This window comes from Orcinus orca, chromosome 1 (genome assembly GCF_937001465.1).
Source record: "Orcinus orca chromosome 1, mOrcOrc1.1, whole genome shotgun sequence".
Taxonomy (NCBI): Eukaryota; Metazoa; Chordata; class Mammalia; order Artiodactyla; family Delphinidae; genus Orcinus; species Orcinus orca.
In genome coordinates, this window is record NC_064559.1 from 117,239,994 (window position 1) to 117,528,351 (window position 288,358).

A 288,358-nucleotide genomic window follows, 5' to 3' on the forward strand; every position below is an offset into this window, starting at 1 on the left:
TACGATTCATGAAAAAGGAAGGGATCCTTCGCTTTACAAAAGAGTTCTTTGCGAAGCGGTTTGTAATAGACGCTTCACTCAGTCAGCTACCGATTAGAAAATTTAGCCTCCAAAAAGTTTATTTTATTCATTTTTCAAGGACATAATCATTGTATAGAACTATGAGGTGCCGTCCACTGTGACCAGAACTCTGCAGGACTTTCAGGAAAGTCAAAAAAAGGAGACCCACTAATGAAGAATTTAAAATCTAATTAGCTCAATTCCTGGCATGCCGAAGGTAGTCAAAAACTGGTTGAAGTAGCGAATGCCTTAATGGTGACAATATACATAAATGAACCAATAAAATAATAATTATTCAACAAACATAAATTTATGTGGGAGGGGCTATCAATGTTTTAGGATTTAAAAGAAGGGAATTATTGCTGATTCACAAAGGAGGTGATTGGAGCTCAGACTTAGAAAGCTTAGGCAGAGATCTATTTCCTGAGATGGTTCTTTTGAGACTTGAAATCAAAGCAATCATAGGGGAATTCCCGGCCGGTCCATTCCCGGACTCCCCACTTTCACTGCTGAGGGAGTGGGTTCAACCCCTGGTCCGGGAACTGAGATGCCGCAAGCTGCGTGATAAAAACAAAAACAAGTAGTCAATCATGAATTAAAAGAGTTTAGTTGCTGAGAACCGCCCCCCCCAACTGTAACATAACCATCGTATACTGGTGGAAAGTAGACTTTCCCACACCCATTTGCAAAGAACCAGTGGTTCAAGTTGGTCACATAGGGAAGCGCAAATGGTTAGTCACTACTAGTAATAACAATGGCTAACATTTACTGAGGGCTTACTATATGCCAGGCACCATGCTAAGTGGATTATCTCATTGATCCTCAAAGCAACCCTTACAGACAAGGAACCTAAGGCTTAGTGAAGTTAAGTAACTTGCCAAGGATGCACAGCTAGTGGTGCAGTGGGAACAAGAAATCAGGCTTGAGCTACACAGAAAGCAATAAGGCAGTCTGTGGGATAACTGGCAATTTTTGCTTTTTAGCTTTTTAGGAGAGAGAAGGAGAATGAAGAATAAAAACAGCCATAAAATGGGTTCAAGCAAAACCTATGGCATGAATGGTTTTTCCATGCAAGTCTTGTATGGGCCAAGCTGGAGCTCTGGCCTGTTTCAAACGTATTTTGAATGCACTTAGGTGGTCAGAATTTTAAACAAATGCACACATTACATTCCTCTCCCTTTTCAATTTTAAATCAGATTCTACTTAGTATACCCAGGTTGAGGCCCCAGGGATAAGAAAAAGACAAGGTACAGACTCACCCTTCTAAAATGGAGCTCTTTGCCCTAGAGGGTCAAACCAAGACAGAAGAGTGATGTGGGTGGAAGTGCCTGCATCCTCTACCCTTGAGGAGAATGACCAGGTGCCATGGGATAACATAGGCCTTTCTGGGTTGGAAGTTTGACTTGGGTCACATGGGGTATAGCTGTGACTCATGCCCCTGAAGGCCAGATTCCAAGGTGGCAGTGTGAAATAGTGGAGCAAATGTGGGTGTTAGCAGCATATAGACATGGGTCCACAAACCCTGGCTTTGCCTTTAATTAGTAGTGTGACTTGAAACACTCCAGTGTCATTGCATTTATTTGTTGAATAGAATATAATATCTCAGACTTCACAACAACCCAACAAGATGATAATCGTTATTGCCATTTTACAGATGTGAAAACAGATTCAGAGAAGTTAAATCACGTAAGACCTCAAGATGGCTCCAAAACCATTGCCCTTTCCATCGTACCACATTGCCTAAGCTCACTTGCTCCCCTAGTTTCACATAACCTCCCTGAGCTGTCTCTCTAGTCTCCTTTAGTTGGTTTGCCTGAACAGATTGAACAGGAATTTGAATTCCCTGAACACGACACAGCAGAATGGAAGGTAAAATCCACCAACGCTTGTCAGAGATGAAAAGTCTGCTTTGCGTAATTTGTAGAGCGGATAAACCGCTACAATGATCGAGGGCTGAATGTAAAATCTCTTGAGTTAGGGCAGTTCACTCTCTCACCATCCTGTTCCCAGGTCTTCTCCTCTAATAATTTATCACTTAATCATGATAACCCAGAGAAATATTTTCCGTAAAAATATCATGGATTAGCAGGTCTGATCAATGGCCCCCTGATAATTTGTGTTTCAACTGGTTAGCTGTGAGAACATGGATGAATTCCTTGACCTTTCTGGGTCTCATTTTTGTTATATGTAGAAAGGAATAATATTATTATCTAGCTCACAGGGTTTTTATGAGAACGAAATGAGTATGCGAAAAGCACTTAGAAGCATGTAGTATGTGCTACGTCCATGTTTTGATTTTATGTTCACCCAGTGGGGACCACATTGTCTTCTGCAGAATTCTGACCAAAGTAGCCCAGACTTAGATGCCTAGCTAAGTAGACAGGCCATTTCCTTTTCTGTGTTCTGGTATTTATAGGGTATGAGTGTACTGGTCCCAACCCCCTAGTGTCCTAGAACCAGGGATCCTGGCCTTCCATTTGGCCTTTGCCCTCGGCTCTTTGGCTGTTCCAGTCAGCCATGGACACAACTCTTTTCAGAGGGCACACCCTGCCAGCAACCGGGCTCAGCACGCAGTCTCACACGGGCTCTGAACCACAGCCCAGAACGCTGCCTCAGTTCATGGTTGACCTCACAGGGCATGGACCCACTCTGAACCCTCCAGATCTACTCACCAATCTTTCATCACATGCCACAGCCCTCTATCTTCTGTTAAGTTAATTAAACAAGGAGGCCATTAGACTGAGGTCGTTCTCATACCTTAGCGGCCTTCCTAAGCAAACAAAAACCTAAGTCTGTAAGGGTCTCGAGGTTAAGAAATCAAAATCTAAGGACAACCAATCACAAACAGCCAACTAGGGTTTCCCAAATAAGGCAACCACTATAGCTATATAGCTATTGGCCATAGCTTTAGAGCTAATCAAATAATATCCTTGCTTTGCTTCTGCCTCTTCTCAATAAAAGCCCCATCACCACCAACACCCGCCCCCAGCACCTGTCAGTGGGGCGCTCCTAACCATTTCTGTTTTGGTGCTTCTGAATTTGAATCAATTTCTGCTCAAATAAACTCTTAAAATTTTTAATATGCCTCAGTTTATCTTTTAACACGTCTCAGCTTCCCATCATTGAAATGTTGCTTCAAGGAAGAACTCACCAAGGCAAGCCTTTTAAGGTTCCCAAACCCGGCTGCATGTCAGAATCACTTGGTGAGTTTGTTAAAAATATACATTCCCAGGCCTGGTCCCAAACCTGCTTGGTTAGAAACTCCATGGGTGATACCCGGAAATCTTTATTAAGTAATGGGTTCCCCAATTGATGTCGATACACCTAGCCTGACTCCTGTTCAGACACTGGTATTTAGGAACAAAAGTGAACTAAAACTTGGCCCTCCTCTGTGTGTGCTCTCTGCTACAGCAAATTCCATTTTTCGGGATCCGTGTCTTCGTCTATGTCCTTTTCAAGTGCAGTTGCTCTGGGGAGCATCTCTCATCAGTCTTACACAGAAAGGGAAAGCAGACATAGAAAAGGAAGTTTGCTGCTCCCTCCTAGTGTACCTCAAGCCTAACTCCACGCTCCAGTTCCCTCTGGGCAGAGTTTTATGGCTGTTCCTAACAACAGACGTTCTCAGTTCCACAGCTATGCTTCTGGGGAGTAAACACTTCAGTTACGTGTGTGTTACACAAGTCCTACTCGCACTATCTTTTAATAAGGTTACTGGCACTTGAAGGACAAAATTATTTTAGGTACAACAGATTTATATTATATATCATTGCCTTTTCTCTCCAAAGATTAAAAAAAAAAAGCAGAGTGTAAGAGGGGGCTACAGCCAGCAAGACTGATGGTCCTTCCCTATGTCACTCTGCCACCATTTGAGGCTCTGGTCCTGGCTGTCCCTCCATCTGAAATCTTTGCTCATTCAAAAACATGACCACAGTCCTTCCAGCAACAGGCCAACAGCTCTGCTTTCCCAGACACACAGAGGTCTCATCACACGATGCTTTGGCTTGGTGAAGGCTGCAAGTGGCTCAGCTTCCTCCTAACTTGAGCTGAGGGTGTTTGTTACTACAGGTGGCCCTGGCGGCTGCTGCTATCCAACCTTGGCCAAAGTCCTGGTGGAGGCTCGTCTTGGGTGAGCGCTGTCTATGTGTGGTGGCTTGATTTCGACTTCTCTGAGGGTGGACGTGTCCAACCCTTGAATGGCTAGAGGGCCACATGGCAAGTGCTGGGGTCGATGAAATGCTTATGAAGTGGGTGTGCTGAAGTCCATAGTATGTCTGAATGTGAAATAAAGAATTTCTGCTAAGCAGAACTTTCACATTTCCAGGACTTTCCCAGTGTGCTGGCTCACTCTGGCAGCCTTCCAGAGGACTTTCTGGATTCATTTCTCTACTGAGTTCTCTCCGCAGCTGATCTTGAACTCCTGTGCAGGTGAGGTCACACCTTCCTGCAGGAAACAGAGCTAGAGTGGTTCTCTAAAGGCCAAAAGGGCTTGTCCTATCCTAGAGGCATTTTGCATTCTAATAGATCTTTTCCATCTCTAATCACACTAACAATTGAGGAAACTCTGAAAAAGATATGGGAAGAATTTTTTTAAAGCAAAGCAAAAAAAAAAAACTTTGCCTTTGAATCATACCATTTCAATTTAAATTACTCACTAGTCAAGTCTCTTTTTTTATCCATGGTTCACTATGTCACACCGCATTTCTCTTCCCTCTGTAAATCACTGAAAAGGCAAAGAAGGGAAGAAGCCACGAAATGCATTAAATTTGCAGACATTTTCTTAAATTAAAAAGCCCTTAAATGTCTCTGAGGTAAAGATTACCATTTTAATTTGAAATGCTATTTTTGCAGCACTTCACAGCAAATAAACAAAATTAAGAGAATCTGAACTGTTCAAAGGGCAAAAAGAAACTCACCAGCAGGTTCTAACTAAGCAGGGTATTCTCTCTCCTGCTTGATGAAATGAATCCTCCCCAAGAGTCTCTTTGAGCTCAGATTACTGACCCAGGACAAAGAACTTTCCTCTCCACCCCCAGGCCTTTTATTAATTGAGCTTACTTTGGGCCTGTCATTGTGACCAACAATGTATATCTCCTTTAATCTTCATAACATCTTATGAGGAGTTTTTTCCAATTTTCAGATGAGGAAACCTATACTTAGAATTGAAGCAAGTTGCCTCAGGGTAAGGGATGGTGGCCAGATTTGAATCCAGATCTGTCTCTTAAAAAAAATCCATTCATGCTGTTGAAAAGCTTTAGGATAATCCAAGAGTAAAGCAAGACCAAAAGTCTTAGACAAAAAGATTCCCAAGGCTTCTCTTAGCATATCTGGAGGCCCCATGTCAGCCAGGGACCTAATCTGACTACTCCTGTGTATAGAGAGGAGAAATGCTGAAATTGGAAGCAATTTAGAATCTCTCCCTTAATACAATGAATTCTGTATGATGTAGAGGCCCCCATATACTCATTTTTTGAGAGTCTTGCAGGATTTCTACAAGGATCTCCTTAAAGAGAGGGTCAGATCTCTTCAGGTTGAAGACTGAAATTGCTAAGGAAGGGAGAAGCAACGATCAGGGCCAGCCCAGAGGGACAGAGGAAGGGGACAGTAGTGACCTAGAGCAGGGCTTCTCAAACTTGGAGAGTCAGAATCACCTGGGAACCTGACAGAAACACGAAGGCCCAGGTCTTACCCACGTCAGCAGGCCTGGTTCTCTACGTCCTTTATTAGCTCTCCAAGAGATTCTGATGCACACCAGAGTTTGAACACTACTGTCTAAGCAGTGATCCTCAAACTTGAACATGCATATGAATCATCTGGGGATTTAGTAAATCTGGGTGGGCCCTAAGATTGTACGTTTTGAACAAGCGTTCTGGTGATGCTGATGAATAGCAAGGTCTAAGAGTGATGGTTTTCAAGCATTTAAAAAAAAAAAAGTATTGCGACTCTTTCTCTAACAAAATCTTAGGTAAGGGATTTCCCTGGCAGTCCAGTGGTTAGGACTCTGTGCTCCCAATGCAGGGGGCACGGGTTCGATACCTGGTTGGGGAACTAATATCCCGCATGCAGCATGGCGTGGCCAACAACAACAACGACAAAACAAAATCTTAGGGAAGACCAGAATACAATACACCACTCCTCACCTCTTAGGGGCCCCCAAGACACTTCTACTACCCCTCTATGGCTCAGGGGAAACACTAATTTAAAATGGCCATAATACTGGAAATAGTTTCCAAGAATGCAGACCCAGGCCCATGTACATTTCACTGAAGACCAGGGGCTTATGGTCATTAGTACTTTGGGAGTTTTTTAAAGTAATTTTTTATAATTTAGAACTTTCCTCACAGTTTTTTTTTTAACACCTTTATTGGAGTATAATCGTTTTACAGTGTTGTGTTAGTTTCTGCTGTATAACAAAGTGAAATCAAAAAGAGAAAAACAAAAACCGTATGCTAACACAGTTTGTTTTTAATAAGCCAGGTCTGTTTCCCTGTAGTCACTGGAAACAGAAACTCTTTAAAAATTAATAGGGATTATTCTTATTTCAGACCTGCAGGTGGGGCAAGAATTAGAAAGCATGAGTCCTGCCGTGCTCAGAGAAGTAGTAGACTGGGAGAGGAAATAGAGAACAGGCAGCACAGAGAAGCATGTGTCCTACCAGTGGAAGGAAGTTTCGGAGGGGAGCTGGCCCAGGCTGGGAGGCTGTCTGGTGGGCTTTACTGGTAGGAAGGCTTCATTTCCACTCACACTCTCTGAAGTCAGCCATGTCTGATTGTGTGTATGTGTATGTGTGTTTACGTGTCCCGTCTGTACTTTGGGGTTGATAATATTCCCTGGGGGTTTTCCCACGACCCCAAATCAAGCAGGCCTCCTAGAAGATCCCTCGTGAAGCAGTACATGCTACTTACTGGGTCAGCACACACAGCTCTGTGTGGTCATCTCCGTGGCCCCAGCCAAGTGTAGCCTCTGTGGGGCACCCCGAATAGCCTAGACAGGATCAGCCATGAGCACACCTGAGTGGCAGTGAGGGTTATCTTTACTCCAGCTACCCTTTCAGCACCCCTTTTCCTCTGCTGGCCATGTCCACCCATGCAAACTGGAAGCAGACATCCTAGCTCTCTGCAGGCTGTTAACAGATTCCAACAGCTGACTACTAAAAGTGAGGTTAGGGACTTCCCTGGTGGCGCAGTGGTTAAGAATCCACCTGCCAATGCAGGGGACCCGGGTTTGAGCCCTGGTCTGGGAAGATCCCGCGTGCCGCAGAGCAATTAAGCCTGTGTGCCACAACTACTGAGCCTGTACTCTAGAGCCCGTGAGCCACAACTACTGAGCCCACGTGCCACAGCTACTGAAGCCCGGGCGCCTAGAGCCTGTGTTCTGCAACAAGAGAAGCCACCACAATGAGAAGCCCGTGCACTGCAACGAAGAGTAGCCCCCGCTCGCCACAGCTAGAGAAAGCTCGTGTGCAGCAACGAAGACCCAACGCAGCCAAAAATTAATTAAAAAAAAAAAAAGTGAGGTCAGACCAGCAATATTGGCATCACCAGCATCACCCGGACCTTGTTTGTAGTGCAGTCTCAGATCTTTCCTACACCTACCAAATCAGAATCTGGTTTTAACAAGGCCCCAGGTGATTCAGATGTACAATAAGGTTTGAGAAGGTCTGCTCTAAAGCAGCAGTTCTCAGCTTTGGCTACACTTTAGAATCACCCAAAGAGCTTTTAGAAACCCTGATGCCCAGACTTTACCCCAAACCAATTAAATCAGATTTTCTGGGGATATAGCCCAGGCATCAATTACTCTTAAGCTCTCAAAGTGACTCAGTGTATAGCAGGGTTGGAAACCACTCTCTGAAGTGAGGGATGAAGCGGCTGCCTCTCTGAAACATATTTACATTTTCCTGTGGGACCCTGGAAGACTGAAAAAATTTCAGAATCCAAAGGAGTTCATCTCCACTGGTGGAATCTGAGGGGAGACAATCTAATAGGGGAGAAAATGTTATGGGAGAGGGGAGCAAGGACCCCTCGCATCACAGAAAGAAAGCATTTGCCTTTCTAATTGAAGTCAGCTTTCTTTTTAAAATTAAGGGCTGCATGAGCCTTTGTTGTTATTGTTGTTTTTAATTTATTTTTATTTATTTTGGCTACACCAGGTCTTAGTTGCGGCACACAGAATCTTTGTTGCGGCATGAGGACTTCATTGCGGCATGCACACAGGATCTAGTTCCCCCACCAGGGATCAAACCTGAGTTCCCTGCATAGGGAGTGCAGAGTCTTACCCACTGAGCCACTAGGGAAGTCCCTGAAGAGTCAGCTTTGATCCTGACTTAAGTCCCCTTAAAGAGCAACAAAAAAATTCCTTTCTATAGTATCCATAAGAAAAATGACTTACCCATTCCAAGTGTACTTCCAGAACAGGTTACTGTAATAAATAAAAACACAAGCATTTAAAATATATTTATTGATGTATTTGAGATGGTGAAGATATAATTTAAGAAAGAATAATAGGAAAGTGAACCAAAGAATGAGTAAGAATCAGCTTAGGGGATAAGAGAAGGAGATACCTGCTAACAGTATGAACTTGGACAAGTTACTTGACTTTTCTGTGCCTCAGTTTATCTGTTAAGTGGTAAGAATAAGAATGCCAGCCTCGGACTTCCCTGGTGGCGCAGTGGTTAAGAATCCGCCTGCCAGTGCAGGGGACACGGGTTCGAGCGCTGGTCCGGGAAGATCCCACATGCCGCGGAGCAACTAAGCCCGTGCACCATAACTACTGAGCCTGTGCTCTAGAGCCCATGAGCCACAACTACTGAAGCTGGCGCACCTAGAGCCCACGCTCCGCAACAAGAGAAGCCACCGTAATGAGAAGCCTGCGCACTGCAACAAAGAGTAGCCCCTGCTCGCCGCAACTAGAGAAAGCCCACACACAGCAGCGAAGACCCAATGCAGCCAAATAAATAAATTAATTTAAAAAAATAACCTCATAGGGTTGTTATAAGGGTCAACTGAGTTAATACATGTAAAGCCCTTAGAATAGTGTCTGGCACACAGCACTCAATAAATATTAGTCATTATTATCATTTACAGTATCATCCTAATTACAGGATTAAAGCATCATTGATATTGGAGAAAAAAACACACACACACCAAAAAACGAAACCAAAAACCTTCCCCCAGATGCATGGTTTTTACTAGGGAGACAGAACAAAGGTAGATTCCTTAACTTGAGTCTAGACAGCCAACCCTTACTAAAGTGAAATGGCTACAGGCTTGAGATAACACCCCACCAAAGGTATTAGAGTTCCAACTAACAAACTATCAGAGGAATGACTCTCTAAGGGTTGAATTGTGAGTATGAAGTAGGAGAAAGAACAGACTTCCATCACTCACTTACTGGCTGTATAATCATAGACAAACACATACGCTCTTTTATTCATTCTTTTTTAAATTTAAAATGTATTGGGCAACAGTTACATGCAAAGTACTGAGAGTCCAAGAGATTACCATTTAGCAGAAATAACACACATTCAACTCACAGTAATATGGTGTGGTGAAGATAAAAGTGAGGTGGAGTCATAAAGGAGGGAAACGAACTCAGACTATGAGAACTGGAGAAGACTTCAGAGAGGAGGGAGAGTTTGGGCTGGTGGAGTTCCCTTGGTTGAGGTGGGGTGGAAATCCAGGCAAAGAGAGGAGTGCTGCATTACCTCAGAAACATGATGTGCCATGGTATGTGTGTGTGCCAAGGGCAGATGTGTGTGAATTGTTCCATGTGACTAGAGAATGGAGTCTTCTCAGGAGAGATGTTGCAGAATGAACCTAGAATTGTACTGTCCAATACAGTAGCCACTTACCACATGTAGCTATGAGCATTCCAAATGTGGCTACTCTGAACTGAGATGTGCTGTATTAAATAAATGCACACAAGATTTTGAAGACTTAGTATAGAAAAAATATATAAAATTTTTATATTGATTCCATGTTGAAAAGTAGAATATTTTGGATTAAAATTAACTAAAATATACTATTAAATTAATTGCACCTATTTCTTTTTACCTTTTTAACATGGCTACTAGAAAATTTAAATTTTTCACACTTGCATTAAATTTCTATTGGATAGTGCAGGTATAGAAAGACAGATGGGGGACAGATTGTAAGGGACCTTAAATGCCATGCTCAGAGGATTGAATTTTATTCTATGGGGCAATAGAAAATTTCCGAGGATTTTGAGGCATGAAAGAAAGATAGTTGGGTCAGTGTCCTAGAATGACAACTCTAGCAATAGTATGAAGACTGGCAAGAGGGCAGGAGGACAGGACTGGTGAAGTAGCATAGGGGAGAGGTAGTAAGACCCTGAAATACTGAAGTAGCTATAGGAATGAAGAGAAGAAGTTGGATTTAGAAACCATCATGGAGTGAACAGGACAGGGCTGGGAGACTACTAAAACATGGAGGGTGAGGGAGAGGGAAGCTGACTCCTGGGTTTTCAGCTTGAGTACTTGAAACAAGGATGACAGAAGATCAAAAACTGCAGAAGATCAGAAATTCCTTTTAGCCTTGAGGAGTTGAAATGCCTGGGTCTTATCTCTAAGTAGATATAACACATTTGCATATGGATTTAGGGGTTAGAAGAAGAGAAGGGTTGTAGGTAGAGATTTGGGAGCCTCTGAGTCTCAGTTTGTTCATTTATATATTGGAGATAATAAAATCTGTTGAACCTACCTCATAAAGTTATTTTGAGCATTCAGTGAAATATTGAATATGAAAACGCTTGATAAATTTCAAAACATTATGCAAATATAGTGAAGTATTGTTGTTGACCTGTAGGCTCTTCTTCCTAAGAGGTCATCCTCAGCCCAACAACCTATTCCTGGCCCTTCCCATAGGGCCATGCTTTGGGCCAGCTTGTCCTCTGGACAAGATAATGAAAAAGCAAGGAATCAGAGCATGACAACCAAGGACAGCAAGAACACCTCCTGAAGAGGACCTGGCCTCATTCCATCACCAGGAGCCATCTTGAACCTTCTTGTCACCAACCCATAATTGGAAATTTTAGATTCTGGTTATTAGTAAAGTTTCTGAGCCAATATTTATTCCTCTTCTTGTGTTCACCTGCAAAGTTCTAGGGCTTCATCATCTCTTCATTTTATTTTATTTTAGAAATATATGAAAACTATATGACTATGCCCTGGGCAAGGTAGCAGAACGTGTTGGAATACAGAACAGGAGAATTGCTAATGTTTTTCTGCCAGCTCTGGTGAGATGGCAGTGGCTGACATTCGTGTGTTTTGTGATCACAGACTGCCCACTCATATTTCCAAACCTAGCTTATGATTTATAAATTTGTTTTTTTCTGATCCTCCAACTCTCCCTCAGTCATAAGTCTGAATCTGTGCAAATAAAGGTTCAAGTCTCTTATTTCAAACATTCAGGTTGTTTGTCATGATCTCTAACGCTATGTTACAAACCTATCCCCAAATCTCAAAGCAGAAAATCATTTTAAATCTGCTTTACTGTTCAAGCAGCAAGCATCTGGTCCTTTTTCTGAAGGAGAAAAGAGAGAGAGGGATGAGAGGAGTGTCTCCAAATCAAGTAATAATAAAGCATCACAATTCCAAAGAAGCTTGGGGTCCCCAGTAGCCAGAATCTGCCTGCAGGAGGTACACAATGTCATGTCCTCTTTGACCTTCCTACATAGCAAATAAGTGTGATTGTTCTGAGTCTTAATTCACAGATTGAGTTGAGGGCTAGTTTTAAATAAAGGGTCATAATTTGTCCTACCTGAATATATTTTTTTTGGACAGAAAGTAAGCTTCAGTCCCGTCTCAGCAACTGGGGAGACCATCACGGTGTATACATCCCCGCAGGGTATCTCGGTGATATCACAGAAACTGAGGCCAGCGCTTGGGGCACACGTGAAAATGCCTTTGGAACCATAGAGGTCGGTGCTGTAATTGGCAGAGCCCCTGGAGGCCTGCCAGTAGATCCGGATACCATTAGGGACCAGCCTATATAATTTCACCCCCAAAGGGCAGCAGGAACCTGAAGGATAAAACAAACAAAAACAAACACATCACTCTTCCACCATCACCACAAACCTGGCCTTTGTTATTATGGGGAAACAACCTAAGTAGCCTACTCCATAATAAATGATTAGAGCAAGATTTGAGGGAGTATTCAAGTTCCTTCTGTGGTGGGTCACATGATTAGAAATCCATGTGTGAGGGTGAGGTGGGGCATGAGTTTTTAATAGAGAATAATGGTGAGGCCAAAAGTCCACGCTTGGCAGATACGTATTGTATATGACTCAAACTTTATGAGTCAAATGCACAGAATTCTTGTCAAGATCTCTCATAATGCCCTATTTTCATACGAGTTTAGTGGGATTCAATTTAAATATAATTCAGTGCATTCAGCATTAACTGAAAAGACCTATTTTGCTGAGCTGAGTAGCATGACACCTGTCGCTGGTCCACTCTCCATGCATGCTAGCTGACTGGGTACTTTTCCTTTCTCTTTTCCTGAGTACCTTGAGCAGGCCACATATTAGGTGTCAAATGGTGGATTCCTCAGTAACTAAAATAAAAATGCTATTGTATAATAATAAAAAATTCAGTTACAGATAGACTTCTTTGATTTATTCTTTAAAAAAAAAAAAAAGGTTTTTTAGGTGTGAAGGTAAGCAATGGGCCATATTTCCAGAACTGGATATCAAGGTGAAAAATTAGGCAGCAAACCTAATGAAAGCTAACAGGCCAAAAGGAATGATAATCCAGCTTATGTATGTGTAGCACATTTTAAGTGCTTTCATATCATGATCATTCCTATTTCTCTTACCAATGAGGAAATGGAATCAGAGAATAAGATAACGCGGTGCAGCTTAAGAAGCCAGGTCTTTAAGCTCCTAGTTGAAGACTCACTCTACTACCTTTGGGATACCAAAATTATATTTCAACTCTCCCACCCCATGCCTCGGGGCAGATACAGCTAACTGGTCATCGTACTCTCTCCCATTAAGCCTGAGAAGCATCCTTAGAAGATTTTTTCGAAACAGTTCTCCAAGCAGCCACTTCAATGGACTAGAATCACACCAGAGAAATCTTATTTGCTAACCCTGTACCACTCCCTACTTCTCCCACTATTTCCTAGTGGCTTGGTCTTTGTGAAGAACAAGATGCAATACTGTGCTCTGTTAACCTGTTGAAATAAGAAACCATAGAAGAAGCTGGAGTGGTTTAGAAGAGTGAGGTAGTAGCATAAGAAGAAGAAAGAAAAATTCAAACCAATAGAATGTGTGATCTAAATCCTTTCTGAAAACTCTGCCAGACTGAGTTACTCTGTGCTGCAGGTAGCTGGGTCATATAAAAACCTATCCTTCTTTCAGAAAAAGTACACCTGAACCTTGTTACCAGGGGAGTTAATTCACCAACTACTAACAGAAGCCTCTGAACCTTTGAGGTCCTAAGTCAAGAGGAAAACTGTAAACATTTTAGAAAGTAATCTGAACTTACCATGCAAGCGTGGTGGAGATGCAGCATCTTTTAAAATGAGATGGAAAGGCTATATCTGGATCTATAATAGTCAAAGTCCTTGTTGATACTCTAGAGCTAGAGGTTAGAATTCACTTACTCGAGGAATGACTTTGGTAGCCACAGTCCGCAGTCAACCCAGTGGCACTAATTGCTTTTACTGTCACTGTGTAATTGATGCCGCATGTGATGCATCCCAGGAGGCAGTGGTTTTGACGGGTGTGACACTTAGACTGTCCAGTGTGTGACTCCAGAGCTGTCACATAGGTTTGGGCGCCGGTCCCAACAGTCCAGCTCACGTTGATTACCGATTGTGTGACCTGAGTTACTGTCAGACTGGCTGGGCAGCACGGCACTTAAATGAGGAAAGAGAAAAAAATTGGGGATTTATTTCCAGTGAGGGTTATTTGTGAAAACTAACCAAGTATGGTATTTTGCCTGTGTTTCATTCAATATCCTAAATTTCTCAAACCTTCAACTGTTAATCAAAACGTCCTTAATAACTGTAAATGGAATATAACCTTTAAAAATTGTGAATCACTATATTGTAACTTCTATAACATTGTACCTCAACTATACTTCAATAAAAAGATAAATTTAAAAAAACTTAAAAATTTTTCTTTTGTTAAGTAAAATCTCATTCCCTCTGATACGTTATTTAACATCACTGTATATAGCAGGTGCTTTCCCCAAGAATGCAGTGCAATAACTGGCTATGGGTAATGTGAGATTCTCCCCAATTTTTTTCAGAATAAGAAAGAAACCCTTTGTTGTTCTCCAACTTTAACAATTCCAATTGCAAATTTTAAAGCAATGGTTGCATTCACCTTTTCTCCCAATATATCTTAACGTTTGCAATGAAATGTATTTTGCCTTTCTCATGCATTTCATAGTACATAGTTGATATAAAAGCTCAAAATATTCTTAGCCACCTAAGACTACCACAACCAATTCTCAACTTTTCAAAGATCCGTTATACAGGATATAGAATATCTGGAATCTTCCTGCGTATTTGGCATTGTCTCTGTTCTGCTGCCCTTTACGTTTCAACTTATCTAGTCTAAAGTGCCATCTATCATTGTATATAAGAGAAAATAATGTCCAAAGGCTTTAATTTGCTAAATTTCATTCACACACAATGCTATGAAGCAATAACAGCTTTCGTTTATCATGCTCTTACTGTGCATCAGGCACTCTAAGTGCTCTGCAGCATAAATAACGTAATATTCACAGCCACCCGATAAAGCCATTATCCCCTTCTAGCAATTAGGAAACTGAAACTCAGAAATCAGTTTTTAGAGAAAGATTTGAAAGGGCTGAACCAAAGAAATAAATAATAAACTAGCTCATTTGGTCACTTGTTAGTTGTTTTGGTAGATTGTGTCATGGGGGAATACGAATTCAAATAAATGTTTTTGCAGAGTCAATGTATTCCTCCTTTGATGTTGGTATTTGAATATATTAGAGCCTTCAGATGATACTTTTACAGAACCTGTGTGAAAGTTTTCTAAGACTGGGGCTCTTTGAAAGGCCTCTCTGAGTTTAAAGTATTTTTATCACACTTAGGGTAAATCAAATAAGAAAGTTCATGTCCTAAAACAATTCCTAAGGACTCCATTGAAGTTGAGGTTCAGGCTGTGGTTGCTACATACCCGTTTCTAAGGGCACACTGTAGCTGGGCAGGCTCCGTCCTGCTGGTGTTTCAGCCACAGCGGTGACGGAGAACACTGAGCCGCAGGGCAAGCCCCACAAGGTGCAGGACTCTCCCGTGCTGCTGCACCGGTGCAGCCCTTTCTCTCCCTGGGCAGTCACCGTGTAAGTGGCCTCATCATTAGTGGATCGCCAGTACACGTTAATCATGGAAAAGGCATCCTTCGAAACAGTTTTGATTTCAGGACTGCAAGGAGCTAAGAGATTTTAGATTATGAATTGAAACAGTCAGAATCAAAAATATCACACGTGCCATTTGGTCTAAAACTGACCTTTCCCCCCCATATGAGATCATTACTTTCGACCATACCATGCACATAGGGCAAATTCATAGAGCCTTTGTGTGGAAACCTTGTTGACATTGACATATGGTATTGGGTTCCCATAGCGTCGGACTAATTAGAAAATGTTAAGGAGCCATTTGAACTCCAATAGCGAAAGTAATTAGGACAAACATTTGTGGCCTTAACCTTCATGGTGTGAATACAGGCAGGCACCCCAAAGGTAGGAGGAAGTGAATGGCTGAGGTAATCTCTAGCAAAACCTTCCACTCTCGCCATGGTCTCCTATTCCCTTTTTGTCCTCTTTCCCTCTTCCATCTTCTCTTCTGCATCTCCTTAGTAAGACAGGGGCTCTCAGGGTCACCACAACAGGGTGGCTAATGGCAGTTAGCCTTTTTACCGAATGCCCTTCCTGAGGGACATAGCTGGGGGGAGCCGTTCAGAATCAATGAATGAAATCTTTCCTGTATCATACCTGTGGTTATAAATCGGGAAGTACACGATGTATTGCTGCCCCGGACTTCACTGAAGGAATACACCGTGATGTTGTACTTGGTGTCACACTCTAGAGCAGAAAGGGTGCAAGCCGGAACAGTGTCATTGCATTCAACCACGCTGAACCCATCTACAGCCTTGGTTTCATAAAGTTCTGCACCACGGACAGGAGACCAGACGATCTCTACTCTGTCACTGGACACCAACACAGGGTTAATGTCACCAGGACAACAGGGGGCTGAGAGCAGGAACAGAGAGAGAGCGGAGGTCAGTACAGGAGCCATGCCGTCAGAGCGGCATTGAGTCCTGGCGTCTCTGTGCCCAGAGCCTCTGCACTACCCTCCTAAGTCACTGCCACAATCTCCTACAGGTCTGTCCAACTCCAATCCTGGCCTAACACCCACTACGTAGAGGATAAATTCTCCATGCATGACATTCAAGGTTATTACAAACTCTACCCAGTCGATATGTCCAGCTGCCCCTCCCCATCCCCTGCCTCACCAGACCCCTCAATTCCCACATGCGCTTTTACTTCCCTATGCCTCAAAGATTGTGTTCGTGCTACTGGAATGAGGTTCCCTTCTTCTGCCTGACAAAATCATGTTTAGTTTAACTTTAGATCCTATCAGTCTTTCCAGACACTAAACTAGATAAAACTAGGGGGTGGAGGAGGGGAAGAAGCATCGTATTAGTAGATTTTAGAAGAGGCCCTATACTACCTCACAGACAAATTCTGACAAGTTTCTAACCCACATGGAGTTTCTCTGGAATGCTCTTGCCCCACCTACATTCCACCATCCTTAAAGGCCTCTACCAGAGGTCACTCCCTCCGGTAGACCCTCCTGTGCTCTTGAGACCTTATTGATAGCCTCTGACTCTAAATTCCAAAAGCACCAATTACTTGATTCCTTCATCTTGGTAAAAATGTAGGGGCCTAGGTTCGATCCCTGGTCAGGGAACTAGATTCCACAAGAATGCCACAACTAAGAGTTCACATGCCACAACTAAGGAGCCCTCCTGCTGCAACTAAGACCAGGTGCAACCAAATAAATAAATATTAAAAACGTATTCCAGCTAGTATTATTATTTATATAATTATATTATTCTTGTTTGTCAATATAGTTAATTAATTTTGTCACTCACTCCATTCATTCTTTAAAAATCGAGCATCTCCCATATGCCAGTCATACTATGATAAGCATTCAGGATGAGAGATAAATAAAATACTATCCCTGCCCTTTGAAGACCCAAGCCTAGTGGAGAATAACAGTAAAAATAATAATGATGTTAATAAAAGTATTTGCATTGTGCTTTTCTCATATACAAAGACCTTTTCATATTCATGTTCTCATTATTATTTGTCCCATTTTGCAGTAGCAGATACTAAGGAACTTAGCAAGGTAGACATCATTATTCCCATTTTGCAAATGAGTTGGTGGTCAAGTTAGGCCTTAAACCCAGGTGTCCTACTCCAAAGCCCTCCACACCTTGTAGAATCTTTGCCATTGCATCCCTGTTTTCTGGGCTTGCGGAAAGAGTGAACTCTGAGACCTAAGGATCACCTCCCCTTCAGCCTTCAGCACAGGGCTGAACACTGAGTAGATCTTGGTGGAGGGTTCAACTTTTCAGAGCAAGCTTGAATAACAACATTCTTTCCCTGCTTTTCACTCCTAAACCTTTCATTCTTATTAAACTTGAGTCCACGAAGTCCAAATTCCCTAGTCTGGAAAGGATGTGAAAGAAGAGATTCACTCTCCATTCTTGGCCCTAGAATGGCTCCCAGGTGGTCTAGGTAAGTCAATAAGTGCAATGGATGATCCATTCTGCTGCTGAGTTGAGTGAACTCAGAACTCAACTCCCTTTACAAGCATCAAGTGCAACTCACCTGTGGTATAATTAAACACATCGCCCAAAGGACTCTGTCCTGCCTTGTTATAGGCAAAAACACTAATAAAGTAAGTGAAGCCACACTCAGATAAGAAATTGCACTGGGTGAGGGAGGTGTTGCAGTGTACTTCCAAGCCATCGTCATTCTTCACAAAGGCCACATAGTAATCACCCAGATGCACGCTGGACCAAACCACAGACAGGTGGCCAGGGGGATCTTCTTGGATTGTCACCCTTCCAGGTGCACAAGCAACTAGGAAATGATAAATAATAAACAGTTGTGAGAGTACTGCAAGCGATTTTCTTTGCATCTTTCTATGCAAGTAGCTCTTCACTAAATGTTAGTTCTCAACCCCAAAACACACAGATATTTCTAAATTGAAGCATAGACCTCCACATATGTATATCTTTATCTCTTTGATGAGAATGAAAGTGGGAAGATATCTAAACACATATTCCAAACTATAGACATTCCATCTTTATCTTAAAAAAATAGCTCCTACCAGGCCTAGGTCTGTGAAACATGATGTAAATAAGAGACCACTATCTGTACTGCACAGCTAGAGTTGTGTATCACTCAAACTGGATCCTAGAATATTTACAACTTTACAAATGCAAAAGAAAATAAACTAATTAGTGAAAGATCTGGAATAGGAACCAGGTTTCCTAATTTTCACTGTTTTTTCCAATGCACGAGATCTGGTTTCACTATCAACATTATTCAAACTCATCAGAAAGTCCAACTCAACACTTTCATTTAGACCAGGCTTTCATTTTTGCTTGTTCTAGAGTGTTCTGGAACATTGTCATGTGATTATTTGTTTCCCTAATGGTAGTCACTTTGGCTTACCAACCCCCCAGTGATCTCACTCTTGTTTACATACCAGTTCTCAGGGTCACTGCTGAAATTGATCTGCTAGATCCGGCATCATTAGTTGCTAAAACTGATATCAGGTACTCGGTTCCACACTGGAGAGAGGAGATGGTGCAGGAACTGAAAGTCGTACTACAGCTCAGCCTGGAAGAGTCACTCAAAGCCATCACGGTATAGTTGAAAGCTCCTTCTGTCGGTGCCCATGAAACATATGCCTCCAGAGAACCACTATCAAAAGAGACTTGAATGTTGGCAGGAGCACGAGGACCTACATTTTTGAGAAACAATTAAGATTTTTGCAGTAACCTCAAGAACCCAAGTAAGATTTGACCTAACAATATTGCAGAGCTTGGAGGATGGAGTACTCCAATCATATGATACTTGCAAGTGTACAAAGCATAAAATTGGGATTTAGGGTACCTGAGAACTGGTAACACATCTCCCATTAACTATGCAAACTCATAACTAGCTATATGACTTAGGCCATGTTATTTAATCTTTTTGTTATTTATTCATTTATTTTTCTCATCTGTAAAACAGATCCTAGCACATAGAGGTACTAAATAACTATCTTGAATAAATGAATGAGTGAACGCACAATTTGATAAGTGATAGAAATAATTAAATGAAATTATAAATGTGAAGGGCTAAGAGGGCCATGTGGGTATGTTATCAAGTGGTAGGTCAAATATTCTCTTATAGATTGATAAAGTTAAACAGATTAGTTTCAACAACATTCCTTCTTTACTTTTGACACATGCTAGGATATGTAAGAGCTTTTAGGTCACAGCTGTTTACAGAAGAGAAGACTTTCTATTCTAAATCAAAGGGAAAAAAGGAAAGTATCAAGTGTGATGGTCACACAGGAAGGCAGTTTTTTAGCATCTCCAAAACGATTTCCTCTGCATTCTTAGAAATATGCCTTCCTTTCATCAGGCTTATCCACCTAAAAAACCTTGAGGCCCTCAATAAATGTTTGTGGAGAGAAAGAATGAGTGAATGTCTTGGAAGAGGCCCAGAGAGACTGGTTTGTCACAGACATCCTGACTCACCAGGCCCATCATGAATCACCTTAGGGCCACCTTGCTCTGATTTCTACCTGGAGAAGTAATATAAAAGGCAAACCCTTCACTTCTCCCTACATTTCTGCTTTGGCCTATAGACAATGGGGCTTCTACTCCCCTCCAAAGTAGGAACTGTTGGAGAGAACATTTCTGGTTTCTTTCCACTTTATCCTTGGTCCTCCCCAAGAGATGAAACAGCTAATCTGGTTGGTGAGTCCGGCATCTACTAGGTCATATTGTCAGAGGATGACTCACTCTGCCTCAAGAGAAGGAAAAATCTCTCTCCTTCCCTCTCTCTCCATCTCATTCTTTTGGCTCAGAGCAGCAGCTCAGTTTGGTTATCATGTAGTAGGATGCCCCGGTCAGGTATCCCTGCAATGAGGATTGTGAGAACACACACCATGCATCAGCTTCTCAGCCTATAGCTGGAGGAGAGATGGTGGGAAGCCCCTCGTTGACCTCAGGCCCAAACTGAGGACTTTGGGAAATATATCTGAAATATTGATTCCCACCACAGCACAAAATGCCATAACAGGAAGTTTGTTGTTTCTGTTGCTGTGCCTCTAGAGCAATGCCAGCTGAAAGTGGGGACACACTCATTAAATGTCTGCTGAATAAATTCTTGTTTGGCCCAGTTTTTTTTGTCTCTACTCCTGGTCTGAACCTATGAAGGAACAAGAGGTGACTGGTAAACCTAATAAGAATTATCTCCTACTGTGTGATATTGAACATGTAAGCTGAAAATAAGTTGGCTCTGGGTGGGTGGTGCCATGCTCTGTGCGCTCTGAGCAGCATTTCTTTTTTCTTTCTTTTTTTTTTTTTTGCGGTACGCGGGCCTCTCACTGTTGTAGCCCCTCCCGTTGCGGAGCACAGGCTCCGGACGCGCAGGCTCAGCGGCCATGGCTCACGGGCCCAGCCGCTCCGCGGCATGTGGGATCTTCCCGGACCGGGGCACGAACCCGTGCCCTCTGCATCGGCAGGCAGACTCTCAACCACTGCGCCACCAGGGAAGCCCTGAGCAGCATTTCTTTACACATGCCGTAAGCATTTAAACCACCGAGGAGGAATTATCAAGACACTATAAATAAGCTCATAATAAATTTAAATAGCTGCTGCCAGCTGCTCTGTACTTATCACTTAACGCTGCTCTCAGTGACTGCAATGCACAGCCCTTCTCATTAATCAAAAAGGAGAAGGTTGGGACTGAGCTGCAAAGTCCTTACCTGTTCTCTGATTGCAGGTGGAGTCATCCCCAGGTGTTCCGCTGGCATTCCACGCATAGGCCTTTATGGTGTAGAGAGTCCCAGCGTCTAAACTGGTGAATGTCAAGGAGGTGTTGGTGGTATTTTCTTTCCATATTCTCCCCAAACCATTAGCTCGCATAATGGACACAGAAAATCCAGTTGCCATATATACGGTTTCCCACTGCACAAGAATAGAGTCTGGACTTGGAGAGCTTACTTGTAGAATTGGTGCAGCCAGCACTACAAAGACAAAAACCTGTGCATTTGTGTTACGAAAGTGCAAGAGAGGCTAATTCAAATTTAGGAATAGGTAATTTGAGGTTGATTATCCATATTATGAAAAAATTATTTACTTTGCAATAGGATTCATGACAGAGTTCCATTAAACAATTGTTATTTAAATGTGTATTAATTACAGATGACTCAGCAGAGGAAGGGGGAACAGAGAAATTCTAATATTAGGCATACCTTCAACTGGAAGTTGGTAAGAAATTAGATAAAACCTCCCTGTAATCATAATATAAATCAATGGGGGGAATGATAGTTTATACTATTTTAACATGCACGCAACCTTTCAGAAATATGCTGAGGTACAACTTTATCAAATCAATTTAAGTCATGCTGATGACAAACTCTAAATAGTTTTATTTCCAACAAGTCAAAGTGCAGCAAAATCACTTCAATGTGTTCTTTATTCCACATGGTCTTTATTGATAATTGAGGTTAAAAACAGAAATCCCTGGGCTTCCCTGGTGGTGCAGTGGTTGAGAATCCACCTGCCAATTCAGGGGACACGGGTTCCATCCCTGGTCTGGGAAGATCACACATGCTGCGGAGCAACTAAGCCCTTGTGCCACAACTACTGAGAGTGCACTCTAGAGCCCGCGAGCCACAACTACTGAGACCATGTGCCACAACTACTGAAGCCCGCACACGCTAGTGCCCATGCTCTGCAATGAGAAGCCTGCGCACCGCAACGAAGAGTAGCCCACGCTCTCCACAACTAGAGAAAGCCTGCGCACAGCAATAAAGACTCAATGCAGCCAAAAATAAATAAATAAATTTATATAACAAACAAACAAACAAAATGAAACAGAAATCCCTTTTTCAGAGATTTAAAAGCACGGATGCTTTTAAAGATACTCAGAAATGGGTTTTATTTTCCAAAGCATCTGGAATTTACATACCACCTCCTCCACAGACATTTGAATTCCAAAAAAAAGTCACTTGGTGGCTTTCACTTCTGGGCCTTGAATCATAGACATTCACATGACACAGAATTACATCATGCATTTGCATCCTCAGTATAATTGATCCAGGTCACAAGCAATTGCTCAACAGAGGATGAGCATCCAGCTACCTGTCTTTGCCTGTTTTGGAGGCGATGCCTGGCTTCTCCCAGCAGGACTGATGGATCTGATGGTGATTTGGTACAAGGTTGCAGCCTTCAGGCCCGTCACAGTGCCTGGGGAACTGGCCACCACGGTTTCAATGACAGCGTTCCCGTCTCTGGCCGTGAGGAGGTAACCGGTGGCCCCTGGCACTGTAGCCCATTCCACAGTGATACTGTTGCTGAGTTTTGAATACGCCTGATTGATAGTGGGTATTTTGGGAGCTGAAAGAGATTTTGAAGGTGTACATTAGCTAGGGTACCTGTAAGGATTACTTCTTTCATCATTTTACTTTCAAACTAAGTCATTCTCATGTCATCCTTCAGACTTAAACCTTGCCCTTGTTTTCCAGATTAAGAAACAAACAAACAAACAAACAAAAAACAGAGGAAAAGAAAGGCAAAGCTACTCTCCAGAAGAGAGCAAGAAAGCTCAAACCTCCCATTCAGGAATGGGACTTCAAAGAGGTTTTTCCCAGTTGCCTCCGGGATAATTTGCACTTTTTGTACTTTTAAAAGAGTTAACTAAGAGTAGGGAGCGATTTGGGAGAAGAACTCTGAGGGGAGGGAGAGAGAAACTGAGGGCTCCCATTCTGGAGGCTAATCCAGTCTGGCTTCTGTGAATCCCCAGGCATGCTTTGTCACGGGCCTCCCCTCCCTGCCCCACCTCTATGCGACGTCTCCAGCAAGGGTCCACCTTCATACCCCACCTCTGTCGAGGCTGTGATTTCCACCCACGCACTTTGCACATTTTCCAAGTGGCATTTAATCTAACGGAGGAAGGGGGAGAATTGAGTTCTTTGCTTCATAATTGAGCATACTGTCTTTAATATTATCAGAGTGTAACACTTTTCAGATTCTTCTATATAAAATAAAAATAAACTTTATTCTCTCCTTCTGTATCAAAACATCTGCCCCAGCCTAAGAATGGGATGCCGGGGTCCCTCCTCACCTGGGCCTGGCCATGGTTTGCCAGGAGGCCGTGAATGCTTATGTCATGAGTTTACACAAGGCATTCCTATACTTTGGGCATGGGCTAGAAGATGCAACGTGGTAATCAGATTTACTGCTCTGCAAAACTCCACGGACTCAAAAATGCCCCGGGTGTAGGAGGTCCAAGTAGAAGAAAAGGTCAAACAAAAATATCTGGGTTTTAGGTTTGGAGCTGGCAACTGGTCTTTTATATTTATTGTACTGCATTTTCTGGGTAAAATCACTATATGCCAAGTTCAAAACTAAAGTGCAAAACAAAACTCTAGGGCAAAGAGGAGAAGTAAATACCGTCCAAATGTGTGATTTGCCAGTATCAACTCCCTCCCTCCAACAGACCCTAACCTGCAAAACGTGATACAGACAACTTCTCTTTCTGTACCCATAGCCCAGAAAGTTGGCTTTGGCAGCATCTCAGAAATAACCACGCTGCAAGAATGAACAAAGAGTCCACTGTGCACTGGCCAGACGTTCCTTGAACATCACCCAGGACTGTCTCCTTTGCCATCAAAAGAAAACTGTGATGGTTATAAATGCTGGGGAAAAGTTGCAGGGGCTCATCTTAGCCATTTGCCAGCAGAAGCTGACTCTGCGGGAAGTGCCTATGTCCCCTCCCTGTTGTAGGATAGAAAGCCCCCGCAGGGGTCTCACATTTATCCCTCCTACACACTCATCCCTTTTCTGCTCCCCCAGTTATTTGTTCTCTGTTAATACCTTCTTTCCTCTAACTTTGCGGTGTCTCTCAATCCCTGCTGCTTCCTTTGTCCCCATTGTTCATCTTATCTCCTGTTAGCCGGTCCTGCTCATTGGAATGGACTAATTTCCTGGATAAATGACAACCAAACTAGACATTGTCGTGACAGTGCCTTCATGGAGTGGCTTGAAAGGCATCTAAAAGGCTGGCATGACACCGGCTATCTCCCCACAGGCCTGTCAAGGGGCCTGAGGACTCCACAAAATTTGTCGTATTGAATTGAGCTGGGAGGGGCACATTTGCCCAGCATAGTAGTACATGAAGCCAGTATCAGCAGGATGAAACGCGGGGTTTCATGATGGGAAAATAGCAAAGGATTTGGATTTCAGAATGCTGGGTTTGAGCCCTGGCTCTGCCATTTACTTCTGTCTATGAACACGTACAAGTGATTTAACCTCTTCTAGTCTCAGTTTTCTTCCTTGAGTATAAGGAATATTAATAATTCCTACATCTTTGAGTTTACTTTGAAATGTAAAATACTTACATATTAAGATGGTAAAGATTAAGTAAAATAGTGAATGTAAGGGCACATTGAAAGGTAGGAAAGGTTAGTGTGTGTGTGTGTGTGTGTGTGTCTGTGTGTGTGTGTGTGTGAACCACGACGAGCAATTTTGGGGTTTGGAAAAGCCAGACTGCATGGCACTGCCATGGAGGGGTTGCTGCCAGGGAAGGTGGGATTATGGAGACTCTGGGGTAAGCACAGGCTGGAGAGACAGATTGCCTGTTTACACATGGTTCTAGAGCAGGATCTGACCAGTAACAGCAATGAAAAAAGATCAACACCTCTGTACTATGTTTCCCTTAAAGAGATGAGAAGATTGAGCAGGACGTGTAAGTCTCCATAAATTAGCAGCTGTTCTTCACTCTTTCTTTGTTCTGTATTTGGCCCGCTTACTGCACTGATGAAAGAGAAAAATTTATTCCCTAGATTTGCAATCAACCACTCTGATTAGTCAAAAATGAAACCCTTTGAGTCACAGCATCTGTGCATTCTACCAACTCAGAGATCTAAATTAGCCCACGTGGCCCCAGTGGCCAGACACAGATAAACAGCAGATGCCAGAGCCCAAAAAGAATCAGAATACACACACCCCAAATGAAACCTCCTATACAGTATCAATAAAACACATCACATCTATTGAAAAGACAGGATGAATCAATTAACAGCATCACCGGTATATCAGTCTGCCCCTTTCTTTTTCTCAAATAGTGTGGATAACGTGGGACTAAAAAGAGGCCTGTTCTGAGGGCTCAGTGTGTCCTGTGGTCCTGGGACCCTCTAAGAGACAGCAGAACTGGATTTTATCCTATCGAAGGGCCACTGATTTTTTAAAAATCACTTTGTTTATGGCTAAACAGTCCTTCTCACAGCTTCCTGGTCAATCCTGAAGGTGTCTCAAGAAGTGAGTAAGAATAAAGCATGAAATAATAATTTTTAAAAACCTATTATATAAGCACGGATTTTATGGCTCAGCCAAAAATCTATATCAAACATTTTAATTGCCTTATTTACATTTCCTTTTCTGTGGTATATACAAAATAATAAATAATATTTGTTCTTATTTGTGCTGAATTACTAAGAGAGTTTATTGGTGATATAATTGATATTATATGGTTCCTTCAGTTAATCTAAATTCCATTGAACATAAGTTTCCATTCTAGGGACTTAAATTTCTAGAATGTATGAGCCAGCAGAGGCCTGTAGAGAAATTATCCTTGCCTTCAGTCATTTATTCAAGAAAAATGGTGATAAAATCTCTTAAAAGAAAGCCTTTTTCCAGCTCTGGGTTTTCATTGTCTATATTTTAAGGATGCAATATTAGAAGTATAAATCTTTTTTATTAGAGAATCTAATCTTTTTATTAGAGAATCTTTTATTAGAGCATCTTTTATTGGAGAATTTTGATCAAAACTGTTTCTAGTTTTCTCCTCTAATTCCTTAGAAGACAAATTAGGCTCTTCACTAAAATTTTGTTTCTTTGACTGGAATGATGATCATTGTAATACTTTACTGATGGTTAACCATGTTTGAGAAAAATCTATGACTGCATGACTCTATACATCTCAGTACTCAAGAAGAATATCTTATGAGGATGTATCTTTAAATTTTGATCCATGTATTTGTCTTACCAGTTACACTCACAGTGTGAGTGCTCAGAAAATGTTGAATATTTTTCCTGGTATATCCTTTATATTTCAGGGTAGCCCAGGAATTAACAATGGAAATTAAAATCAAATATGGGGAGGGTAAACTTGCATTTCAGAGAATGTTACCTGTTTTTGTTGAAGCAACCTGAAAAAAGGAAAGTTTAGAATATTAGAACCATAAAGAAAAACATCATTTGGGGAAATGTAAAACCTAAGTCAGAGCAGTAATATACTTAGCACAACATGTTTATACATAGTGTGAGCAATCTTCTAATCCACACACAGTATTTATTTGCACAAATTATTTTCCAACACTCAAATCTACCACAATCCTAAATAAAATCGAGAGGATGGAGAGAGATCACATTACTGTTTCATTTTTCTCCCTGAATCTGCCTATTGAACTAAGTCAGTAGCTGCTGATGGATTTTTCAGAAATCTTTGTTCTTAAAACATAATGATATTCTTGTTTTCTTTCACTAGTAAATTGCATTAAATTTCAAACGCACAAACATATACAATCATGGTATGCCTCCAAAGTATTTTGATTTCCATCTCCCCACCCCTGAGGCCCTCAACAAAAGAGAAAGATATTGAATGTATCTTTTTTTCCCCCTAAATAGTTGCAGGTAGGTCGGAATGGTGAACTCACCATTTTAAGGCAGATAAGACTGAATCCAATCACAGACAAACATTTCACCTGTCCACCAGCCATCCTGTTGGACTGAGCACTCACATGGCACACAACAAAGTGGGCAGGGTCCTCTTTGGTCCCCGGGTGGGCAGCACTGTTTGTCGCTGGGATGTGGGGCTGTGATTCTGGGAACAGACCCCGGGAAGTAGCTCCTCCCCTTCTGTGTGGAGCTGACCTGTAACTAGGGGCACCTGGAGACTGGCAGGTACAGGTATTGCAAAGACTGAAAAAAAAGAAGAGAGTGGAAGAAAGCTATGCCAAGCGGGTCAAAATGCTACTGTAACATGGGTTTCAAGGTGATGTGTAGAATGCTCCCCTTTTCTATTAAAAATTCTTTTCTAAATAAAAATTTTATGAAGCTGTATAGAAATTATTGACATAGTGAAATGATCCTTTTAAACTTGGGGATCCTGACCAGTTTTATTTTTTCTTTTTCACCTTTATTTGTTGTTCTTATTGTTGTTTCAGTACAAAGTGATTGGTTCTGCTGTCGGCTGGTGTGGAGGGATTGGGGACATGTTGTTTAAGGGTAGAAACTTAAAACTAGTAGATAAAAAGTTCTGGGAATCTAACGTACAACATAGTGATTATAGTTAACAATATCGTACTATAAACTTCAAAGTTGCTAAGAGACTAAATCTTAACTGTTCTCAACACAAAAAAGAAAAGGTAATTATGTGATGCAATAGAGATGTTAGCTAATGCTACTGTAGTGATCATATTACAATATATAAATGTATCAAAGTAACACTTGTGCACCTCAAACTTATGCCTCAAACTTGACAGTGTTATGTGTCAGTTACATTCAAGAAAGGAAGGAAGGCAGGAAGGAAGGAAGGAAGGAAGGGAGGAAGGGAGGGAGGGAGGGGGAAAGGAAGAAAGGGAAAGGGCAGCAGCATGTCCCTGTGCTGAGAAAGACAATGGGAGGTCCTTAATGAGCACATTAAATCCATCCATCCCCAGTACCTCCCTGCCATTTACAAAAGGGATGACAAAAGTGGGGAGGAAGCATTTGTTCATTATCTGAATTATTGTAATGGTTTCATGTGTGTATACATATGTCAAAACATTGAGTTTATATTATAAATATGTGCAGTTTATGGTATGTCAGTTTTACACCACTGAAGTTGTTTAAAAAAATCAGTCTAACTCAGTGCTCTAAGATCCTTCTACTAAACCACCCTGTCTTCTATGAGTTGACTACTATGAATTCAAGGCATTTTCATTTGTGCATTTAACAAGTATATATGGAGTACCTACTGTATACCAGGCATTGTTCTGGACACTGGGGATATAAACATAAGCAAACCAGAACTCTGTGCTCATGGAACCCACACTCTAGCAGAGGAAGGCCAAAAGAAGCAGCTAACGTTAGAACTATCTAATGTCAGGTGTTGCTAAATGTTATGAAGAAAAATAAAGCAGAGTAACAGGAGAGAATATTGAGGGATAGAGTTTAGTGTGTGTACCATGGTCAGAGAGGACTTCTCCAGCAATGAGGCGCTTGAGCATGGGCATCAGGGAAGTGAGGATGAGTCCCTTGGAAACCTAGGAAAAGAGCATGCCAGACAGAGGGAAGAGGAAGGGCTAGCTGAGTTTAGCTGAGTCTTTCTCAGGCTTGCCCTTAGCTAAGAGCTGCCTTGCTCAAAGTCACACCCTCTTCCCTGGGGTGCCCACATCTGAAGACTGGGAGGTCAACAAATATAGTTTCACCTTGCCTGATTTCAGGAGGGGAGAGCTGAATGGTGCACTATGGCATCTACCAGGGTCGGGGGAGGGTGAGACTAGAGAGGCACCTAGGGAGCAAAATTTTAAGGAGGCCCCACTCTCAGGTTCACACAAACCCAGAGTTCCAGAGGTTTATGGTCATGAATTCAAAGAGATGCCAGTCAGCATGATTGTGTATTTTTTCTGGTCATGTGTAGGCACAGAGTAGGCTGAGAGTTGTATTTAAGTAGGACTAGGGTATTACTAGACAAGTATGATGGAGAGAGACTGCAGCAAGGGAATTGAGAGTGTTTACAAGGAAGTGATTTATAACATTGGACTGTGGAAACTAAGCTGGGTGGGCAAGGAAGTGAGGCTTGCTGCCCTGTCTCACTACCACGGAGGCAGGGGGGACTGCAATGCAGAGTGAAAAGTCAGCAGGAGCAATAGGCTGGAGAACCCAGTGGAGTTAAAGAATTGTCGGAAAGGATATGAGAGGGAAGTAAGCAGAAAATGGAGGAGTTGGTGAGTAGAGAATGGGATGTTTGAAATGGAAACTCCGGAGAAGTTTCAGTTATTGGTGATGGGCCAGTTCTAGGATGTAACCATGGGAAATGGCAGCTGAGGTCAGGTGGAAGAAAAACATCATTGGAAGTCAGGCGATCAAGAAATTGAGAGGCCCGAGAATTGGAAAGATTGTTCAGTGGGTATTGGAATTACTAAGAATTCTAACAGTAGTGAGGAAAGAGGTATTGAGACGTTTGTTAAACTCTAAGGATTAAAATACTAGGGGAGTATCTTTTGAGGTCTGTGAATGACATGAACAACTGAGGGATAATGGATGGTATAATCTGATGACATGAACCTTAGAGGAGCTGGGAGGTTCAGGGAAAAGGGAGAAACAATGATCTGGAAGGACAATGATTTTATGTTAGCAACTGATTTCTGGCTAATGTCAACTTCTTAGTTGTCAAACAGGTTATGTTTTATTGCTGAGCCGTTCCATGGAGAAATAATGCATATAAAGCAGTTGTTTTGTAATATAAATTTACTTTAAAATTTTGAATTACTAAGCTTACCAACTGTCTGAAATTCTCTTTTCAGGAATGGGACTCCGCAAAGCAGTAAATGCTTGAGTTTTGGTCCTGAGGGGTACGGAGCTAAGACGATGAAGAGGTGAAGCAGTTATAAGAGTGAGTCTGTTTAGGGAATTCCCTGGTGGTCCAGTCAGTGGTTAGGACTCAGTGCTTTTACTGCCGGGACCAAGTTCAATCCCTGGTTGGGGAACTAAGATCCTGCAAACTGCATGGCGTGGCCAAAAAATAAAAAAATAAATTTTAAAAATCAAGTTTAAAAATTTTTTAAAAATAATAAGAGTGAGTCTGTTTAAACATTCTTAGTGTACTAATGGGGTAATACTAGGAGAATCAAGATTAGTCAATCATCCAAAGTCCAAGAGAAGGGCTGAAAAATAAAAGACAAGAACGTCCCTGATGGTGCAGTGGTTGGGTGTCCGCCTGCTAATGCAGGTGTCACGGGTTTGATCCCTGGTCCGGGAAGATCCCACATGCCGTGGAGCAACTAAGCCCGTGCGCCACAACTACTGAGCCTGCGCTCTGGAGCCTGTGAGTCACAACTACCGAAGCCCGCGTGCCTAGAGCCCGTGCTCTGCAACAAGAGAAGCCACAGCGATGAGAAGCCCGCGCACCGCAATGTAGAGCAGCTGCCACTCACCGCAACTAGAGAAAGCCCACGCGCAGCAACGAAGACCCAACTCAACCAAAAATAAATAAATTTTTTAAAAAAGGTTAAAAAAAAAAAAGATAAAGACAAGGGGTTGGAATGAAAGAGAGAGAAAATGTTAGGATGCTGTATAACAAGTCATCAGCTTTCTAACCCACAATACCTGTGTCCATGTTTCTTGACATCTAACCTCCTTTACTAAGCTAACGTTAAATATTTTAGTTTTTGTTACTTAGTATATAATTCCAGATTTCAAATCTGTAACGCTAGGATTTGTTTCGCTGAGAGTGACAGAAAACCTGTAAAGAAAGTGGCTTAAACGGAAGTTTCTTTCTGATATAAAATATTGGAGCAGAGCATCCAGGAGTGTATGGCAATTCTAGTCCATGGAGTCAGAGACCCAGGCTCCTTTCAATTCTTTAGTTGCTCATCTCTAGAATGAGGCCTTCTTTTTATTGATCCAAGATAAAGCTCCAGGTATCATATCAAATTTCTAAGCAGCAGAATTCAGTAAGGGGAGAGGGAAAAGATGAACTATATGCCAGTAAGCTCTTAAGAAAGGTTCCTTCTGCCACTTACATCCTGTTGGTCAGAAGTTGGTCTCATGGCTATGTCAACTGAGCTGAAAGGAAAAAAAAAAAGGCATACACAGTCAAAAAATTCTATTGCTATGGAAGAAGGGAAGAATGGAGACTTAACAGTGGGCAGTCTCTGCCACACCAATGAACAAATAAGGTATAAGCATAAGGCATAAGCTTAGGGCAGAATTTGCAACATTTAACAGAAGGATAGAGAGAAGTAAGGAGGAAAATGGGATAGATGTGACTGCAGCTAATCTTATAGTTTGGGGAAGAGAAGGCAGCAAGTATAGGGACTTTCCACTTGATAGTCTCTACGTGAAGTGAGTATGAGTATGGAGGTGGAGTAGGGGACTTAAGAAACTAGTGAAGCTTTGAAATACCCATTGTAGGGGAAATAAAAAGAATTGTTTAGTGATATAGAAGGAATACAGAGTAGACTTGATTGTCCAGGAAAAGACTGGACACTATGAGATTTACGGTTGTCCTCATTCATACTCCATCCTTCCACTATACCTGTACCTCCCCCTTTTGCTTTTGGGGAGACCATGTCTACCAAGGAAAAGGAATTGTACCTAGGACTTCTTTTTTGACTTCCTTGCCAAGTCCAATCAAGTAGATGACATTTTCTTACTGGTGCCGAGTGCAGACAGATAAGAATTAAATGTCAAGGAAATTGACAGGAAGACCTTCACTGACCAGGGATCCCTGGTGGTTACAATAGAACAAACTAGAGTTAGGCTCATGGTTCCAAGGAAGAGAAACTCAGGCTATCTTATGGGAAACAGAGGAATTGTAAGAATACCCACTGACCATACTGGAAAACAAAAAACACTAGAAAGCCAGCAAGAAGCGAGGCAGCTTCAGGGTAGTTATTTATCGTGGTATCTCTTTCACATGAGCCTCTTCACATCACAGCTATACAAGTCTTGTTCATTCTTCTAAGGACTGGACAATTTTTATCTCTCAGTCAAAATTCTAGAAGGGGCCAGTCTGATTCATTTACATAATTCTCAACAAATTTACTGGGTTGAGTCCTTTATACTGGACTACATCAGGGGTTATCAACCAAACTAATGAAGTGGCTCCCTTATGACTGGTATCTTAATCCACTGTATCAGTCAGGGGGGATACAGAAAACACACAGTAATTTGAACAAGGAAAATTTTATATAAAGAATTACTAACAAGCAACAGGGGATTAATTACTAAGGGTAAAGAAAGCTCTTAAGAATACAGAAATAGCGGCTATAGGAGCAGCCACTACCTCTAGGACTGAGGCAGAGGACCCAACGAAGGAGCAAATTTTGAAGTTTCCATTGCAAGGCTGAGATTCAGATTTTGTTGGAGAGGGCGCGGCTGTGACCCACTGAAGCCCAGGGCTGGAGAGGAGGGCGTTGTCAACAAAACTAGTTAGGAAGGCACCCCACTGGGTGTGCCGAGACTTATTGGGAAGTTGCCAGCTGGTGCACCAAGACATGCTGGGAAGCCGGCAGGGGGACCAATGGACCTGCTGGGAAACACCCTCTTTTGAGGTGCCACTGGGTGTCCTACATGCCACTGGCCCCCACACACTGCAAAAGCAAGAAAAAAGAAAACACACCGAAAAGAAAACACACAAGAACCAGGAAGAGAAGCTCCTTTCTTCTGCAGCATCCCTTCAGCATCTTCTGACAAGCTTAACAAAACTTGCCAGCAAGCAAAAGAGAAATATTTAAAGGGCTTAGCTCCTGTATCACAAAGCAGAGCAATGAAGGGTGGACTTAGGAGCCAAGAAATAGATAACCGGCACATCTACAAATCAGTGGTGGTCCCTACACAAGGCTCAGTATAATGCAATTTCCCAGAACAGGGGTCAGAGACAGAGCACTTCATTCCGGAAGAAATGTTCACTGGATCAGTACTTGGATTGGCTTAGATGAGTCCAGCATCTAAGAAATTTCCTCTTTTGGTACTATTGAATATCAAGGACACTGGTGATTTCAGAATTTCTAAATAGGAGGGAAGGAGAGAGGGCAAGAGTACTTCTCTTGCCGGCAAGCACTGTCATTTTTTGTTTTCACTTAGTTTATTCAAAATGTTAGGAATTTATTTGTGGGTGGTGGCTAAATCCACTGACTCAATAGACAAATAATTCGGCTTCAGAATGGCTAGAAAAAGTACTGACAAAGGAAAACAAGCTTTACAGATTTGCGGACTTTAGGTGCTTGCAGATTAGGGAAGCTTACATGAGGATTTTCCGTATTCTTTTTTTTTTTTCGCCGCACCACGCGGCTTGTGGGATTTTAGTTCCCCGACCAGGGATTGACCCCAGGCCTTCGGCAGTGAGAGCAAGGAGTCCTAACCGCTGGATTGCCAGGGAATTCCCTACTTTTCCTGATTCTTGTAATAAAACGTCATGGCTTATGTTACATGAAATGCAAAAAAGGTCAGCTGTTTATCTTGAACAAGTGTTAACTCATTTTTCCAGTAGGCTGAAAAGACACCACCCCCCAAACCTGAATACATTTTACCTGTGCAATACATTATGGATCATGATTATGTAACAGAAATTCAACTATCAATGCTCTGAGAAACAGAATAATGGATTTCAAGTCAGCTACAATGGTGAAGATTTCCAGTTGATTGTATTCATGCTGTCATGTTTCCTACAGTTGACAAACGTTGATGGCCAATGATCCTAAAGTGAAAAATGCCACTTCAAAACTATTTGCAGGGTTCAAGACCTCACAGGATATGATGAATTTCAGAGACTATCAGGAAGTGTTCCTTCCCTATAATTTCAGCTCTACCTTATATGCTGTCATTGGGTTAGCCATTCAAGGCTGAATCCAACATTAAGAAGATGATAGAATCAGATCAGGACCAGAACCAACTTAAAGTCCACCAGCTGAACAATATAATCAGTGAGAACTGACCAACTAGTCAGTGTTTATATCGAGGCTGCACACTAGAAATCAGCTGAAAAACTTATAAACTGCCAGTGTCTGGGCCTCATTTCCAACTGTTCAAATCAAAAACTACTTCTATTCATAAAGAATAACTTTCAGGGGGAAGGGAATTAAGTGAATGCCATTAGCTTTTTTTCCCTCCCACTTTGTCTTTTAAGTAAAAAACACCCCAGCAGCTATTGCCTTTGGGATACTCTCAGGTCCCAAATTTGCTGTTTATTCCTAACTACAAAATACGTAACACAGATTGAAAAATCTGTAGCTTTCATTAGATCCCTAAATAGGGGCCTATAACTCAGGTTAAGAACCACTACCTTAGAAGAACTAAATCCAACTAATAGATTATAAATAGGGGAGTATTAAAATGCAAATTTTGTATTTAAATCTCAAGACTGATAATATACTAGCTCATGTATAGGATTTAATTGCAAATTGAACATTAGAACACAGATGAAACATACTGATACATGTAAAGGTGAAATCATTTTAATAGTTGAGAAAACTGGATGGAGGTTGCTAGTTATATTAAACTATCAAAAGCTTTTTAAGTTTTCTCAGATTGCAAGAAACAATCCTGAGACACCTTTCAGAGCCACTTGTTTTTGCAGTCTTTTAGAAAGCTACTCTCCAAATTAAGTCATGCATATATCCGGCATTAAGTAGTATTATTTACATGTTCTATATACCAAAATACTCCTCAAAAGCAAACTTTAAAAAAAAAATCATAGGAAATGCTGTGTGATATTTTCGCTTCTATTTAAAATAGTTTCCACTTTTTACCAAAACACACCACTCAATTAATTATATTTCAGGTAGAACTATATTCAAAGGAGTAGCACCATCCATTTAGGTATGCTAAAATTTTCAAAGATAAATCTATTGGCTTTCATCACTCAGGAACAGTTTCTAATTTCTACATGTGTAGTGTTAATTCACTTGATGCTCAGTTTAGAAGATGACTGAATATTCTACTCTTAAAAGAAAAAACATAGCATTTTCATAGAAGAATTCCTTCATTTAATGAGATTTTTCTGGAGTTAGGTAGGTACAAATGTTAAGCCCACACATGAAGGACTTTTCCAAATGTACTCCTTTGTCCCATTTAACACTTTTTGCAAGGTGGCTTCTGGGTGCCCATCAGTTGGCCAATATGAACAGTGAGATAAAAAAAAAATGTTAATATGGTATACACTGTGAGGAAGACTCACTTTTAGTCCTAGCAATGACTGAACAAATCACTTTGGACCTCTATTTCTCTGTTCTAAAAAGAAATGGATGAGTTATCTTTTAAAAGTTCCTTCAAGTCCAAATTTTAAATTATTCTAATATGTAATCCAAGTGCAAAGTCCCTCAATAAGGACCTCTGATGTGAAACTAAGTAATCATCCAATCCAAGGAACAACCTAGTGACACACATAACACCCAAGGACAAAGGGAACTGCCATTAAGAACTGTAGTAGTAAGGATTACTGGCTATCACATATATCCAATTCTAGCTACACATTTAAAATTCACTTGTCATCTGGGCGCTAAGATATCCCTCTACACAAAGTGTGACTCTACTTACATTCTATTTCCACAGTAAAAATACCTTATAAATGTTAACAAATGGGGAAAAGCCGACACCCAGGATAAAGGATTTAATCCAGTATTTATTCCACACTCATGATCCTTCTCTGTAATCAGAATACAAGTCATAAGAACAATCTATCAAATAATTTGCTGATTATCTTAAATAATGCAGCATAGCATTACTTTTAATACTTCTCTGTTCTAGATTAAGTTTAAAAACTCAAACAGCAATCTTCATTATCAATAAAAAAAAGTTTTGAATTTAAAAAAAGGACACTATATCAAGCTGTTTCATAATTTAAGTATTTTCCATTTATAAAAATGCTTTGGAAGCTTGAGGCTTACATCTATTTCTCTACTCATCTGCCCCACCCTCTCCCAATTTCACGTTAGTATAGGGTTGCTGCAAGAATGCTAGGCTTTAGACATTAATTTCTCCTTTTATATAGTACTTTAAACTCTGAAAAATTCAAGAAAAAGATTACATGTCATGTATTTTTTCAAATAAAAAAGGAAAACTAAGTGAATAAATTTTAGGCATACTAATAGTGTCCCTTTGAGGTAGAATGCTAAAAGGACTTTTGATCAAATCACAGCCTAATTGAAACCTCTGCATCAGAAACTAACTTCTCCTAAATTCTCTCTAAAGTTAATTGTGGAGAATATTAGGTTTAACATATTAACAAGAGCCTTCCAAGATAATATACAGTGGACAAGAATGTTAATCCTACAACTGCTGCCTTCATGTACACTGAAGCATGAAATTCTCCTATGATAGACATCCAAGATCCATTTTCATAGTTTTTAGCATTCTATTACGAAAAGCACAGTCATGCTAACTTCAGTACACAAACCATAATCCCACACCTACAAAACAAAAATAGAATTAGTGGCATTTTATTGCCTTATACAAATTTAACCAACATGGCAACCATGCCAACGGAATTAAAACATTTTCAGGACATATGTACAGACTGTACATCTCAAAAACAAACAATAAAATGCAAGAACAATCTGTGCATCATGTATCAAACTCAACAGTTGGGTGAAAACATCAATGCAATAAATGGGATTACAAAGGCACTTCCCTACACAAAAGAGGAAATGAAAATGCAGCCTACAGGGAGCTTGAAGAGTGTGTAACTACTGCACAATCTCAACTTGGGAGGAAAAAAAAAGCAGATTTAACCCAACATTTATAGGATTCAATGTGATCCACTTTTACAAAAAACTTTCACACAGTCTCCTCTTTGTTTTTATGTTGTTTTTCTTGGCTCTCTGGTTCTATGCTTTGGCTCCTTCGGCGATCATGTTTGTCAGACTGGTCCTTACTATCACTGTGATCTCGTTTGTGGGAACGTTCTTTGCTTCTGCTACGCTTCCTAGGTTTTTCTTTGCTGGGGCTATGTTCCCGTTTCCTTGATTTTTCAACACTGTCAGCTCTTCCTTGACTGCCGCTTCTACTCCGTTTATTTGATTTTTCTTTACTTTCATTTTTATGTTTACTTGATTTCTCTTTGCTCCTACTTCTACTTCGTTTCCCTGCATTTCTACTTCTACTCCTACTTCTATGTTTTCTTTCTCTGCTTCTACTTCTACTATGTTTTTTCTCTTTCTTGGAATCTTTTTTGTCATCTCTATGCCGCCTATCATCTTTGTCTTCTTTATATTTCTTTTCTTCTACCTCACCCCTACTTCTCCGTTCCTTGGACCGTTCTCTTGACCTCTCCTTTTCTCGGTCATTACCTCTTTCCTTATCATAGTCACGATCTCGTCTTCTACCTCTCTCATTTTCTTTCTCTCTTTCCCGATCCCTGTCCCTTCTATCCCCTTTCCTATCACGACTTCGACTACGGCTTCTATGTCTTTCCCTACTCCTGCTATGCCTGCGTTCTAGCCCCCGATCGATACTTCGGGATCTTCGCCTTTCTTTTTCCCTTTCTTTGGCTTCACGCTCTAGTCGCTGGCGTTCTTTCTCTCTTTCTAATTCTCGGTCAAAACTAGAAGACCCATGGCCCTCCCGATGATGGCTTCTACTTCTGGATCTTCTTGGGGACCTCCGTGGACTCAGTGATCTCCTTGGAGACCTAATATTTAGGAAAGTGGGGGAGGGGGAGAAAAAAACTTGAATGAATAAAACATACCATAAAAATTTAACTTCCATTAGTGTTACATGTCAAGAATAATTAAAGCAAAATATTTGCCTGTTCTCATTTACAGATGCATAATTTTGTGGAAAATGCCCTGAAGGGCAGAAAGTGGGGAAAAGGTGACAAATAGAACCTTTGTGTAAAGCATATTTTAAAAATAAGTGTAACTCAAGAGTCACATCACCTTGAACGCCTGCGTTCAACATGTCTGTCTATTTCCTCAGCGCTTTCCTTTCCATCTTTCTTGATTTTTCTTGGTCGGGTTTTAATCTGTTGATCGATATTCTTCTGAACTGGAACCGGAATTCTTGGAAACAAAGTGGAAAACCACTCCAGTTTTGTGAGAAAAGACCGTAGCATTTCTCCAATGGTCATTACGCAGCCTCCACCAGCCTTCACATCTAGGTCCTACAGAAACACAAAAGATACCCTGGCCGTCAAAAAAAATTATCTCAATAAACACAAGAATACTATAAAAATATAACCATCTTTGGAATCTCAAATACAAAAAAATTCTAACAGAAAAATTTCAATTTGTGTACCTTTCTAATCTGGTAATGAATGATACAGAGAAATATCTGGGCTTAGTGTGTGCATGCAGGTGAGAACAAACCCTGCAGCCTCATGGACAGAAAGAGAAGTGACTTCACTCAGTTAACAAGAATATGAAACACCCCCCTACATTACTAAACTATTTGGAACAATCAACAATTTACATTCCACATACCTACTAAGTATATACTTTATTTCTGTGGACACGTTTGCACACATCATTCCTAGCAGTGTAACCTAGCTACATATGAACTGCTTCAAACAATTCCTGTCTAAAGATTATCTTTTAACAGCTCTAATATAAAATGAAGCCCTAATAAAACTGGAAGCAATAGCAAACCAACTGCCATGAAGCAGTGAGGTTTCTAATTTAGAGTTATGTAGAAAATAAATAAATGAACAAATAATTGGAAACGCATAATCCATGATGACCATTGTCTCTGAAAAGGGTCATTACCGCATGAAGGCCTTCTTGCTATGCCCTCTCACAGCTCAGGACATGTTAGTCAGCTATTGTCAGTCCCAAACCTATAGTGCAAGCACACAAGGAAAGTGAGATTTGTTATCTAAACAGGAAAACAAGAGCTAAAGGTAAAACTGCTTGCACTCACACACATTTAAGTGTTCAGATATACAGTATTTCCAAATATAATCGCTGCAGATATCTAAGGAAGAAAACAATAAGTTAGCTTAAACAGAGAGCCTCAGGTTTGTAAACACAATAAAAAACAGATTAAACAGAAGCATTCAGAAACAAGCCTAATACGAATTATGAAGCGGGACATGCTTTTTAAATATAGAAGGGAAAAGTGCCTCAGCCTGCAAAATCTCACCTAAAAAGAAAAAACTTTATAGATTGTGATTTATCACCTAACACACTTTTGGCCTCTTCTGAGATATTAAACAGCTCGTAAATAGGCCAAAAAAATGCAGAGAAAAATTCTCCATGTCTACATGAGTGAGATTTTTTTAGCTACGCATGTAATAATAAAAACACACTAGAAAGATTTCCATTAGAACTATCCTTTAATTCAACCAATTCTTTGGATAAACGTTTTAAACAGGTCGACTAAAACACCACTCAGTTTACTTTATGAACCTTAAAACATAAAGTAGTGGTGGGGATTGATATATGGAAAACAGTGCTCATTGTTAAGATCCTTTTGAGATCTTGGACTTTAATACATGTATGGTTTAAATCTGACACAGTAATGTTTTCTAACGTAACTTTCTGAACATATGTAACAAGCTCAACCTTATTAAGCTTGAATGGCAAGCTAGTTTCATAATTTAAAAAAATTCTAAACTATTAAAGAGAAGGTTTCCTTCTAACTTTATAAAAATGTATAGTATAAAAGAGTTAGAAAGCTGGAATTGAAATATTTTGATCACCTCAAACAAATCATCTAAACTTTCAGCCTATTTAAGTTCCACCCAGCTCAATTCTGCATTCCTATGCAAGTGGGAGTATTAATGTTTGGAAGAAGTTACAGGATAAAGAACTGAAAAGTTCCAGAAAAAAACCCAGTAATTAATATTTCTATGTGCATGTCTTACCATCTCAATCTTGAGCATGGCCAATTTTAAAAACTCACTATCAACTGTACAAGTCAAGATCAGTACAACACACAGAACACAATTAGGAAGAGAAAATTTTTAATAGTTACCAAAATACATATAAACAATTTTGAAATGGGAGAATCAAACTTAAGAAGTTTAACCTAAGACATATAAAATCCACCCCAATCTTAATAATAGGACATTAATTCCAAAAGTATGTGAGTGAAATAAATTTAAGCACAGAAAATTCTGGAAGATGTTAAACCACCAATATATAAAAGATTATTAAAAAATGAGAGTAATCAGAAGAAAACTATTACCCTTGTTGACATACCTCTTCATCATCAAGGAAGGATTCAAACCAATCCCATAGATCTGTAGGGGGCTGTGTGTACCTAGAATTATGAAAGAGTGATTAGGCTTAGGTCAATTAAAATGAGATATTTATTGAAAATGTAGAGAAATGCAGGCTCACCTTATATACATAAATCCAAGGGCTCTAATATATGGAGAGTCTGTGTGTGTTATAAGACCCATCACTTGCTTGCGAGTTAACTTCAGAGTAAATAATTTGTATAACAGGCAAAAAGCTGTAGAAACAATTCCTCCTGTCCCAACACCTCGAACCTTTAAGGAAAGGAATTAAGAAAGAGTTGTAAAATAATTAACAAAGATACTTAGGACCAATTGATTAATCCTGTTAGGTATTAGTAACAAGATATAATCCAGAACTGAAAACAGAGCATAAAAAATGTTTTTCTAACCCCACGGAACACTTGAATTTAGATTTTTAAAAAACACAAACTAATTGTAATTTGGTATGAAACTGAAAGACTTCCAGTTTTCTGAACATAAACTTAGTTATCAGACACAGAAAAACTGAAAAATGCACGTACTTCTACTTACCCCTCCGCACATCCCTGTTTGGCCAGCTGTTTTCCTGCTTCCTTTCTCCCATGGTTCAACATGTGTGACCTGAAAATAGAAAAGAGAAACACAACAAACATTCATACTTCGAATTTTTTTAAACAGTATGATTCGAGTAAACCCCAATCCATAATAGAGCAGCTCTTCTAAAAGTCTGGAAGTTGGGTATTTTGACATGATGTATACATTTTGTTTACACACATTAAGTATGTAAACCATCTTTGAAAACTGCTTATTTAAATAGCATCAATAAAGCTACTAGGGTTTAACAAAACCTCAACAGGTTTACAGCAGAAACCCCATTAAAGTAGCTCTGTAGAGAGCAGATACATGTGGAGACAGGAAATGTCTAGTCTCATACACTTGTAAAAAAAAAAAAATTAATAATCAATTTTGTATTTTATTATGAATTGCTTAAAAAAATTCTCATTTTAAAATGGATTTAATGCTCCAACTTAAAGCAAAAAGTATTAACAAAGTTTAAGTATTTATTCCAAAAAAACCTTTCAAATAAGCTTAATATTTCAATTTTATGGTGATTTAAAATTCTACATTATAAAATAAGGAAGAAACTTGAAAAAAGCATGCTAAAACAGTAACAGAAATTACTTCTGATGCAAAATCATGGAACTTTACTCACACATTTTTTTTAAAACCACAATCAGGCATTATGTTCATTCCTGACTGAAGATGAAGTTACAAAGGCCATACCTACACATATGTCATTCTTGTTACTGTATACTTTATTTTCAGCCTAATTATAGGAACTAATTCAATTTTTTCCCAGAATATAAACTGTATCAAAAACTGAGAAACCGTGACTTGTTACGTTGAGTATACTCAAAAATACAGGTCTTTGCTAAGGTGGGGCACCCTATAAAAACCACATACTTCACCTAAAAACAGCAAAGAAAGAATATTAGCTCTACAACAGATATGACAAAGGTATTTTAGAGAGATAAGATCCATATTTGTTTCTCAACTTGAAACAACAAAAATGAAATCCTGTTCGTTCATTACGTATTTCTAAAACCTTATTTCCACCCACCCATGATTACACGCCATAGTCTTTTTCAGTGGCTTCAGGCAGAAAAGCATGTATTTAAATGTAAGCACTACACTATTTTGTTCAGTGGATTACTGCACTGCTTTACTGTTTCATCTTCTTCCCCCAGCTTGCTGTAAAAAAGATGTTTCAATTCCTTAAAGGCTAACCAAAGGGGTGGATGTCATACAAAATCGAGTTACAAAATTGGAAGCCTACGCATTTCAATGATCATTTGATATGGACAACAAAACCCAAGTCTTTAGTTTTATAACTAAATCTAAGTAATTTGTAGTATAATCTTAAGTGTTTCAAAACACAGTATGTGAAATTTGAAAACAAGCTTTTCCTCTATCGCATTAACACCTGCCTATGTTATTAAACAGAACCTGCCACAGAAGGAGCAGGAACCCTATTTTCAACTAATTGAAGTTTACTACATAAATAAAGCTAAGGGTTAAATATTCGCCACATTGTATCCATTCTGAAAAAGGCCTTACCTTTTAAAAAAGCTAGTTCACAGTATAACAATTACTTACAATACTCTTGTAAGAGAACACCAAAATTTCAGTTTACTTTATATACCCAAAGTTGAACTGTATTTTCAAAATGAGTTCTTCTATCAAAACTAACTAATATCTCAAAATCCCTTAGTAGGCCTTAATTGGGGAAAAGGTGGCCAAAACAAAACCTAAAAGCAAATAAAGAAAATTTCCTTAACACCTCTACAGATATATTCAGGTCACGGAAAATACTTTATGTGGTCTGTCAAGTGTTTTTAAGAGTCAATACAGGCAAAATGGATTGCATTATATCAGATGTCCTAGTTTAAGTATTTAAAGATTGTTAAGACTTATTAATATCCTTTAAAATATAAATTTACCTTAGGAGGCCTGGAATATATTTTTAAAACTACATAATTTGCAAGTAAGTGGAGAAAACCTACCAAATTCGTGAAGAAAAGACCAAAACCAGTGGCCAAAAAAAAAAAAAAAAAAAATCTAATTAGCCGTTCATTTAACCAGGGAAATGCATTTATGGCGATTGAGCATGATTAATAATGCATACCTCTACCTGCGACCCTGGGCTGCTCCGAGCCTCGCTGCAAGACTGAGTCAATCCTGCTAACGAAACAAGAACTGAGACAAGAGTGCAGTGAGGAGGCGCCAGGTGAGCTCCCCAGCACAGCCAAGCCAGCACCGACCCTGCCGCAGAAGCCCAGGGCCCAGATAATTCTAAATAAGCCCAATGCACAGGTGACTGAGACCACTTACTCCTGACTTCCTGCTGCGAAAATTTCCAGGCCTTCGGTACATCTTTTTCCACTTGTACCTCTCCACCCTCAACCCTCCCACCCCACCCGACAAACACACTGACCACTTCCCTGTCTGGATCGGATAGTGAATACCAACAACACGAGGCCAACACTGAAGTCAATACACGCCCTGGCCCGGGGTGAGCGGGAGAAGCACCAACAAGTTGGCGCCGAGTAGATCCACGTCAAAATAAATAAATTTAAAGCTGTAAACTGGAGAGACTTCAGTTATTCGTTTCTCCTCTCCCCCACTCCTCCCGTCCAACTACCCCCCCCCCAGGGGCGGGCTGGAGACTGGGGGAGGAGAGATCAATGGCGGCGGGCTCTCCCGGCCCTAAAAATCTGAAAAGGAAATGAGAGGGCGGCCCCAGTTTGACCCCTCCCTGGCGGACTACTGGCCACAGCTTCCCCCTCCGCCCAACCCTCCCCCACCTACAAGTGATCAGACCTCGGGGGCCGCCTCCGCCCGTTTCCTCCGTACCCCCTCCTCGGAACTTAGTCCCCACCTCCCAGGTCCAGACGCTTCGTACCTTAAAGTAGATCTCGTCCACCACCTCGTGGTAGGTTTTGAGCTCGTAGAGCTGCACTTTGAAGTAAGGCGACGACAGGATATTGGTCAAGATCATGGGGTTGAGATTCATAGTCTTTTCGTTGCCCCACAGCGGCAGCACATTGCCCTGCTTGCCCGAGACTGCTGGCTTGGTGGCGCCACCGCCGCCGCACTGCTGCTGCTGCTGGGCCGCGGCTGCGGCCGCCTGGTGTTGCGGCTGCGAGTTGCCTGTCAGCGCGGGGCTGTTGTTAGCCATGTTGCGGCGGAAGGAAGGAGGGAGGGAGAAGGGAGGGGGAGGGGGCGAAGCTCAATCTCGCTCTTCGGGACAACGGTCCGGGACCCTACTCCATGGAACGCCGTCGGAAGATGGGGCCTCCTCGCTGTGCCCCAGCCGGGTGAGGGAGGGCAACCGGGACACCGACGAATGGACCCCGAGTCGAGAGCAGAGGCCGAATCGCGGGCCGCGAGAAATCCAAGCAGAAAGCTAGCCGGCGGCCTGGGAGCGCGATCTCTTCCGCCAACTGCCCCTGGGAACAAGATGGCGGTCCCGGCGGATGTGACGGCACACGCCCCAGAGTTCCAAGCTTAGCCGGCGACCAATCAGAGACGCCCAGGTGGGCTGGCGATTCCTCTTCCTAGTTCCGCGCGTTCTGTGCACGCTGTGGTCGCGGCGCTGGCCTCAGCTGCCTAACTCTTAGGATGTTTGTGCTCGCAATTTGGGGGCCGGGGTTGAGTTTTAGGTCCAATTTGTACGTTTTAATGTTTGGACTGCGGCCCCGGTTTCTCCTGTCGGAAGCCGAGCAGGAAGGCGTTCGCATGGCTGTGTGCTTGCAAATTCGTGACTCTTGACTCCTGTGGAGTAACCGAGTCTCCTGAGTTCACAGTTTTCGTATTCTCTGGAAGGGATGATAGGACCTCACACCTTCATGTGATTGCAATGCAAAGTCCTTCTGTCCTCCGCTAGGCTGTAGGGTCCGACTGGAGATCTTATTATTTGAGCCTAAATTTATTCAACAGTAAGGGGCTAGCGTCTTGCTTGGCTGTTAAAAAACCATTTTAGCATTAAAAGAGCTACTGTACCTGTAGCGCCATTTGTTACATGACTTCTTTCCTCCCTACTCGAGTACTTCCATTCTGCGGATGCACTATGAGTGAATGGGGATAGAAGAGGTGGAAGAAGGTGGTGGGTGCGAGAATGAGTCAGAATCGGTCTCATCTCTCAAAAGCTACTGTTAACCTAGAGAAGATTCATGGTGTTTGGGAGCTAAGAGAAGGCTACAAAAGGCACTGAAGTTTCTGCAGGTATGGGCAGTTTTATTGACAGAAAGCAGCCTGAGTACATATAGAAGAAGGGAAGATCAAGCTTGTTAGAGGGTAAATAGTCTGGTTGACAGGAGCCAGGAAATATGCTTACGGGAGTGTAATGACTAGAGAGGAATTGGGCCCCCTAAGTGCCTGGAATGCCAAGATGAAACATTAGGAATTTAATGACATTTAAACCCAAGGGTTACATCTATGACCCCAAAGTCACTTTAAGATGCTAATGTTCATAACATTCTCTGGCTCCAATTCATTCTTCGCAGAGTGTTGCCAGAGTCATCGTTCCAAAAGTGCAGCACTCCCTACTCAAAACCCTGGATGGCTCACTCAGTGTTATCCTAATTGCCAAAATCTAATGACGTTTTTCATTCTCCATCCTATTTGATTGCTCATCGTGGCACTTTTTTTTGCGGTATGCGGGCCTCTCACTGTTGTGGCCTCTCCCGTTGCGGAGCACAGGCTCTGGACGCGCAGGCTCAGCGGCCATGGCTCACGGGCCTAGCCGCACCGCGGCATGTGGGATCTTCCCGGACCGGGGCACGAACCCGTGTCCCCTGCAACGGCAGGCAGACTCTCAACCACTGCGCCACCAGGGAAGCCCCATCGTGGCACTTTTAATCATTTATTCTTGCCTAGGAACTGTTGAAGTAGGAAGTTTGAAGGTGGAGATCTTAATTTGTGGCTTATACACAGAGGAGGGGAAAGGGATAAGACAGAAACCTTAGGGAAAATCCACACCTGATGAACCAGCAGGAGAGAAGAGACAAGCAGAGAGGTAGGAGGTAAACCGGGAGACAGTGGTATGACAATGCAAGGAAAAATAAATGAGAAATAAATGAATGATTGGAGTGATTAATATTTATAGCTGGGCAGTACATAAGTGATCATCCTGTTTAGTTCCTTTATTTTACATTGGAGAACTAAAGCTTTCAGAAGTGGTTTTTAACTTCCTAGTAATTTCTTGTTGTTCTATACATTAGTTTATACTAACTTACTTCCCAAGGAAAATAGATGATCCAGCCTCTAATGAATTACTAAGTTAAAAATACAGTGAAGGGTCTTCCCTGGTGGCGCAGTGGTTAGGAATCCTCCTGCCAGTGCAGGGGACACGGGTTTGAGCCCTGGTCCAGGAAGATCCCACATGCCGCAGAGCAACTAAGCCCATGCACCACAACTACTGAGCCTGTGCTCTAGAGCCTGCATGCCACAACTACTGAGCCTGCGTGCCACAACTACTGAGCCCGTGAGCCACAACTACTGAAGCCCGCACGCCTAGAGCCCCTGCTTCACAAGAGAAGCCACTGCAGTGAGAAGCCTGTGCACCGCAACAGAGTAGCCCCTGCTCACCACAACTAGAGAAAGAGCGTGCACAGCAAAGAAGACCCAACACAGCCAAAAATAAAAATAAATAAATTAATTAATTAAAAAAACTTTTTTTGAGCCAAGTTCTTCTTCCTTTATGTGTATTTTTTGCCTTGGTAATAACTTTATTGAGTTACCCAGTGACATTAATTGCCAAATCCTACTAATTGCCTAAATCTTTAAAAATTCATTTACCCCTACACTCTGAGTGAAAAGCTTAGTAGAGAGGTTGAAGTTGGATATCTGTTTCAGTGGCATCAAACTAAGTATCAAACCAGGTAGTAGGATAAAGTGTTTGACATAGTCAATGAATCCCTAAAACAGTTTGAATATATAACTATTATCCCCATTAAAAAAAGTTATATTTAACTTAAGAATTCTACATTGTACATAGATAAAGCTGGGAACTTTTGGTTTGCTTTGTTTTGACACATGTACCCTCATTGTCTTAGTCTTTTTGGGCCATAACAAAATACCACAGTCTGGGTAGCTTATTAACAACAAAAATGTATTTTTCACAGTTCTGGAGTTCTGGAGAGTCCAAGGCCAAGAGACAACTCTCTTCCTGGTTCATGGCTGACCCCTTCAAGCTGTGTAATCACAAGATTACAGGGATGAGGAAGCTCTCTGAGGTTTCTTTTATGAGAGCACCAATCCTGTTGGTGAGGGCTCCACCCTCATGACTTAAGTACCTCCCAAAGCCCCCACCTCCTAATACCATCATCTTTGGGGGTTAGGGTTTCAAATTCTAACTTCAGGGGTTAAAATTTTGAGGGCGGCTCTTAGGTCTATCTCAGTACCCATTAAACTATCACCACAATCAAGGTAACAACCATACATCACCCCCAAAAGTTCTCTTGTGCCCTTTTGTAATCCAATCTCTCCTTCCAACTCCATCCTCAGCAACCACTTTCTGTCAATATAGATTAGTTTGTTTCTCTTGGCTAAATACCTAGACATAGGCTAAATACCTAGACATATAATAGATATATGTTTAACTTTTTAAGAAACAGCCAAACATTTTTCCAAGGTGATTGCACCATTTTACATTCACACCAGCAATGTATGAGAGTTCCAATTGTTCCATATCCTCATCAACACTTGGTATGATGAATTTTTTTTTAAAATTTTAGTCATTCTTAAGGGTGTGCAGTGGTATCTCACTGTGGTTTTAATTTACATTTCCCTTATGGCTAATGATGTTGAACATCATTTCAGGTGCTTACTGGCATTAGTATATCTTCTGTTGTGAAGTGACTGCAAATCTTTTGCCCATTTCCTTATGAGTTTGTTTGTCTTATTGAGTTGGAAGGTTTTTTTACATGATCTGGATATAAGTCCTTCGATACATGTGTTGCAGGATTTTCACACAATCTGTGCCTTGCCTTTTAATTTAATTAATGGTGTCTTTCAAATAGCATTTTTTTATTTTAATGAATTGCAAGTTATCAAATTTTTGTTTTGCTTATGATTTGTGTTTTCATTCTAAGCGCTGCCAGCCTTAACGTTACAATGATATTCTCTTATATTTTCTAAAAGTTTTATAGTTTGGGATTTGACACATTTTGAGTTAATTTTTGCCTATGATGTGAGATGGAGTTGATTTTCATTTTATTTTCCACGTGGCTATTCAGTTGATCCAGCACCATTTGTTGAAAAGACTTATTTCCCTATTGAACTGCTTTAGCACCTTTGTCAAAAATCAATTGACCCACCATGTATGGATCTACTTCTGGATTCTGCTCTGTTCCATTGATCTTTATCTTTTCACCAATCCAAAGTACCTTGATTACTGCAGCTCTATAGTAGAGTTTTTTAAAATTTATTTTATTTTTGGCTGTGTTGGGTCTTTGTTGCTGCGTGCGGGCTTTCTCTAGTTGTGGCGAGTGGGGGCTACTCTTCGTTGTGGTATGCGGGCTTTTTATTGCAGTGGCCTCTCCTGTCGGGGAGCACAGGCTCTAGGCGCGCAGGCTTTAGTAGTTGTGGCACACGGGCTCTAGAGCGCAGGCTCAGTAGTTGTGGCGCACGGGCTTAGTTGCTCCGTGGCATGTGGGATCTTCCCAAACCAGGGTTCAAACCCATGTCCCCTGCATTGGCAGGCAGATTCTTAACCACTGCACCACCAGAGAAGCCCCCTGTAGTAGGTTTTGAAATCAAGTAGGTTAGGTCTTCCAACTTCATTCTTTCTTTTAAAAATGCCTTTGGTTACTCTAGGCCCTTTGTGTTTCCATCAACTTCTTTCTTTCTTTCTTTCTCTCTCTCTCTTTCTTTCTTTCTAATATTTATTTATTTAGGCTGCACCAGGTCTTAGTTGTGGCCTGCAGACTTCTTAGTTGTGGCATGCATGTGGGATCTAGTTCCCCCACCAGGGATTGAACCCGGGCCCCCTGCATTGGGAGCCCAGAATCTTACCCACTGGACCACCAGAGAAGTCCCTCCATCAATTTCTTTAAAAAAAAAAAAAAAAAAGCCTGGCATGTAGAAGGTGCTTGATAAACATGTATCATCTATGACTAAATGAGTAAAGAATTAAAATAATTGCCATGTGTAACTAAAATAACATAAATTAGATGTTCTAATGTTTTGAACATTTTATTGTTCAAAACAAACCACAATCCTAAAATAACAAAAGAAGCCATTGACTAAAGTACCCAAGAACTAAAAATCTGAAATAATTCATAGGTTGTAATAACAACAAAGATGTTAGACAAATCTACCCCTGTTTCCTTGGTTATGATTTCAAAGTACTGAATCAGATGAGGTATGAGTTGAGATTTAAGAACTTTAGGTGTTAGCTGAAACTATTTTAATCATTTCACAATATATGTAAATGAAACCATCATGCTGTATGCCTTAAACTTACACAGTGATATATATCAATTATTTTTCAACAAAACTGAGGGGAAAAAAGAATTATTAGGAGTTATCTAGGCAAAAAATTATATTTTAGTTAGAGCTAGCCTATGCAAAGGCTTCTGAGGCATGAAAGAAAAAAGTGTGTTTGGGGAATTGTTTGTCACCATTATAGTACTTAAATTGTTTTCCAGGGTGATATGAAAAATCAGTACAGCCATACAAGTGCATACTGGCCAAATGCTAGTCCTGAATACACTGTAATTATCTGTTTATTTGTCATCTTCAGTGACCAGAGAGGGTCTAAGTCTTCAGCTAATTATTCCCAGCAGTAGGCAATGATTGACACCTTGAGGGTAGTAAGTAAATATTTAAAAGAAAACTGACTGCTCACAACACATTTGACACCAACCAATTTTCCATCTCTTTGGACATTAACTGAGTCTCCTATAATTTAATTAAATCCTGACACTAACGCCTCAGAGTTAGCACACACTGCACAGGTTAAGGGCTCAGTCCCACAAAACTGCCCAACTTCAGGCACCAGTCACAAGCAGTGGTGAAGTGGAGCAGGACGCTGCGGGGCCCTCCTGGCTACAAGTCCTCTCTGTGCCCCCTGTTTCTTGTTTGTAGGAAATAGGCTTCATTCAGCCTTCTTGACCTTCCCTGAGTTCCTATCACAGCACACAGAACACAGAGAAACACTTTACTTACTATTACAAAGGATATTATGAAGGATACTATCCTTTATTATAAAAGAATAGCCAGATGAAGGGGTACATAGGGTGAGGTCTAAAAGGACCTCAGTGCAGGAGCTTCTATCCCTGTGGATTTTGGGGTGCACCAGCATACGGGCACATGGATGTCTTCATCAACCTGGAAGTCCTCTGAGCTCCATTACTTAGGGGTTTTGTGAGGTTCTATTACATTGGGATGCTTGATTAAATCATAGGCCAATGAGGTCGGGGTGGGGCTGAAAGTTTCAACCTTCTAATTACCTGATTTGGTTTATCTGACAACCAGTTTGAATCTGAAGCTATCTAGGGGCCCACCTACAGTCACCTCACTAGCGTATAAATGACACTCATTACACACACACACCCAAAAGACGTTCATCATTCCAGAGATCTGAAGGATCTTAGAAGCTCTTGTTTTTGGAACTGAGGACTAAGACCAAAAATTATACAAAAGTTCTCCTATCATCCCTATCACTCAGGAAATTAACAAGGGTTTAAGAAGCTCTAGTGCCAAGAACTGGGGATGAAGACCAAATATATATATTTCTCAATATATACAATATTCTTGAATGAAGAAACGAATGAATTATTGGTTTTACTTGGTCAGAGAGTAAGACTGATGCAAAGTCTTCAATGAATGTGAGGACAATCCAGGAAGTTAATTTATGTCAGAGAAGGATAGACTTGTCTCTCAAAGACGCAGCAGTTTTATTCAAGGGTGGAGGAGTAACCACAATGTAAGATACCATATTCATAAGAATGAACCTGAATTATTTAAATTATAGTTATTCAGGCATGGGATTATTTTAGAAAAGGCATGTAAATTTCAGAAAAATTTACATAAAATTATTAAAGTTACTTAAGTTTTAAATTATTAACTCCTAGTTATCTGAAAAAACCTTATCTTCATCATTTCACATAATTGAGATGTTGCTGTTAAAAAAGGAGCATAGTCAGTATAACAGTTGCTAAGAGCACAGACTCTGGAGCCAGAATACCTAGATTTAGCTCTATCATTTTAATTTGGGCAAGTCACCTCATTTTTCTCTGCCTTCATTTTTCTTTACCTTTTCTCATCTGTTTAGATGAGGATGTTATTATTACCTACCTCATAGATTTTTTTATGAGTGTAAGCAGCTTTGGGTAGGAAAAAGCTCTTTGCAGGAAAGAGCTCACTACAGGAGGCACCCTTTTGTCTTGTCACTAACCGTAAACCAGGCACCCCCATGCTATACTCATCTCTGGCCCTAGCACACCTTTCAAATCTTTTGATCACACAGTACTTTGCCTAACCTGTTGGTTCTTTCCGTAGATCAAAGAAGTAGAAATGAAGAATAAGTAATTAACAGATGACCAGATCTCTTCCCTACCTTCCCTTTCAGTAATCTCGAGAGCAAACTGTGTGAACAAGATAACACCTAAAGAAAGATCATGAGGAGTTTACAAGTCTGCACACAGTGGGGGATGGCAATGACTCTGACCCCCTGTCTCAATGATTAACTGAGGTTACTTCCCTGTTTTCCCTTTGAAAGCTTTCATGGCCGAGCAGAATCTTTGGAGGTGTTTACTGGGGAACGTTGAGCCCACCATCTCCCCAGATTGCTGGCATTCTGATTAAAGGCAACTTTCCTTTTTATCAACACTTGTGAGTATTGATTTTGTAAGAGTCGAGCATTGGGACCCGATTCAGTAACATGAAGATCAAATTTCTTGATATCTATGTAAGTGCTTAGAACTGTAGCGCATTCTGTGGCATTAGTGTTTGCCATTACTATTTTCTAAATAGCATATATACATATTTTTAATATTCTAAATTCACCTTGAAAATGTTATTGCAGTCTTACTTTCTTCCTAAGTCTCTAAGTTAACTTTTTACTTCCTATTAGGAATCTAAATTCTGATACAATGTTTTGCCAGAGACATTTCTGAGTGGTTGCCAACCATACAGCATGGCCACGGTTACAGATGGGAATGATCTACTCAGCAGATGGGTCATAAACTTTTTTTTTTTTAATAACATTTGTTTTTAGAATGTCCAGTTGCCTTTCTTCTTGCAACATCTTTTTTTAAAAAATATTTATTAATTTATTTGGCTGTGTCAGGTCTTAGTTGTGCCATGCGGGATTTTTTTTTTCATGCGGGATCTTTTTGTTGTGGTGCGTGGGCTCTTCATTGTGGCGCATGGGCTTCTCTAGTTGCAGCGTGCAGGTTTCTCTCTAGTTGTGGTGCGCAAGCTTCTCTCTAGTTGTGGCCCACGGGCTCAGTAGTTGCGGCCCAAGGGCTCAGTAGTTGCGGTGTGCAGGCTGAGTTGCCCCACAGCACATGGGATCTTAGTTCTCCGACCAGGGATCAAACCTGTGTCCCCTGCGCTGGAAGGCGGATTCTTAACCACTGGACCAACAGGGAAGTCCCTCATAAACTTGTTGATAGCAGATTTAAGTTGTTAACAAGAAATAGGAATATTTAGGTTTTATCTCAAACCTTTGAAAATCATACAAGGGGTAATAACTGTCAGGATGAGTCCTTTCTCTATTTGGTCTTTGCACACACATTGCCCCTTCTAAGTGAAATACTCTCACTCACAGTGCTATCGATGGGGCAACCACATATGGCCATGACATCTAATTCACCCCTTATGGCTCTAAAGGGTTTTCAGGAACTGAGGACAAGAGACCAAATATTATTGAAACTACACAACTCAGATGGGATTTGAACCCAGCCAAAATTCAGATTGGAACTCGAACCCACTGTTTTTGTTTTTTTGGTTTTTTTGGTCACGCTGTGTGGCTTGTGGGATCTTAGTTATTCTACCAGGGAGAGTCCTAACTGATCTCTGGTGGCCTTGGCCTGCAGCATCTTGAAGCAGGATTTCTGTTACCTGGCCAGAGTCAGGCTGTGGCAGTGAGAGCGCTGAATTCTAGCCATTAGACCACCAGGGACAGTGTCCAGTGTCAGGGAAGGCCCTGGCCCACTGGCTTTGTAGAAATGAATTCCCACAAAGAGACAGAAAGTAGTGAAACAAATGAAGTGTTTATTAGGAGGAAAAAGGGTACATGTGAATAGACACACGGGTGGGCTCAGAGATAGAGTTGCGCCCTCATGGTAGTTTAAATCACTTATATGGGGCATTTCTTCCAGGTTTCCTCTGGCTAGTCATCTTGTTTTGCCTGGCTCTGAGGCTATATTTGGTATATCTCAGGGTTCTCCCACGTGTGTGGACACATCTCTTAGCCAAGATGGATTCTAGTGAAGAGGTCTATGGGTAGGTTGACAACACCTACTATGAGGTGGTGCCCCCTCACTTTTTGACCTTCAAGGAAACTTTCTGTGCATGTGTAGTTGGGAAGGTCTCCTTGACCTTGAGAATGAGAAATATGTCGTCTCTTTATCTCTTATCTGGGCAGGGCTCAGCTTCTCTCTTCTGCTATTGTCTTCACATTGGAGTGTCTGTCCACAGGGGACAAACTCCAGCTGCTCAGTCTGGGGCCCATCTATCTACTGCCTCATAACCACTGACCATCAGGGAATTCCCTCGAACCACTGTCTTTTAATTAAAATTACTCACGGGGAGTCAGGACTTACTGAAGTTCAAGTTCTTTATGTCTCAGTGCAGAAGGAATTCAGTGAGAGGCAAAGTGATAGGTAAGAAGTGAATTTATTAATATAGCATGCTTGTGACGGATACAAGTGAGCAGGCAAGAGCCTCTGCCCCAGAGCTAAGTGGGAAAACAGGTTTATTTAGGAAGATACACACTCCAATAGTCAGAGTTTGGGCCATCTCGGAAGGCGAGAGGTCCTAGGAGATACACATTCCAAGGACAAGGTTGTTAGGGGAACCACTGACCAAAACCACCCGCCCTGGCCAGGCACGACAGCAACTACTTGCACCTCCTACAACAGGAGGTCCTGGTAAGGAATGTGGAACTAACAAGCTTCCACCAATTGGAAGAATTTGGGAAAGGTCAAAAGGAGAGAGGAGACGCCAGTCCATATGTCCTACCAACCTCCCAGAATCCTTCTCACTGGAATCCATCTTGGGCGAGCAATGCACATGCCACCAGGAAGGACCCTGAGTCAGAATGATTGGCCAGAGACAACCCGGAAAATAACTCCATTACCATAAAACCTGAGACTGTGAGCCACGTGGCAGAACAGTTATCCTGGATTCCCTTACCCTCCTGCTCTCCGCCCGGGCGCCCCTTCCCAGTAAAGTCTCTTGCTTTTTCATCATGTGTGTCTCCTTGGATAACTAATTTCTTTTTTTTTCTTTGAATTTTATTTTTTAAAAATTTTTATACAGCGGGTTCTTATTAAGTATCTATTTTATACATATTAGTGTATATATGTCAATCCCAATCTCCCAATTCATCACACCACCACCCCCACCGCTTTCCCCCCTTGGTGTCCATACATTTGTTCTCTAATCTGTGTCTCTATTTCTGCCCTGAAAACTGGTTCATCTGTACCATTTTTTCTAGGTTCCACATACATGTGTTAATATACGATATTTGTTTTTCTCTTCCTGACTTACTTCACTCTGTATGACAGTCTTTAGATCCATCCATGTCTCTACAAATGACCCAATTTCTTTCGTTTTTATGGCTGAGTAATATTCCATTGTATATATGTACCACATCGTCTTTATCCATTCGCTGTCGATGGGCATTTAGGTTGCTTCCATGACCTGGCTATTGTAAATAGTGCTGCAATGAACACTGGGGTGCATGTGTCTTTTTGAAGTATGGTTTTCTCTGGGTATATGCCCAGTAGTGGGATTGCTGGGTTATATGGTAGTTCTATTTTTAGTTTATTAATGAACCTCCATACTGTTCTCCATAGTGGCTGTATCAATTTATAGCACCAACAGTGCAAGAGGGTTCCCTTTTCTCCACACCCTCTCCAGCATTTGTTGTTTGTAGACTTTCTGATTATGCCCACTCTACTGGTGTGAGGTGATACCTCATTGTAGTTTTGATTTGCATTTCTCTAATAATTACTGATTTTGAGCAGCTTTTCATGTGCATCTTGACCATCTGTATGTCTTCTTTGGAGAAATGTCTATTTAGGTCTTCTGCCCATTTTTGGATGGGTTGTTTGTTGTTTTAGTATTGAGCTGTGTGAGCTGTTTATATATTTTGGAGATGAATCCTTTGTCCTTTGATTCATTTGCAAATATTTTCTCCTATTCTGAGTGTTGTCTTTTCATCTTGTTTGTAGTTTCCTTTGCTTTGCAAAACCTTTTAAGTTTCATTAGGTCCCATTTGTTTATTTTTGTTTTTATTTCCGTTACTCTAGGAGGTGTGTCAAAAAAGATCTTGCTGTGATTTATGTCAAAGAGTGTTCTTCCCGTTTTCCTCTAAGAGTTTTATAGTGTCCGGTCTTACATTTAGGTCTCGAATCCATTTTGAGTTTATTTTTGTGTATGGTGTTAGGGAGTGTTCTAATTTCATTCTTTTACATGTAGCTGTCCAGTTTTCCCAGCATCACTTATTGAAGAGACTGTCTTTTCTCCATTGTATATCCTTGCCTCCTTTGTCATAGATTAGTTGACCATAGGTGCATGAGTTTATCCCTGGGCTTTCTATCCTGTTCCACTGATCTATATTTCTGTTTCTGTGCCAGTACCATATTGTCTTGATTACTGTAGCTTTGTAGTATAGTCTGAAGTCAGGGAGTCTGACTCCTCCAGCTCTGTGTTTTCCCACCAAGACTGCTTTGGCTATTCGGGGTCTTCTGTGTCTCCATACAAATTTTAAGATATTTTGTTCTAGTTCTGTAAAAAATGCCACTGGTAATTTGATAGGGATTGCACTGAACCTGTAGATTGCTTTGGGTAGTATAGTCATTTTCACAATGTTGATTCTTCCAATCCAAGAACATGGTATATCTCTCCATCTCTTTGTATCATCTTTGATTTTTTTCATCGGTGTCTTATAGTTTTCTGAGTACAGGTCTTTTACCTCCTTAGGTAGGTTTATTCCTAGGTATTTTATTCTTTTTGTTGCAGTGGTGAATGGGATTGTTTCCTTAATTTCTCTTTCTGATCTTTCGTTGTTAGTGTATAGGAATGCAAGAGATTTCTGTGCATTAATTTTGTATCCTGCAACTTTACCAGATTCATTGATTAGCTGTGTAGCTTTCTGGTGGCATCTTTAGGATCCTCTATGTATAGTATCACGTCATCTGCAAACAGTGACAGTTTTACTTCTTGTTTCCCAATTTGTATTCCTTTTATTTCTTTTTCTTCTCTGATTGCCATGGCTAGGACTTCCAAAACTATGTTGAATAATAGCAGTGAGAGTGGATATCCTTGTCTTGTTCCTGATCTTAGAGGAAATGCTTTCAGTTTTTCACCATTGAGAATGATGTTTGCTGTGGGCTTGTCATATATGGCCTTTATTATGTTGAGGTACGTTCCCTCTATGCCCACTTTCTGGAGAGGTTTTTTTTTTTTTTTTTTTTTTTTGCGGTACACAGGCCTCTCACTGTTGTGGCCTCTCCCGTTGCGGAGCACAGGCTCCGGACGTGCAGGCTTAGCGGCCATGGCTCACGGGCCCAGCCGCTCCGCGGCATGTGGGATCTTCCCGGACCAGGGCACGAATCCATGTCCCCTGCATCGGCAGGCGGACTCTCAACCACTGCGCCACCAGGGAAGCCCCTGGAGAGTTTTTATCATAAATTGGTGTTGAATTTTGGCAAAAGTTTTTTCTGCATCTACTGAGATGATCATATGGTTTTTATTCTTCAATTTGTTAATATGGTGTATCACATTCATTGAGTTGTGTATACTGAAGAATCCTTGCATCCCTGGGATAAATCCCACTTGATCATGGTGTATAATCCTTTTAATGTGTTGTTGGATTCTGTTTGCTACTATTTTGTTGAGGATTGTTGCATCTATATTCATCAGTGATATTGGTCTGTAATTTTCTTTTTTTGTAGTATCTTTGTTTGGTTTTGGTATCAGGGTGATGGTGGCCTCATAGAATGAGTTTGGGTGTGTTCCTTCCTCTGAAATTTTTTGGAAGAGTTTGAGAAGGATGGGTGTTATCGCTTTTCTAAATGTTTGATAGAATTCACCTGTGAAGCCATCTGGTCCTGGACTTTTGTTTGTTGGAAGATTTTTAATCACAGTTTCAACTTCATTACTTGTGATTGGTCTGTTCATATTTTCTATTTCTTCCTGGTTCAGTCTTGGAAGGTTATACCTTTCTAAGAATTTGTCCATTTCTTCCAGGTTGTTCATTTTATTGGCATAGAGTTGCTTGTAGTAGTCTCTATGGATGCTTTGTATTTCTGTGGTGTCTGTTGTAACTTTTCCTTTTTCATTACCTATTTTATTGATTTGAGTCCTCTCCCTCTTTTTCTTGATGAGTCTGGCTAAAGGTTTATCAGTTTTGATTCTTACCTTCTCAAAGAAGCAGCTTTTAGTTTTGTTGATCTTTGCTATTGTTTTCTTTGTTTCTATTTCATTTATTTCTGCTCTGATCTTTATGATTTCTTTCCTTCTACTAACTTTGGGTTTTATTTGTTCTTCTTTCTCTAGTTCCTTTAGGTGTAAGGTTAGATGTTTATTTGAGATTTTTCTTGTTTCTTGAGATAGGCTTGTATTGCTATAAACTTCCCTCTTAGAACTACTTTTGCTGCATCCCATAGGTTTTGGATCATCGTGTTTTCATTGTAATTTGTCTGTAGGTATTTTTTGATTTCCTCTTTGATTTCTTCAGTGATCTCTTGGTTATTTAGTAACGTATTGTTTACTCTCTATGTGTTTGTGTTTTTTACGTTCTTTTCCCCTGTAATTGATTTCTAATCTCATACCGTTGTGGTCAGAAAAGGTGCTTGATATGATTTAAATTTTCTTAAATTTACTGAGGTTTGATTTGTGACCCAAGATGTGAGCTATCCTGGAGAAGATTCCATATGCACTTGAGAAGAAAGTGTAATCTGCTGTTTTTGGATGGAATGTCCTATAAATTTCAATTAAACCTATCTGGTCTATTGTGTCATTTAAAGCTTGTGCTCCTTATTATTATTTTTTTATGTTGGGGGTAGGAGTTTATTAATTTATTTTTACTGTGTTGGGTCTTCATTTCTGTGCAAGGGCTTTCTCTAGTTGTGGCAAGTGGGGGCCACTCTTCATTGTAGTGCGCGGGACTCTATCGCGGCCTCTCTTGTTGCAGAGCACAGGCTCCAGACGCGCAGGCTCTGTAGGTGTGGCTCACGGGCCTAGTTGCTCCGCGGCATGTGGGATCCTCCCAGACCAGGGCCCAAACCTGTGTCCCCTGCATTAGCAGACAGATTCTCAACCACTGCGCCACCAGGGAAGCCCGAAAGCTTGTGTTCCTTATTAATTTTCTGTCTGGATGATCTGTCCATTGGTGTAAATGAGATGTTAAAGTCCCCCACTATTATTGTGTTACTGTAGATTTCCTCTTTTATAGCTGTTAGCAGCTGCCTTATGTATTGAGGTGCTCTATGTTGGGTGCATATATATTTATAATTGTTATATCTTTTTCTTAGATTGATCCCTTGATCATTATATAGTGTCCTTCCTTGTCTCTTGCAACATTCTTTATTTTAAAGACTATTTTATCTGTTATGAGTATTGCTACTCTGGCTTTCTTTTGATTTCCATTTGCATGGAATATCTTTTTCCATCCCCTCACTTTCAGTCTGTATGTGTCCCTCGGTCTGAAGTGGGTCTCTTGTAGACAGAATATATATGGGTCTGGTTTTTGTATCCATTCAGCGAGCCTGTGTCTTTGGTTGGAGCATTTAATCCATTGACATTTAAGGTAATTATCAATATGTATGTTCTTATTACCATTTTCTTAATTGTTATGGGTTTGTTTTTGTAGGTTCTTTTCTTCTCTTGTGTTTCCCACTTAGAGAAGTTCCTTTAGCATTTGTTGTAGAGCTGGTTTGGTGGTGCTGAATTCTCTTAGCTTTTGCTAGTCTGTAAAGGTTTTAATTTCTCTGTCGAATCTGAAGAGATCCTTACTAGGTAATCTTGGTTGTATGTTCTTCCCTTTCATCACTTCAAATATGTCCTGCCACTTCCTTCTGGTTTGTAGAGTTTCTGCTGAGAAATCAGCTGTTAACCTTATGGGAGTTCCCTTGTATGTTTTCATTTTTCCCTTGTTGCATCCAATAATTTGTCTTTAATTTTTGTCAATTTGATTACTATGTGTCTTGGCGTGTTTCTCCTTGGGTTTATCCTGCCTGGGACTCTCTGCACTTCCTGGACTTGGGTGGCTATTTCCTTTCCCATGTTAGGGAAGTTTTCGACTATAATCTCTTCAAATATTTTCTTTCTCTCTCTCTTCTCCTTCTGGGACCCCTATAATGCACATGTTGTTGCATTTAATGTTGTCTCAGAAGTCTCTTAGGCTGTCTTCATTTCTTTTCATTCTTTTTTCTTTATTCTGTTCTGTGGCAGTGAATTCCTCCATTCTGTCTTCCAGGTCACTCATCCATTCTTCTGCCTCAGTTATTCTGCTATTGATTCCTTCTAATATATTTTTCGTTTCAGTTATTGTATTGTTCATCTCTGTTTGTTTTTTCTTTAATTCTTCTAGGTCTTTGTTAAACATTTCTTGCATCTTCTCGATCTTTGCCTCCATTCTATTTTTTTTTTTTTTTTTTTGCGGTATGCAGGCCTCTCACCGCTGCGGCCTCTCCCGTTGAGGAGCAGAGGCTCTGGACGTGCAGGCCCAGCGGCCATGGCTCACGGGCCCAGCCACTCCGCGGCATGTGGGATCTTCCCGGACCAGGGCACGAACCTGTGTCCCCTGCATTGGCAGGCAGACCCTCAACCACTGCGCCACCGGGGAAGCCCTGCCTCCATTCTTTTTCCGAGGTCCTGGATCATCTTCACTATGATTATTCTGAATTCTTTTTCTGGAAGGTTGCCTATCTCCACTTCATTTAGTTGTTTTTCTGGGGTTTTATCTTGTTCCTTCATCTGGTATAAAGTCCGCTGCCTTTTCATTTTGTCTATCTTTCTGTGAATGTGGTTTTCCTTCCCCAGGCTGCAGAATTGTAGTTCTTCTTGCTTCTGCTGTCTGCCTTCTGGTGGATGAGGCTATCCGGATAATTCACTTCTGATTGTTAGACAAGAGCCCACTCTTGGGCCCTGGAAGGGGTCCCCCTTCTTGCAACAGAATGAGGTCCATCTCAAAAGGCTTGAGACCAGCCTGAAATATGGGGGTGGTTTGCTTTTATGGGCCGGGTAATTTCATAGGCTAACAAGTGGGAGGATTATTCCAACTATTTTGGAGAAGGGGGGCGGTTCCAGGAATTGGGCCACTGACCACTTTTTGGCCTTTTATGGTCAGCCTCGGAACTGTCATGGTGCCTGTGGGTGTGTCATATAGCTAATCAATTACACTGAACAGTATAATGAAGCTCAAGGTCTACTGGAAGTCGAATCTTCTGCCATCTTGGGCCTAATCGGTTCTAAACAGTTTTTGTTGTATCCTCAAAGGATAAGTCATTCTTTTAAAGGTTGTGCCCTGCCCCCTTCTCTCCTGTCTCATTATGACAAAAGATGCTCCCATTGCTCAGGAAATTCTAAGAGTTTTATGAACTGTGAGCCAAGAACCCTGGACACAGACCATATATGTAAGCACATAGGCTGGGGGGGTCCCTGGAGATAGAGAACCAGGCATGGCTTTCTTAACATAAAAGAAGTCATTCTGAGATCTAAGTCTGGCCACAATGCTTGCCCTCGAACAGTTCTCAGTAATTAATGATCTTAAGGGAAGTAAGGGAATGCAGGAACAAAGGGAAAGCAGTCAAGAAATAATAGTTCAAGGGTAAAACAGAGTCCTAGTTCCTCCTCAAGGATATACATTACAATCTGATACAGTCTTTTGAGTTCTGTGGGAACTAAGGCCCCCACCCCAGGTGGAGGACGGAATGATGATGTTGGCCTTCCTGACTTTAATCAACTAAAGCTTGGACTCTGTTGACCTTTGCCCCAATTCTATGTTGAATTCTCCTCTGCTCAAGCCCCTTCATGAATATACATGCGCCCTTAGCTTAAAACTTCCCCAACTTTGCTGTTTGGGGAGACACGGCTTTGGGAAAGGTCCCCGCTGTTCTTCAAGTAATAATAAGTCCCTCCTTCTCCCCATCTTTGGCTTCACTGCATATTTTGGCTCGACAACAACCAAAGGCAGACGCAGTTTTTGGGTAACAGCCTGGGAAATGATATCATTCCTTAGGTTCTGATCAGTCTGGGGTCTCAGCCTGCAGTTACCATCCTCCACCTGCATGGGGACCTCAGTTCCTGCAGAACACAAATATAAGTAACAAGCCTCTTAATATGGGAGGTCTGGGGAGTGGTAAAAAGATTGGTGGGTTTTGGATTATTTCTGGAACCACACCTCTGGTCCTATAAAGACCAGATTTGTAAAACAAGGAGAGTTGCTTTTATAATTATTTATTTATTTTTTTTTTTGGTACGCGGGCCTCTCACTGTTGTGGCCTCTCCCGTTGTGGAGCACAGGCTCCGGACGCGCAGGCTCAGCGGCCATGGCTCACGGGCCCAGCCGCTCCGCGGCATGTGGGATCCTCCCGGACCGGGGCACGAACCCGTGTCCCCTGCATCGGCAGGCGGACTCTCAACCACTGCGCCACCAGGGAAGCCCAAGAGTTGCTTTTAATTCCTCAAAGAATTGAGTGGCCACTTCAATGATATCAAAAGACTGACATACCTTTCACCTATATTGGAATGTTTGACTTTCCCTCATTTAGCTTAATATATTCCTGTTGACGTGGGATGGGCACCCCACTGTAAGATACTTCATCAATCCTGTCACCACCAAATGTTCTCACAGACCTATGAGGGGTGCAGGTGGTGTTTAGGGATTCCCACACAAATAGAATTCTGGCTGTCTGAATGATACCCAGAACAGTTCTGGGATTGGTGAGTAAATAAGAATTCTCTGCACTCATGACCTATATGTCTTTTTCCTTTTAAAGAAACACTGGCATTTTATCTCCTCATGTCCTGGAAACTGTCAGCAGACTCCCAGGGCAAGAGTGCATTCCAAAGAGACACGAAGGAAAGAAGTTGTTTTAGGCAGTATGTTAGGGGTCCCCAAGGTCCCCCTCAGGTTGGGTATCTCACTAGGAGCACTCACAGGACTCAGCATATGGTGGTACTGATTGCTCATCCTTATTCTAAAAATGTTCGCCCTCAGTGCAGCAAAGCCAACCTACTAACACCGGGTTGTGGTGAAGGAAAGTACGGAGTTTATAGCACGGCCGCATGCAAGGGAGTAGGAATGTTCATCCTCACAGCATGGCATCTGGATTCCAAGAGACAGGAAGTAGAAGTTGCCAGTTTCTTAACACCTGGGCCTGAAACTGACACTTCAGTATTCCATTCATTGGCGAAATCACAAAACCCAGCCAGATTCAAAAAGAGAATAGACCTCACTTTTCAATAGGCACGTCAAAGAATTTTGTACACCTTAATCTGTCACAGTCTTCCTCCTGGCCACAAACTGTTTACATTCCTTTTACATGCGAAATACAATCACCTTCTTTCAAAACCTTCAAATATTTCAGCCTGTTTTGAGCATCAGGCTCAAACTGGCATCCAGGCTAACTTTGGGTCATTTAGTTCATGTCAGACATCTATACCTGCTCGAATAGAAGAGCCACAAAAGGGACTTCCCTGGTGGCGCAGTGCTTAAGAATCCGCCTGCCAATGCAGGGGACGTGGGTTTGATCCCTGGTCCAGGAAGATCCCACATGCCGCGGAGCAGCTAAGCCCGTGCGCCACGGCTACAGAGCCTGCACTCTATGGCCCACGTGCCGCAACTACCGAAGTCCCCGCACCTAGAGCCTGTACCGTGCTCTGCAACAAGAGGAGCCAATGCAATGAGAAGCCTGTGTATCGCAAGGAAAAGTAGCCCCTGCTCACCGAACATAGAGAAAGCCCACGCGCAGCAACGAAGACCCAAGGCAGCCAAATAAATAAATAAAAATTAAAAAAAAGAAGAGCCATAGAGAGGACCTTTAACTGTCTTTTTCACTCAAACCAGTACTTGGTGCACAATAGGAACACAATACCCACTTATTGAATAGGTAATCTTATTTCTCATTTTTCAACTGAAAAAATTGACAGAGAGGGTAAGTAAATTTCCAAAGTTTAGAAAGTAATAGCCAAATTAGGATTTAAGGTCTATTTGACTTAAAACTCATTCTGAAAAGGTATAACGTGGCCTGTATCTCAGTGGCACTTAGAATCTAGTGGAGGAAGGTAAGATTAGGTATGATGAGGAAATGAGATGACAAAGGGTAAGCTACAATATTGGCTGTGGGAAGGAACAGATGCAACTGACAGCTTGAAGAGGTCAAGGTTTGGTGATTGTCCAAATGTGGGAAGGATGGAAATGGCTAGAGCCAAGGATGATGTTCAGGCTCTGAGAGAGTGGGAGACCAAGAGAATGATGAAATAGGCAAATTTGGAGAGGGAGCTGGAGCTGGACATGAGAATTCAATTGTATAAATGAGCCAACCAGCAGGCAAAGCAAAACCTCTAAATCCAGGAATCCTATACAGATCATTTGTTAACTTAAAAATTATTTTTCTTTAAATATTTTAAAATTGAGGTAAAATACACATGAAACTTATCATTTTTAAGTGTATAGTTCAGTGGCATTAAGTACATTAACATTGTTGTGGGACTTCCCTGGTGACTCAGTGGTTAAGAATCCGCCTGCCAATGCAGGAGACATGGGTTTGAGCCCTGGTCCGGGAAGACCCCACATGCGCGGAGTAACTAAGCCCGTGCGCCACAACTACTGAACCTGCGCTCTAGAGCCCGTGAGCCACAACTACTGAGCCCACGTGCCACAACTACTGAAGCCCACGTGCCTAGAGCCCGTGCTCCACAACAAGAGAAGCCACCGCAATGAGAAGCCCGCACACCGCAACTAGAGAAAGCCCACATGCAGCAACGAAGACCCAACACAGCCAAAAATAAATAAATAAATTAGAAAAACAAAAACAAAAAACCCCACATTGTTGTCCAACCATCCCCATCACCCATCTGTAGAACTTTTCCATCATCCCAAACTGAAACTCTGTTCCCATTAAACAGCAAATCCCAATTCCCTCCTCCAGCCACTGGCAACTACCATTCTTTTAGGTAGCTAGTCAGACGTGAGCAGGTCCCCACCCCGTCCTGTACGGGGTCATCTTTCCCTCCCCGACCTGGACACTGGTGATCAGAACATGCCCGGAGATCCTCCCTTTAGTGGTCAAGGACTGCTAGGTTTCCAGCCTTATCAGGACCAAGCTAGATAAAATCTGCCAGCATAGGTTGGCGCAGGAGCACCAAGACCTAAAGTGTGACTCAAAGTAACCCGGGTTCATTATGCCTTATTTGTAATAAATTAGCATTGCGATTTTTGCCCCCCAACGCCCCCCGCCATGAGTTTCACTTGGGTGCTTAAGGGTAAGCACCTGCACACAAGGAGAAAAGTTGTATAACCTAAAGCTGTCAATCAACTTGTCAGTCAAATGACACAGGACACAGAGAGGGACTTTCCACCACTCTTAAAAACAAACCCTACCCCCATTGTGGGGCTGCTTCTGGTTTCCAGACAGTCTTCTCTCATCCTTTCCTGGGAGTGTACTTTCAGTTTGCTTAATAAAACTCTTGCTGCTTGAAACTGCTTTATGTCTCTTGTCTGAATTCTTCCCCTTGAGAGGACAAGAACCGAGGAAATCGCTGTTCCACTGGTGACAATTCTACTTTCTGTCTCTATGAATTTGACTATTCTAGGTATCCTGTAAAAATGGAATCATACCAAAGGGGAGGAAAAATAATTTTTCCTTTACACTTCTGAGTTCTTGGCTGAGATTCCCTGTAATAAAAGATGGATTAACAAGAGAAAAACAGTTTATTAACCTGTATACCTCCTGTACACTGGGCTATACCCAGGAAGAATGGAGTCTTAACCACTGGACCGCCAGGGAAGTCCATCAAATCAATGTCTTCTTTCTCCAGTGATAAGATTTCATGTGATTTAGTCATCTTTCTCTGCCAGGTACAGAGACAGAGACATCCTTACAAATGGAGCTTTCCTTTATAAACGTAAATTTCCATTTCAAAAGGGTAACTTCTACTATGTTTTCAGAGATTCTCCTATGATTGCTGTTTCTTTAAACAGTCAGCTTAAAAGAGTCCTTATGCCAAAGAGGCATATTTTGGGGTGCCATATTCTTCTACCCTTCATTCCTGCCTTTGAAACTTCCCCAGAAGCTGAGTTGGTAGATTGTTTTATATCTCATTGAACTAGTCTCTTAATCCTGAGAACAGGTCAGTTGAATTAAAGAGTTGGATCTCATTTCAGGAGACAGTGATGCAGGTGGACTCCCAAAGTCAGGCCTACATGGTGCAAGCAATCATGTATTTAATAAGAGACATTACAATGGAAACAAAAGAAAAACAAGGTTAATGGTTAGAACAGACTATAAACAAAGGTTTTGAGTCCTGGGAGTAGTTAGTCGAGAAGATTTCTAGATGTTAGGCTTGAAGCATCTTCAGTCAGAATGAGGAGAGGAAGGGACAATCTGACAGATTTTCCTGTTATCTCTGGTTGATGTCATAAGGTGTTCCAGTGAACTTTCTGAGTGGCTCACAGAGCAAAAAGCACAAAGTTTGTCTGGACATGAGCTGTTGAGGCAATTTCTCTGAAGTTTATATCAAGTCATCCAGCTTCAGCTTTCAGAGCTTTGAGAAAAGGGCAGTTTTTGTTCCTAGTGATTCCAAGTCAGAAGAGTGGGAGAAATGTGGAAATGTTAGCTTGGTGACTCAGATATTGGAGAAACCTAGAAGAATTCAGGATCCAGTCCAATTTGTAGGTAGATGACAAAACCTCAGAGGCAATGAACAGGACTGGAATCCAGTATCCATACAAGTGCTCTACTGAAAATTATTTTTCAGGGAAGGCTTTATAGGGAAGACGCCAAAGCAAAGCAAGGAAATTACTTGAGTGGCTATAGCTTGTTGACAAAGAAATGCAGAAGGTTGCAAATACGAAGAGTTTATTTGGGGTCTTAGGAATTGCAACGCAGGAGACACAGATTTGGGAGTTCCCTGCTGGCCTAGTGGTTCGGATTCCTGGCTTTCACTGCCGCAGCCTGGGTTCAATTCCTTGTCGGGGAACTGAGATCCCCTAAGCAGTGTGGCCAAAAAAAGAGAGAAAAAAAAAAGAGAAACACAGATTCGGGTAAAACCCAGTGTTTTGGGGAAGAGAGAGTCACACACAACCACGAAGTTGTTGAAGTTGTCTGGCAAGAATTATGATTGACTGGACACAAGAAAGGAAATATTTGTCCTTAAGGGATACTCTTTCAGGAGTTATTTTAGGGTAAGGGTCCAATAAATATCTTGAGTTTCTGGAACATTGGGCAGATGTTCTGGTTGCCTGTGTTAAGACAACAAATGGTCTTAGTTCAGATTCCACCCAGGCTGAGATGTGCATTAGTCATACTTCTTCAATGGCCTCCAGGCTCCATTTCAGAGAGCTCTCTTAGCAATACCCACACCATTTTTTTTTTTGTATTTTAAATTTTTATTTATTTATTTTTGGCTGTGTTGGGTCTTCGTTTCTGTCCGAGGGCTTTCTCTAGTTGCGGCGAGCGGGGCCCACTCTTCATCGCGGTGTGCGGGCCTCTCACTATCGTGGCCTCTCGTTGCGGAGCACAGGCTCCAGACGTGCAGGCTCAGTAGTTGTGGCTCACAGGCACAGTTGCTCCGCGGCATGTGGGATCTTCCCAGACCAGGGCTCAAACCCGTGTCCCCTGCATTGGCAGACAGGTTTTCAACCACTGTGCCACCAGGGAAGCCCTACTCACACCATTTTGTTTTTTCTTTCACAAGCGTAAGCTGGTGCCTTATTTGGGAAAGTCTGCTTGCTTATGATTGGTTGTCCTTAGGTTTCCATTTCTTAACACTGAGGCATTTGCACACTTTGGTTTTGGTTTGCTTATACAGGCTTTTCAGGGCACAAGAACCACCTCGTCAAATGGCCTCCTTATTTAACTAATTTAAAAATACAAAGAAGTGGAATTAACTTACTAACGTTTGAAGGTCCTATTTACATATTCTGTAATAAGGAATATGCTCCTTCATGGAAGGCTATTGGTTAAAACTTTTGTTTCCTAGGGCCAACAGGAACCTCTCAAACATTGAAGCTTCCCATAAGTTACAAACTTTTTCCTATGAGACTAGATACCTCAACATACCAAAAATAAAAACTTTGCAATATATCTTTGTGATACCCCAAAGGGGTCAGCATTGTGCTTTGCATGTAGTAGGGATTAAGTGTTTGAAAATATATTATTTCTGAATATATGATTTATGGTATGTTAACGGCTTATTAATTCATTAGTAAAACCAGATTGATTCTTTTAAAATAGGACTAAATCCGCCCCCCCACAAAAAAAAGACAGCTTCGCTTCTCCTCTCCTCATTAAACTCTTCTCTCACGTACAACAAAGAAAGAACTTATTTATGAAGTGTTAATCTGAATCTCTGCAAGGGACAGGGGACCTGATACAGTAACTTTTCTAAGAGATCAGTTACTTGCGTGCCCAGCATGCGGTAGGGCGGGCTGAAAGGTCTGAAGGTTTTTCTGAGTTCAGATGTTATTGGCCCAACTTCAGGCAGACCAGGATCCGCTTTAAGGTCCTTGTGGATTGTTCTGGGAATGGGAGCGTTGGCTGATTCGGACACGAGCCGCTATGCGGCTTGCGCTCAGCCTGGCCGCTCCTCTTGCCACCTTCCATTGGCCGGGACTGTTTTCAGCTCTTTGCCGCGCACGGGGAGAGCCACGAATCCAACAGCCGTCAGAGCCGGAGGCCCTGCTCGCGCCCGCGGACACCCCGAGCGAGGCGCCGCCTCGATCCAACAGTCGCGGCTCCTGGGCGGCTGGGGCGGGTCGCAGCCGTTCGCGAGGAGGGACGTGGCAGGGACCGTGGTCCCCCCGCCAAGGTGAGGACGAACACGTAGAAATGGCTTTGGGGAGTGCGCCAACAGCGGTCGTTAAGAGACACAAAACCGACGTCTTGGAGCCGGGAGCCTAGAGGAATAGGGATGGACCCCGGGCTGGGCTCTGGACGCCTCGGGCCGAGTAGTGCGCCCCTCGGCCGAGCCGACGGCGCAGGCGCGGAGAGCGCACGTGTGGCTGCGGGCGGGTAACGTCACGTGGCGAGGCGGCGCGTGCGCAGGCGTCAGGGGCGGGGCCCGGAGTTAAATGCAGCCGATGCTCTGCGGGCCCCGCTCTTCTCTGCAGTATCTGCTGGTGGCCGCCGCGCTCTGCTTGTGCATTTGGAGGTACTTATTACTCGAAGGTAATAGTTGCATAAATGCCTTAACGCTGGCTCGCTTGAGGAGGGTTTCGGAGTTAGATTTAGAGAATAACTCAAAAGTTAGATTGACATGCCTACTTTTTAGACTGAGTTGTAGTTGATAGAGGTGTGTAATAGAGAACTAAAACTTAAATTCAAGGCCAGTAGTGAATTGGATATATGCTGGAGCACCTTTAGTTTATCACTTGCTTAGGATGCTTTTCTCTTTAAATTTCATTTCAACCATGTGTGAAAGAGTAGTTGAAAGCAATTTGAGTGAGGTTGAGGGCTTTAATGAAATAGTCACAACTGATAAAATTGCTCAGTTTGTATCAAACTAATAGTAAAAGGAAAGAATGGGTGTTATTGCATGTGTTTGGCGTGGCGGAAAGTTACTTGCGTGCCCAGCATGCCCAGCTTCCTGAGCCTCTTTGATACTGTCTGAAACAGAACTTCCTGGATAAATTCTGTGGATTAAATGTAAAGAGAAAGAGGAAAGCTTGCTCTCTTCCTTCTCAATGATCTAGGCAGCTATACAGTCCAGGCTTCTCTTCTACAAAAACTGGTATATTGTATTTACAGCTTAGTCGTTGCTGATTCCTAGGGATTGAAGGAGACATATTTATTTTTGTCTCAACGAAACTTGAAAACAATGGCAGAAAACAACATAGAGGTAAGGCTTCCCTTCGTGACCTGCTGTATGACTCGGAAGAGTCATCCTCGCGATGTACTGTGAGGTACAGTCCTCCCTTCGTATTCCCTGGGGTATTGATTCTAGGACGCCCCGTGCACACCAAAACTCGCGGATGCTCAAGTCCTTTTTACAATATAAAATGGTTATATTACACATGGTTATTGAATACTTGAGATGTGGCTTGAACAGCTGAGGAACGGAACTTCACTTGACTTTAAAATTAGTTTTAAAAAATTTCATTATTGGAAAACATTTAATATGTTTGGAATAACTTGGGTATGTGAATCTTTTTAAATGTACCTTTTTTTTGAAATTCAAATACAGATCAAGCATTTCTGATTTTATCTTGAAATATTTCAGATATATTGGTTAATATAATTACACCTTCTTAAAAACATTAAAAGTAGGCTATGAGAAGGTTGCATATTTCTATTGGACAGCAATGCCCTAGTGCCTTATGATTTTTTTTTTTTTTTTTTTTTTTTTGCGGTACGCGGGCCTCTCACTGTTGAGGCCTCTCCTGTTGTGGAGCACAGGCTCCGGACGCGCAGGCTCAGCGGCCATGGCTCACGGGCCTAGCCGCTCCGCGGCATGTGGGATCTTCCCGGACCGGGGCACGAACCCGTGTCCCCTGCATCGGCAGGCGGACTCTCAACCACTGCGCCACCAGGGAAGCCCCCTAGTGCCTTTTGGACTGTATTCCTTTATAAGACTAGTATTTAGGAACAGCAGTAACAGCAGTTATGGGTTAATCATGACATTATTTTCTACTGGGGTCATGTCAAGGAAATTTTGACATTTGTAAAAGGCTCTGAATAAGACTATTAAAAAGGAAAACTGCTTAGGACTATTGCAATAAGAGCATTGCAGTAGGGGAGAGGGGTGGGGCCCAAATCCATGCAATAGATGGGGGTGGGGGGGTGGGGGGGGATTTATAGCATATGAGCAGAGTGAGGGAATCAGTGGATGGAAAAGAGAGGAGAACCCCATCAAGGGTATGGGGTTCTTGCTAAACCTACTTGATAGGCTTCTGAAGGTGGGCCAGCTTGATCATACATCGAGGGCAGGGGATGAGGTGTTTGATCAGATACAGATTGAGCAGATATCAAGTGGGGGTGACTTAGGAGGATTCCTGCTAAAACTGGGCCAGGCCAGCCAAAGATAGGATAGGGTCCAGGTAGGTGTAGTCAAAAGAGGGCCCTTGATTCACTTGCTGTACAGCAGACACTAACACAACATTGTAAAACAAGTCTACTCCAATAAAAATTAATTAAAAAAAAAAGGCAGCTCAGTCTGACTTCAGTTTGGTTAAGGAGAAATCTTTGTCAGTTATAAACAGCTTCTAGCCTCCTGCCGACCTGGACCCCAGGCTTTGGCAGTTCACTCCACTAAAAGTCCCGTGTGGCTAGGAGACTTACAATTGTTTTATTAAGTGCATTCATAAGTAATTTTCTCTTCAGCCGACTCTAGGCTATAGGGAGAATTAGAGCCAGATAATCACTTAAAAGACATGAGAGGAGGCTTAAATGAAATGAAGTGTGGAGGAAGCACAGTGCCACCTGATCTTAGGACTTGAGATGATTTAAGGGCCTATGTGTTCTATGAAGTGGTTGGGGGACATAAAACGTTCTTCTTATTTAATTCCTGAAGTCATGCATGATTAGAACACTTCCCCCACTCCCCCTTTTATTTTGTTTGTAAACTTTCAGTGCAATAGTGTGGTTGATGGTAATGTTGAAGAAGTCCCCAACAAGAAGATAATTAAGTTTAATCCTCCATTATACAAACAGCGTTACCAATTCGTTAAAAAATTAGTGGAGCAACATCAACCCAAGAAGGTAGGTATTTCTCTTTCCAAACATTTGTTTATAATGCCTTATGTAATGCTTTGTCAAATAAAAAAATCTTAGTAAGGACTTAGCAAGTAAGCAGAGACTATACAAAAAGACTTTTGCAAGGAGGGAAAGGGTTGCATAGGAAGAGCATCTGTCTTAATGAGCAAAAAGGATTTTTCTTTTATAGAAAGGAGGATGAGTGGAAGTGGGATAAAAGGGTGGTATGATTGGATAGTGGAATGTGTGAACCCTGAAACCAGCCTATTTTCTGGGAGGGATCCTTAGCTGAATACAGTCCAATGTTCAGGGGCCTGGAGGGAGGAGAATTTTGGGACAAGTAGTCAAGGTAATCACTCAAGGCAAAGAATGGGAACACTAGGCAGCATCTGTGAGTGTGGGGGAATATGGTACCTTCTGAAAGCCCTTTCTGGAAATACAAAACATAGGTGGATACCTTTAACCTGTTTACCAGGTGCACAGAGCTCCAGTAAAATTCAACATTGCCAGTTTCAGATGTGAAGAAAATCTTGACATTTTACCATTGGATGTGATCTTTATGTGTTCCACGTTTCTAGAGCATTTAGTCCGAACATCAAGCAGACTAGTCTTGTGGACATAGGTCCTGTGGTTCTTTTTAATTAGGTAATAATGGTGGGGGAAAGGCAAGGAGCCCTTGGCATTTATTCGCTTTCCCTTTGTGGCAAAGGTTCATGATCAGTGCTGGCACTGGATTTTGTCTGGGTAACACCTCCCTTCTGTGTCAGTGTTTGGATTTCATAGGACCAAGGGAGCTGGCTAGGCCCAGTGAATATCTGAAGTCTATAGGGTCAGTTACAGGCTAAAGGATGACAGACTTCTTAAGGAAAATGGTGGTTTCTCTCATGAGTTTTGTAAAGTTAAACTCTACAAACTTCTTTTTGCTATGTAGTTTGTAGGTAGTGATGGGGCTCATGTATCCTTAGTATAGTTTCAGCTCAATTCCTGCTTGGAAGAAAATTGGGTATACTGTTTAAAAATTAGTACAGTTCATTGCTTCCTGTGATTTGCTTTCTGAAACTAGATTTTCGTTTTTCAATTCTGTGTTCCCATTCTTCCACCATCCCATAAATGTACCTGCCTCAAAGAGGAAAATTACTGAATAACCATGGGTGCAACTTAGATTGCACATCTTTTTGGGTGTGGGTACTTTTAAGCGTCTGTCATGAGTTACCTTCATTTGCCCTTTTCACCTAAAGTGGGGTTCAGGAATATAGGTAACTTACCTGTGGTTAATGAAGACTGTTGTGTGATGAAGAAAACAGATTTAATAAAAATCTTTAAAAATGTGTGAATATATATTAAGGGGATTAGATTAACAAGATCAAGCTATATCCTGGTATATTTGGTGAGCATCCTTTTCTAAATCTTGTTGAAGCTTCTCAGAGACACAGATTCCTCTTAGCACACTTGCCTGTCATGTGTGCTCTCCCTGTGCCAGGCCCCTAGGATATACCTTGATACCTGAGTTAGTTTATTGTCCAGACACTCTAGTAGGTCATGGGAGGTTAACAGGCCTTATTTTTTTCCCCCCAGGTTTACAATGTTTCTGGTTAATTTTCTTTTTGTTTATTTTTTCTACCAAAAAGATACTGTATAATTCTTTTGATACCCACTCCTTCTGGAAAAAAAAACATGCTTGATCATATGTGACTTCTGGCTATAATGTCTTTGAAATAACATTCTTTCTCATCTACAGGTTGCAGACTTGGGGTGTGGTGATGTATGCCTCCTAATGATATTAAAATACCAAAAGTGCATTGAAGAGCTTGTTGGAGTGGATATCAATGAAGGGAGACTTAAGTGGAATGGGTAATACTGAGTTTCTAAAATAATTATGCATTAGTTTAAAACTAGTGGCACTTTTTAAAAAAATTAAGTCTTATTGGAGTATAGTTGCTTTACGATGTTGTAAAACTAGTGGCACTCTTAATTATAGTTAGATGAAGTGGGTTTTTTTTTAAATTAAAAAAATATTTTTTATGGCCAGGCAGCTTGTGGGATCTTAGTTCTGTGACCAGGGATTGAACCTGGGCCCTCAGCAGTGAAAGCGCAGAGTCCTAACCACTGGATCGCCAGGGAATTCCCAAATAAAGTGGTGTTTTTTTGAATTTATTTTTTTATACAGCAGGTTCTTATCTATTTTATACATATTGTTGTATATATGTCAATCCCAATCTCCCAATTCATCACACCACCACGACCCCCCTGCCACTTTCCCCCCCTTGGTGTCCATAACGTTTCTTCTCTACACTCAGATGAAGTGTTTTTTATACAAGTTCTTTATAACTTGTTTAAAAGGAGGCACTATGAGAGCCCCAGGCTCACCAAATAATGCCTTTACCACGACAGTGATTTGCCTGTATGTTGTGAATAATACCTAGAAGTTTTGCTCCTACCTATGTAGAAAGTATAGCTTCAATTCAGTAATTATAGCAATCAAAGCATTGCAAATTCAATTTCAAACGGCAAAGTCTAATGCTGAACACCAAGATAACTTATAGCAGCGGATTTAAATTGCCACAGCACTGGGGTAGAAGCCCGAGGCCTCCTTCAGTTTGAATGAGTCTCACTCATATATGACTTCCACAGATTGTTTTAAGAATGTTCTTCTTCTAAAGAACAAAAAATTGAAAATCACTGATCCAAAGTGAGGTGAGAGAACCAAAAGTATTAATAATGAGAGGAATATCAAATATTAAAAATCTTGTTCTCATTGGCCATTTAATGCCCTATGAGATAATTCAAAAAGAGTCATGTACCACAATGTTCATTGCAGCACTATTTACAATAGCCAGGACATGGAAGCAACCTAAATGTCCATCGACAGATGAATGGATAAAAAAGATGTGGCACATATATGCAATGGATTATTACTCAAGCCACAAAAAGAAACGAAATTGAGTTATTTGTAGTGAAGAGGATGGACCTAGAGTCTGTCATATAGAGTGAAGTAAGTCAGAAGAGAAAAACAAATACTGTATGCTAACACATATATGTGGAATCTAAAAAAAAAAAAAAGGTACTGATGAACCTAGTGGCAGGGCAGGAATAAAGACACAGACATAGAGAATGGACTTGAGGACACAGGGGAAGCTGGGGCGAAGTGAGAGTAGCATTGACATATACACACTACCAAATGCAAAACAGATAGCTAGTGGGAAGCAGCCGCATAGCACAGGGAGATCAGCTCAGGAGGGGTGCGATAGGGAGGGAGGGAGGGAGGGCATATGGGGATATATGTATAGCTGATTCACTTTGTTGTACAACAGAAACTAACACAACATCGTGAAGCAATTATACTCCAATAAAGATGTATTTAAAAAAATGCCCTATGAGAGAGGAAGTGATCCTATGACCTTGTGCTTAATACAGCAAGTCATGGAAACAGGCCATGTCAGACTTACCAATGTAAGCAGAAGATCATTTATCAGAGGATCAGAGTTTCTGTAGCTGGTAAGATATTCCAAATAGATTATATGTGTTCAAATGTTCCTTCTGCAATAATGCTTCTGCAGGTCTAGGCTGTCCCCATGCATGGGGGATCATCTGGATCCTCGAGAGCTGGATTTGGTTATTACCTTGTATCACGGTTCTGTTTTGGAGAAAGACTGTCGTTTGCTTGGATTTGATTTGGTAGCATGTATTGAATTGTAAGTATTAAACTGATTCTTACTGTATACATTCATTTGAAAAATTGGAATGAATTAGTCTCAGTAAATTTAATGTCCTAAATATTTGTCATAATCTGAGTTATTTGTAAATAAAATTGCTTGTCAGCTGGGATTGGCTTTTTACTGGCCTTTTTCAACTTTTTGTTTGGAAATGATTTCAAGTTTATAGGTAAGATGCAAAATGTATAAAGTACTAGGAACACCCATATCCTTTATCCTGATTCACAGATTAACATTTTCTTTATCTTGTGTATATGTGCTCTCCTGCTGTCTCCCTCTCCCTCCATACATTTTTTTTTTCTGAACCATTTAAGGTTCAGAAAATGGGTAGGTTTTACCCAAGTTTTACCAAAGGGTAGGTTTTACCCTTTGCCCCCAATAAATTCAGTATTAAATAACCAATTCCTGTTTTTTTCTTTTCTTTTTTGGCCACGCCTCGGGGCTTGCGGTATCTTGGTTCCCCGACCCTGGATTGAACCCCGTGAAAGCTCTGAGTCCTAACCACTGGACCACCAGGGAATTCCCCAGTTCCCTTTATTTATTTTTGCTTTTAAAATTTATTTATTTACTTATGGCTGTGTTGGGTCTTTGCTGTTGTGCGCGGGCTTTCTCTAGTTGCGGCGAGCGGGGGCTGCTCTTCGTTGTGGTGCGGTGGCTTCTCTTGTCGTGGAGCACGGGCTCTAGGCACGCGGGCTCAGTAGTTGTGGCTTGCGGGCTCTAGAGCGCAGGCTCAGTAGCTGTGGCGCACGGGCTTAGTTGCTCCGCGGCATGTGGGATCTTCCCGGACCAGGGCTCGAACCCATGTCCCCTGCATTGGCAGGCGGATTCTTAACCCCTGTGCCACCAGGGAAGCCCTTTCCTTTATTTTTAATAAGAATATTTTTCATTTTTGGCTTTTAATGATTAGATTCAGGCTATGCATTCCTGGAACACAGTAGAGCACTGAAGATGTTATTTGGATCCTCGGGTCATTCCATCTGGAGGCACCAATATCCGTTTGTCCTTGGGGAGGTTAATTTTGATCTTCCCTGTCAAGGTGTGGTTGCTTAGCTGTACAATTACTACTCCCCCTCATCCCCCTCACCTCTGACAACTGATAAGCAGTCTGGAGACTGCAGACCATACACATATCTTGTCACTCATCCATATTCCCCCCCCCCAAATTTCCCTACATTATATGGTGGCCAATGGTTTTTGCAATTTCAGCACTTCTCTATATTTACTAGTCAGTAGCCCTCCCACCTCACTTAATTATCATCAGTATGAACTCATGAATTTCTATTTTTTTAAATGGTTTGTAACTTACTGTATTTTGTTGCTCAGATCTTCCCAAGATTGGTGAGTGGGGGTCCCTTCAGGCTGGCTCCTGTGTCCTTGTGATATGTCTGTCCCTTTTTGAGCACTTTATTTCTGGCGTAGCAAGATGTACCAGGCTGGCTGTCTACTTTTCCTTCCCAGTCTGCCATTTCTGGTTCCTTTTAATGGGAAATGGTATTCAGAAACCAAGATGTCTCTTAATGAGCTTTTAATAGTAGTTAAGGGTCTTATTCTGGGGTCAGTTTACCTGGCATTGTGTTCAGATTTCCAGTTTTTAGTAATGTGTCCTCTAGAGCAGAGTGTTTTCCTTTTGTATTTCCTGTTGTCTGGCACGTAGTAGGTGCCTAATGTTTGAAATTACTTATGGAGAACATTAGAGCATTGGTTGAAGAGCCAAGGAGCAATGATACGTGTCATCCGCGTGCAGCCTGCGTCTGAATTTCCTTTTTAAGGCTGAATATTCCATTGTATGTATCACAGTTTGCTTATCCATTCATCCGTTTACAGCCACCTTTTGGCTATTGTGAATAATGCTGAACCATATTTCTCTTATCTGGTCTGAGAGGTCCATGGTTAGAAGTTGTTTTGCAACATCAATTAGGAAACTACTTGCAAGTGAAGCTAGGTTTACTCATATCTTTCTCACTTACCACTTTAGAATAGAACATTTTGATTCAGAAGATCTGGCGAAGTTTCCTGAAGTCGTATTTGGGTACATGTCTCCAGCCATGATTGTCATCAGCACACCGAACTCTGATTTCAATTCCCTGTTTCCATCTGCAGTCTTCAGAGATTCAGATCACAAATTTGAGTGGAGTAGAATGCAGTTTCAGACCTGGTGAGTTCTTAAGTGTTTTTGTTTTTTTGTGACTGTGCTGGAGTTTTAAACCCTATGAAGTAAATCTTATTATCTACAATTTATTTCTTATTTTATTCCCAAAGTGCAACTTAGCATATAATCATTAAGAAACCACCACATTTGGGCGTTATTTTCTCTGTCAGGCCCCACAGGCAGGCACGTGTGGAAAGGGTGTGTGGGCAGCAGGTACCTTTCACGTGAAGGTATCAGGAGTTACCTCCCAGGAGCGTGACAGATGGTCATGTTCTGGCATAATTGCAAACCCAAATAGGAGTTGGGATTATAGCCCTTCTGGTTTCCTTGTCCATCCCTGCATACTGCTCCATATTCTGGTGGTTACTGGGAAACTGACACTGTCATTGCCTTAACGCTCTTAACGGAAATAAGCAAACCCCGTGATATGGCATTAGGTGGTGTTGGAGGAATTGCAGCTTGTTTTTTGTCTTGTAATTTTCATGTCCTATTCTACTGGAAATGGTTGTTTAACAATAGTTTGGAAAAATGATTTTTCTCTTTGTTTTGACTTTAGGGCTTTAGACGTGGCCAATCACTACAGTTACTCTGTGGAGTTTACTGGTGTGGGAGAACCACCAGCAGGAGCTGAGGATGTTGGATGTTGTACCCAGATAGGGGTCTTCCGGAAAATAGCAAAGGCACCTGAATCTGCTGTTTTGGAGCACCATGGCGAACATGTTTATGAAGTTGTGAGTATTCTTTGTGGCTCTGAGAGCAAGTTCATTTATTGGGATGGTGAAATGAGTCCCTACTATAGAGAAGTGTAAATGACCTTTTTTGAGGAGAGTCCCGTGCCCCACAGTGTCTCCAAGCATGTTACAGAGAATGATCTGCTGTTGTCTTAGAAATACTTCCAGGCTGTTTGCTCCAGCAAACCACCCTCCCGCTTTTGTAATCTGTTAGGATTAGCAGTTTCTGGTTTTGGGAGGTATGTATGATGAAGAATATGGTGGGGCTTCCCTGGTGGCGCAGTGGTTGAGAGTCCGCCTGCCGATGCAGGGGACACGGGTTCGTGCCCCAGTCCGGGAAGATCCCACATGCCGCAGAGCGGCTGGGCCCGTGAGCCATGGCCGCTGAGCCTGCGCGTCTGGAGCCTGTGCTCCGCAACGGGAGAGGCCACAACGGTGGGAGGCCCGTGTACTGCCAAAAAAAAAAAAAAAAAAAAAGAATATGGTGAAGAGTGTCTATGTCAGTAGTTCTGGACTCCTATTATAATTGTAGCATTCACAAAGGGTAGGGTTTGACATGTACATATGCTTAATCTGTACATAGTTAATTCTAATGTGGTAACAGGTTACTAGTGGTTTTGAAAATTTTCTTCTATTCCCAGTCCTTTGCATTTTTTTTCTCTTCAGATTTATATGACCTCATACCCGAGTTTACAGCAAATGGATTACTGTAAACGTGTAGTGACTTATCTAGTGTACCGAGAGGTTAACAGAATGAAACGGAGATATCAAGTGAGTCTGAGACAGCATGAATTGGAACCTGAGTCTGCAGACACTGGCAACCCAACAAGAAAATTCATCTCAGACCCTCCAGTTCCAGTACTCACAGAGGCAGACAAAGCCATGGAGATGATTCCCCATCCCTTCTGTATTGGAGATAAGTTTTACGTACCTCTGGAGAGAATCATTGCTTATCCCAGGCTGGGGCACATATGTGGTAATGTAGAGAAGCTGAGAGAGTTCCTTGCTGATGTAGTAGAACTGAACTGCGATGGTTCTGCAGTGAAGGTTGACTTGCATGATTGTGGTGACTACTGAGCCTTCTTTATTTCCTGACATTCAGGGTCTTAGCAATAATTGGGCTCATTTAGAATTTAAACTTTGTGCAGCCATAATTCAGGTAACTTTTAATTTGAAAATCACCTAACTTTTTTTTCTTGTGTGTTGAATGTGACATTAAAGAGTTTTTAAAGAAAACTGAATTATCTAGTAGTGTTTAAAATCTTTTCCTGGGGGTAGAGTAACTTTAAAACTTCTACCTACTCTGGGCTAAATTCTAACCTGTAATACTTAGCCTAAAACACATACAAAACAGGAATGCAGGTATTTGAAAGGAACAAAACTTCATAATTAAAACATTGCCTGTGGTCTTTTTTTTTTTTTTTTTTTTGCGGTACGTGGGCCTCTCACTGTTGTGGCCTCTCCCGTTGTGGAGCACAGGCTCCGGACGCACAGGTGCAGCGGCCATGGCTCACGGGCCCAGCCGCTCTGCGGCATGTGGGATCCTCCCAGACTGGGGCACGAACCTGTGTCCCCTGCATCGGCAGGCAGATTCTTAACCACTGCACCACCAGGGAAGTTCTGGAAGAAATGTTTTACATAATTTAAAAATCTTTTCATTGATGGAATTTAAAGCAAACTTTGCACCGCACAGCTTGAGGGATCTTAGTTCCCTGACCAGGGACTGAACCCGAGCCCTTGGCAGTGAGAGCGGGGAGTCCTAACCACTGGACCACCAGGGAATTCCCTAAACGTTGTAGACTTTAAACTTTTTCCTTAATGCCTGCCATTGGGAACACCACTGAGAACTTCCTGACTCTCAAATTCACTGCTTTTCTTAGAGAGTCCACCATTCCTCATAGAATTCCAGTGGATAAAATATCTATTCGGATATCAATTATTTCACATATATGGTATTATACATTTTGATGCAGCTTTATCATTAGTAATATATTTTATAAATTCACTTCCAACTTTTTGTACTCCATTCTTTTTAATGATTACATCTGCTTCTTTTTTTTTTTTTTTTTTTAGCGGTACGTGGGCCTCTCACTGTTGTGGCCTCCCCGTTGCGGAGCACAGGCTCCGGACGCGCAGGCTCAGCAGCTGTGGCTCACGGGCCCAGCCGCTCCATGGCACGTGGGATTTTCCCGGACCGGGGCACGAACTTGTGTCCCCTGCATCGGCAGGCGGACTCTCAACTACTGTGCCACCAGGGAAGCCCACATCTGCTTCTTTTTTTGAAGTAAAGAAAAGGGTGGAATTTCATCTTTATTTACAGGGCACTGCAAGATATGAAATTACACATAGAAATAAGACACCCATTGAGAGGAGAAGCTTCATACAGTACGTACAGTTTAGAACTGTTCAAGTATAGTTTCTTTGTAAAAAGTGCTACAATAACAAACCATGTATAAAAAGAGTTCTTAGTAGAGAAACAGTAAGACAAACTTCTGCCAAACACAGTACACAACAAACAACTTAATGCCTCAGGTGTACAGTCTAAAAGTTGAAGGTCCCAGCAGTGCCATCCTGAACTTGGAACGTAAACCCTTCAGAGGTAGTTGCTGGCACAACATTTTGGTCTACCTCTTCCTCCACAGAGAAATACGTCTCAATCAAGTTTAATGAAGCTTTGTACACAGACTCATTTTCATGGTTTTGTAGAGCTTCAATTTTGTCCAAACCTCCACATTCTTCGATCATTATACTAAGTTTCTCAGTTTCACCTAGTTTCTCAGCAGCCTGAAAGATACTTGAAATGGCATCCGAAATAACCAGAATAATCTTGGTGTCTTTCGCAGTTAGGAGGTTCATCAACGGCTCTATTACGCCACAATGAACAAGGTATACGGTCTGCTCAACTGTTCCGCCACGTGTATAGTTGGTCACAGCCCATACAGCTTCCTTCTGTGCCTTAAAGTCTGCCTTAGAGAGAACGCCAACAAGGAACGGGACTAATCTGTGATGTACAGCTTGTTGTATTTGGTCCTGGCGGCCAGCCATGATGTTTGACATTGTCCACGTAGCTTCCTTCTGAGTATTTGTTTTGGAGTTTGTTCGCAGGCTGGGCAAGATGGCAAGTGCTCCTGCATCTGTTACAACTTGAGTCTGTTCATCTGTCCCAGTGACGATATCGTCTATGGCTCTTTGCGCGGGAGTCACGATTGGCAATTCCGTAGCTCCTAAAAGCTTCACAAGTTGGGGTACAACCCCGGTTTTCACAACCATTTCAATCTGTTCATTTGGACCATCGGTAAGGTAGGAAACAGACCAGCAGGTATCAGCTAAAACTTCTGGATCATCGTGATGCAGGAGATGAACTAAAGTAGGAAGAACTTGCTCAACAGCGTCTAAGGGAGGTGGTGCAGGATTCTTGTTAGGATGAAGATTTGAAAGTGTCCAGGTGAGATTACGTAAGTAACCACGTGCTAAAGATGACAAATCAGGAACCTCCAGGAGTGCCAACAGCGGGTCAACTGCACCATACTTGATAACCAAGTCTCAGAAAACCAAGCCATCACCTGCAATGTTTCCTAGAGCCCATAGAGCTTGTTCACTGATGTGAGCGTGGGGAGATGCCAACAGAGAAATGAATGCTGGGATAGCACCTCCATCTACCACAGCCTTGGTCTGTTCTGATGTCCCGGAAGCAATGTTAGTGAGGGCCCAAGAAGATTCAAACTGAATGGGACTACAGTCAGTTCTGCCCAAGCAGGACACAAATTTTGGAATCAAACCCGCCTGGATTATGTTGTCTATGGGGGGCTGTTTTTCCCTAGAAAGCAGTTTCCTAGCAGCTTGAGTAGCTTGGAGCTGGCTTTCCAAGTTGTTGCTACTTATGCCTTTGACAGTGTCATCAACAGACCAATTTACAGTGCCCTGGTTGTTGTGGTTTTCCTGCCGTGGAGAAGCAGCATCATCTGGAAAAGAGCTGACATTTCTCCTTTTCAGCATCTGATCACCCTTCTTAGCTTTCCTGAGCCCCACATTAACTTCTATTCGGCGCTGCCTCATTTCTGTACTGTCTTTCCCCTTGTTCTCGAATCTGTTAAGGCGGGTGGCTGGTGAATTAGCATTCTCATTGGTGGACATGGTTATGAGACAAAGGGAGAAAGCTACACAGCCAGTTCAAGCTTCCACAAGAGGCAGCTCGGCTGCCCTCAAAACATCCACCACGGTCAGCCCTACATCTCCTTTTTAATAAAACGGTAATAGTAATTCAAGTTCATGCTAAAAACCCAGACTGCTCATAAGGATGTAAAGAAGAAATTAAATCTCCCTCAACAGTTTGCCCCCAACCCTTCCATTTCACTTCCTAGAAAGGTATTAAAGGTTTCTCGTTCCCAGTTAAGTACAAGTAAATTCCAATTTTGCAAGAACTAGTGGCCTTTTGGGGGGCAGGCTGTTGCATTTTTTTGGAAAACCACCTGAATGGGCCACAGTTTTGTAACTACAAAGGCCTTACGAATAGCGAACTTTGCTCCAAGGAGTTAAAGTGCACTGTATGACGATGAAAAATGTGGTTCTGTAAGGGGGAAGAGTTTTATCTGCAGATTTTTGTGGGAAAATTACCACCACTGGCACCACCATGGCCCACCCACCAGAGCAGGTTGAAATTTGTGTTGCCAGGTATTAGGTGGAACTTCCCTCCCCCTTGTTCTGAGTAAGATTTGCCTGTAATTCCTATTTCCACGGTCTGGGCAATTCCAAAACCCCTTTAAGAATTTCTGAGAAGCTCACAGGACTTCGCTGGTGGCGCAGTGGTTAAGAATCCGCCTGCCAGTGCAGGGGACACGGGTTCGAGCCCTGGTCCGGGAAGATCCCACATGCCGTGGAGCAACTAAACCCGTGTGCCACAACTACGGAGCCTGTGCTCTAGAGCCCATGACACACAACTATTGAGCCTGCGTGCTGCAACTACTGAAACCCATGTGCCCAGAGCCTGTGCTCTGCAATGAGAAGCCACCACAACGAGGAGCCTGTGCACCACAATGAAGAAAGCCCGAAGACCCAACACAGCCAAAAATAAATAAATATAAAAAAAGAATTTCTGAGAAGCTCACAGCACTCCTTCTGGTGCAATTGCCACACAACTGAGATGTGAAATCCCTTCAGTGTCTCCACAAGACTCACAGAGCACTTCTACACAGCACCAGTCTCCACATCCTTCCCTTAGCTTCTCACCTCCCCACCCTCTCTTGCCTTTCTAACCCTCCTGTCTACAGCATACCCAGCAGTTCAGCTCTCTTTAAAGTATTGCTCTCAAGCCCCTGGGGCTCATTTCTGTCAGGAAATTATTCCAAATGAAATTAACGCCCTCAGCTAGAGTTTAGGTGCCAACAAAATCACCTCATTACAGCTGGTACTGTGGAGACTGAGCTGAGCAGCTGTAGACTGGAGGTCAGGGACTAAGCACTGCCACCAGTGCCACGGTGGAATCTTGATTATATGTTCATGGAAGATGCAGGTGTTAACTATGGTCACCATGATTTATCATTGAATACGGTGCACATCTTTGGGGATATCCTGAAATAGGGAACATTTAAGAGTATTGGTGAGATCTAGCAAGCCAGCTTGTAGGAGCTGGAAGTCAAGTTGGTACAGTAAATGTTAATTTCACCTCTTTTGTGACTAGTTTTTGAAGCCAGGGGAAGGCTAGTTATACACCTGTCTTTTGAAAGTTAACTGTCAAGGGCCTCTGCCCATTTATCTGTTGGTTTCTAAGTTCCTGTCAAACTGTATGTACTCTGTGCCAGCATGGCTGCAGTTATTGGTACCTACTCCATTTCATCCTGTATGCTGTGACCCTACCTGGAACTAGTCAAATTAAACTCTGGTCATTCTATTCTTACCTGGAAACACTGCATTGCTCCCTACTTTCACACCTCATCCTTGACTCAGATACTTTGCTTTCATTGAATAGGCTGTGTTTTCCCATTGCTATGTCTTTGTCCAGCCCTGCCCCTCTGTCTGGAATCCCTTTATCATGCTGATCACCCAGTCTCTTCTAGGAGGAATCATCATATCACTGAACTTACAGCATCTTTCATTAATCCCATACTAAAAACAATTTTGCCTTATTTAAGCAAAGTATGCAATGCTTTAAAATCTTTTTAAGTATTTCAAATTTTTAAAATTTAGTACTGAAAAAATATAAAATATGTTTTTCCTTTAGTCTTAATTCCAAAGAATATAGGCGAAAGAAGAGCCAGACACAGGATCATGTGGGAGACGTAGATTTGAACTGAATCATTGAAGTTCAGTACCAGAAGGTGGCACACTTTTCCCACTTAAATGCATTCATTTGCTTTGAGGACTCCCTGATATAAATAAGATGCCAAAAAAAAAAAAGCCTAGTTGGGCTTCCCTGGTGGCACAGTGGTTGAGAGTCCGCCTGCCGATGCAGGGGATGCGGGTTCGTGCCCCAGTCCGGGAAGATCCCACATGCCGCGGAGCAGCTGGGCCCATGAGCCATAGCTGCTGAGCCTGCGCGCCCGGAGCCTGTGCTCTGCAACGGGAGAGGCCACAGCAGTGACAGGCCCGCGTACCACATAAAAAAAAAAAAAAAAAAAAAAATCCTAGTTATGCCCATTTTCTTTAGAGGTTTGAAACTCTTTGCCAAGCATACGCAGGACTATACTACAAAGCTACAGTAATCAAAATAGTGTGATATTGGCATGAAAACACACAAACAGATTAAGGGAACAGAATACAGAGTCCAGAGATAAACCCACACACCTATGCTCAATTAACCTATGACAAAGGAGGTAAGAATATATGATGGAGAAAAGACAGTCTCTTCAACAAGTGGTGGTGTGAAAGCTGGACAGCTTATCTATCAATCAATGAAATTAGAACTCCCTCACACCATGTACAAAGATAAACTCAAAATGGTTTAAGGATCTAAATATAAGAAACGATGCCATAAAACTCCTAGAAGAGAACATAGGTAAAACATTCTCTGACATAAATCATAGCAATGTTTTCTTAGGTCAGTCTACAAAGGCAATAGAAATAAAAGCAAAAATAAACAAATGGGACCTAATCAAATGTAAAAGCTTATGCACAGCAGAGGAAACCATCAATGAAAGGACAACCTACGAATGGGAGAAAATATTTGCAAATGATATGACTTATAAGGGGTTAATATCCAACATATATAAAGAGCTCATACAACTCAACATCAAAAAAACCCCAAACAACCTGATTAAAAAATGGACAGAAGACCTGAATAGATGTTCTTCCAAAGAAGATATACAGATGGCCAAGAGGCACATGAAAAGGTGCTCAACGTTGCTAATCATCAGAGAAATGCAAATCAAAACCACAATGAGATACCACCTCTCACTTGTCAGAATGGCTATCATCAAGAACACAAATAACAAATACTGGAGGGAATGTATAAAAGGGAACCCTCGTACACTGTTGGTGGGAATGTAAATTAGTGCAGCCACAGTGGGAAACAGTATGACAGTTTCTCAAAAAACTAAAAATAGAACTACCATACGACCCAGCAATTCCACTCTTGGGTATATATATATATGAAAAAAATGAAAACACTAATTTGAAAAGATAAATGCACCCCAATGTTCAAAGCAGCATTATTTACAGTTGCCAAGATATGGAAGCAGCCCAAGTGCCCATCAACAGATGAATGGATAAAAAAGACATGGTATATATATATACAATGGAATACTACTCAGCCATAAAAAATGAAATCTTGCCATTTGCAACAACATGGATGGACTTGGAGGGTATCATGCTAAGTGAAGTAAGTCAGACAGAGAAAGACAAATACTGTATGATATGACTTATACGTGGAACCTAAAAAATAAACTAGTGAATATAACAAAGAAACAAACTTACAGAGAACAGACTAGTGGTTACCAGAGGGGAGAGGAAGGGGGAGGGGCAAGACAGGGGTAGGGGATTAAAATGTACAAACTATTAAGTATAAAATAAACTACAAGGATATATTGTACAACATAGGGAATATAGCCAATATTTTATAATAACTATAAATGGAGTATAAGCTTTAAAAACTGTGAATCACTATGTTGTACACCTGTAACTTACGTAATATTGTACATCAACTATATTGAAAAGTCTGAGGGGACAGATCAGAGGCTCCTGCTAGGTTCTGCTGTGATCGGCACAAAGTTGTCCCAGATGTTCCCGTACAATCCTGTGTACTGGGGAGGAGGTTTCCCCTAGAGTGGCCATAACCCCACCCTGCTTCTGCCAGCAAGTGGGGTACTTTCTCCTTATGTAACCTTTCTTAATCTGCACTGTCCAGGGAAATCATGACAGTCTACATAGAAAGATCAGGTTCAAACTCATATTGAACCATAGTTCTTTATTAACTTGAAGTTGCTGCTGTAATTTGAATATCAGCAGAGAGAATTTGTTGGCATTGTTTTTCCGCTCTGTGAGGACATTCTAGTCAAAAGGAAAAGCAGTCTGTACAAGGGTGTGGTGGTTATGAATATCATTTAAGTCATGATTTTAACCTCTAATAGTACCACATTTATTGACCATCTTCCATATGTTTAACACTAGAATTCAGGTATGTATGTAGATGCTACACAAAGACAAATTTTTGGCTTGATCAAACACTGAGTGCCTACGGCACATTCCTTACATTAGCTTTTGTGTTCTTCATCACAACCCAAAAGAGTTGGTGGTATTATCACCATCTTAGATGAGAAAACAGGTTCAGAGATGAGTTTGAATTCAGAGTCAGGTCTGTCTTACTCCAAAGTCCATGCCCACAGGATGGCAGGGGCTGCCTCAGGTCTCAGAGAAAGGTCTTTCACTGGAGGCGTTCAAGCCTGTAAACTGGCTATACTACCTGGTCATAAATAAAGGGAAGCCCTCAGGGAGGAGTTACATGCTGGTCTTTTCTCTTCGGTTTTCTTTCCTTGGCAAGCAACTGACAGATTTCTGACAGAATCTTAACTGAATGTTTTTTTTTTTTCGGTACGTGGGCCTCTCACTGTTGTGGCCTCTCCCGTTGCGGAGCACAGGTTCCGGACGCGCAGGCTCAGCGGCCATGGCTCACGGGCCCAGCTGCTCCGCGGCATGTGGGATCCTCCCGGACCAGGGCACGAACCCGTGTTCCCCACAGCGGCAGGTGGACTCCCAACCACTGCGCCACCAGGGAAGCCCCTTAACTGAAAATTTAAAGTATAAACAACATTCTAAAGTTAAAGATATGATTTTTATTGAACATGTATAAGATTCACCTTTACATTACTCAAATATTTTACAATAAAAAAATTTGGCGAAGAAAAGGAAAAAATTTCCTGGATTAATAGCTGGGAGGTTAAAATAAAGAAATATATAAATATGAAGGTCATTCTCCATGTATTAGAGATTAGAATACTAATGGAATCACTTCAATAAAAAATTTTTCATAAACATTTACATGATTACCCACAACTGTATCAATTTCCAGAGGACCAAATAAATGCCTAAGAGGAAGGTGATCCCCCAAGTAAGATGTATTTCCAAAAAAACAAACTGAATATACCGTAAATGTCTTCCTGTATGTGGGATTTGGTCAATGAATATCAGCAAGAGAATTCATTGTTATATGCATAAGATGAACATAAACATTTGTAAATGTGGAGTTTGTTGTCCACGGAAATAAAAAATTTTGCCAGTTTTGTCATATGGAGAGTAGCTAGAGACCACCCACATGACCATTTAAAATATACTGTGTATATACTATCTTCTGAAAAGTCACATATATAAGGGAATAAGGCCTTTATATCTAAAGCAGTCTTAAAACAGGTTAATATAGGCATGTTTCATCCTTTGTATTTTTAGACTTCATCTTCTTTAACATCTCAGCTATTAAGACTATGTACAGTACCTAAGCCAACACATGGGTAACGGCACAACACAATTTCAACTACAGTACTAGGTTACATTAACATGACATACCATCCAAGAGAACTGACCAAGCATAATTTCTGAACTGCCCCAGTTAAAGGTCTGTTAAAATAAAATGCAACCCTGTCATATAAGCCCAGTATCTTTTAGAGCATTATCATATATAATGGAAGCCTAACACTTCAGAGAACTTCAACGAAGTATTTAATAATACCATCAGCTTGAACTTGTAAGGTAGTCTAGTTAGCATGGAAATCTTAAATTCTAAAAATACTTCTGGATGTTTTAATATATTAAAACTCATTGATACCTGAATGTGTGGGTGACTGGAGGCTAGTAGGAGATTTTTTTCCCTTCTAGCAACAAATGGGCTAAGTGGTGGACCTCTGTGGCTCACGGTTTCCATTTAAAAAACCAAAAAGCACATATACAGAAGAATCTAGTTAGGACATCATTACTCTGATAGTATTTTGCTGAAATGGGTTGGTGGACTTTAGGATTCTTGGCCAAGACTTTCTCAGATTATAAGTACCAGTCCAAATTAGTTGTCTGTATACAGAAGCCTTCACCACCACCATCGCAAAGGGGGAGTCAACCATCAGAGTGTAAATTAATGGCCCAGGGCCTTCTCTGCCCTCTGCTACCCTTCACATCCTCTCTAGTCTTGGTCACCAGCACAAGTCACAGGAAGTGGGCTCCTGACTGGTCTCTGTGTTTCCCCCAAACAAGGTATTTAAGACACTTCATTATCTGATCAGAAATACTTAGCTTTAAAAATACCATCAATCTTTTTCTCTAGGGTAAGATTAGAAAAAGAAAATGTTATATATCTGCAAATTCTCCAGGACTAGGTGATTTAAAATTCGACTTTAATATTAAAAAAATAAAATATTTAATATTTAAAAGTTGAAAATTTATTAAGATTTAATTTTTCAGATTTATTTTTGAAACTCAAAATGGAACCAAAAGTAGACTTGGTATTTAATAAGCAGATTTTTTTCAATAGCTATATGGTTAAGATATTACTAGTATATACTCTAAGAAAAACTAGAAAGTAAGACACTTAGGTCCTTTAACAAATATTTTCAAGGACTGTAATGAAATCTGATTGCAAAGTATTATGATAGAACACAAAATAGAATAAAATAAATCCAGACTTTCACTGAAGAAAGCGGACACTGTCATCTTTTTTCTTCCTAATGTTTCTACTTATCAAAACATATGTTATACTTACTAGTACCTTAAGCAAGATGTATCTGGTGGCTGCTCAAATTGTAAAGGCACGATTTTCAAAATCTCTCCACATTTTGTTCTTAAAAAATAATGCTATATCATCTTAAATACCAAGAGCCAGTCTTGTATAAAGGTATTGGGCCAAGGGCAGCCAAGGATGAGTAAGATGTGGGCAGTGCCCTAATCACAGCATCTTTTACATATCTGAAAAATGTCCTCACTGAACCTAACTTACAATCTAGTTTTTATTATCACTTTCAAAACTGCAAAATCATCTGCAGAAGTGCCAATAAAAAACATAGCTTAGAAATAATACTTTGAAAATAGAAAAATATGTTTTTAAGACATCATAATAAATATCTCTCTAAACAATATCTTCACATCTCTATTAAAAACTTTCTTTGATTGTTTTTTTCTTCCCATGATATATAACGAATGGATCAATTCACCTGTTTATTCGCAGACGGCATGTCTTTACCATTAAGGTAATATTTTCCTTGGTTAGACTAAAATGTTCAGGTCAATTTTTTTTCTTCAAAACAAATCTTAAAAAATAAAAAAGCATGACTAATGAGTCAGAAAATCCTATCTTTCAACATTCAAGATATTCTAAAACGGGGTGTTATCTCTTTAAAAAAATATCAGAATCTATTTATAAAACTAGTATTGAATTAATTTGGAATACCCAATCCTTGAAATATTAAAAAAAAAAACCCTAACATGAACTATTCAAAAATTTTCAAACCTCTAAATCTGGATATTAAAAATAAATTAAAAAAAATAATATATTTTTCCCTCTGACTTTGCCAACATGGAAATATTAGACCAAAGTAATTCTAACACAGCACATTTCTTGGACATGGTTTTGAAAGTAAGGACTGGGAATGACTGGTTCTACAGAATCAATATTTTTCTTCAGTGACTGAGTGATTCCAAGAAAATTAAGATCTTTCCATACAGACACTGTCATGTAAGACCAGAAAAACTCTTAAGGTTTATCTGCTGTGCTATTTAACTGGATCCAGATCAGATATTCTTATTTTAAAAGCTCTATTTGATGTATGTTATATTCTATTCTTGCCTCAAAATAACTAATTTCTGATACAGTAAAGAAGAAAACAGAAAACCATGGGTCCATGTCAGTGATGTCAAGTGGCTGTCCCCTGTCCTTTATCCACCACCTCCTTGGAATAATTTTCAGTTTCATGTAAGCCTGAACTTACAGAGAAAAGGCAGCTCTGTTTCTGACCATATCACAATTTTCCTCCTGTTGTTTTAAATTTTGACTCCTGAAACCATCAGATATTATTCTGTTAACAGAGCTCTTACATTAGGGTGTCTTATGGTAGCCTAACAATATGGAGTCTTAAACTTCGGTCTCTCATATAGTGCTAGTGGGAGTTCTGTAGTTCATCTAATATTAACAAGTAATGATACATACTGCATAATAATAGCATTATACCCATTCACATATCTCAGACTTAAATAACTCACATTTGTTATTCAATTTATGACTAATACATTTAGAATTAAGCATTTTACATGTTTAAAATGTAGTATAACACCTTCCCAAATCACGAACACCCACATTTTATATCAAATATTGCATCAAAAAGAGTGAATGAACTTAGTACAATACCGTGATAGTATAATATGGAAGATTTCCTTCACAGGAATTATATCTATTCTTGGCAAAGCTTATAGAGTTTAAATTATTTTCACTTATTGTCTCTCAAACATAAAATTAAAAAATTAGAGCCCAAATCAGTCAAGCACTTCTGTCACATGTTTTACACTTCAACATTAAAATTATACTCAGATGTATAGTGCCGTTTTTCCCACTGGATGTTTTGAAAAAAAAAAAGAAGGCTTTTCATTATTATGTGCAGTGACCACAGAAGCTGTGTACCTATAAGCACACGTGGCACACTGCCCTGATACTACCATTCCGATGTTCCCTGTGGGTGGGTGAGAAAGGAGAGTGGTGGGCACCTTCAGAGAAGAAATCAGTGTTGGCTTTCTTCTTGATAGATGAACATGCCGCATTTTTTTTTAATAGGTTCACTTTCTCATAGGTGCTTGAATAAAGTGCCTTGACAGCTCAACTGACCACATCTTAAACCCCTAGGGAAGCTTCAGTTCACCAGCTTGATTTCTAGCGTTTGATCACAACTTGTTCATAAGCTCCAGACCCCACCCTAAAAGTAGGGAAAAAACAAAACAAAACTTCAAACTTGTGAGCTGTAGTGTTTGAGATTGTTCCACTTAATTTTGTCCCCAAAGAGATAGTGCATTAGGCATTTTCTACTTGATTTGATATCCACAAGGTTTATATTAGATATCACAGAGAGAAAGTACTTGAAGTATTGAATGTTTATAATTGATACACTGGGATTAGTCTAGTCCCGGATCACCTCATACTTATTCCCACAGTAATCCAGTAATGTTTCCAAATTCTTAACTATCAACACACTGTGGCAAACATGTTTATATGTAAATCCAGGAGCATATATTGACTCTAGCAGTTCAGGTCTTGCGCTGACTTAATGGATGATAGTTTTTAGTTGCATTAGTATTGTGGCGTCTTAACGTACTTAACAAGGAAGCGCAAAAATTATTTTAGTCAAATGCAAATGTCTTTATAGGTGGTCAGTATTGTAAATTATATCTATGCTAATGCAGATTAAAAGGGAAAATGATCTTGAAGAGGGCTTTATTTCTTCACGAGCATGGTTTGTCAGACTGCTGGCTGTCCTCCCACATCTACTCTCCCCTTTTCCATGGTTTTAGCTAGGGACAGCCTGCTTGGTTAAAGACCACATTTCCTGAACTCCTTTGTCTACAGGTGTGGCCTTGTGACTAAGTTTCACCCCCAGGGAACGTGAATGGAGATATGCCAACTTCTGCCTCACTTGCTTTAAAGGGACATTGCTTGCCTCGGACTGGTAGCCATTTTGATAACACAGGTAAGGAGGATGGTAAAGGACAAAATGGAGGTACCTGCACCAATGAATCATTTCTGGGGCAAAGCTGTCCCTCCAGGCTGGCCATTTTATTTTTGGGTCTCCTTATTATAGCAGCTTAGCCTTTGCCCTAATATGCCAGGTACTAACTGACCTCTATTAATGAAATATGGAGAATACTAAAAGACTTAAAATTTGCAAGCTTTGTGAATAAAGTACTTAGAAATACTTAAATTAAGTAAAGACCTCAACAATAGGCTTTTCTTTTTTCTATTGTTGATTCACCTGGCACCTTGGCCTTACGTTATAATGGAATGAACACATGTTCCGTCTATTGTTTCTTGGTCTGGGAGGATAAGGTTTTTGTTTTTGTTTTTCTGGTGCTGAAGGAAAGTGCAGCGTTTATTGCAGTACACCACGTAAGGAGTCCAGGGCAGGTAGTGCCCCAAACATCCAAACTGGGAATTTCCTGGCACTCCAGTGGTTAGGACTCTGTGCTTTCACTGCCAAGGGCGCGGGTTCAATTTCAATCCCTGGTTGTGGAACAAATACCCTGCAAGCCTTGCAGCACGGCAAAAAAAAACCAACCAAACAAACAAAAAAAACACCAAACCAAACCAAAAAAAAACCCCGGACTCCCCTGATAAAGGTTTTCTATGAGCCTATAAACACAGTGTCTTTTTGAGGGAGCTGGATTTATTTTTGGATGAGGATCATTCTACCCTTTCACTGACTCCTCCTGAGTGATAAGGAGGAAAGCTGAAGTGGTATTGCATGGTGGGAGGGTATTACTGCTTAAAGTTATCACCAGGCGCCTATCTCCTCATTTGTCAAGATGCCAGGGCCTACTACCTGACATTTCACTGAGTATGCCAGAGATCAGTAAGACCAGAAGCAACCACCATGACTGGTCTCTGCCCTTAATGGAATTTTAAGGGGAAATTCTAAAAAATGGAAGTAAGGTAGTAGTTACTAGTCCACCAGGACTGAATTGGAATTCTCAGTTGATTGCTCAGAGACTTCTGTTCTTACAGATTCATTCTAAAGAAGAAATAGGAACATCCTCAACAGAATACCAGTGAACACTCTTTCACAGCTGCAGATAATCAGAATTTGAAGGAACCTTGGTGAGCACCACTGCACATAGGCTTTTAGATGCCCTAAAATGGTTCTGCTTCGGGCAGTGATGGAGTGACAGGAACCAGACTTTCGCTCCTGCTTCAAATAACTAGAAAACTGGATAGACTATATGAAACAACAGTTTTCACACACTGGACAACAGGCAGCATGGGACTGGCCCTGAGATAAGGGAAAGAAAGAAAGAAAAGCCAGACAAACTGCCTCAGCTTGCTGCCTAAAGCCATCTCCTTCTGGACTCTCCCAGCCTACAGCACAGGGAGGGAGGACCCAGATACAGCTAGGTGGTCTCTGTCAGTGGACGACTCAGGTCAGAGCTCAGGGATGCAGGAGCTACAATTTGTAAGTCCGGGGTACCAGAAGGAGTGGAGAAAAATAATGGCTGCAGAATTTCCAATTTTGATGAAAATTTTAAACCCACAGATTCAAGAAAAGCTCAATGAACCCTAAGCAGAATAAACACAAAGAAAAACACGCCAAGGCACATCATAAGCAAACTGCTAAAAACCAGAGATAAAGAGAAAAGCTTAAAAGCAGTCAGAGATGAAAAATCACAGAGGAATAAAGGTAGAAATGAAAGCAGACTACTTGTCAGAAATTAAATGTCCCAAAGGCAAGCAAGGAGGTACATGCAGGGTTCTGTAAGCAGCCCTGAGCTGGCCAGGCTGTATCCACTAGACTTAAAATGGATTACTGCAAACAGTCCTCCCCAAGTCTCTATCCCTTGTTGCCCTGTTCTCTTCAATCTCACAGGTTCCCTTTTGGAACTGTGGGTCTTGTGCCTCTTCTGTGCCCTAGGTAAATGATTCTAGTTTCATCCTGTGCTACTAGTTTATCTTACATAATGGATCTAACACTAACACATTAGCTTCTCTGATGAATACCCACTATTTATGGAGAGCCTATGTGTACAAGTACTTGCTGGACAGTTCAAATTAACTGCCATAAGAACTCTGAAAGACAGACCTTTAATTAGTATGTATAAAGTACTTGAGTGTTTACTGCATACCAGATTTTGTCCTAAGCATTACCATGTCTTCCCTCGTTTAATTTTAACACTATTAACTCTTATGAGGTGGGTTCTATTATCATCACTATTTTACAGGTGAGGACACTGAGGCAGAGAGAAGTGAAGTAACTTACCAAAGACACACAGCTAATAAATGGTGGAGCTTGGGACTGAACACAGGCAGCCCACTCCAGAGCGTGTGTTGTTCTCCCAGGGATGCATCTGTCTTTTTGGTAGCAAGTGAGAGATGCAGTATGTCAAGATCATGGCTAAGCTGGGTAATTACGGCTAAGCCAGGAACAGAACCCATATCTGACTCCATGGCCCATCGTCCTTTCACCATGACACATTGTTTCTGACATTCTTCAGCATGTAATATGAATCTACTTCAACCCCTAATTGTCCCTTTAGGCTTTCACGTATTGGGTGATTTTTTTTAACATTCATTTGGAAGGAGGACCGGAGCCAGAATTCGTAACTACATAAATGCCCTTATATCCTAGGTTCTAGATTCTGTCTCAACTAGAAATTATCTTTCTTTTCTCTGAGTAACAACACAAATAGCTAGCATATATTGAGAACCTTTTATGTGCCAGGTACTGTGCTAAGTAACTTTACATAAGTGATCTAAACCTAACCCTCACAAAAATCCTATGAGTTACATAACTTATTTACCATTCCCATTTTACAGGTGAGGAAAATGAGGCTTACAGAGAGTTTACTAACACTGTAAAGTCAATAGTGGAAGAGCTATGACTGGACCCTGAGTAGTCTAATGAGATAGCCCATGCGTTTATTATTTTGGTTCCTTTTGGTTGGAACTGTAGCTTTTGCTGTTTCTCCACCTAAAATAATAATAGCTAGGGCTTACTGAGTATATCATGTCATTTATACTTTATAACAACTCCAGGAAGTAGGCATATGATCACATTTTTAATAGAGTTCAGTTCAACTGAAGTTAAATGATTTACTCCCAAAGTGGTCTGGTTAAGATGTAAACCTGTCTCTTTAACTCAAAAACACATTTTCTCTACCATACATATCATTGTCCTTATAAATGTCATTCTTCTACCTAGTTCCCTGCTACTAGTCTTTCCCTGCTCCTATCTACCTTCAAAATTATGGCCAGTTACTTTTCTAAAATGCCAATCTGATAGGTCAGTTCCCTGCTGAAGAATGACCAATGGCTCCCCAGTGTACACAAGGGTAAACATTTTGTTATGGGGACGGAGGCTCTTTACAACCTGTCTTCAAGATACTTCCCAGCCTCATGTCCCACAACTCCATTTCACATGCCCCACCTCCTTAGAAAAACCTGTTTATGGGCATCCTCTAAGTAGGTGATACTATTCATAAACCAGTAAGATAAAATGATTAAGTACAATGAATGGGCTTTAGTCTCAAGAGACATGGGTATGACCTTGGTTTTAACACTTACTAGCTTTAAGGCCTTCCTTGGGTAAACTTCCTTAACCTCTTTTTATCTTTGCTTCCTCTTTTAAAAAACTAATAATAGTGTTGAAAGAGGTGAGAATTGAATGAAACATACACATGGTGCTCAGCACATAACTAATAAAAGTTCAATAAGTATTGCCTATAATTATTATATATTCACTACTATATAATTATATATTATAATTATTATGCCTGTTAAGTTCCTTCTATTTGTCCCTACTACCAGGAATATCTGTCTTCCACATACCCCTTCGTAACCGCTCACTTATCTTTTATTCTCCCAAAGACCCTCTTCGAGTGTCAACTTTTCTCTGTCTGAGTAAGGTGCCACCTCAGTTTCCTCTACTTCTCTGTGTTACAGAATTTATCATACTACTATAAAATTTAGCCTGTCTATCTCACCTGCTAGAAAGGGTCAGATAACAAATATCTTAGGAGGGCCACATAGTCTCTGTTATACTGCTCATGGCTCCTACTGTAGCACAAAGAAGCCAATTCAGACAATATGTGTAGACAATACGTAAACAGGTGGGCTGTATTCCAATAAAACTTTGTTTACAGAAATAGGCAGTGAGCCAACAGGGCCCACGGGCTGTAGTTTTCCAAACTCACATGCTAGACTATAATCTAGCTGAGGGTAAGAGCTGGGTCTTTCTTCTTTGCACCCTTAACCACAAGTTGGCCCAATAAATTGTTACTGAATTTAATAAGTGCATAAGTAAATGAAAGTTACAAAAGGTCTAAATTGTGTGACTCCTCTATCCTCCACAGCACAGTTTTATTCCCACCTATCACATCTGAAGGTAGTTAGTTGCTGATGTAGGTGTTTGCTCCTTTGTATCCTTTGGGCCCTGCAATGTGATGGACGCATAGGAGGTACTCAATAAAATGAGTGTTGGTAGAAGAAATGAATTAAACATTCTTTCTGGTTTTGAGCATTAGAGAATAAAATAACTGTCTTGGACCAAGGGGGCTCCCTCCCCCTGCAACTCTGACTTAGACTGTCGTTGTGCTGGAATTCTACATAAATACTCCATAGAAATACTGGGTACTGGGTGCACAGGGATCAGGCTGTGGGGAAGCAGTGGAGTGATCAGAATTTCTAAGGTGTCCTCAGCATCTGTGCTCACTATCATCTGCTGCAGTGCTGGGAACCAGAATGCTAAGTTTGGCAGGTGCCTTTTCTTCATCTGAATCTAAATAACTACCAACATGAAAATTAGTTTTCCAAACTTATTTTTCTTAATATGTATGTTAGGCTCTAGTGGGGCACAGAAAAGAGAGTACAGAAAAGATTAATATCAGTGTCTGCTACTGAGTAGTTGTGTAACTGCTCATAACAGACAAGATCACTGATTGAAAATATGATTTTGCTTTGCTGTAAGATATCAGACTAAGAACTCTTTTCTAAATGTCCTTTGTATACTGCAGCTTGCCCAGTGCTCTACCAGTTCTCTACTAATACATTCTAAAAATACATCTAAGGAAATCAACAAATAAACTTATAAAATACAATTTCAAACATACTCAGGATAAGGAAAACTAAGAGCTACACTAAGAGCTGTAATTCTTCTCATGGAACTACTAATATTGTGCTTTCTAGCCTCAATCTAATACAAACTTTGTAACCTTCATCTTCTACTCACGAGCATTTAAAAGAAAAAGTCAGTCTATTCTTTATTTTAGTGAGATACTCTTTGGACTACATACCTGTTTGGAAGATGATGACTGCCAAAGGTTGTACTTCCCCCAGGACCCACAAATAACCTCAGTCCTTCTTCTGCAATATACATTTACAATATTTGTTATAGGTACAATTATTAGATTGTCAAATAATATTCATATTATAATAAATTCACATTTTACATTCAGTTTTGTTAAAGAAATAAAAACTTAAAAAAAGAACTACATACATGTTTTAAAACAGGCAGTTTAAAAGATATCCTAATAGTTACTTCTTGTTAACTTTCTTAAAGCTATTTTTCTTAAAGCCCAGTAAAGAAGACAGCTGTTCCTACAAACTTCCTCAAGCAGGGTTTAATTATTTTTCTTTACAACCAGTTACATAATGAAACTAAGTCCATTGTTAACTGCTCTCTATTCACACCAGCATGAATAATTATAACTTTCAAATTGGTGGCACGTAAATTTTCAGTTTCAGTGAAAATGCTAAGGAGGGAATGAGGCATTCTGTTACTCACTATCATTTTAAGATCACCACCTAACCTTCCAAATTGCAATAGTGACTTGAGGTACTCATGCCCAGTTATGACAAAGCAGATGTAGATATCTGTCATAAGGTTTATAATCATGGCAGACATTGATGCATAGTTAAAAAATACAATAAAAGCTTTCTTTAAAATTGATATTTTTAAACTAAAGTTAATTATTTTCCAAATTTAATATCCATTAAACTAAACTATCCAAGAACTAAAAAGTTATCTTCAGATTTTTATGGGTGTGAAATTTATTTTACAAATACCGAACACTCAGTATCATAATGTACTGACTCTTTACAGCTGACCACATTGATTATACAAACCCGGGTCACATACATCCATATATACTTAATGGTTATCTACACACCTTCTGCACTGGAATCTAGGCTGAAGTCTTGACTTTGTAATATTTTCTCCACAATATCATCTGCATCCACTCTGGTGTCATCAACTCGCTTCAGCTGAGATTCTACAGAATCTTGTTTCACTGGGCATCTTTGAAAACAATTTTAAAAAATTTCCTTTTTTATTATGTTATGAAAAAAGAGTGTTTTTTTTTTCTTTTTTCCATTTAAACTGAGACCAAAATGATACCTGTTGAGTGTTTCCGAAGCTGTATCTTCTTTATCAGCTGTATCAAGACTTGGTCCAGCTATCTTTTGCTCAATTTCATCACATGGCTCTAGAATACTTTCAATTCCTGTTGATGTACTTCCCACTGAGGTATTTCTCCTGTGGCAGAACTCAGAGAAACTAGATGACCGGGAGTGGCAAGAGCTATACCCTGTCAGAGAAAATCACTCTGGATGTAACACTAGTATCAAACACACTGCAACCAAACATTCTCCTCCCGCGCCATAGCAATTCCAAGTCCCTTCAGAGCAATTCAACTTCACTCTTAGCCTCTACCTGATACTTTTGACTGCTGGCTTGCATAGCTTGATGTTCTAGAATGTCCACAGGCACCAAGTTCATCTGGAACAGAGGCACTCTTTGCTGAGAGATCTGCAATATGTCATAACATAGTGTTACTATTACTGTCAACAAGTCAATGGTCAATTTGTATTCTAATCTACGTATTTTAGAAACTAAGTTCATTATCAAGTTACAGAGTGAAAGAAATCCCTTTAAATCAGTACAATGTAAACAACTGTGGTGCAAGAAATACTGTGCAAAGAACTTAAATACCTCAGTTTACTGAAGTGCTATAGTACTTTTCATAAGATTTAATAGCACTCTATCTTAAATAAAACTATTTCAGTTTTTATATTTAGTATTTCTCTTATAAAAAGGAGTCAGATGGATTTTTATAAATTCTCACAAAATTGCCAGGTTTTTGGGTGGTTTTTGAGGAAATCTTTCCCCAAATCCATCACGACAGTAGACACTTTGTTACTTTTGTGTTAGTGATGCTGGTGCTAGGCTATAATTTGGACAAATGTCTCTGGTTTAAATCAACACAGCGTGTGATGTAGCACTGAGAATAAGGTTCTTCAGAAATTGATTATAGTATTCAGTTTCAAAGTCAATGTACAAAAAAAGCAGTGTCAAAGCTATTTCTATTATTTTCCTAATAATGTGCATATTCCAGATGCCAATTATGTATTTCCAGAACTAGGCTTCTTCCACAGAATGCAGAAGGGTGACCATTTTCATTAGGGTGAAATATTTGGAAACTAGAACTGTTTTTCACTTAGAGGCAAAAGGAAACCAACTGAGTAACACAGCAATTATAGCAGCAGTTCTATAAATGATATTGAACACAGATGGGCCAACGAATGCTGCCAAATAAGTAAGCTACTGGAGCGACCTGGCCCTTCTGCAAAGGGTTTCTCATTTCTGGACAGACTGTAAGGTACAAATCCAAACCAGCATCCCTAGTCCTGCTTGACAGTGGTCCTAAGCCCAAATGTTTGGCTACAGCAAATTCTGAACTAAAAGAGTTGGTTCATATCAAGAGTTATATACTTTACTCCTAGCATTGGCTCAGATCTTAATTCATCCATTTATTTATTGGTTTTCAAAATGTATTCATTCAATAAATATTTATTAAGCTCTTACCAGGTCAGTGCCCAATACTGTACAAGATATAGGGGTACAAAATAAATAAGATAAAATATATGCTTCACAGTTTAGAGTAGAAGCAGTTATAATACAACGTGGCAAGTACCAAAATATAAGCACCAAAAAGAAGCTATCAAGAGCTCCAAAGGACAAATGCATTGAACACTACTTGGTAATGAAGGAACAACCTCATAGAGGAGGTTAACTCCAGGTCTTTAACAATGCATAGGAATTTCTCAGCTAGACTAGGCAGGGAAAAGCATGCCTTGCCTGTAGGAAAGCAAACAGTCTGGTAAAGTTGGCATATAGGGTAGTGGTGTAGATGACTGAAGGAAAGAGAGAGATGAGCAGATGCCTGCTAATGAAGGACCTTCTCCTATGGGTTTAAGGAAGGAAATAATTCAATGGCTTTAAGAAAGGGTGTGGCTTGACCAGACTGACATTTTGGGAAGATCACTTTGGCAGCAGGATGAACAGGGGGTGAAGGAGTGAAGATTTTCATAATAATTCAGCTGAGATATGTTGAGCAGACACAAATGACAGTACTTAATTACTAACTAGAAGTGTGTGCCAGGATAACTGCAACAGAAAATACAGGGGGAAGAGTTAGGAAGACGACGTGCTGGGTATGTGGAATTTGAGACACCTGAGGACACCCATCCACTATTCATGGAATTTCTACTGTGTCCCTGGCCATTATGCTGTTGATACAAAGAAAAATTAAGACCTGATCACGAAGAACTTAGAAGCTTGCTGAGAAAAAAAGATAAACAGGTGGGTTTCAGTCTAATGTGACATAAAGTGGACCTTTCCAAAAAGCATTTGGAAATATGTGCCTGTGGTCAGGACGGAGGCCTGGAGGCAACATGAATTTGTAAATCAAACATATTAACTCATATTTACATGATCACATTTACATTTATGTGATAGTTAAATCCCAGGTATGGATGCCAGCACCCAGGGAAAGTGAGTGGAGGGAACCAAATCCTGGACAGTATCGATATTTTAACAGGAAGGTGGAAGAAGATAAAGAAGCCTCTGAGAAGCCAGAGAAAAGAGGTGGGAGCCAAGGCAAGAGAAAGCTTCCAGAAAGAATAAATGGCCAATTTATTCAGATGAGAGCAGAAAGAATGCCCACAGGATTTGACAGTCATGTTCTGGGAGACATCATCAGGAGAGGGCAGAATGTAGAAGCCAGACCACACATGAGTTTAGGAATAAATGGGCAGTATATTCTTCCTAGAATTTTGGCTATAACTTGCTCCCCTGAGTCTGAGAGAAAGAGGGCGGGGGATGGTGGGAGAAGGAGAGTGCGAGCCTATGGGAGAGCAGTACATGGAGAAGGATGTAGGGCTAATGAGTGTTTGGTTTCCAACATGAGAAAGAATTCATAATATTTAAATACTGAAGACAAGGAGCTAATGCAAGAGTTAAAAGTACACAAAGGATTCACTGATCCCAAATCAGGAAATTTGAGAATCCTTATTACGCATAAGAAATCTTATCTTTGCAATCTGAAAAGTGGTGAAGATGTTAACCACATCACTACACCTTTCTTTTCATTCTTTCAAATGATAACCATGGTCACATGGCGTGGGAGAAAAAAGGAAGCTCATAAATGCTTTTTCCCCAGCCAACTTGACATTCCCCCACCTGCTTTTAGCTCGGGGAGCAGCCTATGACTGGGTGTTTGCCTGGAGAAGTGGCCCCCAAGGTGTGGCCTGGGCCCAGCAGCAGGAACAGCAGCATCACCTGGGAACTTAGTCATGCAGCTTTCAGGCCCCAACCTAGATGTACTTAATCAAAACCTCTGGCTGCAGTGTCAGCAATCTATGGTTTAACAAGCCACCAGGCGATTCTGATGTGCACTAATGTTTGGGAACCAGTGAAAGAGGGTATGTGATTCATGGAAGAGAAGCACCACCTGAGAGATGACTGGCAGAAGCTGCTGGGCATGTGGAGCGGGAACAATCCTGTCGTGTCCTGTCATTTCTGTGGGGAGTAGAGGCATACAATGGTGGGGGTGGGAGTGTCACTGCAACATTTAGCTTTTAATTGGTCAGAGGATAACACACCCTTTAGACAAAATGAAGCATTGGCTTAAACAAAAATTGCATAATTGAAACTGCTGATAATTATTGGCCCATTTCAAGTTATATATACCCACAGAATTTTAACTCTGGGAGGGACTTTGGGATACTTTTAGGGTAGTACTGTTTCTTACAAACTGAAAAACCAGTAAGCGACACATCCATACCTGCTATCCCAAGATGAATTTTGAGAGTCTCTCCACCTTTTCTATCTTCTTCCAGAGATTCAGATTCACCAGCAATTGGTATAGACGTTGATGTAGAAGGAGGCCTGTAAATAAACATTTCTAAGGGTCAGAACTTGATTTCTGGTGGATCTGAAAGTTCGAAATATTGTTAAGAGATTGGTTGCGTAGTTACTACACAGCCTTAGTGGTGCCAGGTGATGTTGCCTCCTTGAGGATGAAAGTGACAAAAATCAACAAATAATGTATAAACATCCTCAAAACCTGAATAACATTCACTGGGGAAAAATGGGTTTTTACACAACAAAAAAAGTGAGACCAGAAAGGGCACTGCTTTGGGAAAAGGGAGGAGGTATGTTCTCAGCAGTGTCGGTGGAGGGTGCTTTGTCAGCTCTACTCTCAGGCCAGGCAGGGATGTTTCTGTGAGACGGAGGTGGCGGCACAAGCCCCTTGGCAGCCGAGGCTGGAGGGGATACCTCATGCCTCCGGCTCCGGTGCCTAAGATCTCTTGTTGGCTCCATTAACTTAAATTATCCATGATTTTATCTTCTTCCTTCTTCCCTGTAAACAGTCCACCTGCCCCAGGGAGAGTCTATAAAGAGCCCCAGTTGTTTAGATTTGATATTCTGGGCTGGATTCTCTGGGAGTAGATGATGGATAGATTTTCACTGGCTCATTCAAGGCTCCCATCTCCACATAGAAGGTGTGAAGCAGGGAGGGGCAAGATTGAGTTCTAAGAACTTCTTTTTTTTTTTTTTTTAAGAGGACATCCTTAATCTTTTGAGTTGGTTACTGAGAGGAAAATCACATCTTCCTAGAGACTATCCCTTGGTCACCTGAAATAAAACAGGAAGGCGATTGAAGGGGGATCATGAAGTTGATCCATTATGTGGCAATTCTTAAAATCTTACTGTATTAGTTCAATTCAGGCTATTCAGGTCCTTGGGAATATAGACATTTAAGACTGCCATTAAACCTATTTAATTGATAGATTATTCCTATCCCAGGGTCTCCTAAATTTCAAAACTACATATCCTACTGGAATATGCAGGATATTTATCCTGCAAGTTTTTGTCCAACTAAACTCATACTCTTTCCCCAAATCTGTTTTCTTCCTATATTCCTCTTCTCTGTGAATGCCATTATAATCCAAAAGTCACCAAAACTAGAATCCTAGATACTGCCTCTGTCTCCACACAAAAACTATTAGAACAAATAAGTGAATTCAAAGGTAGCAGGATACAAGATTAATATACAGAAATCAGTTGCATTTCTTTACACTAACAATGAAATACAGGAAAGAGAAAGTGAAGAAAAATCCCGTTTAAAACTGGCTAAAAAGAAAAACAATAAAAACAACCCTAGGAATAAATTTAACCAAAGAGGTGAACGACTTACATGCTGAAAACTATAAACACTGATAAAGGAAACTGAAGATGATTCAAAGAAATGGAAAGACATCCCATGCCCTTGGATTGGAAGAATATTGTTAAGATGGCCATACTACCCAAAGCGATCTACAGATTTAAAGCAATCCCTATCAAAATACCCATGACATTTTCTTTCTTTTTTTAAATGGATTTTTTTAAAAGTTAATTAATTTTTTTGAATTTTATTTTATTTATTTTATACACTAGGTTCTTATTAGTTATCTATTTTATACATATTAGTGTAGATATGTCAATCCCAATTTCCCATTTCATCCCACCACCACCCACCCTGCTTTCCCCGCTTGGTGTCCATATGTCTGTTCTCTACATCTGTGTCTCTATTTCTGCCTTGCAAACCAGTTCATCTGTGACATTTTTCTAGATTCCACATATATGCGTTAATATATATTTGTTTTTCTCTTTCTGACTTACTTCACTCTGTACGACAGTCTCTAGGTCCATCCATGTCTCTACAAATGACCTAATTTCGTTCCTTTTTATGGCTGAGTAATATTCCACTGTATATATGTACCACATCTTCTTTATCCATTTGTCTGTCGACGGGCATTTAGTTTGCTTCCATGACCTGGCTATTGCAAATAGTGCTGCAATGAACATTGGGGTGCATGTGTCTTTTTGAATTATCAGTTTCTCTGGATATATGCCCAGTAGTGGGATTGCTGGGTCATATGGCAGTTCTATTTTTAGTTTTTTAAGGAACCTCCATACTGTTCTCCATAGTGGCTGTATCAATTTATATTCCCACCAACAGTGCAAGAGGGTTCCCTTTTCTGCATTGGGTCTTCATTGCTGTGCACAGGCTTTCTGTAGTTGTGGTTAGCAGGGGCTACTCTTTGTTGCGGTGTGCAGGCTTCTCATTGCGGTGGCTTCTCTTGTTGCAGAGCATGGGCTCTAGGTGTGTGGGCTTCAGTAGTTGTGGCACAGGCTCAGCAGTTGTGGCTCGCAGGCTCTAGAGCACAGGCTCAGTGGCTGTGCTGCATGGTCTTAGTTGCTCTGCAGCATGTGGGATATTCCTGGACCAGGGTTAGAACCTATGTCCCCTGCATTGGAAAGCAGATTCTTAACCACTGCACCACCAGGGAAGTCCCACCCATGACATTTTCCACAGAACCAGAACAAATGCTCCTAAAATTTATATGGAACCACAAAGACCCAGAATTGCCAAAGTGATCCTGTGAAAAAAGAACAAAGGTGGAGGCATAACCCTTCCAGACTTCAGACTATACTACAAAGCTACAGTAATCAAAACAGTGTGGTACTGGCACAAAAACAGATATACAGATTAAATGGAACAGAATGGAGAGCCCAGAAATAAACCCACACACTTATAGTCAATTAACCTATGACAAAGGAGACAACAACATATGATGGAAAAAAGGCAGTCCCTTCAACAAGTGGTGTTGGGAAAGCTGGACAGCTACATGTAATCAATGAAATTAGAATACTGCCTCACACCATACACAAAAATAAACTCAAAATGGTTTAAAGACCTAAATATAAGACATGATGCCATAAAACTCCTAGAAGAGAACATAGGCAAAACATTCTCTGACTTAATAAGCACCCCAAAGTTCATAGCAGCACTATACAATAGCCAAGACATGGGAACAACCCAAGTGCCCATCAACAGATGACTGGCTTAAGAAGACGTGGTATACATATACATATACATATATATATATATATATATATATATATATATATATATATATATAAAATGGAAAATTACTCAGCCATAAAAATGAAATACTGCCATATGCAGCAACATGGATGAACTTGGAGAATATTACACTTAGTGAAGTAAGTCAGACAAAGACTAACATTATATCATTTAAATGTGGAGTCAAAAAAATAATATAATGAATCTATATACAAAACAGAAAGAGACTCACAGACATAGAAAACAAATTTATGGTTATCAAAGGGGAAAGGGAGGGATAAATTAGGAGTATGGGATTAACAGACACAAACTACTATACATTAAATAGATAAGCATCAAGAATATATTGTATAGCACAGGGAATTATATACAATATCTAATAATAACCTATAATGGAAAATAATATGAAAAAATATACATAACTGAAGCACTCTGCTGTATACCTGAAACTAACACAATATTGTAAATCAATTATACTTCGATAAAAAAAAAAGGAGTTCCCTGGTGGCCTAGTGGTTAGGATTTCACGCTTTCACTGCCATGGCCCTGCAAGCCGCATGGCATGGACCACAAAAAAAAAAAAAAAAAAAAGTCACCAAAACTAGAATTCTAGATATTGCCTCTGTCTCCTTCCTATTCACTTTTCTTCATATCCAATCAATTTCCACACCCCGCAGATTCTCTCTTAACATTTTTTTTTTTTTTTTTTTTTTTGCAGTACGCAGGCCTCTCACTGTTGTGGCCTCTCCCGTTGCGGAGCACAGGCTCAGCGGCCATGGCTCATGGGCCCAGCCACTCCACGGCATGTGGGATCATCCCGGACCAGGGCACGAACCCGTGTCCCCTGCATCGGCAGGCAGACTCTCAACCACTGTGCCACCAGCAAAGCCCTCTCTCTTAATATTTTTCCTATTCATGATCTCTTCTCTGCCTCCACCAATTAATTGAGTTTGGCCTTTGTACCTGGATGAGTGCAAGCGTCTCCCAGCTAGTCTGCCTACCTCTATTCCACGCTACTCTTACTGTGGTCTTTGTGAATGTGCATATGAACATATTACTGTCTGATTTAAAACACTTCAATAGTAGGGGACCTTAAAGATGGCAGAGGAGTAAGACATGGAGATCACCTTCCTCCCCACAAATACATCAGAAATACATCTACATGTGGAACAACTCCTACAGAACACCTACTGAAGGCTGGCAGAAGACCTCAGACCTCCCAAAAGGCAAGAAACTCCCCACGTACTGGGTAGGGCAAAAGAAAAAAGAAAAAACAGAGACAAAAGAATAGGGACGGGTCCTGCACCAGTGGGAAGGAGCTGTGAAGGAAGAAAAGTTTCCACACACTAGGAAGCCCCTTCGTGGGTGGAGACTGCGGGTGGCAGAGGGGGAAAGCTTCAGCGCCACGGAGGAGAGTGCAGCAACAGGGGTGCGGAGGGCAAAGCGGAGAGATTCCCGCACAGAGGACCGGTGCCGACCAGCACTCACCAGCCTGAGAGGCTTGTCTGCTCACCTGCTGGGACGGGAGGGGGCTGGGAGCTGAGGCTTGGGCTTTGGAGGTCAGATCCCAGGGAGAGGACTGGGGATGGCAGCGTGAACACAGCCTGAAGGGGGCTAGTGCGCCACAGCTAGCCGGGAGGGAGTCTGGGAAAAAGTCTGGACCTGCCTAAGAAGCAAGAGACCATTGTTTCAGGGTGCACGAGGAGAGGGGCTTCCTTCCCTGTCTGCCCACAGAAGGCAGAGCACCGCCTAAATGAGCTTCAGAGACGGGCGTAAGCCACGGCTATCAGCTCGGACACCAGAGACAAGCATGAAATGCTAATACTGCTCCTGCAGCCACCAAGAAGCCTGTGTGCGAGCGCAGGTCACTATCCACCCACCCCCCCCACCCCCGCCCCAGGAGCCTGTGCAACACGCCACTGCCAGGAACCTGTGATCCAGGGACAAGTTCCCTGGGAGAACACAAGGCACACCTCAGGCTGCTGAAACATCATACCCGCCTCTGCCTCCACAAGCTCGCCCTGCATTCCAATTATAACTACCATAAGCCTCCCTCCCCCCAGCATGAGTGAGCCAGAGCCCCCTAATCAGCTGCTCCTTTAACCCCATCCTGTCTGGGCTGGAACAGATGCCCGAGGGCGGCCTACACACAGAGGTGGGGCCAAAACCAAAGCTGAACCCCAGGAGCTGTGTGAACAAAGAAGAGAAGGGGAAATCTCCCCCAGCAGCCTCAGAAGCAGCGGATTAAATCCCCACAATCAACTTGATGCACCCTGCATCAAACCTTAATAGACAACGAACCATCCCAAAATTGAGGCAGTGGACTTTGGGAGCAACTGTAGATTTGGGGTCTGCTGTCTGCGACTGATTTTTATGTTTATCTTACTATAGTTTTCAGTGTTTGTTATCATTGGTGGATTTGTTTATTGGTTTGGTTGCTCTTTCTTTTTTTTTCATTATTATTATTTTAAAAATACTTTTATTTTAATAATTTTCTTTTCTTTCTTTTTTTCTCCCTTTCTTCTGAGCCGTGTGGCTGACAGGGTCTTGGTGTTCCGCCTTGGTGTCAGGCCTGAGCCTCTGAGGTGGGAGAGCCGAGTTCAGGATATTGGATCACCAGAGACCTCCCAGTCCCATGTAATATCAATCAGTGAGAGCTCTCCCAAAGATCTCTGTCTCAATGCTAAGACCCAGCTCCACCCAATGGCCGGCAAGTTCCAGTGCTGGATGTCCCATGCAAATCAACTAGCAAGACAGGAACACAACCCCACCCATTAGCAGAGAGGCTGCCTAAAATCATACTAAGTTCACAGACATCAGAAAACACACCACCAGACGTGGTCCTGCCTACCAGAAAGACAAGATACAGACCCACCTACCAGAATACAGGCACCAGTCCCCTTCACCAGGAAGCTTACACAACTCACTGAATCAACCCCACCCACTGGGGGCAGAGACCAAAAACAAAAGGAACTGCGAACCTGCAGCCTGCGAAAAGGAACCCCAAACACAGTAAGGTAAAGAAAATGAGAAGACAGAAAAACACACAGCAGATGAAGGAGCAAGATAAAAACCCACCAGACCAAACAAATGAAGAGGAAATAGGCAGTCTACCTGGAAAAGAATTCAGAGTAATGATAGTAAAGATGATCCAATATCTTGGAAATAGAATAAACACCAGAAACGTTTAACAAGGACCTAGAAGAACTAAAGAGCAAACAAGCAGTGATGAACAACGCAATAAATGAAATTAAAAATTCACTAGAAGGAATCAATAGCAGAATAACTGAGGCAGCAGAACGGAAAAGTGACCTGAAAGATAAAATAGTGGAAATAACTACCGCACAGCAGAATAAAGAAAAAAGAATGAAAAGAACTGAGGACACTCTCAGAGACCACTGGGACAAATTAAATGCACCAACATTTGATTTATAGGCGTCCCAGAAGAACAAGAGAAAAGGAAAGGGTCTGAGAAACTATTTGAAGAGATTATAGTTGAAAATTTCCCTAACATAGGAAAGGAAATAGTCAATCAAGTCCAGGAAGTGCAGAGAGTTCCATACAGGATAACTGCAAGGAGAAACATGCCAAGACATATAATAATTAAACTATCAAAAATTAAATACAAAGAAAAAATATTAAAAGCAGCAAGGGAAAAGCAACAAATAACATACAAGGGAATCCCCATGAGGTCAACAGCTGATCTTTCAGCAGAAACTCTGCAAGCCAGAAGGGAGTGGCAGGACACATTTAAAGTGATGAAAGGGCACTATGAGGAACAGTATGGAGGTTCCTTAGAAATCTAACAATAAAACTACCATACGACCCAGCAATCCCACTACTGGGCACATACTCTGAGAAAATCATAATTCAAAAGGAGTCATGACCCACAATATTCACTGCAGCTCTATTTATAATAGTCAGGACATGGAAGCAACCTAAGTGTCCATCGACAGACGAATGGATAAATCAGATCTGGCACATATATTCAATAGAATATTACTCAGCCATAAAAAGAAACGAAATTGAGTTATTTGTAGTGAGGTGGATGGACCTAGAGACTGTCATAGAGAGTGAAGTGAGTCAGAAAGAGAAAAACAAATACCGAAGGCTAACACATATATATGGAATCTAAAAAAAAAAAGGGTTCTGAAGAACCTAGGGGCAGGACAGGAATAAAGACACAGTCTTAGAGAATGGACCTGAGGACACTGGGAAGGGGAAAGGTAAGCTGGGACGAAGTGAGAGAGTGGCATGGACATATATACACTACCAAATGTAAAACAGATAGCTAGTGGGAAGCAGCTGCATAGCACAAGGAGATCAGCTCGGTTCTTTGTGTTCACCTAGAGGGGTAGAATAGGGAGGGTGGGAGGGAGACATGTGAGGGAGGGGATATGGGGATATATGTATATTACAGCTGATTCACTTTGTTATATAGCAGAAACTAACACACCATTGTAAAGCAATTACACTTCAATAAAGATGTTAAAAAAATAAAGTGATGAAACCAAGATTACCCAGCAAGGATCTCATTCAGATTCAACAGAAAAATTAAAACCTTTACAGACAAGCAAAAGTTAAGAGAATTCAGCACCACCAAACCAGCTTTACAACAAATGCTAAAGGAACTTCTCTAGGCAGGAAACAGAAGAGAAGGAAAAGACCTACAATAACAAACCCAAAACAATTAAGAAATGGATATAGGAACATACATATTGATAACTACCTTAAATGTAAATGGATTAAATGCTCCAACCAAAAGACACAGACTGGTGGAATGGATACAAAAACAAGACCAATATATATGCTGTCTAAAAGAGTCCCACTTCAGACCTAGGGACACATACAGACTGAAAGTGAGGGGATGGAAAAAGATATTCTATGCAAATAGAAATCAAAAGAAAGCTGGAGTAGCAATTTTCATATCAGACAAAATAGACTTTAAAATAAAGACTATTACAAGAGACAAAGAAGGACACTACATAATGATCAAGGGATCAATCCAAGAAGAAGATATAACAATTGTAAATATTTATGCACCCAACATAGGAGCACCTCAATACAGAAGGCAAATGCTAACAGCCATAAAAGGGGAAATCGACAGTAACATAATAATAGTGGGAACTTTAACACCCCACTATCATCAATGGACAGAACATCAAAATGAAAATAAATAAGGAAACACAAGCTTTAAATGACACATTAAACAAGATGGATTTCATTGATATTTATAGGACATTACATCCAAAAACAACAGAATACACTTTCTTCTCAAGTGCTCATGAACATTCTCCAGGATAGATCAAATCCTGAGTCACAAATCAAACCTCAGTAAATTTAAGAAAACTGAAATCATATCAGGTAACTTTTCTAACCACAACACTATGAGACTAGACACTAGATATCAATTACAAGAAAAAAATGTAAAAAATTACAAACACATGGAGGCTAAATAATATGCTACTAAATAACCAAGAGATTACTGAAGAAATCAAACAGGAAACCAAAAATTACCTAAAAAAAAAATGACAATGGAAACACGACAACCCAAAACCTATGGGATGCAGCAATAGCAGTCCTAAGAGGGAAATTTAGAGCAAAACAATCCTACTTCAAGAAACAACAAAAATCTCAAATAAACAACCTAACCTTACACCTAAAGAAATTAGAGAAAGAAGAACAAGAAAACTCCAATGTTAGCAGAAGGAAAGAAATCATAAAGATCAGATGAGAAATAAATGAAAAAGATATGAAGGAAACAATAGCAAACATCAATAAAACTGAAAGATTGTTCTTTGAGAAGATAGACAAAAATAATAAACCATTAGCCAGACTCATCAAGAAAAAATGGGAGAAGACTCAAATCAATAGAACTAGAAATGGAAAAGGAGAAGTAACTGAGACTGCAGAAATACAAAGGATCATGAGAGATTACTACAAGCGACTATATGCCAATAAAATGGACAACCTGGAAGAAATGGACAAATTCTTAGAAAAGTCCAACCTTCCGAGACTGAACCAGGAAGAAACAGAAAATATTAAAAGACCAATTACAAGCACTGAAATTGAAACTGTGATTAAAAATCTTCCAAGAAACAAAAGCCCAGGACCAGATGGCTTCACAGGCAAATTCTATCAAACACTTAAGAGAAGAGCTAACACCTTTCCTTCTCAAACTCTTCCAAAATACAGCAGAGGGAGGAACAGTCCCAAACTCATTCTATGAGACCACGATCACCCTGATACCCAAACCAGACAAAGATGTCACAAAAAAAGAAAATTCCAGGCCAATATCACTGATGAACACAGATGCAAAAATCCTCAACAAAATACTAGCAAACAGAATCCAACAGCACATTAAAAGGATCATACCCCATAATCAAGTGGGGTTTATTCTAGGAATGCAAGGATTCTTCAATATATGCAAAGCAATCAATACACCATATTAACAAACTGAAGGATAAAAAACATATGATAATCTCAATTGATTCAGGAAAAGCTTTTGACAAAATTCAACACTCATTTATGATAAAAACTCTCCAGAAAGTAGGCATAGAGGGAACCTACCTCAACATAATAAAGGCCATATATGACAAACCCACAGCCAACATCGTTCTCAATGGTGAAAAACTGAAACCATTTCATCTAAGATCAGGAACAAGACAAGGCTGCCTACTCTCACCACTATTATTCAACATGGTTTTGGAAGTTTTGGCCATAGCAATCAGAGAAGAAAAAGAAATAAAAGGAATCCAAATCGGAGAATAAGAAGTAAAACTGTCCCTGTTTGCAGATGCCATAATACTATACATAGAGAATGCTGAAGATGATACCAGAAAACTACTAGAGCTAATCAATGAATTTGGTAAAGTAGCAGGATACAAAATTAATGCACAGAAATCTCTTGCATTCCTATACATGAATGATGAAAAATCTGAAAGAGGAATTAAGGAAACACTCCCATTTACCATTGCAACAAAAAGAATAAAATACCTAGGAATAAACCTACCTAAGGAGACAAAAGACCTGCATGTAGAAAACTGTAAGATACTGATGAAAGAAATTAAAGATGATACAAACAGATGGAGAGATATACCATGTTCTTGGACTGGAAGAATAAACATTGTGAAAAACACTATACTACCCAAAGCAATCTAAAGATTCAATGCAATCCCTATCAAACTACCAATGGCATTTTTCGCGAACTAGAACAAAAACTTGCACAATTTGTATGGAAATACTAAGGACCCCAAATAGCCAAAGCAATCCTGAGAAAGAAAAACGGAGCTGGAGGAATCAGGTTCCCTGATTTCAGACTATACTACAAAGCTACAGTAATCAAGACAGTATGGTAGTGGCACAAAAACAGAAATATAGATCAGTGGAACAGAATAGAAAGCCCACAGATAAACTCATGCACATATGGTCACCTTATCTTTGATAAAGGAGGCAAGAATACACAATGGAGAAAACACAACCTCTTCAGTACGTGGTAATGGGAAAACTGGACAGCTAAATGTAAAAGAATGAAATTAGAACACTCCCTAACACCATACACAAAAAAAAACTCAAAATGGATGAAAGACCTAAATGTAAGGCCAGACACTATAAAACTCTTAGAGGAAAACATAGAACACTGTATGACATAAATCACAGCAAGATCCTTTTTGACCCACCTCCTAGAGAAATGGAAATAAAAACAAAAATAAACAACTGGGACCTAATACAACCTAAAAGCTTTTGCACAGCAAAGGAAAACATAAACAAGACGAAAAGACAACCCTCAGAATGGGAGAAAATATTTGTAAATGAAGTAACTGATAAAGTATTAATCTCCATAATATACAAGCAGCTTATCTAGCTCAATATCAAAAAAACAAACAACCCAATCCAAAAATGGGCAGAAGATCTAAATAGACATTCCTCCAAAGAAGATATACAGATTGCCAAAGAACACATGAAAGGATGCTCAACATCACTGATCGTTAGAGAAATGCTAATGAAAACCACAATGAGGTATCAACTCACATCAGTCAGAATGGCCATCATCAAAAAATCTACAAACAGTAAATGCTGTAGATGATGTGGAGGAAAGGGAACCCTACTGCACTGTTGGTGGGAATGTAAATTGATACAGCCACTATGGAGAAGAGTAGGGAGGTTCCTTAAAAAACTAAAAATACAACTACCATATGACCCAGCAATCCCACTAATGGGCATATACCCTGAGAAAACCATAATTCAAAGAGAGACATGTACCACAATGTTCATTGCAGCACTATTTACAATAGCCAGGACATGGGAGCAACCTAAGTGTCCATCGACAGATGAATGGATAAAGAAGATGTGGCACATATATACAATGGAATATTACTCAGCCATAAAGAGAAATGAAATTGAACTATTTGTAGTGAGGTGGATGGACCTAGAGTCTGTCATACAGAGTGAAGAAAGAAAGAGAAAAACAAATACCGTATGCTAACACATATATATGGAATCTTAAAAAAAAAAAAAAGGTTCTGATGAACCTAGGGGCAGGACAGGAAAAAAGACGCAGACTTAGAGAATGGACCTGAGGACGCAGGGATGGGGAAGGGTAAGCTGGGACGAAGTGAGAGAGTGGCATGGACATATATACACTACCACATGTAAAATAGATAGCTAGTGGGAAGCAGCCGCATAGCACAGAGAGATCAGCTCGGTGCTTTGTGACTACCTAGAGGGGAGGGATAGGGAGGGTGGGAGGGAAACACAAGAGGTAGGGGATATGGGGATATATGTATACATCTAGCTGATTTACTTTGTTATGTAGCAGAAACTAACACAACATTGTAAAGAAATTATGCTCCAATAAAGATATCAAAAAACAAACAAACAAAAAAATGCTTCAATAGCTTCCTATGGGATAAAGCTCAAAGTCCTCAGAATGGCAAAACAAGGCCCTTTTCAGTCTGGCCTAGACCTACCTCTTCAATTACCCAAATGCATATTTTTAAACAATGTCAAACAGCTTGGTGAAAAACCTCCTGCATTCAATATTCTATAAGAAATACTAACATGTAAAGGAAATATACTTACAAAGAATGGAGTCTGTAGTCACAGTCACTAATCACTGATGGCGATACATTCCTGCCTGTCTAAATTCTTATTTTTACTTTTTTGGCCATGCCGCATGGCTTGTGGGATCTTAGTTCTGTGACCAGGGATTGAAGCCGGGGCCACAGTAGTGAAAGCACCCAGTTCTAACAACTGGACGGCCAGGGAACCTCCCTACTTATCTTTCTAATGCCACTACCTTTTGTTTTTCCTTTCACAGCTGGCCTGATTACAGTGTCTCCAACCATCTACCTCTTAGACCTGTTTTCCAGCCCTTCAGAACTCCCCCCGTGTGGCCTCTTCCCTTTCTCCCTCTCCATCAGTGTCCCTCTGGCTCCGCTCTTCCCTGTCCAGCCTAACTTCGCAGCCATATCACTTTGAGCAATACCTTCAGTTTGGAGCTACTCATTCCGCAGTCTCAAAAAATCTGAAGAACCCCAACCCTTGATAATTTCAGCCATCTGTACAAACTGATCTAACACTGGGGCAACTAAGCATTATGGAGAAAATTCATTAACCACAGGGACTGATATTAAGGCAAATTTAGGATCTAAAATTTTAGCAAATTTAGAATTTGAAATCTCCTAACATCTATTAGGAAATATCTCCTAACAGCTATTAGGAAAAATCTCCTAATCTCCTAACAGCTACTAGGAGAATTTCAAATTGTTGAATAAATAATCACTGAGTGCCTATCACGTGCCACTTTTTTATTCTATTATCCCTTTTGTTCTGAAAATGCTTTTATATCTCTTATCAGAAATTGTTTAATGTAGTTAATTGTTAATTTCAGAATGAAAGGGATGGGATTATTTTAATTTCATGTAATGTTAAGAGTATATGAAAAATGACCTCCTAAAATGACACTACTACCTACTTGGTATTTCATAAATAGTCTCTCCATGCCCTGTAACAATGCTATAAACTTGTGTAAGCTGTTTTCTCTACCTGGAATGTCTCTACCCACCTCCCCTGCTTAGTGATTTCCTATTCATCCTTTAAAACTTAGCTCAGTGTCACCCCCTCAGTGAAGACTTTCCTGGCTTTCAAGGAAGAGTAGTTAAGGACTCTCCTCTATGCCTCAATAACATCATATGTTGTGCCTCTGTCTCCCATATAAATAGTGAATCCTTCAGAGCAGGGGGTTGGTCTTATTGAGTTTGGTAAATGTTAGCAAAGGGTAGACGATCTATGCACATGTACTGAATGAGAGAATGCTGGGGAGTTGGACAAATTAGTTCTGTAACCTCTGAGCCTCAATGTTCTCACACCACAGAGTTGTTTCAAGAATTAAATTGGGACACAGTAATATTCATTAAATCATTTTGACAAGTGGTAATTTCCTCCTTTCTAGAATATGAACACTCCAGAATCCTAGCTATTCAAGAGAGTATATCATCCCTAGATCTGCTTTACCACAAAATCATTAAATGCCAGTACATATAATTTCTCCTTTAAAATACCCTTTTCATAGGCATTAGTGGTTGGCTTTCTCTTCAGAGTCAGCTTCATTCTTTTTGAGAGCTGCTGGGTATTTGACAAATTGTAGAGAACTATAAAGCAGAGTTTAGGTCAAGTGGTTAGAGGCTGACTTACCAGCTGTCTTCTTCATAAGTACGGGCTTTAGTATAAAATTTGTGTTTCTGAAAAACTGTTCGATCTAAGTCACAGATCTGTTCATAGAATATCAAAACTAGAATTTAACTCAGAGTGCTAAGAATCTGCTACACTCTTGTCTGTTTCTCTGGAAGGTTTTTGAAAACTTGTATCATGAAAAATTAAAAGACAAAAGCAGAGAGAAGAGTACAATGACCCTCTCCAGCAGTTATTTACATCTTTGTCTTACAGACAAATACTCAGTCAAGTCCCTCAATTGCTCTGTGCTTTAGGGTCCTCATCAGTAAAAAATGAACTTGCATTATACCCATACCTTAAAAACTGGCTTCATGAAGCTCCCTTAGGGACTTCAGGGGTAGTAGGGTACTACACCTTTTTTCTCCCTCAATAGACAAATATTATATACAGGATTCATAATGTATTTGTGCAAAGGGATTCTGTGGCTAAATATTCTGGGAAAGAAAGTCACCAGACTAGACAACTTCCAACTTTCAGCTCTTCAGTACCGTGATTTTTTTTTTGGGCCACGCCACTTGGCTTGCGGGATCTTAGCTCTCTGACCAGTGATCAAACCTGGGCCCTTGGCAGTGAAAGCATGGAGTTCTAACCACTGGACCGCCAGGGAATTCCCAAGTACTGTGATTTTACGTATTTGATATACACTGAAATACAACCTGGTAAAAAGAATTTACTTTTCACATCGGCAGTTCAAACATTTTTCTATTCAATCCATACTCAGTAAGTACATGGATGTTAGAGCTGTCCCTTTCCTACTGACAGTTGCACAATTTCAGATACTCAAAGAAAAGAGAAAACAAATATTGGGAGTTTGATTCTCCTGAGAAATACTTTCACGTTTCTGGAGATGAGGTAAAGTTCGTTTATTTTAATGAGTTATGAAAGTCTTTCTCTAGCCAGCCCGCTGTGTGTGAATGGGCTGTGCTGGGGATTCTTAGCTCTGATGCAGGGGATTTGCTTATTCCTTTGAGCCCCCTGAGGAGAGGTGACATGGAGAGCAGATAATCAGCATGCAGCACTGAGATGAGCTGCATATGGGATAGATGATAAAACGGCACAGGACAGACCTTCAAGATGGCGCAGGAGTAAGACGTGGAGATCACCCTCCTCCCACAAATACATCAGAAATACATCTACATGTGGAACAACTCCTACAGAACACCTACTGAACGCTGGCAGAAGACCTCAGACTTCCCAAAAGGCAAGAAACTCCCCACGTACCTGGGTAGGGCGAAAGTAAAAATAATAAACAGAGACAAAAGTATAGGGACGGGACCTGCAACAGTGGGAGGGAGCTGTGAAGGAGGAAAGGTTTCCACACATTAGGAAGCCCCTTCGTGGGCGGAGACTGCGGGAGGCGGAGCGGGGCAGCTTCGGAGCCGCGGAGGAGAGTGCAGCAACAGGGGTGCGGAGGGCAAAGCAGAGAGATTCCCGCACAGAGGATCGGTGCCGACCGGCACTCACCAGCCCGAGAGGCTTGTCTGCTCACCCGCTGGGGCGGGCGGGTCTGGGAGCTGAGGCTCGGGCTTCGGAGGTTGGATCCCAGGGAGAGGACTGGGGTTGGCAGCGTGAACACAGCCTGAAGGGGGCTAGTGTGCCACAGCTAGCTGGGAGGGAGTCCGGGAAAAAGTCTGGAGCTGCCAAAGAGGCAAGAGACCATTGTTTCGCGGTGCGCGAGGAGAGGGGATTCAGAGCACTGTCTAAATGAGCTCTACAGATGGGCACAAGCCATGGCTATCAGCGCGGCCACCAGAGACAGGTATGAGACGCTAAGGCTGCTGCTGCAGCCACCAAGAAGCCTGTGTGCAAGCACAGGTCACTATCTACACCTCTCCTCCCGGGAGCCTGTGCAGCCCGCCACTGACAGGGTCCTGTGATCCAGGGACAACGTTCCTGGGAGAACACATGGTGCACCTAAGGCTGCTGCAACGTCACACTGATCTCTGCCGCCACAGGCTCACCCCGCATTCCGTACCCCTCCCTCCACTCTGGCCTGAGGGAGCCAGAGCCCCCTAATCAGCTGCTCCTTTAACCCCATCCTGTCTGAGCGAAGAACAGACGCTCGCAGGTGACCTACACGCAGAGGCAGGGCCAAATCCAAAGCGGAATCCCAGGAGCTGTGCGAACAAAGAAGAGAAAGGGAAATCTCTCCCAGCAGCCTCAGGAACAGAGGATTAAATCTCCACAATCAACTTGATGTACCCTGCATCTGCGGAATACCTGAATAGACAATGAGTCATCCCAAAATAGAGGCAGTAGACTTTGGGAGCAACGATATATATATATTTTTCCCTTTTTCTCTTTTTGGGAGTGTGTATGTGTATGCTTCTTTGTGTGTTGTCTGTATAGCTTTGCTTTTACCATTTGTCCTAGGGTTCTGTCTTTCCATTTTTTTTTTTTTTTTTAAGGATAGGTTTTAGCGCTTGTTATCATTGATGGATTTGTTTTTTGGTTTGGTTGCTCTCTTCTTTCATTATTTTCTTTATTACTTTAAAATTATTTTTAAATAAATTTTTATTTTTTTTATTTTAATAACTTTATTTTATTTTTTTCTTTCTTTTTTTCTCCCTTGTCTTCTGAGCGATGCGGCTGACAGGGTCTTGGTGCTCTGGCTGGGTGTCTGGCCTGTGTCTCTTGAGGTGGGAGAGCCAAGTTCAGGACATTGGTCCACCAGAGCCCTCTCAGCTCCACATAATATCAAATGGCGAAAGCTCTCCCAGAGATCTCCATATCAACGCTAAGACCCAGCTCCACTCAACGGCCAGCAAGCTACAGTGCTGGACACCCTATGACAAACAACTACCAAGACAGGAACACAACCCCACCCATCAGCAGAGAGGCTGCCTAAAAGCATAATAAGGTAACAGACACCCCAAAACACACCACTGGACGTGGTCCTGCCCACCAGAAAGACAAGATCCAGCCTCATCCACCAGAACACAGGCACTAGTCCTCTCCCCCAGGAAGCCTACACAACCCACTGAACCAACCTTAGCCACTGGGGGCAGACACCAAAAACAACGGGAACTACGAACCTGCAGCCTGCAAAAAGGAGACCCCAAACACAGTAAGTTAAGCAAAATGAGAGATGGAGAAACACAGAGCAGATGAAGGAGCAAGGTAAAAACCCAACAGACCAAACAAATGAAGACGAAATAGGCAGTCTACCTGGAAAAGAAATCAGAGTAATGATAGTAAAGATGATCCAAAATCTTGGAAAAAGAATAGAGAAAATACAAGAAACGTTTAACACGGACCTAGAAGAACTAAACAGCAAACAAACAATGATGAACAACACAATAAATGAAATTTAAAATTCTCTAGAAGGGATCAATAGCAGAATAACTGAGGCAGAAGAACAGATAAGTGACCTGGAAGATAAAATAGTGGAAGTAACTACCACAGAGCAGAATAAAGAAAAGAGAATGAAAAGAATTGAGGACAGTCTCAGAGACTTCTGGGACAAAATTAAACAGACGAACATTTGAATTAAAGGGGTCCCAGAAGAAGAAGAGAAAAACAAAGGGACTGAGAAAATACTTGAAGAGATTATAGTTGAAAACTTCCCTAATATGGGAAAGGAAATAGTCAATCAAGTCCAGGAAGCGTAGAGTCCCATACAGGATAAATCCAAGGAGAATCACGCCAAGACAAGTATTAATCAAACTATCAAAAATTAAATACAAAGAAAAACTATTAAAAGCAGCAAGGGAAAAGCAACAAATAACATACAAGGGAATGCCCATAAGGTTAACAGCTGATCTTTCAGCAGAAACTCTGCAAGCCAGAAAGGAATGGCAGGACATATTTAAAGTGATGAAAGGGAAAAACCTACAACTAAGATTACTCTACCCAGCAAGGATCTCATTCAGATTCGATGGAGAAATTAAAACCTTCACAGACAAGCAAAACCTAAGAGAATTCAGCACCACCAAACCAGCTTTACAACAAATGCTAAAGGAACTTCTCTAGGCAGGAAACACAAGAGAAGGAAAAGACCTACAATAACAAACCCAAAGCAATTAAGAAAATGGATATAGGAACATACATACTGATAACTACCTTAAATGTAAATGGAGTAAATGCTCCAACCAAAAGACACAGACTGGCTGAATGGATACAAAAACAAGGCCCATATATATGCTGTCTACAAGAGAGCCACTTCAGACCTAGGGACACATACAGACTGAAAGTGAGGGGATGGAAAAAGATATTCCATGAAAATGGAAATCAAAAGAAAGCTGGAGTAGCAATTCTCATATCAGACAATATAGACTTAAAATAAAGACAAGAGACAAAGAAGGACACTACATAATGATCAAGGGAACAATCCAAGAAGAAGATATAACAATTGTTAATATTTATGTACCCAACATTGGAGCACCTCAACACATAAGGCAAATGCTAACAGCCATAAAAGGGGAAAACAACAGTAACACAATAATAGTAGGGGACTTAAACACCCCACTTTCACCAATGGACAGATCATCCAAAAGGAAAATAAATAAGGAAATACAAGCTTTAAATGACACATTAAACAAGATGGACTTCATTGATATTTATAGGACATTCCATCCAAAAACAACAGAATATACTTTCTTCTCAAGTGCTCATGGAGCATTCTCCAGGACAGATCTTTTCTTGGGTCACAAATCAAGCCGTGGTAAATTTAAGAAAACTGAAATGGTATCAAGTATGTTTTCCAACCACAACGCTATGAGACTAGATATCAATTATAGGAAAAAAATCTGTAAAAAATACAAACACATGGAGGCTAAACAATACACTACTAAATAACCAAGAGATCACTGAAGAAATCAAAGAGGAAATCAAAAAATACCTAGAAACAAAAGGCAATGAAAACATGACAACCCAAAACCTATGCGATGCAGCAAAAAGTTCTAAGAGGGTAGTTTACAGCAATACAATCCTACCTCAGGAAACAAGAAACACCTCAAATAAACAACCTAACCTTACATCTAAAGCAATCAGAGAAAGAAGAACAAGAAAACCCCAAAGTTAGCAGAAGGAAAGAAATCATAAAGAGCAGATCAGAAATAAATGAAAAAGAAATGAAGGAAACAATAGCAAAGATCACTAAAACTAAAAGCTGGTTCTCTGAGAAGATAAACAAAATTGATAAACCATTAGCCAGACTCATCAAGAAAAAAAGGGAGAAGACTCAAATCAATAGAACTAGAATTGAAAAAGGAGAAGTAACAACTGAGATTGCAGAAATACAAAGGATCATGAGAGATTACTACAAGCAACTCTATGCCAATAAAATGGACAACCTGGAAGAAACGGACAAATTCTTAGAAAAGTACAACCTTCTGAGACTGAACCAGGAAGAAATAGAAAATATAAACAGACCAATCACAAGCACTGAAATTGAAACTGTGATTAAAAATCTTCCAACAAACAAAAGCCCAGGACCAGATGGCTTCACAGGCGATTTCTATCAAACATTTAGGGAAGAGCTAATACCTATCCTTCTCGAATTCTTCCAAAATACAGCAGAGGGAGGAACACTCCCAAACTCATTCCACGAGGCCACCATCACCCTGATACGAAAACCAGACAAAGATGTCACAAAAAAAGAAATCTCCAGGCCAATATCACTGATGAACATAGATGAAAAAATCCTCAACAAAATACTAGCAAACAGAATCCAACAGCATATTAAAAGGATCATACACCATGAACAAGTGGTGTTTATCCCAGGAATGCAAGGATCATTCAATATATGCAAATCAATCAATGTGATAAACTATATTAATAAATTGAAGGAGATATTCTCAATAGAGAATATCTCAATATGATATTCTCAATAGATGCAGAAAAAGCTTTTGACAAAATTCAACATTCATTTATGATAAAAAACCTCCAGAAAGTAGGCAGAGGGAACCTACCTCAACATAATAAAGGCCATATACTACAAACCCACAGCCAACATCGTTCTCAATGGTGAAAAACTGAAACCATTTCCTCTAAGATCAGGAACAAGACAAGGTTGCCCACTCTCACCACTATTATTTAACATAGTTCTGTAAGTTTTAGCCACAGGAATCAGAGAAGAAAAAGAAATAAAAGGAATCCAAATCGGAAAAGAAGAAGTAAAACTGTCACTGTTTGCAGATGACATGATACTATATATAGAGAATCCTAAAGATGGTACCAGAAAACTACTAGAGCTAATCAATGAATTTGGTAAAGTAGCAGGATAAAATATTAATGCACAGAAATCTCTTGCATTCCTATACACTAAGGATGAAAAATCTGAAAGAGAAATTAAGGAAACACTCCCATTTACCATTGCAACAAAAGGAATAAAATACCTAGGAATAAACCTACCTAAGGAGACAAAAGACCTATATGCAGAGAACTATAAGACACTGATAAAAGAAATTAAAGATGATTCAAACAGATGGAGAGATATACCATGTTCTTGGATTGGAAGAATCAACATTGTGAAAATGACTCTACTACCCAAAGCAATCTACAGATTCAATGCAATCCCTATCAAACTACCAAAGGCATTTTTCACACAACTATAACAAAAAATTTCAAAATTTGTATGGAAACACAAAAGACCCCGAATAGCCAAAGAAATCTTGAGAAAGAAAAAAGGAGCTGGAGGAATCAAGCTCCCTGACTTCAGACTATACTACAAAGCTACAATAATCAAGACAGTATGGTACTGGCACAAAAACAGAAAGATAGATCAATGGAACAGAACAGAAAGCCCAAAGATAAACCCACGCACATATGGTCACCTTATCTTTGATAAAGGTGGCAGGAATGTACAGTGGAGAAAGGACAGCCTCTTCAATAAGTGGTGCTGGGAAAACTGGACAGGTGCATGTAAAAGTATGAGATTAGATCATTCCCTAACACCATACACAAAAATAAGCTGAAAATGGATTAAAGACCTAAATGTAAGGCCAGAAACTATCAAACTCTTAGAGGAAAACATAGGCAGAACACTGTATGACATAAATCACAGCAAGATCCTTTTTGACCCACCTCCTAGACAAATGGAAATAAAACCAAAAATAAACAAATGGGACCTAATGAAACTTCAAAGCTTTTGCACAGCAAAGGAAACCATAAAGAAGACCACAAGACAGCCCTCAGAATGGGAGAAAATATTTGCAAATGAAGTGACTGACAAAGGATTTATCTCCAAAATTTATAAGCAGCTCATGCAGCTCAATAACAAAAAAACAAAGAACCCAATCCAAAAACGGGCAGAAGACCTAAATAGACATTGCTCCAAAGAAGATATACAGACTGCCAACAAACACATGAAAGAATGCTCAAAATCATTAATCATTAGAGAAATGCAAATCAAAACTACAATGAGATATCATCTCACACCAGTCAGAATGGCCATCATCAAAAAATCTAGAAACAATAAATGCTGGAGAGGGTGTGGAGAAAAGGGAACCCTCTTGCACTGTTGGTGGGAATGTAAAATGATACAGCCACTGTGGAGAACAGTATGGAGGTTCATTAAAAAACTAAAAATAGAACTACCATATGACTCAGCAATCCCACTACTGGGCATATACCCTGAGAAAACCATAATTCAAAAAGAGTCATGTACCACAATGTTCACTGTAGCTCTATTTACAATAGCCAGGACATGAAAGCAACCTAAGTGTCCATCAACAGATGAATGGATAAAGAAGATGTAGCACATATATAGAATTTAATACTACTCAGCCATAAAAAGAAATAAAATTGAGTTATTTGTAGTGAGGTGGATGTACCTAGAGTCTGTCATACAGAGTGAAGTAAGTCAGAAAGAGAAAAACAAATATCATATGCTAACACATATATATCGAATCTAAAAAAAAAAAAAAGAAAATGGTTCTGAAGAACCTAGGGGCAGGACAGGAATAAAGACACATATGTAGAGAATGGACTTGAGGGCATGGGGAGGGGGAAGGGTAAGCTGGGACGAAGTGAGAGAGTGGCATGGACATATATATACTACCAAATGTTAAATAGATAGCTAGTTGGAAGCACCCACATAGCACAGGGAGATCAGCTCAGTGCTTTGTAACCGCCTAGAGGGGTGGGATAGGGAGGGTGAGAGTGAGATGCAAGAGGGAGGGGATATGGGGATATATGTATGCATATAGCTGATTCACTTTGTTATAAAGCAGAAACTAACACCACTGTAAGCAGTTATACTCCAATAACGATGTTTTAAAAAAAAAAACCCAAAACGGCACAGTCCTAAAGGAAAGGAAGGGATGGGTAATATGTTATGTGAAGATATTCTGATGTATGTGCATGTCTAGGAAAGGAAAAGGCTAATATGTGATATCCTGTTTGTTAAAAGTAATAAAAATAGCAAAGTTTACCCCAAAAAAAGTCTTTCTCTATAACTATAATCTCTAAATTATCAGAATTTGTGGAGATAATACAGCACATAAGAGAATCTACTTTTTTTTTTTTTTTTTTTTTTTTTTTTGCGGTACGCGGGCCTCTCACTGTCGTGGCCTCTCCCGTTGCGGAGCAGAGGCTCCGGACACGCAGGCTCAGCGGTCATGGCTCACGGGCCCAGCCGCTCCGCGGCATGTGGGATCCTCCTGGACCGGGACACGAACCCACGTCCCCTGCATCGGCAGGCGGACTCTCAACCACTGCGCCACCAGGGAAGCCCGAGAATCTACTTTTTGAGCTCTTCAGTATTTGAGTTTCACAGATAGAGAGAGAAAATGGCAGAGAAAGGGCCAGAAAGCGAACATTCATAAAAAGCTCCTAAGAAGGAATGATGAATACATTTTATTCTACTAAATTTTAATGCTCATTTTCTCATTTCACCCTAAACATATTCCACTAGGAAAACATACTGTTACCTAAGAAACCAAAAATTGTTTACTCTCAAAAGAGCAGGAAATAAAGAAAGCAGCCAGGAAATTATGGTTTGAGAGAAAACAGCACAGGAAGGCTAAGTTTTACAAAAATGCATAATTTTAATCAAGAATTGATTTGTGTTAAATATATATATTTTCATCTTTATAAAGTAGTATGTAAATAGAGAACTACATGGATCTTGCTACATGGAAGTTGATGCTTAGGGAATTAATTGTTTTCTTTTCTAGATGTATATTTTTTCTCAGATATTTAAATGATATCTGATTAACTATTTTTTGGTATAAACTTATTTATTTTTGGCTGCGTTGGGTCTTCGTTGTTGCGCGTGGGCTTTCTCTAGTTGTGGTGAGCGGGGGCTACTCTTCTTTGCGGTGCGTGGGCTTCTCATTGCTGTGGCTTCTCTTGTTGCGGATCACGGGCTCTAGGTGCACGGACTTCAGTAGTTGTGGCACGCAGGCTCAGTAGCTGTGGCTCGCGGGCTCTAGAGCATAGGCTCAGTAGTTGTGGCGCACGGGCTTAGTTGCTCCGTGGCATGTGGGATATTCCCGGACCTAACCCGTGTCCCCTGCACTGGCAGGCGGATTCTTAACCACTGTGCCAACAGGGAAGTCCCTAACTTTCATTTTTAACTATTAAGTGTTTTCAAGATTGCTGACAGGCATCCTATTGCCTTTTCCCATTCAGCTCACTCTCTTGCTGAGAAGACTTTTACACATTTTTTTCCTCTTTGCTCAAACCCCCACCTCCATCTTTCCCATCCTCGCTTTTCAATGATTAGCTCATTTCCTGTATCACTAAGAAAAGGAGCAATTTGAAAATAACTTCTATATGTTTCCACTTCTCATATATATGCATCTGTATCCACACTCTCTGTCTTCATCCCTCTTGACAATCCAAGGACACTGTTCTAGCAATTGGCCCTTTTGTCTTCTGCACCACATTTCTCCTTGTCTACTGGACCATTCATATCAGGATACAAGTATGCTGTGCTATCTCTCATTTAAAAAAAAAAAAAGATAAAATCTGCCCTTAACCCCACATCCTCTTTTTATTTATGACCCCGTTTTTCTGTTCCTTTTTTGTAGCAAAATTCCTCCTAAGAATTGTTTACACTCACTGTCTCCAATTTTTCTCCTCCAAAACTTTCTTTAATCCACTCCAATCAATGTGGCCATAGTCTAAAAGCACTCCACCAGTGCTTGTCAGAGTCACCAACGGTCTCTATACCGCAAAATCCATAGGTCAATTCTCAGGCCACGTCTTCCGTGACCTAATTCCGTAGTGTGTGGCACAGCTGATTACTCCGTCCTTTTTGAAACACACTCTTTACCTGGTTTCAGGACAGTAGTCTCCTTTGGTTCCTTCCTCCTACCTCACTGATTGCTCCTTTGCTGGTTCTTCCCTATCTCACCGACCTCTAACATGCAGGAGTGTCCCATACCTCAGTCTGTGGCCCTTTTCTTTATTTATACTCATTCCCTGTAGGTCATTTAATCAAAGCTCATGGCTTTAACCAGTACCTATGTGCTGATGATGTCATGATTTCCAAATTTGTATCTCCAGTCTAGGCCTCCCCACTGAACCCTGTAGTGATATATCCAGCTGCCTACTCAAAATGCCTGGCTGGGTGTTAAATAGACATCTCAAACTTAACATGTCTGATACCCAAGCTCCCAACCTGTTCCTCTTGTAGGCTCTCTCATTTCAATAAATTTACACCATTCTTTACTCAGGCCCAAAACCTTGGATTACAAAACAGCCTCCTAACTCATCTACCTATTTCTGCCCTTGGCCCCTTCATTGCTCCCACAAATTGTCTATTCTCTACCTAGCAGCCAGAAGTTTGATAATCTTACATTTTACTCCTCTGTTTTAAAGCCTCCAGTAGCATTTTTTTTTTTTTTGGCTGCGCCGTGCGGCACACGGGATCTTAGTTCCCTGACCCGGGATCCAAGCTGGGCCCTGGCAGTGGAAGCATGGAGTCCTAACCACTGGACTGTCAGGGAATTCCCAACACTCCAGTAGCTTTTTATCTCACTCAGATTATAAGTGGCCTATGAGACTATTACTATAATGGCCTACAAGATCCTTTATCATCTGGTCTCATCTCTTATCACCCTCCTCCTCACCCACTCTGCTCTAGACACACTGGTCTCCTGACAGTTACTTGAATATGCCAAATATGCCTCTCTCAAGGCCTTTGTCCTTGTTACCGCTGTCTCAAATGCTCTTTCCCCAAATATCTGCATGGCTTGCTTCCTACCTCCCTCAGGTTTCTGCTCAAATATCACCTTTACCAGGAAGGACTTCCTTGACTATATAAAATAGCAACACTTCTCGCACCATGCCTCTCCTACCCTGCTTTATTTTTCTCCAAAGCATTCATAACTATCTCTATAGTATATATTTACTTGTTAGCTTGTTGTTCGTTTTCCTCTTAGAGTACAAACTCCAAGATGTCAGGGACTTGATCTGTTTTTTTCACTGCTGTTTCTCTAGTGCAGCGGTCCCCTACCTTTCTGGCACCAGGGACCTGTTTCCCGGAAGACAATTTTTCCATGGACGGGGGTGGGAGGGTGGGGGATTCAGGCGGTAATGCAAGCGATGGGGAGCGGCAGATGAAGTTTCGCTGGCTTGTCCGCCGCTCACCTCCTGCTGTGCGGCCCAGTTCCTAACAGGCTGCTGACTGGTACCGGTCCGCGGCCCGGGGGTTGGGGACCCCTGCTCTAGTGTCTATAGATTAGGGCCTAGCACATGGCACTTAATAGGTATTTATTGAAGAAATGACAAATCTACAGAGATCAAATTAAAAAGTTAAATTTGTATAATTTCACCCAAAACCTGAAGATGACAAAAGACCCATGGCTTAAATAATTTAGAGCATGGAGAGTTTGTTTGGTAATAAGTAATAGTAACTTCTGTAAGGGTCAGGTCAGTCTCCTAAAAGAGGAACTATTCCTTCATTGGTATTAGCCTACAAACACTACATAATATGAATGTGAAAATTTAAACAAATAAATCACTATTAAACTTTCAGACAAATAACTCATTTGCTGAGCATCAACTTACGTTTTAAAACATGGGTCACCAGACATCAGTTGCATACTGATTAAAACCTAAACATAAGAAAAAGAAATACTGTAATTATAAAAATCTTGAGAGGAGAAGCCACATTCTGCTAATCTATGCACCTTCCACATCACCTAGTCCAGTATTTCCTATTTATAAATAAAATGATTACTGAATTGGGTTATATCCAATATTGAATTGCTGCTTTATACAGACATAGGTTAAAAATCATTTTCAACATTAACAACTTTGTCACTGCAAAAATAAGAGTGGAAAAGATGGAAACAAAAAGCAAGGGCTTCATCAGTAACAATCTTCTGGGTATGTGCTGTTCTGGTCTATTTTATCTGTCTTTCCTCCCAGACTCCTGTGGTGTTTAAGTGTCTGGAATGTTTTCCTCCAACATGTTTGCCATAATGATGCTTTCAGGGGTGCCTGCTGGTGGCCTGTAAGAGTAGAATGCTTCTGGCCTTTGCTCTAGCTTTGGACAAGAATGAATGAATGTAGTTTTTAATCATTCATGATTTTATTCATTCATGAAGCAATTATAATATTTTGTAAAGATCAGGCTTAGAAATATCTGATCTTCCTGACACCCGAGCTATTCAAGACCTTTCACCCACAGTAAGAGGCATTTCCTCTGGAGGATTTCTGTATGTGTTTATCCTGAAGACTAAATGCTTAATTCAAGTCTCCACATACCTATTAGCAGCATCTGAAATATGAAATGCACAGGGTTATCTCTGCAGTTCCCCATTCTAAGAAGCTAAAGAATAAAAGGACCCAATATTTGGAGAAATGTGAACTCTCATACACTCTGCTAATGGGAATGTAAAATGTTTCAGCCACTTGAAAACCAGTCCAGTAGCTCTGCAAAAGTTTAAAAGCAGAGTTACCATGTGACCCAAGAATTCTGCTCCTAGAGTACTTACTCTTGGATACATGCCCAAGAGAAAAGAAAATATATGCCCACAAAGAAACTTGTATATGAATGTCCATAGCAGCATTGTTCATAATAGCTAAAAAGTGAAAACAACAAGCCAAATGACCATTAACTGATGAATAAATAAAATGTGGTATAGCCATACAATGGAATATTACTTAGCCACAAAAAGGAGTGTAGTACTGACACATGCTACACCATGGATGAACCTTGAAAACATTATGCTAAGTTTAGAGAAGCCAGACACAAAACATTACATATTCTCCAATCCCATTTATATGAAATGTTCGGAATAGGTAACTCCATAGACAGAGTAGATTAGTGGTTGTTTAGGCTTGGGGGGAAGGGAGGAGAGTTGGGGGAAAGTGGGAAGTGACTGCTATTGGGCACATACGAGGTTTCTTTTTTGGGGTGACGAAGATGTTCTAAAATTGATTATGGCAATAGTCGGACACACCTATGAATATACTAAAAACCATTCAACTGTGTACTTTGAGTGAAATGTATGGTAAGTGAATCATAGCTCAATAAAGCTATAAAAAATTTAGAAGTACTCAATGTCCTTCTCTACCCACCAAATGCATCAGCTTCTCTCTCAAGCTACTTACTATGTGACTTTAATGTTCTTGCCACCTTCTAGAAAGAAGGAGTTAGCATCTGTAGAACATCCACCCTGCCCCAGAGTATACTAGGCTCTGTGAGGACACTACTGCAAACACATTCTGGGAAACCTACCAGGCCAAGACCTTTTAGAGAAGGTCTCTGGAAACAGCCTCCCCCGCCTCCCAGATTCTGCTGACGTCATCACAAGCCAATGCCACTTAGCAGCTGAAGTTCTAGGGAGGGCAGGGAAGCTGTGAGTAACCATAGGAAGTTGGTCTACAGACAGAATGATAATGCAGGGAGGCAAGAACAGTCCCTGAGAGGCCTAGAAAGCTCCTTTAGCTCCTGGGAGTTCAGGTCTGGTTGTCACTTCCCACCCTAGGGCTCTATGAAATGTCCTTGTGTTTGAACTAAAGCTCTCTTCTACATGAGCTAACCTGAGGGATTTCTATTCCATACAACTAGTGTTGGCAAAATCACATACAGTAACTCATTTAGGCCTCAAGAACAGGTCCCTGGGGTAAGTACTGCAATTCCCCTTTTACAGACGAGGAAACAGTTGGGCTGAGGTGAAGTGCTTACACAGGGCTCCAGAGATCTAAGAACAAACACAGAGCCCTGATGCCATAATCCACGCTCCTGCCACGCAGCTGGGGTTATGCTCCTCTGGCTGCTCAAAAAATTCTGGTTGAATGAATGAATGAATACCTAGAGTACTATTATTCAGAAATGGTATATTTTTGTTGGACCAGAATTTAAAGCTTTGCTAATGCTTTGTGAAATGCTGCTATTCTCTAGGTACTGATTGCCTTTTAAGAATCAGCCATAGGACCTTATTGTGTTCTGGGAATAATAATGATAATAGTAACAAAAACCTTAACAGTAGTCATGAATTAAGAATCTATTAAGTGCCAGGCATAAACTAAGTGGGTTTGAAAACTGTTAGATATAGGGTAATTCTTTTGTCCACTAACTTCTGACCATTCAGTTTTTATTCAGGATTATTTTCCTTTCTTATCATGAGATAACTTACCATGATGGGGTAAACCTAACTAAAACACAGCAAAAGGTTTATCCAGTGAGTTTTACCAGATGCAAGGTACCTTACAAACATTTTCTCTACTGGTTTCATTTAATACTCCAGCTCTCTGAAGTGTGTATTCCCTCTGGGTTCACCAGAATACATGGCTCCTGAAGGTACTTGGAAACAGTAGGGCAGATGCCCAAAGTGAGTTTCACTTGTTGCGAGAGAACCCAGTGACTTCTATGTGCCCACCACAGCTGCTTTGGAAATCACCTCTTGGGAGCTACAAGCATACTGTAAGGTATTCATTTACGATGCTCCTTCCCTTCCACTCATCGAGCCCTTATGCTGTAGTGGTTGTGTGTACTCTTCCCTGAACGTTTACAGCACCATGTGATCATGAAGGTGAACATTTGTTACTTTTCAGTGCTTCTGTGATTTGGATAGTTTTTTCTTCTACATGGTGAGTATTTCAGTGGTATGTTCAGCTCATGATTTCAATACTGATTCCCATCTTGCCCTTGACAGTATATACCTATGATTATTTAAAGGCAGAGAATCTCATTTGTTGACATGTAAATCTAGAAACGTGCTTACTTTAAGAATGGAATTATCCTGTCTTGTATTTTTGGTATCATAGCCTTCCAGTAAACAGCGACGAGTGGTATTTCCTGATCCAGCAAACTCTGCCAGGTTTAGATCTGCAAAGCCCAGCTATGAAAAGAAAGATAATTATATTAATAGAATATCTACTAGGCTTCTATCATATTATCTTTAAAATAAACATTCAATCCATGCTCTAGCCAAGTGGTCTCAAACTTCAGTTATTTGCAGTTTTTGCCAACTTAACAACACCTATTCTATTCTTTGCTTAATATTGGGTTGGCCAAAAAGTTTCTTCGATTAATGAATACGTTGTTCAATCAAGTTCTTGGTGAAAATGAAAAATGTGTCTTTTTACTTAAAACTGAACGAACTTTTTGGCCACCCCAAATGTTTGTTAAAACATTGGCTCCCTTTTTGCAAAAATGTACCACCTATTCTACTCTTGTCTTAAGCAATATGATCTCTGAAATCACATATTTGATTGCTAAATGTATTTTTCTGCACACATTAAAATATATAACGTAACGTAAAAATAATGCATATTAAACAACTGAAATCACTGCAAGTTAGCAGTGGTGCTCACACCGCTCTATGGGAAATACTAGCAGACCAATCATGGTCATTTGCACACATAGAGAAAACTAATCAGACTCTCCTCTCCCTGTTCTGGTCTGGCTCTATTCCCAGTTAACCACTGGTGACTGCAGATAGTTAGTTGCAGGTTACTAAGTTCTCACTGCCCACCCAAGAGCGAAATGATTTAAGTGTATCACATACTTCCTTTGGTACAAGCTCCTCCTCCTTTACCACCTTCCACAACAATTGCCTTGCTGGTCCCCCATGAGCTGAATCTCTCTTTATGAAGCCTTCTTCCTTCCTTCCCCACACCAGCCTTCTCTGCTGTTACCCAGAAGCTCAGCTCAAACGCATTCCTCCCTCTTATTACTACTCGGGTTTGGTCCCCATTTTCTGCAGCTACCAAAGATTACCCTATGGTCTTTCCTCTGATGCTGCTCAACCCTATTTCTCATTTCCAAGTGGTACAAAAAATCACTCCTTTATATCATTATTTTTTGAACAGTCTATTCTATATGACTAAGTGTATACAGTCTTTTATTAACAAAAAAATGTGTTGAGCTTGCAAGTACATCTCCTTGAATATATAATAAAAAGTATTATACACGTCAAACCCTGCTTGATTTTAAGTTGAGTGCTGTGATTTTAAGTTGCCTGCTTTAATGCTTTAAAACATGCAGTGAAGAACATATGAATGGCATTTAAGATGAAGATTTTTATTGTAGGATGGAGCATTATTTTAGTGGTTTTTAATTGGTATAAGAAGAATGAAGAATAAGAACTTAAGAGACCAGCTGAAGGACCACAAGCTCCAAAAGCAGTAAGTCAGGAACATATCAAGCCACAGGTAATATCTACCTAATCTTCACATGATTACTCTGGTCTTACTGCCTTTTTTAGGGGTCCAAGAGATCAGCAAAAAGCCTGGATATGTCCAGGGCAAAGCCACATCCAAATGAACATGGGAAGACTCCTATGGCTGTGTGATCACACATCATCCACATGCCTTATTTCATACATTATCCTTTCTCTTTGAACCTCCAATACCTTTTCCATCCACACTCTTTGCTGATGCCTTGCTTCCTATTTCACTCAGAAATAAAAGCAATCAAAAGAGCATTCAACTTCCACAAGCTCTTATCACCCGCCACATCTACTCGCCTACCTGAATCTGTGCCCACATGTTTACCTTCCCACTTACTGTAAGTGAGCTGGCTGTGCTCCCATCCAAGGCCAACCACTCTCCTCTCGCCTATTCAAGTTCATCGCTTCAGGGATTCTTCCCTCTCTATGGATCATTCCCAGAACACAAACATGCTGGATTTTCTCCCATCTTAATGAACAAAAGAAAACAAAACCTCACGCCATACCTCTCTCCAGTCTACTGCAATATTCTTCTGCTCCCCTTTGGAGCAAGACTCCTCGAAAGACTTGTCTATATTGACTGTCTCTGATTCCTCTGTCCATGGCCACCTCGTCAACTTCATTTCCCCCTCTCCTCCTCATCCACTCTTCCAGCCACAAGATCCTTTTCCTTGAAAAATGCCAAGATCACCTCAAGGCCTTTAACACTTACTGTTCTTTTGCCTGATACATTCTCTCTCAGATCTCACAGCTTTCTTCCTCACTGCATTAGGGTCTATGTTCAAATGTCATCTCTCTAAAGGGGCTTCCCCTGACCATTCTAGAACATGCCTGACTCCCCCCTCCCCTCCCCTGTAGCCGTCACTACAGCTTATCTGCTTTATTTTTCTTAGTAGCTATCATCACAGCATGTATATTCACATTTCATATTTATTTTATTGTCTGTCCCCCTCCCTCAATCCCCCATTAGAATGTAAGCTCCCCAAAGTCAGGGATTTTTGTCTGTTTTGTCTACTGCTGTATCTCTAATACTTAAAATAGTGGTAGGAACAATGCTTGGCACATGGTAAGCAGTTAACACGTATTTTTTGAATAAAAAACAGCCCTTTGGCTCACCGTCCACTGTTGGAATGCTGGTATTACAGTCACTAAGCATAAAGCAAGTTTTTTTAAAAAAAGAATCTGGTCAGTCCCCATTATGAAAGCATGCTAAGGTCAACATTTACTGAGCACTTTTTATGTGCCAGGCCCTGCTTTAAATACTGGAAAACAGTGATGAACAGGACAGATAAGAACCATCTGGCAAGAGCTTACATTGTAATGAGGTACAAGAGTCCATATTTCCTTATGATTTTCTCTTTGGTTTCACTGAGATAACTGTCTCAGTAAAATGGCATATATATATATATATATATATATATATATATATATATATATATTATATAAATTGTAGGTATAACTGTGGTAGAGCTTCCTTCAATTGGCAAATAATTTTGAGCATCTTCATTCCAGATAATGTTAGGTATTAGGAATGTATATTATTCCTATTCTCAAGGAACTCACAGCTTAATAAGGGAAGATAGAAAAGGAATAAATTCCTATAAAAAAGTATAAGTGCTGTGATAAAGGAAGGCACAATTACAAGAAAGAGAGGAAAAGAAAATTTCTCAGTGGGGAGGGATGACTAAGTTGAGTTTTTAATGATACATGAGTCTACAGAAGCACATGCATGGCAGGCAAAACATCAAGTCACAAGGCAACAAGGCTAAAACAGCACGGCACACTCCAGGAATGTTCTCTGGGCAGTATGTCTGAAGCATAAGGATGACTGAGTGAGTGGGTGAGTATGCAGATAGATGATTTGCAAACCAAGATGGGTCCAATATGCTAGGTTAAAGACTTTTCATTTCATTTTCCTTTACAGGCAATAGAGAGCTGCTGAAGGACTATAAGTGGGGGAAGGATATGATCATCTTTGAATTTCAGAACAATCCCTCTGGCAATAATATAGAGGATGAACTGGTGGGAGATGACAGAGGCACAGAAAAGATAGGAGGCCAATGCAGGTTTTAAATAAGAAATAATGAAGGCATAACCTAGGGCAGTGGTCTTGGGACTGGAGAGAAGAGATGGTTTCAAAAGCTTTTTAGAAGGGAGAAATCAAGATCTGTCAGTCAAAGCAGACTGTTTTTTGCCTACCCATCATTCAATGCCCTGATATTCCTTGCTAGCAAGTCCTGATTTTATTCAAGTGTCCACTCCAGCTCATCCATGTACACAAGGAAAGTAACCCAACCTCTAGCTGACTGTAAAATTGTGATTAGTCTAAGCTAACCATGGCAATCCATTCCTACTGCCCATGACTAGTTGAGGAGTGGGCATATGATCCAGTTGTGTACAATCAAAGGTACAGGGAAATCCTCTGGGGGCCATGTAGGAAAAGTTTTCTCACTTGAAAAAGTCATAAATGGGGAAACAGCTGAGATTTGTCATATGTGAATGTGTTGACTAAAACTTGAGCAGCTAGTCACCTCCTGACCATGAAGGGAGCTAGCCAAGGACAAAGCCATCACATAAAGAATGTAAGAAAAAAAGAGAAAAGTAACATGGATTCTTGATGATGTTCTTTAGTCAGTGGATTAACCAATCCTGGAGCAGCTCTATCTCACATCTATAGCTCTATCTCATATCTACCTGTTTTGTGAGATTAAAAAAATCTCTAGGTGAGGAGGGTTTTCTGTTACTTGTACCAAAGAGCATCCTAACTGATATTGTAGCCAACTAGTTTTAGAGGGGTAGGTAGATTTGATAGTTGAAACTAGTGCCCTGGTTCTTGGCTCAGATGCTTAGATGACTAGACTGATGGAGCTACCATCACATAGAAACACAAGAGGAGTATGTGGGGAGTTCCCTGGTGGCCTAGTGGTTAGGATTCCGGGCTTTCACTACCGTGGCCCAGGTTCAATCCCTGGTCAGGGAACTGAGATCCTGCAAGTGACACAGTGTGGCCAAAAAAAAAAAAAAAAGTGGTTTAGAGATTAAAGAGGTTTAGAAATAAAAGAGTTGGGTTTCTGGTAGTAGTATTAATTACTAATTCCTTCTATGCAGCAAAAAAGTCAGCACATTCATTAGTAATTCCATACAGCTAGTAAAAGTATAAAGGATAGTAGTGATCATGTATACAGAGTGCTAAGAGAGCACAGAGGGGGAGTCCTATTCCACTGGGGGTTGGGTGGGACTGAGAATACTTCCCAAGGGAAACTGAATTAACAGTTGCAATTGTTTAATGCAAACCAGAGACTGTCTCCTAGTAAGGAAACTGAAACTTAAGAATAACATCCCATAATCAACATTTAGAAAGAATATGCCTATAATTTATTGTTGGATCCAGCTATTCAATCTCTGAGTTGCTTTATTTAAAAACAGCCAAGCTTAAACAGCAATTAGAAAAGCAAACCATTTAATTTTTAAGCTTATAAATAGCAATGAATGACATTACAAATTCCAAAGGTGTTAAAGAACACCAACTTACCTTTGCATAAGCTTTCCCACCTTTTAATTCCTGCCAAAGATAAAAAACACTATAAGGATATCATATGACTAAAGATTTAAAATTAAATATATGTCAAATAATTTTGAGGTAGATATTTACAGGCTAGCAAATACAGAGTAAAATTCTGATGATCTTAAATCCAACTGTTTGGATGTCCCCTGCCCCCCTGAAAATAACCAGAATTTTTATTTAGAATTTAATTTAAATCTGAAGGAGACAAATGGTGAGAAGACAAGCTAATATTTAATCTATTTGCTGAAGAAGAAACTGCCAAAAATGTCCTGGACACATTGCAAGAACATGAGTCACCAAAGAAAGGTTAAATTAATTACTGAGTTAAGCATATTAATAATATACTGTACAAAGATTTCAACAAGAGTTGAAACCCCCGCCCCAGAGACACCACTGTTATGAATTTTTAGGAACTGTCCAAAAGATGTGTATATACATTTCTGCTTTACTCAAATGATAGCACACTACACATACTGTTCTATACCTTACTTTTTTCCACTTAATATATATGGCATTGTTCTATGGTAATACAGTAGAAACTCCCTTATCTAATTCTTATCTAAGTGAAGGAGACTGGCAAAAGTGAAAAGTAAAAAAAAAAAAAAAAAAAAATATATATATATATATATATATATCTTAGCATTTTACTTTAAAATATATAACTACATTAATTTGCCAAATCCCTCAATTTAGGACATCACACAGATGCAAGAATTAAGTGTAAAACACTGAGAACACTGCTTAGCGCACAGTATAGGTACTCTGTATTATGTGTTTGCCATTAAAATTAGGGCCAAATTCTCCTCTCCTCACTCACTTTTTTTTTTTCTTGTGGGTTTTTTTTCCTTTAAGTTTACAAAATACATGCTTATAGAAAATTAAAACACTATAGAAATATATAAAGCCAATCATGAAAGTTCTCCCATAATCCCACTCTCACAAAGCCACTGATAACAATGTGGTGTTCCTTTTCCATTATGTTTTAGAGCATTAACAAGTTACTCTTCCAAAAAAAAAAAATGCTTGCACAGCTTCCTTCTTTATATAAGAGTAAAATTTGGACATGTTATTCCAGAGATATTTCTCACTCTTAATGGAGAGAAACTACATGAAGATACCATAATCTATTATACCAGTCCCTTATTGTTAGGACATCTGGGCTAGCTTTAATTAAAGACAAAGGTGAAATAAACTTGCTGTGTACAGTTGTCAGATTATTCCTATTAGGTAGTTTCCTAGTAATTTCATTTCTAATGAAGAGTTAGCCAAAGATTCCAAGCATCTTCGGTATATTCTGGAAAACTACCCTCCTAAAGGTTGTAACAACTACACTCCCACCTACAGCATGCAAGATGGGATATGTATATTTGGAAATGCTTATTCAAAATTACGGTATAATTTCTTAATTTGAAACAAATTTTAAACTGATTGTTCCTGTAATTTTGTTTTCTAACTATAGAAAGTGAAGTGTGACAAATTTTCTTGCCTGATAGGGAATCAGGATGCTAAGGACAGGGTTTGTAAAACTCAGTATATGCCAGAAAGAGGCACAGGCATCAGAAACTTAAGTAACACTTTTCTATGAAGTCTTCACAAAAGACTGTAGCCCTTGCTATAGCTTCAAATAAGTCCATTGGTATCTCCAGTTATTTCTCCAGGTTATTACTTCCAGTAATAATTTGTGGTTATGCAGCTTGACACCTCACTGCAGCCACCGCATTAGTATGTCCAGATAACGTGTGTACGCTAGCTTTAGTTCTCACATCCCAAATCCGTGCTGTTGAGTCTTGGCTACAGGTCACCAGCACGTTGATTGTTGGGTGCAGATCCAAACCATATACTGTACTCAGGTGTCCATGACAGTGCCTTATAACCTTATTATACTCAAGATCCCAGCAGTTGACTTGTTTGTCTTCTCCACAGGAGAACAGGTATGCGCTCCTTGGGTTCACTATCACACCACGCACCGTACTGATGTGCATTTTAACTTGCCACTAGCCAGTTAATGACAGTTATAACTTGCCACTAGCCAAGTCCCAGATCTTTATAGTTCTGTCAGCAGATCCAGTAACAAACCACTGATTTCCAGGTTCCACAGCAATACATCAAACCCAGGCAAGATGCCCACTGATCACTCTGTAGAGTTTCCACGGTGGGTGCCACTGAAGTTTTGGCATTGTAGGGGCTTTTTTAGGCATCAGTGTGGAGGTCTTGGCATTGTCACCGTCCATAACAACTGCCCCTGCAGGCTGTGACTGGTCAGAAGCCCCAGGGTGTCGGTATTCACCTCTAGCAGGTGCACTATGGTTTGCATCGACCCTGGCTTGGGAAGTAGGTAATGCTACAGCTAAGGACTGTGCAGCTGATTCACTCAGCATTCTTTGGATCTTAGTGTCTGCCGTCAAAGCAACCCCAGGTCCTGGTGGATATGGATGTGTACCTGTCACCAAACATTGAACTTCTTGCCCTTGATTGGCAGGATACTGTTTGTGTCCATATGAATCTGATGCATTCTGAGGGCCTTTCTCTTTAAGATTTTCTTTTGAGGTAGGCATATGCAACACAGGACCATACTCATTATGCAGCTTGATTGCCATTTCTCGTTTGTGACTGTTCATCCAAAGGCACAGGTTTTCCATTATCAGCCACAAACATGACATGGGTTCTCTTCAATAACCTGAACACAAGTGTGTGCACAGAATGTTTCTGTACCTCCTCGACCATGACGCCATGGTCTGTGTAGTCGCTCTGGCAGGGAAGGAACACTCATCAACAGGATGGAAACCGCCGCCACAGCTCTCCCTCACTCACTTTTAAAAATGTGTTTGCTGAATGGAGCTGTCTCTTATCTAAACCAGATACACAACGCATTATCTACCATTTCCATCTTTAAAGAGGCAAACTGAAATAAGCTGAAGAGTAATCTATGGTAAATTCTACTGTTCGTGAATATGTGTTATCCCTCCCCTTCCCTGCCCGTTTAGTGAGGCTGTGGCCATGCCACCAGATCTACTCCATTATGAATTACCAAATTTTCCTTCTTTATTAGGTCACCGTCATATCATTAATAGTGCCTTTCATCAAACAAAGCAAAACAAAACTTTCTCCAGGTGATCCGTGTCTCTACTGGCTAATTCTTTTCTTTGCTCCCCTTTACAGCCAAACTCTTCAAAAGATTTACCCAAATATGCTGTATCCCACTCTCTATTCAATTGACTCTAATTGGGCTTTTGCCCTCATTTTTCCCTCTGCAGTGGCTCTAAGGATTGCCAATGATCTCCATTTTTATCAAAGCCAAAGGCTTTGTCTTATCTTACTTAATTTCACAACAGTATTTGACAGGCTTGGCCACTCTGCCTCCTTCCTTATACCATTTTGCTCTTTAAATTTCCAAGTGGCAACATTGCCTAGTTTTACTCCTACCTCTCTGGCTTCTCCTCACTCTCCTTGGCAAGACCTATTCCTTTATTCAACCTCTGTGGAAAGAATGCTAGTTGTATCCCAACTATCCATTCTCCCCCTCTCCATAATAATAGAATCCTCTATTTTTAGTTGGGCATTGGCTACCCAAAATAAAGTAACTGACTATTTTCCACTTGCTTTTTGTACTATGGCAGTGTAACTAAGATCTGGCCAAAAGTATACAAGAAGTGATATATATGAATTCTTCCTCCTTTCTTGTACCTGCTAAGTACTTTTATACTACCTCTAAGTGTTTGGTCTAGGCCTCTCATCTTCTCTATCTACACTTTCTCCCGGTTTATCCCATTCAGGTCTATGGCTTTAAATAAAAATTGTATGCTGATAACTCTCAAATCTTTATCTCTAGTCTGAACTTCTCCCGAGAGTAGTATTTTAAATGCCTACATGACATGTCCACTTGATGTCACATAGACACCTCAAATTTAACATGGCCAAGACAGGCCTACTGATCTCTATTTATCTGCCCCCAAAATTGCTCCACTTTGAGTTTTTGCCATTTCAATAAATAGCACAATCATTGACCCATATGCTCAGGCAAAAGGTCTAAGAGTTATTCTCAATTCAGTTTCCCTCATTCACTATATCCAATCCATTAGTGGCAGCCTACCTCCAAAATACATCCTGAATCATACCACCTCCACTGTTATAACTCCATGCCAAAACATAAGCATTCCTCACCTGAACTATTCCAATCAGTTAAGTGGTCTCTGTAATTCATCCTTCATCTTAAAAGATCACAAAGTGATCAGCAAAAGTGATCTTAAAGGATCATGTCTCTCCTTATTAAAATCCTCAAATTGATTCCAAATCTAATTGGAATAAAATCTAAACTCCTATAAGGCTCTACCTGATCCAGTGCTTCCAACCTCTTCATCAAGGACTTCCCTTTCCATGTTTTCCATGTTCCAGCTAGGCTGGTCTTCTATCTTTAAACATGTCATATTTGTTGTTTATCCTGCATGAGGTTCACGGTACTTTTGAATCTGTGGCTCAGTATCTTTCATCAGTTTTAGAAGATCCTCAGTCACAATTTCTCACATCTCCTTCTAGGGCTCCAATTTTATGTGTGTGTGTGTGTGTGTGTGTGTGTGTGTGTGTGAGAGAGAGAGAGAGAAACCTTTACACTGTTTCCCATGTCTTACACTCTGTTATGTGTATCCCACCCTTTTTCTCTCCATGATTTAGTCTGGATATTTTACTTTGTCTTATTTTCCAAGGTTTTCTTCAGTTGTGACAAACCTGCTGTTAAATACATCTGTTGAGATTTAGTTTCATCTACTTAGCTTTGAATATCAGTTATTGTATTTTTCAGTTCTAGAATTCAATTTGATTTTTAAAATAGTTTTAAGTTCTCTGATTTCCTGTATTGATGACTAATTACACTTATTGTAAAAAGTCTGTCTTAGATCTTCTCCAAATCTGTATCTTCCATGGGTCTGTTTTTATTATCTATTTTTCCTTTTGATTTTGGTCATGTAGTCATGTCTTTTAGTATGCTTGGTAATCTGTGTGTGTGTGACAACTTGAAGAAATAATTTTAGGCTCAGAGTAATGTTATTCTCCTCCAGAGAAAATATATTGATACATTTGCTTCTGGAAAGTAGTAAGGTCAGGGATTGAGTTAACCTTCATCCAAGCAGCAACTGAGCTGATTGGAAGCTGAATTTCAGTTTTTGTAAGGGTTCATCTATAGCCACTATACTCCTTCTTCTAGGCTGAAACTCTTAGAGAGTCTTAGACTAAAAGCTAAGAGAGTCCCAACTTAAAGCTTAGAGAGTCCCAACTAAAAGCTTGGGGTATTTACCAAGGCTCCTTCTGCTGGTGGGCCCTGGACTCCATTTTTGTCCCCTTAGTCCTGTAAAATTGCCAGAATCTTAGCTCAGCTTCTTAGCCTCTCCATCACTGCTTTTGGCTCAGCTCCTTAGCTACTGCTTACAAATGAGAAAATGCTTTGAGGGTAAAAGCAATGCCAAATGTCAGGCTCATCTCTTTAAGCTTCCCTGGTCTATGATTCTAAGCCTCTTAAATCCTTACTGAAGCAGCTTCTGATGTCTTCAAGCGGCTATTTTTAATATTTTGTCTAGCTTTTCTGGTTGTTCTCAGAGGGAAGGGTGGCCTGTAACAAGCCAGTCCATTAATTTCAGAAGCATAAATCCCCAGGTTTATTATAATCTTAGTGCCTGTTACGGAGTGAATTGTGCTCCCCACAAAAATGTGTTGACATCTTAACCCACAGTACCTCAGAATATGACCCTATTTGGAAACAGAGGAATCTTTACATAGGTAATCAAGTTAAAATGAAGTCCTAATCCAATATGACTGGTGTCTTAATAAAAAATGGGAAATCTGAACATAGACATGCACTGGAGCTAGACAGCTACAAGTCAAGGAAAGCCTTGTCTTCAGAGGGAGCATGGCCCTGCTGACACCTTGATTTTGGACTTCTGGCCTCCAGAACTGTAAGACAATAAATTGTGTTAAGCCACCCAGGTTGTGGTGCTTTGTTACAGCAGCCCTAGTGATCTAACAAAGGGCTTTTTAACTTTCAGGTCTGTGACAGTTAATTTTATGTGTCAACTTGACTGGGTCATGGGGTGCCCAGATATTTGGTTAAATATTATATCTTAAGGTATTTTTTGCAATGCAGAAAGTATTTATACAGTTGACTTAACTAAATTTGCTTTATGGGTTCTCACTTTTACATAATAATTAGATAGGATAGGTAGAGTAAGTTCAATAAATATTTCCATTTACCAAGCATGGTAAGAGAATGCTAGTGGTTCACCAATATCTCTTCTCTCCTTCTTTAGTGTTGGAATCTGACAGCCACTCGGTTAGAGACTACATTCACAGCTTTTCTTCCAGTTTGTCACGATCACATAGCTAAGTTCTAACCAGTAGGACATGAGCAAAAGCCATTAGCACCACTTTTGAGTCACGCACTAAAAAGGAATACATTTGTTCTCATGTGGCTTTTTCTTCATTCTCACTGGTGGAGAGATAACAAGACTAGAGCAACTTCCTTGGATCTAAAAATGGGCACCATAGAGTGAAGATGGCAGAGCTGCTCTACCAGCTCTGGATCCCTTGGCTACTACCCTAGAGAGACATACACTTCTATTTTGTTTAAGTTATTGCATATTTGGGTCTCTGTTTTAGCAACTTATCATATATGCCTTAACTAATACACCAAACCATTATAGTCTGAAGAACTGGTTTATTTGAATAAGTTCTTGAATAAGCCCTACCTTTAGTTGAATAAGCCCTACCTTAAGTAGCAAAAAAAAAAAAAGAAAAGTTAAAAAAGGAATTCTGAGTTATCCTCTACCATAAATTGGTTACATATTTTCCTTTTCTTAAAATTCAAAGACAGCTCATCTTTCAAAAATCATGATTTAAACTCCATTTAGAAAAGGTTTCTAAAAAACTAAAGATAGAACTACCATATGACCCAGCAATCCCACTACTGGGCATATACCCTGAGAAAACCATAATTCAAAAGGACACATGTACCCCAATGTTCACTGCAGCACTATTTACAATAGCCAGGACATGGAAACAACCTAAATGTCCAACAATAGATGAACAGATAAAGAAGATGCGGTACATATATACAATGGAATATTACTCAGCCATAAAACGGAATGAAACTGGGTCATTTGTAGAGATGTGAATGGACCTAGAGTCTGTCATACAGAGTGAAGTAAGATAGAAAGAAAAAAACAAATATCGTATATTAACACATGTATGTGGAATCTAGAAAAATGGTACAGATGAACCTATTTGTAGGGCAGGAATAGAGACGTAGACGTACAGAATGAACATGTGGACACGGGGGGAAGGGGAGGGTGGGACGAATTGGGAGATTAGGTTTGACATAAATACACTACCATGTGTAAAACAGACAGCTAGTGGGAACCTGCTGTATAGCACAGGAAGCTCAGCTCGGTGCTCTGTGATGGGTGGGATGGTAGGGGTGGGAGGGAGGTCCAAGAGGGAGGGGATATATGTATACATATAGCTGATGCACTTCATTGTACAGCAGAAACTAACACAATATTGCAAAGCAATTTTACTACAATAAAAAAAAAGAAAAAGTTTCAAAGTAAGAGTCACAGCAGGAATTAAGGTAGCAAGGGAAGAAGGTAGAATGATTTACTTATATCTTGGTTAATCCTAATAACTCAATGAGGAAGTTATTATACCCTTATTTGGATGAGGAAAACTGATTTTTAAAAGTCAGGAGAGAGCTTCCCTGGTGGCACAGTGGTTGAGAGTCCACCTGCCGATGCAGGGGACACAGGTTCATGCCCCGGTCCGGGAAGATCCCACATGCTGCAGAGTGGCTAGGCCCGTGAGCCATGGCCGCTGAGCCTGCGCTCCACAACGGGAGAGGCCACAACAGTAAGAGGCCCGCGTACCGCAAAAAAAAAAAAAAAAAAAAAAAGTCAGGAGAACTGCTTAAGGTTTCACAGTTAATAGAGGATATATCTGGGATTCAAACCCAGGTCAATATGATGCCATACACACTTTGACAGCACCATCCTTCCCTTAAAAAAGCCTCCATTCAACTATTGCTGCTCCAAATGACTATTTTAGAGGTCTATTTTCATTAAAGGCTTAAAACCTATAAAACGTATGTATGTGCTTGTGATATATTTTAACTGAGTAAATTAAGCAGTATAAGAGAAATTAAAATACGATCATATACATCATAGTGCTATCAGTTCACTCAAAAAACAGAATAAAAAAGCTAAAAACACAACTTTTTATCCGATACAGAAGGATGCAAAACTGGAGTGGAAAAGAATGAGGCAAGGGACTCTTGCTTTTCATTCTAAATAGTTCTCTATTTAATTTCTGAACATGTATATGTTATTACTTTGGCTATTTAAAAAATGTATATAAAATGTAAAACATGAAGTTTACATTTTAAAGCAAGTAGTTTAATTCACCAGTAGTGGCTTCCTAATCGATTTCTCTTTTTCACCCCAAAGAGGTAGGATATATATATGATATATATTAAGTTGAAACAATCTGAGATTGCAATTTTTTTAGATTATTGGTAATATGCTTCCACTTAATAAGTGGAAAAGGAACTATATAAAAAAGAAAACATGGACTTAGAATCAGAAAGATTTGTGCTTGAGTTCCTACTTTGTCAGTTATTAGCTAAGTGAATTTGGGCAAGTAACAACCTCTCTGAGCCTTGGTTTTCCTGAAAATGGAAAAAATAACACATATCTTCAGGGTTGTTATTAGACACAAAATACGTGAAGTCCCTAAAACCAGTGCCTAATAAAGAAGAGACACTTAATGAATGGCAGGATAGAGACATTTACAGTCCCCAAACTAATACAAATAATTATATGTACAGTGATGATGAGATGAAGGTTCTTGAATAATATTTTAATTTATAACTTCAGATTCCTCATATTTGTCATAGTATTTAAATTATGCTGCAAGTGTGAAGTGAAATTACATATAACAGTTCTAACAATAAAGTACAGCTAAATAAAGTGAGTCAGTGACTATGGAACTTATCATGGTTTCTGAAAGGGGAGAAGTACTAGGCTGTTTTTATACCTTCCTCACAGATACTCTGTAGATACAAGGGTCTAGGATGCCTGTGGTGGCACTTGCACTCATTTTGCACATAAATGAGAACTTCTTTCTCCAGTGAACACAGTTTGCTTGCACCACCTCCCTGAGGAAAAAAAAAAAAGAACCAGTTAATTAACTAGTATTGATGACATGTTAAAAAATAAAAAGCACACACACTCTTTCACTCAAGTCTATAATGCAAACATGACATATTAAAAACCAGTATTTGGAAACAATGAAACTTGAAGAAAACAAATTCCTAACAATGTGATCTGAAAATCTTTAGAAAGTTTTATTATCCACAGGAAACTGAAAAAAAAGTGGATTTACTTATCAATTTAATCAATATAAACTGATGCTTCACTATTCATTCATTCAACACACACTACACATTTGTTTGTATTAGATGTGATGAGTATGTGCTAGGTGATTAAAATACGAAGATCAGAATGACAGTGTTTCTAACGTTATATGGCTTATATATATAGTTTAGTTAGTGTAAGAGACAGAAATATGAACAATACTTATTCTAAAATGAGCTACTGTCACAGTTTCACTCCTATTCCAGCCATAAGAGCAACAGCAGCTACCATTTATGGACAGTTTACCACATGCTATTTAATCTCACAACAACCCTAGGAGGTAGCTGGCATTATCCTCACTTTACAGGTAAGGAAACTGAAGCACAAGGAGAGAAGATAACTCTAGGTCATTTAGGTAGGAAGTAGCATAACTAGCATTTAAACTAGGCTCATTTAACTCAAAAGTCCACTTGTCTATTTTGTCCAACAACTCTGCTCTTTCAAGTTTCCAGGCCTCTGTACATGCTGTTCCCTCTACCATTCCCTTAGAAAGGAAGGATAATTATTCCTCTAACATCAGAAGAAAAGAAAGGCAGTGGGCAAAAATAAAGACAAAGCTGGAGAAAGCAAAAAGGAAAGGCAAGAGAGCCCAGGTTAGTTTTCATTTTCTTAGGAAAGTAATAGATAAGGTTACTTCTACAGGATGATTGATAGTAGCTGATGGGTGAGCTGTAAGTTTAGATAAAGGCTGAGGATGGTGAATGTGACAGGGAGTCAACTTAGTATCTGCCTCAGTGAATAAAATGAGTTTGTATCGGGACAAATCAATTTGGTTTTATGGATTTCTCCATCAATGCACAGAAATCCAAGAACAAGAAGTGCAAAAACAAATATAATTTAAAAACCAAGTATGTGTTTGTGTGTGGTACGTGCACGCATGTTTACTTATATACATGTAAACAGACATGCAAACAGAGAGGAGGGTGTGTGTTTTATCATAGGTTTAACTGTCATAACTTTAGCTTTTTTTTTTTTTCATTAGGAAGCTTTAGGTGATTTAATGAATTATGATATGACGAGAATGTATATGTGTTCCTAGGGGAGTTTCCCTAGAAATCCAGCAGGGGTGCAATTTATCTGTATGGTCACAACACAGGCAGATTGAGAGTTGTTTGGCAAAGGACAGATCTGAAGGTGTTTGTCAGGCAACCTAAGGCATCCACAGTAAGATGAGAAGTAGCTAACCTGTATACTCAAAAATAGTGAATTAAAAAGAATCATTGAATAATAATGAAAATAACAAGCAAGAAAAAACCAGAATTTTTAAAATTTTTGTTTCTCTCTCTTGGCCTCAAGACTTGGGTCAAGACATCAGCCATGGCCTCTGAAGCTTCCCAAAAAAGGTATGCAGATATAACAATGTCCCAGTACTCCTGGACCCTTCAAGAGTATGCTGAGCTGCAAGGCACTTTGCTGTTCCTGTTACTGAGACCACCGATATAATGATCAAGAATCAGAGATAACAGTAAAAAAAAAAAAAAAAACCTGTTATTTTACTTTTCTGATAAAATTACATTAAAACTTCTGGTTAAGGATGGCAGTTTGGGTACCTGTATTAGCCTCTGCTCCCTCCCCAAAATCTTCTAAATTTAAAAAAAAAAAAATTTGAAGTCACCATCACCAAGGACAAAGAGAACCAGACAGGAGACAAAAACAAGTGGACAGGGACAGACAAGTGATAACTGATTAAACAAATTGAAGAAAGCTGAACCTTAAGCTGGTAATAATGAAAGCCATGAGAAGGAATCTAAAATTGGTCTTGAAGTAGAATGAAGGAAGCCCAAAAGGCAGAAGGATTGATTGAAAACTGTTTTAGAAACAGAACCTCAGATCCTGTGACTCCTGCAGAAGACTGAGATCATTCTCCTGACAAGGTAAGACAAAGGGATCTCTGAAACACCTGACTTGAGGGCAAGGTATTGAAAATGGCATGATAGCATGACCATATTGGGGGAGGTGGATTAAAGATGACTCACTGAATGCTGAAGCCTCCAATCTTCTCCCTTAACCTGCCTCCTCAGAATGCTGGAGCCAGGGCATATTCTTCAAGATGTGGAAAGAATATTCCCTGGGGAAGCCAATCAGCCCCAAAGAAAATGAGACGGATGTGGAGGGTTCCCAACAAAACAATCTACAGTGAAAATCTGAATCAATGAGCACCCGCCATATGCACAAAGCTAATTAACTTTTAGTGCTTCGTAGTAAATGAGCAGACACTTATCTTAATATGAAAGACAGAGATAAAAAAAAGAGCAAAAAGCAACTTGAAGAAAACAAAGTCTATGCTGGAAGAAGAAAAGATTCTCAGAGAGAAAGAAAGTACATCTACCATACAGGAATAGGATGCTGTTAAATTTTAAAAAAGGAACATACAGGAAACTAAAAAGTACTCATGGAAAACAAAACTACTGGGCTTGATATTCTGTTTGTGATTCCAGATCCACTCTGCCCTTTGCTGTGGCCCAGGAGGCTGGCTTTTATGGACTATATCAACCAGGCTCCCCTGCCCTCTGCCTCTGCATGTGCTAAAGGGACAAACAACGCAAAGATGGAGCACAGGAGGAGAGAGAAGTTGGTGTATTTTTCTCCTGCTCCTTCCCTGTCAGGCCACGTGAAAAACAGGGAAGTGGCTGGGGACTGCAATTTTCCACAATATACCTTGTAGAACTTAGACTCTAAACTATATACGTTTAGGGACTTTCCTGGAGGCCCAGTGGTTAAGACTCCATGTTCCCAATGCAGGGGGCATGGGTTCTATCCCTAGTTGGGGAACTAAGGTCCTGAATGCCGCATGGCGTGGCCAGAAAAAAGCCAAACAAAAAAATAAACTATATGTATTTATAACTTGGTTAAAATAAAAACCAAATTTAAAAAGTTGTCTAGTATTGAATAATCTGAAAATGGGAACAAAAGTATATAACATTGCAAGCCATTTTTTTCAAACTGCTTAAAAAAAAACAACCCAAGAACCTTCTTTATTGGCTAATACATGAAAATTAAATGGTATCTTAAAATGTTTTTCAGCCAATTATTCTAGAAATTATGTCATAAGTATAAAAAAATCCACTAATACTCAGTGCAAAATCCTAAAACTTTGCTTTATATTCTGCTACTTTTCATTACTTTGTGAAACAATTCCTCAGCAATACTAATTACAGAAATACATCTGTAGATTTTTACCTAGTTTAAAATGCCCTTATAATGTAGCAGCCTTTACATACCAAATGGTATATGCTACCACAAATGGAGGGCAGCTTTGGCCTGAGTAATAAAAATAAGAGAAATCAAGCAAACTTCATATGTAGGTGTTTTTCTTTAAAAAAACACACGTAAGTAGGGCTTCCCTGGCGGCGCAGTGGTTGAGAGTCCACCTGCCGATGCAGGGGACACGGGTTCGTGCCCCGGTCCGGGAAGATCCCACATGCCGCGGAGCGGCTGGGCCCATGAGCCATGGTCACTGAGCCTGCGCGTCCGGAGCCTGTGCTCCGCAACGGGAGAGGCCACAACAGTGAGAGGCCCGCATACTGCAAAAAAAAACCCCAAAACCCCAAACAAACAAAAGAACACATAAGTAGGAAAGGAGTATCTACAGAAACATTGGTCTAGTTTGGCTAGAGAGTGGAGGAAGGCAACATTAAGTCTGGTAGACTTGGGAAGAAACAAGAGATTAAAAAACTTTACCATTACAAATACAGGTAGATAATTGATATCATAGTATAGAGGTAAAGAATAAGTTTTCATAAAGGATATAATGTTAAATCTTAAGGGAAAAGAGTACGCTTCTATAACCCTATGTGTTCCCAGCTACTTACTACCATCCTCTTTCCCTTCAGATCCAAGCTCTTTGAAGATAATGACGACAACAATGACAGCATTTATTGAGTGCTTATTATACAACAGGCATTGTTGTAAATGCTTTACATGTATTAACTCATTGAGACCTCAAAACAACTTTATGAGGAAGGTACTATTAGCTCCATTTTATAGATAAAAGAAAAGGAGAAAGTCAGTGACTTGTTTGGAACTGGAATTTGAAGACCTTCTACAGTGTAGACATTTTCCTTCCATTTCCTCACCTCTTAGTTACTTTTCCATGCCCTCAATCAGGATCCTGTCCTCCACCACTCCCCTGAAACTGCTCACCAGTGAACAATTAACTGCCAAATCCAATGAGTTCTTTTTTATTATTGTAGTTGACTCTTCTTATATGTTCTGGAAATACTCTAGTCCCTTTCTACTTCTGTGACTAGTTCTTCTCAGCTTCTTCTATCACCTGAAAATGCTGATGTCCACCACTTAAAATGTTGATGTCTCTATCTCTATCTTTCTTTTCTTTTTACTTTTATGGCCTTAACTACTATGTATACACTGAGAATGTATAAATTTGAAGTCTTCTACTTTAGTCATTGGATTAATATATCCACCAATTTACTAGCAATCTCCACCTAGAACTCTTAGTCTCTAGGAAAGGCTTTAGGCCTCTGACCTCTGTCCATAATGGTACTAACCAGTAGGCTGGTTACCCACCAGCTTAACTAGTTAGCTAAACTAGTCAATGAATTGCCCAGGTGCATATGTGATAGAGATTGCCAGTTGCTTATCCAATATGCAGTCTTGTCTCTTCTTTAAAAACAGAAACATGGGACTTCCCTGGCGGTCCAGTGGTTAAGACTTTGCCTTCCAGTGCACGGGGTATGGGTTCGATCCCTGATCAGGGAGCTAGGATCCTACATGCTTCATGGCCAAAAAAACCAATGCATAATACAGAAGCAATATTGTAGCAAATTCAGTAAAGACTCAAAAAAAAAAAATCGTCCACATTAAAAAAAAAAAATCTAAAAGAAACAAAAACCAAAACAAACAGAAACCTGATTTTATTCAGAATGGCAATGTGTCCAGTTAAAAGACTGCATTTTCCCATTCTTCCTTGCAGCTTGGGGTAGCCATGGGATTGAGTACAAGCCAATGATATAAATGGAAGTTACTGGGTATAACTTCTAGAAAGACACAAGAAAAGAAATATAGTTAAGATATGTCCTTTTACCTTTCCTCTTTACTTCCTTCCTCTACCTAGAAAACTGTAATGACAACAGTTAGAGTGTCAATAGCCATCTTGGACCATAAGGTTACCTTGAGGAAAAGCAATGTGATGATAGTGCACAGAGACAGAAGAAAGATGGGTCCCAATAATCATGCAGCCCTGTCTCCCTCCAAACTTACACCTTATTATTTAAAATGCTTATTTGGGGTTTTGTTATATGCAGCTTAACCAAATCCTAATTGATATAGCCTAAGACTGATCATTCCCAAATAAAGGAATCTGTAAAATTCAAATGTTATTCTCATCATGGTAGGTGCTCCAGGAATCCCAGAGTTCTGTTCTCCTCATTTAAAATTACTGTATGAAGCAAGACAGAGTAAGAGGTTCCTAGCCCTCATCCTCTTACAGAAAAAACTATTTGGCAGACATCCACAAACAAAAGTGGCTTTGTGGGAACCTTGGGGTCCAGGTAGGAGGCTGTGACACTCTGATGGAGCCCAAAAACTAAGGAGGGCTGCTTTGAGAAGGCAGGCCTGCACTGCAGTTGGTACTAGATTTATTAATTTCTTTTGGTGATATCATGTTTACCTGACTCTTCGTGATCGTGTAGTCTTGCATGGTGTCTGTGCGTTTGAAAGAGAAGATACCTCTTCCAGTCTTTACAGACTGGTTTTGGCAGGTAAAGACCTTCTCCTGCCAGAAGACTTCAATATCTCACTCACTATAATGGATCGATCATCCAGACAGAAAATCAGTAAGGAAACAGAACTGGACAACACTATGGGGCCAATGGACTTAACAGATATATACAGAACTTTCTATCTATCAGCAGAAGAATACACGTTTTTCTCAAGTGCACACCGAACATTCTTCAGGATCAATCACAAGTTAGGTCAAAAGAAGTCAACAGATTTAACGAGATCTAAATCACTCCAAGTATCTTTTCCAGCCACAATGGAATGAAACTAGATACCAATAACAGTAAGAAGATGGGGAAATTCATAAATATGTTGAAACTAAACAACATACCCCTGAACAACCATTGGTTCAAAGAATAAATCAAAAGGGAATTAAAAAACGATCTCAAGACAAATAAAAACAAAACCACAACATACCAAAACTTATGGATTGTAGCAAAAGCATACTAAGTTTACAGCAATAAACACTTCCATTAAAAAAGAAAGATCTCAAATAAACCTACCTTTATACCTCAAAACCTGAAGAAGAAGAAACTAAGCATAAAGTTAGAAGACTGAAGGAAATAATAAAGATTACAGAGGACATAAATCAAATAGAAAAGCAATAGAAAAAAATCAACAAAAATAAGAGTTGCCTATATAAAAAGTAAACAAAATCAACAAACCCTTGGCTAGATAAATTTGAAAAAAGAGAGAAGACTCAAATAAAACCAGAAATGAAAGTGGAGATATTACAACAGATGCTTCAGAAATAAAAAGGACCATAAGGGGCTATTATGAACAATTACATGCCAATATATTGGATGACCCAGAAGAAATCAATAAATTCCTAGAAATACACAACTTATCAAAACAATCAAGAAGAAAAAGAAAACCTGAACAGACCAATAAAAAATAAGGAGATTGAGTCAGTAATCAAAAACCTCTCTACAAAAAAAATCCCAGGACCAGCTAGCTTCATGGGTGAATTTTACCAAATACTCAAAGAGGAATACCAATCCTTCTTAAACTTTTCCAAAAAACAGAAAAGAGGGAACACTTTGAAACTCATTTTATAAGCAGCAGCATCCTGATACCAAAGCCAGACAAAAACACCACAAGAAAATAAAACTACAGGCCAATATCCCTGATAAAGATAGATGCAAAAATCCTCAGTAAGAGTGTTTCCTGTGGGCACCACGGAGTTGATATTCAAGTAAGAAGAGCTCTCCCGGCCGTCGGTTCTGGATGCCCTCCGCCCGCACGGCTGCCAGCCTGTGTCCACCCTCAGGGCAATGACCACGTTCTCTCCATCTGTGATCCTGACCCGCTTCAGCTCCTAGAGCTGCTCCAACGGGTCGCGGTTCTGGCGCATGGCGGACAGGGAGGAGGCCACAAGGCGTGTGTCACCAGCACGTGCAGAGGACTCACCATCGCGGTGTTCACTTGGAGGAGACTGGCGCCACCCAAGGAGGCTGAAATCAAAGGACTCCAGAAAGCACAGTCACAAGAGAAAGGAGGGCGAATACCTGGAAGCATCACTTAGAGGAGAGCCACGTAAGAGAGCTGTCCCATGAAGACAGCTGAATCGACTTTTGTGTGAAATGAAGGCGTGAAGATTTAGAGGCACCTCCAGTGTGAGGGCTTTTAAACTGCCACCCCTCTCCTGAGCCCTCTGGAAGGAAAAGTCAGCCCAGCTGAGGAGGGGGGGAGTCAAGGAAAAGCCTCTGGACTTGTGTACATCGCATCCTTGGCTTTGGAGTTTAAGAACAAGAGAGAGTTAACCGCGTCGCAAGAGAATCCATTGGAGAATGTTTCAAGATGTAGAACCCTTATATGTGAAGTGTCCCTAATGAAGTTGCAGCATCCACATTGAAATTTCCTCGTGTTGTGGAATTGAAGACTGCCACTGGAAAGCTGCATCATGAGCTGCTTGGGCTTCTAAAGCGTCCAGTGAATTTTTAATTACATAAGCCGTGTGGATGAAAGGCTCTTGGTGCTGCAGCCAGGAGTCAGTGCTGTGCCTCTGAGGTGGGAGAGCCAACTTCAGGACACTGGTCCACAAGAGACCTCCCAGCTCCATGTAATATCAAACGGCGAAAATCTCCCAGAGATCTCCAACTCAACACCAACACCCAGCTTCACCCAACGACCAGCAAACTACAGTACTGGACACCCTATACCAAACAGCTAGCAAGACAGGAACACAACCCCACCCATTATCAAAGAGGTTGCCTAAAATCATAATAAGTCCACAGATACCCCAAAACACACCACCAGACGTGGACCTGCCCACCAGAAAGACAAGATCCAGCCTCATCCACCAAAACACAGGCACTAGTCCCCTCCACCAGGAAGCCTACACAACCCACTGAACCAACCTTAGCCACTGGAGACAGACACCAAAAACAGCGGGAACTACGAACCTGCAGTCTGCAAAAAGGAGACCCCAAACACAGTAAGATAAGCAAAATGAAAAGACAGAAAAACACACAGCAGATGAAGGAGTAAGATAAAAACCCACCAGACCTAACAAATGAAGAGGAAATAGGCAGTCTACCTGAAAAAGAATTCAGAATAATGATAGTAAAGATGATCCAAAATATTGGAAATAGAATAGAGAAAATGCAAGAACATTTAACAAGGACCTAGAAGAACTAAAGATGAAGCAAGCAACGATGAACAACACAATAAATGAAATTAAAAATACTCTAGATGGGATCAATAGCAGAATAACTGAGGCAGAAGAACGGATAAGTGACCTGGAAGATAAAATAGTGGAAATAACTACTGCAGAGCAGAATAAAGAAAAAAGAATGAAAAGAACTGAGGAAAGTCTCAGAGACCTGTGGGACATTAAATGCACCAACATGCGAATTATAGGGGTTCCAGAAGAAGACGAGAAAAAGAAAGGGACAGAGAAAATATTTGAAGAGACTATAGTTGAAAACTTCCCTGATATGGGAAAGGAAATAGTTAATCAAGTCCAGGAAGCACAGAGAGTCCTACACAGGATAAATCCAAGGAGAAATACACCAAGACACACATTAATCAAACTGTCAAAAATTAAATACAAAGAAAACATATTAAAAGCAGCAAGTGAAAAACAACAAATAACATACAAGGGAATCCCCATAAGGTTAACAGCTGATCTTTCAGCAGAAACTCTGCAAGCCAGAAGGGACTGGCAGGACATATTTAAAGTGATGAAGGAGAAGAACCTGCAACCAAGATTACTCTACCCAGCAAGGATCTCATTCAGATTTGATGGAGAAATTAAAACCTTTACAGACAAGCAAAAACTGAGAGAGTTCAGCACCACCAAACCAGCTTTACAACAAATGCTAAAGGAACTTCTCCAGGCAAGAAACACAAGAGAAGGAAAAGACCTACAATAAAGAACCCAAAACAATTAAGAAAATGGGAATAGGAACATACATATCGATAATTACCTTAAATGTAAATGGACTAATGCTCCCACCTAAAGACACAGATTGGCTGAATGGATACAAAAACAAGACCCATATATATGCTGTCTACAAGAGACCCACTTCAGACCTAGAGACACATACAGACTGAAAGTAAGGGGATGGAAAAAGATATTCCATGCAAATGGAAACCAAAAGAAAGTTGGAGTAGCAATTCTCATATCAGACAAAATAGACTTTAAAATAAAGACTATTATAAGAGACAAAGAAGGACACTGCATAATGATCAAGGGATCGATCCAAGAAGAAGATATAACAATTGTAAATATTTATGCACCCAACATAGGAGCACCTCAATACATAAGGCAAATACTAACAGCCACAAAAGGGGAAATCGACAGTAACACATTCATAGTAGGGGACTTTAACACCCCACTTTCACCAATGGACAGATCATCCAAAATGAAAATAAATAAGGAAACACAAGCTTTAAATGATACATTAAACAAGATGGACTTAATTGATATTTATAGGACATTCCATCCAAAAACAACAGAATACACCTTTTTCTCAAGTGCTCATGGAACATTCTCCAGGATAGATCATACCTTGGGTCACAAATCAAGCCTTGGTAAATTTAAGAAAATTGAAATTGTATCAAGTATCTTTTCCGACCACAACGCTATGAGACTAGATATCAATTATAGGAAAAGATCTGTAGAAAATACAAACACATGAAGGCTAAACAATACACTACTTAATAATGAAGTGATCACTGAAGAAAACAAAGAGGAAATTAAAAAATACCTAGAAACAAATGACAATGGAGACACGACGACCCAAAACCTATGGGATGCAGCAAAAGCAGTTCTAAGAGGGAAGTTTATAGCAATACAATCCTACCTTAAGAAACAGGAAACATCTCGAATAAACAACCTAACCTTGCACCTAAAGAAATTAGGGAAAGAAGAACAAAAAAACCCTAAAGTTAGCAGAAGGAAAGAAATCATAAAAATCAGATCAGAAATAAATTTAAAAGAAATGAAGGAAATGATAGCAAAGATCAATAAAACTAAAAGATGGTTCTTTGAGAAAATAAACAAAATTGCTAAACCTTTAGCCAGACTCATCAAGAAAAAAAGGGAGAAGATTCAAATCAATAGAATTACAAATGAAAAAGGAGAAGTAACAACTGACATTGCAGAAATACAAAAGATCACGAGAGATTACTATAAGCAACTCTATGCCAATAAAATGGACAACCTGGAAGAAATGGACAAATTCTTAGAAATGCACAACCTGCCAAGACTGAATCAGGAAGAAATAGAAAATATGAACAGATCAATCACAAGCACTGAAATTGAAACTGTGATAAAAAAATCTTCCAAGAAAGAAAAGCCCAGGACCAGATGGCTTCACATGCGAATTCTATCAAACATTTAGAGAAGAGCTAACATCTATCCTTCTCAAACTCTTCCAAAATATAGCAGAGGGAGGAACACTCCCAAACTCATTCTATAAGGCCACCATCACCCTGATACCAAAAGCAGACAAGGATGTCACAAAGAAAGAAAACTATAGGCCAATATCACTGAGGAACACAGATGCAAAAATCCTCGACAAAATACTAGCAAACAGGATCCAACAGCACATTAAAAGGATCATACACCACGATCAAGGCCGCTCTATTCCAGGAATGCAAGGATTCTTCAATATATGCAAATCAATCAACGTGATACACCATATTAACAAATTGAAGGAGAAAAACCATATGGTCATTTCAATACATTCAGAGAAAGCTTTCGACAAAATTCAACACCCATTTATGATAAAAACTCTGCAAAAAGTAGGCATAGAGGGAACTTTCCTCAACATAGTAAAGGTCATATATGACAAACCTACAGACAACATCGTCCTCAATGGTGAAAAACTGAAAACATTTCCACTAAGATCAGTAACAAGACAAGGCTGCCCACTCTCACCAGTCTTATTCAACTGAGTTTTGGAAGTTTTAGCCACAGCAATCAGGGAAGAAAAGGAAATAAAAGGAATCCAAATCGGAAAAGAAGAAGTAAAGCTGTCACTGTTTGCAGATGACATGATACTATACATAGAGAATCCTAAGATGCTACCAGAAAGCTACTAGAGCTAATCAATGAATTTGGTAAAGTAGCAGGATACAAAATTAACGCACAGAAATCTCTTGCATTCCTACACACTAATGATGAAAAATCTGAAAGTGAAATCAAGAAAACACTCCCATTTACCATTGTAACAAAAAGAATAAAATATCTAGGAATAAACCTACCTAAGGAGACAAAAGACCTGTATGCAGAAAACTATAAGACACTGATGAAAGAAATTAACGATGATACAAGTAGATGGAGAGATATACCATGTTCTTGGATTGGAAGAATCAACATTGTGAAAATGACTCTACTACCCAAAGAAATCTACAGATTCCATGCAATCCCTATCAAACTACCACTGGCATTTTTTCACAGAACTAGAACAAAAAATTTAACAATTTGTATGGAAACAAAATAGACCCCGAATAGCCAAAGCAATCTTGAGAACGAAAAACGGAGCTGGAGGAATCAGGCTCCCTGACTTCAGACTATACTACAAAGCTACAGTAATCAACACAGTATGGTACTGGCACAAAAACAGAAAGATAGATCAATGGAACGGCATAGAAAGCCCAGAGATAAACCGACGCACATATGGTCACCTTATCTTTGATAAAGGAGGCAGGAATGTACAGTGGAGAAAGGACAGCCTCTTCAATAAGTGGTGCTGGGAAAACTGGACAGCTACATGTAAAAGTATGAGATTAGATCACTCCCTAACATCATACACAAAAATAAGCTCAAAATGGATTAAAGACCTAAATGTAAGGCCAGAAACTATCAAATTCTTAGAGAAAAACATAGGCAGAACACTCTATGACATAAATCACAGCAAGATCCTTTCTGACCCACCTCCTAGAGTAATGGAAATAAAAACAAAAATAAACAAATGGGACCTAATGAAACTTCAAAGCTTTTGCACAGCAAAGGAAACCATAAACAAGACCAAAAGACAACCCTCAGAATGGGAGAAAATATTTGCAAATGAAGCAACCGACAAAGGATTTATCTCCAAAATTTACAAGAAGCTCATGCAGCTCAATAACAAAAAAACAAACAACCCAATCCAAAAATGGGCAGAAGACCTAAATAGACATTTCTCCAAAGAAGATATACAGACTGCCAACAAACACATGAAAGCATGCTCAACATCATTAATCATTAGAGAAATGCAAATCAAAACTACAATGAGATATCATCTCACACCGGTCAGAATGGCCATCATCAAAAGGTCTAGAAACAATAAATGCTGGAGAGGGTGTGGAGAAAAGGGAACACTCTTGCACTGCTAGTGGGAATGTGAACTGGTATAGCCACTATGGAGAACAGTATGGAGGTTCCTTAAAAAACTACAGATAGAACTACCATATGACCCAGCAATCCCACTACTGGGCATATACCCTGAGAAAACCATAATTCAAAAAGAGTCATGTACCAAAATGTTCATTGCAGCTCTATTTACAATAGCCAGGAGATGGAAACAACCTAAGTGTCCATCATCGGATGAATGGTTAAAGAAGATGTGGCACATATATGCAGTGGAATATTACTCAGCCATCAAGAGAAACGAAATTGAGATATTCGTAATGAGGTGGATGGACCTAGAGTCTGTCATACAGAGTGAAGTAAGTCAGAAAGAGAAAGACAAATACCGTATGCTAACACATATATATGGAATTTAAGAAAAAAAATGTCATGAAGAACCAAGGGGTGGGACGGGAATAAAGACACAGACCTACTGGATAGTGGACTTGAGGATATGGGGAGGGGGAGGGGGAGGCTGTGACAGAGTGAGAGAGTGGCATTGACATATATACACTACCAAATGTAAAATAGATAGCTAGTGGGAAGCAGCCGCATAGCACAGGGAGATCAGCTCAGTGTTTTGTGACCGCCTGCAGGGGTGGGATAAGGAGGGTGGGAGGGAGGGAGACACAAGAGGGAGGAGATATGGGAACATGTGTGTATGTATGGCTGATTCGCTTTGTTGTGAAGTAGAAACTAACACACTATTGTGGAGCAATTATACTCCAATAAAGATGTAAAAAAAAAAAATCTATTGGCAAGAAATTGTTATTTGTTATGTTTACAGAGAAAAAAATCAAAGGGGTTAAAATTTCACCAGATAGAATGTGGACCAGAAGTGTTTCTGCTTCCTGCTATTTTTTCCCTTATGGGTTTATGTTTATTATTTCCCTGATTTATTTTGTTCAGATTTCAGGTTGAAGAGGAATTAACTATGAGGGTTCAGTCTGCCAACTGTAACCAGAGGCTCCAACCACTCCTCCTTTTTTTTACTGAAGTACAGTTGATTTACAATGTTATGTTAGTTTCTGGTGTACAGCAGAGTGATTATATATATATCTTGTTTTTCATATTCTTTTCCATTATGGTTTATTACAGGATATCGAATATAGTTCCCTGTGCTCTACAGTAAAAAAAAAAAAAAAAAAATCCTCAGTTAAATAGTAGCAAACCGAATTTAACAAAATATTAAAAGGATAAACATATGCAAAATCAATGTGATATATATACCACAGTAACAGAATGAAAGATAAAAAAACACATGACCATCTCAATAGGTGCAGAAAAAGCATTTGACAAAATTCAACATCCATTTATGATAAAGACTCTCAACAAAAGAGGTGCAGCAGGAGCTTACCTGAACACAATATGGACCATATGTGAAAAGCCCACAGCTAATACCATAATCAATGGGGAGAAACTGAAAGCTTTTCCTCTAAGTTCTAGTACAAGTTCAGAAAGCTCAATCTCACCACTTCTCTTCAACATTGTACTGGAAATCCTAGCCAGAGCAGTTAGATAAGAAAAAGAAATAAAAGGCATCCAAATTAGAAAAAAGAAGTAAAATAATCTTTATCTGCATGTGACATTATCATATATGTAGAAAACCCTAAAGACTCACCACCAACAAAAAAGATTAGAACAAATAAATGGATTCAGTGAAGCTGTAGGATACAAAAATCAACATTAAAAAAAATCAGGGTATTTTCTAGACACAAGCAATGAACTGCCCAGAAAGGAAATTAAGGAAACAATCTTATTCACAATAACAACAAAAAGAATAAACTACTTAGGAATAAACTTAACCAAAGAGGTAAAAAACCTGTAAACTGAAAATTATAAAACATTGATGAAAATTAATGAAGACACAATGGAAAGATATCCTGTGTTAATAGATTGGAAAAATGAATATTCTTAAAATGTCTGTACTTCCAAAAGTGATCTACAGATTCAATGCAATCCCTACAAAAATCCCAAAGGCATTCTTTACAGAAATAGAAAAAACAATCTTAAAACTCACATGTAACCACAAAAGACCCTGAATAGCCAAAGCTATTTTGAGGAAGAAGAACAAAGCTGGAGGCATCACATTTCCTGATTTCAAAATGTATTACAAAGCCACAATAATCAAAATGGTATGGTATTGGCATACAAACAAATATAGACCAATGGAACAGAATAGAGAGCCCAGAAATAAATCCACCTATGTACACTCAACTGATTTTTGACAAGGGTGCCAAGAACACACAGTGGAGAAAGCAGAGTGGTGCTGGCAAAACTGGTTATCCAATGCAGAAGAATGAAATTGGATCTGTAATTACCTCACACCATAAAAAAAAAAGTCAACTCAAAATGGATTAAAGACTTAAACACAGTACCTGAAACAGTAAAACTATTAGAAGAAAACAGAAAAAAAGCTTCTTGACATTGGTCTGGGCAATAATTTTTTGGATATGATATCAAAAGCACAGGCAACAAAAGCAAAAATAGACAAATGTGATTGCGTCAAACTAAGAAGCTTCTGTGCTGCAAAGGAAACAATCAGCAGAGTGAAAAGCAGCCTATGGAATGGAAGAAAACACTTGCAAAGCATATTATGTGATAAGGGGTTAATATCCAAAATATATAAGGAACTCAAACAACTCAACAGCAAAAAACCCAAATAATCTAACTAAAAAATGGGCAAAGGACTTGAAAAGACATTTCTCAAGTGAATATATACCAAAGGCCAACAGATATATGAAAAGATGCTCAACATTGCTAATCATCAGGGAAATGCAAATCACCACAATGAGGTATCACCTCACATCTCTTAGAATGGCTATTATCAAAAAGACAAAAGATAAATGTCAGCAAGACTGTGGAGGAAAGGAAATCTTTGTACACTGCTGGTGGAAATATAAATTGGTAAAGCCAGTATAGAAAATACTGTGAAGGGTCCTTAAAAATTAAAAATAGAATTATCACGGGATACATGTATATGTATAGCTAATTCATTTTGCTGTACAGTAGAAACTAATACAACATTGTAAAGCAACTATACACCAATAAAAAAATTAATTAAAAAAATAGAATTATCATATGATCCAGCAATCCCACTTTTGGGTATACATGCAAAGGAAATGGAATCAGTATCTTGAAGAGATAGATGTATTCCCATGTTTACTGCAGCATTATTCACAACAGCCAAGATATAGAAACAACCTAAGTGTTTGTCAGTGGATGAATGGATAAAGAAACATACATACATATATAAATATTATTCCACCACAAAAAAGGGAATGCAGTAACATGTATGGACCTGGAGGGCATCATACAAAGTGAAATAAGCTAGACATAGAAGGTCAAACACTGCATGATCTCATTTACATGTGGAATCTAAAATAGTCAAACTCACAGAAGCACAGAGAATGGTGGTTGCCAGGGTTGGGAAGTGGGGGAAATGGGGAAATGTTGGTCAAAGCATATAGAATTCAGTTAGGCAAGATAAGTAAGTTCTAGAGATCTAATGTACAGCATGGTGACTATAGTTAACACTACTGCATTGTATACTTGAAATCTGCTAAGAGAGTAGATCGTATTGGTGAGGTGATGGATATGTTAATTAGCTTGATTATGGCAGTCATTTCACAATGTATATGTATATCAAAACATCAAGTTGTACACTTTAAATATAAACAATTTAAATTTGTCAATTATACCTCAATAAAGCTAAAAAAAAGTTACTGTTTGAATGAAATGCTTTGGAACCTATCCATATTTTTCATGACTTGTATAGCCTCACCTCATGAAGTCACAGATAAACTCAGGCCCACTTGCTAGGGATTAAGACACTATCTAGACACATGGATATCGCCTCCCAAGCAGCAGACTGACATGTGAGCTAGGACTTTGGAAGAGATTCTTATGTGAGAGTAAGAAAGTCTAAGGAGCCAAGAGATCAGGCTGGGATGAATTGGGCTATGAAAAGTATACTAATCTATTAATTAACTCACAATGTGGCACAGTAAAGAATCCTCACTGGAGGAGAAACCCAAAAATGATGAAGGCAGAGGATACGAACCCAGCATAATATTCTGGACAATACACTGCCAACCAGAGTAAACAATAAATATTTGTGAACTGAACACATAAATGTCATTCATGGGCTACAAATGAACAGTCCCAGCTACCAATTCCTGCCTGTATTACTTCACACCTATTCATAAATCAACCTCTTTCATGTGTCTAGCCTCACTACCCTAATTCCGTCCCTCAATAGTTCTTCCCTGAAATACGGCAAAGGTTTCCTAAATGGCCCCCATTCAAACCTACCTTCCTCATGTTACCAGAGAGCTTCTTCTAAGATACAAATTTGGTAATGTTGTTCCTCTGTTTAAAATTCCTCACGGCTTCCCCATCTCAGATTAGGTCCAACCTCCTTCACATGGCATCTGCATGATTAGGCCCCTGACTATCTTTAGTCTCATGGCTTGATGCTTTCTGTCTCATACTAATTGTAATTTTCCATTTACTTCACACTATTTCTCATCTGTATGCCTTTGTTCATGATGTTTTCTTTCCCTCGTACTCTATCTACTCTCCCTTTCAACTACTACATTCACCAGTTTAATTTTAACTCATTTAGATTAGTTATTACCCACTCTAGGAATCTTTCCCTGACTCAGCCTCCAGGTGAAAGCCTGGTGTCCTGTATGACCTGGCCTGCCTTGGTCCCCTGAATACCTCCGCGTCCACCATTCCCTGTCCTAGAGCACTGCCATCCAGGGGAGGGGCTGACAGGAACTGGCTGAGTTGGCCTCCTCCATCATTACATTCAGTCCTCATCTCCCAGGATGAGGTCCTAATTTCCTTTATCCTTGCCTTCTTTCTGGCAGATTCTCCTATGATTATATATTTCAAATGAACCAATATTATAAATAAAAAAATTTATAAGCCTAAGATATTCCTGACTATGCTCTTTCTTAACAGGAACTCAAGTAGAAATAAATATGTTAATTTAAATAATCTTTTAGATTCTGTACTATCAGAATAATAGCCTTGGAGTTTGAAGCAATTTATCCAAATAAAAAAATTTTTGTGTGCTTAAGGCAATTACTCAGAATTTTTTTTGTGGTAATCTTTAATGCACACACACACACACACACACACACACACACACACACAAACAGCTGGCAGAAAGCTGTCCAGACAACACAAACAAACAAAGTGGCCAAGTTAGTTTGTGACAGTTTGTTATACTGATGGGTTACCATGGAAACAAACTCAGACTACTTGGCAACCGAGACAAAAGTCACATTAGTAAATGCTTTCCATTTTGTGACTCATTGATTTCCTATGAGTCTTATATGGTTGCTTAACCATTTTCAAGCAACAAAGGAACAGAATATGATTCGTGTTGATACTGTGGAAAGCCAAGTATTTGTAAGATAAAATGATAAAGCTGCTGATTGTGAAGTATGTAAGCAGGGGACTTAACAGAAGATAAATGTTGCTATTGCCATTGTTTATGGTTCAAAGAGTCAAAGAAAATCTAAAAAGTCTTAAAAAAATAAAAATAATATAAAATGAAATGAAAATTATGGATCTATTTTTTATGACTGCTTAGTTACTGTACCAGCGAACTGCATTACTTAATATTCTAAGAATAACTTGCACATGTATACTCTAGGCATAAAATTATGCCATATCTTGGTAACGCAAAGCAATTTTTTTTCTGGACTTTTTTCTTTCTACTTAATATTTTTTAAACTAATTTTTATTGGAGTATAGTTGCTTTACACTGTTGTGCTAGTTAAAGCATTTTTAACTTATTAAAAACAGTGATAAAAAACTGCTATGAGGAATGCAAGCTGTTTTGCCAGACAGCATTATTGCACGCATGTTAAGAGCTTGTATCCAGAGCCAGTCTGCCTGCGTTCAAATCCTGCTTCTGCTACTTGCTGGTTGTCACTCTGGACACAGTCCTTAAACTCTCTGCATTTCCGTTTCCTCCTCTGTGAAACAGGGGTGGTAATAGTACTTATACCTCATGGGAATTTTGGGAAACCAAGTGAATTATTACACTTGGTATTTGAAATAATGCCTGGTTTATAATGGACCTCAATAATAAATGCTAGAAATTGTTACTATCAAGGATATAAGTAGTTCTAAGTCCACTTACATTTGCCCTCCACAGAGAAATAATGGTTAAATTTGTGAGAATTTTCTTCAGCATTAATGGAGATTTCTATTTTATGAAAGATATATAGATTCCTGAAAAAATGAACCTTTGGAAACTGAGGCAAAAACAATACTTTGAGACTCCAAGGATAAATTAGATCTATAAAATTGTGACTTTAAAATACAACACTAAGGATTAATGAATCTCTCATACCCCAGAGGTTATTTTTGGCTTGAGGAACTCAAAGGACAGTACCACCGTTCAGTGGAAAAAACTGAACACAAGATTTTTTTTCATTCATTCATTCACTCAGTTGTACATTCATTCATTTTGCTGGTAGTGTTAGTGAGAGAAATGATAATCCAGTTTTGGACATCTTAAGGTTGAGGAACCTGAGAGTCCCTGTGATACTGTAACTTATCAGAAATATATATTTGTTCACTCAGATGACCAAAATATACTTCTCATTTATATTTGGTCTTCATCCATTATTCCTGGCTCACAGCTCCCCAAACCCTTGGAATGTCCTATGCTGATATTGATAAAGGTTGTCTTTTGTTATGTGAATGATGTGACTTTTGGATTTCGCGGGAGGTTGGGGGCTGGTAGCCAGGAGAACTGACCATGTGATTAGAGGATTGGAACTTTCGGTCCCACCCCCTGATTTCTGTGGAGGGGAGAGAGGCTTTAAGGTTGTATCAATAGCCATTGACCAATGATTTAGACAATCCAGACTATATAATGAAGGCTTCATAAAAACCCAGAAGGATCGCGTTTTTGTCCTTTTCCTGAGAGCTTCCACATCAGGGAACCAGAATGTTTCCATGTGCCACCATGCTAGAGTCTGGAACTCTATGGAACACTGACACATAAGATATAGGAGAAGAAGGGGGCAGGCAAAGGAGATTCAAGTGTAACAGAGAGAAACAAAGGAGATCATGTTATCACAAAAGGTTTTTAAGAAGGAATTGCTCAACAAAATCAAATGTGGCAGAGAGATCAAGTAAGATAAAGATTAAAAAGCAGCAACAATGAAGTCACTGATAACACTGACAAATGTAGTTTCGGTGAAAAGGTGGGGGTGAAGGCAGATTACTATGAGAAGTAGAGACAGGGAACACAGACAATTGATTTCAAATATTTTAGTGATAAAGTGGAAAAAATTAGGGTAGAAGCCAGATGGGGATATGGGGTAGAGTGAGGATTTCATTTTAACATGCTTTAGTGTTATAGGAGAGAACCAGGAAAGAGAAAAAGTCAAGGATCTGAGAGGATATGAATGATGGAGCCAGAGGGGACTCACTGCTGTGAATGTCAGACGGGATGTCAGACGGGATGGGATTCAGACAATAGCTGGGGGGACTGGCCCTGGACAGAAGGGGCTCCTCTTGCATCATGAGGAGGGGAAGAGAAAGGACCAAGCTCCAAAGCAGGTGAGTTTGTCAACAGATCACTGTTCATTGCTCAGAACTGTTCTAATGAGAAATTTCATATAAAAAACAGTATTGCTTGGTATATAGTAGGTCCTCAAATAAATGTTTGCTGAATACTTGCTTGTTAATAATCTGCTGTACGTAACAAAAAAATGTTTGAAAGACTGCTGTTCAGTGATTTGGCAGATGTCCTAATGAAAAATTTCATTTTTAAAAAAGTATGTAAAATTATGCCCATATTTATAGTATGATAATTGACTAGTTAATAATTGTTTTTATGAGTAAAAATGTTTAAACTCAAACATGAATTTATGTTTACCTAAAGAGACATGTATTCTTTCAGTTCCCTCATATATACTCACAGATCACTTTCTATAAACTTTTGGATCACATTTCTAAACATTTAATACAATTAGAATAATATAAAAAAGGAAGACTAGCACCCAGGTCAGTTTACATATAGTTTAGTTTCTTTCTTTTTTTTAATAGAAGTATAGTTGATTTACTATACTTGTGTTAGTATCTGGTGTACAGCAAAGTGATTCAATTATATATATACTTTTTCATATTCTTTTCCATTGTGGTTTATTATAGGATATTGAATATAGTTCCCTGTGCTATACAATAGGACGTTGTTGTTTATCCATCCTATATACAATAGTTTGCGTCTGCTAGTCCCAATCTCCTAATCCTCTGCACCCCCGCCCCACCGGCAACCACAAGTCTGTCCTCTAATACATAGTTTCCTATTCATAACTTTTCAGCCTATCAGCCAGTCAAAAGAAAAGCAGGACGGCATAATGGAAAGAGAAAAGGACAGAGAATCAAGATGTTTTCTAGTATAAACTATATAAGTGACTTTGGACAAGTCATTTAACCTGTTGGGACCTCAATTTCCTCATCGAGTAACAAGTGTTGAATTAGGAGCTATGTAGAATCAAAATGAATTTTTTTTTTTTTTTTTTTTTTCCTGCGGTACGCGGGCCTCTCACTGTTGCGGCCTTTCCAGTTGCGGAGTACAGGCTCCAGACCCACAGGCTCAGCGGCCATGACTCACGGGCCCAGCCGCTCCACGGCATGTGGGATCTTCCCGGACCGGGGCATGAACCCATGTCCCCTGCATCGGCAGGCGGACTCTCAACCACTGCGCCACCAGGGAAGCCCCCAAAATGAATATTTTTGACAAATATTTTATCATACATGAAAATTTATTTTTCTGTAACTATACACATTCTACATAGCATCACTTCTTTAGTTTCTAGAAAGGACAGTACAGATGAAAACGTCACAATAAAACATGAAATAACAGGAAAAAATATCCTAATCTAAGAAAAGACCCATACTAAAAATTTAAGAATACTATTATAGTCTAGGAAATTTTAATGAAAAGAAAACTACACAAAGCTTCCCAACTTTCATCAGGTAAAAGTCCTTCAATATATCGAAAATTAAAATCAGGTTATATACATAGGAATGAAAATATGTCCTCCACAACCCTTAAAAACAAAGGGACAAGGGACTAACTACAGAACTCAGAAGCAGATGTGAACTATGGATTCTGTATCTAGCCAAAAAATGTATTGTGTATGAAGGAAAAAGAAATATTTTGTGAGGTATGCAAGGACTAAACTAAACAAAACAAAGCAAAAAACTATTGCAAAAAACTATCACAGGTACCCTTTCTGAGTAAGACATTTAAAGAATTGTGCAAGAACAAGAAAAATGAATTACAAGTTAGAGCTTAAGAATCAAAAAAAGGCAAGAAACCAATTCAGTAGGTTACCTGTTCTCTAAAAAATATTTTACTTTTGAACAAGAGGACTTTTTTTTTCCTTTCCTTTCCTTTCTGAATTGTCTAAAGGCATGTGTGAAAATAACAGCTGTAAACAGTTTCTTCAATCACTTATTCAATCAGCCAGTTTCCAGATCAAGAAATGAATGGCCCCTTTTTTGTCTGAAGACTAAAGGCCAAATTCTTCAACTACACATTTACCCCTCCAAGGTCTGCCCTCAGCCTCTCAAATTTGACCCCCTCTGACTACCTTCGGTGACTTCACCAAACTGAATTATCCATTACTCCCTACCCAGACTCTGCACACCTGCCTGCATGCTGTTCTTTTCCTTTAGGATGCTTTCTAGCCTTTTCCTATGATCCAACCTCATCCACATGATATAGGAAAGGAAACAAATCTTAAGACTCAGAGTACCTGTGCTCAAGTCTAATTTCAACACTGAATGATGTTGCACAAATTACTTTCCTTTGCATAAGTTTCCTCTTTTATGAAATGCTTTGAATTGAGCTAAATGTATTAATATATATTATATGTATAGATACTTATATACCATATAAATTGGTAAACATGTTGCCTGAATCTATAAAAACTTACTGCAAAGGGTAATTTAGAGACACAAAGGATGCAGGCACACAGAGAAAAGACACAACAAGAAGGCAGGGATCTGCAAACCAGAACCAAACTCAACCACACCTTGATCTTGAACATCCAGCCTCCAGAATCCATTGTTTTAGTCACTCAAAAAAAGGGTAATTTGAAATTAAAAATATATATGTATGTACAAACATACATATATCACTGTGTAAATATCTATATATATCTATATAACTGTGTAAACTACAAAGAGTTACGAATCAAGACTTCACTCAAAAGCTTTTTCTATGATGCGTTTCCTGAGCCCCTGGGCAAAATTATTCTCTTGTTCCTATAAACTCCTGGGACATTTTACTTGCACATCTGGAGCTGCCTTGCAAATGAAAGATACTGAGAGCAAGAGAAATAGGACTTTACAAAGTTTTGTTGTGTGTCAAAAAAGTACTCCTATGCACAATTAGGGCACCTACCAGGAACTGGTGGGGAACCACGGACACCTAAGGGGACTCTGGGTAGGATGTGGGGCGTGGGGAGAGTGAAGGGGGAGGAGAAGTGGAGGCCGGATGGGACTGGCGCCCCTGAGGGGCGGCTGGGGGAGATGAAGGGATCCCACACCCAAAGGGGGAAATTGGGGAACCACTGGAAGTGCAGAGCATCAAAAGGCAGCGTGGCCAGGTTCCCCTGCCCACTTGGGCTCCCAGGGACCTGTTGAGATCCCAGGTCTGATCCTCTGCCCATCAAGGCCCCCCTCCAGTGATGTGGGTCCTGAGGGAGCGGGAGGGAGGGAAGGGGGAGCAAAAGTAAAGGCCGGACCTCCGGGACCGGCACCCCTGAGGGGTGGCTGGGGGAGGGAAGGAATTCCTACACCCAGTGGGACCCACCCACGGTTAGGGGTCCAGTGGTGAGGGGGGAGACCCTGGGGGAGAGGTGGGGGAGGGGCACAAAGGAACAGAACCGGGCCAGTGCCTTCCCTGTGAACTGAGGCACCAAGAAGCCTGTTGGGCTCCCAGACTTAATCCTCTGCCCTCGGAGCCTCCCTCCTGCCACACAGAGGCCAAGCCCCACCCCTACGCCCCCACCCAGGGCCCCACCTCTACACTCAGAGACCCCCTCTGAGACCCCCTCCGAGGAGCTGGGCCTAAACCCCACCCACACACCCTCACTCAGCGCGCCCTACCTCCAAACTCCGAACTCCACACACCAGAGGCTCTCCTTTCCAGATGCTGCCTTTCCCCTTCTGCACAGGTCCTAAGCAGAGGCCCTGCCCCACACTTGAACATCGCCCCATCCAAAACCCTGCCTCTGCCTAAGTTCCACCCCCTGCCTAAACTCCACCCCTACAGCCAAGGCTTGTTTTTTCTTTTCTTTTTTCCTCTTTTAGATTGGGGTTCTGTTATACCTTGTTGATTCACTGCTGTTGATTCTTTTATATTTTTATTTTTCCTAATAAATCTTTTATTTTTCTAACTTTATTTTATTCTTTATACTTTGTTAGTGATCTCTCCTTTTGGCTTGTTCCACCCCCCACCACTTTTTATTTTTTTCTGTTGAGGTTTTATTTTACTTTGCTGCAGTTGTTTCAATTATAGTTTTATTTTTCCAAATACAATTTTTATCTTTCTAATTTTATTTTGTTTTTTTATTCTTTGATACTGTACTGCTCCCTTTTCCTTTCCTTCTTCTTTTTTTTTTTTTTGTTTTTCGTTTTTACTATGCCACAAAGCTTGCGGGATCTCGGTTCCCAGGCCGGAGGTCTGGCCTGAGCTCCTGTGGTGGGAGCTCCAAGTCCAAACCACTGGACTAACAGAGAACCTCAGACCCCAGGGAATATCAATTGGAGTGAGGCCTCCCACAGGTCCTCATCTCAGCACCAAGACCCAGCTCTATCCAACCGCCTGAAAACTCCAGTGCTGGATGTCTCAGGCCAAAAACCAGTAAGACAGGAATACAGCACCACCCATCAAAAAAAAAAAAAAAATGAAATGACAAAAAACTTTCATACAAACGAAGGAGCAAGGTAAAAACCTACAAGACCAAATAAAAGAAGATGAAACAGGCAACCTACCTGAAAAAGAATTCATAGTAATGATAGTAAAGATGATCCAAAATCTCAGACACAGAATGGAGAAAATACAAGAAACGTTTAAAAAGGATCTAGAAGAACTAAAGAGGAAACAGTGATGAACAACACAATTACTGAAATTAAAAATACTCTAGAAGGAATCAATAACAGAATAACTGACGCATAAGAACGGAGAAGTGAGCTGGAAGGTAAAATGGTGGAAATAACTGCCAGGGAGAAGAATACAGAAAAAAGAATGAAAAGAAGTGAGGACAGTCTCAGAGACCTCTGGGGAAACATTAAACGCAGCAACATTCTAATTATAGGGGTCCCAGAGGAAGAAGGAAAAAAAGGGTCTGAGAAAATATTTGAAGAGATTATAGTTGAAAACTTCCCTAATATGGGAAAGGAAATAGTCGATCAAGTCCAGGAAGCACAGAGAGTCCCATACAGGATAAATCCAAGAGAAACACGCTGAGACACATATTAATCAAACTTTCAAAAATTAAATACAAATAAAAGGTACTGAAAGCAGCAAGGGAAAAGCAACAAATAACATACAAGGGAATCCCCATAAGGTTAACAGCTGATCTTTCAGCAGAAACTCTGCAAGTCAGAAGGGAGTAGCAGGACATATTTAAAGTGATGAAAGGGAAAAACCTACCCAGCAAGGATCTGGGTTACTTTACTCAGCAAGGATCTCATTCAGATTCAATGGAGAAATGAAAACCTTCACAGATAAGCAAAAGTTAAGAGAATTCAGCACCACCAAACCAGCTTTACAACAAATGCTAAAGGAACTTCTCTAGGCAGGAAACACAAGAGAAGGAAAAGACCTACAATAACAAACCCAAAACAATTAGGAAAATGGTAATAGGAACATACATATCGATAATTACCTTAAATGTAAATGGATTAAATGCCCCAACCAAAAGATATAGACTGGCTGAATGAATACAAAAACAAGACCCGTACATATGCTGTCTACAACAGACTCACTTCAGACCTAGGGACACATACAGACTGAAAGTGAGGGGATGGAAAAAGATATTCCATGAAAATGGAAATCAAAGGAAAGCTGGAGTAGAAATTCTCATATCAGACAAAATAGATTTTAAAATAAAGACTATTACAAGAGACAAAGAAGGACACTACATAATGATCAAGGGATCAATCCAAGAAGAAGATATAACAATTGTAAATATTTATGCACCCAACACAGGAGCACCTCAATACAGAAGGCAAATGCCAACAGCCACAAAAGGGGAAATTGACAGTAACCCAATAATAGTAAAGGACTTTAACACCTCACTTTCACCAATGGACAGATCATCCAAAATGAAAATAAATAAGGAAACACAAGCTTTAAATGACACACTAAATAAGATGGACTTCATTGATATTTATAGGACATTCCATCCAAAAACAACAGAATACACTTTCTTCTCAAGTGCTCATGGAACATTCTCCAGGACGGATCACATCTTGGGTCACAAATCAAGCCTTGGTAAATTTAAGAAAATTGAAATCATATCAAGTATCTTTTCTGAACACAACGCTAGGAGACTAGATATCAATTACAGGAAAAAAAGTGTAAAAAATACAAACACATGGAGGCTAAACAATACACTACTTAATAACCAAGAGATCACTGAAGAAATCAAAGAGGAAATCAAAAAATACCTAGAAACAAATGACAATGAAAACAGGACGACCCAAAACCTATGGGATACACCAAAACGCAGTTCTAAGAGAAAGTTTATAGCAATACAATCCTACTACAAGAAACATCTCAAATAAACAACCTAACCATACACCCAAAGCAATTAGAGAACGAAGAACAAAAAAACCCCAAAGTTAGCAGAAGGAAAGAAATCATAAAGATCAGAGCAGAAATAAATGAAATAGAAACAAAACAGTAGGAAAGATCAATAAAACTAAAAGCTGGTTCTTTGAGAAGATAAACAAAATTGATAAAGCATTAGCCAGACTCATCAAGAAAAAAAGGGAGAAGACTGAAATCAACAGAATTAGAAATGAAAAAGGACAAGTAACAACTGACATTGCAGAAATACAAAGGATCATGAGAGACTACTACAAGCAATGATCTGCCAATAAAACGGACAACCTGGAAGAAATGGACAAATTCTTGGAAAAGCACAACCTTCCGAGACTGAACCAGGAAGAAACAGAAAATATGCACAGACCAATCACAAGCACTGAAATTGAAAATGTAATTAAAAATCTATGAAGAAATGAAAGCCCAAGACCAGATGGCTTCACAGGCGAATTCTATCAAACATTTACAGAAGAGCTAACACCTGTCCTCAAATTCTTCCAAAATATAGCAGAGGGGGCTTCCCTGGTGGCGCAGTGGTTGAGAGTCCGCCTGCCGAGGCAGGGGACGCGGGTTCGTGTCCCGGTCCAGGAAGATCCCACATGCCACGGGGCTGCTGGGCCCGTGAGCCATGGCCGCTGAGCCTGCGTGTCTGGAGCCTGTGCTTCGCAACGGGAGAGGCCACAGCGGTGAGAGGCCCGTGTACCGCAAAAAAACAAAACAAAATATAGCAGAGGGAGGAACACTCCCAAACTCATTCTACAAGGCCACCATCACTGTGACACCAAAACCAAAGATGTCACAAAAAACGAAAACTACAGGCCAATAGCACTGATGAACATAGATGCAAAAATCCTCAACAAAATACTAGCAAACAGAATCCAACAGCACATTAAAAGGATCATACACCACAAACAAGTGGGGTTTATCTCAAGAATCCAAGGATTCTTCAATATATGCAAATCAATGTGATACACGATATTAACAAATTGAAAGATAAAAACCATATGAACATCTCAATAGAAAAAAAAAAACTTCTGACAAAATTCAACACTCATTTATGATAAAAACTCTCCAGAGTGTAGGCACAGAGGGAAGCTACCTCAACATAATAAAGGCCATATGTGACAAACCCACAGCCAACATCGTTCTCAATGGTGAAAAACTGAAACCACTTCCTCTAAGATCAGGAACAAGACAAGGTTGCCCACTCTCACCACTATTAATCAACATAGTTTTGGAAGTTTTAGCCACAGCAATCAGAGAAGAAAAAGAAAAAAAACGGAATCCAAATCAGAAAAGAAGAAGTAAAACTGTCATTGTTTGCAGATGACATGATACTATACATAGAGAATCCTAAAGATGCTACCAGAAAACTACTAGAGCTAATTAATACATTTGGTAGAGTAGCAGGACGCAAAATTAATGCACAGAAATCTCTTGCATTCCTATACACTAATGATGAAAAACCAGAAAAAGCAATTAAGGAAACACATGCATTTACCGTTACAGCAAAAAGAATAAAATACCTAGGAATAAACCTACCTAAGGAGACAAAAGACCTGTATGCAGAAAACTGTAAGACACGGATGAAAGAAATTAAAGATGATACAAACAGATGGAGAGATATACCATGTTCTTGGATTGGAAGAATCAACATTGTGAAAATGACTCTACTACCCAAAGCAATCTAAAGATTCAATGCAATCCCTATCAAACTACCAATGGCATTTTTCACAGAACTAGAGCAAAAAATTGCACAATTTGTATGGAAACACAAAAGACCCTGAATAGCCAAAGCAATCTTGAGAAAGAAAAACAGAGCTGGAGGAATCAGGCTCCTGGACTTCAGACTATACTACAAAGCTACAGTAATCAAGACAGTATGGTACTGGCACAAAAAACAGAAATATAGGTCAATGGAACAGCATAGAAAGCCCAGAGATAAACCCATGCACATATAGTCACCTTATTTTTGATAAAGGAGGCAAGAATATACAATGGAGAAAAGACAGCCTCTTCAATAAGTGGTGCTGGGAAAACTGGACAGCTACATATCAAAGAATGAAATTAGAACACTCCCGAACACCATACACAAAAAGAAACTCAAAATGGATCAAAGACCTAATTGTAAGGCCAGACACTAAAAAACTCTTAGAGGAAAACATATGCAGAACACTCTATGATATAAATCACAGCAAGATCCTTTTTGACCCACCTCCTAGAGAAACGGAAACAAAAACAAAAATAAACAAATGGGACCTAATGAAACTTCAAAGCTTTTGCACAGTAAAGGAAACCATAAACAAGATGAACGACAACCCTCAGAATGGAGAAAATATTTGCCAATGAAGCAACTGATGAAGAATTAATCTCCAAAATTTACAAGCAGCTCATGCAGCTCAATATCAAACAATCCAATCCAAAAATGGGCAGAAGACCTAAATAGACATTTCTCCAAAGAAGATATACAGATTGCCAACAAACACATGAAAGGATGCTCAACATCACTGATCATTAGAGAAATGTAAATCAAAACTACAATGAGGTATCACATCATACCTCAGAATGCCCAGATACCTCAGAATGGCCATCATCAAAAAATTTACAAACAATAAATGCTGGAGAGGGTGTGGAGAAAAGGGAACACTCTTGCACTGTTGATGGGAATGTAAACTGATACAGCCACTGTGGAGAACAGTATGGAGGTTCCTTAAAGAACTAAAAACAGAACTAACATACGACTTAGCAATCCCACTACTGGGCATATACCCTGAGAAAACCATCATTCAGAAAGAGTCATGTACCACAATGTTCATTGCAGCACTATTTACAACAGCCAGGACATGGAAGCAACCTAAGTGTCCATCGACAGATGAATGGATAAAGAAGATGTGGCACATATATACAATGGAATATTACTCAGCCATAAAAAGAAACAAAATTGAGTTATTTGTAGTGAGGTGGATGGACCTAGAGTCTGTCATACAGAGTGAAGTAAGTCAGAAAGAGAAAAACAAATACCACATGTTAACACATATATATGGAATCTAAAAAAAAAAAAAAAGGTTCTCATGAACTTAGGGGCAATACAGGAATAAAGACACAGACGTAGAGAATGGACTTGAGGACACGGGGAGGGGGAAGGGTAAGCTGGGACGAAGTAAGAGTAGCATTGACATACATACACTACCAAATGTAAAATAGATAGCTAGTGGGAAGCAGCCGCATAGCACAGGGAGATCAGCTCGGTGCTTTGTGACCACCTAGAGGGGTGGGATAGGGAGGGTGTGAGGGAGGCAGACGCAAGAGGGAAGAGATATGGGGATATAGGTATACGTATAGCTGATTCACTTTGTTATACAGCCAAGACTAACACAACACTGTAAAGCAATTATGCTCCAATAAAGATGTTAAAAAAAAAAAAAAGTACTCCTTTGGTATTTTCACAAGTATAATTATTGAAAGGGAACTCTATAGTAGGGGTCCCCAAACCCCAGGCTTCGGACTGTTACCTGTCAGTCCTTGGCCTGTTAGGAACTGGGCCACACAGCAGGAGGTGAGCGGCGGGCAAACTTCATCTGCTGCTCCCATCGCTCCCATTGCTCACATTACTGCCTGAACCCCCCCTCCCCCACCAACCCCCGTGGAAAAACTGTGTTCCATGAAACCAGTCTCTGGTGCCAAAAAGGTTGGGGACCACTGCTCTATAGTATCAGAGGAGGTTTTCTGGCAGAGTAATATTAAATAGTGAATTCCAAAGGCCATGCATAGGTCATGAAGACCTATTTGGAGATATAAATAAGGAGAAGAAAACTGCAGAATGTTTACATTCTTGAGCTCCAGTGTGAAATGAGCCAGTAACACAGCTGCAATATGACAAAATAGCACAAACTAATATTAAAAATGTACTATGAAGGCTCTACTCTGGCTGTCTTGGTTATCTGTAAAATAATGATAATGATACAATAATGAGGAAAAACTCATGCAAGTGAAGTAAATTAAAATCAAAGGCACAGCAACACAGTCTAGATAACTCTACTTGAAGGGAGGTCTGGGGAATAGATTGGAAGAGATCTGTGCAGCAACGGAAAAATGAGACTACAAGGAGGTTGTATATAAAAGGACTGTACTGAGAATACGGTGGGATGTTTCTTGAGTAGCACAGACCTGCTGAGGTAACTCCTGCTGACTCTGACCACAATCAGTGTAAACTTCATGTTTATGCATCACATTGCATTACTTGACATGTCTGATACCATTCCTCACATGGAAGGAAACCCCAGTGGCAGCAGAGTAGGTGAGTTAGAGAAACTGCAATAAATATTTTACACAGCTTCTCAATTATTTTGTGTGCTGGTTTTATAAGGGTTAACCTTAGCAGATTCTTGACTTACTATCAGTTGGTTCTAATTTACAGTTTCTCAAATTAGGAAATAGCCAGTGCTAATACTGCAGTTATTACTGAGTTCCTGATTGCTTCAGGAAGACTTACTTAATTAGTATAATGAGAGAGTTTACAGTTCTCAATTGCATATAATTACAAATGCATATTACATTACAAATTATAATATAGTATAGTATAATTATAATCACATTATATTATTATATGATTATAATTACAAATGCATATTAGCATTGCATTAAAAATGCAATGATTGTTTATTTTTTCCATTAATAGAAATGCATTAACAGAAATTATTAAGGTAACTTATGGTTGCTTATAAAACGTTGTTTACTGATGCAGCCTACAAGCAATTTTGGAAACAATAACCTTCTTCTGCAAGGAGACAATCTTTTCTAACTACCTTCCTGGACAATCTTTTCTAACTACCTTCCTGGGGCTGTTATTTCTAAAACTTTTTCTGCCTTGTACATAGAGTAAATAGTAATGTCCACAGGACAGTTCAAGTAAGATACTCATTTGAACTTTCTGGAAGTCAATCCTTAACCATAAGGAATGACCAAAATGGGGAGACCTTCATGTCGAGATGGTACCCAGAGGAAACACTAAAAAACAAACAAACAAACCAAAAAACCTTAAGGGACTCTGAATTGCCCTCAAAAGATAACCATAGGAGATAAAATGTTAATAACTTTATGTTTAAACACCAGCAGTAGAGAATTCCCAGAAATTGCTATTGAAATGTGGCTACAGTCTCTGAACAAGGAAATATATAAAACTGTAACTAGAAAGAAAATGTCACTAAATGAGTTCACTCTAATGCTATGTTAGTGATGATTCACTATGATGAAATGAAGCAAACATGTAAAGTCCAAAATCAGTACTATGGGTAGTTCATTATTTCATTAAGATAAAATAAGTCTTGGGTGTAAGCTAGTTTCTAAGCCACAGTGCTTGGAAATAGCATTTGATTAGGAAAAGCCTAAGAATTTCTTCTGAAACCAGTAAACAGGTTTCAGGTCAGAACAAAATATTTTTCTTTAAGACAAAAGAAAGACTTTCAATCATGGGTTTGTTTTTAATATTTGTATCCCTGTTTTCTCTTACACTATTCCTTTGCCCCGACCTATAATCATGTTCAAATCTCTATCCTAAAAATAAAAACATAAAATAAAATTGTTTGTTCCTGATTTCCCCGTTTTAACTAATTCTCCTTTTCTCCTTCTCTTCATTAACAAACTTTGCAAAAGAACAATCACACACAATGCTTCTGCTGCTTTACCACCTGCTCACTCCCTAACCCCTTGGAACCTGGTTTCTACTCCTATGACTCCAATGAAACTACTCTCTCAAGTTCATCACTGGACAGTCACATGCAAAAGAATGAAACTGGACCACTATCTTAAACCATACACAAAAATTAACTCAAATTGAATTAAACTGAATGTAAGATCTGAATCCATAAAACTTACTGAGGAAAACATAGGTGGTAAGCCCCTTGTCATTGGTCTTGCCCCTGATTTTTTGTATTTAACACTGAAAGCAAAGGCAACAAAAGCAAAAATAAGCAAGTGGGACTACATCAAACTAAAGAGCTTCTGCATATCAAAGGGAACCATCAACAAAATGAAAGAGGAACTTACTGAATGGGAGAAAATATTTACAAATCATATATCTGATAAGAGGTTGATATCTAAAATATATTAAGAATTCATACAACTCAACAGCAAAAAACAAACAATCCAATTAAAAAATGGGCAGGGTATCTCAATGGACATTCTTCCAAAGACATACAGATGGCCAATAGGTACACAAAAAGGTGCTCAACATCACTATTCATCAGGGAAATGCAAATCAAAACCACAATGAGCTATCACCTTACACCTGTTAGAATGGCTATCATCAAAAAGACAAGAAATAACTGTTGGTGAGGATGTTGAAAAGGAGAACCCTTGTGCACTGTTGGTGAGAATGTAAATTGGTGGAGCCACTATGGAAAATAGTGAGGATGTTCTTCAAAAAATCAAAAACGGAACTACCATATGATTCAGCAATTCCATTTCTGGGTGTTTATCTGGGGAGGGGGAAGAAAAGGAAACACTAACTCTAGAAGATACCTGCATCCCCCACCCTCCATGTTCACTGCAGCATTATTTACAATAGCCAAGATATGGGAGCAACCTATGTGTCCATCAATGGATGAATGGACAAAGAAAATGTGAGATACCTACACACACACCCTCACACACAATGGAATATTATTCAGTCATGAATAAGAATATTGCCATTTTCGACAACACGGATGGACCTTAAGAGCATTATGCTAACTGAAACAAGTCAGAGACATATGGACAAATAGTGCATGATCTCACTGATATGTGGGTGGGTGAAATGGGTCAAGGGGGTCAAAAGGTACAAACTTCCAGTTATAAAATAAATGTCATGAGGTCATGGTGACTACAGTTAATAATACTGTATTGCATATTTGAAAGCTACTAAGAGTAGATCTTAAAAGTTCTCATCCCAAGAAAAAAAAGTTTTTTGTAACTATGTATGGTGATGGATGTTAACTAGACTGATTGTGGTGATCATTTCGCAGCATATAAAGATATTGAATTATTACGTTGTACATCTAAAACTAATATAATGTTGTATGTCAATTATGCCTCAATAATTAAAAAAAAAAAGTTCACCAAAGACTTGCCAATTGTCAAATAAAGAGAGCAGTTCTCACACCATTCCACCTTTCCACTCTATGGCAGGGCTGAACACCCTACACCCCCGTCAAGTTTTTTCTTGTTTAGCTTCTGTGATGCCAAATTCTCTCCAATGTTTTGGTCTCATTTTTCTTAATTATGACTTCTTCTACCAAGGTTCTATCCTCTGACCCTTGCATTTTGTTCTATATGCTATCCTGGGCTTTAATTATCTTGTCCATGTGGATTATCTTAAGATCTAGGTATGAAAGAAATCCTGACTACCATGCTCAGTTTAAGATATAAACTCTTGGGGGCTTCCGTGGTGGCGCAGTGGTTGAGAGTCCGCCTGCCGATGCAGGGGACACGGGTTTGTGCCCTGGTCCGGGAAGATCCCACATACCGCGGAGTGGCTGGGACCGTGAGCCATGGCCGCTGAACCTGCACGTCCGGAGCCTGTGCTCCACAACGGGAGAGACCACAACAGTGAGAGGCCTGCGTACCGCAAAAAAAAAAAAAGATATAAACTCTGAGCTGCCTACCACACATCATCACAGGAATGCTTGCACCTCACATTCAAATATTCACAGGAAAGAGCTCAGTATTGGCAAGAGAAGGAATAAATTGAAAAAATAGGAATATCTAAAACAGAAGAATTATTACTTAACTTATAGTACATTCATGAAAGAATATTACATATGGCATTATCAGAATAATATGCTGAAGTGTTTAATAACATGGAAAATGCGTATATTATAATGTTCAGTAAAAGAAAAAAGCAGGATAAAAATGGATTGGAAGAAACTGGAAGGGAATATTTCAAAATTTTAACAGTAATTGTCTCTGATAGGTAACATTTTCTTCTTTGTAATTTTATGTATTTTCCAAATGTTCTACAGTGATCTTGAATTAATTTTAGAATCAGAAAATAAGAGGAATTCAGGGTCATATTGCCTACAAAATAAAACCTGTTCTTCACGAATGGCATCCAAGGCCTGCCAAAATCTGGCCCCCAGTGCAGTCTTGTCCTTAACTATAGGCCCCGAACATTCTCTGTTCCGCTCCACCATCTAGCCACCAAGTGCTCAACACCGTTCACTTTTATGGTTCTGTATTCCTGTTTATCAGGTCTGTTCTTCTCCTACCCCAAAGCAGGACATATTGACCCTGAACATCTTTGATCTCTAAACCATAATATATAGAGCGGGAGGCAATGCTCAAAATTTTCTGTTGGATTAGCTAAGAAACAAAAATTCTACAAGTCTTTTATCCAGCTCATAATGAATATTAATGGTACCAATAATAAACATAAAATTAGCTAAAACAACTCACTGGTTAAGATATCACACGATAAAGACTGCTACTGACTATAAATTGTCACAAAAATTAAGAATTCTTAACAGAATTTAGATAATGTCAAATCTGATCCTGAAAATTTGGACTTTATAAAAATAATAGCCACTATACAGATTAGGTTACACTTGTTTTATAACTCATGTTCATTCTAAAATATACAGAGAAGAGAATAAACACCAAGGAAAATAATTTCATAAAATAAAGACTGAAGTGGAGACTTCCCTGGTGGCACAGTGGTTGAGAATCCGCCTGCCAATGCAGGGGACACGGGTTCAAGCCCTGGTCCGGTAAGATCCCACATGCCGCGTAGCAACTAAGCCCGTGTGCCACAACTACTGAGCCTGTGCTCTAGAGCCCGTGAGCCACAACTACTGAAGCCCATGAGCCACAACTACTGAAGCCCACACGCCTAGAGCCCGTGCTCCGCAACAAGAGAAACCACTGCAATGACAAGCCCGCGCACCACAATGAAGAGCAGCCCCCTCCTGCAGCAACTAGAGAAAGCCTGTGTGCAACAACGAAGACCCAACACAGCCTAAATAAATTTATTTAAAAAAAAAAAAAAGGCCTGAACTGAAAAATAATAGAAATAGTTCAAATGCCTGGAACAGTGCCTGGCACATAGTAGACACTCAACCGATATTTGTTAAATAAAAGAATAAACTGGTATAGAAAATTATCCAAGGAGTTAATTAGATTGGCTTAATGGAGTTTTGTCAGAAAATGCTTAGCCTTATTGAAATATAATTCACATACTATACAATTCTCCCATTTAAAATATACAGCTCAATGGTTTTTAATATATTCACAGAGTGCGAAACCACCACCACAATCAATTTTAGAACATCTTCATCACCTCCAAAAAAAAGCTCATACCATGAGTAGTCACTCCCCATTTCCCTCCAACCTCCCAATCCTAGGCAACCACTGATCTATTTTCTGCCTCTGTAGACTTTGCCTATTCTGGACATTTCATATAAATGGAATCATAAAATATGTGGTCTTTTGTGACTGGCTTCTTTCACTTAGCATGAAGTTTTAAAGTTTCATCCATGTTGTAGCATGTATCAGTACTTTCTTTCTTTGTATTGCCAAAATATTCCACTGTATGGATTTGACTTACCCATTCCTCAGCTGACAGACAATGCGGTTGTCTCGGATTTTTGGTTATTATAAATAATGCTATGAAAATTCATGTACAGTTTGAACAACATGGTTTTGAACCACACGGGTCCACTAATACACAGATTTTTTTCCAATAGTAAATACTACAGTACTACCCAATCCATGGCTGGTTGAATCCTCGAATGTGGAACCACAGATACTGAATTTCTGATAAGCAGGGCCGACTAAGATAAGTTGACTTGACTGCATGGAGAGTCAGCGTGTAATAGGGAAGAACAAATCTGACTCATTAGATTTATTCCTTTTGCTTTAACCTTTGTGCTTTGTTGCCTGTGCTTAGTCATGCTGGCTCTGAACCTTTTGTAAAAGAATGTTGCCTATAGTCTGAAATATACAGGATAGCCTATTCTCAGGGCTCTGACCTCTAAGAGTCCATTCATACAGAGATAAAAAGTTGTAGAACAGAGAATAATATTTGTTTTGTTGCACACAGGAAGATCATGACCTGACCTACCCGGACAGCTGCAAGAACAAAGGATTCCTTCACCAAGAAGTTTGCAACAACTAACCACGCTTCTCCCTCACTTTGCCTTTAAATGGTCCTGCAATAAACCTTTCTCTGCTCCAAACGCTCCGAAGTCTGACTTTTCAGTTTGTTTGGCCTCATTGTGCGTCAGGCAAGTGCTCCGACCCCCTACCCCTGTGTTGTTCAAGTGTTAATTGAACAAGTTTTTGTGTTGATATGTTTTCATGTCTTTTGGGGTATATTAGTGGAATTGCCAGATCATATGGTAACTGTTTAACATGTGAGGAATTGCCAGTCTGTTTTCTAAAGCGTTGCACTAGAAAATGCTTTCTGATGAAGATACAGTATTGATGTACCACTCTTAAAAATAGTTTTTGATAATAAACACAAGTCAAAACATTATCAGAGTCAAAATGTCTGACATTTTCATCCCATTTCCCCCCTACTGGTTAAATCCTACTAATCTTTCAAAGCTCAGCTTGCAGGCCACCTCTTCTAAGGAGTCTTCCCTACTTTCTCAGAATTAATAGCTCCATTCCTCCTTTCAACTGCCGTAACAATTTTATTTGTACACTTACTATATACAGCCTTTGTCACTCTGCCCTATATTGCATTTAACAATATGTCAGTATCTCCCAATAAAGTGCAGGCTCCTGGATGGTAAAAATTATATTTTATACCAATGTTTACAGTAATGATTATTGTGAAGAATATATCATTTGAGATGATGAAAAGAGCTCATGCAAAAGATGTAAGTAAGCATCATACACACTATTTTCACAGAACAAACTTATCTTCAAGGTACTATACTTAATAAAAGATAAACTAGAGATAATTTTATCAATAAATGCTGACATTTGTTGATGAGCAACAAATAACATATATCTCAAGACATATAATGAGCAAAAATAATGACTTAAATAAGCAGAAACACAAGTGGGGGAAAAAAAGAGGGACTTTCTTAAAACTGTTAAATAAAAATTAATTACCAAATAAGCCAATATGTCTGTATTTTGTTAAATCATATTAGTTGGTAGAATGACTGATCGGACTCATCAATGCTCATTTTGCCCTGAATTTTCTGCAAATTCAGGGCAAAATGTCTCTAAATTGCGAAGTTAAAAAAAAAAAGAAAACTTTCAGGACTTCCTTGGTGGCACAGTGGTTAAGAATCCACCTGCCAATGCAGGGAACACGGGCTCGAGCCCTGGTCCGGGAAGATCCCACATGCTGCGGAGCAACTAAGCCTGTGCACCACAACTACTGAGCCTGCGCTCTAGAGCCCGCAAGCCACAACTACTGAGCCCCCGTGCCACAATTACTGAAGCCTGTGTGCCTAGAGCCCATGCTCTGCAACAAGAGAAGCCACAGCAATGAGAAGCCCTCGCACTGCAATGAAGAGTAGTCCCTGCTCACCGCAACTAGGGAAAGTCTGCGCACAGCAACGAGGACGCAATGCAGCCAAAAATAAAATAAATAAAATAAATAAATTTTTAAAAAAAGAGAGAGAAAACTTTCTAATACTAGTTCACTTTACTCGAATATATTAACATGTAAATAACTGGCTTGGCCTAATAAAAATTGGGGGAAGAGTGTAAGATATTTATTCATTTTTAATAATTGTGGAAAAATATAACAAAATTTACTATCTTAGCCATTTTCAAGTGCACAGTTCAACAGCTTCAAGTACATTCATATTGTTGTGCCCCAAATCTCCAAGAACCCCTTTCATATTGTAACACTGAAACTCTGTACCCACTGAACAACAACTCCCCAATGCTCCCTCCCCTCAGCCCCTGGCAACCATCATTTTACTTTCTATCTCTGTGAATTTGACCACTCTAGGTAGCACATATAAGTGGAATCACACAGTGAATGGTAGGTGAATGGATAAAGTATGGTACAACCAGATAAGAGAATATTATTCAGTGTGAAAAAGAAACGAGCTATCAAGCCATGAAGACATGGGAGAAATCTAAACGTATATTACTAAGTGACACTAAATTATTTTATATCCATATTAGAAATCTTAAGGCCATTCAGTTGTATGTATACTTTTCACCCCTGTAATCCACAGGAAAAGACCATAGTGCAAGTCCTGGTCACCTATTCTCCCTAAGTCTCCAGACTGCTCGTTCCTACAGTTCTTTTCTTCCTCACCCTGATTCATTCTTCTGTTGCTGCTCTCTTTCCCAACTCATTCTACCACACCACCTGAAACCCGGGTTCCAGGGTTGAACAAACTCTACATTCTCAACCTCTTCACCTAACAGTCTACTCACTGCCTAAGTGAAACCTGGCTAGCTCGTGAGCACACTACTTGTGTTGAAGCTCTATAGGGGGTAGTGTTCTCCACTCCCATCTTCCACAGGAGGCAGCAATAGCATTTTCCAAACTCCTCAGTGCCACTTGCAGGCTGTTACCTTTTTTCCTTTCAGCTTGAGGCACATGACATATGGCTATGTCACACTCTTCTTCTCCTGGTTAATGTCACACAGAAGTACCTTTCCCTCTCTCTCTCTCTCTTCACTCCAACACCTGCAATCATACTGGCTATTTTAACACTGTGCAAATAACCTAACACCCTAGACCCAGAGTTCTTTGCCTTATGCCTATCCTCATACCATTTCAGTAACACCTATACCCTGGACCTTGCCTACTCTCTAGACTTTCTCTAGAGAAAGATGCAGGAACATGCATGTTGCCATCACTAAAATTCACGTTCTAAATTTCAGTTAGGCCTTATCTTTGGTCAGCTGCTTCTCTCATTCCTTATAGAAGCTTTTCTGATTTTTTATCATTATCCTCATATCCCTCACTTCATCTTTTTTGGCTCCTACTGAGAAAGCTAAGGTCATCAGATGAGAATTCTCTTAAATTCCAGCCCTACCTAAGCTAACCTACTAACTTTGCATAAGTCACTCCTTTGCTCTTGGTTCCCTAGATGCTTGAGTATCCAAGCAAGCCCAGACTCCGTGAAATGACCACTCTCTCCTGCTCTTTATGTGGCAGCAGTAATACACCACTATACTCACAGTACTTCCAGCACACACCATGCCGCTGTTCCTTGCCACTGTGTGTACTGTTCCTTCTACTGTTTCATCTCCTTCTCCAGCTAGACTTTTTTCGAAACCTTGCTAAAAAATTATCTTCCATGACACTTCCCCTGACCCACCCCCTCCAAAAAAGAAAAAAAAAAAAAACCAGTTAAACACTTCTTCCTACCTTTTCTTGTATTTCTACTACTGTAAATTTTACACTGCATGGAAAATTTTTATAGGTAATTAAAAGAACAAATTTGGGTGAAATGAATGGTAGAAACAAGAAGTACAGGAATTGAGTAAGAGGTGAAATCATAGTAGGGACGATGAAAAAAGATTTCGTTCATTCAACAAACAACGAATATTTATTAAGGACATAGTATATGAAGTAAGTGTTGGAGGAAAGCAGTGGGTGGATTGTAGGCTGGGACAGATGTGGGCATAAAGCTGATGAGACATTTGCTCTAGATCTTGAAGAATGCTTGGAATTTCAATCAACTAAAAGAATGGTAAAGAAGAGGTGGAAATAGGAGAGAGTACCAAGGAGACAGAAATGCACACATATTTGGCTAATATAAACTGACCGGTCTTGGCTAAAATGGGAGGTTTAGAAAGAGCAGTATTAGGAAATAAAATTGAAAGCTTAATCATAGAAAACCTAGAGTTAGCAAGGGCCTTAAGAATCACCTAGGTCACCCATCCTTCTAATGAAGGATAACATTCCTGACAAATGGACAAGGTAGCCAATTCACTAACTACCGTCTTCTTTTAAATGTTACAGATTATCTTTTCTGTTATTATATTGAATAGAAACATGCCATCTTCAACATTTCCCCACTGGTCCTGTTCTCTCCTCTGATGTACCCAGCATAAGTCTATTCCCTCTTTATGGGACAGTCTTTCAAATATCTTTCATTTAATCGACGTGTGATCTTGAACAAATTGTGTGGCTTTTCTGCAGATCAACTTTCTCTTCTCTAAAAGAGAGGAGTGGCAGAGGCTAACTGTCCTCTGATAGCCGTCTTCCCCTTCTCTTTATTGTAACTGACTCTTTTGCTGGGCACATGGACACCCAGCAAAGACGGCATTTCTTATCCTTCCTTGGGGCTGGATGTGTCCTCGTGCTCAAGTTCTGGTCAACAGGCTGTGAGCAAAAAGGATTTCCCATTCCCCTTTCCTCCTTCCCAGTGGCTGGAATTCGGACGCGGGGTGAGCCAACTTAGTCCCTGGGGATGAGAACAATATCTGGTTGGGTATAACAGAGCAACCAGATAAAGAGTCAGGGCCCCTGATAACCTGATGGGTCAGAGCCACCACATCAGCTTGGGCTTTTTATATGTGAGAGAAATAAATTTCTACCTAGTTTAAGCCACTTGTTATTTTTCAAATATATGTGTTACAGAACTTGATCTATATCTTAACCCAACAGGAGGTAACACATCTATAAAAAGGATTTTGTAATACATAAAATTAGGAATGTAAAATATACATGTACACATGCTCAATTTTTAGTATTTGAACACCATCATCTTCCCTTGAGACTCACCCCAGTCTCCTGTTATGAACACAGTTCGGGATTCCTCAGAATCTTACTTGATCTTACTGGATCTCTACTTGATAATATCCCTCAAAGGCTGACACCCCAAATTGAACATTAATTCTTTATAAGCTGTGTACATAGGACAGCATATACTTCCCCATATGACTTCCCCATGTATTTAATTTGGGAATCTCTGTGTATTTGTCATTCTTAGCAAAGCTACAACAGATCCTTTCTCCAAATATCTGCATTCTTTCAATAAATATTTATAAACTGCCTAGTGTGCAAGGCTTAGACATACAATAGTGACTATTAACTTACTAGTGGAAAATGGCATTAATAACAGTTTTACAAGGTACAACAATCCAGTAATGAAACAATTTGGAGGACTTACAACTGGAAAGTCACACCTTGAAAAAAACAGTACGTGCATGAGTACTATGTTTCTCATCTTTCATATACAATAACTTTGGACAAATCTAAAGGGGCCAGGTCTAATGACTTGTTTAGTGGTGTCACACACTGGAACCAGTTTTCTCAGACTAGCATTCAGAAAAAGTCATACTATATATATTTATCTACTGTTTTGTTAAAACATAAGAATGAGAAAACATGTAACATAAAATTTGAGAGGCAACAGAGTTTTGTGATTAAGAGCATACCCTGGAGCCAGACTGCCTCCCTGCCCTGCCACTTACTAGCTGTGTTAACTTTCAGCACCTCTTTGGGCTTGTTTCCTCAGGTATAAAATGAGAGTAATAGCAGTAGTAATAATAGTGATAATGTAGTAATAGTACCTTCCTCCTAGGATTATTTTGAGGCTGTAAAGGCTTAGAAAAGTTCCTGACACATGGGCAAAGTGCTAGCTACTTTTGAAAAAGTACTAGCTCAATTAAGCGTCAGCTACCATTTTTATAGCTATTATAATAATGCGAATAGATGACCTCATTTCTGGTCAGGGTATAAATAATTTTGTGCCATACAGTCAAACAGCATTATTTTTTGTATTTGTTACTTATTATTAATTTTTTCATCTTAAAAAAGTCAATTTAATGTATCAAAGGGCAAGTTAATAATATACATATATCAGAAGTCTTAAAACTGCCCTTTGACTCAATAATTCCATTTCTAAGTGTGAATCCTAAAAAAATAACAATGATGTGCACATCTTTAAGGATGCTCAATTTAGTGTGTTTATAAAAATGTTAATAAAAAAGAAAGCAAAGAAGACTATTTCAAAAGGGGCTTTGTCCAGCAAACCATGGAAATCCATACAATGGAATGGTATGCATCTATTAAAAATAAGTCTGTAATTGAATACTTAATGATACGGGAAGATATATTAAATGAAAAAAATATAAGTATAGTATGATCCCATTTTGGTTTTTAAAAAAAAAGTATGTGATAAGTGTGTGTGGCGGGTGTGTGTGTATATATATGTGTGTGTACGGATCAATAAAGTCTCCAAGGTTATACATCAAAATAATAAGTGATTATCTCTAGCTGGTTCATTTATATGCAATTTCTGTTCTTTTTGCTTTTCTATTTTGTAAGTTTTTCACATGAATATGTGTTATTTTTGAAATAAGGAAAAAAGTTACTAAAAAGAAGTACACAATGTGCAGTGAACTAAAATCTTGAAAACATGAAGAGACTCTGGCCAAAGAGAAAGAAACGCCTTCAACTTGTTTCCAAAGTAAAAGATCCAACACAGATATGCTCATAAACTTCCCAGACACTCCCTGAATTCACATGTGGTTTTCTGCCACAAGCTCATGTGAAACTTAGAGAAGGATTTAGCTATGAGCACAAAAAAAGATGAAAAAAATAAAGCAAACTTGGAAATCCTAAAAAAATACAGGAAAATTTTCTCATTATATTTCTTTATTAAAGCAGACCAGAAATTATTTAACTTGTTCTGATAGTCTTAGTAAACCTCTAAAGTGATGTGAATGCTTTTACAAAGGAAGAGTGCTCTGAAAAGATTTTAATGTAACATTCTGTCTTTTTGAAAGGTCTTCAAAAATATTTTATTAGGCAATAATTTGGCTTCAGTTTATTAGATTATTATAATCATACAATGTATTTCCTGAGTGTTTTATTAACTATCATATGTAAAAATCTGACCTTTTTTAATAACATGTATTACATATAAATACCTTTTTTAACATCTTTATTGAAGTATAACTACTTTACATCGTTGTGTTAGTTTCTGCTGTATAACAAAGTGAATCAGCTATATGTATACATATATTCCCATATCCCCTCCCTCTTGCGTCTCCCTCCCACTCTCGCTATCCCATCGCTCTAGGTGGTCACAAAGCACCAAGCTGGTCTCCCTGTGCTATTCGGTTGCTTCCCACTAGCTATTTTACATTTGGTAGCGTATATATGTCAATGCCACCCTCTCCCTTTGTCCCAGCTTACACTTCCCCCTCCCCGTGTCCTCAAATCCATTCTCTATGTCTGCATCTTTATTCCTGTCCTGCCCCTAAGTTCTTCAGAACCATTTTTTTTTAGATTCCATATATATGTGTTAGCATACGGTATACAAATAAGTACCTTTTAAGTCTTTTTTTTTTTTTTCTAACATCTTCACTGGATACACCTTCCCAGGATAAACTGGATCCTTCTAAGATTAATTTTCATTAATAATCTTTAAAAGGGCAAAACAGTGTAAGGAAATTTTAGATGAAAAATCCAGTACACAGGCTTACTTACAATAGACCAGAGCTAAGAAATCCACAGTAAATATGTCTCCAACTGCTTATCAGGCTGCCACTAAGTGTAGTATGTTAAACATATAACTGACCTCCTCGTATCTCCCCAACGATATGTATATTCCCCTTGCAAAATAAAACAAAGATTCTTCCTGACTTCTTTACTCTGTCATGTCATCAAGGCATCTGTCATAGAATTTTCATTTCATCACTTACTTCCATGAGAAGCCTCCAAGTTCAGGTTCTTATTCACTTCTGCCTGGGTTATTTTAGTAGACTCCTAATTTGTCTCCTCATTTCTAATCTATCCCCATTTGAATCCAAAGAGCATCAGCCCACCAGCCAGCTTAAACATCACTCTAATTACATTACAACCTAGTGCAAGAATCTTAGATTGACTTTTTTTAACATCTTTATTGGAGTAATTAGATTGACTTTTATCCTATAAGCAGTGGAAAGTAAATTCTTTATAATTGCATTCAATGTCTCTATCTTCTGCTAGAAGTTGAATGTGAACTCTCTCAGCAGTCAGGCTGATCTATCACCAACTGCTATTGCCAACTTGCTCAATCAGTCCTCCCACCCACACTTCCCTGTCAACGCCACTTCATCCTTCCAGCATGCACAACTGAAAAGGTGATGTGGTTTTCAGTAACCTTTACAGCTGTAAACAAACTCTTTACCTTCAGAATTTCAACAACACTCACATTGTGTGACCCACTGATTAGGCACTAAATCATACTGTCTCCTATCACCAAGCAATTATCCATGTATGATCTAATTTCATTAAGTAGAGGTAATTGCCTTATAGGCCTTTATATTTGTTGTACTTATATTTGTTGCCCTTGACGGGCAGCTAGAAACTTGGTAAATGCTCAATTAATATTTGGTAAACAATGAATGATCTTCATCTTTAGTTTTCGCACAAAACAAAATATATTTAAATATATTTATTATTTGCTATGTACCTCCAAGGCTTTTCTTTAACAAAATGAATTATTCTTTTACGTAGGTTCATGCATCAGGGGTCCCCACAACCACCCCCAAGTTCAGTGATCCATTAGGAGGACTCAGGACTCAGCATATAGTCATACCCATGTCTAAGATATATCGTACATGTACTACAGCAAAATGATACAAGGCAGAATCAGCAAAGGAGAAAGGGGCACAGAACAAAGTCCTCAGAAACCAAGTGCAAGCTTCCAAGAGTTCTTTCTCAGTGGAGTCATCCAGAACACAATTTCTCCAACATCAAATTGTGACAACACATGTGTCTACCAAGGAAACTCATTAGAAATGCAGTACCTAAGGGTACCCTCCCCCGACATAGGCACCTCCGGGCTGGTCACGTAGGCACCCTCTGCCTAGAACAGGCCAAAATTCCAGACTCCCAGAAAGTATTCAGCACAAATCACACTGTAGTCTAGGCACAATGAGCCACTCCAAAGTTTGATTCACTGTAGGCAACTGCTGAACATTCAGGTTCCCAGATGCCAGCAAAAACACTGTAAACAGGCCTTTCTCAGGAAAGCAGTCTTGGGCCTGCTAAGTTAACCCTTTTCTGTGTAGTTCATTGCATACTTTTATGGGAGAAATTTTAAGTGTTAACTATATTTGATTTTTGAGAGGTACAGGTGATTTTTTAAAAAATTAAAATCTAGCATTTATTTAGAGATGCACTGCCTAGACTGGTACCCAAGAATGAAAAGTTTAACACTTAAAACTTAAATGCCTTTAAAAAAAATTTTTTTTATTGGGGTATAGTTGCTTTATTTTTTTACTTTTTTAAAGATTTAATTTTATTTATTCTTGGCTGTGTTGGGTCTTCGTTGCTGCATGCGGGCTTTCTCTAGTTGCGGCGAGCGGGGGCTACTCTTTGTTGAGGTGCACGGGCTTCTCACTGCGGTGGCTTCTCTTGTTGCGGAGCACGGGCTCTAGGTATGTGGGCTTCAGTAGTTGCGGCACGCAGGCTCAGTAGTTGTGGCTCCTGGGCTCTAGAGTGCAGGCTCAGTAGTTGTGGCCCACGGGCTTAGTTGCTCCGTGGCATGTGGGATATTCCCGGACCAGGGATAGAACCTGTGTCCCCTGCAATGGCAGGTGGATTCTTATCCACTGCGCCACTGGGGAAGTCCCAGAATAGTTTCTTTACAAAGTTGTGTTAGTTTCTGTACAGCGAAGTGAATCAGCTATATGTATACATATATCCCCTCGCTTTTGGATTTCCTTCCCATTTAGGTCACCACGGAGCACTAAGTAGAGTTCCCTGGGTTATACAGTAGGTTCTCATTAGTTATCTATTTTATACATATTAGTGTATATATGTCAATCCCAATCTCCCAATTCATCCCACCTCCCCTTTCCCCCCTTGGTGTCCATACGTTTGTTCTCTACATTTCTGCCTTAAGTTATGCAATTTTTAAATAATTCACATCCTTAAGTATTTCTGGTTTTCTTTCTTTTTTCTTCTAAAATGAGGTAGCTTTTTGAAATCAAAACTTGCATAGTTGCCAGGAGAAAAAAATTAAGTATAACATGTAAAGGAAACAAACCCTTTCAGACAAGCTCCTTGTCTTCTTTTTAAATGTCAGTTGGTGCCAGAGCACTGTGGTAGCTGTTTTAGATGCATCGTCTTACTAGATCCTCACAACACCCCCATAAGCGAGTGATGGTTTCTATTTTATAGATGGAAGCCTGGAGAGGCTAAGTAACCAACCCAGGTTTGCCATTGTGGAGCTAGGATTTAGGTTCAGATCCACCTCATTCCAAAATCTTGGTCTTAGCTTTACACCAACTACCTGTACCTAACAAGGAACATGCTCCTTCTTATGAATCACTTCCCTCCAAACTATATGGGTGTTGTTTGGTTGGTTATACAGAGCACTACTCTTAACCTAACTGACTTTGATTAAAGTCACATTTTAGTTGGAAGAAAAAGGGGTAAATTTAATACAGGATACTCTGCTTTTTCCTTTCCAATCTTGCAAATTCCAAATCAGATTACACCCCTTGCTTGTTAAAACCATTGGGAAACTCCATCTTCAGCACAACGCACAATTTCCTCCTTTACATGGCATCAATCTGCTTGAAATTAGAGAGACCTGTATTATAATTTTGGCTTTTCACCTACCAGATGTGGGGACCTTGGGAAAGTTAGTTATGCTGAATCTCAGTTTATTCATCTACAAAATGGGGATCCCTACCTCATAGGCTTGCTGTGAGAATTAAATATGATATTTAAAAGGTTTAGCCTATACCTATTTGCTGAATAAATGACTGTCTGCAATACCAGAATAACTGATTTACAAGCAAGCCAAACCAATAATCTGAGGGAGAAAGGAGGGAGCAGGGAAGTACCCTGACCACCAGGTGTCACCACTGGCCCAGAAGAGCTGGTCTAACTGCCAGAGTGGTGGGTGGGACTTTGCCACAGAAAGGGGTAAGACTCTCATTTGCACCTACAGAACATTCAAGAATTGGCTTTGGACTTCAGCACCTTAAGAGCTGGTACAATATTTGCTCAACCATTCTGAGTTACAGTGTTCTCTTACCAATGTGTTAAAAATGACTGTGTAGATGTGTCATCATAGTTTAATCTAAAAAACTACGCTCAGCTGATTTTTTTTTTTTTTAATTCTGAGAATCAGTATTGCTTCATACGTCCTTTGCTTTGGCCAACTAGACATTTACATTTTTTGGCTTTCATAGGCTTCAATATTGCCACTGCGGACAATTTTCTGGTCCCAATTCCACAACCCATGGACATTATTTCCTTTACATTATTAATAGGGGTGACAGATAAAAGTAAAGCAGAATATTTTTTAGGGTAAAAATGAAGTCCATGAACAGCACATCTAAGCAAAATAAGCATTAACTATGAGCCTTATTCCTTGATCTCAGGAACTTAAAAGTTCATTTTTTAAAATTCCGCAAATTTTCTCTTTTCTTAAGGAACATTTACCCTAGGAGAGATCTGTCAACCTACAAATATCCCTGAAATGACTCAAGGAACACTACCACTCCTAACTTGATTCTGTAACCTGCCAACGACACTCCCTGGGAGTGCCCAGGGGCTCATTTCAAAATGAGAGCAGGGCATTGGCTCTCCTTCTGGTTCTAATTCCTCCCCACTGAGAGCCATTAGCGGTCGCCTCAAGACGGGCAATTCAGTGCGTGTTAGCGCGTAACTGGACACGCAGCTCTGAGATGAGGCACAAACTGTTGTCCTGTCTGTGCCAGGGAACACTTGACTCAAGCCTGACCAGGCCTACCCCGGCCTCATCCTGGACTCCAGCGCCCCCCAGTAACCAACACGGAGAAGAAGAAAGGCTAAAAGCACAGGCTTCGGTTTAGAGCGGGCGCTCTTGGAACTCGAGCAGTTTGGGTTATTTTTGTTTTAACAACAGCTCAAGTTCCACTTTGCATCTCACAAATATGGAAAGGTCTAAAGAGAAACCAGAAGCATCCTCTCCCTTCTGACCATCGCTCCCATTCCAAGAGAATTTAGGAGGGAAGAACAGATACCAGGAACCATCTGGAATCACGAGCACAGGTGGCTTACCCCAGCCGAGAACCCATTTGCAAAGCACTTTCGCAGATCGATACATTCCCGACAGATCTCAGACGGGTCCCTAGAGAAAGAAGAGCTCACGAGGCTGGCCGCCCTCCTGGAGCAAATGGGCCACGGAAAGAGATGCTGCCCATCCAACAAGCCCCTGCGGGGCAGGCGAGGGCGCAGCTGCTCGGGAGCAGCGGCCGGCGCGTTACCTGGGGGACTCGGCGGTGAAGCTGCCGCCGTCCAGCAGCCGCATCTTGCAGAAGAGGACCCCGTTGACGAAGGGCACCGAGGAGAGCTCCTCGAGCTCGAAGTCCACCTTAAACTTAAACTTCTTCTTCTTCATCATCATGAGAGCCAGACGCCGGCGAGCGGGGTGCGGGGGCGGCCCCAAGGGGCGCGCGGGCCGGCGCCGCCGCTTCAACTCGGCCGAGCCGCGGGCCCGCCCAGCCCCATGGCCGGGGCTGCGAGCTGCGCGTGGAGGCGCTGCCGGGGCCGGTGCCGCCGCCGCCGCCGCCGCCTCTAGCGGCAGCCCCGGCCGGAGCGCGGCGGCGGCCGTTGCGCGGACCCCGCCCACCCACGGGGAGCGGTCGTGCTGCAGCTCGTCTGAGCGGTGGGCGCCCTTTCGGTGTGCAGCTTGCAGCCGGCGCCGCCGCCCGTCTGGGAGGAGGGGAGGCGAAGCTCCGAGAACCGCCGCTGCCGCTGCCACCGCCTCCTCAGCTCCTCGGGGTCGGAGGCGCCCCTAGCGGCAGCGTCCAGCAGCGCACTGCCGGGCGGAAGAGGGAGGGCGGGCGTGGAGGTTCTGGGCGTTAGAGCGTCACCCCTCTCTGGGGTTAAAAAAAGACAAATCCTACCAAAAACGAACTTCCTTCTACAGCTTCCTCTCTGCCTTTCTTTCAGTTTTTGCTCCGCCCCCTTTCTTCCCCTTCCCCTCCACTGATATATTTTTCCCTTGGGTTTGAGAGTCATGGGTTAATAGGGTTAATCAGAATCTCCACGACGTTGTTTTCGTCAAATTGAAATCCTAAAACTAAAATTTCTTTTAGGTACTCTAAATTCATGTGCCTCCTAATATAAAACGAGGAAGAACAAGGAAAGGATTAAAATGTGTTGAGGACTCAGGCACTGTACTGCTACAGGCGTATTCTCTTGTTTCTTCTTTAATTCCTGTCATCCCGGATAAAAGAGTACAGACGGGATGAAAATAGTACCTTCCTTTCTAAAATTTGTCTGTCTATACCGGGAACTGAAAAGCCTAAAAATAAAGTCTCCATAGATGCATAGCAATTACCTGCCCTCTATAGGCAGGTAGGTGTATGTTGTTACAATGTATATTGCCTACTTGGTTACATAATCGTGTTTTCAGTCTGAGTTATAACCCTCTCCGTAATCTCTCTGAAAGGCTACCATAGAAGAGATTCTCGTTCCCAGTTCACTCATTTATTCATGCATTCATTCACATAAAATTTTTTTAATCGCCTAAAATATTAGTCACTGTCTAGACCCAATGATTTATTTTAAAAACCCTCAAAAAACAGAAAAACCCTGACCTCAAGAGTTTTATGATTTAGTGAGAGACATACAAATCTGTCGTTAAAAAACAAACCTAGCATGTGTGTTTAGAATGAAGAAGCAGTTTGTCTCGAACTCAGAAGCAGCAGCAATTAATTGAAGTTAACCAGTGTTCTAAATTTCAAAGAATGAATAGGATTTGGGACAAGGTGGGGTGTGGGAGGAGGGGAGGTGTTCCAGGTGGAGGAAATGAAGGTAAAGACCCAGGGACAGAGTTTAGGAGTTTGGAGCTGGGGGGTTGGTAGTGAACATAGCTGGTTGGCCAGCAGGACAAGGGTAAGAGGAAGTGAGAAGAGTTAAATGGGACTTTGAGGTTTGTAACTTGGAAAACTAGTTGGATGGCTGGAAGCAGGAGGAAGGCAGGTTGGAACTGGAAGTGATAATGAACATTTATTTGAACTGGGAGACATCCAGGGAGAGAAGGGCAGCCTTAGCTCAGGGGAGAGGTTAAGCCTGAATATATGCATTTGGGATTTAGAGCATTTTCCCTGATGGCTGAAGTCCCAAGAATGGATAAAAATGAGTTACTCTGAAGAATATTTAATGGGTAGATGGAGGAAGAGGAGCTTGTGAAGGCGCCTGAGAACAAACAGAGAAAGAGGAGATCAAGGAAGATAAATGGCCTGGAAACCAAGAAAGAGTTTTAATCATTTAACATTCATATTTATTAATACCTACTGTGTGCCAGGCACTGTGCTGGGGACTAGAGATACAAATGAACAAGACACACAGGGGCTTATAATACAGATACGCAAGCAGATCAATTAGAGAGGGGGAGAGAGAGGTAGGTCTATGATCTATGGAGAGTAGAGGAGGGTAGTCTGTATTGCTGCAGAGCAATCCTGGAGGATTTGGACTGAAAAGAAGCTATTAAATTGAAGTTCTAGGAGGTCATTGGTAATCTTGGCAAGAGAAGCCTCCATAAAAGGTGATGGCAAAGTAAGATTAAAATGGTCTTGTAAGCAGATAGGGTAGGGGGTCCCTGGAGAAAAAAAGAACCAGGCATGGTTTTCTTAACATAAGAGAAGCCGTTTTTTGGCCTAAGCCATTTTGGGATCTAAGCCTGGAGACAATAATTGCCCTTGAACAGGTGTCAGTAATTAATGATCTTAAGGGAAGTGAGGGAATGCAGGACAAAGGGAAAGCAGTCAAGTAACAATAGTTCAGCAATAAAACAGAGTCCCAGTTCCTCCTCAAGGGATGTACATTACAATCTGATACTTATTTTTGAGTTCTGCAGGAACTAAGGCCCCTCACCCAGGTGGAGGATGGTAACTACATGCTGAGACCCCAGACTGATCAGAACCTAAGGAATGATGACTTTTTCTGGCTTCGACCAACTAAAGCCTGGGCTCTGTCCACCTTTGCCCCAATTCTATGCTGAATTCTCCTCTGTTCAAGCCCCTTCATGAATGCACATGTACCCTTAGCTTAAAATTTCCCCAGTTTTGCTGTTGGGGAGATACTGCTTTGGGAAAGATCCCCAGTATTCTCCTTACTTGTTGCAAGTAATAAATCCTTCCTTCTCTTTGTGTCTTTTGGCTCAACACCCACCAAGAGGCAAACCCAGTTTTTGGGTAACAATCTGGGAAGTGAATGGTAGGTAGTCATGTGGGGTAGGTGACTTAATTTTTTTTTTTCTGATTTTTGTCAGTGAATGAAAAGAGAAAGGACAGTAGCTAGAGCAGGAGGGTTCAAGCTTTTTCAACGACATTCAGGAACTATCCAAGATTTACTGAGTGCTTAATATGTGCCAAGCACCTTGATAAGTCCTAGAGATCTAAGATGCAGTCTCTGTGTGGAATCTTAGGGTCTATCGGAGGACACAGGTAAGTAAGCAGGCAGTTGTGGTACAGTGCAACATTGAATTCTATCTTTACATGACAGTGGGTTAATAGAGGCTGCTGGGGGAATACAGTACATTGAACTAGGATAAGTAGGGTTGTGGAAAACTTTCTGGGCTTATGTCTGAATGGCGAGAGTGGGGGTGGAGAGCAGTCTCCAGGAAGAAGGTACTGTGTGTGCAAAGGCTCAGAGGAAGAGAGACCATGCTGCAGGAGGAACTGAAAGTAGTTCAGTCTGGCTGCAACTTAGAGTGGTGTGTGGTGCCGCGAATATAATACGGAGCCATTGAAGTTTTAAAACAGGAATGATCTACTCAGATTTGAAGTATATAAAGATCTCCAGCTTCAGTAAAACTGAAGGAAGGGAGTCTAGTATTCTTTTTTTAGACTCGTGGTTTGATTATTAAACAGCGTGTATGAGTCAAGGTCCAGGCAAGAAACAGACATCATACTCAAAGTGTTTAAATGAGGAAATTTTAATGAAAGGATTCTTTACAGAACTGCAGAGTAAGGAACCCATAGTCTGGTGGGGAGTTGAAAGGAGGGGGGATAAACATCCTGACCTCTCTTACCTCCTGCTTTCTGATTTCCTGCTGGTACCTCGCATGATCTAAAACCAACCAAAGCAAGAGGGCAAAGGAACCTGGAAGATGCAGCTGGTAGAGGATAGCCTCCTGAGGCACAGAAGGGTGGAGAGTGATGGAGTTTAGGGGACAGAAGGCTACCAGCGCACACCTGATTCAGCCAGGGTTCCCTGTAGAAACCTGAAACAAAGGGATATCAGTCAGGCAATTCAGTGCTTCTGAAACCTTTGGAAGGGCTGGTGGAGTAGAAGTCAACAGACTGTTGAATTCAAGTCACCTCATTTGTGGCAAACATTATCAGATGCCACTAATATCTGGTCCTTCTTTACTTCTTGGGCATATGGGAGTTTACATTTCCCAATCCCCTTGCAGTTCAGTAGGGCCATGTGACTAGCTCTAGCCAATAAAATGTGAGAAGTAATATGTCATTTCCAGGATGAGACAGTGACAAGCTTTTGAGCAGTTCTCTAGACTTTCTCTTCCCTGCTACAATTATCATGGAGGAAACCTTGTGTTAAGATGTGGTAGCCACAAGATTGAAGCAGCCCAGATCACTGAGTCAGCCCCTGGAGAACAACTGCCCACAGAAGCAATAAACTTTTGTCCCCCAGTTTTAATGAGATATAATCGACACGTAACATTGTATTAGTCCAGGATGTACAACATAATGATTTGATATAGGTATACATTGTGAAATGATTACCATAATAAGTTTAGTTAACATCAATCACCTCACATGGTTACAAATTCTGTGTTTTCGTGTTGAGAACTTTTCAGATCTACTTTCTTAGCAACTTTCAAATACACAATACAGTAAATCTATAGTCATCATACTGTACATTACATCCCCAGAACTTATTTCTCTTATAAGTGGAAGTTTGTACCTCTTGACCCCCCTTCACCCATTTTGCCTAGCCCTCCATCCCCTGCCTCTGTCATCTACCAATCTGTTCTCTGTATCTTTTTTTTTTTTAGTTTTCACATATAAGTGAGATCAGATGGTATTTGTCCTTCTCTGTCTGACTTATTTCACTTAGCATAATGCCCTCAGTGTTCATCCATGTTGCTGCAAATAGCAAAATGCCCTTTTATATGGTCGAATTATATCTATATATAACATTTTCTTTATCCGTTCATCCATTGGTGGACACTTAGTTTCTTTCTATGAGTTGGCTATTATAAATAATGCCGCAATGAACACATGAGTGCAGATATCTCTTGAGCTTGGTGATTTTCTTTCCTTCAAGTATATACCCAGAAGTGGGCTTGCTGGATCATACGGTAGATCTATTTTTAATTTTTTGAGGAAACTCCATACTGTTTTCTGAAGTGGCTGTATCAATTTACATTCCCACCAACTGTGTACAACGGTTCCCTTTTCTCTACATCCTCGCCAGCACTTGTTATTTCTTTTCTTATTGATAATAGCCATTCTAATAAGTGTGAGGTGATACTTCAGTGTGGGTTTGATTTGCATTTCCCTGATGATTAGTGATGATGAGCACCTTTTCATGTACCTGTCGGCCATGTGTATGTCTTCTTTGGAAAAATGTCTATTTGATTCCTCTGCCCACTGTTTTTTTCGGCCGTGCCTCACATCTTGCGAGATCTTAGTTCCCCGACCAGGGATTGAATCCAGTCCCCAGCAGTGAAAGCACCGAGTCCTAACCACTGGACTGCCAGGGAATTCTCCCTCTGCCCATTTTAAAATTGGATTTTTGTTGTTGTTTGCTATTGAGTTGTATGAGTTCTTTATATATTTTGGATATTGACACCTTATCAGATATATGATTTGCAAATATTTTCTCCCATTCCATAGGTTGCCTTTTCATTTTGTTGATGGTTTCCTTTGCTGTGCATGCAGTTAACTTTTGTCAGTGAGAAAGAAACTTTTGTTGTGTTAAGCCACTGAGGTTTGGGGGATTGCTTGTTACTAAAGCATTAGGCTAGCCTATTCTGACTAATTTACAATGTAGCTGGGATGAGAAACTGACAATAGGACACTGCTGCTGCTGTTGCCACCACCATGGAGCCCATATGAAGGGTCTAGATGCCACAAACATGTCATCACACCTTGCTTGCAAGGTGCTCTGTACTTCAAAGAAAAGGAAATAAGATTGAAAAAGCTTTTGAGCACCCACTTGCCACAGCAGCCAGAAGATAGCCTGAATTTTACTTGCACCTATTTTTTTCATAAGTGCATCTATTTGGCTGACCTTATTTGCATCTAGAATTCAAGTGGCAAGGGAGTCTGAGGAATATAATTTTTAGCTTTCCAACTTCTTCAAATAGAATAATGGAATGGAAATTGAGGCAGCAGATCTAAATATCTACCCCAATACCTATAATAAACTTCCTCAAAGGCAGGGATGGTTTGCTAATCATCTTTGTATCTCTTGTATCTAGCCCAATACCTGGCATTAGTGGGTATTCAATAAGTGTTTCTTGAAATGATATGAATTTATGGACCAATCCTAAGTGCTTTACTTCTCAGGTAAAACGATAAAGGTGCTAGACATGTGCTAAGACTACTTGTATCAGAGATTTGACAGATCTTATAGTACCCTCTACTGTGAGAAGGAAGTATAAGTGGTCTCCAACTAAGAGGAGTGGGCAGAAGAAAAAGTAACCGTACTGAACAGTAGAGAATAGTTATGTAAGTTAAAGTTAGGTTCAGCTCCAAATAAAAGAAAACTCAAAACAACAGTGGCTTAAATATGACAGAAGCTCATTTCTTTCTTAATTGAGTAAAGACAGGAGGTACAGAGTCCAGAGCTGGTAGGAGAGCTCCATGATCATCAGGAACCCAAGCTCTGTTTCTCCATCATCCTTAACATGTGGTTTTTACCCTGTGGTCTAAGACGGCTGCTCTAGCTCCAGCCATTTCTCAATTCCAACCAGCAAGAAGATGCAAGGCATGCTCAGAAGGAAGAAAGGTATGCTCCCTCCCTTTAAGAACACTTCCCGGAATATGCACGCCCTACTTTTACTTGCATTCCATTGGCCAATGGAATGTGATCAGAAGTGATGGCACCAATTCCAGGCCTGGCCCATAAAACCTCCCACAGGTGGTCCTCCCTCTCTTCTGGCATCTACTGTTTGGAATTTGATGTCAAGGGAAACTTTTTTTTTTTTTTTTTTTTGCGGCACGCGGACCTCTCACCGACGTGGCCTCTCCCAATGCGGAGCACAGGCTCCGGACGCGCAGGCTCAGCGGCCATGGCTCACGGGCCCAGCCGCTCCGCGGCATGTGGGATCTTCCCGGACCGGGGCACGAACCCGTGTCCCTTGCATCGGCAGGCGGACTCTCAACCACTGCACCACCAGGGAAGCCCCATTTATGAAATCTTATAATAATTTAAATTAACATTGGGAGTTCATGGCTTTTTTTCCTATATGTTATTCATTTTTGGGAAGCACTCCTATACTGGGTTGTTTGCAAAAGTATACATTCTAAGAATGGTAAATCAAATACTTGCCTTAATTTTCCATTGTCTAAAACCGAACTATACTAGCTTTATTGAGGAATGATTATAGGAGAATGACACAGGAGTTTGAATAATAACATTCCCAGCCAAGCAAAATCTTTTTAATTTCACATCAAAGGAAATATGGCAATAAAAACACATCTTCCTTTTTTGGTTCTGTAGTTAAATAAGAACGTTATTGATACCTAAGTACTGACATTTAGTTGTCTTGAATACTAGTCTGCCTGGATAAAAGGATAAAAGCTTTCAGTGAAAGAAACAGATTACTTTCTGAGGTGCCTCCTTTAATTCTGAAACTTGATTTCTTCAGTACTTCTTTTTACCTTTTTTCAAATTTCTGTGGAAAGATAGCAAATTGCCTTTGTGATTCTTAAAAACAAACACTAGATTGTACACTTTTCTATCAGAAACCACAATGTTTATTCAACAACTTCTTTCCAGTCGGGACATAACTAGAGTGGATTAAGAAGTGTTCTTTCACTGGGCGAGTGTGATAGCCTAAGTGCCCTAGACTGATAGCACTTGGGGGATCCTTAAATTTTGATTTGGTCCTTCCTTTCCATGTCTCTCCTTCATAGTCTAATATAAGGGTAGCCATGGGAATGATTACTTCCTTACCTCTTTATAATTATTCCTATTGGGCAGAACCAGATTTCTCTTTCCAGAGAACACTAAATACTAATTTCATAAACAAATAGATTATGGAAGTTGTAGAAAATGAGGCTCTTTCTCTAAGAGCATTTTAGAAATTACTGAAGCTCTCAAAAGCAGGTGAGAAAATCTTCTAAGAATTCAAACCAAATCAACCTTGAATCTCAAATCTGAACAAACCTTATTAATTTGTTGATTTAGATCCAAGTAATTTTTATAAATTAGTAAACCAAAGAGGAATGCTTTAAAAAAATGAAACCAAAAAGCAACCATTAAACCAGAACCTATTCTATGCATTTTCTAATTAAATTGGCACAATAGAATATTATGATATTTTGTGTAGCTAGGCACCTGGAAAGCATTTTTAAAACTAGTGTTATTTTCTCCTTTACGCCAGAGGTACAGAGAACTTCTTGTTTATAACACCTGCAAATTGATCAATTACAATGCAAAAGTTAAATAGCTTCTATGGCAATCATAAGATAAAGACCACGCTTCTCATAATATCACTAGCCCTAAGTTAGAATGAATCAGAGTTGCGACTTAACAACAATGAACACTGACTTAGGAGTTCCAGGTTTTAATCCCAGTTCTGCTTCTGATGGTTTAATTTTGAGCAGATGACAACTTCAATTAGCTCATTTTGTTCTGCAAAATGAGGGAAACAGTCTAGACCAGCACAGTCCAATAGAACTTTCTGCAATGATGGAAATATTCTCTGTTCTGTTCAATATGGCAGTCACTAGCCACATGTGGTTACTGAACACTTGACATATGGCTGGTATGATTAAGGAATTGAATTTTAAATTTTATTTAATTATAAGTAACTTAAATAGCTACATGTGGCTAATGGCTGCCATATTGGGTGTCAGAGGTCTAGACCAGCTCTCACTCACTCAGCAAGCATTTGAGCGCCTACAATCTGCCAAACATCAGGCTACCTGGGGAAGGTGGGTCATCACAATGTCTTTGCCTTCAAGGAGTTAACATGGAAAAAAGCTAAATAAATACTTGCTAATACTGTGCTTCAATAAACATATGCAAAAGCACTGTGTACAGATTGAGGAAAGAGAAATTAACAGAAGGCAAATCATCTCTAAGATCCTCTCCAGCTCTAAAATTATATTAATTAAATTCAACAAATATTTACTGAGCACCTATTTTCTGTCCAGCTCATTATTGGCTTGATTTCTGAGTACAGCACTATTACTCAGAGTTAGTTGCTGACAAATTCTATCAGCACTCATATTTTGTAGCTTCATTCATTCAATATTTAGTGACTGTTTCTCTATGTACTAAGCTCTTTGCTGGGCATGTGTGAAAAAAATGAATTTGATGATGTTTTAAAGGTGATCTCAAAAGTTTAGAGTAAAACAAAAACAGACTTTGACTCTATTTTTCAGGAAATAAATCACCAGGTGATGGGTTTGGTTATATTTGGATTGATGGTGTTTCAATTCAATTCAATTTTGTATTTGTTGGCCTAAATATGAACTGATGATGTTTCAAATGTTACTTCAACTACCTAGAGCCAAATCAGCAGCACCAGCTAGTATTAATAATAAAGAAAGTAGAAATGAAAGGATTAGGCATGTTTGTCCGTTAAAAACTCCTCGTAAAATTTTGCATCAGTTAGAATAAATACTCTGAGGAGATATTTCTCAGAAAATATTATTTTATATTATTACCTAGATATAAATATTTATTCATTTCCAATGTTCTTTTTTTTAACTGGTGTCTAGCTATAATATCGTTCAGTATTTTTCTGTGCATGAGATCATGTCTTCTTTTACATGAAATTTGTATTTGCCTTAAATGCCTCTTGTTTATTGGATTTATTTATTTATTTATTCAAGTCTTATTTGTTTAGTTGACCAAAATGCAAATATTCAATTCAAGGATACAAGAGCAAATAAGAGTTGGATCTTCTCAAGGAGTTGAGAGTAGGGAAAATAAAACAGAAGAAAGTTGAGAAAGAGGCGTTTACATAACTACCAGTGTACCTCAGAAGAAGCAGTTACTTCCAGAGAAGACATTAAGAGAAGGCTTTGTGGAGGATGTGGCATCAGGCTGGACCTTGAGCCTTGAAGGAAGCGTAGGATCTGCAAATGCAGAGGAGGAAGGAAAGGCATTTCCGCCTTGAGCCAACAGAGAGAGGCAGGAAAGCACGAAGTTAGGGAGGAGAAGAGTCTGAGTTGAAACAAAGGAAAAAATAGCTATGAAAAGGAGTAGAAAAAAACAGGTTGGAAACATAGACTGCGGCCAGAACCTGGTTTTAAATGCTAGGCTGGGTAGTCTAGACTTTATTTTGTAGATTGTGAAGTATTTGAGCAAGGGAATGAAAACCCAGAGTTGTTCATTAGGAACGTTAACCTGACAGGCGTGTTTAAGATAGATTGGGCTAGGGAGAGGCTAACGCAAGGGCCAGTTAGAAGGCTAGTTATTACAGCAGTGCAGACAATAGGTTATGAGGCTCTGAGTTAGGATATTAGCAGAGTCGTTAGAAAAGAGAAGACTCATGAGAGGTTATTGTAAAGCTAGAATCAAGAGGCCCTGGCAACTCATTGCATATGGTGGTGGAATAAGGAAAGAAGTTAAAAAAAAAAGAAAAGACTCCAATATTATAAACCTCCATGACAGAGAGGATGGTGGTACTTCAAGCAATTTTAGGGAAGGAGGGATTAAGATTGATACAGAAAGTATGCTCTTGTAGGGAAGAAATATATTTATACTATATTCTTGAAATGTATATATTCATTTCACTTTAACTGATGCCAGTGATGAAAATGTGAAGTGTGCTAGGGGACACCTTGAATTTTACACTATGGTAATAATGAATGTCCAGGTTACTTATATTCAATGTTGTTTCCTTTATTACTTGAGTATATTTATGGTCTAAAACTGAGAAGTTGGAGAAGTGCCTCTTGCAACCTTAACCTGACCTTCTTGTTTAGCCCAGTGTCAGACATATAGATTTTTCACTGTGTTCAAAATCTTTAACCAAGGAGATTCTTAAAATAGCAAAAAGATCTTTTCTTTAACAACAAAAAAAGCATCCATCCATGGACGGACTGGATTTAAACTTTTAGCTTACATAGTCTTTGAACACTTAAACTCAGGGGCTTTCTAGTTTAAATCTGATACAGTTAATATATTTCAAATAAATAGCCCATAGACAATTACTGTCATTATCATGACTAATGCAATCCAATATAATTTCACAGTTGGAAAGTTTAATTTTTATAATCTTTCTAACAAGGGATATTTAGGTTTCAGTAGAATTGGTTAAGATTAAAAAACATTTTTTAAGGGTTTAACAATTGTTTTACCAGAGTACTTCCTAAATAAGTGGATAGGGAAGATCTGTTAGGAAAAGTGAGTCCATTTATAACACAAATTGTTCTAAGCAGAACCTTAGTCCATATCTGTGGTTTTTCACTTTCAAACTGAAAAGAATTACAGTAGTAATATGGGGTGGGCCCATTTAGTCTGATATTTTAATGCTACATTTAATTTTACTCGTGTAAAGTTATCCTTTAAATCCTAAGAGCTATCTTTATAAAAATGCTTTTTTTTTTTTTTGAGGTAGAGTGGGGTCAAGACTTAAGGTATGTCGAGACAGCCAGTATCATTTCCCTTCTTTGGCACGCTTCAAAATACTAGGTAAGAAAAGATGGGAAGTTGCTCTGCGGGAACAAGAAGACCACTACATGTGCGGCAAGTCAGTTTGGCCAAAGGAGATTGTGTCAAAATCTCACCCTGATGGTTTTACTATGAAGCAAAACAAACAAAAACAAAACCACAAAAAACAAAACAAAAAAAAAACCCGAAACAATAATAATGTGGATGATAAAAAATAAAGGAAAAAAATCTTTTTCCAATAACACGTAAGAAAGGAAACTGAGGTAAATGCACAAGCAACAGATTTAAAAGCAAGTTTATCAAAGTTATCCAGTGACTTGCTTCAATTTTTGGTTTTATCTTTAGAGAAGACTTGATTTCTTAACACATATCTTAGCTAATCAAGCACCTGCAGTTGTGGAAACTTTTTTTTCGGCCAAATATATTGGCCTTGCACTAGTTTGATAAGCCTGGGCTACAGTATAAGTGATGTTGCTGATTCCCAGATAGAAGTCGTCAGTAAAAGGGGGATATGGTGGTTATGCGATGTAGAAGGGGCAGGGGCAGGAGGAAAGGGCTCCCATCTGTCTTTGCTGATTAGGTGGGTGTTTGGTATTGAAAAATACAGATGTGCTTTAACTTTACACTGATGTGTTCTTGAAAAGTGGTATATAAACTGATTTTTTTGGTTTTTAATCAAATCTGAATGACTATGTTATCTATTCAGAATTCCTTTACTCTTATTGCTGATTGATCTTTAATTGGCGGAAGTTTCTAAGCCTTTAATTCTAAATTTCTCTGCTACTTCTTACCTCACACATAGTCATGTTCTACTCTGTTCATCCTAATACATGTTTATTGGTTATGATTTAAAAAATTCCTTTATAATGTGAAAAAGGTCTGTTTTCTTTACCTTATCAATTTAAGCCTTGCAAATCTGTATTTCTCTTATTTCATATGTTTGCTGATATCATTAGTTATTCCATAATAATAAAATCCCATTATAACAATATTATCAGCATTTATTGAGCACTTACTATGTACTAGCCATTGTTCTAGTCTAAGCACCTTCATTTATTCATTTATTTAAACCTCACCCTTCAGTGAGGTAGATATTATTCTTCTACTTTACAGATGAAGAAAGTGAGGAACAGGGAGATTAAGCAACTTTCTCAAGGTCACACAGTCAGTAAGTGGCAGAACCCCTTACCCCTGGGGTTTCCTAGATGAGGTTCACAATGGTAATTGAGTCAAACTTGGAAGGCTTTCATACCTGGAAGTGGTCTTTTTCTGCCTCCATTCCATTGGCTAGAACTTGTCATGTGGCTGCCTCTAAACTGCAGGGAGGCTGGGAAATGCAGTCCAATCGTATGCCCTGGAGGAAAATGGAAATGCTTGGTAAATAGGTAAGCAGTCTGTGGCCATATGGCCACAAACTAGTAAACACACAATTATATAACTTGTGATAAATGCTGTAAAGTAAAATAGTATATATAAGAGAGAATAATGGATTGGGGGTGGGAAGCTATTTCAGGAAAGTCGTTTGTAATGAGGTAATAATTAAACTGAGACCTGAAAAATGAGAAGACAAAGAATGGTAGGAGAAAGAACATTCCAGGCATTTTTGAAGGCTGTGAGGTAGGAAAGGCTTAGAGAATCTAAGGACCTGCAAGCCCAGTGTGACTGAGCCCAGGGAAGAGTGACAGGAGACAAGGCTGGAGAGGCAAGCAGGGGCCACATCACGCAGCCCTCCATAGAACATGTTAAGGAGTTGGCATTTACTCCTAATAGCCATGGAAAGACATAATATTTTAGTATTTCTAACCAGATGTTAAAACAGGACTCTTTCTAACTTACTTTCAGCTGAGGGCCCCACTTATCCCCATATTCCAGAGTTCAGCGTTAGAATCAGATCATCAATGCCAGAATTACAAAGAAGGTCTAAAAACCAGTTCTGTGGATCCTTACTCCCCTGCCTATCTTAAGGCTATACAAGGGCTAAAACTGAAGGGGCTGAGGAGCTAGTTGAGATTTGGAAGATTCTCATGGAAAGAATCTTCAATGTGTCGCGCGTCTTGCCTGCACCCCTGGGAGACTGGTGGGACAGGTGTTTTTACTTTGCCTCAGGCCTAGTAAGGAAGGCTTTAGGGAGACAACATGGAGAATTTGACTTGCATCCTCTGGATTTCATGGGACACAGAAATACTTGGAAAAGTTTGCTGGCATTAGAATAAGGAACTGTATTTGGAAAGTAACTTTAACCCTTTCCTTGGCATCTTAAAGGTATGAAACCCTTAGTAGGAATATATGCCTGGGGTCATTTAAAAAGAATCATGCCCAAGAAGCCTTCTGCCTAAACCAATCAGCCTTAGCACAAAGAAGGGGGAGATGTGCCATCAGATTCAGAGGCTGAAGGTGAGGCTGGGGGCCGGGTGGGGGTAGAAGTGTCCAGCTAAGGTGGAGGTCTTGCCTGCTGCAAGGAAGCTGTGGTCAGAGGAGCCCCCAGGGGAATATCCAAGGTGCTCATAAAAACAACCCTGAGAACAAGAGTCAATTTGAAGTACCTGCCACAGCCAGAGTGTACCAATGCTAGGTTACATCTGTGCCTGTCGAACAAGAACTTTCCTTATCTCTCTTCCTTCTCTGGCTCCTCCACCCGTGGCTGGCCCAAGGCCAGCTGAGAGAATGAAGAGGAAAAGGGCAAGAAGAGAGGAGCTGATCCCCACCACCAAGGCCTCCAGCCCAAGCAGTTTGAGTGGGCGGTGGGAGGAAGCATTAACTGTAATGAAATGCAGCTTTTGACAAACACACTGGACTGGGCATTTTTATTATTGAAATGGGACTACTTTGTGACTAAAAAGAAGAATTTTTATTAACTGAGAGCACCAAAAAAGTCAAGGGACTTCTCTTAGGTACTAGGAAAGAACCTGGCCTGCAGAGCTGGTTTGATCAGGTTTTTTGGGAAGAAAAGAATAAAGCTGTTTTCTGTTCTCACCTTATGAGAGTTTCTGGTTCTGGTGAGAGTTAAGTGTTTCAGACAATCACACTGGCTGCTGATTGGACATCCGATCAGAGGGTGACAGGTGTGAATGTGGAGTGTAAGAGGTGATTGCTGGCTTCTCCACATCGCAGATGTGTGACTTTGGGCAAGTCACTTAACTTTCCTGTGCATACTTCCTCATCCTAAAGTGGTGGTGTACTAGAACACCTTATAGGGTTGTGAGAGGAATAAATGAGCTAATATATGTAAAGTGCTTAGAGGGGTACCTGACCCATAGTAAGTATTATGAAGTGTTTGTTAGTATTTTCACTTCAAAAATTATTATTGTAGCAGCCCAATTGAGAGATAGTGATGAGCAGGAATATGTTTAATTAGAGAGCATGAGAAAGTTCAAGATGTATTTTAGAATTATAGTCTAGGACTTTGTAGGGGGTGATTGGATAGGGAGAATAAGGGAGAGGGAGAGAGCAAGAATTGCTCCCAGGGCTCTAGTTTGGACACCTGGATGGCACTGAGATCACTGAGACTGAGGACAGGAATTGCACATATGCTTAGTAGAGATTCCTGGTTACTGATGCTTTAAAAGTCTACGTTTTAACAGCATTGAAAGATTTGGGCATCACAGGAATTTTTTTTTTCTGAAATTTAAAGTACTTAAAAGCAGAGTCACCTTCTGATCTTTTGTCCCACTATTTGAGAAAATGGGGGGGGGGGTAAGTAATTATGTGATAATATGGTTTTTCTTTCAAGAACCGAGACTGACCTCAACTGACAATCAATCCTTGTATAATAAACATTGTTAGGGAAAAAATGGCATAATATTAACACTTCTAAAACAAACATTGTCATCTTTGATAGATGTCCTCCAAAATTTAATTGTCCTAAGTGTAATAAACTTAATAAACTACATAATAAATTTACCCAATGGGGGCTGCAATATAGTCTTCAGACCTTTTCTCAAAAGCACACACACACAAATGCACAGATACAATTTTAGCACTTACTGGTTTAAATGTCTTGAATGGCTTGTCAACTAACCTTTGCTGTAGTAAGTTGATCTTTAACCAGGGTAACAGCAAGATTGCCACCCTAAAGATAAACTGTGGATATAAGGAACACTTTGTTCTTTGGTATTAACTCCTTGTGTTCTCCCCACACCTTCCCCCTAACCCCACCCTCTGGTGACACAATCAGTGTTGAGAACCAGAATTTCTCTTTTGCCTGAGGTCTGGCCAGGAGCTATCTTTATCACTCCCTCCAGTCTTGCTAGGGATTGGGAGAATATTGGTATCAGATACTAGGGCTGACCATAACGGCCGTTTTTAGTTTCAGCCCTTGAGTTTTGCAGAACTCTGTGTAGATGTGTATATCCCCTCATCATCAGAACCTTCCTCGCAGTTCTCCTTCTTGACAGCACTGCAGAAGGAGAGGCTGCATCCTTCAGGGCTTTGTGAGAATGGGAAAAAGCAGGCTGTTCCCTGAGACCTTGAGGTCTAAGGTTACACCATCACTGAGACGGGGCCTCGTCTTTGTTTAATGATTACAGTATTTCTGTCTAACAAACATTCTTTTAGGTAAAAGTAAGAAATCTCCTGCTGTTTAGTAACAAATGTTTGGTCTGGCGTGTTACTTTTTTTTTTTTTTTTTGCGGTACGCGGGCCGCTCACTGCTGCGACCTCTTCCGTCGCGGAGCACAGGCTCCGGACGCGCAGGCTCAGCGGCCACGGCCCACGGGCCCAGCCGCTCCGCGGCACGCAGGACCCTCCCGCACCGGGGCACGAACCCGTGTCCCCTAGCATCGACAGGCGGACCCCCAACCACTGCGCCACCAGGGAAGCCCCGGGCGTGTTACTTTTGCTTTCGGCAAACCCACAAAGAGGCAAAGCCAACCCCTATGATCCAGAAAGAAGAAAATAAGGTCAAATGCTAAAATACTGGACTAATTTCTCTAGCAGCTGACAGGTGGATACGAGAGGAGGCCTTTGCTTTCAAATAGAGACAATTTTAGATAATAGATGAACATTTTGAAATCCATACAGGTATATATCAGAAAGTTAAAGTGCTTCAAACCAAATGTTTAGTGTTATTTCATCTCATTTTATTTTTTATAACCATGGTGATCAATTGGTAACACTCACTTTGAAAATTTCTGAGCCAACATCATCTTGGCCATGATGGTATTTGGGGAATCTATTGGGTATTTGTTTTATGTGCTAGGGTGAACCTAGACCTGTTTATTCTTTTCCTTTTTTAAAAAAAATTAATTTCCTCTTTCAATTTTATCACAGTAATACATGTACATGGTAAAAATAAAATATTATTGAAGAATTTATACTGAAAAACAACAGTTCTTTGCCCCACTTCTCAGTCCCACTTTCCAGAGGCAAATGACCTCCTTTGTTTGGTAAAAGGATTAAAATCATTATAATTACTGATTTTTACCCTTTTATTCCTTTTTATTTTATACCCCTTTATGTCCTGAGAATTTACAATGGTAGGTAATCTTGTGCGTATCCTTCAAGTCTTTGTTTCTATGTTTACACCAGACATATATATACACACATGGAGGTAGCAGCCACTTCTGAGTAACTTTTTCTTTTTAGTATGCTAGTGATCATCTCCAAGCTTTCAGTTATATGCTGTTGCTGCCACTTCTTAGTTTCTCAATTTAAAAGCCATTATCTATTCACTGCCTATAATAAAAATAAGAATTTAGCTATCCCCTCTGGATTTTGATAGTTATTATTATAGTTTTATTTTCCGTTTTTTTATATTTCTAAATAATATACTTAAAGCTTTAGGTTTTGTCCCATCAGCCTTATATAATCTCTTGACTCCTAAGCTATATTTATTCATTTAATGATTACTTACGGAACACCTGCTATGGTGATAGGCACTATTCTAAGTGCTCAGTGAGCGGAAAAAAAAAAAAGATCCCAGCCTCATTGGCACTTACATTCAAGTGAGAGGAGGGATGTTGAGATATTTACATTATACTGTAGACCAGCGGTCCCCAACCTTTTTCGCACAGGGACCCGTTTCACGGAAGACAATTTTTCCAGAGGGGCGGGGCAGGGGGATGGTTCAGGCAGTAATGGGAGCGATGGGGAGTGGCAGATGCAGCTTCTCCCTAGCCCGCTGCTCACCTCCTGCTGTGCAGCTGGATTCCTAACAGGCCATGGACTTGGGGGTTGTGGACCCCTGCTGCAGGCGTTGATACGTTCAAGGAAAAAGAAAAGTAGAACAAGGTAAAAAGGGATCTGGAGTCAGGGAGGTGGGAGTAACAATTTTAAACAGTGTGGTCAGATTTGGCCTCATAGAGAGCTGACATCTGAGCAAAGACTTAAAGGCAGGGAGGAAGTTATCCATATGAAATATTTTAGGGAAGAGAGTTCCAGGCATATGAAATAACAAAAGCCCCAAAGCTGGAATGGGCCTGGCACATTCAAGGATTGCAATGGAGGCTAGTATGGCTGGAATGGAGTGAGCAAAGGGCCTTGTGGTGGGCGATGAGATCTGAGAGATGACAGAGGGTGAGATGATGTAGGGCCATATGGACCAATATAAGGACTTTCTCTGTACTCTGGGTGAAATGGGAAGCCACTGCAAGGTTTTGAGCAGAGATATAACATGGTCTGACTTGTATTTAGGAGGATTTGCATAGCTTCTATGTTGAGAATAAGTGTAGGAAGTGTAGGAAGGCATTGGTGGAAGTAGGCAGGCTAGCTAGGAGGCTATTGCAGTAAACCAGACAGAGATGATGGGAGTTCTGAGCAGGGAGTGCTCACGGAATTGGTGAGAAGCAGTTATATTCTGGATATACTTTGATGAGACTAGTAGCTCCTTTTTTCCACCTTCCACTCTTCTAGGTGCCATATTCTGTCAACTATACTTTTGTTTTTACATTTTCAAGGTTAATGCTAAAATCAGTTTTTTTTTAGATTAAAAAAATTTATTTATATTTTATTTATTTATTTTTGGCTGCATTGGGTCTTGCTTGCTGGGCACGGGATTCCTCTAGTTGCTGGGAGCAGGGGCTACTTTTCGCTGCAGTGTGTGTGCTATAACCCACCTTTCATGTAGTGTTTATAGGTTGATTTTGAAAGTTAAAAATCAACCTTTTCCCCAATTTATATTATTATGATTATTTAATTATTGTTCATTGGAGAGCCAAATAATATTCACAAATTGTTTCTTTTTTTTAGAGGTCCAAGATCATGAGCTCTGGGCTCCTTAAAGAATGTTCTAGTGTCCAAATTACGTTCTTTTATAATTTCATAAATTGCTTAAAATTATGCCACATTTTAGCTGACTTCATATTTGTATCATGAGGTTTTTAGAATGCAATTCTTGTTTGTCTCTCCTGGAATTGCCAATTGTCTTTTATCTTGTTGAAAAAAAATGTTTTCTTTACCATATCGCTGATATCATCCAGTTCCATAATCATTCTATCTTTTGCAAAGACTAAATTTCATTTTTCTTCTTGAAGACATTGTACTTGAGGCCCACTGACTTCTTATTCTGATTTAGATTGTTTTATAAACCCAATGCACAGCCTCACCCTGGAATTGTTTTTCATTAGACTCCAGGGTTAATTACACTCTTTTTTATATTGCATATCTTCCTCTTTGTTCATTTGCACCTCATTTCTCTGGAAAATATTTTTAAAAACCTGCATCATGAAAAACAGATGGGAGATGAAATTTCTGAGTACTTGTAAATCTGAAAATGTCTTTAGTATGCCTTCACGTCAATTTATAGTTTGGCAGAGCATGGAATTCTATATTCAAACATTTTCCCCCTCAGAACTGTGAAGGTATTGCTCCACTATCTTCTAGCACAGAGAATTACTGATAAGAAGTTAGACGCTAGTTTATTATTGTTCCTTGGTTAGTGAACTTTTTTTCTCTTCCTCTCTAAAGGCTTTAAAAAAACCTTCTCTTCTCACGTTCATTGCAGCATTATTCACAATAGCCAAGATTTGGAAAGAACCTAAGTGTCCTTTGATGGATTCATGGATTAAAAAAATAATACAGGGCTTCCCTGGTGGTGCAGTGGTTGAGAGTCCGCCTGCCGATGCAGGGGTCACGGGTTCGTGCCCCGGTCCGGGAATATCCCACATGCCGTGGAGCGGCTGGGCCCGTGAGCCATGGCCATTGAGCCTGAGAGTCCAGAGCCTGTGCTCCGCAAAGGGAGAGGCCACGACAGTGAGAGGCCCGCGTACCACAAAATAATAATAATAATAAAAAAGTAAAAAATAAAAAAAAATATTACAATGGAATATTATTTGGCCCTAAAAAAAGAAGGAAATCCTGCCATATGTAACAACATGAATGAACCTTGAGACATCATGCTACGGGAAATAAGCCAGTCACAAAAGGACAAGTGCTGCATGATTCCACTTATATTAGGTATCTAAAATAGACAAATTCATAGAAGCAGAGAGTAGGATGGTGGTTACCAGGGGCTGGAGGGAGGGGAAAATGGGGGGTTGCTCTTCAATGGGTATAAAGTTTCAGTTATGTAAGATGAATGAATTCTAGAGATCTGCTCTACAACAGCATATCTATAAGTTAACAATTTGCTAAGAAGGTAGATCTTGTGTTCTTACCACAGTAAAAACCATTAATTAATTTAAAAAATCTCAGTATTTGGTGTTCTAAAATTTCATGATGTTGTGTCTAGATGGTTTTTTCATTCATTTTTCTTGGCACTCATTTATCTCCTTTACTAGGAATACTTATGATCTTATGATTTTATTTAACTCTAGAGGATATATATATATATATATATATATATATATGGAAGCAAAACTTTAATTTTACACAACATATGCTATGATGAGCTAAGAAAATTTAAGGACTACTTGTTTTCTAGTTTTTTTTCCTTAACAAAATGGAATTCACTGTGTTGAAGACTTGATACTATGTGATTATCTAAACATTAAAAAAAATTAGAATGAAATCTAGTGTGATCATCATTATTGAATGGATTTGTCTGGAAAGTTACATTTTATTTGTATTTTTAAAAAATCAGGGTAACCATGAACTTGACTGGTTTATTCAACTTTTCTTTGTATTGTTTTGTTCTTAGCTATAATAAAAATTGTGACCCATGGAGAATTACACTGACTAACATGATAAATGCCCAGTGCATTTTATTTCCGGGTGAATTGTATAAACTTTATTTTTGTTGAAGATTGTATGTTAAATCAACATTATATCCTAATACCATTTCTTGAGAAGGAAGTTCCTATTTGAAATTGTATCATTGCCTTTAAATGAAGGGCAGTTCTTAGTTAAATAAAAGATTGATGACATCTTTTAAACCATTTCCTCTTTACTGTGTCTTATTAAAATAAAATCTGTTAAGTTCTTTTGAAAAACTCTGTGAGGGGTTCCAATAAACCATATATTAAAGTTAACTGAATTAATATATTTTTTCTACTTGTATATCTTTCCCTGCCATTTTTGATCCAAATCCAAGCTACTCAGCCTAACTGCAATTATTTCTCAGAAAGTTAGTACGTATCATCTTTACGTTGCTCAGTAAACATTTTAATAAGTTCATTCAGTGACTGAAAGCCCTCCTTGCATGTACTGTGTGAGAATTAATTAGGTAAATATATATTTATTTATTAATGAATATATATATATATTCATTCTTCCCTGTTTTTTTTTTTTTTTTTGAACTTCTGTTTGCCGGATATTGGACCTTCTGGATTTTGTTTCATCTTTTCTTTCTCTAAAGTTTTCTCTCATCTTATCTTTTGCTTTATGTTCTATGAGAGATCCTAGACTTTGTTTTTCAACTCCTACTGATTTTTAAAATTTCAGCAATCGTGTGCATAATTTCCAAGAAGTCTTTCTCCTTTCCGATTTTTACTTTGGTGTGTAGGGGAGATCAGGGTGAGAGGTAGGAGCATCCGATTCTAACTTTGTGGAAGCAATATCTTTTCAAATCTCTCTGATAATGCTAATTTTTTAAAATTTAAAGTTTCTTTGTCTATTCTGTAGATAATCTGTGCCTTTCCCCTAAGATCACTACTATTTATTTTGGTCTCTCTCTTTTAATGTTGCTTGTTTTCTTTTTTGTGATCTTATGATCTTTAGTTGCCCATCATATTTACGAATGGGACTGTTCTAGATAGCTTTTAGGAGCTTCTTTCTGTTGTATATATAGGTCTGTCTTTCTGTGGGATAGCTCTGTGCATACAGAAGGGACAATTGATTATTGGATTACCCAATAACTGTTATTGGGTTACCCAAACAAACCTCCAGATTGCAATGGCTTTCCGGAATAGATGTTTGTTTCTCATCTGTCACAGTCCAATGCAAGTTTTTCTGATTGGCAGGTGGCTTTCTTTCATGTGGTGATTCAGAGCCCCAGGCTCCTTCCACTGGTACTTTCAGCATCACCTTGGGTCTTGGTGCCTTCTGCTTCCCGCTGCCAGAGATTAAACAAGAAACTGAAAAGGCACACCAGCTTTCTCCAAAGCTCTGGTCAGGAAGTGGCACATATCAATCACTTTTACCCACGTTTACTAGTTAGGTGACTACGCCAGAGTGCAAGAGAGGCTGAAAAATGAAGTCCCTGGCTGGGCAGTCACTACCCCAAAGAAGCATCACACTAAGGAATGAGGAGTACAAATTCTTGGTAGACAGCCAGCCGCTGCTTCTATAAATAGAATTATCCACTGGTTGCCTTCATTTTAGGGTAAGAATGCTAGAGACTTTTAGTTTTTGTGGGGGAGATTTGGCACTCCAAAATGCAAGAATGGGGAGAGCTTTACTTGGGGCACTAGCATCCAGCCTTAGCAGTCCTACTTCTCTGCAGTCAGTTTATTCGATTTTTCAAGATAAGAAAACCTTTTGTTTTTTTGGTTGGAGGGCAGCAGAAGTCAAATGCTAGTTGGTATTCCAGGTATTTAGGAACGGGAGGAGAGGGTAGGGAGTGTAGGCAGGTGTCTGGTGCAGTCAGGTGCTATGTACTAGACACATTTTCAAACATCCCTCTAGTGTAGCCTCCCCTCTGCCTCCTGCCCCCCGAGGTACCTGCTCACTCCGTGTAAAGCTCCTGCGGGTTTCTGCCGTGGAGACTGACCTTCTCTTCCACTGATATTCCCTTCCTGCCTATTCTGAGCTACCCATTCTTTCTTATCTAACCACGGGTTTCTTGTTTTTTTTCCATCTTCCACAAATTTGTTTTAATCCCTCACCCACTGGCAACTCTCCTGTTCTCTCTATCGTTTTGGGTTTGTTCCTGTGTTATCGTTAGGTCTCAGAAGGTAGGGAAGTAGAGAAGGTAAAAGTTTTCTCTGGGTTTACTGTGTTGAATTTGAAGCCCCCAGAACTGTTTCTTGAGGAAAATCCTGAGTTTCCTTGCAGAAACCATTGGAGTATTTGTCCTGTTTTCTACATAGATTCTTTAATTTTCTTAAGAAATGTAACTTTACTATCTGCTCACTTGTTTTTAAAACATGTATAGATCTAGCAGCTCAGAATATTAGCTTCCTGGATTCTCATCAGTCAGAATAAGCTGGGAGGCTCTGCCATCCCGTACCAACCTAAATGCCAAGTGGGAGGGTGGTATTTGGGGAAGCATGTTTGAAGGATATTTGTTTCAGTTACTCTCCCAGTAACACTAACCTCTATCCTTGGAATATGCTGGAACAACCAACCACTGTGATTGTGTTATCTTAGCCCTTCACAAGTGCCTTGGCTGCGTTGTGTTTCAGCATTTTGGCCTCCACTGTAACAAAACAATTGACAAGAAGCAGACTTTCCTGTTATTGCAATTACTTTAGGAGTTTCCAAAGGACATTATTTTCTCCCTTCATTTACTCAGTGAGACATTTTTAAAAACAACTCACTGCTACAAAAAACTTGGGTTCTCCAGAGGAGCTGATGTGTTTTCTCCTTTCTGATAATGAGAATGGTGCAAGGGACCATATTTCCCTTTATCATCTGTGTTTTAGCATTATCTGGTCTTGATTTTCTATCTTAAAAATGTGACAATGTCTCTGAGATAATGTGAATTCAGATACAACTCAATTGTCAATTCATTCCCATCCTCCACCTGGCTGCAATTCTCAACGAGGGATCAATTAAAGGTAGTATCTTCTGCAGAGTAATGGGTCAGAAAATGACTACTTTGTGATTTTTTGGGGCTTTCTCAGTTCAGTATATGGTGCACATTTTCTAATAATTGGTTTATTTCTTACACATCTCATAAATGAAGACAAATAAGTTAAAACACATAGTAACTGGAAAACTAATTGAGAAGAGATGTTTAACATTGCAACGTGACCATGAATTTCATGTGATGGAAATTTTTGGATTCCATGTATAGAGAGGGTTTTTCTGTATCTTCCTTTATTGCTAAATCTCTAGTTCTACTGGGTTTCAGTAAAACGTGTACACAGTTTATTAACAGTGAACCACATATATTTTATGTTGTGCACATTACTATCTAAATGTTATTATAAGGCAGCTCAAAACCATTACAGAACAAGACAAGGTATAAATACATGAACATGAAAATAAAGTAAAAGTAAAAAATAATAAAAATAAAAGATTCGGTTGAGTGGATTTTGCTATATGTCTATTTTGAATATAGTATATTCAGTTTCCATATTATTTCCGTAACAGAAAACCATATTATTTTTTTCTCTTTTAAGACTAGTTTGAAGATATACAAGATAGCGTTACTACTTGTACTGGGTTGAATAGTGCCCCCCCAAATTCATGTCTACTCAGAATCTCAGAATGTGATCTTATTGGGAGTAGGGTCTTTGCAGATGTACTTATTTAAGATGAGGTCATAGTTGATTAGGGCAGGCCCTAAATCCGATGACTAGTATCTTTATAAGAAGGCCATGTGAAGACACAGAGACACGCGGAGGAGAAGGTCACGTGAAGGTGGAGGCAGACGTTGGAGCAATATAGCTACAAGCAAAGGACTGCTGGCAACCTCCAGAAACTAGGAGAGAGGCAGGGAAAGGATTTTTCCTCAGAGCCAACCTTGTTTACACCTTGATTTCAGACTTCTGGTCTCCTGAATTGTGAGAGAGTGAATTTCTGTTCTTTAAGCCACTCAGTTTTTGGTAATTTGTTAATTTGTTCTGGCATATAAATTGAGCAGCTAATGGGTGCTCCATAAATAATTTTGCCAACTGGTATCCTTCAAAAGGGAGAATCAAATTTTATAATAATCCAAACAAGAGAGACACTTCCACAATAATTTTAAACAAAACACATTCTGATGAAGAAATCTTTGTTTTGGTAGAAAACACACCGGTTTAACATAAAATGCTTTACTATAGTTGCGTTTTGAAAAGTTTCAATCTCATTAATATATGAATCATAGCCAAAGAAACTGACTTAAACGCGGGGAATCAAATTTCATGCTTTAAAATATTACTCACAGGGGCTTCCCTGGTGGTGCAGTGGTTAAGAATCTGCCTGCCAATGCAGGGGACACGGGTTTGAGCCCAGGTCTGGGAAGATAAAATAAATAAAATAAATTAAAAAAAAATTACTCACAGATAATATAAAGGTTTATTTTTTATTTTTGGCTGCATTGGGTCTTTGTTGCTGTGTGCGGGCTTTCTCTAGTTGCGGTGAGTGGGGGCTGATCTTCGTTGCAGTACGTGGGCTTCTCATTGCAGTGGCTTCTCTTGTGGAGCACGGGCTGTAGCCACACAGTCTTCAGTAGTTGGGGCACGTGGGCTCTAGCGGGCGGGCTCAGTAGTTGAGGCGCACGGGCTTAGTTGCTCCGCGGCATGTGGGATCTTCCCGGACCAGGGCTCAAACCCGTGTCCCCTGCATTGGCAGGTGGATTCTTAACCACTGCGCCACCAGGGAAGTCCTAAAGATTTTTATCATTTATCTTCTGCCAACAGCCACAGCTGGCTCGGTGTTCCCATTGCATTGGGTTTCATTAATTGACAATTCTTGGAAAGATACTAAGACAGATAAACTATATTTGCAACACTTATGAGAAAAAAAACCTGATACAATGTATTTCTTCAGTTGATAAGCTTTCATGATATTGTAGGACACAGAAGAAAAAAGTTTAAAAAAGAATGAAAACTGAAACATGAATAAGTGAAATTTGTTATTTATTTCACTGTACTTTTTCCAAATCATAAATGTATTTTATTCAGAGTGAATTTATTTGCTTTGTATGTTCATAGCGAAATATGTCAACGAGTCTGGGAAATGGTATTAATTGAATAAATTATAGAAAAATGCCTACAACCTGGTCCATAAAGGCATTCTTAAGCTGTCATTCTGATGTTCTATCACCCTCTATTGGTCAGCGAGCCAAATTACATTTAGCTTTCTCCCCCACTCCAAAGTGGATCTCTTCTTAAAAGACAAAAAAAATTTTTGTTTATTGCTAAATCTACAAAATCTGTTCATTAATTTAAAAAAATATATTGAAACTAAGTATATCAAATATCATCTGTTTATGTCTCTATCATTAGTCTGTAAGCTCCTCAAGGGAAGTCAGAGACTCTTTCATTTATCTTCATATTCCTAGTAGTTAGCATACTGCTTAGCATAGTATATACACTCAGTAAATGTTGGATAACTGGTATGTTGAGGCAATTTGTGCAATTATAGCAACCTTCATGTATCATTATTTTATGTTTGTTTCATAAATAGCATTATTACATAGATTTACATAAAATTAGTAAAACATTTTTGCAACACATTGATTTCATTTAAAATGCTAAAGTTATTTTAATTTCAATATATTTTAACAGTTTTAAACCTATGTTCATTGTCATTTAGATTGTGATTTAACCTGGGCATTTTTCTGGTTACCTGTTATTCTGATTAGTTGTGTATTATTAATTGAGGATTTTTTTGGTTAGAATTAGGATCAGCTGTGGGGCAGAAGGGCTGAAATTATGATGGCTGAAGGGCTGAGTTTATTTCTGTTTCACATAAATATAGGTAGTCCAGGGCTGATATGAAGGCTCCAGGATCCTGGCTTCTTTTGTCTTACTGCTCCATCATGCATAAGCATGAATAAGCTGTGTATATTAAGTGGAATGAATAGGTGCAGAGCCTTTGGGAGAGTAGACTAGAATAAACTCCATGGCATGGCAGAGTGGAGGTTGGTATATTAGTAGTTCTGAACAAAGGTGCTGATGTAATGCGCTGGGTCCGTTACAACTATAACGCGACGGGTGCCCAGGTCTGGGCTTCATGATATGCACAGTAAGTTTCACAAATGATATTCCATAAATTTATGGCTACAAATTGGTACCCAAAATGCCCCCAAATCTGACCCAGTTTCTCTTGTAACATAGCCTTCCCACTCTCTATAACAATTATGCTATCCCTTCTTCCATCTCTTCAAACTTCTGACCCTCACATCCTCTTTTCCTGACCCTCTCTCCCTCATATCTTAACATCCTCATTTTTACCATTTCTTCATTCATTCATTGAAGAACTGGAAGCCATCCTTCAAAGAGCCTGGGCCCCCTTCATCTTTCCACCATTGTATCTCCAAACTCTCAACAGAATTTGTACTTTTTTTTTTTATTGCATTGTAGGAAGGGCATCTACAGCTGTAGTCCGCCATAGATAGGGGTGAAGCTTCAGAGAACATGGAGTTGAATTTACTCAAGGTTATGGTTTTCCCAAATGAATTAGGCAAAGAAAAAGGGACCAGAAATTTAAAGGGATATGAAAGGTATTGATTGAGGTGATGGATTGTGGAATCTAAGTGGAAGTAAAGAGAGAAATAACATGGTGAGGTGATGACACTGACAAAGTGAAAATATTAATAGATTGTAGGTCCTGGTGAGATCCCTGTTCATATTATTTGTCCATTTATTAGGTTGTCTTTTTCTTATTGATTTACAGGATTCCTTACATATTCTGAATGTTATTTTTGTTGTTTATAAGCTTGTATTTTCTTTCCATCTGTAACTCATCTTTTTCACCTTTTAAGTGATGAGTTCTGATGCATAGATGTTTTAAATTTCATCACATTTGTGCTTTACGGTTTATGCTTTTTCTGTCTTGTTTTGGAACTCCTTTTCTACACTGAGATCACAAAGATATTCTTCCAGATTTTCTTCGTAACATTTTAAGGTTTCACATTTTGCTTTTTTTTTTTTTTGCGATACGCGGGCCTCTCACTGTTGTGGTCTCTCCCGTTGCGGAGCACAGGCTCCAGACGCGCAGGCTCCGCGGCCATGGCTCACGGGCCCAGCCGCTCCGCGGCATGTGGCATCTTCCCAGACTGGGGCACGAACCCGTGTCCCCTGCATCGGCAGGCGGACTCTCAACCACTGCGCCACCAGGGAAGCCCCACATTTTACTTTTATATCTACTTCACCTGGAATTTATTTTTGTGCATAGTATGAGGTGGACATCCATTTAATCTTTAACTCTCCCCAATCTGGTTTATTCCTCACCAAGTCACTAAAAATGCTGGCGCGTTTCTTGCCAAATCCAAAAGACAATTTTCAGTCCCAGCTTTTAATTTTACTCAGTTTTTCAGTAGACTTTGACACTTTTGGCAGCTCTCTTTTTCTAAAAACAGCCTCTTCTTATGGTTTCTTTAACACTTGCCTGTTTTCCCCTACTTCTCTGAAGGCTCTTTCTCAGTCTCCTTTAATAAAAATAAAAATAAAAACAACTATCATTTATAAAGTGCTTTTTAATGTGTTAGGCCATGTATTAAGTATTCTTTTCTACTTAATCCTTACAACAGACTGTTGAGACAGAACTGGTACTGATGAGGAAACTGAGGCTCAGAGAAATTATGTAACTTGCTCCAGATGATTCAAACGCTGGCAGCTTGAATTTGAGCCTGAGCTTTGTACCACTATGCCATGCTGGCTCTGTTGCCTGCATTTGACATCTATGTTTTAGAGTTTTCCAGAGCTTGGTCTAGGGCCTTCTTCTTACTCCATGCTTTCTAAGTGACGTTCTCCTTTCTGTGGCTTTAAAAGCTACCTGTATGCCGATGACTTGCAGATTTATATTTCTAGCCTGGGCCTCTTTCCTGAGCTGTGCATGCAATTTTGCCACTTGCTTTATTCACAGGCATCTTAAACTTAACATGTCTAAAATTGAACTCTTGATCTTATTCCCAAACAATCTCCTCCACCTCAGAGATCGGCAATCCCATCTACATGGTGTCTCATGCCAGAAACCTAAAAGTTATTTTTGGTACGGTCTCAATCCGAGAGTGCTGCTATAACAGAATACCGTAGACTGGGTGTCTTATAAACCACAGAAATTTATTACCATCTGGAGGCTGGGAAATCTAAGATCAAGGCACTGGCAGATTCAGTGTCTGATGAGGGCCCCCTTCCTGGCTCATAGATGCTGTCTTCTTGCTGTGTCCTCACAAGGAGGAAGAAGCCAGGGAGCTCTTTGGAATCTTTTTTATAAGGGCACTAATCCCATTCATGAGGCTTCCTTTCATGACCTAATCACCTCCTAATACCATCACTTTGGGGGTTAGCATGTCATATGAAATTTTGGGGGACACAAACATTCAGTCTATAGCAGGATCATTCTCTCCTTCATCCAGTCATTCCCAAAGTTCATTCAATTCTACCTTTAAAATATATCATGATCTGTCTGCTTCTCTCCTTCGCCACTGCCACCACCATAGCTCAAGCTGACAGCTCCGAGTCTCATGACTGATCTCATTTCACTGACTCTTCCCTTATTTCTTGTTCTCCACACAGCACCTAGAGGGATTCTTGTTTTTTTTTTTTGGCTGTGCCACGTGGCTTGTGGGATCTCAGTTCCCAGACCAGAGATTGAACCTGGGCCACTGTAGTGAAAGCCCTGAATCCTAACCACTAGGCCATCGGGGAACTTCCCAGAGGAATATTTTACATTGTGAATTAAATCATGTTTATTCTGTTGACCAAAATTCTGAGATAGTTCTTGGGTTAGAGTGTAATATTGTTCACCAATATTCAGCATCCTTCCCTGCAGGAGGACTTGAAGTCAGGAGAGCATGTCACTTGCTTTGGCCAGTGAAATGTACACAGAAATTGAATATGTCACCTGTAAGTAGAAGTTCAAGAGTCACAGCATGCTTCTCCATTTTCCCTTTTCTCTTTGCCATGGCTACCAGTTATGTTCCAGATAGTAGCTGCTTCGGACCCAGAGTAAGGACAACATCCTAGGAGTAGAGCCCACAGCTGACTTACAACGGGTATTTGTACAAATGAGGTATTTACCCTGTGGGTCACTGAGATTCTGGAGTTGTTATCACAGCATAACGTAATTTATCCTGACTAATACAGCTCTATATTGCCCTTGGGATAAAAGGCAGGATTTTTAACATGGCCTGTGTTTTTAATCTGTTTATGCCACTCTTTCTGTTGTTCATTATTCTCCAGTAACAGTAGCCTTCCTTTAGTTCTTTGAACTTTTCGAATTCTTTTTCTTCTCAGCAATGTTAAAAGCGCAAAGAATGCTGTTTTCCTCAGTCGTCACTGGCCAACTCCTACTTATCTTTCAGGTCTTAGATTTAATATCTCCTAACCTCAGGATGCCGTCCCTCATTCTCTGATATGTATATATATTAGGGTCTCTGTTATGTTCTCATAGAATAATTAGAAACTGAGAGTGATACAGAGAATCTCACTCCCGCTAGTTTGTAATTATTACACGAGTTATGATTTTTCTATAAGTTATGATACTTTCAGCTGGGACAGACTATCCAACAACAAGTGGCTAAAATAACAGAGGTTTAGTTTGTCAACTGTCCAAAGAGGTTCAGCGGAAGCTGATTCCAGAAGTGGTTCACCGGCTTAGGATGCAAATTCTTAGGAAAGAATTTGGATTCTTTCCATCCTCTGCTTTGTCATCCTAAGGTGTTGGCTTTCAACTGCAGTTTTGTTGCCCCACATCAGTAGAGATCATAAAGAAACAATCAGCAGTATCAGTGTGCTGAGAGAGGACTTCAAAACATGGGTCTAGAAGAATACTAATGGGACCAAGGCTCCTAAATCGCAGCTTGTATTAAATTCAGATATGTAGAGAAAGTGTACTTTATTTGCCTAAACAGGGCTTTCTCCTGAGCCCCACCTGTTAGATATTAGGGGAAAAAAGTGAAGCCAATATCTAATTAGTTTTAAAGCTTAAACTTAGAATTAGCCCCTTTAGATAGTACTTACTTCCTTTTGCTCACTAACTGCTCGCTAATTCTCTCCCTAAGAGAGCATCCAGGGGTCTGAGGGAGGGATGTGGCTTACTTGTGACTTCTGCAGCATTGGGACTGAGGAACAACCTGCCTGAGCAGATTGTTAGAGCACGCCCTTTGGCGTCAGCTGGTCTCCTGTCTGTGTTCATTGCTGGTCTCCATTGTTCCACTGCTGTGACTGGTCAGTTTGGTTTGAGCAGTGCTTCTGGTGGCTTTCCTTAACTGCTGCTGATTTTCTCACCAATTTTTCAACTAGTTCACTGACCCACTGACCAGGTGATCACTTCCATTACACAAGAGTAAATTTCTTTGTTCATCCACCCTCATTTCGGGTACACTTATTTAAATATTGTATATATGTGCAATTGTCAATTCATGTTAAATATTAGAAAGCTTATTTTTTCCCTTACTTTTATAAATATAAAAAGAAGTCCTAATATTGTCTCCCTTTGTTACTAAGGGGTTTGGATTTCAACAAACCACGAAAATAGGAGATGAAGCTTTGGCCTAGTAAGAGGAGGAGAGAGAACTGGCCCAGGGCAGCTTCATGGAGGCTGATCTACACCAGCCTTGGCTCTGAGCACAAAACTGAAAAAAGTCTCCCCTAAAAATTCACAACAATGGGACTACCCTCAGCCACTTTGGACTTTGAATTAAGACTGTTCTGTATGGGAATTCCCAGCCAAACGTTAACCATAAAAAAAAAAAAAAAAAGAAGAAGGTGGTTCCAAGGAGCCCCCAGCCAAGACTGGCAGAAGCAAATCCGGAACCAGCGTTGTTGTCGATGAAGGGGGTGTTCCTCGCCCGCTGGCACCGAAGCCAGAGGCATAGGACCGCGCGTTCCAGGGGCAGCTGCTACGCTGCCTGCCGGCAGCAGCCGCTCCCGCGGAGGCTCCCTAGCGGCTCGGCCTGCGGCTAGGGCTTTCCCACTTTTCGGGGTCCCTTGGCACTGCGTGACCATGCTGCGCGGCATAGGGGGCTTCCTGCTGCCCACCGTGGCTGGCCAGGAAAACGAATCCGATAGCCTTTTTGAAGAGCTCTTCCAGAAGCTGGACCGCCACGGGGACGGAATGGTGGACATCGTCGAACTGCAGAAAGGACTGGAAGCTATGGGCATCCCTCCCAGCCAGGACGGGGAGGTGGTCCGCGGTGCGTTCACGCCGCAGGGAGAGTGCGAGGCTGGAGGCCCTACTGGGGTGATATGGGGGTGGGGGCGGAGAAGACCCCTTCAGCCCTTTGAGCACTCTTAGAGGCTCAGACGTTCTTTCCGTGTGAGCTGCTTCACTCAGAGTTGCCGCGCTGTTGGAGCACTTTCCACACGTTTGTGTCCTATTAGTGAGCTGCTACGGTGAAACATATAGAAGACTTTCCCATCTTGCCTAAAAATGGGGTCCAAGCCGTCGAAACGTAGAAGGCCCGCTTGGCGTTCCTGCAGTATTAACGAAACCCCCGCAGTGAGCCGACTGCCTAGGTCTGGGCCTAAATTCGTTTTCCCCTCTTGGAAACCTCAAGGGTCTGTCTTGATAGCTCCAGCTGAGCTCTCCCCAAGGGCATCCCATCGCTTGGGAAATGTGGCTGGCACTGCAGGGCGAGTGCTCACGGCTGAGCCCTTTTGGGGCTTTCCAGCGCGTGCACTTGCTACTCCCGATGCAGGGAGAGGGAGATGCTCTGATACTAACACACTAATTACAACCACGTAGTTTCAGTTTAACCTAACACTGTAGAAATCGCTATACTACGCCATAACATTATACCCTACACTGTAGTGTAGAGTTATCCTTAAGCTTAACACATGACAATATCAATACTATTGTATTTTCAGAGTATCCTCATTTCCACAGCTGTACATTTAACCAACTGACCCAGTAGAGTAAAAAAAAGGTGTTTGTTTTACTGAAAGCTGCTCTGAGAGACTATCAGCTTCATCAGCAGCATGGGAACATGTGTGCATGTGTGTTTGAAAAGGGGACGGGGACACCAGGTTTTGTAGAAATCTTTTCCTTGTGAGGTGACTGAATTAAATTCACTAAGAGAAAATAGTATTTAATAAGTTTCCATCTGGAAGGCTTGAACTGAATGATGGATGTGAGGGTACAGAACACTGAATCCAGAAAAACCATACAGTTAGCACAGTAACATGTAATGTTCAGTCCATATTTCTTCGGATTTATAAAGTGTATGTCAGAGAAATGGGAGGTAGGATAATGCTATTTCCAATGTGATGGAAATTGATGGTTTGTTTCCTGAGGCCTACCCAACCGCAGATGCCAGTCTTAATTATATATAACATGTATTGATTTCACTGGATTCTGTGTGTCCAAGGCTTTTTCTTGCACTTGCTTTGCATTATACAGAATTAGCAAAGGAACTGATGAAATTACGCTTTCCTTCAGAAGGCAGCTCCAGAATCTTATTATTCCATCTCCGTTCTCAGTAAAGAGCTGGGTCTTCTGCTTTATCAGCCTGTCAGTTTTATCTTCTATTTATCCCAGTGGTTCTCAACCAGGGGTGTTTTTGTCCCTCAGAGACATTTGACATTTTTGATGGCTGTGACAGTGGGGGATGTGTGTGTGTGATGTGAAGGATGTAGTGAGTGCAGGCCAGGGATGATGCTAAACGTTCAACAATGCATAGCATAGCAAAGAAATATCTGGTCTCAAATGTCAGTAGTGTTGGTGTTGAGAAACCCTGCTTATCCCAGCCACAAGGTCCTTGCTCCTGCCTTCCAGTAGCTGACCATGCCCTTTACTTCACTGAGTAAATAGAGGTGAACTGTCATGAACTCCCTCAGATTTCTGGCCCTCTCATAATGTGTCCTAAGCTGTAATATAGGGATAATATTAGTCTCATAGGATCGTAATGATGACTAATGATCAAATAAATGAAAAATGCTTAAAATTGTTTACGGAGCTTAAGGCAGCCTCAGTAAATTTAATACATCAACTATAATCTTACCTTTATTTATACTCATGCTCACTTTCTTTCCTCCAGTCTTAGGGAGAGGGGTGTTTTTTGTCCTTTTCAAAGTTGGTTTTTCCACTTATATTTCTGTCCTTTCATCCTCTCATCTCCTTCAGAGTGGGAAAAGTACAACTTCTACTATTCCCTTTCTTTGTCCTGTATTTTCGAACTTCTCCTCTCTAATCGCAGTGGTTCTCCTGTTGGCTCCCCACACCGCCTCCCCATCTAGATATTGTCCTATCAGTCTCCTTCCTGTGCAGTCAAGGTCTTTGATGGAGCCAAGTCTGCCCTTTCTGCCTTGACTTCTCTCACTCTTTGGTTGTCTGTCTGACGTGAGGCTTCTGCCTCCATTCTTCCCCTCTGTGAAAGGTCACTAAAGACTTCTGCATTGCCGCACTCAGAGGGCTCTTTCCAGTTATTTGGTTTTTGGCCTTTCTGCAGTATGGAACACTGATGAGGTCCCCCATATCTCCCCTTTGGGCACTTGATCTCAGCTCTCCCACTGCTGCTTTTCAGATCCCTTTATGTCTCTTTTTTGGCTTACCTCTCAAATGTGGGTGAGCCCCAAGATTACTTTTCAAGGCTCTAAACTATCATCTTAGTGGGTGACTCACAAATTGATAGCTATTCCCAGCTCCTGAGGCTCTCTGCTTCCCTCTATGATCAATGTCTTGGATAAGTGTTCCACTACCAAGTCATTCCAGATGCCTCCTTTGTTTTACCCCAACATCCAGTTAATCACAGGGTCCTGTGTAATTCCTTAATACATCTCATAACCAGTTCCCTTCCCTCTATACCCATTGCTTCGGGTAAGCCCTGGCCTCTACCATGTCTCACCTAAGTTACTGTAACAGTCTTACAACTAGTCTTCCTGCCTTTACCTCTCACCATTTCTTCTTCCACACTGCCACCATATGACATATCTAAACGTATATCATGATTATTTCATAACCCTCCTTAAAGTTCTTCAGGGACTGACAATGTCGATGGGAAATGTCCAGACTTCTTAGCATGGTATTGAAAGCTCTTCATGATTTCTTGGTGGGTGTTGAGGTTGGTGGGGCAGTTCTCCACCTTGCAGTTATTCAGGGATCCAGGTCCTTTCTCTCTTGTGGCTTTATCCTCCTCAAGGGTCTCATCATCATCTGCATTCAGCTGTGAAAGGAATGAGCATGCAGGATTACATGTGAGAGGATTTTATTAACTAGGTCTAGAAGTGGTACACATTACTTTCACTCATATTTTGTTGGTGAGATCTTGGTCACACGACCATGCTTAACTGCAAGGGAGGCAGGAAATGTAGTCCAGCTGTGTGTCCCTACAAGGTGATGAGAAATTTTGGTGGACAGCTGGTAGTCTCTGCTACATTTCTCATACCCTCGTTTCTTTGTTTGCTCACCTTTTGCTATTCATTTTCAAAATATTCAAGTCCCTTCTATGAAGATTTCCTTCATCTCCGTCCCTCCTTCAGAGCGCTCACATTTTTGTTACCCACTGATCCTTGAACATTTTCTATCACAGTGGTTTTGGCGTCTTCCCTATTAGCCTGTAAGCTTCTCAAGGGCTGGGGCTATAGCTGATTCATTTCTGTTTCTCAAGCATTTAGAACAGTTCCTTACATATTTGTTGAATGAATGAATAAATGCATGACTGTTGAGTAGAAGAGAAGACTAGTCAATTGCTAAAGTTCTCTAAAATTCTAATACTCAGAGTCTATGTTTTCAGTATTAGAAATTTTACTCTAAAACTAAGGCAGTAGTAATTTATGGCAGACTAATTTACATGTGATAAATATACTAATGTTTAAACACTGTAATTTGTAATCTATCTTGTCTGAATCTGTCTCTAATATCATTTTTTTCCCCTCAGAGATAATTTTAAAATCTGCTGATATTAACAAGCATAATCTGCTGGACCTTGGCACATTTATGCAGAACCTTAAAGATAATGAGATAAAAATGAAGTTGACTTTTAAGAGTTTGGACACAAATAATGAAAGTTTGTTTTTATACAGTTACCAATTTTATCCAAAACTTAACTATGTTTTAGTAAAGGTTTATTATTAAGTGTTTGGTTTCCCTGAAAGGTTATTAACAACTCATTTACTTAATTCTGTCATTTGTTTTATTGTGATTACCTCTAAGGAATATTTTTAAATGATGTAGTTTTTATTTACATACTATCTTTCAAAAATGAAACCACCAACAAAAACGTTATACCCTTTGAATAATATGCTTTTTAGCTAAGGATCTGAGAAATATTTAACATTTTGATAAGGTTTTTACATGAAGCTCCATGTAGCAATGGTGGTGAAGCTGAATCTGGAAAGATCAGTAAAAGTTAGCTAAGTGAAGGGTTGGGAAACGTGTTCCAGGCAGAGGGAATAGCTTGTTGGGAGGCTGTGGTCACCTCAGAGGAGCAGATCATGTCCGAAGAACTAGAGGAAGACCAGTGAGGCTGAAGTGAGAGCAAGGGGAAGTGTCAGAGGTGAGGCTGGGAGGCTGGCACAGGCAGAATCATGGAGGGCCTTGGGGGTCTGTGAAGGTTTCTGGACTTGATCCTAAGGGGGAATGAGGTGGGAAGCCTCTGAAGAGTTTTCAGTAGGGATGTAATGACACCAGCATATTTGTGTGGAGCATGGACTGGCATCTGAGCCATGATGGGACTGTGGTGATGGGAATAAATGATTTGGGAGATATTTAGGCACAGAACAGACCACATCTGGTGGTTGAATGTGCAGGGTGAAGGAAAGGAAAGAGGCAAGAATGACTGACTTGAGCAATATTGGAGGGTAAATATTTTACTGATACAGGAAATATTATATGGGCTTTCCAGTCTTTTCTTTTTATCTTGGCAAGTAGAAGAAAGAATTGGGATTTTGCTGCTTTATGGAATGTTGTGATAATGCGCTGAATACTGCTTGACTATTTGCCTCTGCATCTTTTCAGACCTTCCAGTTGATGCTTATTTTCTATATTCTCTTAAAGGAGTGATTGATACTTCAGAAATTATCAATACTCTCAACTTAATAGGTATACATATTTCTGAAAAAGAGGCATTGAAGATTCTTGGAAGGTCAGCTCTTACATATGTATATACGTTTTAAAATTAAGTTTTATTTACTTTAAAACCTTTTTCGGGACGTCCCTGGTGGTCCAGTGGTTAAGACTCCGTGCTTCCACTGCAGGGGGCGTGGGTTCAATCCCTGGTTGGGGAACTATGATCCTGCATGCTGGGCAGCCAAAAAAACAAAACAAAAACCTTTTTCATTATGAAAATGACAACTATGGAAACTTTATGGAAACATGAATAATAGCCCATAATCATCTGTTTGCTAGCACCCTTATAAGTACTTCACATATATTATATCCTTTAATTCTCACAAGACTTTAGAGACAAAGTTTATTATTTTCCTAATTTCACAGATGAGGAAATTGTTGAATAGTGAGGTTAAGTAACTTGCCCAAGGTCACCATAATCCATGTAGCAATGGTGGTGAAGCTACATTCATACCTTAATATTAACCCATTGATAAAATTTTATATCTGTTTTATACTTATGCATGTATCTGTTGTTTTTTTGTAAGATTATATACTTTGTACTGTTAGTCAATCCATCAATCATCCAATCAATCAAGTTACCTATCAATCAGATATTGATTGATGCTTTTTGCCAGGCATCTAGTAGCCAGTGAGGATTAAGTGGTAAACAGGATGGTCCTGGTGCCCACCCTTGCAGAGTGTATGGGGCTGAGGGGAGTGCAGTTGCAGCGTGGCAAAAGCTATGATAGGAACACACAGGAAAACATTGAAGAAAAGTATCTTCTATCAGGAAAGAGAGCTGAATTTTATCAAACTATACTGCTTTTTTTCACTTGACCTATTTATATAATGTATGATAGTAGTAGGTTTTCTGACATTAGACATTCCTGGGATAAAGCTAACTTGTTATGAACTATTTTATTCAAGAAAACATACAGACCAATAAAGAGAATTATATTACCAACAACCATACCATCACTGGGTTTGTCATATTTAAGTTTGTCACATTTGGTTCAGATTTTTTCAAATAAATAAAACATTACAAACAACTGAAGTTTTCAGTGTCTTTAAACCCATTTCCTTCTCTTCCGCCAGAAGTAACTACTATCCTGAATTTATCATTCCCATACAAATTTTTATCTCTATGTATATTTTACTACAGACGTATTCTTAAAATATGATATTGTTTCTCATGTTTTAAGACATTATTTAGTGGTGGCGTACTGCATATTTAAAAAATTTTTCCAAACCTTCTATTTTTGAGATTTGCTGATGTTGATGCATATAGCTGTAGTTCAATAATTTTAGTCAGTGTACAGCTTCTATTTAATGAATATAATTCAATTTATCTATGAATTCTCCTGATGATGAGAGAATTTAGGTTTTTTAAAAAAAAATTGTTTTGTTGCGAGTACAAAAAATGCTGGAATGAATAGTCTTGTATACATCTCCTTGTATATTATTTGCAGTGAAGTTGCTTGACTGTAGGACGTGCAGACATTTAACTTTAATTACATATTCCAAATTGTTCTCCAAAGTGGTCGTACCAATTTAGTATTCTACTAGAAGTGTATTTCCTTCCTGTTACTTGATACTGTAGTCTTCTACTATTTACATATTTTCCAAACCCATGGGTCAGAAATATTGTCCTGTTGTTTTAATATAGTTTGATTTAATTTACTTATATTCCTCATTATGAGTAAGCCTGAATATTTTTTCATATATTTGTTGGCCATTTGGATATGAATGACCTATGTTATGCGAATTACCTACGTTATGTCTTTTGACTACTTTTCAGCTTGAACTGGTTATCTTTTTCTTAATGGCTTGTAGGTATTCTTTCTAAATTCTGGATGTTAATCCCATGTTGGTTATATGCACTGCAATGTTTTTCCCCAGCTTTTTGCTTATTCTAAATTCATTTTTAGTTTTTTTTCCATCGTGAAGAAAATTTAAATTTTAATGTAGACATATTTGTCCATCTTTTATGGATATGCTTTTAACATCTTGAAAGTTCTTCCTTACCCTGGGATATAAAAATGCTAATCTATATCTTATTTTAAAAATTTTGTATTTTACATTTCTTTCTTTAATTCATCTGTAATTGATGTTTGTGTATGTTATGAAATTAGGTGTCCGGTTTCATATTTTTCTATATGGTCAGTTGTTTTATCACCATTTATTGACTGGTCTCATCCTTTTCCTACAATTTGAAATGCTTACCTCTGTCATATATTCAATTTCCATCTGTATATGGATGCGTTTCTGGTCTCTTTATTCTATTACATTGGTTGTTGTCTATTGTGCGTCATTACCACATGTTTTAATTGCTATCACCTTAGAAAACATCTTGATATCTGGTTTTACTTTCTTCATCTTCAATAATGTCGATGCTATTCTTGGACCTTTGCTCTTCCATATAAGTTTTAGAATCAGCTTATTTGGATACATATACAAATATGCACAGGTGCATACACACACTCACATACCCCTTTTGGAATTTTGATTGCAACTGTATTTAATTTATAGATTAATTTGGGGAAGAAGTATTTATGATGTTACATTTTCTGTTCCATGAATATTATATATGTCTTCATTTTTTAGGTTCTCTTTAATGTCTTTTAATAAAGTTTAATATATTCTCTATAAAGGTCTTATGTAACTTTTGTTGGATTTATTCATAGAAACATGGTTTTTGTTGCTCTTCTAAGTATATAGATGAATTTGATTTGCTATCACTTCATTTAGAATTTCATATCCATATTAATACTTGATGCTATTCCAAGGGTTAAGGTGGAACATTGGCTCCTTTCCATGGTCTACAGGGCTCCACATGGTCTGGCCTACCTCTCGAGCCTCATCATCTTGAACTCTCCTTCCATTATGTGCTCCAGGCCAACTGAGCTTCTTTCAGTCTTTAAAAAAAACAAAACATCAAAACCATGGTTTCTCATTCCTCCAATCCTTGTATAAACTTTTCTCTCTGTCTGGGAGACCCATCCCAGCTCCTTCACTTGAATATCTCCTACTTATTCTGTAGGTGTTAGTTTAGATGTGCCTCTAACCTCTGAAACTTTTTTGGTTTTGCTGGTATTTGCTTTTACAACAACTTTACAGTCTGTTCCCACTAGACTTTAAGCTTCATGAAGACAGGGACCAAAGTATATTATCCATTATTTTATAGTCAATGCCTAGCACAGTGTCTGGAACATACTAACAGATCAATACATGTTTTCTGATATTTAATGTTGTCACAAAAGCCAAGGATGGAAAGTATCAAGTTTAAAAGGAAGGACCAGTAACATAAATATTGAAAAAATCCACTGGATCTACTCATTTGGGAGATTTCTGGGCATCTCAGTGAAAGCAGTTTCAGTAGGGTGGTAAAGGGTTAAGTCAGATTGCATAAGGCTATTGAATGAATGGGAAATGAGGATGTGGGTACTATGAATGTGGTTTACTGATTTGGGAAGTTTAGATAGGAAGGAGAAGACAACTAAACAAGTCTCTTTAAATTTTATTTTTATTATTTTTTGAAGGATAGGAGAGATTTGTGGAGAAGTAGCCATCAGAGGCAGAGAGAGAGATGCTGGATATGTTGTAGGGAAAGGAGATTAGTGATTGAGAGGGAATGGGACCAATAGCTCAAGAGAGGGAGAGGGTCCTTGAATAGGAGTCAACATTTCATTCTCAGAGTCTAGAACATAAGAGGTAAGGATAAAAGTGGGTAGGGAGAAATTTATTCATTCATTCTACAAATACTTATCGAGTGCCTGACCTTCATCTAGGTGCTAGGGATGTAGTATTGAAGGAAACAGGCAAAAAGTCCTGCTCTGTGGAACTCATGATAAACAAGAGGAGAAAACAGTAAGCTAGATAAACAAATTATGTTAGATGGTGATAAGTGGAAAAATAATGCAGGGGAGGAAAACAGTATGGGTATGTGAGTGGTAGGGAGGCTGCAGTTTTAGATATGGTGAGTTGGGAAGGTCTTGAAGGTGACATTTGCGTAGAGATCTGAAGAAGTGAGGAAGGAGTCACGATGGTCTTTGGGGGAAGAGCAGTCTAGGCAAAGGAAACAGCATGAGCAAAGTCCCCAGGAAGGCAGTGTATCTGACAAGGTTAGGACGTTGAGAGGAGGCCAGTGTGTTTGGAATAGAGTGAATGAGGAAGAAGGTGGTAGGAGATGAATTCTAAGAGTTAACAGGAATCAGATCACATATGATCTTGTGGGAAATTATAAGGACTTTGGCTTTTCCTCTGATAAGTCATTGGATGGTTTTAAACAGAGTGTGATATGATCTAACTTAGATTTTAGCAGTCTCATTCTGGCTGACTTGTTGAGAATAGTTTGTAGGGAACAAGGGTGAGAGCAGGGAGGACAGCTAGGCAATAATACAGACATTTGAGAGTGGCTTGTACCAGGACGGAGGAGGTATGTAGCGATTGGATTCTGGATGTATTTTGAAATACTGATAGGATTTACTGCTGGGTTGTGAGCAGGGTGTAAAAGAGAGTAGTCAAGGATAATGTCAAGATTTTTGGCTTGAGCATCTAGAAGAATGGAGTTGCCATGTATTGAGAGGGGTAAAACTGTGAGAAAAGCAGATTTGGAATGGGGTAGATATCAGAGTTCAGGTTTGTTCTTGTTAAGTTTCAGATGCTAACCAGACATCAAAGTAGGGATATGAAGTGGGCAACTTGAAATAGGGATCCGGAGTTCAGAGGAAAACTCAGGCAAGGGATTTGGGAGTCATGGGCCTATAGATGGTATTTAAAGCCATGAGACTGGAAAAGATAACCAAGGAGAGAGTATGGTACACTGAGTCTTGGTATTGTCTGATGTTTAGAGGCAGGGGAGATGAGGGGAAACCAGTAAAGGAGACAGAGAAAGAGCAGCCAGAGAGAAAGGAGGAGGGCTAGGAGAATACTCTGTTCTGGAAGACAAGTGAAGAAAATATTTCAAGGAGGAGACAACTATCTTGTCAAATGCTGCTGATAGGCTAAAGAAGATGAAGATAGAGAATGGACCACTGATTTAGTGCTGTGAAGGCTATTGGTGGGGTAATAGTGGTGAGAACCTGATGGGAGTGGGTTCAAGAGAAAATGAGGAGAAACTGGAGACAGAAGGTAGACAACTCTTTAAAGAGTGTTACTGCAAAGGCAGAGAGAGATAGGGGGTGATAGTGCAGAAGATAGTGCGGAAGGTGGGATAGTTAAGAGACTTTATTTTAGGATGAGAATGCTTAAACACTCATGTTTCAGGGGGAAATGGGGGACAACATGGCCGGAGAGTAAGCGTCAAAAATTGATTTGGTGGCTTGAGGAGATGTATGAAAATTAGCAATAGTCACTGAGGAAAATGAGAAAGGGAGCTACCTGAGACAAGTATGAATAACTTGAAATTTTGGGAAGCTCACATTTCAAAGCAATATATTTCATTATCTTTCTTCACATTCTTAATTTCATTCAAGGATTTGAGAAATTCCCTGATGAGAATTCTTAAAATTCTTTAAAATTCTAAAAATTGGTTTGATTACTATTATTTCATATTAATGAAAATTATATTTCCATGGATATTTGGGTTTCTTATGATATTTTTGGTATGAGATATTTGATATCCATAAAAGTGAAAATTGTCCTTTAAGATCTATAACTAAAAAGGGTAATTGTCAGCCATCATTCTGATTGCTAGGGAAGTTACAAGATGAAGGTACAAATGGGAAGAAGGGGAAATGTTTAAAGGAGAAATACTAGAAGATGGGGATGCCGTAATTCTGACTTACAGCTTGTTAGTTCTTTATAATTTACAAGGCCTTTGTGCATATAATCACATTCAATACTCTAATAGCTCTGTGTTGTAGGAATTATTCCTATATAAACTGAAGTTTAGAGATGTAAGATGCACTCTCTGCGTCACAAAAGTAACAATGGGCAGAGCTCAGCTATATCCCCAATTTTCTGACTTTGAGATTATGTCATTTTGATAATGCTTTTTAAAATTTATGACTCGTAATTTGTATTTGAGCATATTCTTTGTTTTAACATACAGTATGGATACTGATGGGTCACTGACAGTGGACTGGTATGAATGGAGGAATTATTTTTTATTTAAACCTGCAAGAAATATTGAAGAAATTGCCCATTACTGGAGGCTTTTTACTGTAAGTGGTCTCCTTTTAAATATTTGTGTATTTTATTCTATGAATCATGGGTGTAAATGTAATGCATTGTGTACTGTTAGAAAATTATGGGGCCAGAAACTTATCTAGTGAATATTTCCTGATTAAAAAAGTGATGCTATAGAATGTTTCCTCAGAAATTTGTAGGATGCCAAAAATCTGAATTGACATATAATATGTACTTCAACCAAAGTTTCAACCTGAAGAAGGCACACATCTGTGGAGAGTAACTACACTCTGAAGAGCTGATTACTTCTACTCAGCACCATCATTTTGTATTATAGTTGCTTATTTTCTTGCCTGAAAGGTAGGGAATGTGAATTGCAGATTGCTGTGTCATATAGTACTTTACTGATACATATTTGTTGGTTGAATGAATAAACTATGAGCAGAATTTTTTGAAAGAGTGCCAAAGTTCTAGTTTTTTTCATATTCATATATACCTCATAGTCGGCATAGTTCTTGTCTCTCAGTGCATATAAAAATCTATGCTTCATAATTTCTTAAAATTCTCAAAATTTCTTAAAATATCTTAAAATTTTTGCTTAGTGACTACAAATTATAACCTGCACTGTTCTATGTCCCATGACTATATGTATACAGTTGAACCTTGAACAATGCAGATATGAACTTCACCTTGAAGGTCCACTTACATGCAGATTTTTTTCCGATAAATACGTACTAAAGAACTACATGATCTGTGGTTAACCTAGGATATGGAGGGCTGACTGTTAAGTTGTACATGGATTTTCGACTGTACCTGGGGATCAGTGCCTCTAACCCCTGTGTTATTCAAGGGTCAAATATATACATGCATACATATGTCCTGTCTCTCTGAGAAAGGGAGATGACCAGTAGGATCACATAATAATTGACAGGTAGAATAACCTTACTGCCTTAGCTGTAATAGTGTACCTTCTTTACTCTTAACATGAGCCTTATGAAGCTCTTTAGTTACCAACATTCTTCTAGTAAATATGTAATCATTAAGAGGAGATTTTATCCTTTTGGTAGTGTTCATTCTGCACCTTCCTTTTAGAGATGATTAAAGGAAATTCAAGTCAATGAAAAATACATTTATTTTATGCCTACGATAGGATAAGTTTTCTGTTTTACAATGAGTTAAGGAGCAAACAGGCATGGAAAATACCTGTTTTGAAAATTAAATGATACAGTGTTTGTGATAACCTAATAAAGTAATTTAAAATGAACTCAATGAACTTCCTTTTTGGATATAGTGCTAACAAACGGCACTTCATTTGTTCCAGGGGCAGGTCCACTGTTTGGCTTATAGTAATTTCACAGGAAACAAATATGCTTGACACTATAACTGTACAGCCCAGAGGTGGAAAGCAGCCAGTTCTGCAGAGTGGAAACAGAGTGCTGGCTCTGGTTCAAATCCCAGCTCTGCCATTTACTATCTGGGTGAGTTGGGGTAAATTATTTAATCTCTCTGGGCTTCAGTTTTCTTAACTGTAAAACTGGGATAATAATACTTACTTTTCTTAGAGTTATTATGAAAATTAAAGATGACACATATAACTGTTCGATGCAGTGCTGGCTTAGCTCTGTAAATGTTAATTTTTATTTCTTAAACAGATATTGAGCTATTACATAGTTACATTATTGCTCATGACTAAGCACAGCCAAGCACATGGAGGCCAAACTGCTATCAAGCAATCTATGTTTTACAATTAATAATATCAGTAGCTAACATTCACTGAGAACTTTTTGGTACCAAGCATTATGCTGAGTGTTTTTTATGCTCTGAGTTATTTAATCTTAACAAGCCTATCCGGCTAGGTATTAGTATTGCTCCCCTTTGCATTTGAGGAAACTAAGTCCCAGAGAGTTCATTCAATTAGGAGCTAGGGAAGTCAGGATTTGAATCCCACCTGACTCCTGATCCAAGGTCTTTAATCATGACATATGTGATCAAACTTCTAGACTCTCGAAAACCTCCTACTTGTGATATATATACTGCAGAGTTTATTACCTGCTCCGAGCACTACATGGGAAGGCCCAGGTTTTGTTCAATTCCACTGTAGGTAAAGATGTAAAAGGAAACTGCTTTTAAAGGTATGTCATATATTGATATTTTATATTTGTTTTGTTAGAGGTAAAGAGTCTGACTGGAGATAACATGGGGATCCACTAGATCTTGAACACTGAAGATATTATACTTTTACATCATTGCCAGTTAAATAACTATTATCTCACTAGTAGTTTATGTAGCCTGTATTTCATTATGGCTAAAAATATTTCTTAGAACTTGGCAGGTTGTTCTTTTTCTATTCAATCTCAGACAAATAATTTTATACTGAAAATTGTATAGAGATTTTTTTTTTTTTTTTGCGTTACGCGGGCCTCTCACTGTTGTGGCCTCTCCCGTTGCAGAGCACAGGCTCCGGACGCACAGGCCCAGCGGCCATGGCTCACGGGCCCAGCCGCTCCGCGGCATGTGGGATCTTCCCAGACCGGGGCACGAACCCACGTCCCCTGCATCGGCAGGCGGACTCTCAACCACAGCGCCACCAGGGAAGCCCTGTATAGAGATTTTAAAATGAGAAATGTAAAGATTATCCTAAACATGATACAAATAGTTATTATTAATTTATAGTTGACAGTATTTCAAGCTAATTCATGAGTTATTTCAAATTAGGCTAGTTGATAAAGTACAAAATGAGTGATTTAAAATTACACTAGTTGGTAAAGTACAAAATTCTGGGAGAGGCTGATGTTAATTTGCTGTGGAGCTGAGATATATAAAACATTATTTAGATCTTATAAGGAGATAACACTTTCATCTGAGGTCATCTAATTATAATGTTACTTATTTTAAAATTTATTTTGTTTTAATAGGGAATTAATATGGGAGATAGATGGACTTTTCATAATTTAATTGATGAAAAGAGAAAATCTGGCCATCTATGGAAACACCTGTTGGCCGGAGGCATAGTGGGTACTTGTGCTCAAACATGCACAGTGTCATCAGAGCGTCTGAAAACCCTAATGCAGGGGTGTTGCGTAGTTCATATGCATGTTTTTGAGTAATGTGAATAATATTTGATGCTTTTAAAAAGAAAGATTTCAGAAGTAGTTCAATACTTATTGATATTCTCATGGGCAAATTATTCATTGCCTGTAATCTCCTGGACTCATTTATTCAATGAAGCTCCCAGGCACTCAACTCACCTTGAGGGTACAACCACCAAATAATACACCATTCTCATCCATATGCATTTTGGGGTTACTGATGGAGACAGATATGTAAACAAATAATTAAACATAACCTAATGATCTAGTTCTAGTGTTCTAGGGAGGGCAAAAATTAGGGAAATCTCCTTTTTTTCCGGGGCCAGAGAAGGGATGGCTACACAATACTCTTGATTCTTTACATGGGTTGGAAATCATGACAGTAAGAGACAGAGACTGGTCAGAGTGGCACTCCTTTACTCCTTATCAAATGCAGGGCTCTGTCCTATATATATATATAATTTAATAAACCTGCCATTCACAAGGTGTGTGTATATATATACATGTGCTGATGTTTGTGAAATCCTAGTATCAGTTTATTAGGATACTTAAGTTGGGGGTGGAGGTTGTAGGAGCTTCACTTTTCTTTTAGGTTCTTTTTTGAATATATTTGACATAATATTGTGTAAAGTTAAGGTGTACAATATGTTAATTTGAGGCATTTATATATTATAGCAATATTTAGCACTTCAGTCACATTCATAATTATCCTTTCTTTTAAGTGGTTGGAATAAATAAGTTCTAGTCTCTTAGCAAGATGGTTGATTATAGTACAAGAATGTTGTCTGTATTCACTATACTGTATATTAGATCTCTAGAGCTTATTTATTATTTGTTGCAAGTTTTTACCCTTAAGTAGCATCTATCTTATCCCCCTTACCTCCCATCCCCTGATAACCACCATTTTACTCTCTGTTTTTGCAAGTTTGGCTTTTTTAGATTCAACATATAAGTGATGCCATATTGTACTTGTCTTTCTCTGTATGATTTACTTTACTTAGCACACTGTGCTCTAAGTCCATCCATGTTACTGCAAATGGCAAGATGTTCTCCTTTCTCATGGCTGAATAACATTCCATTGTGTATATATATATACATATATATATATATATACATACACCACATCTTTTTTGTCTATTCATCTGTTGATGAGCATTTAGCTTGTTTCCATATCTTGGCTATTGTCAATAGTGCTACAATAAACATAGAAGTGCATATATCTCTTTGAAATCCTGTTTTCATTTCCTTTGGGTATTATACCCAGAAGTGGAAGTGCTGGGTCATAGGATAGATCTATTTTTAATTTGCTGAGGAACCTCCAACTTGTTTTCCATAGTGGTTGGATCAATTCTCTTTTGGGTTCCTTATCTGAGTCATAGTACAATAGCTGTGGCTACACAATTATGTAATTTGGACAAAAAGAAGACAGAGCTGGATTCAGATACTCTCTCTTCCTGCAAAGTTAAATTCAGAAATTTGGTAAAAGCATTTAAGCACTGTATTTGTAACATACTAGTATGCAAAAGTAAAATATTCCAGGGAACAGTAGGAAAATGACAGTAGGTATACTGTCATCGAAAAATCAGTTTGACCTAAGATTGTTTTCTCCTTTTAATTCTATAACAATGGATGAGTTCTGTAGCTCACAATTTATGTAACTGCCCTGGGTTGGATAACTGATCAATGACCCTATAACATTCTTTCATATTCAGGTTTTAAAAACTAATTTGGCTGTAAGTAAAACTGGACAGTATTCTGGGTTATTGGATTGTGCCAGGAAGATCTGGAAGCTTGAAAAGGTAACAGGCTTTTACAGTCTTCTGTCATACTGTATGCAGGCGTAGATACCACTCTCTATGAGGTGAGTTTGTTTCCATGATGAGCTTACAACAAATTTATTAGATCTGAAAATATAATACAACTGAAAAAAATTTTAAATAAAAGCTATATTTAAAACTGAGTGAATAGAAAACACTTTTTTTTTTTTTAAACAGTCTGCTTTGCTGGCTTCTCTTCCTCAGGATTGCAAGCTTATTTCCTATAAATATTGACCTTGACTTTCCCTCTTCTCTCCCTGCACACAGCCCACTCACTCTCCCTTGGTGACTCCATCTGTTGCTGGGTTTCATTATAGCTGGTATATCAGTAACTTGGAGATCTGTTTTTCAAACCTCTTTCCTGATCTTCAGACCACCAAGAAAACTGAATGATATTCTTTTGCTTCCCATTTTTTCCCTAGTGTCAGAAGTCTGATTTGGCTTATGTTACTTTTGTTCTGGGGTTTCTTGTGAATAATCTCTGGTTATAATAATGATCTACTCCAAATAAATTATAGTCACTTGATTCAGAAAAAGGGAAGGGAAGAATATAAGTTTTTTGGGGGGATGGGGTGAGTGCAAAATAATAATGACCTATTTTCTGTGTTAGTAGTGTCCAGTTTTTTTTTTTTTTTTTTGTGGTACGCAGGCCTCTCACTGTTGTGGCCTCTCCCGTTGCGGAGCACAGGCTCCGGACGCGCAGGCTTAGCGGCCATGGCTCACGGGCCCAGCTGCTCCGCGGCATGTGGGATCCTCCCGGACCGGGGCACGAACCCGCATCCTCTGCATCAGCAGGCGGACTCTCAACCACAGCGCCACCAGGGAAGCCCAGTAGTGTCCCGTTTTACTTTGGTCATTCTCTGCAGCTGATTCTGACAGACCATCAAGCATGACATTCCTTGTCCAACTCCCTTCCTTTTTGGCAATCCTGAGCACCTTCCACCCCACAAGACTTCTCAATTCTTGTCAATGGTTAGAATGGCAGTTAGGATCATGGACTCAGACTGCTTGAGTACAAACTATGGCTTCACAATTTGTTTTACCTCTCTGTGCCTGAATCCTCTCACCTTAAAAATGGGGATTTACTCATTCAATAAGTAATTATTGAGTTGCATGTACCAGGCTCTGTTCTTGGTGCACCAAACAAAAGAGACAGAAAGTCCTATCTTTAGGGAGCTCAACGTTCTTTCACTGGGAGATAGACAATAAACAATTGAAGTGTTAATGATAGGGTTGTGGAGAAAAACAAAGCAGGGAAGGAGAGTAGTGTTAGGGACTGGAAGGCCTTCCTGAAAAGATACCTTTTGAGTAAAGACAAGAGGAAGTGAGGGCTTGAGCCACGCATATAGCTACGGGGAGAACATTTAGGGTAGATGCATGCCTGTGCAGCTGGAGCAGGGTGAGCCAGAAGAGCTTAGTAGGAGATGAGGTCAGAGAGTGAGTGGGCGGCCAGTTTTATAGTGCCTTGCAGATCATAGAAGGGACTTTAATTTTTGCTTAATTTTGCTTTAATGGGAAACTCTCGGAGGGCTCTGAGCAGAGGAATGCCATATCTGACAAGATTATTTCTATCATAAAAATTTTTATTGAGATGTAATTCACATACCGTATAATTTACCATTTTAAAGTGTACAGTTCAGTATATTCACAGGGTTGTACAACCAGCTCTACTATCTAATTCAAGAACATTTTCACCACTCCAAAAACAAACCCTGTACTCATTAGCAGTCACTCGCCATTCCCAACTCCTCCACTTCCTGGAAACCACTAATTTACTTTCTGTCTCTATAGATTTGTCTAGTCAGGACATTTCACATAAATGTAATTATACAGTATGTGGTCTTTTATGACTGGCTTCTTTTCAATCAGCAAAATTGTTTCACGTTTCATCCATCTTGTAGCATGTATCAGTATTTCATTCTTTTTTTTTCTGAATATTGTTCCATTACGTGGATATACAATCTTTTGTTTGCCCATTCACCAGTTAATGGACAATTGGGCTATTTCCATCTTTTGACTATGATGAATAATGCTACTATGAAACTGAGTATAAGTTTTTTTTAAAACATCTTTATTGGAGTATAATTGCTTTACAATGGTGTGTTGGTTTCTGCTTTATAACAAAGTGAATCAGCTATACATATAGAGTATAAGTTTTTGTGTGGACATATGTTTTCATTCTCTTGGGTATATATCTAGGAGTGGAATTGCTGGGTCATTAGATAACTCTATGTTTAACCTCTTGAAGAACTGCCAAACTGTTTTCCAAAGTGACTACACCATTTTATCTCCACCAGCAGTGAATGAGGGTTCTGAGTTCTCCACATCCTTGCCAACACTTGTTAGCACCTGTCTTCCCGATCTTGTCATCCTTGTGGATAGAAAATGGTACTACTGTTTACTATTAATTGGTTTATTTGCCTTTTTATTGTCGGTTTGTAGGAGTTCTTTGCATATAATAGATACAAATCCCTTAGATATTTGATTTGCAAATATTTTCTCCCATTTCATGGGTTGTCTTTTACACAAATTTTAAATTTTGAGGAAGTCCAATTTATTTATTTTTTCTTTTGTTACTATTGTATTTGGTGTCATATATAAGAAACAATTGCCTAATCCAAGAACATAGAAGGTTTACATCTATGCTTTCTACTAAGGGTTTTATAGTTTTAGCTCTTGTTCTAGGTCTATTATGCATTTTGAATTAATTTTTGAATATGGTGTTAGGCAGGGGTTTAACTTCATTCTTTTGCATGTGGATATCCAGTTGTATCAATACCATTTGTTGAAAAGACTATTTTCTCCACTGGATGGTCTTGGCACCATTGTTGAAATTAACCATACATATTAGTTTATTTCTGGACTCTCAAATTCTATTTCATTGATCAGTATGTCTATCCTTATGCCAGTACCACAACTTGATTGTTGTGGTTCTGTAATAAGCTTGAAATTAGAAAATGTGACTCCTCTGGCTTTTTTCCCTCAGCATTATTTTGCCTATCCTGAGTCCCTTGCATTTCCATATGAATTTTAGGATCATCTAGTGTTAGAAGTTTTAGGACAGTGGACAAAGTATGAAAAAATGGTCTTTGGTATGTTGGGAGAGTAAATGGTCAAGGGAAATATGGTATTCTAGGGGATAATTAAAGGCCCACTTAAGATTTTATGATCATGAATTTAACATGAGAACAATCAGTATGGGTGTGTTCTCTTCAGCCATGTTTAGCTGCATGGCAGTAGACATGGAGTAGACCGAGTTGGCTTTAGGAAGGTTGGTTCTGTCATACTAACATGATGAAGGGAGAAAAAATAAACATCAGAATTGTAAGATAATAGTAGGACCTACCTCATGGGGTTTTTATGAGTATTAGATTAATATATGTGAAATAGTTAGATCTGCCCCAGCATATGGAAAGTGCTGTATAAGTGTGAGATATCATCATTATTATCATTTATGTCCCAGAGATAGTGTCTTTCTTTCTTACTGAGGCTGAGTGTTATACCTTGGCTCTTGATCCAGGTCCTTGCTCTATCAGTACTCCCCTTGGACATTGGAATCACTTTCAAGTCTCTTTTTCAAGATAGAACAAACACCTAAACCAAAAAAATACAAATTTTCTCTCTAACTCTTCCTCCTTCACTAGTGACTGCTATCAATTTCTCATTCTTTTACTCCCAAAGGATGTGAAGTCTCATCTATACTTTATTTCCTCATTGTTTATTTTTTCCTTAACCTACTGTAATTTGCTTTCTGACCCTTGATTTGCAGTTGAAAAATTAAGTAAAAATCTTAAGTGAATATATGCTGAGAATTATAAAACATTAATAAAGGAAATTAAAGATAATTCAAAGAAATGGAATGATATCCCATGCTCTTCAACTGGAAGAATTAATGTTGTTAAAATGGCAGTACTATCCAAAGCAATCTACAGATTTCATATGATTCCTATCAAATTACCCATGACATTTTTCTCAGAACTAGAACAAATAATCCTAAATTTTATATGGAGCCATAAGAGACCCAGAATTGCTAAAGCAATCCTTAGAATAAAGAAAAAAGCAGGAGGATAACCGTCCCAGACTTCAGACAACACTACAAAGCTGCAGTAATCAAAACAGTGTGGGTGCGCCGGGAAGATGGCGGAAGAGTAAGACGCGGAGATCACCTTCCTCTCCACAGATACACCAGAAATACATCTACGCGTGGAACAACTCCTACGGAGCACCTACTGAACGCTGGCAGAAGACCTCAGACCTCCCAAAAGGCAAGGAACCCCCCACGTATCTGGTTAGGGCAAAAGAAAAAACTAAACAGAGACAAAAGGATAGGGACGGGTCCTGCACCAGCGGGAGAGAGCTGTGAAGGAGGAAAAGTGTCCACACACTAGGAAGCCCCTTCGCGGGTGGAGACTTCGGGAGACGGAGTGGGGGAGCTTGGGAGCCGCGGAGGACAGCACAGCAACAGGGGTGCGGAGGGCAGGGCGGACAGATTCCAGCGCAGAGGATCGGGCTGACCGGCACTCACCAGCCGAGAGGCTTGTCTGCTCACCCGCCGGGGCGGGCGGGACTGGGAGCTGAGGCTCCGGCTTTTGTCGGAGCGCCGGGAGAGGACTGAGGTTGGCGGCGTGAACACAGCCTGCAGGGCGTTGGTGCGCCGCGGCTGGCCGGGAGAGAGTCCGGGGAGGGGTCTGGACCTGCCGAAGAGGCAAGAGACTTTTACGTCCCTCTTTGTTTCCTGGTGCACGAGGAGAGGGGATTAAGAACGCTGCTTGAGAGAGCTCCAGGGACGGGCGCGAGCCGCGGCTAAGAGTGCGGAGCCCAGAGACGGACATGGGACGCTAAGGCCGCTGCTGCCGCCGCCAGGAGGCCTGTGTGCGAACACAGGTCACTAGCCACACGCCCTTCCGGGGAGCCTGTGCAGCCCGCCACTGCCAGGGTCCCGGGATCCAGGGACAGCTCCCCCGGGAGAGCGCACGGCGCGCCTCAGGCTGCAGCGTCACGCCGGCCTCTGACGCTGCAGGCCCGCCCCGCACTACGTGCCCCTCCCTACCCCCCGGCCTGGGTGAGCCAGAGCCTCCGAATCAGCGGCTCCTTTAACCCCGTCCTGTCTGAGCAAAGAACAGACGCCCTCCGGCAACCTACACGCACAGGCGGGGCCAAATCCAAAGCTGAGCCCCTGGGAACTGTGAGAACAAAGAAAAGAAAGGGAAATCTCTCCCAGCAGCCTCAGAAGCAGCGGATTAAAGCTCCACAATCAACTTGATATACCCTGCATCTGTGGAATACCTGAATAGACAACGAATCATCCCAAATTAAGGAGCCCTGTGGATGAAAGGCTCTTGGTGCTGCAGCCAGGAGTCAGTGCTGTGCCTCTGAGGTGGGAGAGCCAACTTCAGGACACTGGTCCACAAGAGGCCTCCCAGCTGCACATAATATCAAACAGCAAAAATCTCCGAGAGATCTCCATCTCAACGCCAGCACCCAGCTTCACTCAACGACCAGCATGCTACAGTGCTGGACAGCCTATGCCAAACAACTAGCAAGACAGGAACACAACCCCACCCATTAGCAGAGAGGCTGCCCAAAATCATAATAAGTCTACAGACACCCCAAAACACACCACCAGACGTGGACCTGCCCACCAGAAAGACAAGATCCAGCCTCATCCACCAGAACACAGGCACTAGTCCCCTCCACCAGGAAGCCTACACAACCCACCAAACCAACCTTAGCCACTGGGGACAGACACAAAAAACAACAGGAACTACGAACCTTCAGCCTGCAAAAAAGGAGACCCCAAACACAGTAAGATAAGCAAAATGAAAAGACAGAAAAACACACAGCAGATGAAGGAGCAAGATAAAAACCAACCAGACCTAACAAATGAAGAGGAAATAGGCAGTCTACCTGAAAAAGAATTCAGAATAATGATAGTAAGGTTGATCCGAAATCTTGGAGATAGAATGGACAATAGAATGGACAAATTGCAAGAATCAGTTAACAAGGACCTAGAAGAACTAAAGATGAAACAAGCAACGATGAACAACACAATAAATGAAATTAAAAGTACTCTAGATGGGATCAATAGCAGAATAACTGAGGCAGAAGAACGGATAAGTGACCTGGAAGATAAAATAGTGGAAATAACTACTGCAGAGCAGAATAAAGAAAAAAGAATGACAAGAACTGAGGACAGTCTCAGAGACCTCTGGGACAACATTAAACGCACCAACATTCGAATTATAGGGGTTCCAGAAGAAGAAGAGAAAAAGAAAGGGACTGAGAAAATATTTGAAGAGATTATAGTTGAAAACTTCCCTAATATGGGAAAGGAAATAGTTAATCAAGTCCAGGAAGCACAGAGAGTCCCATACAGGATAAATCCAAGGAGAAATACGCCAAGACACATATTAATCAAACTGTCAAAAATTAAATACAAAGAAAACATATTAAAAGCAGCAAGGGAAAAACAACAAATAACACACAAGGGAATCCCCATAAGGTTAACAGCTGATCTTTCAGCAGAAACTCTGCAAGCCAGAAGGGAGTGGCAGGACATATTGAAAGTGTTGAAGGAGAAAAACCTGCAACCAAGATTACTCTACCCAGCAAGGATCTCATTCAGATTTGATGGAGAAATTAAAACCTTTACAGACAAGCAAAAGCTGAGAGAGTTCAGCACCACCAAACCAGCTCTACAACAACTGCTAAAGGAACTTCTCTAGGCAAGAAACACAAAAGAAGGAAAAGACCTACAATAACGAACCCAAAACAATTAAGAAAATGGGAATAGGAACACACATATCGATAATTACCTTAAACGTAAATGGACTAAATGCTCCCACCAAAAGACACAGATTGGCTGAATGGATACAAAAACAAGACCCATATATTTGCTGTCTACAAGAGACCCACTTCAGACCTAGAGACACATACAGACTGAAAGTAAGGGGATGGAAAAAGGTATTTCATGCAAATGGAAACCAAAAGAAAGCTGGAGTAGCAATTCTCATATCAGACAAAATAGACTTTAAAAAAAAGACTATTAGAAGAGACAAAGAAGGACACTACATAATGATCAAGGGATCGATCCAAGAGGAAGATATAACAATTGTAAATATTTATGCACCCAACATAGGTGCACCTCAATACATAAGGCAAATACTGACAACCATAAAAGGGGAAATCGACAGTAACACATTCATAGTAGGGGACTTTAACACCCCACTTTCACCAATGGACAGATCATCCAAAATGAAAATAAATAAGGAAACACAAGCTTTAAATGATACATTAAACGAGATGGAGTTAATTGATATTTATAGGACATTCCATCCAAAAACAACAGAATACACATTTTTCTCAAGTGCTCATGGAACATTCTCCAGGATAGATCATATCTTGGGTCACAAATCAAGCCTTGGCAAATTTAAGAAAATTGAAATTGTATCAAGTATCTTTTCTGACCACAAAGCCATGAGACTAGATATCAATTACAGGGAAAGATCTGTAAAAAATACAAACACATGGAGGCTAAACAATACACTACTTAATAATGAAGTGATCACTGAAGAAATCAAAGAGGAAATCAAAAAATATCTAGAAACAAATGACAATGGAGACACAACGACCCAAAACCTGTGGGATGCAGCAAAAGCAGTTCTAAGGGGGAAGTTTATAGCAATACAAGCCCACCTTAAGAAGCAGGAAACATCTCGAATAAACAACCTAACCTTGCACCTCAAGCAATTAGAGAAAGAAGAACAAAAAAACCCCAAAGCTAGTAGAAGGAAAGAAATCATAAAAATCAGATCAGAAATAAATGAAAAAGAAATGAAGGAAACAATAGCAAAGATCAATAAAACTAAAAGCTGGTTCTTTGAGAAGATAAACAAAATAGATAAACCACTAGCCAGACTCATCAAGAAAAAAAGGGAGAAGACTCAAATCAATAGAATTAGAAATGAAAAAGGAGAGGTAACAACTGACACTGCAGAAATAAAAGAGATCATGAGAGATTACTACAAGCAACTCTATGCCAATAAAATGGACAATCTGGAAGAAATGGACAAATTCTTAGAAATGCACAACCTGCCAAGACTGAATCAGGAAGAAATAGAAAATATGAACAGACCAATCACAAGCACTGAAATTGAAACTGTGATTAAAAATCTTCCAACAAAGAAAAGCCCAGGACCAGATGGCTTCACAGGCGAATTCTATCAAACATTTAGAGAAGAGCTAACACCTATCCTTCTCAAACTCTTCCAAAATATAGCAGAGGGAGGAACACTCCCAAACTCCTTCTACGAGGCCACCATCACCTTGATACCAAAACCAGACAAGGATGTCACAAAGAAAGAAAACTACAGGCCAATATCACTGATGAACATAGATGCAAAAATCCTCAACAAAATACTAGCAAACAGAATCCAACAGCACATTAAAAGGATCATACACCATGATCAAGTGGGGTTTATTCCAGGAATGCAAGGATTCTTCAATATACGCAAATCTATCAATGTAATAAACCATATTAACAAACTGAAGGAGAAAAACCATATGATCATCTCAATAGGTGCAGAGAAAGCTTTTGACAAAATTCAACACCCATTTATGATAAAAACCCTGCAGAAAGTAGGCATAGAGGGAACTTTCCTCAACATAATAAAGGCCATATATGACAAGCCCACAGCAAACATCATCCTCAATGGTGAAAAACTGAAAGCATTTCCACTAAGATCAGGAACAAGACAAGGTTGCCCACTCTCACCACTCTTATTCAACATAGTTTTGGAAGTTTTAGCCACAGCAATCAGAGAAGAAAAGGAAATAAAAGGAATCCAAATCGGAAAAGAAGAAGTAAAGCTGTCACTGTTTGCAGATGACATGATCCTATACATAGAGAACCCTAAAGATGCTACCAGAAAACTACTAGAGCTAATCAATGAATTTGGTAAAGTGGCAGGATACAAAATTAATGCACAGAAATCTCTGGCATTCCTATATACTAATGATGAAAAATCTGAAAGTGAAATCAAGAAAACACTCCCATTTACCATTGCAACAAAAAGAATAAAATATCTAGGAATAAACCTACCTAAGGAGACAAAAGATCTGTATGCAGAAAATTATAAGACACTGATGAAAGAAATTAAAGATGATACAAATAGATGGAGAGATATACCATGTTCTTGGATTGGAAGAATCAACATTGTGAAAATGACTCTACTACCCAAAGCAATCTATAGATTCAATGCAATCCCTATCAAACTACCACTGGCATTTTTCACAGAACTAGAACAAAAAATTTTGCAATTTGTATGGAAACACAAAAGACCCCGAATAGCCAAAGCAATCTTGAGAACGAAAGAAGGAACTGGAGGAATCAGGCTCCCAGACTTCAGACTATACTACAAAGCTACAGTTATCAAGATGGTATGGTACTGGCACAAAAACAGAAAGATAGATCAATGGAACAGGATAGAAAGCCCAGAGATAAACCCACGCACATATGGTCACCTTATCTTTGACAAAGGAGGCAGAAATATACAGTGGAGAAAGGACAGCCTATTCAATAAGTGGTGCTGGGAAAACTGGACAGCTACATGTAAAAGTATGAGATTAGATCACTCCCTAACACCATACACAAAAATAAGCTCAAAATGGATTAAAGACCTAAATGTAAGGCCAGAAACTATCAAACTCTTAGAGGAAAACATAGGCAGAACACTCTATGACATAAATCACAGCAAGGTCCTTTTTGACCCACCTCCTAGAGAAATGGAAATAAAAACAAAAGTAAACAAATGGGACCTAATGAAACTTAAAAGCTTTTGCGCAGCAAAGGAAACCATAAAGAAGACCAAAAGACAACCCTCAGAATGGGAGAAAATATTTGCAAATGAAGCAACTGACAAAGGATTAATCTCCAAAATTTATAAGCAGCTCATGCAGCTTAATAACAAAAGAACAAACAACCCAATCCAAAAATGGGCAGAAGACCTAAATAGACATTTCTCCAAAGAAGATATACAGAGTGCCAACAAACACATGAAAGAATGCTCAACATCACTAATCATTAGAGAAATGCAAATCAAAACTACAATGAGATATCATCTCACACCAGTCAGAATGGCCATCATCAAAAAATCTAGAAACAATAAATGCTGGAGAGGGTGTGGAGAAAAGGGGACCCTCTTACACTGTTGGTGGGAATGTAAATTGATACAGCCACTGTGGAGAACAGTATGGAGGTTCCTTAAAAAGCTACAAATAGAACTACCATATGACCCAGCAATCCCACTACTGGGCATATACCCTGAGAAAACCATAATTCAAAAAGAGTCATGTACCAAAATGTTCATTGCAGCTCTATTTACAATAGCCCAGAGATGGAAACAACCTAAGTGTCCATCATCGGATGAATGGATAAAGAAGATGTGGCACATATATACAATGGAATATTACTCAGCCATAAAAAGAGACGAAACTGAGCTATTTGTAATGAGGTGGATAGACCTAGAGTCTGTCATACAGAGTGAAGTAAGTCAGAAAGAGAGAGACAAATACCGTATGCTAACACATATATATGGAATTAAAAAAAAAAATGTCATGAAAAACCTAGGGGTGAAACAGGAATAAAGACACAGACTTACTAGAGAATGGACTTGAGGCTATGGGGAGGGGGAAGGGTAAACTGTGACAAAGCGATAAAGAGGCATGGACATATATACACTACCAAACGTAAGGCAGTTAGCTAGTGGGAAGCAGCCGCATAGCACAGGGAGATCAGCTCGGTGCTTTGTGACCGCCTGGAGGGGTGGGATAGGGAGGGTGGGAGGGAGGGAGACGCAAGCGGGAAGAGATATGGGAATATATGTGTATATATAACTGATTCATTTTGTTGTGAAGCTGAAACTAACATACCATTGTAAAGCAATTATACTCCAATAAAAATGTTAAAAAAAAAAAAAAAACAGTGTCGTGTTGGCACAAAAACAGACACACAGATCAGTGGAACAGAATAGAGAGCCCAGAAATAAACCCATACAACTACAGTCAATTAATTTTCAACAAAGGAGACAAGCATATAAAATGGGAAAAAGACAGTCTCTTCAGCAAGTGGTGCTGGGAAAGTTGGACAGCTGTATGCAAATCAGTGAAGTTAGAACACACCTTCACACCATGCACAAAAATAAACTCAGAATGGCTTAAAGAATTAAGCATAAGATACGACACCATAAAACTCCTAGACGAGATTATAGGCAAAACATTCTCTGACATAAATCATACCAATGTTTTCTTAGGTCAGTCTCCCAAGGCAATAGAAATAAAAGCAAAAATAAACAAATGGGACCTAATCAAAGTTACAAGTTTTGCACAGCAAAGGAAACCATAAACAAAACGAAAAGACAACTTACAGAACGGGAGAAAGTATTTGCAAATGATGCGACTGACAAGTGCTTAATTTCCAAAATATACAAACAGCTCATACAACTGACCAACCAAAAAAACAAACAATCCAATCAAAAAATGAGTAGAAGACCTAAATAGACATTTCTCCAAAGAAGACATACAGATGGCCAATAGGCACATGAAAAGATGCTCAATATCACTAATTATTAGAGAAATGCAAATCAAAATGATGAGGTATCCTCTCACACCAGTCAGAATGGCCATCATTAAAAAGTCTACAAATAATAAATGCAGGAAAGTGTATGGAAAAAAGGGAATCCACCTACACTGTTGGTGGGAATGTAAGCTGGTGCAGCCACTATGGAGAACAGTAGGGAGGTTCCTCAGAAAACTAAAAATAGAATCACCATATGATCTAGCAATCCCACTCCTGGGCATATATCTGGACAAAATTATAACTAAAAATATACATACACCCTTATGTTCATAGCAGCACTATTTACAATAGCCAAGACATGCAAACAAGCTCAATATCCATCAACAGATGAGTAGATAAAGAAGATGTGGTACATATATACAATGGAATACTACTCAGCCATAAAAAAGAATGATTTGCAGCCATTTGTAGCAACATGGATGCAACTAGAGATTATCATACTAAGTGAAGTAAGCCAGAAAGAGAAAGACAAATACCATATGATATCACTTATATGTGGAATCTAAAATATGGCACAAATGAACCTATCTATGAAACAGAAACAGACTCACAGACATAGAGAACAGACTGTGGTTGCCAAGGGGGAGGGAGGATGGGGGAGAGTTGGACTGGGAGTTTGGGGTTAGTAGATGCAAACTATTAGATATAGAATGGATAAACAACAAGGTCCTACTGTATAGCACTGGAAACTATATTCAATATCCTGGGATAAACCATAATGGAAAAGAATATAAAAAAGAATGTATATATGTGTATAACTGAGTCACTTTGCTGTACAGCAGAAATTAACACAACATTGTAAATCAACTATACTTCAATAAAAAAAATTTTTTTTAAATCCTAAGTAAACCTGATAATTAGTCAAGTTTGGGAATCATTAAATGAGGAAAGGCCTTAAAAGCAGTGCACTAGTTTGTTAGGGTTGCCATAACAAAATAACACAGACTAGGTGGTTTAAACAAGAGAAGTTATTTTCTTGCAGTTCTGGAGGCTAGAAGTCCAAGATCAAGGTGTCGGCAGTTAGGTTTCTCTGAGACCTCTCTCCTTGGCTTGCAGAAGGTGGCCACCTTCTCCCTCTGCCCTCACATGGTTTCCTCTGTGCACAGGCACAACTGTATCCAAACTTCTTTTACTTACAAGAACACCAGACTTATAGGAATAGGGTCCACTCTGAATACCTCATTAAATTAACTTAATTACCTCTTTAGAGACCTTATCCAAATATGGTTACATTCTGAAGTCCTGGGGGTTAGGGCTTTAGCAAAAGAATTTTGGTGGTGGTGGGACACAATTCAGCCCATTACAAGTAGTCAGTGGCATTGTCTAGTATATTTAGATTAAGTATTTTGATATTTAAAAACCATTTAATCATTTATCTAAAGCATGATCTGGAGACTCTGGGGGTGGGTTACTGAGACCCTTTCTGAGGGTCCTTGAAGTCTAAATGATTTTCCTAATATGAAGGTGTTATTTACCTTTGTTACTCGCATTCTCTTGTGACGAAAGAGTTTTTCAGATTTGTGATGACATCATTGCTCTGTTGGTTAATAAGAATGTATTCTTGTTTTAAAAATTTTTCTATTTTAATGTCTAATAGTATAGAAAATATTGATAGATATTTATAACCCACATAAACAAGAACTTTTTGGTGTCCTCAAGAATATTTAAGAGTGTGAAGAAGTGATGAAACAAAAATATTGCTGTTAGAAGAAATGCAATTTGACATAATAAGCTTCCTTAAAGATTAGGCAATCAGGGCTCTAAAGTCTAGAGCCAGTTTCCATCATTAAGGTTCTCTGATCTCTGTTGGTTTTTTTTTTGCGGTACGTGGGACTCTCACCATTGTGGTCTCTCCTGCCGCAGAGCACAGGCTCCAGACGTGCAGGCCCTGCGGCCACGGCTCACAGGCCCAGCCGCTCTGCGGCATGCGGGATCCTCCCGGACCGGGACACGAACCCATCTCCCCCGCATCGGTAGGCGGACTCCCAACCACTGCGCCACCAGGGAAGCCCTGATCTCTGTTTTTTTGTACATAGAGAACACCTCTGGATAGTTCTGATGGCTAGGATGGTACCTAGGAAAAGAGATAATATTTGGATAATTTGAGTCTTTGAAATATTGAGGGCTTTATTAACTGTGCATTAAATTACATGAAAAATTAGTGGTTCAAAAATGTATATCCTATGGCTCTTGCTACTCTGTACTGGATTACTGCATTCTGCATTTGATATACTTCGTCATAATACAACACGGAAGATAGAAAGGAGCGCATGCCTATGGTGAGAAAAGATATTAACACTTTATTATTTTGGTTCTTCTTTAACAGCTGTTAAAGTGTATTATTACTTTGTTCTCTGTCAGCTTTTGAAGACTCATTGGCTAAACACTCATGCAGAGGACCCTGGGTTGGTGATTTTGATGGGATGTTGTGCCTTACCTAACTTTTGTGGTCAGTTTGTCAGCTACCCCCTGAACCTAGTGAGGACTCACATGGAGGTTCAAGGTGAGTTTTTGTGAGACGGATGATAGTTACAAAGCCCCATGTGATTCAGGACTTTTTACTTTCTGCTCTGAAGAATGTCTTAGAATCCTCCTCATTACCATCATTCAGTGTTGGCTCTTTTGAAAAGACAAAATTAGGAAATCCTTCTCATGAGTTTTAATGGTGCTATTTATTTTAAAATTGAGTTTTAAAGATCAAATCTGAACTTCATAGCCACATGAAGATGGCATATTCTGCTTTGGGTGGTAGAATTAATGTCTCCACACTGGAGGTGTCCAGTCTATTCTTGAACTAGAGTTCACAAGATTGTGATAATGAAGGATTCAAAATTTAGATAGTCGTCTAAATGACTTGTAAAGGATTTTTACAAGGTGATATACAGTGATTCAATTTCATTTAAAAAGAAGTCAATAAAATATCTGCTGATTATTAGAAAAATTTATCTATTGAATTCAGAAAAGGAAGATTCCATCTTTCAATTCACAGTAATTGATTGTGGGAATTTTTACAAATATATACACACATGAAACTTCCAACTAGATTAAGACATAGTACATTTTCAGCACTCCAGAAGGGTCCTTTACGCCTTTCCCAGCTAATAAACATCCCACCCCAAGGTAATAATTATTCTGAATTTTATCACCATTTATTAGTTTGCCTGTTCTTGAAAACCATGTACTGTCTTAGAGAGTCATTGTTAAATGTAGTCTTTTTCTTTGCTGTATAATATTTCGTTATGTGAATACCACACTTTATCCATTGTACTACTGATGGCCATCTGGGTTGTTTCCAGTTTTGTGCTATTATGAATAAATCTGCTATGAATATTAATGTACTTGTCTTTTGAAAAACATAAACACCTTTTTTGATTATAGAATAAATGCATATTCAGCTTTACTAGATATCATCAAATTTGTTTTCCAAAATGCTTATTTCAACTTGCATTATAAAAGAAATCTGTAAGTCCCAGCTGCTCTACATCTTTGTTAGCACTTGTTATTGTCAGTCTTTTAATTTAGATATTCTGATGATGTGTAATAAAATCTCACTGTGACTTTAATTTGCATTTCTCAGTGTCTACTGATGTTGAACATCTTTTTATATGCTTATTTACCATTTGGATATCCTCTTCTATAAAGTGTTTTTGCCCATCAAAAAATAATTAGATTGCTTTTTTTTTTTTCTGATTTGAAGGAGTTCTTAATATATTCTGGATACAAGTTGTTTGTCAAATTTGTATATTGCAAATATCTTCAAGTTTGTGGCTTGTATTTTCAGTCTTTTAATGGTATCTTTTGATGAGCAGATGTTCTTAATTTTATTGAACTCCAAATTACTAATCTTTTCTTTTGGTGTTCTGTTTAAAAAATTTTGCCTAACCCAAGATCACAAAATTTTTCTGTTTCCTTCTAGAAAATTTATCATCTTATATTTTCGTATTTAGGTCTGCAACCCACTTAGGATATTTTGTGTGTATTTATAGTGGTGAAGGTAAAAATTTATTTTTTTCTCACATAGATATCAGTTCAGCACAATTTATTGAAAGGATCATTGTTTCTTCATTGCATTGTGGTAAATCAGGTTACTCTAGTTGTATGGTCTTATTTCTGAATTCTCTACTCTGTTCTGTTGGACTACTTATATTAATAATATACTGTCTTAATTATTGTAGCTTTATAAGAAGTCTTCATATCTTGTATTTTAAGTCCTTTGATGTTGTTGCTCTTCAAGATTATCTTGGAAATTTTGGGCTCTTTGCATTTTTATGTAAATTTTAAAACCATCCTGTTAATTCTCACACCAAAAAATCCTGCTAAGATTTTGATTGAGATTATTTTGAATCTTTAGATCAATTTAGGAATAATTTACATCTTAGAAGTCCATGAACATGGTATATCCCTTCACTTATTTATTTAGGTCTTATATCATTTCTCATAGTAATATTTTGTATTTTTCAGTGTAGAGGTGATGTGTATGTTTTGTGTATTACTAAGCATTTGATTTTTTTGGTGTGATAACAAATGGAATTTTATACAATATTTATTTTCTAAGTGTTTGCTTTTGCCAGCTTTTTAGAAATACAGTTGGTTCTAGAACATTAATCTTGTATCCAGCAACCTTGCTAAATATATGTATTAATTGTAATAGTTTATCTGTCAAGTTTTCTTTTCATTTTGGATTTTATATGTACACAGTCATGCCTTCTGTGAATACAATAATTTGGTTTCTTATGTTCCAGCTTTTATACTTTTGAAGTCTTTTTCTTGCCTCATGGCACTGGTTGAGACCTCCAATACAATGCTATAATGGTAATGCTAAGAGTGAACATCTTTATCTCATTCCTACTCAAAGGAAAATTGTTCAATATTTTACTATTGAGTATGATGTTTGCTGTAGGTTTTTGGAATATATGCTTTGTGAGATTAAGAAAGTTCCCTTCTATTCCTAGTTTGCTGAAAGTATTTTTTAAATTATGAATAGGTACTGAATTTTCAATTGCTTTTTCTGCATCTATCAAAATAGTACCATGATTTCTCTCCTTTCTTCTGTAAATGACAATGATTTTCAAATGTTAACCTTGAAATCATGGAAAAAACTTCACTTGGTCATGTTGCATTACCATTTTGTATAATGTTTAATTTGATTGATAATATTTTGGTTAGGATTTTTATATCTATATTCATGAGAAGTTTTGGTTGTAAATTTCCTTCCTTGTAGTGTTCTTATCAGGTTTTGGTATTATGGATACATTGGCACCATAAAGATAGGAAATGTTCCTTCTTTTTCTATTCTTTGGAAGAATTTTTATACAATTAGAATTATTTTTTCCTTAAATAGTTGGAAGAATTCATCAGTGAGGCCAGTTTTGTCTGGATATTTTTGATGGAAGGTTTTTTTTTTCTGTATTTTAATTACAGATTTGAGTTCTTTAAAAGATACTGATTATTCAGGCTTCCTATTTCTTCTTTTGCCAGTTTTGAGATATTGTGTTTTTCAAAGAATTTGTCTATTTCATCTAAATGCTTAAATTTATTAGCATAAGGTCATTAATAATGTCCTTTTATTAAACCCTTAATAATGACAGTAGGTCTTAAAGTGATGTCTCCTTTTACATTTCTGACATAAGCAATTTGTTATTTTTCCTTTCTTTTTCTGAATCAGATTTGTTGGGGTTTATCGATTTTATTATCTTTTAATTGATTTTTCTCTATTGTCCATTTGTTTTTTATTTCACTGGCTTCTGTTCTTCTCTGTATTATTTTCATCCTCCTTATTTTTTTCTTTTAGTTTCTTGAGTTAGAGGTTTAGATCAGAGGTTGGCAAACTAGGCCTGAAGGCCAAATCTGACTCTCCACCCATTTATGTAAATAAAATTTAATTGGAACACAGTCACCTCCATTTTTTTATGTATTGTCTATGGCTACTTTCATGTTACAATGGCAGAGTTGAGTAGCTGCAAGAGGCCCCCAAAGCCTAAAATATTTACTATCTGGCCCATTACAGAAAAAGTTTGCTGACCCCTGGCTAACTGATTTTAAATCTTCCTTCTCTAACATATGAATTCTAGGTTCTGAATATCTCTGTAAGTATTGCTTTACTTATACACTATAAATTGATATACAATGTTTTCATTATTATTCATTTCAAAATATCATCCAAATTTCCATTGTGATTTCTTTTTTGACCCATTATTTAGAATATACCCATTGATTATATACAATGTACTCACTGTATATTGCTTAATTTACAAACATTTGGGGATCTTCCAATGATCTTTCTAACACGGAACTTTTAGTTTACACTGCAGAGAGAATATACTCTGCATGATTTCTATACTTTGAAATTTATTGAGACTGCTTTATCATCCAGATATGGTCTCTCTTGGTAAATGTTCATGGTACACTGGAAAAGTAAGTGGATTTTGAAGTGGTATTTAGTGTTCTATATATGTACTATGAAAGGTCAGTTAGTTAAATGTTTTTCAAATGTTTTATATTCTTGCTGATTTCTTTGGTCTGCTTTTCCTATTGGTTACTGACAGAAGTGTGTTTAAATCTCTAACCATGATTGTGGATTTCTCTATCCCTCCTTTAACTTGGTCAACTTTGGCTTTATATATTCTGAAGCTATATTATTATGTGTATTAAAATTTAGGATTGACTCTTTTCTTATTATGAAATGTCCCTCTTTTTTGCTAGTAATGTTTTTGCCTTAAAAAGTCTACTTTGGGCTTCCCTGGTGGCGCAGTGGTTGAGAGTCCGCCTGCCGATGCAGGGGACACGGGTTCGTGCCCGGGTCGGGTCCGGGAAGATCCCGCATGCCGCGGAGCGGCTGGGCCCGTGAGCCATGGCTGCTGAACCTGTGCGTCCTGAGCCTGTGCTCCGCAACGGGACAGCCCACAACAGTGAGAGGCCCGCGTACCGCAAAAAAAAAAGTCTACTTTGTCTGATACTCATGTAGTTACAATAGCTTTCTTTTGGTTAATGTTTACTTGGTATACTTTTTAAAACATCTTTTTACTTTCAGCCTTTCTGTATCCTTATATATAGTACATCCATTCTGAGAAGCATATAGTTAGATCTTTCAAAAAATTCAGTGTGATTATTTTGTCTTTTAATTAGCATTTACTACATTTGTATTTCAAGGCACTGTTGCATGTAAGTGGAGACCACATATTATATAGCTACATATTTTCTATTGATTCAATTTGTTCATTTTCCTTTATTTCTCTTTTTTGGCCTCCTTTTGATTTAATCAGATATGTTCATTATTTCTCCTCTATTAGCCTGTTAGTTATATATTCTTTTATTTTTCTTTTAATGGTTACCCTGAAGATTACAATATGAATCCTCTGTTAATTACAGTGTACCTTAAATTAGTATTTTTACCAATTTCTAATATAACAGTTTTACTTCATTTATACTGCCTCCTTTTGTGCTACTGTTGTCATATATTTTACTTGAGTATATGTTTTAAACCCCTAAGACATTACTGTTTTAAAAATCAGCATTAATATATATTTTATTCTCTTTTCATTTGTTTGGTTTTTTTCCTGAATTACCTTTCTGTCACTGGGAATTATTATTCTTCTACTTAAAGAACTTCCTTTAGAAGGTCTTTTAGTGGAAGTCTGCTAGCAGCAGATTCTTTCAGCTTTTGTTTTGTTTCTTTTTATGGCACATTAAAAGAATATTATTCCAATGTCTTATGAGTTCTGTAATTTTTGTTGAAAAGTTAGCCATCAGTTTTATTGTTGCTATTTTAAGATAATGTATTTTCTTTCTCTTTTTTCCTCTAGATGCTTTTTAAGATTTTTCTCTGCCTCTGGTTTTCAACAGTTTGACTATTATGTGCCTGAAATGTCATTTGCTTTATATTTATCCTCCCGCTGGTTTTAGAATATGTGTTTTGATGGCTTTTGTCAGTTTTGGGAAAATTCTGAGCCAAAATTGCTTCAAATATTGCTCTATCCCATTGTCTTTTTCTGACATTCCAATTACATGTATGTTAGATTTTGTTCCCCATGTCCCATATATCTATTATGTTCTTTTCTGTATTTTCTGTTCTTTATTTCCCCCTCTCTGTGCTTCAATCTGCATTTTTTTCTCTTACTGAACCTATCTTATAGAGTTCACTAACCCTATGTTTTGCTGTGTCTAATCTGCTATTAAATTCATACGTTGAAGTCTTTAGTATTTGTTTTCAATTTTAGACTTTCCATTTTTTATTCTTAAAAAAATAGATTCCAGGGCTTCCCTCATGGCGCAGTGGTTGAGAGTCCGCCTGCCGATGCAGGGGACACGGGTTCGTGCCGCAGTCCGGGAAGATCCCACATGCCGCGGAGCGGCTGGGCCCGTGAGCCATGGCCGCTGAGCCTGCGCGTCCAGAGCCTGTGATCCGCAAGGGGAGAGGCCACCACAGTGAGAGGCCCGCGTACCGCAAAAAAAAAAAAAAAAAAAAAAAAAGATTCCAGGTTTCTTGTGAACGTCTCCATCTTTTTTTCTAATTTCTTAAACATATTAATCACTATTTTTTTAAATTTCACATATGAATATTTTTTAGCATCTGTTTTTCTTTCTGGGTTTTCAGTTATTTGATCTTTTTTTTTAAATATCATGTCTCATTATTTTGAGTTGAATGATGGGCATTTTGTATGAAAAATCGTAGACTCTGGATGATATTTTTCTCCTAACAGGGTTAAGCTTTCTTCTGGTAGGTAGCTACAGTATAGGTGGATCATCTAAAACCTGTTTAGACTTGGTCAGGAATGACCTATTTCAGCTTTGCCTTTTCTCCAAGGAACTCTCAGAGTATGGTCCTTACCCCTAGACAGTGGTTACCACAGCCCCCACCTTGTTGGGCTTGAAATCCAACCTCTGTTATCTAGCACTGTGTTACTGCTAAAATCTTTTCCTAGACCTTTAGCCTTCCAAATGCTCTTTTCTGCTGGCTTTATTTTGTGCAGGTTTAGAGTTGGCAATGCTCCAAGGGAAAATTGCACAGAGATTTTTGGACTCACTTCACTAGTACTAACTCTGTTTCATGATTTTGCTCCTCAAGTATCTGGCACTTCTGTCCTCAGTTCAGTAACATTGCTGTTTTTGCTTGAACGCTGTTCTCTAATGCTGAAAATGGCCAAATGGCCTAAGGGAAAACACCAGAGTGAATGTAATGCTTACTTGCATACTTTCCTTCTCTCAGTGATCTTGTCTTGCTTGCATTGATTGCTCTCAAACAATGACTTTATGTATTTGGTTCATCTTTTAGTAGTAATTTTTATTTGGAGGGTTAGTGGACACAAACTACTCTGTTACAATTGGAACTGAAAATCCGTCTTTGTTTTTTGGACATGTCCACATTCATTTCTGGGCTCTTCTGTGTTTTTTGGAAAATTACGTTTCCTGGTCGCTTGTATTGATACTTTCCCTGCCCTCAAACCTGTAATCAACTATTTTTCTTTTTAGTATACAGAGTAATGATATTTCAAAATCGATATATGAATCATAGGATCATCAAGGAATGTTAAAACTATTAAGTTAAATGGTATTGGGGAATAGTATATTCACATAATGCCTAAGTACCATCCATTAGATTTCTTGCTAATTGCAAAAAGGAAAACACACCTTTACAATGGAGAGAATGGGTAGTCATCACCCTAACCAAGTGATCAAACTTGGTATTGGTAACAGTAAAACAACCTGACATATATGCCCCCTGATGTAACATGAAGTTCATGACTTCTGCTGTGAAGTACCCTTGCCAAAAAATGTTTTACTGGCATTTGGGTATGCTTTCAGACCTAAAGTACATACAGGGGATTGAGAAATAAGTTAAATGATACAACTAAGAATCAATCAGACAAATCTAGAATGTGAAATATTCTACAAGACAATTGGCCTGGGCTCTTCAAAAAGTCATTGTCATAGAAAAAATGGTGGTGGTGGGGGACTGGTACTAGTTTCGATTAAGAAACTAAAGCAGCATAACAACCAAGTACAATGAGTGAATTTTGTTTAGATTTTAGTTTGGAGAAAAAAACAAGCTATAAGTGACATTTTGGGGATAATTGGGAAAATTTGAGTTAGGAGGTATTTGGTAATACAGGGAATTATTTTCAATTTCCTAAGGCATAATCATGGTATTGTGGTTACATGGACTAATGTCCTTGTTTTTAGGAGATGTTGCAGTATTTAAGGAAGAAGTGTCATAGTGTCTGTAACTTACTTTCAAATGGCATACACTCACATACACACACACATATTTATATGTATGTACAGAGAAGAGAAAAAACAGAGGCAAAAAATAAGTATGGCAAAATGTCAAATTTTGAAACTAGGTGGTGAGTATACAAATGTTCATCGCACTATTCTTTTTGTAGTTTACAATTTTTACAATAATCAGTTGGGGGAAAATCAATGGGGAAAATAGGCTTAACATTGGGGAAAAAAAAGTAAGCATGTTCTACAAACGGGTAACAGGCACATGAAAAGATGCTCAACATTGCTAATTATTAGAGAAATGCAAATCAAAACTACAGTGAGATACCACTTCACACTGGTCAGAATGGCCATCATTAAAAAGCCTACAGGGGCTTGCCTGGTGGCGCAGTGGTTAAGAATCCGCCTGCCAATGCAGGGGACACGGGTTCAAGCCCTGGTCCGGGAACATCCCACATACCGTGGAGCAACTAAGCCCGTGCGCCACAACTACTGAAGCCCGCGTGCCTAGAGCCCATGCTCTGCAACAAAAGAAGCCACTGCAATGAGAAGCCAGCACACCACAACCAAGAGTAACCCCCGCTCGCTGCAACTAGAGAAAGCCCGCGCGCAGCAACGAAGACCCAACGCAGCCAAAAATAAATAAATTTTTTAAAAAGGTCTACAAATAACAAATTCTGGAGAGGGTTTAGAGAAAAGGGAACCCTCCTACACTGCTGGTGGGAATGTAAGTTGGTGCAGCAACTATGGAGGTTCCTTAAAAAACTAAAAGTACAGTTGCCATATGATCCAGCAATTTGACTCCTGGGCATACATCCGGACAAAACTATAATCCAAAAAGATACATGCAGCATTATTCACAACAGCCAAGACATAGAAACAACCTAAATGTCCATCAACAGATGAATGGATAAAGAAGATGTGCTACATATATACAATGGAATACTACTCATCCATAAAAAAGAATGAAATAATGCCATTTTCAGCAACATGGATCGACCTAGAGATTATCATACTAAGTCAGAAAGAGAAAGACAAATACTGTATGATATCACTTATATGTGGAATCTAAAATATGACACAAATGAACTTATCTACAAAACAGAAACAGACTCACAGACATAGAGAACAGACCTGTGGTTGTCAAGGAGTGGGTGGGGTCGAAATGGAGTGGGAGTTTGGGGTTGGCAGATGCAAACTAGTATATATAGAATGGATAAACAACAAGGTCCTACTGTATAGCACAGGGAACTATATTCAATATCCTGTGATAAACCATAATGGAAAAGAATATAAAAAGAATGTATACATATGTGTAACTGAATCACTTTGCTGTAGAGCAGAAATTAACACAACATTGTAAATCAACTATACTTCAATTTAAAAAAATAAAGTATAAAACCACAGATGGAAAAAAAGTAAGCATGTTCTCCATATTCCTTTATAAAATTATAGAAACTGGGAGAAATGTTGTTAGCTTCTATTAAGAAAAAACACACATACACAAAATGCTTCTAGTAATAGAACATTCTCCAAGAAATTCCATGGTGAGTAAATATTTTCTAAAAGTTCAAGGGACTTTCTGTAGATTTCAAAGGAATTATATTTTGGGGGGTGGGTGGAGAGAGGAAATGCTTAGACTAAAACTAATAGAGAAAGGCATATTTTTCTCTACTGCTTTTTTAAACTCAATTCAGCTATGCCAATGTTGGGAAAATGATATAATGATTAGGGAGAAAAATGCTAGCTAAGGAGTTTGAGAATGTTGCCAGGTACTGTGCAATGTGCCAGGCACATGGGGTTTGAGTAAGGAAAAAATATATTGGTCCCTGCTCTCATAGAATTGATAGTCTTGTAGGGAAGATGCTATTAATTACAAATTTACACAAATATGTAAACTTTGATAAGAGCTACAAAAGAAAAGTGAAGTTCTCTAAAGACTATAATGGGGGGAATCTAAAGGCAGGTCTGGAAAACTTTCTTCGGGAGGTGTTGCCTGGACTGTGAACTGAAGGCTGAGGAGGGGTTAAATAGATAAAAGCAGGGAGAGTTACTTTCAATCAAAGGGAAAAGCCTGTGCAACTAGCTTGAAGAGGGAAGAAGCAAAAAGACGTTGGAGAAACTGAAAAGTAGGATGTAAGGCTAGAGTGCAGAAAGCAAGGGAGTGGTACAAGTTAGGTGGGAGGAGGAAACAGAGGCCAGAACATACTGTATATAAGCACAATGGAAAATTACTGAAGCAGGACAGTAACATAATCAGATTTGCATAATTAAAAGTTCTCTCTGGTTAAAGTATGGAGAAAAAAATTACAGAGGTGATAATATGGTAAAAGGCTGTTAGAATAGTCTAGGCAAGAAATGATGGTAGTTTGAAGGCTGGAGGCATGGCAGTGGACATGGAAGTAAATGGTGTATCTGAGAGATATTTAGAGGGTAGCACTGATGGGCAAAGGTTTGGATATGTAAGATGAGGGAAATGCCATGGATGCCTTTCAGGTTTCCAGTTTCAACAGCTAGATGAGTGGTGGAGCCATTCCCTGAGAAAAGAAATATCGAATGAGAAACACATTTGAGTTTGTTTCTGAGTTTGAGATGTTGAATAAGGTACCTCTATATATCTGGATAGTGTTTTAAAATTATAAGTCTATGATAATTATAAGTAAATTTCACCACCAGTGCACAGAATTTATTCCTAAAATGAAAGAAAGTTAAATAGAGATGAGCATCAAATCATTCCATTAGAGTCCCTGATTATGTACATAATATGATGAACCATAGATGTTCCCTTGGGGCTGCTTGTAAAATAATTTAATTAATTGTATTTTATTATCTGTTTTAGCATATGTTTTACCTTAGTCAGTGTTTGAAAGAAAGCTAAAATATCAAATTAACTTGAATTTTCCCTTCCCTTTCATTTTCTAGGAGTTCCACAGCTAAATATGATTAGTGTCTTCTGTAAAATTTATAAAAGAGGTGGAGTGACAGGATTTTTCAGAGGCAGGATTCCAAATTTCTTAAAGTTGTTTCCTTCAGTATGCATAAGCCGTATGGTTTATGAATCAGTAAAACCACCCTTGGGAATAGCATAAAAAGGAAATCTTGAACTATCATTTTAGGTACCTTTATAAGCATGAGAATGTCTTGGCTTTCTTGTTAAATTTCAAGAGGTCTGTATGAAAATATGCTATAGCCATTCTCTAAAAAAATAAACATATAAATTAGACTTAAATATTGAATTTTAATTTTACGTAAGCCAGAATTACAGTTTATTAAATTCTTTATGAATTAAGATGTTTAATATTCATAAAATCTATTTAAGCTTCTCTACATTTTAATGAACACTCTGAAATTTGCATTTAAATGGATTAAAATGCAGTTTATGTTACCTAATATAACCTAATTATATTATTAATGTAATCTTATGCTATAGAACAAAACTGGAATATTTTGGAGTTTTTCATCATTTTCTACTTTATAGTTTAAAAAGCTAACATTGCTTTACATACATATTTTAAATCTGAGAGCATTAGAGAAAACCAATGCATTAAAAATTATAATTAATAGGAAAACAGTGGTGTTTGAGCTTCACTTCTTTCTTTAGACTGAATAAAACAAAATAGAAAGTCCTAAATAGAATTACATGGCATCAGAATACCTCAGTGTTCTAATGGAATACTCGTGACCTATTGCTCCCTTACTGAGCACTCTTATTTGTGGATACAGACATTTTTAGTTTACTCTTGGTTCTTAGCATTGCCAAATATTACAGGAAAGTTACCAGTGTGAACAAAGTAAATCAGAAAAACTTGAGAGCTCTCGTACTTAAATCTGTATTTTTTAAAAAAGGGCAAGAGGATCCCAGAATGAGTTAATATATATTTCCTATCCTTTATATACTGCGTTTTTAAATTCATTTCAAGAATAAAGAAAGGTTGGTGCAGTACGGAGGTTTCTTAAAAAAGTAAAAATGGAGTTGCCATATGATCTAGCAATCCCACTCCTGGGCATATATTCGGAGAAAACTCTAATTCGAAAAGATACGTACACTCCAATGTTCATAGCACCACTATTTACAGTAGCCAAGACATGGAAGCAACCTAAATGTCCATCGACAGATGAATGGATAAAGAAGATGTGGTGTATATATATATATATATATATATATATATATATATATATATATATATACAGCGGAATAAAAAAGAATGAAATAATGAAAAAATGCCATTTGCAGCAACATGAATGGACCTAGAGATTATCATGCTAAGGGCAGTAAATCAGACAAAGACAAATATCATATGATATCACTTATATGTGGAATCTAAAAAATGATACAAATGAACTTATTTACAAAATAGAAACAGACTCACAGACATAGAAAACAAATTTATGATTACCAAAGGGGTGGAGGGATAAATTAGGAGTTTGGGGTTAACAGAAACACACTACTATATATAAAATAGATAAACAACAAGGACCTACTGTATAGTGCAGGGAACTACATTCAATATCCTGTAATAAACCATAAAGGAAAAGAATATGAAAGAATATATATATATATATATATATATATAACTGAATCACTTTGCTGTACACTAGAAACTAACACAACATTCTAAATCAACTATACCTCAATTGAAAAAAAAAGGAAAAAGAATAAAGGAAGGTTGACTGGAACCCCCCCCTTTGAAATTTTAAACTTATGTGAAAGATGAATAGTATTCTTATTTTCCCTTTGGTTCTTTTGTATTTTGCTTCTTTTTAATTTCTACTGAAAGAGTACAGGCCAAAGATATTTCAAGATTTGTATATATAACTATATTTTAAAGACAGTATTGACTCTAAAATTGTGATTTAATGAGATATAATTATAAATTACACAGTATAATTTATAATACAGCCAGTAACTAGTAACTGTATTGGACCAATTCTCTTCTCAAGTGTTCTTTAGGACAAAGGTATTTCTGCCATTTTATAGCAGATTTTATTACAGATTTTCAGTTACTCTAATATTTGAAGTTGTGTCTTACTTCTCAAGGTTATTAAAATTTAGTTAAAATGTGCTTAGTGGGAAGAGTGTTAAAATCCAAAAGAATGATTGATACCATTTTTTTCTCTCTTGTTAAATGGCGTGATTTAATTTTCTGTGAAATTAGAAGAATTTAATTTCCTTATTATAGAAGAAGGATGGGATCCTTGAGACAGGGCACTAATAAACTAGCACTGATTGAATTAAATTGTTAAGTTAAATTTCCTAAAAATTAAAATTAATATAAATACACAATGAACATAAGTTTGAGTAAGAAAAGCAAGCCAGTTTTTTAGTCATATTCCCATTTTTTTCTTAATAGAATTTATTAATAGAAGAATTCTAATCAATAATTCAGCTTCTAAAGTTCACATAAATAAGATTAAAATAAAGCAAGTGCCTCGTGTGAAACTAATATGGTACCATGCTTTATAATTAAAAACTATTAGAAATTAAGTTTTTTGGTGAACTTTTAAAATATAGGGGAAAAAATGGCAAGTTGGATCCCTCAGTAACACTACAGATTATAAAGATCAGGTATTGATTTAAAATAATGGCATATGGCAAAACACTTTAAATGCTTCAGTGGATCTGAAGCATTTTGCCAGTGGATCAGACCCACTGAAGCATTTAAAATATTTTGCCGTTTATTTTTTTCCTCTATTTTAGAATAAGATTTATGAATAGCAACATAGCATATAAATTGGAACTGTTACGTGAATTCTATATTCCTGGATTTGGAGAAATGTTCTGATTTTAACCTGTGAGTTTATGTATCTTCCCTTTATTTTTTTAATTGATACAGCCAGACGTATTTCTATATACAACCCAATTAATATATATTGGGTTGGCCAAAAAGTGCCTTTGGTATTTAAGTAAAAATAAAAGACACATTTTTCATTTTCACCAAGAACTTTATTGAACAACATATTCACCATTTTGTTCCACTACCTTCTGCCATTTTTCAGGCAACTTCATAATTCCATCTTCCCAAAACTTCTTATCTTTTTGAGCTAAGAACTGTTCCAGGTACCTTTTACAGCCTTCCAGGGAATTGAAATTTGTTCCATTTAGAGAATTTTGTAAAGACTGAAATAAATGGAAATCTGAAGGTGCAATGCCTGGTGAATATGGCAGATGAATCAGAACTTCCCAGCCAAGCTGTAACAGTTTTTGCCCGGTCATCAAAGAAACATGCGGTCTTGCCTTACCCTGGTGGAAGATTATGCGTTTTCTGTTGACTAATTCTGGATGCTTTTCATTGAGTGCTGCTTTCAGTTGGTCTAATTGGGAGCAGTACTTGTTGGAATTAATTGTTTGGTTTTCCGGAAGGAGCTCATAATAGAGGACTCCCTTCCAATCCCACCATATACACAACATCACCTTCTTTGGATGAAGACCGGTCTTTGGTGTGGTTGGTGGTGGTTCATTTTGCTTGCCCCATTTCTCATTATTGTACAGTATCCACTTTTCATTACCCATCACAATTTGTTTTAAAAATGGAATGTTTTCGTTATGTTTAAGTAGAGTATCTCATGCAGAAATACAGTAAAGAAGATTTATTTCGCTTAACTTATGCAGGACCTAAACATCAAAGCAATTAACATAACCAAGCTGGTGCAAATGACTTTCAACGCTTGATTTGGATATTTTGAGTATGTCAAAATATCTCCCATGTGGTATAACGTTGATTGTTCTCAATTAATGTCTTGATTTGATTTTATCAACTTAAACTGATCTACCCAACCGTGGAGCATAGTCCAGTGAGAAGTCTCCAGCACGAAACTTTGCAAACCACTTTTGACAAATTCAATCAGTCACAGCACCTTCTCCATACACTACACAAATCTTTCTTTGCGTTTCAGTTGTGTTTTTACCTTTCTTGAAGTAATAAAGCATAAAATGCCAAAAATGTTGCTTTTTTCTTCCATCTTCAATATTAAAATAGTTACACAGGGCTTCCCTGGTGGCGCCGTGGTTGAGAATCTGCCTGCCAATGCAGGGGACATGGGTTCGAGCCCTGGTCTGGGAAGATCCCACATGCCGCGGGGCAACTGGGCCCATGAGCCACAACTACTGAGCCTGCACGTCTGGAGCCTGTGCTCCACAACAAGAGAGGCCGCGACAGTGAGAGGCCCGCGCACCGCGATGAAGAGCGGCCCCCGCTCGCCGCAACTAGAGAAAGCCCTCGCACAGAAACGAAGACCCAACACAGCCATAAATAAATAAATAAATAAATAATTAAAAAAAAAGTCCATTGAGCACAGTACATTATTTAAAAAAAACAGCTACACAAAAATTCACCAGTATTAATGTCTTTTTTTTAATGCACACTGATATGACAGCTGTCACATACAATCTAACAAAATTGTTTCGAATGAAGTTAAAGATAACTAAGTGCTACTAGAGTATCTTACAGAAAAAGATGAAGGAACCTTTTGGCCAACCCAATAAAAGATTATATATGACTATAGCCAACATTTTAATAACTATAAATGGAATATAACTTTAAAAATGTCAATCACTCTGTTGTACACCTGAAACTAATATAATGTTGTAAATTAACTATACCTCAATTTTTTTTAAAAAGGCTACGTATGGACATGAAAAGTCTAATCCCAGGCTGGCCAAAGTAGGTTTAATCCCACTAGGTTGCCTATAAAGGACAAGGAACAAAAGGAGAAGAGTGCCTGTGAATTAGATGTGTGGATCTACTCTTCCAAGGATTCAACACATCATTGAATTGACTTCTGAAGAGCTTTGGGAGTAAAGGAAAAAAATGTAATAAATGCTCTATAGGCAGTCATGTGTTTTATTCCACTTAACCATAAAGTAAGACAATAAATATTTACATGTATGTATACATATGGATGCCAATATGTTATACATATACACACACATACATGCATAAATATGATGCACACAATATATACACATATGTATATAAAGTCAATTTTTTCAAGCATCAAAGTTGAAGGAGAGGGATAGACAGAAGTAAAATGTTGATAGCAGTTAAACATTTGGGTACCTACAATGTGATAGGTGTTATACGCTGTCTTCCTATTTAATATACAGAAGACAAAGCACTCCTCCTTCTCTTGTTACTAATAAAATAAATTAGAAACACTTCCCAAATTGCCATTTAATTCAAGATTGCCACAGCTACAAATTCCCTCAGAAATCTTGACTTGTGTCTCTGAATTTCCTTGATTATCAGGACTAGGTCTTTGTTAAATAGTAGAAATTTTGTTTATGTTCTCTGTCCTGGACACAAATAGTCAAACATCATTTAAAATTGTGGGTTATTTGTGAAAGTAACATTATTAAAACATGACTATCTGAGATGGGAACAATTATTATTGAATTAGTATCTTTCATTTATTGAATGCTTCCATGATCAGTTTTGCCAGTCTGAGTAAAAAAGAGTAAATTGGTTCCACCTTTAAGTATATATATATATATATATATATATATATATATATATATATATGTGGTGTGTGTGTGTATGCTTAAAAATTAAATATGTAGCATTTCATGAAGAAAATAATCAATGTCAAGTAATCACCATACTATTATATTTGACCTTCTGTCATTTCTGCTTCAAACACCACCTTTCCTTTTCTCCTCTCCTGAGAAGTAATCCTTATCCTCAAGTTGGTGTGTTTCATTCCCATGCACATTTTAATATTTTTTCTATATATGAATGTATCCATAAATATATATCATAATATTTTATACATCTTCTAAAACTTGCTTTTTCACTGAACATTGTTAGATCTATATATGCTGATACATGTAGCTTTATTTCATTCATTTCTATACCTACATGGCATTCCATCATATACATAAATGTGAGTATATTTATCTAATCTTCTACTGATAGGCAGTTGTGTTGTGTTAATTCAAATGAAAAGCAGATTCTCAAACTATTTTAATAAAAATTCAACCATGTTAGAGGTTTTTATACCTTTATGAACAAAGGATGGAGGAAATTCCAAAGGTCCCTTCTGAATTACTGAAGAAACAAAGAAGCTTGAACAAGTACTTTTACATTTCAGAAAACAGACAAGTCAATTTAAATATTATTACCAGAGCGATAAATTACTATTTAAGACTTATAATTGCAGACTTTTAGGGCTTTAAAAATAGTGTAGCCTCTGGAATTCACCTCTGATTATCTTTAAAAAAACACCTTTGTTTAGAAGCCATTGGAATATGGTTACCAAGGGGGAAGGGGGGGGAGGGATAAATTGGGAGATTGGGATTGACATATACATACTACTATATATAAAATAGATAACTAATAAGAACCTACTGTATAGCACAGGGAACTCTGCTCAATACTCTGTAATGACCTATATGGGAATAGAATCTAAAAAAGAGTGGATATATGTGTATGTATAACTGATTCACTTTGCTGTACAACAGAAACTGACACAACACTGTAAATCAACTATACTCCAATAAAAATTAATTAAAAATAAAATAAAATCATAGAAAAGAAACCATTGGATACTCTTTCTTTGAAATACCTGTACATGTTTTTTACAATTTTTTTCTAGATATTTAATTGGATTGTTTGCCTTTTTCTTACTGCCTTATAGTTCTTCAAACTTCTGCATAGGAGTCATTTGTTAGCAATACGTATTGTGAATAACTCTTTTTCAGTTTGTGACTTGAATATCAACTTTTTTTTTTTGCTGCGTCAGTTCTTAGTTGCGGCACGTGGGGTTTTCGTTGAGGTGTGTGGGATCTTTCATTGCGGCGCAGGCTCTTTGTTGTAGCGTGTGGGCTTCTCTCTAGCTGTGGCATGTGGTTTTCTCTCTCTAGTTGTGGCACGTGGGCTCTGTAGTTGTGGTACGTGGGGTCCAGAGCACGTGGGCTCTGTAGTTTGCAGCACGTGGGCTCTCTCCTTGAGGCACACAAACTCAGTAGTTCTGACACGTGGGCTTATTTGCCCCACAGCATGTGGAATCTTAGTTCCCTGACCAGGGATGGAACCCATGTCCCCTGCATTGGAAGGCAGATTCTTTACCACTGGTCCACCAGTGAAGTCCCGAATATCAACTTTCTTAATTGTGTCTTTTGATGAACAGATATTCTAAATGTTGATGAAGTCTAATTTCTCAATTTTCCTTTCATGGTTTGTAGTAAAAACAAAGAATAATGAGACTGTATGTGGCTTACAGAGCCTAAAGTATTTACTATCTAGTTCTTTATAGAAAAAAATAAAGATAATCCCTGAACTACACTGAGTTGAACATAGCTGCAATTCAGAGGTCAGAAATTTGTTGTAGCTGCCATCACCACTGTCAGATCTGCTTCAAGATATCCATGAAATTGGTGAATAAACATTGGAATGCTGAGTCCAGGCACCAAAACTTATCTAAACTCTAATATTCATGACCTTGCTTGCCTGCTGAAACAACAGGAGGAAGCAGTCTTACTCTTTCCAAATTCTGTGTAAGGTTTTTGGGGGAATCTAATTTTCATACAGAACCCTCACTTCAAAGGAGTTTAGAAATGCAGTTTTGAGCATTCCACAGTCTCCAAAGAGCAATGTAGAATGAAGGTTGGAAGAGCCAGTCCAAAGTGTCTGCCATAGCCCTAGGAATCTTTTAAAAACTGATACTATTACACCAAAATAGCCCACTAAGAAAATTTTCATACTGCTTGTTGTAAGGATATAGTTTCTAACAACGAAAGTAGTAATAGCAAACTTTTAAATGCTCACCATGGGCCAGTTGTAAACACTCTATATCATTATTTTTTTTTCACTTTGATAACGATCTTATGAGTCAGGTATAATTGTTACAGATGAGAAAATGAAGTCTTTGAGGAGTTAAGTAGTTTGCCTAAGGTTGCATAAGTGGTAAGCGGTAGAGGTGGGATTCAAGCTCAAGTGTGTCTTCTAATGCTTTTAATCTTATGGTTGAAAGAAGTTAATAAAGGAATAGAGATGGGAAAGAAAAAAAACCAACAAACTATGGAGAGATTTTAAGTCCCACGCCAAACACTAAATACTAGAAAAAGTTAGGTTTACAGGTCAATGGAATTAAAATCCCTCTAACCTTGTTTACAGATTTAATAATTCCATACTTTAAACAAATATGGAAGTCATTTTCTGTCTAGAACTCTGCTACACTCTGGGGAGACTGAGTAAGACTCTGTTCCTGTCATCAGATAGAAACATAACTAGCCATAATATGATATATGTAATTTTTTTCCTGGTGAGCAGTTTGATTACATTCCTACTATAGTTTCCCTTAATATCTATAACTAACCCAAAATGTACAGAATACTGTATGTATACTGTATGTATGTGAAAGTATTCAGCAAAATTTAGTTAGTAATAGCTAGTTGCTTAATTTTAAAACTCAACTTTGTTGAGGCATAATTTACATTTAATAAAATGCACTCATTTTAAGTATTCATTGTGATGAATTTCTATGAAAGTATATTTTTGTGTAACCACTATCACATTCTGATTTCTATTGTTTCCCACAATGTATTTGAGTTTTATCCATGTTGTGTGTATGAGGAGTTCATTCCTTTTGAATGCTGAGTAGTATTCCATTGCATGACTATACCACAATTTGTTTATCTACTTATCTGATGAAGAATGTTGCTTCTAGTTTTTGGCTATTATAAATAAAGCTGCTGTGAATATCGGTGTACAAGTCTTTTTCTGGACACATACTTTCATTTCTCTAAAGTAAAAACATAGAGATGGAATTGCTGGATTATATACTAAGTGTATGTTCAATTTATGAGAAACTACCAAACTATCTTTTTGATTATACTATTTTCCATTCCCACCAGCAACATATTAGAGTTTAAGTTGTTCTATATCCTCAACACCACTTAATACTGTTAGTGTTTTAAATTTTATCCATTCTAGAGTGGTATCTCATTGTAGTTTTAATTCATATTTCTGTAATGACTAAAGATTTTTGAGCATCTTTTTATGAGTTTATCGGTCATTCACATATCTTCTTTTGTGAAATGTTTGTTCAAATCTTTTGCTCATTAAAAAAATTGGGTTGTTTGTAATATTTTAAGTGTTCTTTAGTATTGTGGATACAAGTCCTTTGTCAGATGTGTATTGAAACATTTTCTCCCAGACTCTGTCTTGCCCATTTTCTTAATGGTGTCTTTTCAAGACATAAAGTTTCAAGTTTTTTTTTTCCTTTATGGATATCCTATTGTTCCAGCACCACTTGTTGAAAAGAGTACCCTTTCCCCATTGAATTGTTGAAAATAAATTGATCATATATGTGGAGGTTTATTTCTGGCCTCTGAAACTTACTCTTTTTCAAAATGGCTTTAGCAATTCAACATCCTTTGCATTTCCATATAAATTTTAGAATCAGCTTGTCAGCTTGTATAAGAAAGCCTGTTAGGACTTAGTTTGGGGTCACAATAAATCTCTAAATCAAACTGGAGAGAACTGACCCAATCTATGAGCCTTTCAATCTATGAAGATGATTTATCTCTCCATTTATTTAGGTATTTTCTTCAACAATATTTTCACATTTAGTGTCAGATATTGCACATATTTAATTAAATTTATTACTAAGTATTTCAATTTTTGACACTGTTGTAAATGGTATTAGATTTTATTTTCCAATTATTGTTATATATAGAAATATAATTTTTTATATTGACATATCTGGCAATCTTGCTAAATTCACTTATTAATTCAAGGAGCTTTTTTGTAGATTCCTTGTGATTTTCTATGTAAATGATCATGCCATCTGAGAATAAAGAAAGTTTGACTTGCCTCTTTCCAATATGTATGCTTTTCCCTTTTTCTTGCCTTACTGAACTGGCTAGAACATCCAGTACATTGTTGAATGGAAGGGGTGAGAAGAGACATTCTTACCTTGTTACCTTGTCTTAGTGGGAGAAGACACTTAGTCTTTCACCATTAAGTATGACTGTTAGCTGTAGTTTTACATAGATGGTTATTCAGGTTTACTATTTCTTCTTTTGTCAGCTTTGACAATATGTCTTTCAAGGAATGTTTCCATTTCATCTAAGTTGTCAAATTTATTGCCATAACAGTGTTCATAATGTTCTCTTATTATTATTTTAGCATGTCTAGAATTTGCAGTGATGTTTTCTATTGGTAGTTTTTTTTCTTTATTGGTTTAGTTACAGGTTTATCAATTTTATTAATTTTTTCAAATAAACTAGCTTTTACTTTTACTAATTTTCTTTACTGTCTTTTATTTCATTCATTTCAAGTGTTACTTTAAAATCCTTCTTGCTACTTATTTGGCATTAATTTGCTCTTCTTTTTCTAATTACTTAAGGTGGAACCTTAGATCACATATTTAAAATTTTCTTGTTTTCTAATACAAACATCTAAAGCTATGTTAATTCTAGGCACTATTTTAGCTGCATTCTACATATTTTGATATGCTTTCCTTGTAATTCAGTTCAAAATATTTTCCTATTTTTCATGTGATTTCTTCTTTGATCCATGTGTTATTTAGAAGTATATTATTTAATTTCCAAGCATTTGTGTATTCTCCACTATCTTTTTGTGACTGATTCCTAATTTAATTCCATTGTGGTCAAAGAACATACTCTGTATGATTTCAGTCATTTAAAATTTATTGACTTGTTTTATGGTCCAGCATATGGTTATGGTTAGTCTTTCAACTTTACATGTGCAGGTGAAAATAATGGGTATTCTGCTATTATTGGGTGTACTGTTCTATTAATGTCAGTTAGTTGATCATGTTATTGAAACATTTTATACCCTATTGACTTCGCTTCCTCATTCTATCAATTATTTGACTCTAATTGTGTATTTATCTATTTCTCTTTGCAGTCTGTCCATTTTTACTTTATGTAATTTCAAGCTTTGTTATTAGGTGGCATACACCTTATGACTGTTATATCATCTTGATGAATCAACCCTCCTAAGATTATAAAATGTCTTCCTTGTCTTAAAGTCTTTTTTGGCTGATATTAATATAGCTACCCCAGCTTCCTCATGATTAGTGTTTGCACAGTATTTCTTTATCCATCCATTTACTTTTAACCTATCTGTATCTTTATATTTCATTTCTGTAGAAAGTATATGGTTGGGTCTTGTTTGCTCTGCCTTTTAATTGGAGTGTATAGAATGTTATACTTAATGTAATTACCTACATGGTTTTAAGTCCCACATCTTTCTTATCTTGCTTACCTCAACTGTTCTTTTTTCTTTTCCCCTCTTATATTCTTTTGTATTAATTCAGTATTTTTTGGTATTTTATTTTATCTCTTCTGTTGTTTTATTAGCTATACCTCCATGTTTTTTTCAACGGTTGCTCTAGGGTTTCTAGCATGCAGTTTTAAATGTATACTACTTCACATATAATGTAAGAACCTTTTAGCGGTATACTTCCATGTCTCCTCTCACATCCTTTTTACTATTGCTGTCATACATTTCACTTCTACATGTTATAAGTTCCACAATATATTACTGTATTTGTTTTTGACAGTTAATTATTTTTTAAAGAAAAAAAGTCTTTTGTATTTATAAATGCCTAGCACTTAGAATATTTTCTAAAAGCTTTATTAATAGCTTTCTGTTTTATTATTAATTCCTAAAACTCATTCATTTAAATAACACATATTTTATGACATTTGATCACATCTTAATTATAGCATATTTTTATTAAGTTGAATTTTGTTTATAAACTTAGAGCACACTAGATAGTGAGCTTCTATGAGAGCAGATTCAATGTTCTCTATCTTTATATCTCTAGCATTTAACAAAATGGTATAAAAACTACATGGAATAGATAACATCTTAAGGTTATTATTATTAAATAATATTTATTAAATAATAAATAAGGTTATTATTATTTTATTATTAAAACTGCTATTTTGAAAAATAAGTGAACTTTACTCTGTGGTCTGGAATTTTATGAGAAAACTTTTCAAAACATTGGTGGGCCTATCATTAGACCGTGCCATTGACTTTCAAAGGACATGACTAGTGATTGAGGACACAAAGCTTCAATGCAACAAATTACAGAACTAGGTTTTTACCTAATCCCTCAACCCTATCTACTGCAATTTTCTAGAGCCTCTGTTTTAGAAGAATTCAGGCTCTTTTTGTGGGAGCCTGTAAGAGAGTTTGAGGAATGGCAGAAATACGTGGTGCTCTAGAAGACAAAGGAAAAGGTATTTCTGGATGGAAGGCGTGGTCAGCGGTGTTTAAACAAGACTGGGATTAAATAAGGCAAGGATTTTTAAGTTTCCTGCGGATTTTGTGACGAGGAAGTTCAGTGAGGTAGGTGGTTAGAGGTGCTGGTCAGAGCAACTTGTTTACCTGCTGCCGCAGGCCCGCTGCGTTTGCCTGGTGAGATCCTCGACGCCCGAGCGCTCTCTCGACGCTGGGGTAGGCGTTCCTCTCCCCAAACTCCCCTCAGCTCCCGAGTCGACCGTAGGCTGGAACGGTCTTGGCCGTCGCGTTTGGAGCCTCAGCTTCCAACTTCCGGGAGGGCCGACTCCAGCGTGGCGCCTGGGCCACGGCCTCCCACGTGGCAGACCTTCCGAGGTTCCCCTGGCGCCGCCCGAGAGCCACAGGCGCGGGGACCCTCGCCTTAGGCGGCTCGGAACCGCGGCGGCTCGCGTACAGCCGCCGCCGCATTCGCGCTGACTGCGCGGACCCGCTGCCCTGCGCGAACACGGCGTCGAGAAGGCGGCAGGTGGCGCGGCCGCCGGCGGGACGCCCTCGCTGGGACCAGGAGAGGCGGCCTGCGATCCCCGCCGCCGCGGCCCAGCGCCGGCAGGGCCTTGCTGCGCTGGCTGCGGGGCTTCGTGCTGCCCGCGGCGACCTGCCACACCGACGACGACGACTACTTCCGCTACAAGATCCTCTTCCAAGACTTGAACCACAACGGGGACGGGCTGGTGGACATCGTGGAGCTCCAAGAGGGCCTGAGAAACTGGAGCTCCTCTTTTGTCCTGCACTCAGAGAAGGTGAGTGGCCGGGAAAATGTGGCCCCGCCAGCCCAGAGAGATTCCCCACCAGGGTTCTTGGCCTTCCTTAATCAATAAAAATTGATAAGAGGCCAGACAAGAAATTCAGGCAAGGCTTTCTTGGGGCCCTTGCTGCAACAGGGGCTAGTGAAATCAAGCAACAGCTTCCCTTGCTTGCTTCCTCGGGGGGGGGGGGGGGGGCGGGGGCGGGAGGGGGGGGCGGCAGCTGGCTCCTAATATGGGATGAGGGCAGGGTGTGTCCAGGGGTGAGGCGGGAGGCGTGGCTTAGGTGGTTTGCCCACCCCTTGGGTGGTGTTGCGTTCTTGGGGCATGCGCAGTACCCTGCTTTTGCTCCCAAACTTATGCTTTTGCTCTGGGCTCTTCAGAAGTGGCAGTTGGGTTCTTGGTCCTTTCGTAACTTGTTGTTCATAATTTGCCCCAACTGTGCATGTAAGCAGTTAGTTTTAGTCCCTTATAGTTCCTTTGTATTTTGTTGCTGGAGGAGATGATTGTCCAGGTGCAAGCACTGCAGCAAAGGGTCCCAGGTCCCAGCCTGTCTCAAATCCAGACTCGCCCTTTCCAGAGCTGCTTCCAAGGGCCCTGAGTGGGCTTCTCTTCCGTGAACCCCTCACGAGGGATAAGGCAGCCCAGCAATACACCTTCTCCACCTTCTCAAAACGGTCGCTTTCCACAAACACCGCAGCCTTCTCTCGGGCTTTTTGGGAGATGCTGAGTGGGTTTCTGGTGACTCGTTCACCATTTACTGAACTGGCACAGAATTTCAGGGGCCGCATTAGCCTTTGTGAATGCAGGGGTCAAAGACCTTATCTTTTCTCTAAAGGTTCACGGCCCAGGATTCACACTTCAGGGCCTTCTTCAAACGACAGGCACACATGTGTCCCCAGAGCTGCTCTCCCACATCAAAGATGGAGGGGGAGTCACACCTTGATCCATGGGTTTACACTTTAGCTGTTTGTTTTAGTACCTTGCCTAAATTAGGGATGTCTTTCTTCTCTAGATGAGTCTTGATTATTTAAAAACTGTTTAGATGGAAGTTTCAGAATACCAAGAGAAAACAATTATTCTATTTCCACTTTATCAATGCAAAACAGTCTTCTGATAGTACTGTACTTGTTCAGCTGTATCGGTGAGGGTGTGTGTGTGTTAGAGATCCAAACGGTTCCCATGGCTCAGGAAATTCCTTAAGAGTTCTGTGCTCCAAAATGTATTGCTCTGATTTGATTTTTATCTCATTATCTCAATCCTATATCTTCCCACTCTGCTTAGTACCTTCAGATTGATGACTTAATGAAACCATATGCATGGCTTTATTTTTCTTTTGTCCCTGAGTCCTGTCTCTTAGGACAGTCTCTGGTTATACATCCTTCTTTTAGGTCAGAATTCCAGGACACTACACCTCAGTCTGTATCTTAGGCTTCTGCTTATGTGAGAAGGAATATCAGAGAATAAACCTGACAGAGAGGTAGGAATCAGAGAGGAATGGTAGGGATATAGGAACATTAGCATGAATACTGATTTAGTGTGTATACTCTGTCTTCGAGAATGGTATTCCATTCATGAAGGGTATTATCTTTAAGCTGTCACTTGGAAGAAAACCACTTGTTTGTTCTGTCACTATAGCAAACCAGCAGCTTCTGGGTAGTGCTTTATGTCATAGGACTGGTGGGTCCTGTCGTCATTATATGGCCCCTTTGCAGTATAATAGGACTTTTGGTCCAATGCAATGTACTGTATATACACATGTTGTAAGATCAAACACTCTAACTGTTGGATTGTTCTGCTAGCTGAGGCTCTGCAGGCAAATAAGGCAAACACATGCTTAGAATATGTGTCAATTCCAGTCAAGATGAAACACTGTATCTTTCAGGGTAGAATAGCTTCAGAGTAATCAACTGGCTGCTCAGTGGCTGGTAAATTCCCTGAAAGGATGGTGTTGTGTCAGTGGCTCAGTATTAGTCTCTGATGGTAGTAGGTTGGGCATTTGGTAGCAGCAGTAGCTATATTAGGCTTGGTAAGTGGGACCTATACTGGTTGGTCCATGGATAGCATCTATCTCCACTACCATGGCTGCTCCATTCCAGAGCCCGTTGTGTCAGCACTGCTGTTCATTATGTCAGCTGATGAGACAGTCTGGCTGACTTCAGCTGGCTGGGTCACTCTGTCTACTTGGTTGTTTTGTACCTCTTCCATGGTAGCAACTATACAATATGAAAATATTTTTACTTTGTGTTCACTCCCATATATCCATCCTCATGCATATTCCCCAGACCTCTGTGTCTCTGATCTTCTAATCTTTTTCTTTCCAGGCTACTGATCATCCAACCAAGCGACTCACCACGAGTCTCTATATATTGTTATTTCTGGCCACTTCTCTTTCTACATAAAGTGAATGATCAGGTACACCACTTGACATTCTTCTCTCCTCTTATTGCTGTCATTCTGGACTATTCCTGAGTGGTTGTGTAGTGCATATCAGGCTGTTTTCAGTTTGCATTCACATACTCAGAAACCCATCCATGGACCAAGCTTATCCTTTTTCCTTTTTCCTCCTGTGTTGGCTGGTCATAATGAACTTCCAAATCGTTGTAGGAGTGAGTTTAAGGAGAGGTGATGGTATAACAGTGGTGGGGCCTGGAGATCTGAGCCATTCTTTGTTTTGTTTGTGCTCTGATTCTGCTTGTGCTTGATCTCAGATGTACTGTTCCATCATATGGATTGCTGCTCGGCTCACCAAAACTTATGACTTGGTGGGTCTGACAGAACCCAATTCATGATAGTCAACCCTGGCTGTATGGTCGTTTGATGTCCCATATTTAAGCAATCTGTTTCTACCAGGGCCCCATAGCATGTCAGGAACTGTTACAGTTTTCTGCTGCAGACTCTCCGTTTGGGGCTTGCTATAAACTTCACACAATATCTTTTTATACCTCTGATACTTTCAGTACCATAGAGTTTGCTGGGTTAGGTGGCCCAAGAGGCAGGGCTGCTTGCTCTATGACTAGGACATGTTGAAGAGCTCTTTCCCACTGTGGTCCCCATTGAAAGCTATCAGCCTTTCCTTATTCTCAGAAATGGGTCATAGCAGTGTACATATAAAGTGCTTAGAAGTAAGTGCTCAATAAATATTAGCTGTTATTATTATCATTATTATTGTTTTTTCTAACTAACATATGTTCTGCCTGCTTACAGATACTGTCACATATACTTGGAATGCCCTGTCCCATTTGTCTGCCCAGCTAAGGCCAGTTTTTCTCTGCAATTCTCAGTTCAAGTCCTCTCCCTCTGTGAAGGCTTTCCTGAATCCCCCCAAACTCCACTGTACCTTGAATACATTCCCATCACATCACCTAACAGATTCTCTTTGGTTATGTGAATGGTCTCTACTAGTCTGTAACTTCCTTCAGGGCAGGGATTGCATCTGCTTTTCTTTTAATCCCTACCACCTAGTCCATTGCCCAGTTCACAGTATTTATTAATTCAACATATATAGATTAAGGACCTTTGAATGTCATACTTTATGCTAACCATTGATAGTACAAGAATGAACAAGACATGGTCTCTACATTTGAGGTAGGAGTCTGCTAGAAATATATATGATGTGCATTTAAAAATTATGATTATTAATTTTTTATTTAAAAAAGCAGACCACCCCAGTGAGATTTGAACATACACTCTTACTTCATAAGGCTAGGTCTCAAATCATTAATTTGTGGGTCATACTAGAATTTCACATATTTTCTATCATTTAGTTAATAGAGTGTGAGGTCTCTGATGGCAAAGACTATGTACCTTCATATCTTTATTCCCTCAAGGTTCTTGGCATTCATTGTTTACCTAGGTAAATACTTACATATAAGACTCAAAATTATTTGGAATGACATGATGGCTTTTGACTCCAGTATTGCACAAATTAAAAATCACCTAATGTGCTTAGCTTTGTAGCTGTGATTGAAAAACTAGGACAATGGGTGCTGGTAGAAATCATAATCAGCATGAGTGAAATGTGCCAATGTTAGCATGGTATAGTAGCTTTACTTGCGATAAAGTACTTGAGTTTCTTCTTTCTTGTAGGATACTTTTAAAGCTGTAGATGCCAATGCTGATTCCAGATTGGACTTTGAAGAATTTATGTCTTAAAGGCCATGAGAGAAAAATGAGGCTGGCATTTAATAGTCTGCACAAAAATAATGATGGTGTGTGTGTGTGTTTTAGTTTCTAATTTATCCACAATTAGATTAATATGAATAATAACTAGGAGTACTAAAGGATATTTTTACTGGCTTTTAAGTTACTCCTACAATCAAAGATTCAATTATGTCTATTGTCTAGCAGTAATTTTTTAATTTCTAAGAATAATATATAAACTATACTTATTAGTATTAAAATTTCTGTGTGTTTAACCACATTTTTTTAACATCTTTATTGGAGTATAATTGCTTTACAATGGTGTGTTAGTTTCTGCTTTATAACAAAGTGAATCAGTTATACATATACATATATCCCCATATCTCTCCCCTCTTGCGTCTCCCTCCCTCCCACCCTCCCTATCCCACCCCTCTAGGTGGTCACAAAGAACCAAGCTGATCTCCCTGTGCTATGCGGCTGCTTCCCACTAGCTATCTGTTTTACATTTGGTAGTGTATATATGTCCATGCACTCTCTCATTTTGTCCCAGCTTACCCTTCCCCCTCCCTGTATCCTCAAGTCCATTCTCTAGTAGGTCTGCATATTTATTCCCATATTGCCCCTACGTTCTTCATAACCATTTTTGTTTTGTTTTTTAGATTCCATATATATGTGTTAGCATACAGTATTTGTTTTTCTCTTTCTGACTTACTTCATTCTGTATGATAGACTCTAGGTCCATCCACCTCACTACAAATAACTCAATTTTGTTTCTTTTTATGGCTGAGTAATATTCCATTGTATATATGTGCCACATCTTCTTTATCCATTCATCTGTTGATGGACACTTAGGTTGCTTCCATGTCCTGGCTATTGTAAATAGAGCTGCAATGAACATTGTGGTACATGACTCTTTTTGAATTATGGTTTTCTCAGGGTATATGCCCACTAGTGGGATTGCTGGGTCGTATGGTAGTTCTATTTTTAGTTTTTTAAGGAACTTCCATACTGTTCTCCATAGTGTCTGTATCAATTTACATTTCCACCAACAGTGCAAGAGGGTTCCCTTTTCTCCACACCCTCTCCAGCATTTACTGTTTGTAGATTTTTTGATGATGGCCATTCTGACCAGTGTGAGATGATATCTCATTGTAGTTTTGATTTGCATTTCTTTAATGATTAACGATGTTGAACATTCTTTCATGTGTTTCTTGGCAATCTGTATATCTTCTTTGAAGAAATGTTTATTTAGGTCTTCTGCCCATTTTTGGATTGGGTTGTTTGTTTTTTTGATATTGAGCTGCATGTAAATTTTGGAGATTAATCCTTTGTCAGTTGCTTCACTTACAAATCTTTTCTCCCATTCTGAGGGTTGGCTTCTCGTCTTGTTTATGGTTTCCTTTGCTGTGCAAAGGTTTTAAGTTTCATTAGGTCCCATTTGTTTATTTTTGTTTTTATTTCCATTTCTCTAGGAGGTGGGTCAAAAAGGATCTTGCTGTGATTTATGTCATAGAGGGTTCTGCCTATGTTTTCCTCTAAGAGTTTGATAGTGTCTGGCCTTACATTTAGGTCTTTAATCCATTTTGAGTTTATTTTTGTGTATGGAGTTAGGGAGTGTTCTAATTTCATTCTTTGACATGTAGCTGTCCAGTTTTCCCAGCACCACTAACTGAACAGGCTGTATTTCTCCACTGTATATTCTTGCCTCCTTCATCAAAGTTAAGGTGACCATATGTACGTGGGTTTATCTCTGGGCTTTCTATCCTGTTCCATTGATCTATATTTCTGTTTTTGTGCCAGTACCATACTGTCTTGATTACTGTAGCTTTGTAGTATAGTCTGAAGTCCGGGAGCCTGATTCCTCCAGCTCTGTTTTTCTTTCTCAAGATTGCTTTCGCTCTTTGGGGTCTTTTGTATTTCCATACAAATTGTGAAAATTTTTGTTCTAATTCTGTGAAAAATGTCACTGGTACTTTGATAGGGATTGCATTGAATGTGTGGATTGCTTTGGATAGTAGAGTCATTTTCACAATGTTGATTCTTCCAATGCAAGAACATGGTATATCTCACCATCTATTTGTATCATCTTTAATTTCTTTCATCAGTGTCTTATAATTTTCTGCATACAGGTCTTTTGTCCTCTTAGGTAGGTTTATTCCTAGATATTTTATTCTTTTTGTTCCAATGGTAAATGGGAGTGTTTTCTTAATTTCACTTTCAGATTTTTCATCATTAGTGTATAGAAATGCTAGAGATTTCTGTGCGTTAATTTTGTATCCTGCTACTTTACCAAATTCATTGATTAGCTCTAGTAGTTTTCTGGTAGCATCTTTAGGATTCTCTATGTATAGTATCATGTCATCTGCAAACAGTGACAGTTTTACTTCTTCTTTTCCAATTTGGATTCCTTTTATTTCTTTTTCTTTTCTGATTGCTGTGGCTAAAACTTCCAAAACTTTGTTGAATAATAGTGGTGAGAGTGGGCATCCTTGTCTTGTTCCTGATCTTAGTGGAAATGGTTTCAGTTTTTCACCATTGAGGATGATGTTGTCTGTAGGTTTGTCATATATGGCCTTTATTATGTTGAGGAAAGTTCCCCCATGCCTACTTTCTGGAGAGTTTTTATCATAAATTGTGTTGAATTTTGTTGAAAGCTTTCTCTGCATCTATTGAGATGATCATATGGTTTTTCTCCTTCAATTTGTTAATATGGTGTATCACATTGATTGATTTGCGTATATTGAGGAATCCTTGCCTTCCTGGAATAAACCCCACTTGATCATGGAGTATGATCCTTTTAATGTGCTGTTGGATTCTGTTTGTTAGTATTTTGTCAAGGATTTTTGTAACTATGTTCATCAGTGATATTGGCCTGTAGTTTTCTTTCTTTGTGACATGTTTGTCTGGTTTTGGTATCAGGGTGATGGTGGCCTCGTAGAATGAGATGGGAGTGTTCCTTCCTTTGCTATATTTTGGAAGAGTTTGAGAAGAATAAGTGTTAGCTCCTCTCTAACTGTTTGATAGAATTCACCTGTGAAGCCATCTGGTCCTGGGCTTTTGTTTGTTGGAAGATTTTTAATCACAGTTTCAATTTCAGTGCTTGTGATTGGTCTGTTCATATTTTCTGTTTCTTCCTGGTTCAGTCTCGGAAGGTTGTGCATTTCTAAGAGTTTGTCCAGTTCTTCCAGGTTGTCCATTTTATTGACTTAGAGTTGCTTGTAGTAATCTCTCATGATCCTTTCTATTTCTGCAGTTTCAGCTGTTACTTCTCCTTTTTCATTTCTAATTCTATTGATTTGAGTCTTCTCCCTTTTTTTCTTGATGAGTCTGGCTTATGCTTTATCAATTTTGTTTATCTTCTCAAAGAACCAGCTTTTAGTTTTATTGATCTTTGCTATCATTTCCTTCATTTCTTTTAAATTTATTTCTGATCTGATCTTTATGATTTCTTTCCTTCTGCTAACTTTGGGTTTTTTTTTCTTCTTCTCTAATTTCTTTAGGTGTAAGTTTATGTTGTTTATTTGAGCTGTTTCTTGTTTCTTAAGGTAGGATTGTATTGCTATAAACTTCCCCTTTAGAACTGCTTTTGCTGCATCCCATAGGTTTTGGGTTGTCGTGTTTTCATTGTCATTTGTTTCTAGGTATTTTTTGATTTCCTCTTTGATTTCTTCAGTGATCACTTCGTTATTAAGTAGTGTATTGTTTAGCCTCCATGTGTTTGTATTTTTTACAGATTTTTTTCCTGTAATTGATATGTAGTCTCATGGCGTTGTGGTCAGAAAAGATACTTGATACAATTTAAATTTTCTAAAATTTACCAAGGCTTGATTTGTGACCCAAGATATGATCTATCCTGGAGAATGTTCCATGAGCACTTGAGTAGAATGTGTATTCTGGTTTTTTTGGATGGAATGTCCCAGAAATATCAATTAAGTCTAAGTCCATCTTGTATAATGTATCATTCAAGGCTTGTGTTTCCTAATTTATTTTCATTTTGGATGATCTGTCCATTGGTGAAAGTGGGGTGTTAAAGTCCCCTACTGTGATTGTGTTACTGTCAATTTCCCCTTTTATGGCTGTTAGTATTTGCCTTATGTATTGAGGTGCTCCTATGTTGGGTGCATAAATATTTACAATTGTTATATCTTCTTCTTGGATCGATCCCTTGATCATTATGTAGTGTCCTTCTTTGTCTCTTCTAATAGTCTTTATTTTAAAGTCTATTTTTTCTGATATGAGAATTTCTACTCCAGCTTCCTTTTGATTTCCATTTTCATGGAATATCTTTTTCCATCCCCTCACTTTCAGTCTGTATGTGTCCCTACGTCTGAAGTGGGTCTCTTGTAGACAGCATATATACAGTTCTTGTTTTTGTATCCATTCAGCCAGTCTATGTCTTTTGGTTGGAGCATTTAATCCATTTACATTTAAGGTATTTATCGATATGTATGTTCCTGTTACCATTTTCTTAATTGTTTTGGGTTTGTTATTGTAGGTCTTTTCCTTCTCTTGTGTTTCCTGCCTAGAGAATTCCTTTGTCATTTGTTGTAATGCTGGTTTGGTGGTGCTGAATTCTCTTAGCTTTTGCTTGTCTGGAAAGGTTTTAATTTCTCCATCAAATCTGAATGAGATCCTTGCTGGGTAGAGTAATCT

General features: G+C 39.4%; 5 protein-coding genes and 1 pseudogene across 13 annotated transcripts; 1 reads left to right on the plus strand and 5 right to left on the minus strand.

The window, feature by feature from the left end:
- Nucleotides 1-11,444: 11,444 nt before the first annotated feature.
- FNDC7 (fibronectin type III domain containing 7) lies at nt 11,445-35,577 on the minus strand. 2 transcript variants are annotated; one of them, XM_033434357.2, is made up of 10 exons: nt 27,072-35,577; nt 26,546-26,564; nt 22,498-22,752; nt 21,117-21,377; nt 18,840-19,097; nt 17,954-18,208; nt 16,049-16,306; nt 15,235-15,489; nt 13,683-13,937; nt 11,445-12,095 (listed from the first exon to the last, which is right to left on the minus strand). In XM_033434357.2, the coding sequence occupies exons 1-10, from the start codon at nt 27,132-27,134 to the stop codon at nt 11,782-11,784; spliced, it is 2,193 nt and encodes a 730-aa protein (XP_033290248.2). In that variant the 5' UTR covers nt 27,135-35,577; the 3' UTR covers nt 11,445-11,781. The 2 variants fall into 2 exon arrangements, 1 of the variants encoding a protein (XP_033290248.2); XR_004485067.2 differs by lacking the exons at nt 11,445-12,095; nt 13,683-13,937; nt 15,235-15,489; ... (4 more) ...; nt 26,546-26,564; nt 27,072-35,577 and adding an exon at nt 24,232-25,322 and having other exon boundaries at nt 22,264-22,752.
- Nucleotides 35,578-35,723: 146 nt separating this feature from the next.
- Nucleotides 35,724-44,665, minus strand: PRPF38B (pre-mRNA processing factor 38B). Its single transcript, XM_004263112.4, has 6 exons — nt 43,743-44,665; nt 40,832-40,900; nt 40,401-40,552; nt 40,260-40,320; nt 37,998-38,221; nt 35,724-37,750 (listed from the first exon to the last, which is right to left on the minus strand). Exons 1-6 carry the CDS (start codon nt 44,016-44,018, stop codon nt 36,898-36,900), a joined length of 1,635 nt encoding a protein of 544 aa, XP_004263160.1. The 5' UTR covers nt 44,019-44,665; the 3' UTR covers nt 35,724-36,897.
- A 72-nt stretch (nt 44,666-44,737) lies between these two features.
- EEIG2 (EEIG family member 2) lies at nt 44,738-194,379 on the minus strand. Of its 8 annotated transcripts, none has more exons than XM_049700800.1 (11): nt 193,900-194,359; nt 144,885-145,005; nt 135,783-135,812; nt 130,802-130,918; nt 127,635-127,681; nt 101,811-101,914; nt 98,399-98,494; nt 98,084-98,273; nt 97,857-97,984; nt 96,981-97,050; nt 44,738-44,762 (listed from the first exon to the last, which is right to left on the minus strand). In XM_049700800.1, the coding sequence occupies exons 1-11, from the start codon at nt 194,037-194,039 to the stop codon at nt 44,753-44,755; spliced, it is 1,053 nt and encodes a 350-aa protein (XP_049556757.1). In that variant the 5' UTR covers nt 194,040-194,359; the 3' UTR covers nt 44,738-44,752. The 8 variants fall into 8 exon arrangements, with proteins under 8 accessions (XP_049556757.1, XP_049556747.1, XP_033290171.1 ...); XM_049700790.1 differs by lacking the exon at nt 44,738-44,762 and adding an exon at nt 44,772-44,802 and having other exon boundaries at nt 193,900-194,360; XM_033434280.2 differs by lacking the exon at nt 44,738-44,762 and adding an exon at nt 45,751-45,820 and having other exon boundaries at nt 193,900-194,362.
- On the plus strand, nt 68,266-78,886 carry HENMT1 (HEN methyltransferase 1). Its single transcript, XM_049700821.1, has 7 exons — nt 68,266-69,088; nt 70,819-70,947; nt 72,680-72,792; nt 74,499-74,633; nt 76,630-76,809; nt 77,360-77,534; nt 78,201-78,886. Exons 1-7 carry the CDS (start codon nt 69,068-69,070, stop codon nt 78,609-78,611), a joined length of 1,164 nt encoding a protein of 387 aa, XP_049556778.1. The 5' UTR covers nt 68,266-69,067; the 3' UTR covers nt 78,612-78,886.
- LOC101269916 (importin subunit alpha-1-like) lies at nt 79,832-83,874 on the minus strand. Its single transcript, XM_033434269.2, is given in 1 exon segment — nt 79,832-83,874. A coding segment is annotated over 1 exon segment (1,593 nt). The 5' UTR covers nt 81,669-83,874; the 3' UTR covers nt 79,832-80,075.
- Nucleotides 135,836-141,067, minus strand: LOC105748049 (pleiotropic regulator 1-like; annotated as a pseudogene).
- Nucleotides 194,380-288,358: the final 93,979 nt, after the last annotated feature.

Bases quoted from the DNA above. Each gene is read 5' to 3' on its own strand.
- FNDC7 (XM_033434357.2), bottom strand. From the start codon at position 27,134: ATGGCTGGTGGACAGGTGAAATGTTTGTCTGTGATTGGATTCAGTCTT. The intron at 18,209-18,839 runs GTATGTAAACAA...ATCATTTCCTAG, and splicing joins AGCAGTGACCCTGAGAACTG to TTGCTTGTGCACCTGGAAGG. The intron at 12,096-13,682 runs GTAAGTGAATTC...TTTATCCTTCAG, and splicing joins CTACCAAAGTCATTCCTCGA to GTTCCTGCTGCCCTTTGGGG.
- PRPF38B (XM_004263112.4), bottom strand. From the start codon at position 44,018: ATGGCTAACAACAGCCCCGCGCTGACAGGCAACTCGCAGCCGCAACAC. The intron at 40,321-40,400 runs GTGAGCCTGCAT...TCATAATTCTAG, and splicing joins CTTGGATTTATGTATATAAG to GTACACACAGCCCCCTACAG. The intron at 38,222-40,259 runs GTATGTCAACAA...GTGTTTCTGTAG, and splicing joins CCTTCCTTGATGATGAAGAG to GACCTAGATGTGAAGGCTGG.
- HENMT1 (XM_049700821.1), top strand. From the start codon at position 69,068: ATGGCAGAAAACAACATAGAG. The intron at 72,793-74,498 runs GTAATACTGAGT...ATGCTTCTGCAG, and splicing joins GGGAGACTTAAGTGGAATGG to GTCTAGGCTGTCCCCATGCA. The intron at 74,634-76,629 runs GTAAGTATTAAA...TTACCACTTTAG, and splicing joins TTGGTAGCATGTATTGAATT to AATAGAACATTTTGATTCAG.
- EEIG2 (XM_049700779.1), bottom strand. From the start codon at position 194,039: ATGATGATGAAGAAGAAGAAGTTTAAGTTTAAGGTGGACTTCGAGCTC. The intron at 98,495-101,810 runs GTATGGATGTGT...GACATATTGCAG, and splicing joins AATTCATCTTGGGATAGCAG to ATCTCTCAGCAAAGAGTGCC. The intron at 98,274-98,398 runs GTAGAGGCTAAG...TTTCTCTGACAG, and splicing joins CCAGCAGTCAAAAGTATCAG to GGTATAGCTCTTGCCACTCC.